This window comes from Grampus griseus (assembly GCF_964374135.1).
Source record: "Grampus griseus genome assembly, chromosome: 1".
In the NCBI taxonomy this organism is placed as follows: Eukaryota; Metazoa; Chordata; class Mammalia; order Artiodactyla; family Delphinidae; genus Grampus; species Grampus griseus.
The window spans coordinates 63,415,107-63,703,464 of NC_139017.1; the positions used below are offsets into that span (position 1 = coordinate 63,415,107).

Here is a 288,358-nt window from a genome sequence, read left to right on the forward strand (position 1 = left end):
AAATCGAAATCCTCCCAAAGGTACCCTCTTCTTATGTATTTATAGTAGGTCCTTGAAAATCCACCTTCCAGTTGTTATGTCTATATATGATGTCTATGGGAAATATATAGTATTGTTTTGTATGTTTTAAAAATGTACATGGATAAACAACAAGTCCCTACTGTATAGCACAGAGAAATATATTCAATATCCTGTGATAAACCATAATGGAAAAGAATATATATATATGTATAACTGAGTCACTTTGCTGTACAGCAGAAATTACTGCAACATTGAAAATCAACTATACTTCAATAAAGTTTTTTTAAATGTACATGAATGATGTTTTTGCTATCAATCTCCTTTAGATTCCTTCTTCTTTGTTTTACTCAGCATTATGCTTTGAGACCCATCAATGATGCTCTGTGTAACTCTAGCCAATTCATTCTGATTGCTGCACACTATTCCAGCAGAGTCCTCAGTGGTCTAGAATCCTTTCCCATGACAGGCACTCTTTTTTTTTTTTTTTTGCGGTACGCGGGCCTCTCACTGTTGTGGCCCCTCCCGTTGTGGAGCACAGGCTCTGGACACGCAGGCTCAGCGGCCGTGGCTCACGGGCCCAGCCGCTCCACGGCATATGGGATCTTCCCAGATCGGGGCACGGAACCGTGTCCCCTGCATTGGCAGGCGGACTCCCAACCACTGCATCACCAGGGAAGCCCTATGACAGGCACTCTTGCTTAGAGTTTCCTTGTTTACCTGTATGGGAGTTTCTCTGGGGCGTATTCCAGAGGCAGTACTTGCCTAATTGTAGAGTAGTCACATGTTCATTTCACTCATATTTCCACACTGCTCTCTAAGAATTTCACCAATATATGCTACCACCGGTGCTTGAGCGGCCCATTTCTACACATCCTTCCTTGCATTTGGTCAAATTCTTAATTTTGTCTTAATTCTCTGAATTTCCTTTCTCTTACTACTGAAAAAGTTGGGCTTCATTCAGTGTTCTTCTTAGCCATTCAGATTTCCTCTTCCACGAATTTCCTATTTACAGTGTTCTAAGGGACTCAACCAAATGCTCTTTAGTGACCCAAAGCCCCCCAACATTCCCCAAATGATTTTTTTCTTTCTCACCGGAAACCAATGGGCTCAGTAAGCTGTCCCTGTTATCTCTTTACTTAAATAGACTACAGCAAGATTTATATGCTTCCTCCAAGAGATAAATTTCACGTCTTGGCAACAAACGGAATACATCATGCATGCAAAGATCCTATGAGAAATTTTGTTCAGAATGTGGACCAGCTTGCTGTTCATTGCAGCTGCTAAAGAACAGAGAGGAGGCTGCTTGTTTAATGAGCCTCAGGTGACCAATTGCATTCTGACTAATTGTTACCACTGCCAGTCATTGCCAGCCTAAGAGGGTGCTGGAATAACCATCTCTCACATTCTGAAGCAGACACATAGGTACAGGTAAGGCCCCTAAAACTGTTTGGGGGAAGGGTCCAGGTTTGCTTGGGCACAAGAAAAAGTAAATCTCAAGACGAGGACTGAAATACAAATGGTAAACCTCTGGGTTGAAGGATGTGTTGGGTAGTGACTAAAGAGGAAACTCAATTAAAATTTGAAAGGATCTCAAAGTTTCCACTTTGTTGCCTATTTTAATTAAAAATTAGGCCTGGGGCTTCCCTGGTGGCGCAGGGGTTGAGAGTCCGCCTGCCGATGCAGGGGACACGGGTTCGAGCCCCGGTCCGGGAAGATCCCACATGTCGCGGAGCGGCTGGGCCCGTGAGCCATGGCCGCTGAGCCTGCGCGTCCGGAGCCTGTGCTCCGCGACGGGAGAGGCCACAGCAGTGAAAGGCCCGCGTACCGCAAAAAAAAAAAAAAAAAAAAAAAAAAAAGGAGAAAAAAAAATTAGGCCTGGCCTGTGGGGGGCAGGTGTTGCTCTGTTTTGGCAAGTGCCCAATATATACGTCCCTCGTCCAGCTTTCTATTGTGTTTCTTGACCTTTACTTACAGAGTGGCAGGAGTTCCTTAAATAATTTATGTGTTATACCTTTGAAAACTGTAGATGTTACAAGTGTGTTCTCCCAATCTAATATCATTTATTATCTTGAATAGAATCTTTAATTTTGATGCAGTCAAATCCATCCATTTCCCATTTTATGGTGTGCAAATCTGGAGTCTTGTGGGAGAAATCTCCTTTGTCCCAAAGTTTTAGAAACATGTTCTCATTCTAAAGTATGTAGTAAATTAAACTCACCACAGACTCCAGGAGTCAAGCGAGGGTCCAAGTGTCTGCTTTGTAAGGGGTAGATTTAGACTGGAGACATGACAGGCCTTTCTTCCGGAATTAAAGATGTCCAGATCTGCAGTGCAGGCTGACTTGATTCACCCCAGCCCCTTCCCGGGTGGAGAAGCTGGAGAATGGGCACCTGAAGTGGCGTGAGTGGCTCTGCTCAAGGGTTCATCCCATGGGTCCCTGGAGCACGTGGCTCACGCACTTGAACACACACAGGACTGGGCAGCAAGTCAGGGCTGTGCTGACCCACTTTGCCGGAAGGGTAACATGGCTAAGCGATTGCCGGCTCGCTCCATTCCCACCAGTCAGACTAGTCGCTTTCCCTTCCATGAGGAGGAACAAGTGACAGGACAGAGAGGGAAGCGGAATGGCTTTTCCAGTACTTCTATCTCCAGTCGAGAAGCAGAAGCCTTTCAGCTTTGGGCTGAGATGGCAACGTGAGGAAGAGAAGGGAAGTGTAACAATTCCTCTCATTAGGTAGTCTGAATATCTTCATATTACAGTTGAAGAGAATGAGGCTCAGAGAGGTTGATAACTTGTCCATGGTCACACAGTAATAGTACAGCCAGAGTTCAAAACTAGCTCTTAATTTCCCCTCTGTGACCCCAAACAGAGGGATGGACTCTGATCCCCTCCATGCTCCATCTTCCTCAAAACATTGCCTCCCAGGATACTGGAGCCTCGGTGGTCACTTGTCACAGTGGCCTGTTCTTACTGCTGAGAACCTAGAGAGTAAAGGGACTTGTCTGAAGCTGCCAGCAAATCAGAGGCAGAGGATGTGTGTCTTCCAAACATGTCATGAAGCGTTCTGCCTAATTGCTGGATGCTTTTAGCCTTGAGCTTCCGTTCCAATGAGACCAATGTAAACAACAGAGACCCAACTCAAACTGACTTAAGCAAAGAAATGGAATGTATTGTCTCCCCAAACAGAAACGTCTAAAGGCAGGTCCAGCTCTAGGCACAGCAGGATCCATGCACCTGGATGGTGCCTTTTGAATTTCACGTGCCATCTCTTGGGTCTGCCTTTCACTCTATTAGAGCCATTCTTGGTAAGTTTGACCAAAGAGGACTCACCAGGAGCTCTAAGTGGGCATCCTGGCAGACCAGCGACCCTGGCAGAAAGAGAAGAGTATTTCTCTCTTCCCCTATTCCAGCAGAAATCCTGGAGCAGGCGTTCACAACCTCTAATTGGTTGGGATCGAGTTCCAGAACAACACATGGGGAGGGCGGTAGGAACAGCGACACCTGAATCACAGGGGTTGAGAATGTATAGTGGTGGTTTTCTAAGCTGAAATGGAAAATGAAGTATGGTCACCAGAAGAGGTGGGAATGGATGCTGAGAGGCCAAAAGAGAAAGATGTCAACAAAACTGGCAAATGCAAACTGCAGTCACCTATGTTATTTCTCTGTGACTGCCTCTTCTGTACTCCCAGGCATCTATGCTGCACACACACGGCATGCAAGACACTGGGCTCAGGGTTTTACATACATGACCTCACTCTATCCTCCACGCACTCCTGTGAGGTGGGTACCACCATGAGCCTCATTTTAATGATGAGGATAGCAAAGCTCAGGGAAGCTATATTACTAACTCAAGGTCACATAGCTAGTAAGGGACAGAACCCAAACTCAAACTCAGGAACGCCTTCGCTTAAATTACATACCATTCACCGCTACGTAGACACTGTTGAAATAAGACAGCTAATCCCAGGGAAAGAGGACTGCCTGCATTCGGCGGATAATATAACATAAGGCCTCCCCCCGCCCCACCATTGCCAAATTGTAGAACAGAAAGCACAAATCCATACTTTCATTGCCTATGATTTCTGTCTTGAAATTCTGGATTTCCTCTCCACTCACAGACACTTCCTCCCTTGGAAAAACTGACCACCCACGTGGGAGAGCCGATGTTATAAGGGGACAGCTGTTTGGGGGTTGTCCGTGGCCGGAGACACACTTTGTTTTAAAGCTGAAGAAAAATATTCTCCCCCCAAGCTGCCTGGTTCCAAACTGGCTAAACCACTTTTGTTCAGCCTTTCCAAGCAATTTCATCCCTGGGGTGGAAACAGAGCACAGAATGATTTGGAGCAAAAGGACAATTTGGGGACAGTTATGAGTGAGTGAAAACAGAAGGTTATAATGGATGTTGTCTTTCAACCCTTAACTCCGGCATTTTGTAACCAAGAATTCTGTCCCTCAGGTTTTGGTGGTGGGAACGTAATGCCGAGCAGTTGTCTGGAACTGCTTCTAGATGTTCAATAATTAGAAACAGGGACGCTGACTCAGGAGCGCATCAGTTGGGTTGCAGAGCACCAATTCACATATGAAAAAAAGAAAGAGAAAAAGTATGGAAATGTGCAAAGATGAAAGTTGAACAAAAATGAACCAATATTTCCTATATATTTTTAAAGTGACTTGCAGCTCTCCTTTCAAAATTGAATTGTCGAATGTCTAGAGTAAATTAGTCCTATATGAGGAATGAGCTGGAAGCAAAGTTGAAAATTTTTCAGTAATGACGAGAAGGCAAAATCTTCTATTGGGGGCACATGGTCAGTGCAGGGAGGCGGCGGGGTTTAGGAGAAAGTCAGGTGACACACTAGGATGTTGATTTGTCTGCAAAAATGTATGTTAAAATCTGGTCCAGGATGGGATCAGGCATGTTTCCATTTCCTCAAAGAGCTTTAAAAACTGGAAAACACCCAGCTATTGTCCATGACCTAGACACAGTCTTCCTGGAAGCAGAGGAATGCTTTTTGGGGGGTCCCTTCCAACTCAATGATTCTTCAGGGCCTTTCCACCTTCTCATGGGTGCCACAGCATGGAGCGTGTGGAGAGTCTGTGCACAAGCACTCATTCACACGTACATAGGCACACAGGCACACGCAGAATGTAATCATTTAGGCAGTGCCGCAGGATGCAGTAGAAGAGAGAACGAGAGGCTTCGGTGGAAATAGGAACATTTCCCACAGCGTGGAGCAGGCCTGGCTCGGGTTTTCCACCCATGTAGGAGTGCATCATTTGTAGCAACTGCAGACGTCGCAGCCACTGTTTTCTGTCTGAGTCTGTGCAGGGCAGATGAAACCATGTAACAAGTAGGATGCAGACTCCTGGATCTTTATCTGTCTCGTATGCCACTCTGCTCCGTTCTTAGGAATATTCTGTAAGCAGACACGACCAGAGCTTGGCACACTGCTAGTGCCAAGTGGCCAGAAAGTTCGTTCGGGTTTTTCTGTAACATCTTATGGAAAAACCCAAACAAACTTTTTGGCCAACCCAATATATAACCTACTGTGCAAATGTCTGTTAAGGGAATAAATGACACTTCTCAGAACAGGACTAAGAGCTGGTCTGGGGCCATCCCAAATCTTGAACACAGAGTCGTCTGCATCTCCAGGGAGTACTGAGTGATGGAGTGCTGGAGCCAGGGCAGAGCTGTGGGGGGTGGGCAGAAAAGACTCTACACATTGAAGTCCGGGTGCCCTTTCAGGAGGAGCCACCCAGACCTCTCCTAGGCAGCTGACTGCTGCCTTGTTCAACACCCCTTCTTTGTACCCAAGGGGCTCGCCAGAGCACATGCCCGTTAACAGAGGGGCCAGAAAGACCTAGCCCTGATGCTCAGCCTTAGGGGGGCCTTTGGAGAAGTTTAAGAAATGTAATACTCATCAAACAGCCACTATATGTAGAACAGACGTTCACTCTATGTGAAATTCTATGCCAAGTAACAGGGTGATGCATAAAGTACTATTCTATTTATGAAAAAATAACTGTCTATGGGCTTGTATGGTATAGGTAAATGCATGGAAAAAGAAAGGACGTACATTATTAATGATGGTTACTTCTGGGAGCAGAGTGGAGTTAGAGGTGGTACTAAAGTATACTTTTACTTTATAATCATCTTCTCTACTCCTTTTCACAATGAGCATGTATTTATACATCACTTCTGAAATTCTCCAAGACATTTTTCATTTCTTGTCATTAAATACTTACAAATGTATACATATTTGTTTATTTTCTGTCTCCCTCATGAAGACATGAAAACTATTTAGGGGATGTAAAGGACCAGAAACATCTATTTTGTTTACCTTTGAACCCCCAGAACCCCAAACAGTTTCTGGCGCACAGTGAGTGTTAAATATATATTTATTGATTAAATGAATGAATTATTTATAAAATAAAAAAATTCAAAAACCATATGTGCTCCAAATGGAGGGCTTAAGTTTCTGGAACAGAGCCTGGCTCATGCTAAGTAATTAATGTGTGAATTTAAATTAAACACTTTGGTATAGAAGGCTTGGTGCCTGCTCTTAGAGATTTTAAAATCCAGACATCCACATTTATAAGCACGTTACGAAACAGATTATGACAAGTCTCATAAAGAGGTACAGGCAAAGAGTAAATGGGCTCAGAAAAGGGAGCTGCAGTTTCCAGCAGAGGTAATCAGAGCAGGCTTCATGGAGAAGGTGAGGTCTGAGAAGGACTTGAAAGATGATATCATAGTTCCCGGGTCTGCCATACAAATTACTACAAACTTGGGGCTTAAAACACTAGAAATTAATTTTCTTGCAGTTCTGGAGGCCAGAAGACCCACATCAAGGTGTTGACAGGGCTGTGCTTTCTCCAAAGGCTCCGGGAGACCCCACTCATCGCTCTTCTAGCTGCTTGTGGATGCCTTGACATTTCCTGGCTTGTGGCTGCATCTCTCTGATTTCTGCCTCTGTCTTTACATCACCTTCTCCTCCGTGCTTGTCTGTCTAATATTTCTCTGCCTCCCTCTTGCAAGGATACATGTAATTGCATTCAGGGCCCACCCAGACAATCCAGGATAAAGTGCTTCTCTCAAGATTATTATTCATCACTTCTTTTGCCATATAAGGTAATATTCAACGTTCTGGAGATTAGGAAATGACTGTATATCTTTGGCGGGGTGGGGGGTGGATTTTTCCACCAAACATGGATGGAGAGGACTTCGCGATGTGGAGGAGAGAAGAAAGGTGTTCTAGGTGGAGAGATCAGTATATACGGGGCTCTGGGAACAGGAAATCACGAGTCATGTTCAAGGACTGGTAGGTGGTTTGTTCAGTGTAAACCTAGGTGTGTGAAAGGGAAGAGTGGGCAATTCCATGTCTTAGCACAGTCCACCCTCCATAGCTGTGGGTTCCACATCCACAGATTCTACCAACGGTGCATTGAAAACACTGAAAAAATATTCCAGAAAGTTCCAAAAAAGAAAACTTGAATTTGTCCTATGCCAGCAACTATTTACATAATATTTATATTAGTTATTATAGGTGATCTAGAGATGGTTTAAAGTACATGGGAGGATGCGCATAGGTTTTATGCAAATACGATACCATTTTATATAAGAGACTTGAGCATCTTGTATTTTGATATCTGCGAGCAGTCCTGGAACCAACCCGCCTCGGATATTGAGGAATGACTGTGTACACCCCCAGGAATTTGAAAACAGCGACTCAAGCAAATATGTGTATGCCAGTGTACATTGCAACGTTATTCGCAGTAGCCAAAAGGTAGAAACAACTCGTGTCCGTTAACAAATAAATGGGTAAACGAAACATGGTATATCCACAGAAAGGAGTATTATTTAGCTCTAAGAAGGAATGAAGCTCTGATACATAACTAAAACATGATGAACCTTGAAAATATTGTGCTAAGTGAAAGAAACCAGACACAAAAGGAAAAATATTGTATGTTTCCACACATATGCAATCCCTAGAATAGGCAAATCCATCGGGACAGAAAGATGAGAGATTACAGGGCTGGGGGAATTGGGGGATGGGGAGTTATTCCTTAACTATCATAGAGTTTCTATTTGGGGTGATAACATTTTGGAAATAGTGGTGATGGTTGCACAATAGTGTGAATATAATTAATGCCACTGAGTTGTACGCTTAAAAAATGGTTACAATGTACATACATGTGTCAAGACCAAGAGTGAGCCCTCATGTAAACTGTGGACTCTGGGACACAGAATGGACGTATAATGCTGTGTGGGTGTAGGTTTATCAGCTGTAGCAAATATACCACTTTAGTCGAGGACGTTGATAATGAGGGAGGTTATGAATGTGAGGGAGCAGGGGGTATATGGGATATCTTGGTACCTTCTGCTCAATTTTGTTTTGAACCTAAAATTGCTCTGAAAAATAAAGTCTGTTCTTAAAAGGGTACAATGGCGCATTTTATGTTATACAAATTTTACCACAATTAAGAGAAAGAAAAGAAAGGAAGGAGTGGGTCTTATGGGTGAGTGGGATGGGGGCATGTGTACCAGGCTGAGGGAATGGAGTGGAAAAGGGGTTCCCTGCCTAGAGGCTTCCTCAGTGTCCACACAGCCATCTCTCCGATGCTGGGAATATCAGGCATGGATGTCTCAGAGCTGCATCTCTCCCTGCACTGGAGGGGGCCGCCTTGCCCAGAGTTATGCCCCCTTCCAGATGGCAGACTGTGACCAGTAACTGACTGACGTCTGAACCCTCGTCTTAATTTGGGACCACTCTGCAGAGCCATCCCAGATCCAGAACGCCCCATCAGATCAGCAGAGGCCTCTGTTGCCATCGCATGTGGTCCAGCTTTCCCACTCCCCAACCTCTGGCCCATCCCGCCCTCACTTTCTTATAGGTCTGTCTCCTAAGAGGACTCCCCAGTAAAACTTCTGCATGCATTTCTCCCATTTAAAGCTTTTCAAGAGGACCTAACCTACAACAGGAGCAACTGGGAATTTTGTTTTCGTTTTTAATTTAGGGGTGGCAGCCTGAGAGTTGTAACTTGCGGAGATCATCTTGGCAGAAGCACATAGGATTAGTTGGAAGAGGAGAGAGCAGGGGCAGGAAGGTCACTTGGGATCCCATCAGAGGACCTAAGGACCTGCAGTAGGATGTTGGCAGGAAAAGGGAGAGAATAGGAAAAACAATTAGAGGCAGAATTGGCAGGTGAGGGCGGTTAACTGGATAGAGGCTATAAGGCGATGTTGAGATTCCGAGCTTGAGCCACTGGCGGTGGTGGTTTTGACCATCACGGGGCATGCAGGGCAGGACAAGGATTGCAGTGAGACGATGGTGGGTTTGAGATGCCGATGGGGCACCCTTGTACCCCAGGAAGAAGAGAGGACATGGTAGTTTAAGGTCTCCCCCAGGATGAGAACGGAGGCTCAGGACAGAACTTTGGGGAATTTGCACCTTTGAGGAGAAATAACCAGTGAAAGAGGTGAAGAAAGAGCGTATACAGCCAAGGAAGTCCAAAGGGGAAGCTGAGTGAGAGAGTCAGATGCTACAGTGGGAACCAGGATGGCTGTGGGTGTGTCTCTGTATGTGCTTGTGTGCTAGCAATTTTTCTCAAGAAGAACAAAATGGTGTGTCCCTGATTAGAGTGGGACCTGGCTCTTTGTTTTTTTATTGAAGTGTAGCTGATTTACAATGTTGTGTTAATTACTTCTGTATAGCAAAGTGATTCAGTTATACATTATTTTTTTCATGTATTCTTTTCCATTATGGTTTATCATAGGAGATTGAGTATACTTCCCTGTGCTATACAGTAGGACCTTGTTTATCCATTCCATGTATACTAGTTTGCGTCTGCTGACCCCAAACTCCCACTCTCTCTCTACCCCCACCCCCACCCCCTTAGTAACCACAAGTCTGTTCTCTATGTCCGTGATTCTGTTTCTGTTTCATAGATAGGTTCATTTGTGTCATACTTTAGATTCCATATATAAGTGATATCATATGGTATTTGTCTTTCTCTCTGTGACTTACTTCACTTATTATAATAATCTCTAGTTGCATCCATGTTGCTGCAAATGGCATTATTTCATTCTTTTTCATGGCTGAGTAGTATTCCATTGTACATATGTACCACATCTTCTTTATTCATTCACCTGTTGATGGACACTTAGGTTGCTTCGATGTCTTGGCTATTGTAAATAGTGCTGCAATGAACACTGGGGTGCATGTATCTTTTGAAAGTATGGTTTTCTCCAGATATATGCCCAGGAGTGGGATTGATAGATCATATGGTAATTCTATTTTTAGTTTTCTGAGGACCCTCCACACTGCTTTCCACAGTGGCTGCACCAACTTGCAACCTGGTTCTTGAACTCTCATCCCTCAACCACCCTCATCTATTCTCTACTATACTTTACCTATTTGCACCTTCCTGCTTTTGAGGGTTCGTGCAATTTGAAACCCAGATTGCCATCCTTGGTTTGACCCCCTAGAAGCCATTTCAGGCCCCAAAGAAGCCATAAATATATATCCATAAGAACAGGTACCCAGCCCAATCACCACAAACTATAATCCTAAAATATATTACTCTACATATGGAATCTAAAAAAAAAAAAGGTTCTGATGAACCTAGGGGCAGGACAGGAATAAAGACACAGACGTAGAGAATGGACTTGAGGACACGGGGAGGGGGAAGCGTAAGCTGGGACGAAGTGAGAGAGTAGCATTGACCTATATACACTACAGGTATTGAAGAAGTCTAAATGTGATAAAATAGATAGCTAGTGGGAAGCAGCCGCATAGTACAGGGAGATGAGCTCGGTGCTTTGTGACCACCTAGAGGGGTGGGATAGGGAGAGTGGAAGGGAGATGCAAGAGGGAGGGGATATGGGGATATACGTATACATATAGCTGATTCACTTCGTTATACAGCAGAAACTAACACAACGTCGTAAAGCAATTATACTCCAATAAAGATGTAAAAAAATAAGATAAAATTGAAAATATATATATATAGTACTCTAGCTTCTTATAGAAATATCACCACAAAATGACAATTTATCATTGTTCTTTCTAGACAGGTCCCTTCTGGTGAAACTAATTTGGGAGATACTATTTCATCGTTCAGTGATATTTATACAAAGATCTTGAAAATAAAATATTCTCATCATTTCAGAGCTAGGAAATGCTTGCCTTTCCACACCATCTCTTATACTTTCTCTTATAGAAAACTAAGGACATTGTAATGTATCCTCATTCCTATTTTTTATGTTGTCCATCAGGATGCTTACGGTCAACTGTGGGAACACCTTCCATTTGGTCTTCTGGTACCATCACTCTTCTTATCTCCCCCCCCTTCACCCCAGCCTTCTTCAATACCTGTCCCTTGGCCTCCTTCCTTAATAGTTTGATGAGTAAAAATGTCATTTATGGTACATCTCTTCAAATTCTTTTTGGAGGTTGGCAAGATGTAGAAACTAATTGAGTGGGTGATGAAGTGAAGTTTTGGTACCATGATGGGCAGATAACTGTGTTATTTGGGATCTCGGCCTTCATCAACACTTCTCAAGTCACACCACAGAGGCAGTGGCCAAGATATAGGTGTGGCTTGTGGCACCAGAACTGTGCCCAAAACATGAACCTCCCTGGCACTGTGTAGCATGGAGGAGATGGAGGTTGCATGAGGTTGCTATGCCAACAAGGGGAGCAAAGGCAGGCGATGGATGCCCTAAGCACCTTCAGGCAAGACAGACTGGCCTCGGAGAGAAAGACCACACTGCTGATACCACCCTGATGTTCCCGGTGTGGCTCGGGAGCCACAGGGAGGGACGTGGGGCCAGGTGAGGCTTTTCCTCTGTTATATTATGCAGCACCGCCTGTGCTGACGATGAAGTAGGTGTTAGCCTTTGGTTGCCTTAATTGGATGGCTCATTCGCCGCATGATCCTACTAGACTCCTAGGAACCAGAATATACTCGCACATCAGAGCAGCCACACACTCTGCCCTCCACCGTGGGGTCTGGTACTAGGGCCGGGCAAGTACCCAGCGGCTGGGCTGCGGCATGTCAGCCGAGAGGCCACCCTGAGCTCTGCCAAGAGGCTGCGGGGAACTGGAGGTCGTCTCTGCTGGCTCTCTGGCACTGCTGCGGTTTCTCCTCCAATGAACCCCACAGCTAATGCCTCGGGTGTCGGCAGGACAGTTGTAAATGCAAGGAGGCCCTGGAGCAGGGCTCTATCGAGAGCCAGATCTGAAGCAGCTTGGAGGTCGGCTGCTAGTTCTGTGTGGGTCAGGAAAACATGGCCTGGAAGATGGGACTTGAGCGTGAGAGTGATGTCCAAGGCAGGAGTGCGAGGACCATCTTCATGATGAAATCTCTCTGGTCCAGAAGCATCACCTACCATGCATGTTTAGGTGCTGTCCCCAGAAAGCCTTGTGCGTACTAACCTTCCTAGGCCCACCAGCTCTTTGTACCCAGAAAAGGAGGCCTTATTCACAATGGTATCGCTTGAGAAGTGGGTTTGGAGCCCCTAGGAACCCACTGCCCCTCTGGAGCCTCTGACTTTGAGTAGCCCCCAGAGTTCTGATGGACCTGTTTCTCGCAGAGGTCTGAGGTGGACTCTGGAAATGGCTGGAACACACTTGACCAAAAACAGACCCCAGCAGTGCTGGTCCGGTGGCCTTTCTGAAATAACAGAAAGGTGTCCTGGAATGATCTAGTCCAATGATACCCAAATCTGCCCATGTATCAAGTCCTTTAAAAAAAAAAAAAAAAGCCTTTGAAAACTATGTAGTCCCCGTGTGCTGCCCGAGCCACTGAATCATAATCTCTGAGAGTGGCTGGATATTTGTCTGTTTAAAGCTCCCCAGGTGATGCTCATGTGTAGGCCATGTTCAAATCCAAGATGCTTCTTCCACTTCTGGGCAATGGGCCCAGAAAGGTGACTCACCGAGACTGGAGGGGCCAGGCCTGGAGCCCGAGACTTCCAGCACCCAGGCCGGTCTTACATCACCCGTGACTCTCAGGCTGCCCTGGCTGAAGCCTGCACGCCCACCCGCACTGCACCCCCAGGGTCCCCCCCGACCAACCCCCCAACCCCACTCAGTCGCACAGCCGTGCTCTTCCATGGGTTCATGCTGTGCCTGCCCTTTAACCTGCTTTTTAGGAAAAAAAATGTGTTTACTTGTCTCTCTGATTCCCTCATTAAATCATAAAGTCCGTGAGGCCACAGGCCACAACAAATCAAGCTCTAAGTCATTGTTCCAGAACAAGGGCTGAGGACCCCATGGGGTCTGGAGAAATAGAAAAGTTGACTCCCCTCCAGAGGAGGAGACGTCATAGTATCGTGGAGGGGGAATCAGCTTTGGAATCAGTTTCTGAATCTGAGCTTTGAATCCCGGCCTTGCTGAGCTTCAGTTTCCTCAAGTGTAAAATGAGGCTCAGAGGGTTACGGTACCATCACAGGAATTAACGTAGGTGGAAGCACCTGACTTACTAGGTATACAATATGGGTCAGGATAGGCTAGATTTGCTGCTACAACAAAATCTCAGCGCGCAAGACAAGGCTTTGTTTCTCTCACACACTACCTGCTCGAGGAAGGGGTGGTAGATGGTGGGACTCTGTTGATGGTAGGCACTCTGGGACCCAAACTGGCAGGGTCTCCACAACCAGCTCAACATCAAGCTTTGGGGTTCACAGTGGCAGGGAAACAAAACACGGAGAATCACACACGAGCTCTCAAAAGTTCTCCCCTAGAATTAACATACGTCATTCCATTCACATGTCATTGGCCAAAGCCAGCTGCAGAAACACATCTAACGTTGAGGGACATGTGCTCAGAAGGAGAAGAGAATCTGAAACCTTGATGAGCACTAGTAATGCCCACCCCTGTATGGAAGGACTTATTATTGTCCAGGTAGCAGAAAGAGACATGAACACACTGAGGCTAGAGCCCAGCCTCCAGGACTCTCTTCAGAGGCTGAATCTCATTCCTAGCATCATGCAGCTGTCGATGGGCAGTTTTCTGTTGCACGAACTCCTCTCCCTTCTGAGCCATTTGCTTCTCCACTAGTCAAATGCCAAAGAGAAACATTTCCAATGCATTACCAAAATGTCTGAGCAAATAGAATGAAATTCCACTGTCAAGCCTTCCAGTTCAAGGATTGCTCCTTCTTACAGGGTTCATAACTCCTGTCATATTTCTAAATGGCTTATGCTTGTCAGTAATAGTCCTTCCTCTGTAAACAATGGAATTTGAGGTATGGCTTACAAAAGATATATCGTTTTTCAATACATGCTTTTGACTTGGGGTGTAAGTTTACATTATGGGTCCCTGAGCAGTCATTTGCAAAGACTTCCTCTTACAGCCAGCCTCCTCCAGAAGAATTGTCATCATTCTCACTGGGGGAGCCCTGAATTTTGGGGGGTGTCCCAGCTCTGCAGAAGCTGCTCTGACAGCAGGTCCACTGAAACACTGATGAATTAAAATAAAATCGAAAATCTCAGGGGGAAGAGGGGAGAGATTCAGCAAGCGGGACTCTCCCAGCTTACATAAGATTCTTCCCTAGGAGTCACGAACATACCTGGAAGTTCTTTTAGTGACTGATTATATGTGCATATTATATTCTGCTCCTGCTATAAGTCAGCTTTTGATTTAGATTTCAGGATGTGCCAGTGAGTGAAACAACTGTCTGCTCTCGTGGAGTTTACATCCTGAGAAAAGAATAGAAAAACAAACAAGGGGACCCACAGGTAAAGAATTCTATTCTATGTAGAGTCCATGAGGAAGACGATAGTGCAAGGTAAGGGAAGAGAGCATGACCTGTGCTGGGGGAGGGTAGTGCTATCTAGACAGAGTGGCTAGGAAAGGCCTCCTGAAGAGGAGACGACTGATCAGAGAGGTGAATGAAGAGAACTGCCAGGGATGCTAAGATATGAAAGAGTATTCCTTTCAGAGGATGTGTGTGTGTGAGTGTGTGTATAAGTAGCAGTGGTCACAGGCAGGGCAGGTTATAAGCCATCCTATTTTGTGCAGGTTGGCACATTCTTGGGGCACTAAGTTGTACCTGCCATATAGACAGGGGTGACAGCAAGTGTCAAGGCCCTGAGGCAGGAAGTAGCTTGGCTTGTTTGCAGAGCAACAAGAAGGTAACAGTGACTCAGTGACCTGGTGAACAAGAGGAGGAGAGGGAGAGGATGAAGGGCCACATTGAGGGGAGCCTGTTGTCCGTGGTGAGGCTCAAATTCTGATGCACCAAAATATAGCCCTTTTCAAAGCCCACACGGACTTTCCTCATCCAACACCACTCTGCTGTACAAAGGAGCACGGTTGCCAGAAGCAGCTGGGGAGATTCTGGTCATGGCAGGCCCTGGGGTTCCGGCAGGAGATAGCGGAGCTCCACGAAGACCCTCAGTGTCACCCGGAGGCATTTTAGCATGACTCAGTGGCTGGCGTGGGAGGAGGGCAGATCGCCTCCCCACTCTCCTCACTTCTGCCCACCCCACTCCACCACCCAGCCTTACAGTTCTCCGTGTTTTTTAATCTACTTTACTTCTGGGAAGTTTCCAGGGCTCTTACTGAGCCCTGCTAAGAGCTTGAGGATCTGAGGGAAAGACAGGTCCGTGCGCTCTTTGGAGCGCAACTCCCGTGCGCTCTCCCTCTTTGGATGGATTGCAGGACCCTGGACCTCAGTAAATGGGGAGCTCTGGGAGCTTCCAGCCAAAGGTCCTGCTGGTCAGCCCTGAGGTGGAATGGGAGTTCAGAAAACAATCCCATATCCTTGTCCAGCACATCCTCGTCCACCATCTGCTGACTGCGCTCCACCGGCGGCCCGGTAATTGTTTATCTTGGCATCCTGGGGTAGTAGGTCAGGTTAGATTCTTTTCTTTCAGATATTCTCCTGACATCAAAGTGGAAGGGATGTAAGGTAAAAAGAAATAAATCGGGGAGGATTCCGCATGCTTCACAACTGCTTTCATGTCTGGGATGCGCAGGAATGCCGGGGTGGGCACAGATTCTGTTATCTCCCCCAGTTCAAGGAAGGGCGGTGGGTGGGAGTGTGGTGTCCAAGGGGAGAAACGATCTGGACAGATAGCAGGGCAGCAGGCTGCATGAAAGCAAGAGTCAAGGGCAAGATTTTTCAAATTGAGATAGCGTGGTGGATAACACAGGGCTCAGGCTGAGCCATAAAGCATGCAAACTGGTGGGAGGTGGCCCATGGTAGGAGGAATGCAGAGGGACTGGGAATGTCGATAGAGGGGGCTCTATGGCTTATGTGTGACCTCTGGAAGGGCCCAGCCCCTGCTGCAGCCCCCATTTTCTACCTGTGAAGTAGCATCTTTAAGTATGGCATTTTCGTGTATTCAGACCTTCTTGAATACTTCTGACTTGGGGACAATTTATTCTCTTCCAAAACAGCAAATCGTTAACCAAAGCGCTCAAAGCGAGTTCATTTTCCTAGCTTAGTTTTGGTCTCGGGCCTCAGAAGTTTCCAGTCTGATGGAGGAGACGGTGGGAGCCTGTGGCAGAGGTTGCAAAAATCTCAAGCAACACACGGTGAAGAAGCAAAGCGTTCAGTAGAGAAGGGTCTTCAAGAAGGGTTCCCTGGAGGAAGCCGTAGAGGATCTGTCTAGGAATACTCCACGGAGGAGGAAAGTTTTAGGAGAGGGAGGGAGCTTGTGGAGAGAAGGCTGGGGAGCGGCCAGATGATAACATTTGAAAGGTTGGGAGGGTTCACTTCTGTCCCTGTTCCTGAATGTGCCTGTGACAGCACTGGCACACAGGGCTCAAGGCAAGTTCAATTTTTAAAAATTTCTCCGTGCCTCCTCCTTCCTTTAAATGAAATGGATACACTTCTTTTTTAAAAAAAAGTGCAACCTGGCAGTAGCCTCATAAAACTTCAAAATGGTCAAACCACTTCGCCGGAAAGTTCTACTTCTAGGAAGGTATTCCAAGGAAATAATCAGAGCTAACAACTACCTAGGTGCAGGCATGATCAAAGCAATTATTTTATTATAATTTATTCTTTATTTAAATAATAACTTTTATTTTGTTCTCACAATAACCCTATATGGAAGATACTATTATCACCATGCTGTGTGTGAGAAGAATGACATCTATGAAAAGTTAGTTAATTTGCCTAAAGTTATAGTGAACAAGTGGCAAAGCCAGGATTTGAATCCACATCTGAGCGATCCAAAAGCCTATTTCCAACCTTCACAATTTTCTCCCTTTTTAGGGACAAACACCATGATTTATGTACAAGGATTGATTAAACCAATTACGGTTCATATGTCATATATTATAAAGACGTGAAAAACAACGTTGTGGAACACTTCGATGTCATGGAAAACAATGTATAATATGTTACACTAAGTAAAAAATAGGTTATGAGACATCGTGCACAATGTGAGTCTAATTTTTGGAACAAACAGAACAGTGGTTAGATCATAATAAAATAAAATGATATTTATTATATGTTAATATTGGAATTGGGGATGATTTTTATTTTCTTATTTATACTTTCTGTAGTTGCAAAACTTTCCTAAAAGAAATGACAGAAAAGGTAATTTTTTACCTTTATGTTTTACTTTTTGATAACTGTTATCACAAAACAGTTTGTTTCTTTATTATAAAATGAATATGCGATCAGTATTAAAATCTTGGAAACTATCTAAAAGCAGAGGAAGGAGATAGTTACCCTAATCTGGATACTTAGCTGTCCAGGGACAACTATATTGGTGTATTTCCTTTCAGTCATTCATCTGTGCATGTCTGTTTAATGGTTTATTTTACATAGCTGTGCTCAGGTTTAAATATGAGCTATGTCGTTTCAGTAGCAATTGGGAGCAAGAAAATTTCATTTTTTTTAAAACTCTGTAGTGACATATATATATATAGGCTGTGTTGGGTCTTCATCGGTGCACACGGGCTTACTCTAGTTGCAGCGAGCTGGGGCTATTCTTCGTTGTGCAGGCTTCTCATTGCGGTGGCTTCTCTTATTGCGGAGCACAGGCTCTAGGGCGCAGGCTTCAGTAGTTGCGGCACACAGGCTCAGTAGTTGTAGCACACGGGCTCTAGAGCGCAGGCTCAGTAGTCGTGGTGTGTGGGTTTAGCTGCTCCGCAGCATGTGGGATCTTCCCGAACCCGTGTCCCCTGCATTGGCAGGTGGATTCTTAACCACTGAGCCACCAGGCAAGTCCTAGAAAATGTTCTTTCTTAACTGTCTTGCTCAATTGACCCTACAGTCTGTGAGGGCGGAGGTGATTTTTTCTTCTTGTTCTTTATTGTATTTGCAGCCCATAGTTCAGCGTTGTCACTTTGTAGATGCTCAATAAATACTGCCCAAATGACTAAGTGGTGGGACAGGGAAGGAAGTGGCTATAAAGTTTTGCATAATCGGAGCGGTTCTGCATTGGAAGAGTTTGGAGAGAGGGCCTAGAGGTGGGGCAGGCAAGATGGGCAGCTGTGGAGGAGGATCTGAATGCATGGTTAAAGATTGAGACTTGACATATAAGGCCACTGGGACTGAATCCGATCTTCCACGTGGGGATGTTACAAGATCAAAATCAGGCAACGGAAACGCGATTCTGGCAGCTGTGCCGTGGCTGGCGGGGGAAGGGGAGCAGCAGAGGGAACGAGGCTGGAGGCAGGGAGGCAAAGAGGCTGTCCTCGCTAGTTCTAGCCAGAAGACTCTTGCCCAGATCACTGCCTGGGGAGGTTGGGCTGGGACTGGGACTGTGAGAGCGTGCATGGAGAGGAAATTTCACTCTGAGCTCTGCTTCTCGGGACCCGTCGGTCTGAGCGGGGGAAGGAAGAGTCCAAGAGGATGTGGGAGGGCGGGGCTCAGAGCTGGAGAAGCTCCGGTGCCAGCAGCAGAGTGAAAGTGCCGTTTAGGCAGCACCCCGATCCCCCTACCTCTTTTGGCTTCTCGGTTGCCTGGGTGTACAGAGGAACAAATTTGTGGTGTGGAAGGATTCCAGGCCAGTCATCCATCATCCACAATGAATACTCACTGAGCGCTCATCACACACTCTGCAGCCTCACCCTTTCCAAGAGAGAGTTCTGGAAGTGGTCCAGGGGTCTGCCCAAGGTGACTCGCCAGATTCTCCCTTGAACTTTGCTCCCTCTCTTGCTCTGTTCCCCGGTTTTCTTTTAATTCAGAAAAAGCAACAACAAACAGTTCCCAGCGCCCTCCCTCCATCGGCCTCGTCCCTCCCTGTGGTTTGGCAGGAAAAGCGCCTTGGCTGTCCCGGAGATTATCTAACGCCGCGTGCTAAGGGCTGAGCGGCTGAGCCTGCGGGGCGGGGCCCGAGCGCCCCCGGGGAGCCCCGAGTCTCGCCAGCGCCTGCCCTCCACGGGGCGACTCCTCCCTGTAGCGTTCCGGGCCCAGCGCAGCGGGAGAAGCTGGGCTTCCTGCACTGGCCACTGAGCGCCAGCCGCCCTGAGCAGAGGGGAGGGGCGGGGCTCAGCCCACCAAAGGCAGCTCATCGACAGCTCATCCAAGCCTCAGTTTCTTGATCTGTAAAATGTGAGTGATAGAACCCGGCCTACTTACAGGTTTGCTGTCAAACTCCGATGCAGGAAGACTTCTCGTAAGCGCTCTGAGTACTGTGATTTGTATTAAACAAGTACTAGTTTTTAATATTATGAATTATAAGTGGGAGTGTGCTCAAGCACTACCTTGAAAGGTAATATGAGGGGTGCAACGGGTGATTTTCTTCTCATCCATTCTTGTAATGCTGTGCTGGCTTGTCCTGACAACGGGCCTGCATGCCCCCATGTCTTAGAACTTTTTACGCTGATGTTTTCCATTGATTATTTATGCACTATTATGGACCGATCAAATAAAATGTTTCATGTTTTAAAAAGCAATCACATTCAAAGCACAATAAAAACCCATAAACTTAGAAAGCCTTGCTTCATGGGCTTATCAAATTTAACTCAATAGACATATGGGACAGTTGAAAAATGGAGCTATAATACCAAGGAAGGGGATTTAACACAAAATGCTAGAAGGCGAAGCCATGCTTCCAGGATTCCATGAACAATTTTTTGAGGGTGTCATTCCATGCCACTTCGGGATGACTGGAAAGCACAGCTGGCTGGGTCTTACTTGGAGGCATCACCCTATGCTCCCACCACACCTGTGTCTATCTTGAAGCACCCACTGCCCCGTTCTGAAACCTTGGCTTTCCCTGGCAGCTCCTCCAGCAGTCTGTGGGCTGCTTGGGGGCAGGGAGGGGATGACAGGAGGCAACCTTGCAGCCAGCTGGGAGCCATAGAAAGTGCCCCACCAGAGATCATTTGCATACTGAATGGGTAGATAGGCGTGGCCAGTGAGTACAGTGGGGGTGGGGCACATTGTGGAGGTGGGTGGGATGAGGGGAGCTCTTACCCAAAAGGTCCCCTCTCCTCTCCTTTCTTCTCTCAACACGCAGGATGGCCGCAACATCCCAGCCACATCAGGTAAGTACAATAAAGGTGAGATGTTTGCTAGTGTGATTGACTCAGAAGGAAACAAGCTCTAATTGTTGCCAGGCTTATCTTGTGATCCATTTGGCTAATTTCCTTTTGGAAGGTGATTAACTTGCGAGCGTTCATGAAATATGTTTTCAGCCCCTCTCCTGTCGGCTGATGGAGCCCACCCTTGATGACTCTCAAGGGAGTTTGGGAAACATATCAGATGATCACAGCCCAGGGGGATCCGCCTTAAAAGATGGGAACACAAAACCTGCTGTCAGTACTTCATGAACTGGGAAATCCAAGGGGATTTCACGCCCAGTAGCTGAGTTTTCTCACCTGGAAAACTGAAACTACTGCGTCTGGCCTTTGTGCATCCCTCAGGATGAGGGAAAATACGAACTTACAGAGTTTCCCCTGGGGAGCTTTATGGACAGAACATGCCAAGTCTGAGGCCTGTGTGCTCTGCCCTGCCGATGACAGACAGCCGGCCAGGAACAGGAGAGAAGGTGCCGCCCCTCCTACTTAGGTGGATGGAGGGGAGCAAGTCTGATGATGGACATGCGCAGAGCTGAATCACGGATCTTCCAAGTAAATAGGTCAATGTTTGAAATATAAATATCTACTCTTAAATAGCACAGACTTGGAATAAAACATTGAACATCTCTTTAAAACACACAGGGAATCGGTTCATAGCAAATCTAAACTCTATATATTTCTTTTTACTAAGGAAAGTTGTTTTTCTTTCTGAAGGTAATACGTACACATGAAAAATTCGTGTTCACAGAAAAGTAAATGGAAGGGGAAAAAAATCCATCCTAAGTCGTCTAACTCAAACTTTAACCACTGTTAACCTTAGGCAACCAAAGTCATATGCAAAAGTGTTGGAATGCTGCAGAAACATCACCGGCGTGATCTCTAAACCAAGCCTGAGCACAGGACTTCATCTGGCTCTGTCTTTTGGAGGCTGGAATTCTTTGGGGGTCCCCAGCCGAGTCAGCCGCACTCTGGAGAATGAGCTAGATTCTCTGGTCTCTGTTAGGCCTCCTGATGAGGACAAACAGGTTTGAGGGCAAAGGCCATCTGCTACTGGAAGGGGTGGTGACACCCCAAGTTCCAGTCCTTAAGGGGAAGGGGGTTTGAAAAGAGGACATAAGCCACTGGAAACATCAGTGTACATGGGCACCACGAGGCAACTGAGACTTTGAATATCCATGAGTTGATTTGGCTCCAATGGGGTGGTGATGGTGGGAGGGCCAATCCTAAATCCTGGCTTGTGATTGGAGAGGAGACTTCAGTGTGCTATGAAAGTGAAGAGGCCCAGCTGGGCCCCTGCAGCCCTTAGAGATCCTGTCTTACTGCAGACCCTGTTTGCTCTTACCCTTGTTCTCCAAGAGCAAATGGATACATTTCAGGCTTGGGGTCTGCCCTGACATTGAAGTACTCGTGACATGTGTGGGTGAGAGGCTTGGCTTACATAGGGTACTTTGGGGCCACACTAGAAATTAAGGGAAGAACTGAGACTAATTAATGAATAGAAATAATAACTGAGAGTTGCTTCACAAGTTACTCAAAGAAATCTGGAGGGGAAAAATGCAGTCCTGGGCAAGAATGTTCAACATGCCGTGGACCAGATGTAAGGGCTAAAAGAATTTCTTTTAGGGATCGTTTAGGACGCTTCCCAGGAATTGTAGCCTGTGCATCCCATAAGCTCCGTATGCACAACTTGGAAAGAACCACGGCAACCTAGAAAATTTCACTTGTCCTGCTTACAATTCCAGGCTGAGCGTTGATAGATTTTATGTAGGAGTGGCAAAAGTCCACTTGTCACGCCCTAAACCTCCAAATTACCACCCTCTCCCTGCCTCTGCTTTCTCCCGAGCAATGGGGAAATTCACTTTTGAGGGTGGTTCCTGCTTGCAAGAGCTGATATCAGCTTTTGTCAGAGGATTCTGGACAGCCCGGGTTTGCAGGAGAAACACACACACACACACACACACACACACACACACACACACACACACACACACACACACACCCCAGAGTCTCCTGCATTCAGAACTGGTGATCACACAGAAATGTTCCCATGTGAAATCCACCTTCACACTGAAAAAAGAAAAGGAAATGCAGGTTAATGGCGAGAATAACATTATGGAGGTTGCTTAAACTACTTGAGAGCAAGTGACATTCAAGGCATTTTAAGGATATTCTTTGCATAAAATAAAATGTACTGGTTACAAGAATTCAAAAGTTTAAAGCAACTCCTCAATGACTTGAGTTGTCAACACATCTCGCGGAGAAATTCTAGACAAGTGATATTCTGGATAACTGGTTTATGAAAATTCAAACAAATTGAGTACCCTCTCACCTTAGTAATCACTCCGGAGGTTTTATGGGAGAGGGCTGACTTAGAGACTCATTACTGACCTGTCCAACAGAATAGCAATGCCCTTAGAATTACTGAGGGGGCCGGACACTGAATGCCCCTCCTCTGAGCTTTCTGTGTAGTCGATGTATTCAATTTTCTTCCCCTCTTGGCCCCCTCTGTTCTCCGTTGCCATTTCCTTTGATTGACAATATGTTTCTAATCTAAATTGTCATTTCAACCTTTGTAGTCATAACTATCTAAAATTTGGTTCCTTTGTTTTCTCTTTTTTTCCCCCTTAATTGCTGTATTTTGTGCTTCAGTCTCCTCATCTGTAAAATGGGGACAATAGTAACACCTATCTGATGTGGTTGTTACATGGATTACTTATATAAACTGTAAGGCAGTTGGAGTAGGGGCTGTCATTTGATAAGTTCTCAATAAATATTAGTTGTCAATGTTGTTTGATGTTACTAGTCTATAATTATTAGGATATCTATTTACTCCTGCTCTTCTAGATTTGGATGCTGGCAGAGTTTCACTTTATAGGCACTGACAGTCAGTGAAGCCCCCCTTTCTTTTGGTTAGCAAGATAACCAAATCGCAGCGAATTTCCTCATTTTGGCTATTTGGGGATATTTTCATTGCTGCTGATGCCTGAAGGGCTCTCTGATTACTTCTAGGTTTGTGGGTTTTCTTGGCAGTTGAATTGAATTAAATTGAATTGAGAGATTAAGTGTCTGAGTGCTGAATAACGAGAGTGTCCCTGAATTTGAAAATAATAATAAAAGTATATTTCATTAAGAATTTTAATAGTCTGGACTTTCCAGTAATTCACTTTTGCCTCATTTCCAGGGTAAGAATGGGACAGGCATGAAGGGAAGCAAGTGCAAGGGCCCTGAGGTGAGATTATGTTCAAGAACATATGGGAAGAACTAAGACACCCACATTTTCAAAAGGATGGGGAGGGATTTGAGATATCTACAAGGCCATAGTTAAGCAGATTTGGAGCTCAGATTTGGAAGAGTGAATGTTCCAGGTGACAATAAATCACACATTTTTGTTTACATTTATGTTTTAAAATCGGCCAAGGTCAGCGAGAAGGTTTTATCTCATTCGTCAAATCCAGCTGATTTGAAGTGGCTGTTTGGAGCTAGCTGTGGAGCAGCGAGTGCATGTCAGCTGAGTGCTGTGATCATTTAGTTGTGTGTCTGTATGTGGGTGAGTAGGATGGAAGGGAGACCTCGTATGTGCCATCCTGGAAGTAGGATGGTCTCAAGAGAAGGCATTTATGTTATATTCAGGCTTCCAAGAGATCTCTTTGTTAGCTGACACTGGAATATGAGCTGGGGGGAGATAAGTACCTACAGTTATTCCTGTCCTTTCAGCCCTGACTGTGTCCACCCCACCCTGATCTGGCCACCACACACACCTGCGCCCTCTAATTGGACAGCCAGAGTGAAGAGGGAGAAAAAAGGGCAGAGGAAGATCAGAGAGGTGATCAAGAAATATTTGCCTCCCCCGAAATTTCTTGGGAAGGAGACTCAAGCGAGAAAGTTGAATTCTTATTGTTCATTAGAAAATGAAGTGGATTCTTGAAACAGGGATCCATACCTAAGTCTGCTGGGGATGGGCTGTGTTCACCCAGGCACACACCTCTTGAGAAGAGGTAAGAGTGGTTGACCAGTTAGCTTCTCTGGTCGGTCCTAGGATCTTGGAGGCTGAGGTCAGCTGAAGAGTGGGCCTGGGATGATTTACCAAATGTAGTTTCAGTGCCCTAGTCACTAGGGTTGGTTTTCTTCTTACAGGCCTCTAAAACCTCCAATAATAAAACCCCTCCCATCCATGACCCAAAAGCTACTCTTGGTAGTTTTAGGAGCCAAGGCTTGGTTGGGTTGAGTACTCAGCCTTCAAACAAAAAGGGGACTGAGGTGGGTCAAGCAAGGCAGTGGCCAGATGGAGAAAGAGCTGGATAGAAAAATCAGAAAGAAGAGGGAGACGAAGATGCTAAAATTTGCTTAAGTCCATAGGAATGTGGGAAAAGAACATAAAGATTTGGATAAAGTAACTTTCATCTTCAGCGCAGCTGAGTGCTCCAGTGGGCATGGAGGCTGGGAAGATGGCCCTCATGCCTTTGCAGAGATCTGCCACCAGGGGGCGCTCTAGTTCACAGCAATGTCCAGTGCTGCTAGAACCTGGGTGGGAGGCATTCTGGGAAAGGAGGGGCAAAGACTTCATTAAAAAGAACCCAGTAAAGTACTTTGGTTGAGTCTGTGCTTCCCAGCGAGGAGGTTCTGTTTTCTAAATGCCATTGGCAACACTGTTTGACTTTTCAGTGGCTCCTGAAGAGAGGGTTTGACTACACTGGTGGCGTTGATCTGCAAAGAGCCCAGCTGGGTTTTAAGTGGAGACACATCGACCATGACCTCCCTTTCCTGCTCTACCCTGCCGGCCTCCTTTTCCCACTCTTCCCCCGGCACTGATCCCAATCTGCTGCCAGGCATTGTTATTTCAAGTTTTATTTTTCACTGGAAAATAATTTTTAATTGAGATCCTATCAGCTCTAAAATCTGCTCCTGGCGTTAAGCTCCTCCTTCCTTTGTAGTCTGGTCTTTCTTAAATAGTAACCACTGACAGGTTTAGTCAGGTTTGAGCAAGTAGAGAGCTCTGTGCCCCCTTCTCCCCTGCCCAAGGTGGCTGTGTGCTCTTTCCTCAGTTATGGTGCTGCCTGGAAGGAACCATGTCTGAGAATTAGGGCTCCCTGCCAGACCGGAAACAATTTCAAAGCGAAAGTTCGACTCTCTCGCACCAGGCCATTGTGGGGCACCGGGTACTTTTATTTTTCTGGGTTCCTTTGTCAGGATGGTGGGGTTGGGTGGCCTAGGTGAGCTCAAAGGCCAGCTAACCTGCATTCTTTATCTCCTCCACCCCCGCGGCACAGTCACAGAGCCGCCCTGCTGGACAAGGGCAGAGAGAGCTAGGTTCCCAGGCCGTGTGGGGTCCCAAGAGTATGAGACCTCGGACACCTTGTGGTGCCCATTTCTCAGCTTCAGGCCCAGTGTCTTTCCCATGTAGCTGCCTGTTAGGCATTTGTAGACTTAATTTTTCAGGTGGGCCTTAGGAACATCTGTGATCTGATAATCACAGTTAAATGTCTTGTTAGTTTTAGACCTGAGAAGAGTTATGTATCAGTCAGAGTCAGTTAGGACACAGAAGCCACCCCAGTTACTTGAACAGTGAGAATTTAATATAAAGAATAGTTAGCTAGGCATCACATTGCTAATTACATCACTGAAGAGTCAGGAAGAGGACACTAGGTTATCACATAGGTAGCAGTTGCAAGAAGCTCTACCGCCCATAGGACTCTGGGGACAAAGGGAAGAAGTTGGAACTATAAAAATTAGAACCTTGGAGGAGAGGCCGAGGGAACCCAGGCCCCTGACCTTGGAGGATGGGGCACGGCGAGCTGGTTTGAGTGTCTCTGAAGTGGACACGGGTAGCTGGCTCTGTGGTGTGGAGAAGATGCAAAGTGGATTCTGCTGCTCTCAGGGGAAGGCATCATTACTGCCAGGGTGAGGAAGCATTGCAGGGGCATCCCTTAGAGCAACACGGAGGAGTAAAGAAGCCCAAAGAAGCCAACTTCTAGGACGAGGTGAATCCCTTCTTCTACTCTCCTGACCTAGCAGAGCCTAACATGGAAGCATCTGGAAAACAGAAATGTGGTTCGCAGAGTCCTGGCCCCAGCATGACAAGGCTGAGTTTAGAGCTCAGAGAGAACAGCCTAAAAACGGGTACAGTGGCTGGAATAGCAGAGGGGGGTCAGGAGTGGGCAAGATGGGAGAGGGACTCAACCAGAATTTTTTTTTTCGTTTCCTTTTTTTATTGCTGACACTTCAAGACCAACAGGTTTGATGATCAACCACTAAGATGTCAGACTGGCTGCCTGGGGCCAGGAGGCTTATGTGGGTTCCTGCGCTGTAAGAAGGCCCCATTCTTTTTTTTTTTTTTTTTTTTGGTACGCGGGCCTCTCACTGCTGTGGCCTCTCCCGTGGTGGAGCACAGGCTCCGGACGCGCAGGCTCAGCGGCCATGGCTCACGGGCCCAGCCGCTCCGCGGCATGTGGGATCTTCCCAGACTGGGGCACGAACCCGTGTCCCCTGCATCGGCAGGCGGACTCTCAACCACTGCGCCACCAGCGAAGCCCGACGGCCCCATTCTTGACCATCAACCTAGAGAAAGTTCCGTGGAAGCTGGCAAGGCATTGAGGTCTCCGAGGGCTGCTCTCCAAAGCTGGGAAGGCCATGGGAAATACTGCAGACAGGAGAGGGCCGCCCTCTTGTGGAAACCTGTGGTTCTGCAGGAGGGTGTTGTGACCTGTGGTCGGCTGGCGACTTCACCTTCCCATCTTGGACTCCAGGAAGGACCAGCTGGGAAAGGTCAATTTGATCCCCTGATGCAGATGAGAGGAGTGCTCACCACTGATTCATGGTGACGATGCCTTCCTTCAAGAGGAATAAAAGTCTTATCACTGAGATCTGGATCTACTGCCCAAAGAACCTAATGGCCTGTTTGTCCAGGTATAGACACTCAAAACTGAGAGACAAGGCCATCTCACACAGACGTCTGCTTTGGGTCTTGGAGCATCTTTTAAAACAGAGGTTGGCAAGCTTTTTCTCTAAAGGGCCAGATAGTAAATACTTCAGGCTTGCGACTATACTGTCTCTGTCTCAGCTACTCACTTCCACCATCGTACTGTGAGAGCAGGCATTGCCAGTCACCAAATGAGAGAGCAGATTGTGTTCTGATACAATTTTATTAGGGAAACTGAAATTTAAGTTTCACATAATTTTCACATGCCACAAAATATTATTCTCCTTTTGATTTTATGAAATTATTTAAAAATGTTAAAACCATTCTTAGTTTGCAAGGCTTACAGAAATAGGCAGTGAGCTGGGTTGGGCCCATGGCTAGAGCTGATGGGCCCTTGATTCACAGTCACAAGTCAGTCATTGGGTGGTGCCACTGTGAGCTAAACTCACTGAAGCAGCTTCTGTGTTACCTTGCGATTCTAGGTAGTAGCTGTGTGCCAACAGGATCCGGCTCCTGCGGTCCCGTGGGCCACGGGGCCAGCCATCTCTTGGTCCCCTGTTGAAAGGTTTGAGGGGGTGTCCATGGGAGAGACTCTGAATTTTACCCTTTTCCTAACTAGACTGAGATCCTCATTCTCATTGAAATGTGTCTCTGGGTTCTAACAAAGCGGAACCTAATGTAGTTTGAGGAGTGCCACAGTACTCAATTTCCTCATTGATAAGAAGAATCACACCTGGATATCTTTCAACAAAATACCCCTTAACCAAAAATATGGGTTTAATGACAATGTGATTTTTATATGGTTTACCAGGAACTCAATCAATCCTTTGGAAAAGCAAACTGCACCTGTACTGTAACTTGCATTGAATGTGTGGTTTTGTTTCGTGGCTATTGAAACCTACAAGTTGGAGATTTAAATGGAGACAGGATGAATATGAAGAGCTTTGAAGGGTTTAAGAGGATTTCTTGGTGGAAAAAAAAGTTTCGAGCAGTGTTACCTTTTAGGTAACAAAAGGCGGAGTTAAGGATCTGTATTTGTGTTTTCTTTGATGTACTTACGTAAAGCAACTCTGGAAGGACACAGAAAAACTGAATATCTGGTAGATGTTGGGGAGAACTGTGGGAAGGGTGTGGAAGGGCAGCCTCCCTGCATCTGTTTTTATTCCCTGATTTTTGAACCCCATCAACATCTGCCTTTTCCATTCTTCCTCCCCACCTGTCAGCAGGGCCTGACTGCCAGGCTCTGAGGACTCAGAGCTCCATAGGACACAGATGTGTGTGTTTCCAGTGAAGGAGGCAGGCATCTAAAGAAAAACTGGTCATGTCATATGATAAACGGGAAACAGCCTGTGAAGGGACCCAGAGGAAGTGCTAATTACCTGTCGGAGAGCATCAGAAGTAGCTATTCAACAGGCCAGAGAAGAAAGTTGGGCGGAGGTGCTCCTGACTGAGGACACAGCCTGCACCCAAGCACAGGGATGTGCTGGGGTGATGTCCGGGCAATGTCTGTCTGAGGCACTGGTGGAAGCAGAGAGTTAGTGCATGGAGTCCAGTGGGAGAGGAGAGAAGAGAGCAGGGGAGAGGGAGAGATGATGCTAGAAAAGTTGATTGGGGCCAGAGAAGAAAAAACTTGAGACTTTTCTTGGCATGGGGGATGCATCAGAGGACTCCACGTGTATGTCTAAACCCCAGTGATGACGGCATGGGGCAGCAGCCGCAGTCCGGAGGTGCCCTCGTCTTTGAGGTGGGAGGTGGGACTCGCTGAGCCCGGAGACCCTTCCTTCCAGGGCTGGCTTTTCATGACTAGGTCAGTGCTTCTTCTGTTTCTGTGATTGCCAACCCTGTCAGCTGAGGCTCTGCCAGGTGCACGCAGAGCCCTCTTGTTAATGCCCTACCTTCGCAGGGCGTGAGAAATACTATCTGCCCTGGGGCTCCGAGGAGAAGATGCAGCCCGGGGTGAAGCCACTTTCTTGTGCCTGGGAGTGAGTCAGTGATGCAACCGAAGCCCACTACCCAGTGGGAAGAAAGATGAGACGCTGAAGAAACTCCAAACTCTGATGGCTGTGCTCCGCCCTCCCCACCCTGCCCAGATGTTCTGGGAGACGCTGGCTGAACTTTGGGGCACACCCATCCATGTTCCTGGCAAGCATGGCAGCCCGGGGTGTTTGCACTACCAGGCTTGGAGCTGCTGCTGGCCCCGAACCAGGACAGGGTGGCTTAGTCCTGGTGAGGACACTGGGCTGCCTGGAATGTGTCCGGCACCTGCAGGTAGGTGCCCGGCTGTTGCCGCAAGGATCCGAGGCCAAGGTTTGTCCTTGAAACTTGGCAGCTCCAAACAGGGGCAGCGTTATTTTTCAGGCTGACGTTTAGGGTGGGTCTTACTCCACTTACATATGAAATCAATGAGATAATGAATGTGAAAACATTTTGAAAAGTCACCAAACTTCTTACTGCACCCCATCCAGCTGGTTTTCCTCCTGCATTTCCCACTTCTGTCTCACCATTACCCCAAGCTTCTTCGATTCCTTTTCTCCTTCCTTCCTCCTCACCTCACAATTAAACAGACACTGAGCTTTTCTGACTTGGCTTCTGGGATGTCTTTTACATCCACCCCCACCCCACTTTGATTTCATGTCTGCAGCCCCGGTCCACACCCTGGATTTCTTACTTATACTAGAGTAGTAAAGTGTATCTGTCTACCTCCCTTTTCTTCTTCCTTTGAATTATCAGCCACACTGCTACCAGATTTACTCATCTTTGACCATATGCCTAAGTATTTTCCTCCTCCAGTCCCAAACTTTCAAAGGCGATTACCTACAGAGTAAGAAATGCTAAGGTCCGGTATTCAGCCTCCTGGCTTGCCTCACTTGCCTGTGTTCACAGAGATCTTCCAACTTACCTTGGCTTTTTGGCCTTTGTGCTTTCACTCAAGCCCTGCCATCTGCCTGGAATGCATTCATTTTCAATAACCTCCTGACAAATTTCCCCTCCACTCTTTAAGGTTCAAAAGGGATTGTAGATAAATTATTTATGGGATAAGAAAGGTGGCAATGACTATATTTTAGATGCATCAAAGAATCTTTCTTTTTAATGGTCTTGTTAACGTATTCATGCAGGAAATATTCATTTTGTGCAAGAAACTCTGCTGAAGATTGGGGTGGAAAGTTTCACTGTTTACCCACTTGGGCACAGGGATCTAGAGCTATGAGGATTAAGGTTACAAACAAACCCACAATCACAACTCTAATACTGGTGCAAAAATATCTGTAGAGTAGCTGCTTCCCTTCTTTGCTCTAGCTACCGGGAAGCTCAAAGGCAAATTTGACTCTCAGTGTTCATTTGCTCATTCAGACGGTCACACATAACAGGTGGCAAGAATGTACTCAGAACAATGTTAGATCAAACTAGGTGAGCCACACATAGACACGGCTGCTGCCGGCAAGATGTGGCCATTAACTCATACCCAGAACATCTGCATTATCCATTTTCTCTATCCCCAGTCTTGTGGTTCTATTTTATTTGTCTGTTGTATACAGCTTCAGTTTTATGTTAAATTCTTTTCGGAAAAAGAGAGATACAATCAGTATATAAAGGTAAAAATGTTCCAGCACTGTTCATGAGGTCACAGATTTGATCTCTATTGCCATGAGCTATATAGTTTTGTTCTTTTATTATAGACTTTCTCCTAAAGCCAACTAGACATATACATATAATTGATACACAGTTAGATGTGATCAGAGCAATTTTGTAGGGCTTTACTTTTCTCTGTTTCGCCTTGTAAACTCAGAGTGACATTTAACATTCTATCACGATCAAAATATTAGCCCTGGGTTATTATTTGGGGGGTGATTTGTTTTTCTGTTCCCAGTATATAATTTTGATTTTTATAAAATCCATTTCAATATTGATAGTATTCATATGCAACCTCAAATTGTTTTTGGAAGCCACATGGTATATATTATGTAAATAAATTAACAGTTCCATAAACAGGGCATATTCATCAGAAGAAATGAGAGGGTATGTAGGCTAAGGGGTAAGGGGTGTCTTCAGTGTTCTGGCAGCAGCCACTCTAGCTTCATGTCCTTGATGGGTGAAGATACAGGTGGGGTCCCTTCCTTGCTGAAAATACCTGTAAGTAGCTGGGGTCTTACTCCGGGCTTGGTGGAGGCGGTCTCTGCAGCTGCTTATTGCAGAGCTGCCTCTGGGCATTGCCTGACTGAGGGGCTTGTTCAGAGCTGTTGTACCCTAGCACTGGACACCCCAGTGCTGCAAAAGGCTTTAGCCAGGCCCCCCAACTCTTCCCCCGGGCCTTGAGTCCAGGGCTGTCCTCCCAATCCACATACACATTCGCCATTCACTGCACACAACTGAGGGGAGGTGGGCAGGGGAACCAGGAGCAGAATGCTAACAGACCTGTCTCTTCACAGATCCTTCTCTATTTAGGTGCCTGGGGAGTTTACTCCTTGTAACCCGTCCCCCGTTACATCCAAGTTCCTGGTACCTAGTGTGAAGTAGCACATGTAGACGTCAAGAGGGGGCTTGTCAGAGCCCAGGAGTGAGAGGCTTATGCAGGAAGCCTGCAGTCTGGGGGCTTGTTAGGAGCACGTGGGATTGTTCCAAACAAAATCCCTTCTCAGATTGTAGGTGGAACTGAGAGCCAGACAGCACCTGAACTTCCCTCAGTGCCAAAGACTGTCTTCAGTTGAATTCAGTATTCAGTTCAGTTTAATTCCAGTCATATTCTTTGGATACCGCTGCCTAAGTGCTAGGTACTAGGGCCACAGATGTATATAAAACACAGTCCTAGAGATGCTTATTGTCTGATGATGGTGATGATGATGGCAACTGAAAGTCACTGAACTCTTACTACGTGCCTATTACTTAGGTTGTATGTAGTTTTCATTTAACACACAGAGAAACAACTCAATTATTTTATCAGTTTATTACATGGGGAAACTGAGGATTGGAGAGATGAAGAAACTTTGCCCAAGGTCATCCCAAGTGGCAGAATCAAGGCTCAGTCTCAGGTCTGTGTGACCCCGGGACTCATCCTGTAACCACCCTTGCATCCTCCCAACCAGAGGGCACAGCCTACCCCAGGCACAGAAATGCCTCAATTACCCAGTGGCAACTGTTGTCATTAGACACATGGGCTCTGTCTAAATCTGGCATGGCTCCTGTTTGCTCATGAGAACAGGGCGAAGGTAAGATAATTTTCCTTGAGAAACTATATCTGCTCACTCATGGGGAGGTTAAAGTGAGACAGAGAGGATATCTGAACTTCCGGTTAACCAGACAGAGAGTTGGACGCTTCACATCCATCATCTCTATTAACTCTTGAGGAATATTTTATTCCTTTCCTTGTACAGGTAAAGAAACTGGAAAATGGAGAGGTTGGGTGATTTAAGATTAAACCATTTACAAATGTCCCAGCGGGGATTTGAACTCAGACCTCTCTATTCTCAAAGCCCCGGCATGTTCATTCCAGTACACCCAGTTATGCCATGGAGTAGACTAAAACTTCAGGGCATTCTCCATGGAGTCAACACATATTCATTGGGTCTCTTTGGTATGTAAAGCATCTTGCTGGGCGCAGGAGAATCCCAGATGAATCCGACATGGATCCTTTCCCGAAGGAGCTCCCAGTCCAAGAGGGAGATGAAGTGGGCACATAGATGATTCGACTACAAGATCCAAAGAATGCGGTGTTTTAAATGGTGCCTTTGTTAGGCAGGATAAGTCTCCTCCGTGCCTCGGGCTGTGCTTGTCATGTTGGTGGGAGAATCTGGCTTAGGCATCGCCTGATTTCCCTCCTTTTCAAGCAGCTGGTTTGGGATACCCCCTTTCACCCCAGAAATCCCCAAGGCACCTTGTCCTCCAGTTCCTTCGAGAGATCTGAATGTCAACGCAGGGCCAGGAGGTTCCCGGGAAAAGAATCCAGAGGTCAGGAGAGTTTGTATTCCCAGTGTGTCCCCCGCCACACGAGTCTTTAGCCGCCCCCGTTAGCGTACTGCCTTCTCTGTCTAGGCAGTAATGTGTCTGCTTTTTTTCCTCTCGCTTGAAATGCACTTTGACATTTTTTAACAAATAACACAATTTTCCCTTTGTGTTTCCCTTAATAAAACACAGAAATGAGAGCAAGAAAAGGAAAGTAAAAAAACATGTTCCTGTCATCTCCACTCTGTAGCAGGACGTCCTTCTCCCTCACTTTCTGTCTCCCTCCCACCAAGCATCCGTCTTCCCACCCCTCTCCCCACATCTCAGCCACAAAGATTCACGAGTCTGATGGTGTCGCCTCTCCGTTTTCTGCCATAGAAAAGGGGTAGCTCCACAGCTGGTCTTTATGTCTCGCCTGCATCTTCCACAGATATGCTACTTGACTGGAGACAGATGATGGGAAAGAACTTGAACGGGATCAGGGCGCCTCCCGCTTGAAGGAGAACCCCCACCCCCACCCCGGGTTACGAGGTTCCTGCACACCCTCTTGGGGCCCCACGGTTACTCCTCATTCGTTGCCCTTGCCTGTCCTCCCATGATGGCAACCCCTGGACCAGCCTGACAAGGACTCCACATTTTCTCCTTAAAGCGGAGTACTAGGCTTAAGACACAGTCCCTGGATCTCTTGGAATCTGCTTGAAGTTGCAAGATTCCTGACGTTTCTTACCAGGGATAAATGGAAGTTTCCACACTTGAGGCCAAACACCAACTGTATAATTGCGATCTGGGGGAGATGTGGCCTACCGGCAGCCCGTGTGAAGAAGGACTGAGCAGGTTTTGTTAACAACATGTACAATGTGAGTCAACAGCGGCCAGCCACCGAAAACGCTAACATAAAATCAGACCATGCTAATGAGTGTTTTATGGCCAGAGAAAGGAGAGGAGGCCCTGAACATAGGATCACTGGAAAGTTGCAACAGGTCTGGCTGCCATAATTTATGAGAGATAGAGAAAAACTGGAGCGGGTTCAGAGAAAAGTGAACAGGATGGGGGAGGCCGCTCTGCCCACATCTGACAGATCTTGGAACTAGGATTTGACATTGTGAGTGCCCAGCCCTGAGCAATCAATGGACCTGAGGTGGCAATTCTAGGGGAATGAACTTGACCATATAAATAAAATAGTTGTACCAGATGAGCTTTAAGGTCACTTCCAATTCTGAAAGTCTGTAATTTGGGAAGTCTCTCCTGCAGCCTGTTTACCTCGCTTCCACAAATTCTTGGGAAAAAATACTTCTTTCTGATAAAAGGGAGAACACGGCTTATTTTTGATAAAGAGTTTCTGGACGGTGGCTCTGCGGTAACTTTTTTTCATTAAAAAGGTAAAATAATGGTGTTTGAGTTAAAAATGGAAAACCATGAGGCATGATTAGGAGGACTGTTCACAGGTGGAAATACGCCTGTTCACTCATTCATGTCACTGAGTTGACTAAGGGCCAAAGTGAAACAATAAGGGGTAGGAATGGGATTCATGATCCCTAATTCATTGGTAAGGGTAAAATAAATCACAGAAGATAAAACTCTGAATAAACAAGGTGTATCTATATTGGTTTAGACACATCACTTGGACACATCAGCTAGTCCACACCTAGACAAATGTTGCAAAGTACATAAGGATCCCCTGGTTCTACTGGCTATCCCATTGTCCAAAGGAAGTCTGGTTCTACAAACTTTAGACTGTGGGGGGCCTTACGGACCATATAGTATAGCCCCGTCATTTCAGAGAGGAAGTATTGCTGCCCAGAGAGGTGAACGGATGGCCTGACTGACCCAGTGGCAGAGATGGGAATGAAACCGAGGTCTTTTGATTCCTGACACACTGTGTTTTCACCTTTACTGCAGTGCTTCCCCCCTCCCCCCCAGTGAGTGCATCCCTCATCCATCAGTTAAGTAAAGGGTACTTGTTGATCACATATATGTGCCTAGCTCTGCACCGAGGACCCTACGACTTATAATGTATCTTGAGATACAACTCTGTCCTGGAGGTGCCCAAGGGCCAGCTGGGGAAAGACATTCCTACCAAAACCCTTGTGTAATCTACACTAGTCAGGCTGCCTTCCAGATGCAAGGACCACTGGAAAAAGTTGGGTCCCAGATCCAATGAGAATCTACCCACTTTCAGGATATTCTCTAAAAGAAACATTCTCACTACTGGTTAACATATTTCATAAATTCAAGACCTTCAGTGAAACCAAAACTCCGCTGGACATTTAAAAAATTCTTTATGATTGTATTTGCCTAACTCTTTTTTTCTTGCCTAACTTCTACTTTATGTATTCTCTTAAGAATACTTGTCATTCATATACATTTTCTTCACACCCTGCTCTATCTGGGGTGGCAGAAAGGACAAAGGACAGGTGTCAGGGGACATGCCACTAGCCATCTGGTCAACATCAGAGAAATCTCGCAGCCCTGCTAAGCCCCCCAAAATCATCTGAAACAATGGATGAAACTATTTGTTCTGCCTACCTCACGGGTTTATTGTAAAGATCAAGCAAAACCATGTATGTGAAAGTAGCCTGAACAGTATAAAGCAGCGTTCAAATGTAAAGCATTAAACTCTTTGCCCTTTTCCCTTGTTTCTCTGAAGTGATATTCAGTGTTTGGCTTGTGCTTGCTGGCATAAAGTACTGAAAATGGGGTCACTGCCCCTAAGCACATTGCAGCAAGTGCTGCCAGTACTTTTTCTTTAAAAATAAGCAAGTGGTCCTGTCCTTGGAGCAGGTAATAGAAAACGCTTGCTCTGTGGCATGTCCTCTGCTCAGGTTCACCTTGCCAAAGTGCGTGGGAATTCCAATTCACTTCTGTTCGGTTCAGGAACTGAGGGGCCCCCAGAGAACCCCAGAGAACTGAAACTCCCCGTAGTATTCAGGTGCCCTCTGTGCTCTGTTTGCCTCACCTGTAATATTGGGATAATGTCTCCACCTCATAGGGTTGCTGTAAAGATTAAATGAGTTAACTATGTAACCAAGCCTGGAACAAAATAAATGTTCCATAAACGTTAGCCAGTGTCATGATTTTTTTTATTGAGCCTCCACTTGAAGCCCAGGACAGTCGTAACCTCCTGGGATACACAGGAGACCCAGTTTCTGCTCCTGCAGGGGCGAATGCTCTATCACTGGAGGCTAGGGTTAGGAGGTGTAGTGAGTTAACATTTCCCCCCAGATACTTTGCTCCCCTTAGAATGTCCCCTTAGCTGACTTCCAGCGCAGTGTTATTCCGAGCTCACCTCCTGGGGGTCAGATCCCACCTAGTCGCTACCAGGAGCCTGATTCAAGCTCTGGCCTTGGATCCTCGGCATCTGCATCTGTGTTCGAACGGCTTTCAAACTGAAACGGTGAACGGGGTTTTGAGGCCAACGGAAGTTGGGAACTTGCGGGAGCCCTGGGTGACCAAGAAGGGGTTTGAGTAGCTCGGAGCTGCAGGGTCCCGCAGCCACGCGCGGCAAATAGCTTCTTGGCCTTTCCGGCTGCCCGGGTGAGGTTTGCGGTGCTTTTATCACTCGCAGTGGTTGGAGAGCGGCCAGGGAACCAGCGTGCCGGCGCCGCGGTCCAGGTGGCGTGGAGATCTCTGCGAAGACGCAGCGGGGGCTCGGGGCCGCGGGCGGCACTGGGGCCAGCGCTCCCGGAGGTAGCGATTACACGTGGAGGGGAGGAAACTTTGCGTGCCCGGGAGGTTGCAGCGGCCGAGGGGCGCACCCGGCGGTGGCCGCGAGGTTGGGCTGCTCAGCCAGGCTGGGAAGCGAGCACCACGGGCCCTCCACGGGACGCGCTCCCAGCCCCCTCCCTGCGCACCCCACCCCCTTCCCTCCGCCGCGCACGCAGCGCCGCGGCCCCTGTCAGAAGCGACCGGATCCGCCCCAGCCAAGCAGGGCCCGACTCGCACCCAGGACCGTGGGCCTCCGCCTTCCCTCTAGCCTGGGAGAAGCATCGGGCCCTCCCCTCCTCCCGAGGAGCGACGCGGGCGGGCAGGACGTCCCGAGAAGGCCGGCCGCCCGCGGCCACGTCCCGGCCCGGCCCGGGCGCGCCGAGGAGCGGAGCCAGGGGCCGGCGCTCGCTCCGGCTCCCTCCCGGGCGCGCCGGAGCCGGGGGCGGCCGCTCTGGCTGCAGCCTCGAGGGCCTACGCCTCCCCCGGCCGAAGCTTCCCGCGGCGCTCGGCAACTTCATTCGGCTCCTGCCACCGGGAGCGAGCTCACCCATCAGGTAAGGAAGGCTGCCTGCTCCTAGGCTCCAGCTCGGGCGGGCGTGTTTCTGAAAGTTGATTTGAAATGCATCCAAGAGTGAGCAGGGCCAGCCGCGGCTCCTCCCCGAGGCGACTTCTTTGCTCCTGCAGACATTCCCGGCACCGGCCGACCGGCGGGAGGACCTCCCCGCGCGCCCAGCACGCCCGCTCCTGCGCGCCCCCAGCAGATGCCAGTGCCCTGAGTCTGGGAGCTGGCGGGACGCTCTCCGGGTCGCTTACTCTGCCCCTCCTCGGTCGGGGCAGGTGAGGGACGCAACGCGGCCGGTCTGGGCGCGGGCTATAGACCTCGTAGTTCCGCGTGCCTGGGCCGGGCCCCGCGAGGGAAAACACCCACTCTTTTTAATCTCCATCTTACCCCAGTAGTTGGGTTCCCGCAGAGGCGTCCCTAGGGCCCCCACTAGCATAGGTTGGGGCGGAGTCGGACTCGGGATGGGAAACCTGGGCTGGGGACCGGGTGGAGGGGGTTGGGGGGCAGGGGAAGGAGAAACGCAGTTGGGGGGCGGAGGCCTAAGTACTTAACGCGTTGACTTCGAGTGAAATCAGATCAGTCAGAGCAGTTCGCTGTGACTCGTTTCTCTCCTCCCACCCCACATTTCTCTTGGCTGGACTCTACCCTCCCAGCTCATTCTGGTCACCCTGGACACTCCCTCCGTCTTTTCCCAAGAGTGCGGCGGCTACGGGCGCCGCGTCCCAGAGGGCACAGACGCCTAAAGCGTCGTCTCCTCTCCTCTACAGGTCCTCCCGGCCCGGCCCGAACATGCTGGACGGCCTGAAGATGGAGGAGAACTTCCAAAGCGCCATTGAGACGTCGGCCTCCTTCTCCTCGCTGCTGGGTGAGTACTCAGGCCATGCGCCTGGGCGCACCGTCTTTCCTCCAGGCCCCAGCTCTGGAGCCCAGCTTGCTTGGACCCGGTCGGCAACAGGGGAGCTAGCGGCCCGCTTCATGCACTCAGTTGAGCCCACTCCCTGTCTAGCCGTCAGTCTCTGTGGGTCCTTCCTACCCTTAACCGACAAGCCACCCCAGGCCTCACTCATCGGGCACCGAACTCCCCAGAGCCGCGAGGGGCGGGCGAGATTGCTTGCAGGCGTTTGAATGGCAAATGATTAAAAATACCCAGGACTGAATTTTTAATCACAGAGCTGATCGACGTCTCATAAATGCCGCCGTCTTCTCTGAGGCTTAAGGACGAGCACACAAACCCCAGTCACGGAGCACCCAAGTTCGAGGCGGCATCTCGCCTCCACCAACTCCAGCCCCAATCTCAGCCTCAAGCACCGCGGAGAGGCTTTTCCGGGCCGGTGGGCAGCGCAGCGCGGGGATTAGCCCGCGCGGCAGGGCCTTTGCCTCGGCTTTAATTAACTGGAGCCGGATCTCGGGTCCGGCGTGTCGCCCTCCCTCCCGGGTCTCCCCAATCTCTTTGCAGCGACCACGGAGGAGCGGCGAACCCAGGGCTTCGACCCACACGCGGGTCTAACCGAGCTGAGGCCAGGGATTCCCACCCTCCACCCCGCACCCCGCCCTCGATGCTTTTCAAGTTTGGTGAATGGGTGTTTTAAAATTTTTTAGCGGGAGGGGTTTTCGTTTTGTCAGTTAAACCTCTTGCCTCTTTCCCTAACTCGGAACGGCTAGAGCGGGGTGGAGGCGGAGGATGAGGCTGTTCGGCTAGAGAAACCAGACTGAGGGAGGAATGCCCCCCTCAACTCCCCAGATGAAACGAAATCGCGTGCACCGCGTTCCCCTTTTTCAACCGCCCTTTCGGAAACTTACCGACTCCATACAGCCTCGGAAGATCCAGGGCGTCAGAGCTGGCCCAGACCTGGCGCAGGGCGCGCTCGAACTTCTTGCGTTCAGCGGGCGTCGCGGCTCGCCCGGTACTCCCTGCCCGGCCCACGTCCGCTCTCTGCGCCCGGCTCGTGGCCCTAGACGCCGAGACAGGGCAGAAAGAATAGGGAATATTTTAAAGATCTCGCTACTTCTAGACCTCCCTGCCTGAGCGCCAAGGGGACCGGCCCCGCTCCTGAGCCGGTGGCTGCGTCTCCTGAGGGGAAGGCGACCGAGTAGCAGGGAAACTGGGAAGGGTCAGGCCCTTTGGGACACCACGCGCAAAGGTATTGTTACCCGGGGGAATAGGCCTTCTTTAAATAGCTGTGAAACGTGCCGACATAGCGACAAAGGTGGCTGAGCATCCCACTACCCTCAAAAAAAAAAAAAAAAAGCCGCCCCCCCGCACCCGCAAACTAAAGGGACAAAAGTGACACAAGTGCAAGGGTTGGGACAGAGAGGAGTCCCTTTCGCGCTGAGTCGCTTTGGGTGCGTTTTCGCCCTCACGCGTGGCTGCTGAGCTCGCCTGATTCCCGGAATCCTGGCCGGACACTCCGCGGCGTCTCCGAATCCTGCTTCTTCCCTGTTTTTTTTTTTTTTCTTTCTTCCCTCCATTTTGATGCTTCTTAATTATGAAAAAAACCCATCTGTAATTTGCGCTCCAGCCAGCAGTTTGGGGTTCATTGGTTTGAACAATACTTAGTTTGCTTAGGGCGAGAACGGTATTTTTCTGCACGCACAGGACTTTTTAGGAAGCAAAGAAAATGTAAAGTTTTCCTTCAAAAAATAGAGCAGAATTGCGTTTTAGCAAAAGACAAAACCAAACAACAAAGTAGAAAATCCTTTTTACACACTCACAGTTTTAATAATAGACAATAGAGACAAGCATAGTGAGTGATTTAGTGATTATGTGATAAACCTGGGAGCACAAATTTATTTGCAGGCCGATTTTACAGGATGTGCGCACGTTTGCGCGCATACCAGGGTAGGTTTGATAATTAAAGGCCACTTATTATTGATTTCTGCCCCCTCCCCTGGTAGAACTGAAACCTTCCCACATAGTCCCTGTTTATTAGAAATGCCATTTGGTTTGATTTTGCTCTGCTCTCCAAATCTAAGCTTGGATGTTTTGCGGGGGGCTTCCCAGGGTGGGAGGACGCGGGGGTAAATCCGTGGGTGTGGAGTGATCCGTAGCTGGTCCGGGCCGGCTTTGGCCGGGATGCTGGGCCGGCTCGGCTCACGGGCGGACGTCTGTTGCTGCTGTAGGCAGAGCGGTGAGCCCCAAGTCTGTCTGCGAGGGCTGTCAACGGGTCATCTCGGACAGGTTTCTGCTGCGGCTCAACGACAGCTTCTGGCATGAGCAGTGCGTGCAGTGTACCTCCTGCAAAGAGCCCCTGGAGACCACCTGCTTCTACCGGGACAAGAAGCTCTACTGCAAGTATGACTACGAGAAGTAAGTGCCCGCGCCTCGGAGCGCGCCCCACACACTGGATCAGCGGGCGAGGGAGCCTTTCTCCTTCTTCACCCCCTCATATGCTTCTGGAAGGAGCAAGATGCGCCCAAGAGCCCAGATACGCAGGTGCCCATTTACCCGCATCCTCCATGCTCCCCAGGGCGGCAGAGGGACTGCGCGGGTGCACGCAGCCATGGCCCAGGCCCCGCAGAAGCCCAAGGGATGGCTCCCGTTGTGGTCTGCTCGCCCAGTTTTCCCGACCTGGCCATTCCCCGAGGACACTCCTTTGTGGGTACTCCCACCCCATCAACGTTGTTTCTCCCCTCCCTGCTTCACGGGGGTGCCCTTGGGGGCGGCCAGTGGCCCACCTCTGCTCGCCGGCTCCCCCTCTACCTTACCCACCTGTCTGCGCCACCCACGCGCTTATGCGCAGAACTGAGGTGGTCCTGATTCCATAGCTTGGGTCCCCTGTGCTCCTACCTCGCTTGGCTTTGTCCACTGGGGTCCCCAACAGATTGGGCTCGGAAACACCGCTGCTGCCCCTCTGAGCTCCGCGGCAGCGCACACCCCTTTTGCTTTTTCTCTCACTGTGTTCTCCCCAGCCCCTTCCCCGTTGTCTGCAAAACCCTCGGGCCATAGGAGCAGTTAGGCCAGGTCCTCCATCCTCCGCCTCCTCCCTAATTCCCATGTGGGCATGCGTTTCTGCCACGCCGCAGGTTCAGTTCCCTCCCGTCAACGCGAACGTTCTGGTGTGTTTTGAGGAGACCTAGGAGACAGGTATTTAAGAAAGTGGATTTTTTCGATTCTAGATCTCCATAATGTCTAAAGCCTGGACGAGGCTGGGGAGTGGGAGTTTGAAGGACTTCCTGGTTCTGGCCAGGAAGGCCCGGAGTTGCTTAGTAGAGCTGAGCTGGGGGGTAGTCTGGGGTGGGGGTGGGGGTGGGGGGACTGCCTTTCCTGGTCAAAAGAGTTCAGCAACAGGGACACTGACTTCACTGAGCTGTGCGGGGTATTGAAGCAAAGAAAAGTGGCTGAAACGGAGGCCTCTGTTTTTGTACCCGAGGACTGGATAAGTGACGGAGTGCCCTCGGGGCATGGGCAGGAGAATTCTGCATTTGTCACTGGTGAATGAAAGGGACAGCACTATATGAGGATAATCGAGGGAGGGTTAGTGTTCCTGAAAAGCAGTTCCTATCATGTTATTAAAAACACACCATGAAAGGAGGTGTCCAGGAGAAGTCTCAATATAACAGAAAGCTCTGGGAGAGAACAGAAATATCTTCTTGTCTGATTTGCCTGGGCTCTGAGGTTTACTACAGACTGACAAAGCAATCAGATCCAGTGACCACACACACAAAAATTCTTTCTGCTGCTCAAACTCCCTTGCTATAGCAAGCTTGAATTTTACCCCCATGTGGATAGAGTACTGGGCATTTTGTTTTGTTTTGAAAAGATCATTTTACACTTTTCAGCACACAAAAAAATAGGTGTTTGATTTTGGATGCGTTGGGCAATACAGAAATATATAAAGAAGTGAAAATGCATCGCCATTACCCAAAGTGGTGATTACGGTTTCAATTTTTGAAAAAAGAAGATGCGGTTGTATCTGTTCTTGATTGTTCAGTGCTCTAGTGTCTGAGCGAAAAGTGCCGTTTTTAGGTAATTCAGCAGTTTCTGTGCACACAACTTCAAGTACCACCTTTGGATAAAGCTTCTGGTTGATTGCTCTTTTTTTTTTTCTTTTTTTCCCCTGTTGCTTTTCGTCTGAAGGTTTTGGGATTGTGTAGTCCCAATCTTTATCTTTGTGCTTATAGATGACTGAAATGTCCACATCCTTCAGGCACAACACTGGCAAATTCAAAAGTATGGGAGCTTAGGAAAGGATTTGGGTGGTGAATTTCTATTGTTTGTGAAAAAAAAAATCACGAATCAAAGAAGGCTTAAGGGTCAACACAGCTGTCTGGCCAGTCAAATCTTCTTTAAGGAAGTCAGGCTGTGTCAAGAGGAGAAGAAACAGTTGTTGTAAAGTACTTAACACAACAATGTCCCCTCCATTTCAGCCTCCCAGGTTTGGAGCGGTTTGGGCTTATTAGCCCACTAGGGTCAGTTCTCCCCGCACAAAGCTATTTCTGCAAAGGGAAAATTGCAGGGATCAACTTGCCAGCTGTTGGCCAGAACCAAGCAGATTTTACAGAGTAGTGTGAGCTACATTGTTTGGAGAGGTGTTGATGCTACAGTGAGGGTTTTTAATTTTGATTTTAACATATATTTTGGAAACACAGATGGCCAAAATGGAGTTGCTTGTCTCTTTAGTTCACTGTCAGCACTTGTCTGTGCCCAGAGCCTCCACTGTTTTTTTCTGATTAATTTTATTCCGTTTTTCTCTCCTCTGTCCCCCATCCCAATCCCGTTCTTCTTTAACCAAGCAGGGCTGTAATATATTTAATAATCTTAATGGCATTCATCTGCGTGGTAGTTGCTATAAGAGAAGAAAGCGTGGTTTGTTTGTTTGTTTGTTTTAAAATTAGGCTCAAGACAAATTCCTTTATTCAACAAGCTCTTTGAGCTCCTACAGGCAAGGCACTAGGCTAGGGGATAGGAGGATACTGAGAAAAAGTCTTGGAGCCTGCCTTCAAGAGGCTTATATTATAGCCTAGCACTTTTTTCCATCTATATTATCCTAACTATTGAATATTCCTTGAAAACCTCTACTGAGACTGCAGGACTAAGTATTGAATAGAAGCTGTCTGGAATGACCAGAAATTTATCCTCCAGGAGGATGCAATTCAATTTTAGATAATAGTCACGAAACAGTCACAGAGAGCACATTTCCTCTTTAACAAATACATTTGTAAACATAATTTTTGCTTGCTTTCTTCGGATCTTTTTAAAAATTTGAGACCCAGCCAAGGCAAGCGGAAAGGAAATTAAGATGGAAGTTAAAGTGATCGGACAATGGTGGTGGTGAATGATGGAACAGTTCATCGAAAATGAATATTCAGGCAGTGCCCTTGTCTCCAAAATTCATGGAGTTCAAATGCTGTTTTTACACATCAAAATAAAAGAACATATAGCTAATGTACAGTCTTCAGTGAAGTTCATAAACATAATATTAACCAAGTGGACTTATCCTATTTATGTTAGCCATTTGTATGTGCATTTCTGGCCATTGAGCACTGTTGCATTTGAATTATTAGCTGCCTATTTATGGTGTCAGGCAGCCAGTTAAAAAGTGAAAATTCTACTCTGTCAACTAGTTGTTACACCTTCTTGATGTCAAACACCATATTTGTCTAATTTTAAAGAACTGAATTGACAGTGGCATCTTAGGCGTACAGCCGTTCATTTGAAGACTTCAGGGTATTTTGTTAAATACTTGTCTCATACACTGTGACACTCTTAGGAATAATTTATCTCCTCAGCATCCAAAACAAATAAGCATTTAAGGCTGGAGTGCGGAAAACTGATTTATGAACGTCCAGAAATTAAGAACTGGAGGTGACCTTTATTGTTCGTGACGTGCCGTCAAAGAAAAATAACTAGTTCGGTGGGATGGTACACGCACAGAATTGATGAAGGGGCATCATGTCACATAAAACATCAGGATGCTATAGGTGTGGGTGTTTAAACGTTGGACTCAGCCGTCTTCAGTGTTCCCGAAAGTTAGCAGACAGCGGAAGTATTTTCCAGCCTGGGGAACTTCTACTTACATAACTCTTGTTCCCTATTTAACTGAGTCCTCTAGGATCTGGTTAGTTTGGAGTTTTCCCTGAATTTGTTCCAAACAAATACTGTAGTTGGACTTACGTTGGAGAAAGAAGAGGCTGCTGAATAACAGGAATGTGGTAATACAATAGATAATTAAGCCTTCTGGAAGGGATCCCACATTTAAATCAAGTTTATATTGTTTCTTTCATGTGCCTGGCGGCTCTGTGTCAGGCGGGGCCCTCTCGCCTCACATATGAAGTTTATCATTACCCCTTAGATTGTTCTGGACATCCTAGGAGCAGTGTGGGATAGTACTGCTGTCATCAGGGCTGCTCTTATAACATCATAACTCCCCACATGTCAGCAAAGGGCAGGCCTTGGGAAACCTTCTCTCAGAGGGCCAGTCCATGTTTTCTCCCCTTTCTTTTGGAGCAGACCAGTTTTTCTGAAGGAAGGGACTCCAGTGAAGCAGAGTACATATCCCTCACTTAGAGCTTTCTCTGTATTTTTCTTTCGACCTGGTGATTGGCAGCCCCGAGGAGAGGATGGCTGAGGTAATGATTTCTTTTAGGATCAGTAATGAACTAATGCTGCATTTTATCAAGGTAGTGTAGGCTGTATGTGTAGGGAGGATGGTTAGTTTGGTTTTATTACTGTGACATTACTTGGAGATCAAAATTGGGCATCAGTTCCTCATAAAAGAAGCCCACAGATGAAATTACAGAGGCAGTTGTTAGATTTTTACTCTATCTTTTGTTGGCCTCACTCCTGGCATAATAAAAGTTAGGAATATAAAAATCAGACACAGCTAGGTAATGAATTGATGTCTGCATTAAATTGCAGGGGGGCTTAGCTTGGGATAAGCACTGTCCATGGGCTGTGGCTGTGTTTGTGCAGGCTGACTTATCTCTTTTTTTATTTAGAGGGTGATTGGAAACCCTCCTTGTTCAGAGGTGTTTTCTCTTTTTATATGTATTGGTCCGTAGGTAGGACTTTCTGAATCTCAGACTTAAAATGTTGAAATAAAATTAGAGAGCAGGAGTAGATATTAATAGTATTCTGGGGATTAGATATGAACATTGCCTTTCAGAGTAGACTTGTGGGATTCTTTTGATCCTTCACGTAAATGGAGCACATTAAAAAAGTTATTTATCCGATCCAGTTTTACATATTGTAGAGTTCTGGGATTTTGTCATCCACCTGGCTAAGGAGTTGCTTTTGCTGTTTAGATTTCAGTGACAAGAGCTTTTCTGATAGTTCATTGTTTGTCTTGCTTTTTAGTTTCATTTTTCTTATTTATAACTTTTGTGTGACCTAAAATACTGTTACTAATTTTTGAGAGCCCTCTTTATTGTTGTTTTTTAATTCTGGGAATGTTTTTTGGAATTAATGAGTAGGTACTGTTTCTCTAATGAGAACAGTTGCATTCATTAAATTATCAGCTAATTAATTTTTATGGTCAAAGAAATTATTTGGATCCTACTGTTCAGAAGTGAGAAAATAGACAAGGATTTAAAATACTCATTATATTGCCGGGAATTTATTAAAGCTTCTTAAATTGATATACAAAATGTCATTGTTGCTTTATATCAAGATCGAAGATTCAACCCGTATTGAATCACGTTAATTTGATCGTTAACTATAGTTGTACAATACTGGGAAATGAACTATGGGGGAAAAAGTGCGATCACATCCACTAAAGAAAGGTTTAAAAGTAATTTCCGCCTTAACTATGAAATCTTAGCTTTACTTTAATGCTTTGCAATTTTTTTTTATACCTTTCTAACATGGAAATTTAAATGCCCATATCTTCAGATGGGAGTTCTTGGTAAGCCACTTGCAGGGTGGGGTATGGAGGACTGGGGGCTGTATGGGGTGGGCAGTGCCACCCCTCACCCCACCCTGCACAGAAGCAGAAAGGGTCCTATGTGGGAGAACCCTGTGCAGTTTCCAGCATGCCTGAGGCTTCCCCCTAGGAATGAATGCCCTGTATGTTTTTCTGAAAGTTTCTTAGCAGTGTGTAGATCAGCGTTGCCAGCAGCCTTTTCAGATTCAGTTTGGGGAAGTTGGTAATTTTAGGAACAAAATGTAGAAAAGGTTCTGGAGAAAAGAGGCCCTTTTCTCCTTTGCGCCTGTTTTCTGGAACCCACAGAAAAACTTGGTACGCCTCACGATGTACATTTTCTCCTTCGTCTCCTTGACTAGTGCGATGTGGGACAGTTTAGTCAATTTATGACAATTAGAATTAGTTATGTTATCATTGACCAATGTCAGCCGCAGCTTTGTGTCTCTTTGTCGTATATTAAATGAAACCCAGCCAACTGTCTTGCTGAAATGAAGCAAACACCTTCCAAATGTCAAATTGTTATTTTAGTCAAGCACAATTATCTGTCTCTATATTTTTAACCAAGATGAAATTAATAAAATTGCTGTGGCCCTGGCATTAATTAGCAGGAGGATTAGAGCTATATCAGCTAAAAAGGAGGTGTAAACACTATAATCTTGCTGCATGTTTGTTTTCACACTACTGAAAATAAATAAAATGAGACTTAGGTTGGGGATTAAGTTTCTTTGGGCATTAGACAGCAGATGCAATTGGAATGCAGCAGAAACAGTGAAGTATTAGTGAAGACATTATCAGAGGAATAAAACTGTGGCCCAACACTGGTTTCCTACCAATTTCTGGTAGACTTGGTCCCATTGCAAATAGCCCCATCTGGGCAGTTAAAAGAGGATTTTTAAAACCTACTTCCGTGCTGTACTTTTCAGTCGCGAACCAAGGCAACCAGATCATCTGTAGAGCTTGTCACCTGGCTGCCGTGCTCGGGTTCGCTAGAATTTAATGGAACCCTTGCCAGATCCCCCATTATTGCACCATAATGTCATAACAACTAAAAATACAAAATGGACTGTGCTTCTCTTAGTCCTTAGCTGAAGTCACATGAAAGAGTTTGGTCTCTTCTAGCCTTTCAAGATTCCAGTTGGGGGATCCTATTTTTGGATAACAGTAAATATGTCTGGCTTTTCAGACTCTCTAGGCCTCCAGTGGCTTTCTACCCTGATGGATTTGTATTTTATCATCATTACCCTATAATGGACAAACCCTGGTAGGTATCTGGCCACTGTGGATCGGACTGCCTTGTCTCATGGGCCAGTTAAACTCTTCATATTAAAAAAGATCTTTGACATCCAGCAGTGCTAGGAATGGGCCACATGCCATATCTGACTTCACATCTAGCCCCATCCCGTTCTGCCTCCCCCTCACTCCCCTATGTCCTGTAGAATTCTACTAACTTGACTCTTGCAAGCACATGATATTACTTAACACCGTCTCATCAACTGCCTCATTTCTCCCCCATGCCAAGTTTATGGACTGTTGGTCCTCTTTTAATTTTTCTCACTTGGAGGAAACAAATTCATCTTTTAGATACACAGCATAATGATCCACCCAGTTGTGGAGCAGAGCTCAGCTACAATACCTGGTGAGGGGCATTAAAACACTCAGGTTTGCATGATCCCATGATCACACTCTTTGGGTGACCAACTGGGGCCCCTGGACATCTTTCTGAGTGTGCCTGGCACCTTCATGGATGCTGGGTTATGTTTTTCAGTGGGTCGGAGAAGTGCCTGAGTCTGATGTTGTCACTGGTAAACCGGGACGAGGAGTCGTTTGGTGAGAAGCCTGGCTAGCGCTCTGATAGTGTGTACTCACTCTCAACTTTTTTTTGCTGCTTCCTTGGGTGTCACACTTCTCCAACCTGGGAAGAACCATCCTTTATCTCTTGAGCAGCAGGGTCTGCTGCTGCAGTGAGAAGGGATCTCTGGAGCAGCCTCCTCTCCTAGTTCCATGGGGCCCCTTCAGTTACACGGTAGCCACTCCTTGACTCACAGTTCTCTTGCCTGCTCCCTGTCAAGCCTCAGGAACTTTTAAAAGGATTTTTCAAAACAAAACAAAACAAAACACCCCCTCCTGAACTCCAGATTAGCCTCTTAAGCTCATTAAAGTTCCTTTAAATACCAAAATGTTGGGCTCCTGGGGACTCTCCCCCCAAACCATATTTTCATTCTTAACATGTTGTCATCATTTGGTGTGCAGCAGATTAGGGCCAGCTCCCTCTGGGCCCATAAACAGTCCCCTCTCTCTCTGTAGGAGGGTCCAAATATGTCTTTGTGTGAGTACTCAACAGCCTAAACCTGAGTGGAAGCTGATGCCGCCTTGGCCTGGGGCCCCCAGCTCCAGGGTAGAGAAGGGGTTGATGTCACTGGGGACAGGGTGGGGCCCGGAAAAGGGAATGGGCAGGTGAGTGGACAAAGTGTGGCTCATACAGTTTTCAGGAGTTTGGTAGTCATTGAGCCCTCTCCCAGTCGCCGTGGAGACCCAGTGATGGGCGAGATTTAAAGGATGGTCCTTGCCCTAGAGAGGCAGCATGGCTTTGGGATCCCTTTTGACTAGGACCCAACAGAAACACTAGAGCCCAATTTCTGTTCAGCTGCCAGGCATTGCTGGTCGTCATCGTCCAGAGGTGGATTTTTACAGCTACACCTGCCTTTTGCCTGATGCTCTCTCTTTTATTGCAGCCCCTTTTCCAGAGGGCCTCCTTAATACATCCCACCCCGGTCTCTGTCGTTTCAGGCTTCCTTCCTTAAAGCTGGCTCTTGGGGAGAGCTTTCTGGTTTTGACAGTGGAACAAATCCTTTTTAACATAACCATCGAGAGTTTCCTCCCCTGCTGCTGGCTCCCCCTCCCCCCTTCTCCTCCTGTCCCTCCTCACATTGTAGCAGGGATTCCTGTTGCGCACGTATTCCCCAGTACCACACGCAGTGACGGATACCGTCTTCACAGGGATAAGGGCTCAGCTCTTCAGAGACATAAGCCATGCCATGCTAGTGCCTCATGGGCGGTACCATGAAGTAGACACTGGAAATCCAAAGGGAAAGAACATCCCAGGAGACCCTTCCCTGCGTGTCTTTGGTGGGAGTGTTGCTTGGTCTCTGCAACTATCTTTCCCCTGGGGCTCTATGCACCTGGAAGCCCTGAGTTCAACCACAGCATGGGTTTTCCAACCCCATTTTCAGAATCTCAGCTCAGCCTTGCCTTCTTGCGTGTCTTATGCTCAGAACCTATCTTATGACCTTTTAATTTTCAAATTATGCTGTGTGCAGGCTAGAGCCTGCTCTCCGCTAGCTGTCAAAATGGAGAGGATGTTATGAAATAATTCACATTGGGATGTACTGTGATATTCTTCCAAAGATACTTTTTAACTGGAAGGGTGTTCAGTCAAATTATTTTCTTTGTGTTCTGTTATTGGTTGGGTTCTTCTATTTTAAAAGTCCACGTCCATAGATGGAAGGGGTTGGACAGGTGGATATGAATGGTTTGGGCACTCCACAGCTCTCTGCATTACTGGAAAAATAATATGAAACACATGTCCTACTGTCAAGAGATATCCAAGCCACAATTTCCTCATCTATACAAAGGAATAGAATAATAACAGCCTCATAGGGTTATTGTGAGGATTAAATAAGGTAATGAACTTGAAAAGCCTTTTGGTAAAATGTGGAGAACTATACAGGCTTGGGTATTATTATTGTTGGTTTTTTAATATGAGTAAAAGAATACATATTCTTAGAAGCTGTGTACAATAACACAGTCTAGTGGTTAAGAGCATAAACTCTGGAGCCAGAGTGTCTGGGACCAAATCCTTGCTCTGCTGCTCACTAGCTGTGTTACCTTGGGTGAAGGTCATGCTTTCTCTGTGCCTGTTTCCTCTCTCTAAAATGGAGATAACAATAGTACCAACCTCAGAAACTTCCACTTATAACCTAAATAAGTACTAGGGATGTAATGCACAATATGATAAATATAATTAACAGAGCTGTATGTCATATATGAACATTATTAAGAGAGTAATCCTAAGAATCCTCGTCACAAGGAAAAATATTTTTTTCCTATTTATAAAAAGTTTGTGTCTATATGAAATGATGGATATTCATTAAACTTACTGTGGTAATCGTTTCGTGATGTATGTAAGTCAAGTCATTATGTTGTACATCTCAAACTTATGCAGTGCTATATGTTAATTATATCTCAATAAAACTAGAATAAAAAAATTGTACTAACCAACCTCATAGGATCATTTTGGGTTAATATTTTTAAAGCATGCAGATCAACGATTGACTCATAGAAAATGCCATCAAAGGATGTGTTGAAAAAGAATGTATCTTTTTGAATCTTCAGAGAGCCTTCACAGATATTATCTTTATTGAACCTTACAACAATTTAAAAAGTTAGATAAGGAGAGGTGTTTTTTTTTTTTTTCCCCTTGCATTTTGTAGCTGAGAGAGAAGCTGGGATGCTATCCGAAGCCTCTGACTCCTGGTCCAATGGCCTTTCCACTAAATCACACCATCTGCTCCTTGAATTCTGGTGTTCACACCCCAGTGAGATCACAATTCTCAGTCTGTCCTATTGAACTAGCTCTTGGAAAACAAGTCCCCACCTGCTAGATACTTGAGCTTTCCGGCAGCCTTCCGACGGTCAGCTGTTTATATATTCTGTGGTTTTAAAGGAAGTTTTTTGGATTTGGGGAATGCCTGAGTCAGTGAGTGTGTGTGCGTGTGTGTGTGTGTGTGTGTGTGTGAAAGCTGCTAGTGTACACTCATCACTGTTTATCAAACTCCTCCGCAAGTGCAAAGCTGTCCTACCCGTCCCTCCTATCCCATCCCATCTGCATTGGTCTCCACTGTCTGCCAGCATCGCTGTTCTTCCACACCAGAAGAATGACACAAAGGGAGACAAGCATCCGTTTACCTCCTCTCCAGCTCCCAGAGTTTGCGATTGGTGACTTTTGTTCTGGGAGCCTGTCTGCACATTTGGCAGCAGAACTGTTAACTATCAGATCTGGAGCCTTCTAGGCATACTTCCATTGGGACTAGCCAGCAGCTGTCCATCCATTCCTCAGATAACCCCTTTCCAAGTTTTCTTCTGAACTGTGCTGTATTTTCAAACAAGCCTCAGCCTCAGCTAGGAAAGATCCCACTGTGCCCCCGTGTGAGGCTGATTTCCCAAACTATTCGCTCCCTCTTGTTTATTACTTGGCCTGGCTGTATCGAAAAAGGGATAATGGAATCTTGGGTTTTGAGGAAATTAAGTATTCCTGTATTGTATTATTTCTCTCACCACTGCCGACACTTGGTTCTCTTAAAGGTAGGTCCAGTCAATTTTAGAGAGATGAAATGTACATTTGAATTTAATCTCTGTAAACTGGCGTTTAATGAAACTAGAGATTTCAGGTAATACACCAGCAATTGGAATGCACTTTACCTAGTTGTATGTGCATTTCTCAAATTTAGAACTAAATGGAATCTTATAAACAGTTGGTTCATTAATTAAATTACTCATGCATTCCTTTAATCATCAGACTTATTAAATTCCTGTATGTGACAGATATGTAAAAATGAATAAAACAAAGCACTGATGTATTAACAGTCTAGCAGAGATTGCTTAGAGACATAAATTAAACAGAGGCTTGAAAGAAGAGTAAACTTGTTTTAAGAGAGGCATGGCCACTGGGACTGAGTACCAGCTTGTCTAAATCCCTTGGTTCCCTATTGCTATGTGCTATTCATTATCTTTATAGTGCCTATCATAATTTGAAGTACATATTTATTTGTTGGTTTACTATCTGTCTGTGTCACAAGATCATAAGCTCAGTGAGGACAGGGACCTTCCTCTTTCTGTTTTTTTTTTGTTGTTGTTGCGGTACGCGGGCCTCTCACTGTTGTGGCCTCTCCCGTTGCGGAGCACAGGCTCCGGACGCGCAGGCTCAGCGGCCATGGCTCACGGGCCCAGCCGCTCCGCGGCATGTGGGATCTTCCCGGACCGGGACAGAACCCGTGTCCCCTGCATCGGCAGGCGGACTCTCAACCACTGCGCCACCAGGGAAGCCCCCTCGCTTTGTTTTTTAACTCCTGTATCTCCAGCATCTTGCATGGTTCTCGACAGATAATAGGCATTAGACATGATGGCTGAATGGATAAATGCATCAATGAATGACTTGGGGTTGTTGAAAAGGCTTCATGGAAGAGGTGATATGTTAATTGGCTCTTGGAGCGTGGATGGGAATGTGAACCATTCAGGTGGAGATGTCCAGGAGGCAGTTGTAAAAGAAGATCTAGAAACTATCCTGGACAAGAAGCTTTAGGATATGTTATCATATAAATATGAGAAGTGCCCAAGGGGATCCTACACAGAGTGAGAAGAGGCTCAAGGGTGTAGCTTTGGGGAGCCCTGGGAGAGGCTGTGATGAAATGGCACGGATGCAGGAGAAAACGCCAGGGTGAGTGGGCTTCCGGAGGACAGGGCAGAGGTGGGGAATTTTATAATGTAGGGCCACCTATTTGCTCTTGGAATTGGCAGTTAGTCAGTGGTAACCTTATCAAGAATAGCTTTGTCAGAAGCTTGGAGGGATCAGGACAGCATTTTAATGGGTTTTACAATAAAAGAAAGAAGAAATGGAGTGATATGGCCAACTTTTTTGAGAAGATGGGTAGTGGAAGAAAGATGGGAGGGAAAACAGTACCTGGGCTAGAGGTAGAATAAAGGGAAGATGTTTTAGGATGGGGTGGTTTTGAGGCTCTATGATGGCTAGGGTGAGTTTTGCCAGGAAAGGAAAGAGGCTGAGGATCTGGGAGACAGAGGGGCCTCCAGTTCACAGAGGAGAAGCTTGGGGAGGGTCAGGGATACATCTAGGGTGCATGTTGAACTCCTGCTTTGGTCTTTCCTAACCATTCATTCCCTTTGTTCTTTTGTGCATTTCTCTGTGGATTAGCCAGAGCTGATCATCACTGAACAGAGGCCAGCAGAAGGTGGGTCCATTTCCCATCTCTCCTCAGGATCTCTTGTAAGGTGGCTACTGCAGCTTCCCACGTAGCTTCTTTCTCGAGGTCACCCTGGTTCATGGGCCGGGGGGTGACAGCAGAGTGGGGCTTCAAGCTTGAGTCCTTCTTCAGATCCAGTTGTCTGGGTGTAAAACTTACTTATCATCTTCCTGTTTCTGCTCCTCGTTCGTGAAGATCTCTATTTGGTTACAGCATAGTCCAAGGTGTAGAGTATGTGGCTGATTCCCCAGGACACGTGTTCACATCTCCCCAGGCCAGAAACTAGTCAGTTGTGCTTGGCAACTAGACCATCCATACACCTGTCCATTGGTAGGCTTTTGCTTCCTGTGATTCTCAGGAGAATATTCAAGAGAGGGGAGTCCAGGATGGGGACACCATCCTCCTTATTGACCAGACCGCAGTGGCTTGGTCTCTTAACCCACTATCACTCTGTTTTACAGTCTTATTCATATGGTTGGTTCGTATATTTACTTTCCCAGACTGGAGGCTAGAGTGACCTATAGTGGAGAACCGTGGGTTTTCAGAATCCTTGAGCTTCAGTAATTCCTTTGCCTCTGCTTTATCTGGGTGGGCCCAGGCAAATCGTTTAACCTCCTTGAGATTCTCCCATTAGCCTCAGCGCCTTTACCTCGAGCTCTCTGAGGTCTGGAGCCTGATCACAAACTGCCTGATGTGTACAGTGGGAGAATGGGAATGTTTTTGACGAGGAGCGGGAGAGCAGTGTATGGTTGGGTGGGAATCCTTCCTTAGGTCTAGGGCTGTCGTATCTGTGTGACCCTAGGAGAGGAAAGGTGACAGGGTCATAAGGGGCCTGGCCACCTAACTTAGAAGGAAATTAAACTAAAATTGGTGCTATCAAGGAAGCTGAGTATTTTCCAATGGCTCTGCCTCTGTGGCCAGTAAATTCAGTGGAAAATATATCATTCAGTGATATGTTATTTGATATCATAGACACCCAACCGATTCATGGGATGAATTTTTCTGCTTGTCACCTGGCTGTAAGAGCTCCATTTAGACCGAGCTCAGTAGTGCTGGAAGGGAGAATTGGGTGGAGAACTGTAATACAAACTGCAATACTTCATGATGTATTATTTTTCAGTTTCCCTCTTGACAGTGAAAGGGCAAGGGCCGAATGGAATGTACTCTTTTAAATGGCAACATGGACACAGTGGGATTGCTGGAAAGCCGTTAGTAGCCAAACCCAGTTAATATCAGCTCAGGTAAATGCTCTTCATCACTGGCCCCTTTTCTCCAACTCAATTATTAAGGGAGTTCCCCAATGAACTCCTTTAAAATTTTAATGATGTATGTACGGTATTGCAGAGGTTGAACTGTTACGATGAGGTGATTTCGGCTTTACCCTGACGTTGCTGGTTAATTAGAGAGGAAAGAAGGTTCTGAAGCTCATATTACCTGTAACGTGGTAAGACCCACCATCAATAAAGTCACATGCCATGGAATCCAGGGAGCTCATATTCCTGCCTTTTTACCAGATTGAGCTAATTCTGGGGACAAGATGGAGGGAGAATATGTCCTGCCTGTGGCCCTCCAATTGTTTGTGGCTTTCGTCCAGATAGCACTTATTCTTAGAATTGAATAGTGTTTTTAGGAGAAGCTAATGGAGAGATTTGTATCCAGGGCCTTGGTTTGATGTTGTAATTGTGCCTGAGGAGGTCGGTCAGTCCTCAACAGCCACCTGTAGCCTTCTTGAACATGAAGCATGTGCTTTGAGTTGCTCTTTTTGCGGGTAGTAACACAAACACGCACAGACCATATTCTGTCCCTTTGTGTAACTGAGGACGTACATAAGTGGGATCACTGGGCAAGGTCAGAGTTGTAACTTGTGGCCAGATAACTGAGTCAATGTCTCTTGGTTTCCATGGAGACCCAACCCATGTCTTCAGACTTACCAGCACCAAGGGATAAGTAAATGAGCTAATCGGCCACAACCACGCTTAAACTCCAAGGGCGTCAGTACACAGTGAGTGATCTGCATATGCAGGTCTGTAATGGGGAGTACAGCTGGGGGTGAGGAAGGTGTGGCACAGTGGCTGGTACTTCCCAGGTTCGTGGCTTCTGTCTTCCGTGGCACGTCTCCATGTACCTCACTGAGAGCCTAACTGAGGGATTCTTCATCATTTAGGAGTCCTGTATTTCAAGGGTCATTTCTAATTTTAAAACCCTATTGGATATCGGATATCCTGGGGCTTTTTTAAAAGCCCATTTCTTATTTGGCTTTTTAAAAGTGGGAATTCAGATTATTATCATTTTTCATGTAAGGTCAGTTTTCAGTTTTCCCTTCTGAAAGGTGACCCCAACTTGACTCGGTTTCTTTTCTCTTTGCTTTGAATTTACCGTTTAATTAAGGAGGTTGATATATTCAGGGTAAGATTTAGGATTGTGGCCCATCCCTCAGTTTTGGTCAGCCTGAAAGTAAATTTTAACTTTCATTTACTTTACTTATTCAGCTAATATTTGTTGAACACCTGCTGTGGGCATTGTTATAGGCACTTGGGGTAGAGCAGTGAACAATAAGAGAATTCCTGACTTCATGGAGCTTACCTTCTAGAGGGGAGGAAAGCCAATAAACAAACAAATAAAATATGTCTCCCCCCAGATCCCCCCAGGTTTGACTTCTTCATGTGTTTACTCAGATATCCAGGTATTTAATATTACAACCCACCTTGACACTCTTCATTCTCCTATAACTTCTATATATTTCCTTTTTCCAGCTGCTAATCACCTTCTAGGTTACCCTGTAATATATTGCTTTATTATGCCAATATATTGTTCCCCCCATTAGACTCTAAGCCCATTAGAACAGTGATACAGGTTATGCCTCATTTAATAAAACACTTTGCTTTATTGTGCTCCGCAGAGATTGTGTTTTTTTACAAATTGGTTTGTGGCAACCCTGCATCGAGCAAGTCTGTTCGTGCCATTTTTCCGACAGCATTTGCTCACTTTGTGTCTCTGTGTCACATTTTGGTAATTCTCGCGATATTTCAAACTTTTCCGCTAATTTTAGATTTGTTATGGTGATCTGTAATCAGTGATCTCTGATGTTACTATTGCAAAAAGATTACGACTCACTGAAGGCTCAGATAATGGTTAGGGTTTTTTAGCAATAAAGTATTTTTAAATTAAGGTATGCACATTCTTTTAGACATAATGCTATTGCACACTTAATAGACTACAGTATAGTGTATACGTAACTTGTATATGTACTGGGAAGCCAAAAAATTTGTGTGACTCACTCTGTCGTGCCAATCGCTTTATTGTGGTGGTCTGGAACTGAACCTGCAATATCTCTGAGGTGTGTCTGTATTTATTTTGTTCACTGATGAGAGCCTGGAACATAGTTTTGTTTACTAGTCTGATGCCTGGAACATAATAGGTAGCCAGTGATCGTTGTGGAACGCTTGGAGTAATTTGATTCATCAGTAAAGCTGTCTTAGACCCATGGTGGACAAAAGTGAAGGCAAGAGGATGATTCCAAGATATTCCACCTGAGCTGAGTACCTTTACTGAGATGGCCAAGATGTGAGGAGAGTAGGGGAGAGGCAACAGTTGGGGAGGCCAGACTTTTCTTGTGTGTGGACAAGATAACACATCTACTTCTTAGCTCCATTATTTTATTCCTTAAAAACTTACATAGAAACCAAAAAGGAGGGGGAAATGTAAAGGAGGTGAGTGAAAAACCCAGCAGTGTTGATGTTTGGAAACCCTGTTTGGAATAGAGGTTTTTAAACCCAGGTTTTGTGTCAGGATATTCATGAATCCCTTGCCTTATTTTCCCAGGAGAGAGAGAGAGAGAGAGAGAGAGAGAGAGAGAGAGAGAGAGACTGTGTGTGTCTTTGTGTGTCTGTTTCTGGGGGAGAGGGTCCGTAGATTTTCGTCAGATCCTGGAATCTTCTTGTGGTCCCCAAATGGTTAAGAGTTAGTAATCTGGAAGAAAAGGAAAGTTTTAGGAAGATTCTTACATGGAGATTGCAGCATCTTAAGAATGGGCGGCAGAAAGACCCCCTGCTTCCCCACACGGACAAGGGTTCAAATCCCAGCTCTGTTACTTGGCAAATTAACCTCTGAGAAATCTTCCTCTTTATTGGTAAAAGGCAGAAACTATCTCTTTACCTATGTTATAGGGATTAAAAATTACGCATGTCTATCCAGCATCTAGTAAAGATCCTCATTAGATGGCTGTTAATTATACTAATAATTTACTCACTAATGTTTAGCACTGCCAGCCAATCGTAGATTATGCCCATATGGGCAGTTTTATTCTGAAACCAGTGGTTTGTTTCTTTCATTACTTTTAAACCTCAGCATTACTTTTCTAAGAATTCTCAGTGGATATACCTGATATTTTAAAAAGATATAAAGGCAGACGGATTGCCTTGTGAAGTAAAGACACACATCAGATTTCAGAAGGAAAAATCAAGAGCAAGAAGTACTTGGTTTGAGAACAAGCTTTAAAACAGATAAAATCTACTTACCCTTGTGGGTTCATATGAACTGACTGATAAACTTAAGCTGCAGGCATCCAGTATTTATTTGTTACATTAATCCTAAACTGAAAGATAATTAGCAAATTTGTTAAGTAGGCTTATGTTTACTCTTCCTTGCCAACAATTATGATCATTTGTTGGCGACTGAAGGTTGAACTGAGTTCTACGGACTTGATTACAGCTGTCAGGAGGAAATAATGCATTTGAATTTCACAAACCTGTGAACTTTCCAGGTCTGGTATGATATTTAACAGAGGCTCAGTGTTTCTCAGAAGGTACCTGTAATGACAAGACTTATCAACTTATTGATCATCCTTTTTAAACAAGGCCATAGAATAAACCGTAGTTCATCAGTTTGCTAATAGTAATTTTGTGAATGGGCGTATACGCCAATTTTCAAATGTATCTATGGCACTAATTAATTTATGCATATGCTGTGTGTTTTAGCTTTTATGAGAGAGTCCAAAATCTTTGAATTTGTATTGTATTTAAAACATCCCATATGATTTCTCTCAACCTTTCTAATATTTACTTGGAATCTACCATGCAAAACTAGTGACACTGGGCTTTGAGAGCCTAAAAGAGAGAAAAGCCTAGAGAGTCTGTGAAAACAGACACTATATCATGTGATCATCACCACAGTCTCATTTGAGATGAGGAAATTGAGGCTCAAAGAGGCTAAATGATGGTCCCAGTGTTACATGGGTTCTGAGCCGTGTAGATGGGAAGCAGGCTCAGGCTTTCTAATGGCAAGTCCAGTGCTCTTTGCCATGTCACAGCTGCTTTGTCTGTGTGGCAAAGCCCTAGAGATGCTGCCTGTTCTAATCATCAGGCTGTGTGGAAAGGTCATGCCAATTTCTTCTGTGAAGGTTTAAATTCAAGCAGTTCTGGGACAGTTCTGTTGCTGAGCAGATAGGTTTAAGTTGCTCTCCAAGAATAAGTGAAGTGATTTTTCTGGACACAGTAATGCAAAAATTCCATCTGATTACCTGACACAGTGAGCATCGATTGAGAAACAAAACCAGCAATGATGCTGTGTTAACTTGGAAAATTGTCCTTTCCATCATTTCTTCTGGGTTTGGGTGCATGTATAGATTTGACCTTTATGTATCCTGAGTGTCAAAAAAAATTATATGTATTGTATATGAACTTATGTATATATGCATATATACTTATACATGTGGAATCATTGGATTTTAGAGATGGAAGGTACTTCATAGGTCATGGATAGTATAATAGTTAAGAAAAGAAGACTCCCAACAGATTTCCTGATTTTCAATCTTTGTTTTTAAAGTACCACTCCTGTGGACAGCATTTAGCTGAATCTTGCTTTTTTATCCATTCTGATAATCTCTTTCTTTTGATTGAACTGTTTATCCCATTAGCATTTAATGTAATTATTGATATAGTTGGATTTCAGTCTACCATTTTGCTATTATTATTATTATTTACTTTCTATTTATGCACTCTGTTTTTTGTTCTCCATTTCTCCTTTCGTGCTTTCTTTTGGTTAATGGAATGTTTTTTTTAGAATTTCATTTTTATTTACTTATTGGCTTTTTAATTATACCTCCTTAGATTATTATTAACTTTTTCTTGGTGGTTGCTCCCAGGATTACAGTATGCATACATAACTATTCACGGTGTCCTTAGAGTTAATATTGTACCACTACACATAACATGTAAGAATCTTGGAACTGCTGTATACATCTATTTACTCTTTTACCCTGTTCTTTTTTGCTATAGTTGTTAGTCTTTTTTATTTTTTTCTTTCTGTTTGTCAGATTGGATAACTTCTACTTACCTATATTTAAGTTCATTAACACTTTCTTCGTCATCTCCAATCTGCTGTTAGGCCAATCCAGTGAATTTTTATTTCAGATAGTGTACTTTTTAGTTCTAGAGCTGCTCTGCCCAGTACAGTAGCCACTAGCAACATGTAGCTATTTAAATCTAATTCATTAAAATTAAATACAGTTTAAAAATTTAGTTCTTCAGTTGCAGTAGTCACATTGTAAGAACTCAATGGCCATATGTAGGTAGTGACACATTGTTTCGGACAGAAAAGATATAAAACATTTCTGTTGTTACAGAAAGTTGTATTGGACAATGCTGTTAAAAATCTCCATTTGATTCTTTTTTATGGTTTGAATTTCTGTGATGTTAGTTCCTATCTTTTCATTCTCTTTAAGCATATTTTTCTTTATGTCCTTGATCATAGTTATAATAGATGCTTTAAAATCCCTATGAGCTAATTCTAAAATCTGGATCATTTTGGGGGTGATCTCTGTTGATTTTCTTTTCTCTCGAGTATGGGTCATATTAATAATTTTATATTGTATCCTGGACATGATACATTATAGATAACCTGAATCCTTATGTTCCCTCAAAGAGTATTTGTATTTTATTTTAAGAAATTTCCAGTTGGTAGTTAACTTGGATCAACTCAAACTGTAAACTCTGTCTTCCCTTTGGTGGGCCACACATGGAATCTCAGTTCAGTTCTCTGATCCTTAATTGGCAACTTGGAGTCTACCCAGCACACATGGGGTTCAGGGACCAGCTAGAGATTTGGGGCTCCCCCTCTCTGGGTAGTTCCAGGTTTCTTTTCTCACTTTTAGCCGCTGTGGTTGCCCTAAATTCTGTCCTTTGGTCCTTTTGGCCAGTAAGACTGTGGCTTTTTCATCTGAGTTTCTGAGTCACTCTGTGTGACTAAAAGCTGTAAAAACAGGAAAATTACCCAGTTCTAGTCAATTCCTCCATGCACTGATTCCTCTTCAATGTCTGCCTGCTTTGGGTCATCATCTGGTGTCTTCACATAGTTGTTTCCTATATTTTGCCTAGAGTTCCTAGTTATCTGTGGGAGAGCTGGTTTGATGGGATCTACTTAGTCATTGCTGAAGAGGAACCTTATTTCAGATTTTGAATCAGCCACTTACCATATGACCTTGTTACTACCTTTTATGCTTCAGTTCTCTTGTTTGTAAAATGGGAATCATACTACCTACTTTGTAAGATGAAATAAGTGCAGTAAGGGCACTTAGAGTTATTTCTGGCATAGAGACATTGCTCCATGTTAGCTGCTGTTAATATTACGAGTCCCGCCTTCTCATTTAGCATCTGTGGAAATCATCTAGCTGATCGGTGACAGAGACAGCACTGGAGCCCTAATCTCCAGCTGGGCTGCACGTACACTCCATGTACATACACAAGAAATACAGCAGTCTTAAAGGTAACCATTTGCCCATCAGTAACATTTTTTAATTATTCAGTGTGTTATAACTCTATAAATTATTTTGTTTCCATGGGAATGATTTTTTTTGAGAGGTGTTTCCACGGGAATGATTCTTTTGAGGGGTGGGTGAAAGGCCAGTCTGACAGATCCTAGTACTAATAGCCTTTTCTGTTAGACTCCACAAAAACTTTTGTTTCCCATTTTGTTCCCTGTTTTGCTACCCTTTATTCACCTACATCACTGGGAGGCTTTTTGGGGGGAGTTATTCTGGCATATGGGCACTTACTACCTTCAACTACATTGTTCTGTTTTCTTTTCCTGTTTAATGGGACTGTTCAATTCCACTCTCTTTACTTTGTGCATGAATTAATCTTCCCAGACCCATGTCATGCTCGTTGCCTTTCACTGAATGGCCTTCAGGTTGCTGACTTGTTTTAGGGTCAGAGAAGCCCAGTCTTGCTTAGAGATCAAGCCAGGTCTTTGCATATCCAGCTATCAGCTCAGGGCTCTCTTTTACCATGGGGTAAGGTCTTCCCTGATGTACGTTGATACAGTCATGCCCACCGTTTTGTATTTTGAAATTTCTGCCCCAGAGAAATACATTTCTTCTCTCCTGGCAATTGTACCATGAGCTGAGGTTGTCCTCGGAAGCCATATTCTTTCCACGTGGGCTTGAGATAAAACAGAAGACCCAAGAGAGTTGGGGAATACAGTATGCGTTTCCCTTTGTTATGCAGCAGGAAACCTAGTACACACTGGAAACACATTGGAAACCTAGAACACATTGGAAAGGTGGAGTCTGCCCTAATTGTCTCTGTGAGTATGACTGAATTGCATAAACTCAGTCACTTTCAGAGCCTCATTCTCACAGTTGGGCCTCCAGCAGGATGCCGGCCATCATGGGTATGGGTGCACAAGCCCTAGAGCTGGCCCTGCCAGGCGAATCACCTGTTTGTCTTTGCTGGGTTCCTGGCCAGCTGCTGGGACAGACTTGCAGTGGGGTGAGGGCACCGTGGAGGTATAATGGAGAGCTTGCTTTCCAGCCTGCAGGGCTTGTATGTTGGCCTCACTTGTACCCACTTGTCCACCTGTGGGAGATAGCCCTGTGCCCAGCGACAGGATGACAGCCGTGCACATCCCTCTGCGTCCACATGCTGACAGGCTGTTGCTGTAGTTGGGATTGACATCAAGGCGGTGAACCCACAGTCCCCAGCACTAATCACAGGAGCAGATACTTGGCCCGGTAGGCACCTGGTCACAATACAGACGCTTCTGTGAGAACTCGTAAGAGCTGAATGGGGGCGCAGCTTGGTATTTTGGTTAATGAGTTTTCCTTTCTTCCAGTTTGTGTCTCATGCTTTCCTCTCTCCTTCCTCTCATTGCTCTTCCTCTCCCCCAGTTTCCACCTCAGAGCCAGAATGAATGAAGCCATGCATTTTCCAGGCCTCCATGTTTGATGGAAATATTTTTCCATTAAAGTTCCTTGTTGGACTCGCTAAGTAGAGATGGTGGCTGCAGGCAGCTTTGGCCTCTCCCCACCTTTGAGAATTGCCCAGTCATGGCCTCTTAGGGAGAAGGATTTACAATTGAGACAATGCGGCTTTCACAGCTTTTAATTACACTTGACTCCTTCCAAAGCCTCCTGCTGGCAGTAGCTACCTTGTTGAAAAGGGCCTGGATTTGGGCTGAGAGCAGTGTGGGAGGCCCTCCCTGGCTGGGCCGTGTGTCCAGACCCTGAGTGGCCCCTGCCATCCAGCTGAGTTTCTCTCCCTGGCGGTGGAGGGCTTCGGGGAGAGAAACCCGAGGCTGTCCGTGGGGAGGTGAGCCCTAAGGGTGGAGTGTTCAGAGCAGCTGAGGAGGGCTGCCCTCGTGTCCTGTGTCCTTTTTGTTTGTTTGTTTTGGCCGTGCCGCATAGCTTGTGGGATCTTAGTTCCCTGACCAGGGATTGAACCCGTGCCCCCTGCAGTGGAAGCGTGGAGTCCTAACCACTGGACCTCCAGGGAATTTCCCTCCATGTCCTTTGAGGTGGACGCTGGGATAGGATTTGGAGTTTGCTGCTACGGTCTGAGATTCAGCAGCACCTTGGTTGCCCCGCACACTCAGAGGGCTGGCGTGACAGTCCATGGCTCTCTCTCTGAAGCCAGGCTCGGTTCTGTTGAGGTCAGGAAGACCTGGGGCTTTTTCTGGGTGTCTATATCTGCTGTCACAGCCCCTTGAACATGGCCTGGGCCTGTAGCTGTTTCTGGATCATGTGCAAAGGTCGAGTTAACCCAGGGTTTGGGCTGCATTGGGGTCTCTTCTCTCCTTGGGGTGCTGCTTCTTTCTCCTCTTGGTCCCTCTGTGGTCCTTTCCCATAGTCCTCTCTTTCTCTCTCTCGCACGCCTTCTCCCAGCCGGTGAAAGCATCCACTCCCCTAATTGCAGCTGGCATCCCTTGGAGAGTGATTTTTGAATCCCAAGCCTAAAAGCTTACCTCTGCCTTAGTTTCTGGACCCATGTTTTCAAATTTCTAGCCAGGAGATTGAAACCAAGTTGTTGAACCAGTGAGTTCAGTAGGGTTGCTTCATCTCGGCCCTGTTGACATTTCGGGCTGGATAATTCTTTGTTGCGGGGCACTGCCCTGTGCACTGTAGGGTGTTTAGCAGCTTCCCTGACCTCTCCCCACTAGATGCCAATCTCAACTGTGACAATCAGAATATCTGTAACCATTGCCGTGTCTCCCCTGGGGGGCAAAATCTCCCCACGGTGAGATCCACTGGGGTGTAGTGTTACTAGTCACTGAAATGGGGACCACATGGAACTAAGCAGGTTTGGGGAAATAGATGGGTTAGGTTTTAGAGATATGATAGCAAGGGTGTTGGTGGCAGACAGGATGAGGAAGGCCTAGGGAGAGCTGGGGAAGAAGGATGCGGTCACTTGCAGAAAGAGGTCAAAAGGCCAGGGTCCAGACTGGGTGCTTCTCTTAAGCAGCCAGCCTAGTCGCTTGACTTAGTTGAGCCTCCGTTTCTTTATCCATAAAACGAGGAGTTGGCCTAGAGGAATGTTCAGGTTCTGCTGCCCGGGGACTCTTTTCTCCACTTGTTTCATTCCATTGACCGATTCGAAAAGGCTGCCTTCTTGATGGATGGAGCGATTCCTTCAAAGGGAAAGAAAACAGGTGAGGGAGGAACCCACTTGCTGGGGGCTGGAAGGCACTGTGGTTAATATTGCCCTTATTTGCAGGTATTCCTAGTTGATCCTAAGAGAACCACACATTGCCTAGAGGGTGCAGCGAAATACTGAGCCTCAGAAGCCATGATATGGAAATTGGACTCCTGACAGCTCAGGCATGTCCAAAACCCAAATATCTTCCCTCCTATCTCATCTGCCCACTTCCCCTCCTCCCTCTCCCCAACTCCTTTAATCATCATTTCCATCCAGCCTCCTCCAGCCTATTGGAAAGATCTGGGAGGCCGGTGATGGATTTGACTGAACAGTGTGTAATATGAAAGGGCAGCGCTGAGCCTGAAGGGACTGGGGGCTGCCCGAGCTCCAATATTGCTTCCTCCACCAGGGCAGTGCTGGGGAGCCCCTCTGGGATTACTCACACGATATTACTGCCACCGATGAGGGTGGAGGGAGGAAGGGGAGGCAGGCAGGCGTGGGGGAGGGGCTTAGGAGGACTGCCGCCCAGGCAGAGAACAACAACAACACAGATAACGGCGATATTTGAATAATAGTAAAAATAGTAATAATTGTGTTTTCCGGGTTTATTAACTTTGGGAAGTCTGGTTGATTAACTCTCCTGGCTTAATAACTTGGGGAAGTCTATGCTGGTTGCTGCAGATGCCTGAGGCTTGTGGGTGTGTTTGAGTTCATCCGTCTCAGGCTATCCAAGAGAAAGAGGGGCACAGGAGAGAGGGAAGGATGCGGGAGCAGTGATATTTGAAGTAATTAGAGAGACTTTATTGAAATCAAATGCACAGGCAAGAAATGGTAATTAACTGAGGGAAGAGGATGCTCTGTTCTCTTTCATCCAAGGACCGTGGGGCTGTCATAGATAATCCGCATCTTGGGGGCACTGGAGAGATTGTGAAAAGGCAGCGCTGGAAAATATACTTAAAAAAAAACAAAACAGAGATCTAAATTGAACAGAGCAGGAAGGAAGCATACTTTTCCTCCTCTAGTTACCATTGGTACAACATGTCAAAAAAGTAAAAGTAAAATAAAAAAGATAGAATGGTTTAATTGGAAATTCAAGTTCCGTCCCAGAAGTTATTCACTCCTACGAATAATCCAAGACTCACTAAATAAGGGAAGAAACTGATTAGACAGATCTGGGAAGGTCAGATAGAAAACTTTTGATGAGAAGTACAGTGAGGAGTGGGATCTTGGGGGGGAAATTTCAGTATTTTGAAACTGACATCATGGTGTTGGCATTAGGAATCCAGAAGGTTGCATTTCCTTGGGTTCCCTTTGCGGGCTGTGCAGTTGCCTTTGGAGGGTTTTGGAGATGAAGGGGTGGTGGCCATCGGCGCTAACGAGTGGGATGGGCTCCTTGGAGAGACGGTTCAGCTTAACCTAAGGAAGACTTTCTAACATTGCTTTTGAACTTAGAGTCAGCCCTTTATTATGATGGTGGCATAGAAGGCACTACAAAATCCTTATATTGAATATATATTTATTATCTACTGTCTTTCAGTACAAAAAAGAAAACTGGCTTGACTAGATGAGTTTGAGATCAAAAGAGCACTGGATTTGGAGACAGAAAAGCCAGGTTTAAAGACACCCTTTGAACCTCAGTTTCTTCATGTGTAAAAACGGGGCAAATTACGTCTCTGGCAGGGTTGGTGTAAGGATCGCAGGAGGTAATGAAATCTGAATAACGCTTTGTAGGCTGTAAAGAGCTATACACCTTTAAGATTAGAAACAGTGATTGTTATTATTACTAGGTATTGTTTTATGAATATGAGGTTCCATGGTTCTAGTTGCAAATACTCTTTTTCTCCCAGCATCTCTGGTGGTTTTGCTTTATGTTCACCGTCCTGGAGCTGGACGGTAAGGAGCTGCTCTGTCAACACTGACACAGGGATTGCTCTGTGTCTGGATGTATTCAATCGGTAATTTCGCTTGCAGCTTCCTTTGTCAATGCTTTGAGACTCATGGCCAAAATACACTGTGGACATGCAAAGTCTCTCCTGTATTATAGGGATTTACTTCTAATTAGGAGAGTATCAAGTTGAGAACTGGGCCCCTCATCAGGGTAGAGCCACTCTTGGGCTGGTGGAAGGAGGCTTAAGCTAGAGCCCTGGGTTGAGCTGTGTGGTCCAGGCTCCCATTAAGCCCAGACATTCAGCCCCAGGTGGGCCTTCGTCTTCCCACGCTGACTAGTCTGTGCTCATCTCTCTTACCTTCTGCAGGTGGTCTGTCCGAGAAGGCAGGGCTTTCTGACTATTCATCCCACTTATTCAGCATTTATTCCCCCAAACCTACTGAATGCCTGTTATGTGCCAGGCTTGAGTCTTATTTTAACAAACCATCCTTCTCACTGATTGGTGTCTGAGTTAGGCTGTTGATGCGACCACACTATAGACTAGGAAATGATGTGGGTGAATTTTGCTCTGTCTCTAAAAGAGAGTCGATAAAAAGATAACTACAAGTATTTAGTGGGCACTTTTCATTCATTTAAACCTGATCCATTCAGCAAATGTTTGCTGTACTGTTGTTGGGCTTATGGGAGGGAATAAAAGAAACAAGACAAGATCCTTGCCTTTCAGTATTTTATGATCCAGTGAAGGAGTTGAAAGCACAGATGGGAAAGTATTGGGAACAGTGAAATCAACAAGTGCAAAAGTGATGGAGTATAAATTAAACATGCAAGGCCTTATCATTTAGGAGCAAAGGAGTCACTAAAACGGACTGAAAAATAAGTCAGGGAAGGTCTTCTAGAGGAGGTAAGTTTTGACTTATGTCTTTAAGAAGGCAGTTGGCCGAGACCAGTGCTTCCCAGCTTTGCTGCCAGTGGTGGTACAAACGGTGAGTTTACCTGGCACGCAGGTGCACATTTTGTATTGCAATAGGACTGTTTTTACTTTTAATGTGTATAGAAAGATGGTAACATCAAACCAAGGATGTCATGGTAGTGATATAAGGTTTCTGTTTTAAAATACATCTGTTTAAGTAAAATAAGTGAATTGATTACAAATAAAGGGTTACAGTAGTACAGGTGGTGAGAGGCTTGGTGTAAACCATGTCTGTGACATGAAAATTCTTGGAGCTTAGGAAACACTGGCAGAGATGATATTATCACCTTACATAGGTTTAGTGCTTTACAGTTCACAAAACATTTTCATATATTTTATGTGATGTATCGTCATAACTGCCCTAATAGTCCAGTCCACTGACTGGGCAGGTAATGTTACCCTGGCACAAAGTAGAATTTTAATATGTATGTTTATTAATTGAATTTTGACTAGCCATTTACATGTAAGGAAATGAAGCTTGGAGAGGTTGACTTACCCAAGGTGAGACACCTAGTAAGTAGTGAACTGGGATCAGATCCTGAGCCTTTTGGTTCTGAAACAGTTACTCCATGGCAGAAGAGTAAGGGAGGTATTCCAGGTAAAGGGGATGGCATTTGAAGAAATGGAGTTAGTATTAGCAAATTGTGGTCTGACATCATGGGTACAGCAAGACACGGGTGTACTGAATTAGGGCACGATCACACATGCATTGAAAAATCTGGAAAGATAAGGATGGGAAAAATTGGAGAAGAGTTTTCAAAGACTAGGTGTTAAGGAAACGTGGTGGGTTACTGTTATTATTACTATTGTGGTAAAAGTCACATAACATAAAATTTACCATTTTAACATATACCATTCAGTGGCTTTTAGTACATTCCCAATATCTAATTCCAGCACTTTCCCATCATCCCCAAAAGAAACCTTGTACCCCTTAAGCAGATATTCCTCTTTCTCTCCTTCCCCAGCCCCTGGCAAACACTGCTCTGCCTTCTGTTTCTATGGATTTGCCTACTCTGTCTATTTCATATCAATTGAATCATACAATAGGGCTTCTTTCACTTAGCATAATATTTTCAAGGTTCGTCCATGCCATAGCCTGTATCAGTACATTAATCCTTTTTATGGATAAATAATATTTCATTGTATGACATACCACATTTTGTTTGTCATTCATTCATCAGTTGATGGACATTTAGGTTGTTTCAATCTTTTGGCTGCTGTGAATAATACCGCTGGGAACATGCACGTACAAGTTTTGTCTGAACACCTGTTTTCAGTTCTCTTGGGTATATACCTAGGGGTGAAATTGCTGGGTCATATGGTATTTCTATATTTAACTTTTTGAGGAATTGTCAAACTGTTTTCCACAGCAGCTACACCGTTTTTTATTCCCACCAGCAGTGTATGAGGGTTCCAGTTTGTCCACATCCTCACCAACACTTGTTATTTTCCTTTTTTTTTTTTAAATTATAGTCATCCTAGTGGGTGTGGAGTGGTATCTCATGGTTTTGATTTGTATTTTCCTGATGGTAATATTTTTATACACAGTTGACCCTTGAACAACATGGGTGTGAACTGCACAGGTCCACTTTATACGTGGACTTTTTTCAATAGTAAATACTACAGTACTACATGACCCTCAGTTGCTTGAATCTGAGGATGTAGAACAGTGGATGTGGAGTAACTGCCCATAGGGAGGGAGGGCCGACTCTAAGTTATAAGTGTATTTTCGACCATCTGGAGGGTTGGGTCCCCTAAACCCTGCATTGTTCAAGGGTCAGCCGTACTTATTAGCCATCTGTATGTTTTCTTTGAAGAAATGCCTATTCAAGACCTTTTTGAATTGTGTTTTTTGTCTTTTTTTATTGAATTGTTAAGAAGCTTTATATATTGTGGATACTAGATCCTTATAAGTTATATGGTTTGTAAATATTGCATTCTGTGGGTTGTCTTTTCATGTTCTTGAACATGTCTTTTGATGCACAGAAGTTTTTAATTTTGATGAAATCCAATTCCCAGTTTTTTCTTTTGTTGCTTGTTCCTTTGGTGTTGTATTCAAGAATCTATTGCCAAATCCAAGGCCATTAAGATTTACTCCTATGTTTTCTTGAAGAAGTGTTATAGTTTTAGCTCTTATGATTGGGCCTCTGGGTCTATTTTGAGTGAATGTCTTGTATATGATGTAAAGTGAGGCATGATTGGGTTCTTGACTACAAAACGTTACCCAGCAGTCGTATAGGGAAGATTATTCTGACAGTTATTTTTCGAATGAAATAGAAAAACTGGGAGGAAAACAAGGAAGCTGTTGTGGAGGACAGAGCATTCAAACCATGTGGTTTATTTTTAAAGTAGCAGTTTTAGTGAGGTACAATTCACTTACCATAAGATACGCTCTTTTAAAGTATACGATTCAGTGATTTTTAGTGTATTCGTAGTGTTGGGCAACTATCACTCCCACTTTCATTTTAGAACATTTGCGTCATCCCCCAAAGGAACCCTGTACCTATTGGTAGTTACTACCTATCCACAACCCCCCAGACCATGGAAAGCACTAACCTCCTTTCTGTTTCTGTGGGCGTGCCCTGTTGCAGACAGTTCTAATAAATGGAATCATAAAATATGAGGTTTTTTGCGTTTGGCTTCTTTCACTAAGCATCCAGAGTTTATCCATGTTATAGCAAGTATCAGTACTTCATTCCTGTGTATGGTGAATAATATTCAATGGCACGGATAGACCACATTTTGTTTTGTTCAGTCGGTGCCCATTTGGGTTATGCTCAGTTTTTGGCTATTATAAGTAATGCTGCTATAACCATTCATGTAGAAGTTCTAGTGTGGATGTAATGTTTAGCTTTTATGTGATACTCATATTACATACTCAATAGTATTTTGTCATCACTTTCTACCTTTATCTTTGCTTATGATGTCTTTGACTAATCTGATGGAATTATTATTCAGGCACTCCAATGAGAGTTCCTGTTGCTCCACATCCTTGCCAGCATCTGGCGTTGTCAGTGTTTGGATTCCGGTCATTCTAATAGATATGCAGTGACATTCTCATTGTTGTTTTTCATTGACCAGTTTTTATTTACAAATATGTGATGATTGATAGTGTTACATTGCATTTTTAGATTACATATGTATTTGAAGAATTTTTCAAATGTTTAATGGCCCTTTGTACTTTTCTGCTTTTCTTATTCTTTTATAACATACTTTTCACTCTCTTTCATGTGTATATATAAATTAACCCTTTTATTGTATTTAATGGATACATTTTCCCCAGTTTGTAATTTGCTTTAAAATTTTTATCATATACATTTTATTTTATAATGAAATATTCATTTTCTTTTGTGATTTCTTTCATGGCATTACTGCCAACTAGTTAGTAAACAAATATGTTTGGAAGCCCTTCTCTATGCCAAGAACTGTGCCAAGCACTCGAGAAATTATAGTGAAAGTCAGATGCAGTGCCTGTCTTCATGGAGCTTGGAGCTCCTGAGATCACTTATACTTAATTCTTGCCTTTAGGGTTTCATTTCTTACATTTAACTCTTCCATCCATCTAGAATTATATTACTGTATATTGTGAAGTGAAGAAATTACTTTTCTCCAATATCCAGTTTTCCTGACATCTTTTGTAGAAAAGCTTCTCTCTTCTCCATTTGTTTATGATGCTTCTGTTATCATCAGTTGAATTCATAGCCATGAGGGAATTTTTCAAGGCGACTTAAATTGTTTCATTTATTTGTCTATCAATTCTAGATCTGCCAGTGTCATACTATTTTAACTTATGTAGCTTTATAATATATGTTTTAATAACTTAATAGAGCAAGACTGCCCTTGTCACCATAATTTTTTTTTTTTAATAAAGACTTTTTGGTTTTCCTTGATTCATTCTTTATGCTGTATGTTTTTTTGTTTTGTGTTTTGTTTTTTGCGGTATGCAGGCCTCTCACTGTTGTGGCCTCTCCCGTTGCGGAGCACAGGCTCTGGACATGCAGGCTCAGCGGCCATGGCTCACGGGCCCAGCCGCTCTGCGGCATGTGGGATCTTCCTGGACCGGGGCACGAACCCATGTCCCCTGCATCAGCAGGCGGACTCTCAACCACTGCGCCACCAGGGAAGCCCCTGTAGTATCTTCTTAATTCCAGCTGTTGTATGTCTCTGTGTCTGTTTTATCTGCTTTTTAGACAGAACTTCTTTAGTGGTGGTAATAGGGAATATTCTTGCCTTTCCCCTGGATTTTAAGGGGAAATGAATGCCTTTTGATTTTTGAAGTATGGTGTTGGCTGTAGGTGTAAGGTTGACATTCTTTTTTTTTTCCTAATTTATATTATTTATTTATTTATTTTTGGCCGCATTGGGTCTCCTTGCTGTGTGGGCTTTCTCTAGTTGCAGCGAGGAGGGGCTACTCTTCGTTGCGGTGTGCGGGCTTCTCGTTGCAGTGGCTTCTCTTGTTGTGGAGCACAGGCTCTAGGTGTGCGGGCTCAGTAGTTGTGGGTCACGGGCTCTAGAGCACAGGCTCAGTAGTTGTGGCACACGGGCTTAGTTGCTACGCAGCATGCAGGATCTTCCTGGACCAGGGCTCGAACGTGTGTCCCCTGCATTGACAGACGGATTCTTAACCACTGCACCACCAGGGAAGTCCCCTGACATTCTTTTTTTTTTTTTTTGCGGTACGCGGGCCTCTACCTGTTGTGGCCTCTCCCGTTGCGGAGCACAGGCTCCGGACGCGCATGCTCAGGGGCCATGGCTCACGGGCCCAGCCGCTCCACGGCATGTGGGATCTTCCCGGACTGGGGCACGAACCCGTGTCCCCTGCATTGGCAGGCGGACTCTCAACCACTGCGCCACCAGGGAAGCCCCCCCCCCCCCGACATTCTTTATCATGGTAAGGAATAGTTTTATTTTCTATGAAAAGGTTGGTGGGCACTGGTGTGTGTGTGTGTATGTGTGTGTTTGCGAGAGGGAGAGAGGGAGATAAGCGGTGGGGGAGAGAGAGAGAGAGAGAGAGAGAGAGAGAGAGATCTCAGCTAAATTACTTTCAGCTTCAAATATCAGAAACCCAATTAACCTGGCTTAAATGGAAGTGGAATTTGTTTTTTTCCACATTATAAGAAGTCTGGGGGTAGGCAGTACTGAGACTGTGCCGCGGCTCATCAATGCCATCAGGCTCTTTCTCTATTTCTTCTTTCCATCCTTAGCTCATAGACCTTTATCCTCACGGCCAAGAAAGGCTGCGCAGCTCAGCCTCACAATCACATTCAAGGCAGGAAGAAGAAGAGGATAGGGCTAAAAAGGGAAGGGTAAAAGGCCAAAGAGTCAAACCAGCTGAGTCTTTTCTCCTAGGAGCCACCCAGGGGCTTTCACTTTATCTCATTAAGTCAGATGGATAACCCTTAACAGTACAAATTGGGAGAAGGGGCATGAGCACGTGGGTTGGGTCAACCAAGCAACAGCAGTGCGGCAGCTTGGAAGCAAATGGCTTGGAGACCCTAGAGAAGAGAAGTAATAGAATGCCTTAGCATTCAATACTCTGAACCGGGGGTCATTGGCTTTTGTGTGATTTTGAACTTCTCCTCTGACCCTCTGTGCCAGAACGGGTAAGTTACTTAACCTCTCTGTTCATGGGGTGATGTCTGCCTTGGCTATCTAGGAGGCTGCCTGTGAAGTGCAGGTGAAGTCAAATCCTAAGAGTGCCCCTATTTTCATTCTTTTTTTGCATTAGGATAAATTTTTTTGTGTGAATGAGTACGCTTCTCTTTCTTCCTGATTTTTATGGTATTATTAAATTACTTTTGTCTGAACTGAGCCGAAAGGTGAACAGGATGTCAAAAAAGGTAACATGGACAGCTGTTAGCAACAGGGATGATTCCTTTGAAATGGAGTGGAAATAAGGTGCTAAGAGAAAAAGCCAGAAAGTCATCTCAACTTCTGCCGAACCAGGGGAAGGAGGCGGATAGAACATTAACAAAGCTATTTAGTACTTTGCCCCAATCTGCTTTGCCACCCTTCTCTGCCTTGGGGTAAGAGAAGTGCCTTGCTTCACAGTTTTATTGGGAAAAGCACCCTCAATCATGTTGCTTTGTGGCAACTATTAATTGCTTCCTGAATTCAGACAGCATAAATAAAGTAGGTTGCCAGGGAGTGAATTACCCAGCGGATAAATGGTGGGTCATTAATGTAGTGTTGACCCTGAACCTGGAGGATGACGTGAGATCTACAAGAGCTCTCAGGAAATTTACCAGAACCCATTTCAGCTGGAGGTGATGTGTTTTAAATCCCTCTGTAATGCAATGAGGGGAATCAAATTAGATAATAGTTTGCAGAAATCTTCTGGGCCTGGAGCCCCACTCAGAAGGATTTTATCCTCTTGTATTATCATACTTCACATTTTAGGACTATACCTGTGTCCCAGTGTCTCCCAGAATGGCTTGATTTTCTCCCACATGGTGAAACTCAGAACTGACGCATCTGAAATGCCTTGCTCTGTCGGTGTTCTCTGTGCCCCTGTTTTTATAGTTATTTTGTATTAATAAGTAAATTCCAATTTTGTCTTATTCTGAAGCCCAAGATTTTAACCAATACAAAGAGAAGGGTACGTTTAATATGTAAGTTTATCCATCCTCCTGCCTTCTTTGTGGCTTTCTCCTGTAAGAATACGCAAGATTTCATTCCCCGGGTAGCTAAAACATAGTCGGAATAGTTGGAGTGTGTGTATTAATTGTATTTCTGGGTATTTGTATTTATATAAGTCTTAAAAACTAGAATTGGAGGGCTTCCCTGGTGGCGCAGTGGTTGAGAGTCCGCCTGCCAATGCAGGGGACACGGGTTCGTGCCCCGGTCCAGGAAGATTCCACATGCCGCAGAGCGGCTGGGCCCGTGAGCCATGGCCGCTGAGCCTGCGCGTCCGGAGCCTGTGCTCCACGACGGGAGAGGCCACAGCAGTGAGAGGCACGCGCACCGCAAAAAAAAAAAAAAAAAAAGCTAGAATTGGAGCTGTTTGGGGGTTTCATCTCTTGACTCTCCTCACTCTGCCTGGGTTCCACAAAGTCAGAGCACACTCGAGGAACAGAATAATTAACAATGGTTGAGGGCTGTGTGTGATGTATATGCTGAGTACGTGGTGATGAGGGGGGTGGGGTCAGCAATATAGCAGAGAGGTCACTTTCGTCTTGGGCATTTACAAGCGTCCATTCCATAAATGATCCTATCAGCGTAGTTTTTTCTTGAGTTTTTTTCTTCTTCTGGTTTTTCTAAACTCACTTTCCCTGAACCAGATCCTGATCAGGAATGTAAATATGCCAAAGGGGAAGGGGCACCTCAGTCCTGTGGAGGGTAGCAGGAGGGAAGGTAGAAGCCTTGCCTGGGTCCCGGGTGCACCGTGGGACCCAGGTGCAGACTCCTGCCGGCTGCTGGACTTCCCTCAGCCTCTACCTTCTGCACGTCCATTTTTCCTTGTGCTGTAAAAGGACAGACACATCTGGCTCCACTGCCAGCTGCATGTGTGGAACTCAGGTGTCCCTGGGAGCCCCACCTGCATGTGCATGCCAATGGGGGCAGATTAACATTAAAGATTCCTTCCTCTGGCTCCAGTACCCATGTGGGACCTTTAGGACCCTGCATCTCTCCTCAGGCCCCTCCGCATCCCCAAGGCACACACTCCAAAGTATCTCTGCCTGTGGCTCTACCGCCTGTCAGCCCCAGCCTCCAAGCAGAGTTCTCCCGACCTTTCTGTCCTGATCCAGCTCCTCCCTGCACGAAGCATCTTGAGGGCGAGTCACAGGCCCTACTGCCAAGGGTGTCTACTGGGAGGCTGCTGGTGTGGGTCCCAAGAGGCGGTGCCAGTCCTCAAGGTGATGTGGGGTGATGGTTTCACGCGGAAGCGGGTGTTGTGCTTTGTCCCTGAGCCCTGAGGCAGCAACACTCGTGCTCGCAGCCCTCTCCACTCTGTCCTTACCCATCTCCCCGTCAGCTCTCAGAAGAAGTTCTTGGGGCTGGGAAGGGGCAGGCACTGTGTGACCCTCTTCTGTCGCCTGGTGTCTGCCTGTCTCTCTCTCAGACCTGTGTGTGGTCTCTCTGTCTCTTTCTCTCTGTCACACACACACTTGTACATACACAAGGCAAAAAACCCACCATCAATGACTAAGCCACACAACTAGAAAAGAAAAACCTTCCTTTTTTTAATCAGGAAACGAAACACCCCATGCCGCCGTGCCACACAAATAGACTGTGGGTGACGGGTGTCTGGTCATAACAGCCTGACTGATTCTGGCCCTGCTTTGAGAGACAGACAGCGGGTCCTCACCTGAACAGCTCTCATCTGCCTCCTGCGAGTGTATCTGAGGCACTACCGTGGAGAATAGCCCTGTAAGAATTTCCATTTTCAGAACTCTTGATTTAAACCCACTACTGCTGAGAGGGGCACTCCTTGAATACTTTTTAGGCAATATCGTGGTGAGGATTAACTCTCAGCTGCTAGAGTCAAGGTTTTCTAGGAGAGGGGCAGAGGTCCTTGGGGGGTCACACGTGTCAGGAGATGTGTCAGGAGTGCACGGGACTCTCCAGAGCCTCTTGTGCCTCCTTAGTGGTTTTGAGTTTCCGCCAAGGGCCCCTGCCAGCCAGAGGGGCCAGATCTCGACGCTATCAAGCGAGTAAGTACAGGATGGGGAAACCCTGCTCTGGGCTTCAGACTAACACAGAGTCAGGGTGACAAGGATTTAGTTTTACAGTGTTGGATTAAGGACCAAATACAAGTTGACTTGGATAATTTTCTCCTTGCTGGCTCCTTAGCTACAAGTAATTTATTCTAACCTTCTTCCATAATGCCAATTACAGCTGTTAGCACATACTTCAAAGGCAGGATTCAAAATACAAAGCTATGGTTAGGATTTCCTGCTCTGATATCCCAGGGGGCTTTAAACCAAGGTTGAAGTTGGTGGAGATGAAAGGGAGTGGGGCTTTTCCTCAGTGTTCTTTGGTTAGTGTGGAAGTTGGGGGAGCTTAGGGAGGGTGGGTAGAGCCAGCCCAAAGAGGGTGTGGCCAGAGGCAGGGCCAGTCAGGAGTTGTGGATGTGGCCTGGGGTGACATCGCCTTCCTAAACATAAAGGCTGTGGTTTACTAGAACCCTGATTTTCACTAAACAGGGAGGGGTAGAGAGCACCATGAAAGGCGAAGATGAAGAAAGAAAACAGGGCTATTAAGAGAGAATTAATTGATAGACATGTCTTGTTGGACATGTCAAGAGGGGCGAACAGTGGGACTCCTGGCTGTCCTTTCCAGGGCAGGATTTCTGATCAGTCACTTAACCTGGGGGATGGGTGACAGAAAAGGGAGCTGTGTAGCCAGTCCATCAGGAGCCTCCGGGGTGCTGGTGTCCAGGGCTTCTGTCTGGGAGGAGGGGAAACTGCCTGTGGTCACTGTGCCACTAGCTGGCGTGAGATGGACGCCATGGACTGTTATCTGCCGGCTCTGCCCTTAGTTCAATCATGCTTGTAATGATTGGGTGCTTGCTGCGGGGAAAGGCAACAGGCTTGGCCACTGGAGAGGAGAGAAACTGCCAGTCTTGTATAAAGGGGGGAGGTCCTAGAGGTCTTGTGGGTCTGGAAAGCATGGGCCTCTGTGCTCTTTGGTCAATCACTGAGAGGCTAAAGAAAAGAGAAGAGGGAGTGAATCTCAGAACGGGAGGTAAAACAGAAGAATAAAGGTATTGGGAGAAAAAAATATTTTTTAAAGGTAGAGCAAAACCTAGAAGAAGTAAATGAAGAGAAAGAGAAGCTGAGAGGCAAGGGAGGAAAACAAGATGCAGGACTAGCTAGTAAGGGGGCCGGTCTGTTCTCTAACCTTCGGTTACTGTACCCTGTCTCTTGTCGGATCATCAAACCAGGAGAGGGTGACTTAGGAAAAAGCTACCACTGACCCGGAGGTACCCTGCACTTAAAATGCAAGCACAAAACCAGGGCTGCTGGAGCCCATTTAAAGCATCCTGGGCCGTTGGATTCTTAGAGGCTGACTCAACGAAGCCCTGTATCCCTTTGGCCGTGCTCACTACTTTGGCCTCCGAGGGACAAGCTGACAGTGTGTTCTGAAGCTCAGAAAAAAGCATGTGGTGTCTGTTCCTGACCCCCACCCCCCAAGGCATCTCCCACACAAATGGCTGAGACAGTATTTATTTCTCATGGAGGTGTCAGCTTGTGGAGATGTTTGCTGCCTCGTTTAGGCGCTGGCTGTGTCCTCTCTCTGTTTGCTGTTAACCCTCCCTCTCGTGGCTGTGGGCTGAGGGCTGGCCCCGGCCAGTTCTGGCTTAACCCCTCACTGCCTGCATCGCCTCACTGCACAGTCCAGCCCTGGCTTCTGAGGGCAGAGATGGCAATCAAAGGATTCCTCCAGTGATTTTTTTCTTTTATCTTAGATGAAAAAAAAAAGAAAAGGGAAAATGGTGAGATTTTCTAAAGACGGCTTTTCCAGCTTCCTAATAAATAAGACTTAGCTGTCATGTATGCTCCCATGAGACTGACTTGTGTGCTCTGCCTCTGTGGACTCACCTGGCCAATGGCTTCTCTTGGGTTTGACCAGAAATAGGCGATGATAGAAGAACTGAGGCCAAAAGGAGGAGTCTGGGTATTTATTCCCCTGACTCCATCCTTCTACAGTCCTGACATGTTGGCTCTGTCCTTTCACCAAAGCCATAGCTGCTGTCAGATGTGCTTTTCACACCGCTTTCTGGGTGCCTGTAACTGCTTCCTCCCCTCCACCCGACCCCAACCCCCAGGCCTAGGGATGGGCATGCTCCCTGAAGCTCCCAGCCCTGGGCTACTGTGCCATCCTTGGTTGCTCTCCTTAAACCCTATCCCACACCATTGTAAATAGTCCTTCTAAAAACTCTTCTCTGTTACCTAACCCAACAACAACAAAGAGGAGAGGGTATGTGTGTTTGCCCAAGTATGAAGTTGGTCAATCATTTCTAAAATGGTTCCTGACACTAGGCAGCTTCTTCTGTCAGTTTTGTCCGGCCTTTTCTAAATGAAAATTTACGCATGAGTTGGGGTAAGGAACGGAGGAGGTGGGTTTCTAGAGTTTAGGATATGTGTACCTCTGATGTCAACCTGCTGGGCCATTCAGCTGGGTTGCAGGGCCAGCTTCATGGGTGTGGGACCCGTGCAGTCACGCAGAGCCCTGTGTTCAGAAGGGTCCCACATTTGGTTTAACTCTTTGCTGTCCCATCTTGAAATTCTTAATAATTGTCTATAATTATAATTCTTAATTTTTATAATCCTTGCATTTTCACTCTATCATGGGACCCCATAAATTATGCTGGTCCTGCTGGTATAAACTTGCCTATGGACTCTATCTTGTCTCCAACTGGCATAAGTTGAGCATGACTCATCCGCTGCCAGCCATGGGGATATAAGACTGCAACTAGAGTGTCATTTCTTCAGAAGACTTTTTTATTCCCCCCGCTGGTATGTAGCCTCTTTGAGATAGAGCAACCATTGAAAGATGATTCCTCTGTATTTTGTTCAGTCTCCTTTTCTCCACTTAAAAGTCTGCGTATACGTTCCCATTATTTATTGCTGCATAGCAAATCACCCCAAAAGTTAATGGCTTGAAACTATAGCTGTTTGTTTTGCTAATGAATTTGCATTTTGGGTAGGGCTCAGCAAGGATGGCTTGTTGCTGTTGGATGCGATGTCTGTCGGCTGGGATGGCTCAGCTGGAGACAGAGGACCTGTTTCCAAGATGGCTCACACATATGGCTGGCAGGTTGGTGCTGGCTCTTGCCTGGGGGCTCAGCTGGGGCTGTTGGCTAGGGGGCCTGATCCCTCTCCACGTGGGCCTCTCCACACAGGGTTGCTTGGGCTTCCTTACAGCATGGTGGCTGGTTTCCAAGAGTGAATGATCCAAGAAACAGGAAGTAGAAGCTGCCAATCTTAAAATCTGTACCCAGAAACTGGCATGGTGTGACTCCCATGGTCACTTTTCCTGTCACAGTGCCCACCCGGATCCATGGTGAGAAGATACAGTCCCAGCTCTTGATAGGAAGAGAGTCAAAGAATTTACGATCAGATATCTTTAATCTTCCACAGTAAGCATACTTATTTTATATATGAAAAAATTCAAGGCAACAATGCAATGAAATCTTTCTCAGGACAACTGCAAATCTGGGGCAGAGCTGGACTCAGTGCCTGTAAACTCCTGATTTCCCAGACTGTGCTCTCTCTAGCATATCACACTGCTATTTTGCATAATCTAATAAACGGTAATAACTCTTCTCTGTCCTTGTGGCCCCATTTTTCAACCTCAAAGCGCATTAGAATAGTAGTAAGGAAGATATTCCAGTACTTTTGTTGAAGTGCTGAAACAGAGTCTAGGCATTTAGAAAACAAAGGAAAACACCAAAACCATAAAAATAGAAGCAGTTCTCCTTTGTCTTGGTTGATTAGGTGATGTGGGGAGGATGTAACGGCACATGGTAACCTCATGTTACAGCAGCAGAGTGGGTAGCCCAGGACCACCTGCTTGAATGTCCATGATGGTACTAGGAGGCCCCTTGTGGGTCACTTTGAAGCTATAAGTTAAGATTAAAGGCTCTTGGGGAGCTCTCAGGCCTCATGAATGGCGTGCCACACACTGTGCCCTCTGAGAAGCTCCTGGGGGAGTCAGGCCTTATGGCAACAGTTGCCTCCCATCCTCTTTCAAAGAGCTTGGGTACCTTTGTGCTGATGGAGCCCAAAGATGAAGAGCTCACTTTCCCAGGAGCCTCCGGGGCAAGCATACCTTTATCCTTCTCCCTCAGTGCAGGGTCTACAGATTAGAACTTTCCCAGCCCAGGGTGATAGCCCTTAATCTTTGATGACAATTCTGGGAAAGAGATTGATGATCTCCAAACTCTGGAGTGTACGGCCCTTTGTTGTGGTACTTGGGATACCTTTTCTATCTTCAGGCGTGTCTATGGAGTAACTGCAGGGACATGAAGCAGTTAAGAGCTAGCTAGTGGACCTCCACATCTGTCAGTTATAGTACCTGGGGTTCTGAGGGACAGGGTACTCCTGTCCTGCCATCTCTTAGGTGGAAGCAGAATGGGCTTGGGAACTTCCATTGGTTTCAGAATCCAGTTGAGTGTAGGTTTCTTGCCACACAAATCCACATGAAGCTGGGAATGTGATATAAGCATGACTGGGCCCAAGACTCTTTACACATAGAGGTACTTTGCATGTGATTATGAACCTCTGATAAAGTGCTTATCACTTCAGGCCTATGTGCCTCTCATGTTGAAAAACTCAGATGAATAGAGGCACTTTTATCCTGACCACTCTGATTCCAGCCAGGCATTCCTAGGGAAGAGTAAGGGACCCCGGGGAAAGAAAAAATGTGAATCCTGTTGATTGCAATGCTTAGTTCTTGGGATTCCATTACATCTGCGGAGGAGATTCCAGATAAGTCTTAAACTCCTAGAATGTCAGAGGAAGTGGGAAAGTCGGAATAGAAAGAGACTCCCAGATTTGGGGGACATTATAGCAAATAATGTCAAAATGGCAGCTTTTGTATAAAGAGTTCTCTCCCTGTCCTGTGGCTGATTAGATTTACCCAAGATTATTCTAAGAGTCATCATCAAATACAATATCCTTTCCCAAGTCCTCGTTCACATAGCATCCCGTCTGTATTACCAAGTACCTAAGTCTGTGCAGATGAAATGCGCTGAGCTCTCCCAACTCTTGGTTCTGCCATTCAGTTGTAATTACTTTCCAGCCGACCTCAGTGACCCACACCGCATACCTGCATGACTCCCCAAATCATTCACTGGGATGTGACAAGACCAAAACTACAAGGGCAGAGAGAAGGAAGGGCGGGAGAGGGAAGGTGTGTGGGCCACATCTGCACCTCTGCCCTGTTGGTTGCAGGGCCCCTCCATTAATTGTTCATTTTACACAGGCACTGATCTGCGTTGTCTCCAGTTCCCTCGGGGTTGTGATGATGTCCGGGTACCCTTGATAACTCACTTTGATGTACTGCTCCATCTTGGGTGCCCTGTGGATTTGGATGGAGGCAGCTTTGAGTTTTAAATGCTCCATCTGGTGACTTTCTATTAAGTAAGAAACAAAAGGAACAGGCACAGGAGGTGCTTCTTATCCTCTTGCCCTCCTCATTTATTTTATAACTTGAAGCATGCCAACTCTTCCCATCCTGGAAGAGAGCTTGGGTGGGGAACAAAGTGAGGATGAGCAAGAGACCGAGTCTGCGTTGGAAAGCAAGTATCATAGTCACCCATCACTGGTGAAGAATTTGAGTTTATACTGCATAAAGCTAGGATGAATCAGTGGGGTGTCAAGGGTCCTTGCCTTCAAGGAACTAACAGGCCACTGTAAGGGACAAGAGTCTAGAGAGCCTGAAACTCTGTGAACCAGGCAGAGAGCAATAGCCTTTGGTCACCAGACCAGGATTCATATGATCACTGCCACTTACAGGTAGTAGAGCTTTGGGCAATGTCTTGTATTCCTGAGGCTTTTGTTCATCTGTAAAATGGGGAGAGTATTTGTGCCATGAGAGTGTTGGGAATATATGACACATCTTTGAGAAATGACCATTCAGTGTAGGTAGACAAGCATTCTTCTCACTTGTGTTTCTTTTCTCTCATTGAGGCAGCAAGATCGGATATGTCTTCTCTCTGGGCCTTTACAATGCGGTGATTTTTGCAGAGGTTGGATGCTGTGGTTTGGTTTGCCAAGACCAGCCCCCTACCACCAAGTTTCTAGCTCCAGACACAAAGAAGTGATGGTTCCCATGGGTCATGGGGAAGGTGGATCATTCACTGGTCTTCTTGAGCACCTGGCAATGTCAGATGCCCAGCAGTTTTGAATTCTTCCCTGGGGAGGCTTCTGAGAGCCATGCAGGGAGTGCAAATTACCCTGAGAGTTTATAGCAGGAGATGAACCTACAGGAAGAATTGGGTGGAACTTGGCTAGAGGCGGGGGGGGGGGGGTGGGGGGGGCAGTGCTGCGGGGGAGGGTTCCTCCAGGGAAAGGGAAGAAGCCATCATGCAGACCATTGTTGCTATTGTTAGATCCAAGGCAGAAGGACTGGGAGAAGATCACAGGGTGCCCTTGCATCTTGGACTGAGAGGTAACAAATGAGCTGACAGTCTGCCCTCCAGCCCCCCACCAGGACTTCTTGGTTTTGCCACTGGGAGCTCTTGCTAGGCAGCGATTCCTTCCCTGCCAGGTTTTTGTTATTAAAGTTGATCCCATGTATCAGAGAGTGGAAAGCAGGCCTTGGAAGTCAGCATCCAAGTGGGATTCGAGGCTCTCTATAGCAGCGTGTGCCAAGGGCTGGGGGTGGGGACGTGCGGCGAGCTCTCCACTCAGCATCCAGGAGTGAGCCCTCAGCATCATTCACTCTGTCAGGGTATCTCGGTGGTAATCACTTCCAAATGGCTGTGGGGTGGGGAGGGGGCTCCCCTCCAATCACCCAAGGAATGCCTTGACTCAGGACGGAAAGGGAGGTTTTCCATAAGCAGCTCCTCTTTCCAAAGGGGACGGAGGGTAGAATATGAGACGCCTGTGAGCCTCTCTCAGTGTCATCTAGAATACTCTCCATGTGAACAGAACGAAGGGGGAGGGAACGCTCAGCGAGGGTAGTGTCAGGTCCCATCATCTGACCTGGGAGGTGCTTTCAGGATGAGCAGCTCGCCCCTCTAGAAACGACCACTACGTCTTGAGCGTCTTCCGGGTGGAGATTGTAAGAGTGTGTGCACAGACACAGACTCTGTCTCTACATGATAGACAGGTGCTGTAAAAGTCACCCGTCATACACTACGGACCAGAGCTGGAGAACATGGTGCAAGGGCGTCCAAATCACCTATCTGGGTGACCAGACCTGCACTGTTCCTTACTAGCTATGTGATTTTAACCGAGTCACGTAACCTTTCGATGCCTCGATTCTTCTTACCTGTAAAGTAGGGAGTATAATGTCTGTTCGGTAGAATTGTTGCCAGGACTCGGTAACAACACTTGGCAGAAAGTGCAACTCACCAAGTGCGTGCTTAGCATAGCTTCCAAACCTGCTATGGGAGATTCAGTGCCTTTCTCAATGCTTTGCCTTATACACCTTGCTGCCTGCAGTGCCTACTGGGTGTTCGGCAGTGTCGCACGTGAACGTCAGGTCCAAAACCTGTCTGGGGCTTTCTTGCATTCAACACTGTTTCCTGTTTCCTGCCGCAACCCTCATCACTTCCATCTGCGGCGAGGAGACGAGAGGAGCTGGAGGGATTTGGCCACGTGGCTCATGGGTAGGGTATCCTGGGTGTTCCCAGCTCTCCTCCCAGCCATGGGTCCTCAGAGGGCTGACCCTGGGTTCTCTGGGGTCCACTGAGAACCCATGAACGGCCACCGGCCTGGCCTCCCGCAGTGAGGATGTGTTAGATGCATGTATTTCACACTTGGACTAATCCTTTCTTCATTAATATGCTGACTGGTTTTTCCTCAGAACTCTTTCTTCTGTGGGTGATCCTTTCTTTCTTTTCCCCTCACGTTGGCAAGCAGTCTTCAGAAGTCCTTCTCCGGCTGCTCAACCTCCAGAGATGGTTCTGTGTCTCAACCTTTATTAAGGAGGAAGGGGGAAGTAGCATTCCTAACCATGGTTAGTGGTCTTCACTGTCTTTGTTTGAAAGTTAAAATTTTAAATGTGCTGTTGCTCAGGGACTATTTTCATTTAAGGCCTGAGTCCAAATACCAACGGTGGAATGAGGTACATGCTGTTAACTCACTGTACTTCTTCTAGGTCCTTCCATGCATGGGCCAGGCTCCTCTGGGTGGAAATTCCCAGGAGGTATGTACAGAGGACCAGCTGACCTAGCAGAGGGTGGCTGCTTAGTTGCAGACTCAGAAGGATCTGTCAGAAGGGTATTATTGAGGTCCAGAGGTCACAGGCAAATCGCCTAGTACCTCACCAGCATCTTTATTAAGTATGTACACACTGCACTGCGTATCACCCCAGAGTTCCTTCTGTGCGTAGCATGACCCTGGGGATGCAGGTCCTGATAACCTTCTTTATTCTGTCTGTGGCACAGGCATGTTTGTGGCTAATAACTGTCTCGAGTTGTACTATGGCCTTGGGCTTGTTCAAACCAGCCCCTCCCCCACCCCTTTTTCATTTCTATCTGGCACCTGTGCTATCCAAAATTCTTGTGGAATGGCAGTCCAGTTTTCTGAACAGCAGATATCTGTCAGATTTAAGCCTTTTTGGAACTAGATTCGGTGAGGTTTGGATGGACAGAGTTATGAGGGCCAATGATGTAATATAGATTGATTTTCACACAAAAGTTAGAGCTCCTCTCTCACTTTCTTTGTCTCTTGTTCCCTATTATCTTTCCTCTTGCTTTCTCACCACTTCCAGATCTGTGCCCTGGCATTGCTTCCTGTGTTGGTCAGCAGAATGAATTTCCTGCCATTTGTTTCACTGTCATTTCTGGAACGAGAAGGGAAGTTTGGCTTGCCTTGCCTACACCGCCTGATTCCCTTGCATGAAGCCACAGGGAGTTCTCATTACCACTGCCCATATGCACAGACACAGCATCTGTCTTCTGCCCGGGAGGACACAGGGAGAGTGGCTGCCAGCAGCTCAGGCCTGAGCCCCATCTCCTGCTGACCACTTCACTCTGCATGCTGCCTGGGCAGGGGGACGGAGAGGAGAAGGAGGAAGGTGGCGTGGTCCACACAGCTTCCAGTAAGGACTGGAGTGGAAATCCTGCTGATGGTGGGAAGTCGGGCAGAAGCAGCCGCCACCATCCACCTTATCTCTGGGCAGTATCAGGAGCTGTATCCTGGGTGTGAGATGGTGTGAGAGCCACCGGCGGGCTAGCGGTGAGGTTCAGAGGCCATCTGCGCAGACTGCACTTGGGAAGGAGCCATCACCGTGTGATGTAGATAAATGGGGGAAGAACAAGCAGATGATCACGTTTAGCTTTTAGAGAGTGTATTGGTTAGCTATGGCCACAGGAACGCAGCATAACAAAGCATCCTGAAACTCAGGGGCTTAAAAAAACAGACGTTTATTTTCTCCCTCATGGGTCTCTGGGTTGGCATGATTAATCCGTTTCAGGCTGTGGGCCATGTGGACTTGGCTCCAGGTGTCAGTTTGGGTTCGGGTCTTGTCTACATTCCCTTTGGATCAGCAGGCACTGAGCCATGTTCCCGTGGAGGATGATAGCAGCCAAACCACATTTACTCACATTCCATTGGCCAAACAAGTCTTATGGTGAAGCCCAAAGTCAGTGGGGGAGGGAAATTTACTCAATCTCAAAGGGAAGTGGTGGGAGGGGAGTGAATATTTATTGTGTGTAGCCGGGGTACAGGTCCAGGCAGAATTTGGGCAATGAGGAAGTTAGCTCCTTTGTATGCACATCCGGGTGTGAGGGCTGCGCTGGTTTCCCATGTGCCGTGGCTCTTGGCAGATCAGTCCTCGTCCTCCACGCTGCACCTTATCTCTTAGGCCCAAAATCTAGTCTTCGTGCTCACCCTGCTGTAGTTTTCAAGGAGCTGCCATTATGGGCTTTATGCCTGTCATTGAGACCAGTAATAAAGGTAGAAACCAGGTTTGAGTTGGATGCTGCCAGCACTTGGGTTCGATTTCTGCATCTTTGTACAGTTGGACCTCTGTGTCCGTAGGTTCTGCATCTGGGGACTCAACGCTGAGGATACCGAAGGCCAACTGTGCTGCAGCATTTCATATAAGAGTCTTGAGCATCTGCAGATTTTGGTAGCTGCAGCGGGCGGGAGGCTGGAACCAATCCCCCGCGGGTACCGAGGAATGACTGTATTTCTTTTGAACTACCAATGGGTATCCAATTTGACCTTTCTGCTGTGGAATGTGTATTTGGCCAGCTCCACCCAGGAGCCGTGTCAGGAAGAAGAGTGGTTGTAGGGTCTTATCTGCTTCCCGACACTTACCCAGCAACCCGGTCTTGCCTCAGCCCTGAATGGAGGGGTTTCATTTTAGGTGCGATATTTAGCCTACTAGGTCCTTTCAAACTTAAGCCTCAAGGTTTTCCTCTTGGAGTCTTTTTTTTTTTCCCTCGTGCTAGTTTTCTAGAACACTCCATCCCAGATAGTGCCACAGTCAGAAGTTTTTCCCCTTCTCCTCTCTCGCTTGCTCAGTCATGAATTTCTAGCAGAGGGACGCTTTCTCCAGGGCCCTGTCACTGCTGGGTGGCAATGAGTCCATCAGATCCCGTTACTTGGGCAGTGTGCTATTTATCTGAGTCCCTCCTACCTGTAGACCAATCCAACTGCATGTTTCTATCTCCTTCCTTCCTGTCCTCCTTTCCACGAACACCTGCTTTGTGCTGGTACCTGTGTCGCACACACAAGACACACTCCTTGCTCTTGGGAGACCCATACTCCGGAGGGTCCATGAGACAAGGAATAAAGATCAATATAATTCAGAGTGGTAAGTGTAGTTGTGAAACAATGTACAGATCACAACTGGAACTTGAATTAGATGTACCTCAGCCTGCTGGTGGGGTTTGGTGGGGGGTAGTATTGCGTGGAAGGTGTCCGGGAGGAGGTAATGACTGAAAAGAATTGGCCAAAAGGAGAGGAGAAACTTTGCGGGCTGGTGGGACAATGTAAGTTGAGGCATCAGGCAGGAGGAGTATGCCAAGCACCAAGAAGGAAGCAACAGTTCAGCAGTGCTGGATTACAGATGTCAAGAAAGGTGGGGACGGGCAGGTGAAGAGGTGGGGAAGGCTGACGGCAGATCACAATCCTTGGATGTCATGGAACGAGCTCTGTTTGGGGACCCATTGAAAGTGGCATTTGAAACAGGGGAGTGACATGGTATATAAAAGAGTGTTAACCACGTACAATTAGTTATGATTATCTTGGTTTGGGAGGTAGAAATAAGTCATAGACTCAATAGCAAATAATTTCCATCTTTCACTGTACATCCAAACCAGTCCTGCATACCTCAGATGCCCAAGTTTAGAGGAGGCATATCTTGGTGAGATGATCCCACAACAGGAAACGTAATGTTTTTGCAAATAATGGAGAGAAGGCTGAACTAACTCTAGTGGAACTGTGTTCCTTTTTCTTTCTGAGACTGAGCTGTTATCTTGGAGGACAAGACTTTTTTGAGAAGGAGAGGCTAAAACTTACATGGCACTTGCCCTGAACCCAGCACATCCCATGGTCCTCTCAATCCCATGAGGTAGTTTCCATTATTGTTCCCATTTTACAGATGAGGAAACCAAGGCATGGAGAGGTTAAGTAACTTTGCCAGAGTGACCTAGTTAGGAAAGAGTGGAGCCTGGCTTCACCACCTCAGTTCTGACCCTACCTCCAGACCTGAGCTTCAAACCAGTATGTGGCACAGGGTCTACCTGTCACCCTCTTCTCCCTCCAGGCCCAGAGTCTGTACAACTTGGATGGAGGGTGTGATAAACTCTGCATTTTAAGAAAATAACATCTGGTCTAGGATAATCCCACAGAGATACCAGACAGGACATCCTGTGTAGAAGACATGGAAAGTTTTATGTTCTGTAGCTACTGCCTTGGAATCCCCCCTGAGCTCCAGAGCTTGGACCAAAGGCTACTTAGAGAGAGAATTGTTAGGCAGAGGGGTCTTAGAATCTGGCAGAACACCGAGTGTGGAGGAAGTGGCTTCTTTCTCAGTCTTAACCTTGGCTCCTTACATTCCTTTCTGGTACCTGTCTGCTTCCCATCATGCTTTCCCTCCTCGGGACCTGGAGGGCTGGCTGTTGGAGGGGAGAAGGCTTGGGCGTAGGCGCTGTCTGGAGGAACAAGTCATTGGGCTGCTGAAGCCAAGTCCGTGACCAGCAGGATCCCAGGAGGGTCAGCAGTTTGTGGTTACTTGGCCACTCTTCCAGCTGAGGAATGTGCTTCCCCCTTCTCATCTGTCTTGTGCTTTTGTAAATGTTGACGAGGATCCACGAACAACCCAAAGCTCCAGAGTGGGTACAAGGTCAGCCAACCACAAAGCATTCCCAGCCCCCAGCACATTTGGAGCAAGTCAGATGCCACTTGTGAGCCGTAAAAGAGATGATCACGTGTGTGGATAAATGCCACAGGGCCATGGAAAGATGGGTGCACGGGGAGCCTGTCCCAGATTTACCTTCACATCTGGGATCCTCTTGGAGTTCTCTGTCTGTCTGTCTGCTATTGTAATCTCAGCACAAAAGGAATGTTCTCACCAGCTCTGCATTCCTGGTTTTGGCCCAAGATGTATGAAAATTATACATTATCTTTCTCCTCAAATCTTGAGAGTTTCATTAATATTATTTATATGATACCCTTCCAAAGATGATTTGAGGCATTTATAATAATATCAAATGCTATGGACCGAACGAATTTGGGGGAAGGGACAGTTATATGTTGAACCTTAATCCCCGACGTGATGGTATTTGGGGATGGGGACTTTGGGAGGTAATTAGGATTAGATAAAGTCATGAGGGTGGGGACCGCATGGTGGGATTAGTGCCCTTATAAGAAAAGGAGGAGACCTGAACTCTCTCTCTGCCATGTGAGGACACAGCAAGAAGTCTCCATCTGCAAACCAGGCAGCAGTTTCTCACTAGAAATCAGATCTGCCAGCACCTTGATCTTGGACTTCCCAGCTTCCAGAGCTGTAGGAAACAAATGTTTGTTATTTAAGCCACTCAGTCTGTGGTATTTGTTATAGAGTCTGAAATGACTAGGATAATGATTCAATAAAATGATTGAAATAAGAATAAAAGAAGGAGAACAAGGGTGGTGTGGAGCAAGAGGTATTCCATAAAACACAGGCTCAGAGGAGTCCTTCAGGTGGACACATGAAACTTAGTTCTGAACATTGGAAGCCAGCGGAGAAAGCAACTGTTCTGAGTTACATAGGGCCCAATTGCTAGCAATTGGCAGCCTCCCTGGGCATCTGGAGAGAGAAACTTCCCCTGGCACTTTTCTCTAAGGAGGAGGAATCGTAGGGACGATTATCCCAGGGTCACTGGGCAACTCAGTGGGCAGTGATTTTGTGAAAATACCTTTGCCACAAATTCAGTAAGAACTGCTACCTTATCCATCTTCATGGCACTCAGGTAAAGTCAAAAGGAACAGGGCACAGACATTTTTGTTGGGCGATAGAGGACACTGAAGGCAAGGACATGCAATATCACTGTCCAGGGTAGTCAGGGAGTGAGGAGGAAAGGTGAGACCAGCATCGCGGACATCTCAGAACATTCTCTTCTTTCGGTACGCCAGTGCGAGGGAACACGAGAAAGGCGGGGAGGGGTTGAGGGTTTCCTCTTGTCTCTGCTGTCAGACTGTCTGTCTCTGTGGTGTTGGGAAAGTCACTTAACTGTGGTCCAGCAAAATGTGGGCCTTGCAGTCCCCCTCTTCTATAAAATGAGAAGACAAATGATGCCCTGAAGCTCCCTTTGTACCCCAGCCTTCTATGATTTGGTATTTTTTCCCCTTCCCTGAGAGCCATAAACTGGAACCCAGTGAAAGAAGTCATCCCACAAAGAAATACTTCACCTTGAAAAAGCAAGTGGCTTTCCAGGGATAAATAACTCGGCAACAGCTGAAAACAAAGGAGAAAGAAAAAGAACGGATTTAATCCGTGCTCTTTCTTTTTCAGTCCTTTCTGTTTTCACTATCCCATCGCTTTTGCTCCTGATTCTGTTTTCTTCTTTAAGTACCTCTTGGAACCTGGCTGTCAGTTTTGACACTGGGGGAGCGTATTTAGCAGAGCGTTCTCACCTTTTTTTTTTCCTTTTGATGCTGAATTCCATCAGGTTGGAAACTGCTTGTCTGTGTAAACAGGGAGGAGGGCAGTACTTCGGTTACGTGAAGCGATGCGGTACATTTCCCAGCTCCTTCTTGTCCTCTGTGTGGGCATGTTTATGTAAACTTCAGGTCTTACAGAAACCATAGTATGTTATAGTATTGCATTGGCAGAAGAGTGTATGCTTGAGGCAAGTGTGTGTTGGACCCAGGCTAGTTTTGGGGTATGTGTATGTGCATGTATATAGGTGGGGGACCTCTGGGGTGGCAGTATTCAATCATACAGGCGCCAGGTGGGATGACAGGCGGGTGGGTATAACACCCGATAGAACCCAAACCGTAGAAAGTTCACTTGTTAAAGGGAAAGGGATATTAAATGGCCCGTCGGGGGCTTCCACAGATGGCACAAGGTAGCTGTCCCACGGCTTCTCACCAGGTTTGGGATTGTGTTAAGCCGGTCCTGAGAGTTGGCGGTTTTGAGTCAGCATCGTGCATATTTGCACAGTGGGCGGTGAGGAGAATTTTACCATGATTTCAAATGTAAGGAAAACAGATAACTGGGCTCTAATTTATTCGAGGGTCAGAACCTACTGCCATCAAACTCTTGATCCTCAGATTCTCTTGCCCTTAGATGCCACCCAGGAGCTTCTCTGGTTCAGTTCCCCAGGATGCTAAGTCCCTCTGTAATTTGCCTGGGTCCACAGGCGTCCTGGGATTCGTGGATGCAGAGAAGCAGGTGGGGTGGGGAGGGGGAAGGGAGAGTTCTGGGCATTTCTATGATATTATATGCAAGTGCTGTGCAAATAAAATGCAAATTAAAACCGAGTGCTCTAGCACTGCGCAAAGGTGATGCAGATTTGCTTTTAATTTCTCTTCTGTGCAGTTGCGAGCATCGTGGACGCACCCGTGGAGCACTTGTGGGGCGGGGGAAGCAGGGAACGGCAGGGAGAAGCTGAGGCTGCTTTGGGGTCAGTGGTGGACTTGACAGTGGGTCTTCCTGTTTGATGCTTGAGTAAAGTATAAAGTGCAGCTCTTCTGAGAAGAGCTTATGAGAACTGCTTTCACCCTGGAGTTTTCTCTGTACTTAGAAATGAGTGAGGCTTGGGAGAAGGGAGGAGAGGACTTAATTGGGGTCAGGTCAAGGTTCCAATGGGGAAGAAGGTTGTGTTGGGCATTTCTCGCATGTCTGGAGAACTCCACTGAGGAAGGCCCTGGAAGCTGCCTGATCCAAGAGAACATCAGTGATGGGCAAGTCCTTTCTAGAAGGTCAGTGGGAGAGTTAAGACAGTGCTGCGTCAGGCCTAAGGTTGTGAGTACATTTTAGTTGATGGCAGCCTCTGATCGGCTCTGAGCTCAGAATGATTTGAGAACTCAGGATGTCAGCTGAGAATGGTATGGGTTGGGAAGGTCGGATCGGTGAGGCGCTGGCCTGCTCCCATCTCTTGGTGTCAGGCTCCGCAAGCCTTCTGGTGAATCGGAATTACTGCATGACTGACTCTTCCCAAAGGGGCCTGAGGGAAGAGTCTTCTATTGCAATGACCTTTGTCCCACAGAAGGTTCTAGGGCAGCCTGTCCTTGATGTGTAAACCAGTGATCTGACAGTCATGCTTGGTCAAGGCCAGGCCCCTAAGTAGGACTTAAAATTTTCCTGCCTGGGAGGAGGTCTAAGGGGGAAAAGAAAGGATTGGGGAGACAAAGTCAGGCGTCAGTCATGAAGAGCTAACTGCCACCTCTTGGAAGCTACTAATAGTATAGTTCCAAAAAGAATACTTTTATTTCTTTTTTTTTTTTTTTCAGCGTGTTTCTTCGTTGCCCCATTATCAGTCATACGTGCAGGAGCTCCAAGAGAAATATGTTTTAACATCCTGAAACTGAATTATTAAATGGGGATTAACTTGGTGTTGACTTTTCTTCATGGCTGATTTGCAGTATAAACTGGGTTTAAGGCATCTTTTGCTAAACCTTGTGGATTTTAGTAGATCGCATTGGATGAGCCATTCATTAAAGATTTCATGCTGATGTTATTTGTTTAGGCTTTGATGCCCTTTTTCTGTCCTCCCTCCCCTTTTATTCAATAATGATATCTTTCAGGCAGAGAATACCTTCCATCCTGTGGTATTAAGGGCTTTCTATGATGGAGAGCCTGGCCCCATGGCCAGCGGCTAGGCAGGAAGTCAGAGGACTTTGGTGCCCTCGCTGCCTGACCTCCTGACAGCCAAGCAGCTAGGATTGCAAGGATGGAGTGGGTGCCAGACTCTCTGTTTGGTAGGTGTCTCCTCCAGCTGCTTTTTAAAGACTGGATCCATTAACAAGGGGACTCACCTTTACATTTTACTCTTAAATGCCCAGAGAGAAATAATGGCTTAAATTCATACGGATATGTAAATGTCCATTACCGCATTCTGGTCAGAGAGCAGATATTGAAGGGAAGAGGAAGGATAGGGTGTCTGGGGTTGAGATATACCAGAAGGACACTGGCTTTCTAAAAATCATGAGTCTGAAACATGAGACTCTTTGGGTCTCTTTGTTTTTTTTTCATCTACAAAATGGGAAAAATAAAAATCTCTTGGAGTTGTAGGGATTAGTTAAAATTATTCTTGTAACGAGATCAGCAGAGAATAGATGCTCAATATTCCCTTCCCATGTGCAGACACAGTTCACATAGCTGAAATCAGAGTGTTGGCATCACTTTACATATCAGCCTTACAAAACACGCACCTCTTTTGATTCTGTAGTCCCTCTCTTTTTCATTGTGAGTCGCGGTGCAATATTATGTATGGTAATTTGCTAGACTCATTACTGTTGGCTAATTTGGCTGTTTCTAAAAGCTGCAGTCCCTTCTGTGGGCTTTGGAGCCTCCCTCTTCAGCGACGATTCAACCTCGTGGGGATTCATAACACAAAGTGCTGCCTCACTTTACTTTGGAACACGGGGAAGAGAGGTGATCTTAGCTGGCGTGGAAGCGTTTCACACACACCTCAGCCACATCACACTCTGGTCAGAGGTCAGCCACCAAAGTCCAGAATGGCACTTGGAATGTCATTCCCAGCCCTTTGGGCCCCACATCCTACAGCTGAGCCTTCGGACTGTATGTGTGGGAGCCCCGGGCTGCAGCAGCACAGACATCCTGCTGTCTATTTAGAGCCCTTTGGCTGACTGTACAGAATTCCTCCCTTTGACCCCACTGACAGCAGCCTCAGCCCCTGGGCCACACGCCTTTCAGCTGAAAGTTGCACTTGAGCCTCCAGAGTCATTTCAGTCTTCAAGTGATGGAGGCCCTCGCTGGCCGTAAATCTTTGAGATGTCTACTCATTCATACAAGAAAGAATATGTGTGAGAGGGAAAAATGTCCAAGGCCTGGACCCCACTGTACGAGATCTGATTTAGTAACTTTGTGATGGGTGGCAGGCATCGGCTGTTTATCCTGCATTCAAGGTGTAAAGAGAATGCTCTAAAGGCGCGTGGAGAAGAAACAGTTAATTCTGAATGGCGGCAGGGAAGAAGGCTTCGCGGTCAAGGTGATGTCTGGAGCTGGCTGTCTAAGAACCAGGCTCTTCTCCGCTGAGCCACACACATGTATTATGGCGCTTGACCGGACATGACGTTTGCATTTTGCAGATACCTCTCCTTTGAGGTGGCAAACGCTAGCGTGCCCTCCAAGACCTTCCCAGTTTCCTCTCCTGCCATTCCCCGCCTCACTGTTTGTGCTCTGGTGTGCCTCTCTGTACTTGGTGTATGCTCTTCCCTGTCTGTGATGCCCTTCCCACTTTTTCTCAACTGACTGACACCTGTTTGTTGTCAGACTCCTTTAGCACCAAGATTTTGCTCTAGTTGATGAACATCCTATACAAGTTTGACGCTCTCTGTTTCACTGTTTCTTTTGAAGAGAGACGTCTAAGGATGGACAGAATTTGACAGGAGGAGGTGAAGGAGGTTGGGAAATAGCATTCAGCAAAGGGGAACGGTGTAAGCAACAGAGGACAGAGTTTTCTCAAGGACTGGCAAGCCCCGGCGGGCCTCAGGGCATAGGGCTCGGTCAGGGTGGTGTATGAGGCTGGGATAGGGGTTTTAACAGGCTAAACTTGGACCTGGGGCTCTGGTGTGTGGTTTTCAGCAGTACTATGATGTGATCAAATCTATTTTAGAAGAGAAAAACTGCACTTTCGATGGCAACATGGAAGCATCTGATTGCTTCAACAAATCTCGATTGGAAAGCCATTTTGGAACTAATTAAAAATAAAGAGAAGAGGCCAAATTTTTCAAATGTGTGTCCTGTGTGTGTGTGTATTTAAGCAATTTAAAAGAACTCACAAGCAAGTTAGATTTTATCAGTATCTATTTATGTATGTATTTTGAGTGGGATTGCTAAACTGGATTTTTAGTCAATTCTCTCAAGGTTTCAACTATTTCCAACCAGACTTTTCTAGCCAAAGAAATATTTAGGTGGAGAGAAGAATAAACGTTCAATATTTTCTCCTGTTGTTCAGGGTGGTGCCCCAGACTTGGTGTGCAGATTCCAGGCCCATATGTTCGATTCGCTTCTACCAGCCACGTGAACTTTATGTTTATCCCGGCTCTCCTCCCATCTGCCCCTGGGGAGGGAGTTTTCTCCAGGGCTCGTGGCTGAGAACCGCCACTTGGAGAGTGTTTGCCTTAAAGAGCTGGAAACCCTTGCCTTTTCATTTATGGATTTGATATGCAGTGTTTCACCCTCTCTCTCTTGAGGAGAAAAGTATCTTCATTTTTACATACAAGTAGGTGGAATTTACTATTATCCACTGATCATGCACCTCGATTTTTTTTTTTTTTTTCCCAACACAGCACAAGCTTTATTCAGTGGCCAAAGAATGGAGAAGCGGGAACTATAAGTTCACAGGTCAACTTCTGATTTTGGTTTTGACGTGGATGCCCTTTCCCTTGGGAGGCCTGGGAGCTTATATTTGGCAGTGGGAGAAAAGTGAAACTTCATGCTTGTTTAGGTGATATCATTAGATTATTTCTTTTTAAAAAATCATTATATTTGATTATAAAAGGGCTTCATATTTATTATAAAGAATTCAGAACACGTAAAACATCATGAAGAAGAAACTAAAATCATCTATCATCTCACTGTCCAGAAATCTCTGTTAATGTTTGGATTCCAGCCTCCCATCTCCCATGTTTTTTTTTCCCTCTGCCTATGTATTTTTGTAGGGATCATATTATAACATTTTATAATCTGCTTCCACGTTTGACAATTTATCACGAGCACTTTCTCGTGTCATTAAAAGTTCTTTCACATTTCCAACATTGTTTAAATGGCTGCATAATATTAAATGGAATTTATGTACCATATTATCCAGGTGTTGGACATCACTGATTTTCTTTTCTTTAGGGATTCGGAGCTGAAACTCACGGACAGGTTTCAGATTGGCATCCATGCATCCTCTGTAATTGCATGCAAACATTCACGCGCATTTGATTTTTGTGGGGAGAAGGACCATATCTTTTATTAGAGAGTCAAAGGCTTAATTGCTGAAGGGTCAAAAATGGAGGAGACATTTACCTAAGTCAGATTCCTAGAAGGGAAATTACTGGGTCTAAACGGTCTGTACACTACCACCAGCAGTAGCTAAGGGTGCTTGTTTCCCTGCACCCTGGCCAGCCCTGACCAACCAGGACCAGCCCTCGGCATTACCCCATTGAGATTTATCATCAGGTTATTACTCGTTGTACTGACTCTTTACTTGTAATTTACCCTCAAGCATTGTTGAGTTAGTGCTGCAGTTGGAGTCACAAGCACCCCAAAATACTGAGGTGTTTGCCGAGGTTCAGCTGAGAGAGCCTGGGTTTGTAACTAGAAGATCTGGGTTTGTGTTCTGTGTCATCGTGGCCACTTCCCTTGCTGGGTGGGCCAGACAGTGTGGTGGGTAGGAACTTGGTCGCTAGGTTCAGACTTGATTGTGTTTCCACCTGGTGCCTCTGCTTCCAGCTGTGTTCTCCTGCACAGGGTGTGTAAGCACTCTGTGTCACAGTTCCCTCATTTATAGAATAAGGGTCTAACATTAGTGCCCATTTCACTTGCAGGGCTGTAGCGAAGACCAACAAGAAAACCCTTGTATGGCATTAGCTTCGTGTCTAGTGCATAGCGCGTGCTCAACATTCATTACCGATCATGTGGGGTGGACCATTCTTCAGGTCATTTCCTCTCTCTGAGTCTTAGCGCTGATGTTGAGAATCATAGCCTTTTAGAGCTGGAAAAGGTCTTACTGATCTTCAGCCCACATCTCTTATTTTACAGATGAGACAACTGGGTTAGGCGTGGTGATGTGACTTGCCCACATTGAAACAGGGGTGATCATGCCTCCTTGTTCAGAGGGTTCAGAGGACCAAATATTGAGTGTGAAGTTCTTTTAAACTCCTACACATTAATCCGATGTTAATTAATCATGCACTGTCTGTATGGCCCCTGAAAAAAATAAAACTCAATAGAAATTGGCTAAGTGGAACTCTAATTGGTTAAATGGACACTCCTTTAAGCCCTTTGTTCCCCTGAGGACATCTGCATATAGCTTTGACCCAATAAGTGTTTTTGATATTGCCAATGAGTGTGAACAGGGCGTAAATCCCAAGACACCAGGCTGGTGTAGAGGGTCATCTCTATCCCTGGGTTGTATTTGCTTGCCTGTGTAAGTTCCTGGGTCTTGTTCATCTCTGAGAACCAACAGTTTGCACACATTTTGAGGGAATGAGCAAACAAATGATTATATATCTAGAAGAAATAAAGGGGAATGATTTTCATCATCAGGTGTTTTTTAAAGTACAAATCAATCAGACCTGTTATCTGGTAGGTGTGGATTGATGCCACAGTCTGAGCACTCCTGCTGCACAGGTGGCCTTCCAGGTGAGAGGCTGCCTGCTCTACTCTGTATGGGCCTCAGAACCCCCTCACTTGTCTAACCTGTCTTTTACTTCCCTCTCTGCCTTTTGGCGTATAACAACTAATCCTACCGCTGATTCACTTTCCTGAGCCTGGCTTCCAACTTTTAACACAGACCCCTCAGTGCGGTTCTCAGAGCTTTGGTTTATTTTTAATTTTTATTTTTATTGGAGTATAGTTGCTTTACAATGTTGTGTTAGTTTCTGCTGTACAACGAATTGAATCAGTTATATGTATACATATATCCCCTCCCTCTTGGACCTTCCTCCCAACCCCTGCCAGCCCACCCATCTAGGTCATCACAGAGCACCGAGCTGGGCTCCCTGTGCTATATAGCAGGTTCCCAGTAGCTATCTGTTTTACACATGGTAGTGTATATATGTCAATATGAAAACAATGTTTCCAGAATGGGCAACTATGATTTAGAGCTGCTGTGAGAGAGATGTTTCCGGTAGCTGTGCTCATTTTGATTCACTCCACAGTGTTCATTGCAGCACTGTTTACAATAGACAGGACATGGAACCAACCTATATGTCCATTGACAGATGAATGGATAAAGAAGATGTGGCACATATATACAATGGAATATTACTCAGCCATAAAAAGAAACGAAATTGAGTTATTTGTAGTGAGGTGGATGGACCTAGAGTCTGTCATACAGAGTGAAGTAAGTCAGAAAGAGAAAAATAACTACCGTATGCTAACGCATATATATGGAATCTAAAAAAAAAAAAAAAAAAAGTACCGATGAACCTAGTTGCAGGGCAGGAATAAAGATACAGATATAGAGAATGGACTTGAGGACATGGGGTGGGATGGGGAAGCTGGGGCGAAGAGAGAGTGGCATTGACATATATACACTACCAAATGTAAAATAATTAGCTAGTGGGAAGCAGCAGCATAGCACAGGGAGATCAGCTCAGTGCTTTGCGATGACCTAGAGGGGAGGGATAGGGAGGGTGGGAGGGAGGCTCAAGATGGGGGGGATATAGGGACATATGTGTGCGTATGGCTGATTCACTTTGGTGTACAACAGAAACTAACACAGTATTGTGAAGCAATTATACTCCAATAAAGATCTATTTTTAAAAAAGAAAAAGAAAAGAAAACCCCCAGAATCCTGCAGAAACATGATGCCAAATCCTGCTTTTTATAGTTGGTTTATGTTGGTCGTCTTTCAAAGCCAAAAGGAAGTGTGACTGCCTTTGCAAGGCATCCCTGCCCATCTTAGTCAGCTGTGAGCAGCCGTACAGAAGAGTGGTTGGGAGTACAGGTTCAAATCCCAGTTCCGCCACTTACTAGCTGTGTGATATTAGGAAAGTTATTTCTCCTCTCTAGCCAGTTTCTCATGTATAAAATGGAGACGATGACAGAACTGACCTTGTGGGGTTGAAATGAAGACCAAAATGTTTAAAACAGTACTTGCCGCAAGTAAGCATTCAGGATTAGGCATCATCATTATTTTTAATAATAATAAGAGAAGCACACTTGGCCACACTAAAAGTCGTAGACGATTAGATATTGTCCAGTTCACTTGCCTCATTTTTTAAATGAGTGTTGGGCCCAGACTCAGTCAGCTGGTACATCACATACATGGAAAGAGGCAAGTCCAGGCCCTGAACCCTCCTCTTCACCTCTAAGCTAGGGACAGAGATCTGCTACTACTTTACATTAGTGTTTCACATACCTTTGATCGGTGTCTCCATGCTGATGGTCACATCTTTAAAGCCACCACCTGTGCATTATATCTCCATCAGTGCCTAGGACCGTGCTGTAGACCAGAAGTTGGCATTGATCAGTAGCTGGCTGCTGGGTTACTCAAGCACGGGGCTGTGTAAATTGGAGTTATTGCTGAGATGGGGAGTATTAGCAACGTCTGGAGTGTGTAGGGGAACGATAATAAAATTCTTAGATCTTGTATTAGTAACTTTAAACCATTTCTAACCATTTTAACTGTGAGCAATGGAATGGGCAGTTATATGAAATGGTAGGGTTTTTTTGTTTTGTTTTCTAAGAGTTTATTTTTCTGTTTGATCCATAATGAATTTTATCTAATATTTATCTAATATTTACTTTATCTAATATTTTACTTTATCTAATATTATTTTATTTATTTATTTATTTATTTTTTGGCTGTGTTGGGTCTTCGTATCTGTGTGAGGGCTTTCTCCAGTTGCGGCGAGTGGGGGCCATTCTTCATCACGGTGCGTGGGCCTCTCCCGTTGCGGAGCACAGGCTCCAGACACACAGGCTCAGTAGTTGTGGCTCACGGGCCTAGCCGCTCCGCGGCATGTGGGATCTTCCCAGACCAGGGCTCGAACCTGTGTCCCCTGCATTGGCAGGCAGATTCTTAACCGATCTCTTGTGGAATCCTGCTTACTGCAGTACCGCAGGGAACGTCATGCTGCACTGAATTTGTGTATTTTAAATAATGGTTTCTTTTAAAAACATTTTCCTTTTTCACATTTATTATGTATGTCTTTAATTCATCTGGAATTTATTTTTGAATATTTAGTCCATCTAGTCTTTCCTCACTGATTTGCACTGCTCTTTCTATCACATATAACGTCCCAATGTCGACATTGGTCTATTTTTGAGACTTTTTTGTTCATTTTTCTATTTTTCCAACTCTATGCTAATGCCACACTTTCTTAATTATTGTAGATTTTTATAAATTTTGCTAGCTGTTTCTCTCACAAAAGGTAAGGTAAGCAAGGAGTCCTGGTCATCATCTGATCTGGGTAAGAGTGCCCTTTGCCAGCCTCCAACCCTCTACTGTAGAAGTCAAAAACCTCAGTGCAACCAGCCTCCATCCAGCCACACGGCGTCTGTCAGCAGGAGCCCTGGAAATCTTCCCATGAGATGCAGTTAAAGTGGTGGTATTTAAGCAGAAGCTGGTTATAAATTTAGCAGAGATATTGGAAAAAGAAGGCTAGAATAAAGGAACTCCATAACCTTTAGTCCAGTGGTTCTCAGGCATTACCATGCATCAGAATCACCTTGTTAAAACAGGCTTGATAAAACATGGATTGCTGGGCTTCACCCCTGAGTTTCTTATTCAGAAGAGAGGAAAGGCAAGAATTTAGTTTTCTAACAAGTTCCCAGGTGATGCTGATGGGCTGCGGACCACACTTTGAGAATCTCTGCTCTAACGTCTCTTAAGTCTGAGAGTCTGTAATCCTTAACACTCCTTGAGAGGCTTTTGTTGTCTGCTGTGTTCTCAGCACCTAGCACAATGTCTGACCCATAGTAGGTGTAGTGGGCTGAAGATGTCGCCACAAACACGTCAGGTCCTAAACCTTGCAGCCCGCCAGTGTGATCTTATATGGAAAAAGGGTCTTTGCAGATGTGATTTAAGATAAGGATCTGAGATGAGATTATCCTGGATTATCCAGATGGACCCTAAATGCCATCACAAGTGTCCTCATAAGAGACAGCTAGAGGGCTTCCCTGGTGGCGCAGTGGTTAAGAATCCGCCTGCCAGTGCAGGGGACGTGAGTTCGAGCCCTGGACCGGGGAGATCCCACATGCCACGGAGCAACCAAGCCCGTGCGCCACAACTACTGAGCCTGCGCTCTAGAGCCCGCGAGCCACAACTACGGAGCCAGCTTGCTACAGCTACTAAAGCCCACACGCCTAGAGCCTGTGCTCCGCAAGAGAAGCCACTGCAATGAGAAGCCCGCGCACCACAACAAAGAGTAGCCTCCGCTCGCTGCAACTAGAGAAAGCCCACATGTAGCAACGAAGACCCAACACAGCCAAAAATAAAATAAATAAATAAAAATTTAAAAAAAGAGACAGAAGGAGATTACACACACACACACACACACACACACACACACACACAGATGATGTGAAGACAGAGGCAGAGATTGGAGTAATGCAGCCATAAGCCAAGGAATGTCAGTAACCACCAGAGCTAGAAGAAACTTTTTCCCTTGAGTCTCTGGAGGCAGTGTGGCTCTGCTGATACCTTCATTTCAGCCTAGTGAAACAGATTTCATACTTCTGGCCTCCAGAACTATGTGAGAATAAATTTCTGCTGTTTTAAGTCATCAAGTTTGTGCTAATTTTTCACAGTGGCCATAGGAAATGAGTATAGTAAGTATTCAGTAAACATCGATGAAATGAATCTAGATGCAGGTATTAGGATGCCCATTTAACTGATACATAAACTGAGGGCTTGATGTATCTGATCCAAGTACTGTACATGTTTACTGCAAGGGAGACCCAGATCTGTCACTTACTTCAGTTTCCATTCCACCAGCATGGTGGTTTTCACCCCCAGTTGCACATTAGCACAACTTAAATTTGAACCCCTGGCCATGGGGCCTATGCTTTGTTATTTTTTTTAAAGTTCCTCAAGTAATTCTAATCTACAGCCAGGGTTGAAATGGCCGAGACCAGGCTCGTCATAGAATCTGGCTGATCCTCTCCATGACTCTTAAGGGAGGCTTTGAGTCTGCAAAGTACTCCTATAAAATTTAACCTCCACCGCGGCCCTCTGAGGCAGGCAGGGTGGGTGCCGTCCTCTTTTTCCAGATGAATTATGAGGCCAAGGAGAAGTTAGATGATGCAGAGTGGCTGGTCCTCCACCCAGACTCAGCCCTCTGACCCACACCCAGCGCTGCTCGTACCGTGTGGCACGTCACCAGCCCAAGCAGTAATTTGTGACTGTGTGCACCTAATGACATGTGCGTGGATTGCTGGTCCTGAGATTCTGGACATTGGAAACAGGAACACTTTTATATATTGAATCATTTAAAATGTGTGATGGGAGAAACGGTCGGTGAGCTTTGAGGCTAGGGAAACGTAGTGACATTTCTTCAGAAGGCATTTCCAATTCATCCCACATCAGTTCCTGGGGCACTTTGCATCTGACTCTTTGGCCAGGCTGGGGTGCCCAGTGGCCCCAAATATGTGTTAGCGTGCTCATCAGCCCTAGGAGCCCATCTGGGGACAACTCGATCCGCAGTGCCTTTCTGTTCGTATAAATATCAGGGCTGCTGGCTCTCGTTTTCCATCAACGATCAGAGAAAAGTAGTCGACCACACTTTTTACGGACTTTGGGTCCGTGGTGTTTAAGGTGTATCAACAGTACCCCTCCCCTAACTCCAGATGGACACCTAATCATAACTTCATAAATGTAACCACAAAAGATTAGATGAAGGCACAGGGCAAGGAGGCCAGAGTCTCTGGTGTGGGTGTTTTGAAAGACACCCCCTGCAGGGGGCCAGAGGTCTGTTTGCTCTGTCCACTTGGCCCAGCTGCCAGCTCCTATGATTCACTCTGCCAATCGGATATTACTTAGTGATTTTTATGGAGTTCAAGCTAAAGGAAATTTGAGGAAGAGATCACTTCCTCTGTTTTAATTAGAGTTCTGAGACTGCACCACTGCACATCTGTAGCAGACCGGCTGCTGGGCCAGCACTGAGGCCCCATGAATTTTAAATATCTGGAGAGGTTTATTTGAAGAGCTGGGTCATGACTGCCGCTGCTGTCTGAGCGTGTGTGAGCGCGCGCGCACGCACGCACACACACACACACACACACACACACACACGCAGGCACGGTGTACCTCGTACAGATGTTTGAACAGTCCCTGGAGAACACACATTTTGTGTTGTAATAAAGGAAAACACAGTCCTCAGCTGTAACCTAGGAGACATGGGATCCCACCAGAGATGGAATCTAACCGCATCTTGGCTGCTTGCAGGAGCAGCCCAGGAGGGCCTTTCCTCCTGCAGGCGTCCCATTGCCTTGTAGTTCCCGGTGGCAGCTGCCTGCTGTTCGCTCACACATAAATCCCTGGGGAGAAATAAGAGCTAAGTGGTTGTTACAAAGGGGCGAAGGCTTCGACTCCCACGGCTAGTCACAGAAACGTTTCTGGCTCTAACACACGGCAGGCACTGCTCATTCCAAGACACCTTTCTGCCCCTCACCTCTGAGCATATTTTGGAATCACAGGACTGGAAGGGGATTCGGGGGGTGGGGACCACCTACCCATTCCCCCAGTGCCTGTCAATTCTTCCTCTGTGTTGGCCCGGCCCGGGAGAGCTGTCCGCCCAGGCCCCAGCCTGGGATGGGCATAAATATTGTTATCTCCATTTACTAATGTGGTGCTACAGCGTACTTGTTCCAGGGGAAATGACAGCGCTTTTAAGCCTAGTGACTTGGAGGTGATTTAAACCCCCTCATCTGTATTTGTTTAACACACTTCAGTTTTATTATTCGGTTTTCATACAGGAAGTTAATGAATAACTCAGTCTGGCTCTATGGCTATACAACCAAACAAGGGACCCTGGCTGGGAGTTCATTCTCAGGACAGGCATACCTCGATTTACACAACAGTGGCATTCTTGGGAAATTGGCTCTACGTCAGATATTTGAAATAAAAGAGTTTTTAGAGGATTTTAGTGGTCAGTCGGTTTGTTGTTATTGTTACTTGTTTGTTGTTGTTTAGTAGAACCGAGACCATGGATAACTTTTCCCTAATTGACTTCTACAGATTTGTTGGGAATAGAGTATTCCTCAACAAGACTCTTGTATTTTCAAGACTCAGGTGGCAGGTGTGGCCCTTGTAGGAGGTGTTGCCTGGGAGGTGGAGGAAACAATACCGTTAGCATCTAGAATTTTAGGATGGGAGACCTGGGTGGGAAGACCCAGCTTCACTCTTCCTGGACAAATAACTGGAGTCTACCCGAGCTCTAGAACGCAAAGGAACAAAAGAGTTATCAGACGTAACTCACTGAGGGCCCAGTTCCAACTAAATCTTGTCACTGCCTCATTTTTGGCAAATTAGTTTCTGAATTTGGGCTTCTCTCTTTAAGGAGAGGGGTAGTCCATGCTCCAATTTACCTACTGGGAGTGGAGTGAGAAGGACTTCAGTGCTTCAGGCCCCAGGGAGAAATGAATTCCCTTGTATGTGAAGAGGAATTCTCAAGTCACTGATCATGTTCTGCCACTGGAACAGTCTTTAGGGTCTGATGAATTGGGCCGAATCAGATGGATTTTACGGAGGCAGCCTGGCCCACACTACCTGAGGCAGCTGGCTAGGCAGGGAGTAGGAGGTCATTTAGACAATTAGTAGTTTGCATTTTTAAAGTTTCTGTGCTTCCTATTATCAAGACAAATACAATGGGACATTCTTTTATTTTTCCTATTAACCTAGTCTTACTATTAATTCCCATTGTATGTATCTCCTGGATTTTAACCTAGTTGGGTGATAGGAGAGGGCAGAGAGATGGAGAATTTGAGGTAGATACACCTTGGAATCTGCAGTACTTAAGAACTGCTGGTTCCCTTCCAGCGTCAAATATTCTTTGTAGACACAATCTTGCAAATGCTCAGAACACCTCTTAGAGGTATTTAAAAATGCAAAAGGGGTTGTCTTCAGAGCTGGATAGGCTGCAGTTGAATCCTGGTGCCACACGTGATCTGTTTTGGTCTCTGGCAATGTGCTTTTGTAAATCTCAGTTTCCTTACCTGTAAAATGACTCTACAGTAATAACCCTGCAGGATTCTTGAGGATTAAAGGAAAGTATGGAAAGTGCTAAGTTTAGCGCCTGGTACATGGTGGGTACTCTCCCCCCCACCCTAGGTACTCTCGTTCCATCTTTACTGAATGAAGGGAAACTGAGGCACAGAGAAGCCAAGGGAACTTGATCAAGGCAAAGCCGAGTGTGGAATCCTCAGATTCTGGTTTTTGAAGCTGTGTGCTTCCATCGCCCAGGTACACGGCGTTGGGGTAATTTAGACCTGTTGAGGGTCCTTCACGAAATGAGTCAAAGGAACTGGCAGGCCGACCCACTCTGGCGCTTCCCTGGCTCCTGTCTTCCTGGTGTGACCTCTGAGGTCCATCAAGGCACTTCCTGCACCGATCCAGAGCCTGCCAGGAGGAAAAGAAGGACACTTACATTTACTGAGTGTCCACGTAACGGGTGCTTTATATAAGTTAACTCATCTAATATAAGAACCTTCCACGGTGGGAATTATTGAACCTAATTTTATAGATGAGGATATTAAGGTTCGGGGGTTTTAGGTAGTTTGTCCATAGTCACAGAAGTAGTGAAAGTGGTGATGGGAGGGGTCAACTCAACCCCCTGGACTTGAGACAACAGCCCTGCTGCCAACCTCACCTCCCCCTGCACAGTGACTGCTCAGGGGTCCTGCCTCCTCTTGGACTGAGCCTTTGAGTCTGTATAAGTCCTGTTTTTGTTTTTTTTTAACTGGCCAAGGAGAGGGGCTGCCATTTCTGTAATCAGCTAGTCACACTCTGACGGACTCCAGAGAGCATCGCATGGCTGGGAAAGGTGGGACATCGCATAGCCCCTGCCCTTCCTCCCAGTTTCACTCCAGACTACTGAGCCACCTCAGACATACAAGGGCCCATCGGGCCAGAGGAGGAGTTTGAAAAAGAAGCTTACAACGCTTCTGTTAGTAACCCGTTGCCGTGTTTAACAACCCGTCCTGGCTAGAAACACTTCCCTACTTGCAGCCTAAGCCCAGCCCGTCAGGCGGAGCCCGTTCCCTTTCATTTGGTCCTGGATGGAGATGCTGAACAGCTGGTCCTCACGGGCTCCTTACTAATCCTTCATGGGGAAGCCCATATGCATGCATTCACCTTGGAGATTTCAGCCTTCTCTTGTCTTCTGGGCAAGAAGACTATCCTCCCTGGCAGCCCTGAGACACAGAGCAACTCTTGAGCAGAAAAGGCCTGCGGCATCTCAGAGCTGTCCCTTATTTCTTTTCAGAATGGTCCCTGGTTTTGTGGGCGTCATGGGAAGGGACAAGAAGAATTATAGAGTGATAGTGTTTAGACTGGAAGGAATGTGACATGCTATCTCATCCACATCTCATTTTACAGAGGGACCTCATCCCACAGGTCCAGACTCACTCAGCTTGGGTAGTAAATAGGGAATAGAGTTCTTGCAGAACTTTCTCTCCCTGAGGATTTCCTTCCAGGTGTGGGATGGGCCATAACTGTGAAGTGGAGATGAGAATTCTTTCATTTTCCTCACTGGATCCCTGCATCCTGGCTGGAGATCCTGCTGTGCATTCCACATGAACATTTAAATCTGAGAAATACATTTATTCTTTTTAAGAGGAGTACTCTGGGTGTGTGGCTAAGGTTTAAAGGACATTCTTCCAAACAGCAAGCCCTTCTTACCTGTCAGAGCTTGGCAAGGTCAACTTCCATTTTTCCTGTCAACCCATTTCACAGATGGAGAGACTGAGACCCTCTGGTTCTCCTGAAGGCCATGGCTGTTTACCCCCTTCGGTAGCTCGTGGTGCTGGGGGCCATTGCAGGCCGGTCAGAAATCTGAACACTTTCTGCCAGGTCCCTACACGCTCTTCTCTGCGGGAAGGAAGATCACCCAGATGGAGCCTGCCTTTCTTCCCACCCGGGTGCCCAGGCGGGCACTGTGCGGCCAAGGCTTTATAAAGGGAAGGACTTGCCTGCTCTGGCAAACCTGCTTGCGCTCAGCAGAGGTGCCCATAAATCTTGCTGAAAACAAACGCTTTAAAAGAGGAGGAAAGTTTAAGAGGCCCTGTGGGCATATTCTAATCAGTGCTCGCTAATATCAGCCAGCTCGGATTTAGAATGTGGTGTTCCCAGCGGAGGGGGCCTGGGTAGGCACCATGTAAAATGCCGCCAGCTGTAATTAACTCTGACCTCCTCCGCCTGCCGGCTCCTGGCTCTTAATATTAGCTTTGACTCCCAGAATGAGCCTTCCGTGTTTGTTGTTGGGATGCGTTCTTTAAAATTCATGGTTAGCAGCCCTTCTTTCGCTCCCATCCTGACCCAAAATACACACACACACCCTGAGCTAAGGTGATCGATGGTATCAAATGAAATCAATAATCAGGTAGATCTTTGCAGTCATTGAAAATTCCATTTATCTCAATAATGCCAATAATCCCTACATTTATAGCTTATACTTTGCAGTGTGCAAAGTGATTTTATATATTTCATTGTTCCTCATTACAATCCTTTCAGGTGGGCAGGGCTGGTAGTATGTTCATCCACCAGATGAGAAAAAAACAAAGGCCAGAGAGGGGGACGGATGTTTGGCATCGCCTGTGTAGTGAGTGGCTGAGCCCCTGATTCAAACTTAGGTCTTTCGATCTCAAAACTGTTCCTTAAATACTGGTGTTCAGATGGACCATAGAGATAGTTTGTCATGATGGAGGTTGGGGTGAGGGGGAGCGAATTTGGTCTTTTCCTTACTTCCTGCCAATTGAGGCAATAATTATTCAGCAATTTCTTTCTTCTGCCTCCTGGCAACAGAAGGATATTAGACATAAAGTAAGCATGGGCTTGTGGTGTGTAATATCTCGTGGACAAAGAGAATGATGAGAAAATTCTACCTAAACGTCTGTGACCATGAATGTGTGTTTGTGTATATTTTATTGGTTAGAAGAGCCATACATTTGAAAATGTTCTGAGAACCTGCTACATGCTGGGCTCTGTTCTGGCCACTCAGATGTGATATCTCTGTTCATTGAGTTACATTAGAGCTGGAGGAGACAAACCAGGAATAAAGATGCAAATAAGAAAAACAGTGCTATGTAGGGTGATGTATAGAGTAACCAGATGGCTAGTTTAGGGTGGGTGATGAGGGGGCCTATTGGGGCTGAGATCTGAATGCCAGAGGGAGCCATCCATGTAAGGGAGGAGGAGGAAAGGGGAGGGGGAGGGTGAAGAGGGAGGGGGAGGGGAGGAGGAGGAGGGGAGGGGGAGGAGGGGGAGGGGAGGAGGGGGGAGGAGGGGGAGGGGAGGAGGGGGAGGGGAGGAGGAGGGGGATGGGGAGGAGGAGGGGAGGGGGAGGGGAGGAGGAGGAGGGGGAGGAGGGGAGGAGCAGGAGGAGGAGGAGGGAGAGGAGGGGGAGGGAATGGGGGAGGAGGGGGAGGGGAGGGGATGGGGAGGGGGAAGGGGAGGGGGAGGAGGAAAGGGAAGGGGGAGGGGGAGAGGAGGGGGAGGGGAGGGGGAGGGGGAAGAGGGGAGGGGTGGGGGAGGGGAGGGGAGGGGAGGGGGAGGGGAGGCAGAGGTGGCAGTGGTGCTGGTTGTTCCAGGCAGAAAATATGGCCAGTGAAAAGGCCCTGTATTGGGAACAAGCTTGACCTATTTGAGCCCAGAAAGAAGGCAGTGAGGCTGGAGCTGAGTGAAGGAGGGGAGAGTGGCATGATATGGGGTTGGAGTTGGTGGCAAGGATCAGACTGGAAGTTTAGTAAATCAGAGTAGGGATTTTGGATTTTATTCCAAATCCAATGGGAAATCCTTGGAGGGCTTTACACAGGGGAGTGAGCTCTGATTTACATTTTCAAAAAGACCCTCTGGCTGCCCTGTGGCAGAGTTTAGGAGGGCAAGAAGTGGAGGTGCTAGTGGAGACAGTGAGAAAGGGAAGAGCTCTGGACATGATTCAGAGGCCTCACGGGACTGGTTGACTTAGATGGCAGGGTGTGGAGGATAAAGTGACTCCTAGGTGGGTGGAGACCCCACTAACTGCCACGTGGACAATTTGGGGAGTAGACGGGGGCGAAGAGTTCTGCTTGGCCATGTGAAATTTGAGATGTGTGTTTTACATCCAAGTGGAGATGTCAAATATGAGTTTGGAGTTTGGAAAAGGGTCAGAGATAGGGCTTTGGGATTCATCAGCCTGTAGATGGTATTGAAAACCATGGGGATGGATGGATGAATTGGGTAGAGTGTGTGGAGGGAGAGGAAGCAGAGGCCCAAGACGCGGGGTTTAGTCTCCAGCAAGAAGCAGGAGTGTCAAGGCAGGGGGCTGGGGGTAGAACACGCTATGAGCTTCCTTCTATCCACTGCCGGAACCCCACTCAGCGGTTTCACAACTGTGGGCTATTGATCACCATGACCTGAGTGAGCGGTTGATTTATCAGTGAAAACCCATTGCGATCTCTTGGGGGAAGACCCTTAAATTATGTGGATAGTTTAAAAGTCTGTAGAATCACTTATCAGTCAACAGGTAACTTACTGAACATACACTATTGGTTAGGTGGTATCCTGGGCAATATAGCTTCATTTTCAGAGGACAGTGCATTGTGGCTTCACACACACACATACACATTTACACACATATGTGTGTGGTATTATTACTTGTGGGTCCGTGTGCTTGAGTGGGCGTTCTGTAACAGACGATCACTGTATACACATAAATGCAAAAATGCACAGGTGCAGCCATCATCCGTAAAGCCTGCTTTCTGCTCTGTGTGGAGCCCCCCTGAAAGTTCCCTTGTCCTCACCTCCAGCAATCCTAGAGTCTCTTCTGTCTCCTGGGGATGGAGCTGGACTCTGTTGTTAAGCTCTGTGTTTGACATGTTTCCTGGCTTCCACGTTTGCTGTGATCACCTCTTAAATCTGCAGACCTGAATCCATGAACATTTAGGTCACCGGTCCAAGCAGACTTCAGCTCACAAACTGGTTGGAGGTGCTGGTCTGTGCTTTGGGGTTGGGTGTAGTTTCTCAGCTGCAACTTTTCAGTGGAGATGAGGGTTCAGGGAAGCCACATGCAAGAATCTTCAAGAACTAGAGTCTTGGAAATTTTTTAGGAAGTTTAATATCTGGCATTTGTGGATGAAAAATGTCACCTGCTGTATCAGTAAACAAAGGATGTTGCAGCCATCAAACCATTAGCCACTGTAGCCACCCCCAGCTATGCACTGTGAGGGGGTTCAGGATGGAGAGAAAAGCAGGATGCTGGCCCTAGATAGTTAAGGTGCATAGCAAAGGAGTGATTTTCATAAGCCCAGACTTTTGCATCTTCCCATACATAGGAAAGCGCTTAATTCATTAACCTGAGATGTCTGTTTTCTCTTTAATTAGTAGTAATCTTTTGATTTTCCGACCACCTGATTTTTGTTGCAAAAACTCCTATATATCCTGGCCCCTCCCTTACCTCTTCAGAGCAGTCCCTCAGAGCTATCTGAGAGACTGCCTCCCGGGCGTAGGTCCTCAGCAAGTTTTCCGAATAAAACATAATTTAAATTTTAGGTTGTGCATTTTTATTTTTCAGTCAACACATCTTTCTCAGAAGCAATGAAAATATTTTCTACTCCTTATCCCATTCACCCCTGACAGAGCCCCGGAAGTTCAGTGAGAGTAAGAATTGTTATTCTGAGTTTATGGAGAAGGCCCTTAACAAAGAATCCCGTGTGAGGTCCCAGAGTTAGCAGGGGATGCTGGTGGGACTCTAGCCACCAGGGCCAGTTCTCCATATCTTGGAGTGAAGAGGTGCTTTCTCCTACAGGAAAAGTATTGCTCTCATGAAATTTGCAGAGCCCATATGTAAGGACTCCAGTCTAGTTTCCGGACCTTAAATTCCTGTTCTCCACCAACTGTTACAAAAGGGTCCAACTAATACACGAATCCTGGGGTATTTGGGTACAGGATAAATGGGGTAACATGGAGGCGGGAGAGGGAGGAAGGAGTGAAAGCTGTACTAAGTAGCAGTGGAGTTCAATGACGTTTACGTTTGATCTGAGATCTATAAGCCTGCTTCCATACCTTTTGCCCTTTCTACCTAGCCTTATACATTCTGCAGCAAAAAATGGACTGGACCACAAAAACATGCCTACTAGTTTATCAAGCTGGCTTTCTACCTGGGTACACAAATGCTAGTAATACTAATGATAGCCATGGCTTTAAAAATAACACTGACAGTGGCATCTCCAAAAATTAAAATAACCTCAAGTTTGAACTTTCACGATCCCGGTCATAGAAAGTCTACGACAGCATTGAATAAATGTGAGAGGTGTCATTTGAGGTGGAATGGTGAGACGGGGAGGTGAATCCCAGAACTCCACACCCTTCATCTCTAAGCGGTCAGCCTGCAAACCGCTGAGGACCGGCCTCAGAAGATGGCTCGTCAGAGCAGGGGGCTTTGGGGTGGGGGGCAGTTGTTCTTCAGGGTTAGGATCAAATTTAAAAGCACCACCATTTACCTTGGTTGCTAAGCCCTCCTGAGCCCGAAGTGAGGAATTCTGATTGGCAGAATCTGTAGGAATTTAGACAAGGGGAACAGCACGGAAAAACGGGAAGCTTAGGATGGGGACCCTGGCTGCAAAGCAACTCAGTGCTTCAATAAGCCCGAATCTGCTGAGAATACATTTTACGAACATGCAGCTAAGTTGGCTGCCTTTGTTTGGGGGTTTGTTAAGCATTATCTAAAGAATGCCATGGTTCAGCCTGCTCGGTGTGAAGTCTAATTCTTCCCCTTTCTGGAGCCACGGCCTGGTGTGTTCAATTTTTCTCTCTCCGTAGGGCTGCAGGCGCTCTGGTACTCCAGCCAAAAAAACACTCATATTTTAGCAAGCTTAGTCCCAGTCTGGTTGCCAGGCAGTAAAACGAGCACTTGCCTGCCCCAGGGAGAGGGGGACCGCGAGATGGAAAGGGGTCATGTAAACGGCTCACTCGAACCCTCCCCCTAAATCTCCGCTTGAGAGTCTTTGGGGCAGTTGATATGTTTATCGATGTGGAGAGACACTGCTGCATAGGCCCAAACTGTGGTCGTTTGTCAGAACTAATACTACAAATTATTTTTATTATTGTAGAGATGCTAATCAGAGGATAAGTTTGCCCTCTGCCGCTTCTGGAGGGTGTTAGATATACTCATTTGACTGACGTGGTTCTGCATACGCAGCACGGACCCCATTTCACGAAAGGGCCAAGTGAGGCATGAAGCAGCTGAGTTTCTTGCACTGAGGGAATAGATGAATCAAACAGCAGCATCTCGTTCCCCTCAAGGGAGGGCAGCATTGCAGGTGGAGTTCGTGTATCTTCTCTCTGACATCTTCTCTCCAGTCTCGCTGCGGTGCAAGAGGCTGCAGGAGAGACGCCCTTCAGTCCTGGAAATACGTCTCTGTGACTGATATTAAGAAGAGGGCGCTGAGATAGGCCCTCTGTCTCTTCTTCCAAGTCTCCGCTGGAACAGGAAGCAGACTCGGGCCAGTGCTTGCTGACTGCAGTGCTACTTTTCAGGGACAAGACCTCTGCCCACTGGATGAAGTCCACACCCGTTTATTTTTCACAGACCGTGGAGTTCCCGTCAGGGAAGAACCGATTTCAGCCATGACTGGACAAGTCTGGTGAGTTTGCGACCCACAGTGGAAAGGCTACTAGTTCTGGCCTGGAACTCACTGACACAGGAAAACGTGCTGAATGCCCACAGGATGTCCAGCTGGTGGTGGACATTTAACTTCCGAGCTCCTCAAGCCTGAATTCCAGAAGAAGCCCTCACAAACAGAGAGGAGGCTGCCTCCTTTGCCTCCTGCCTGGTGCTCTCGGGGCTGAGGTTCCCTGTGGGCCTCCGATAAAAAGACTCACGCCTCACCTTCAGGACCCTTGGTACTGGGTCCCCTTTAACGCTCTGATGCCTTCCTCTTGGCCTGCAGGTGAGTTTTCTCTGGGTGAAGGCTTTTTAATGCTGTGCTCCCCACGGAGGGCCTGTGTACTGAATTTTTTTTTAAAACAACTGATTATCAGTTTATTAAAAATGTTGATTTGAGCATCTGCAAATGGTGACTTCAACCTCGACTCCTGGCTCAAGACTGATGGAAGTGACCTGCTGGACAATCTCAGGAGGCCTGTGCAGGTCAGTGAGTCGCCTGTGGATCCTCATCTGGAAACGATCCCAAGTCTTAGAACCTTCACTACCAGGAGTTTTCCTTGTAGTTATTCTCAGAGTCTTGGTAGGCATCCGAACCGGTCCTTTCACTTTGGGATTCTTTTCCTTCGCGCCTCTGATCTGGTCAACACATACCTTCTCCAAAGACTTCACGTTGTGGCCGGTGAGGGTGATTCTAACATGGTGAATCACCACGCCACCTCTGGCTCCACGGAAGTCTTTCTGGTATCTTTAAAAGCCATGGCTGTGGCGCGGCTTCCTGACCGACTTGTTCATCGGTGGGGGTGAACAGCGGTGAAGCAGGGACAGGAGCGGGTGGCCCGAGGCTCCGCTGCAGTGGCGACCGCCTCTTCTTCAAAGAGCCTGTGTACTGAATTTCATCTGGTCCTGCCACCTCCCATCCAAATGCCAGTCAAACCAGGAGGTAGTCCAGAATCGGGTGGTATGGGCTAGCCCCTGGGCATATGGAAACAGCGAGGTTTGGAGAGACTGCGGGTGAAGAGGGAGGACAGCAAGAGAGAGGATGCAGCAAGCGGGCAGAGAGAGAACACCTGTGGCAGGGAAACTCCTGTGTTTGATGAAGGGCTTGGCGTGATGGAGGTGCCGGGAAGAAGTGAGGGGATGTGAGAAAGGTTGCTCTGAAAGGCAGGAGAAACCTCCTGAAGGAGAGCCTGGATGATCGTCACTTTTCCTTCTCTCATAGCGTGGCTGCCGAGTGTCTCCTGGGTTCCAGGCGCCGTGCTAGATTCTCGGCGTACAAAAACTAACAGGGCACAGCCACATGCTAGATGTTGATAGCTAGATGCCTCCAAGACAGTTAAGCGTGGTGAGGTTATGGACCTCTCTGAGAATGTGATGTAAATTGGGACAGTAAGGCAAGGTGGTTTCGTGAGCGGGAGCTCTGCAGCTAGAGCCCTGGGTTTGAATCCCGGCTCCACCGCTGGTTGGTTCTGTGACTTTGGCAAGTTTTTTAGCCTCTTGGTACTTCTGTTTCCCCATCTTTAAATGGAGGATGAAAGCAATTTGTATCTCCTATGTAAGGACTAAATTAGCTGCTCTGGGTTAAGCCTTTAGAATAGCAACTCGTGCATGGTAACTGACATTGGGTATGGTAGTTATTCCCAGAAATTCGCATTAAGCACCTACACACAAAACCATACAATTTCTGGGGGGTTCCTAGACCTCCTGATGCCCAGTCATAGACCCCTGACTAAGAATCCTAGTTATTTCTTCACTTATGTCACCCAACCAATCAGAAGAAGCTGGATTCTTGCCCTGAAGAACAACAGATCCCATTCTTTCTCTGCCATTCTAGCAGGAAGCATTTTAGGTGCTGTGGGGTGCCGTGGAGGGTGGATGTAGGGTGCACGCAGCAGAAGGATGAGACCTTCCTGTGGCCACAGTGGATGGAGGGAGGCAGATTCCAGGAATCTGAAGCCCAAAGAGGGCTGGTGGAGCAAAGGAGGACTTGGGTATTCCTGGCAGCCGGGTGCTTTGAAAGATTCCCGTGGAGCAGTGACGACCCACGTTAGATCCGTCTCTGATCCGAACATACACCTGCCCACGGTGAGAGGGAGTGTGAGATGAAGAAGACCCAATGAGTGACGTTATCCCAGGTGTGGTTACCCTGTTTGCAGCCCCTGAACAGTCTCCCAGACGCTGCCACGGCCCTGGAATGCCCCTTCCTGAGCGGAAGATTCGGCAGAGATGCCCTCTCGAACGAAGCTGGCACTCCTGGTTCTGAGCCCTGGCGGAGAGTGGAGGGATGGGCAGATGCCAAGACAACTTCATCGAGTGGACGTGCCACCCACAGAGCCTTTCTGACCCCCACCTCCTCCTGTCGCCAGCGTCTTGCCACTCAGCCCTGCCCAGCATTTGGGATTCCAACGGCCCCAGCAAACTGGCCACTCCACCCCGACTTGACTTGCAGCTCTCACCAATGAGCCCTGCAGGTCCCTTCCCCGGCACCCCCCATTCCTGTCCCAAACAGTCGAATATGGGTCCCAGAGCTGTTGCACGATTGCACCCTACTTGCAGCTCATTCGTACCCTCACCGTACGTTGCTAGGAATCATGAACACAGTTGTGTCATGCCTTGAATTTGTCCGATTAAAGATTTTAGTTCCCACATCTTGGGCTCAGTGGAGGCCCTTACCTCTACCTTTCTATATCTCTCTACTGCTCAGTGCCCTGTTTCTCCTGCTGTCAGTTGGAGTTACCAACAAGAACGCTCACGGCACCAAATGATGTGTATGGAGTTCCCACGTCCTTTGTAAAGTGCGCTCACATGCGATATCTTACTAATATCATCCTCCGTTTTCAATCATGAGTAAATGCTTTTTTCCAACCACTCTCTTAAGAGCTGAGGAGTTTATTTCAACCAAGGAAGGCTGTCATCAGTCACACTTTAAAAATCTTTTTGCTTTTCATGACAAATGTAGAATAACATTGTCCGAGGTGATTTGAGCAGCCGAAGTCAGGAGAGAGTGGTTATACCCTCCAGTTCTGAGTCCTGTGTTCACCCTGGCTTCGAGCATATGGTTGTGGGACCACTGGCCATTCATCCTCTTTAAGTTACCCATCAAGTTACAAGTGCTGATTCTTCCTGGGACCCACGGCTGCATGCTGGGGCCAGGCTTTGCCAAAGACTGCATGGGGGAGGGCGGAGGGCAGCTGCCTCTTGGGCAGCACAGTCTGGCTGGAATCTTTTTATGTTTCAAGAGCTCTTCATCAGCAAGGGTCTGATTTTAAAATGCCGGCAGGCTCTTGTTATCAGAAAAAGAGGGACTTGTCTTAGCATTAAAGACCTCTTGAAGGGCAGGAAAAGGCAGAGAGGGTTTTCCAAGATAGACTGTGACCGGGGAGTTGAAGTTTGGCGAGGAGAATCAGAAAATGCATTCTCAGGGCGTGATACTGAGCGCAGAGGAGGGGCCTTAGCAGGGGTATATGTGAAGGAAGGTACTTCGATGTGGTTAGAAGTCACCTGTAAGTGAGGAGACCGCTGTCACCCCCGTCAGGTTTAGTGTGACATCCTTTGGCGTTTTTTTCCTGGGGTATTGCTCACAAATGCTAATGGGCGGTTGCATTGGGCTCTCTCTAGCAGAGCCCAGACTGCTGCTTGTTCGGGGGGGGGGGGGGGGGGGGGGTGGGACTGTTATTCACACTTGCTAATGAATAACTTCCCTTAGTGTATTCACCAACCAAGTCAAACAAGTGACTGTGGGCACCTAGAAGCAAATTACTTGCCTGGTAGAGGCCCAGCCTGGGACTGAGATTGGGAGGACTTGAGTCCTGTAGCTCTTCAGTGGCAGTTTCAGATGTCAGTCTGGCTGTGTTTGATCCATGCGGAGGCTCGCTGATTGGAAACCATAGGGTTCCTTCCACCATTAACCCCAGAGTTCCTACAAACCCTGGTCTAGTGTGTTTAAATTAAAAACTGAACTGAGACCCAAGACGCTTCACTCTGGCAAGGTGAAAGGATACTAGAACTCCTAACAACAGGTAAGGAAATGAGAATTGCTATCAATTATTGAAGGCCTACTATGCTTCAGCTAGTGTGCTCTCTCTCTATTGTTGTATTAAATCCTGCCAACAAGCTTATGAGGCAGGTTACCATCTCCACGTTACAGATAGGGAAACTGAGGCTCAGAGAGGTTAAGTAACGCACTCTTGCCTGTGAATGGGTTCCCACCAGTGTTTCACCTCTAGGGGAATTTCAGTTTTTTGCCTCCATGGCACGTTACGTCCGTGACCGCCATGGCAACAATGCTATAAAGTTTCAAGGGACTTAGCAGCCCTGAGGCTGTGGCTGGAGACTCCGTCCCACAGCTCTTTATGAGCGTGGTGGCCATCCATCAGTCCTGCTGCCACTTCTGATTTCTGCAGTAAATACTCACCCCTGGAGTCCAGCTCTGGGAAGGTGGATTAGCTAAGGGCAGCGTGGTCATTTCTCAGTTCTTAGAGAGAATCAGCAGTCAGCCCTGACTTCTATGCCCCAAAACCAAAATCCCATGTTAGTTCAATTCAATTCATTTTAATTCAGTCTGACAAACAGTTAAGTACCTACTGTACTGTACATGGCTAGGTACTATGCTATGTACAGGGGATTAAAAAAAAAAAAGGAATATTGTTCCTCTAGGGACACAGTGTAGTGAGGGAGACAGATATAAGCTGATAGTTATAAATTCAGTGACATAGACCAAAGTAGATGCGTAAAGTGTTCTTAGACCATGAAGATGAAAGTATAAATACATATGTGTGTAGAGGTCCTGAGGATGGGAATGGAGGATGGCCAGGGGAGGCCACAATTGGACCTGAAAAGTAGAGAAGAGAGAAAAAGTCATTCCAGGAAACCAGGCAGGTGTGCACTGCCCAGGACTCAGGGCAGGTACGTCACCGTCAGGCTAGGATGAGATTACGCTCACTTAGCCTCTCTGTGCCCGGTTGCTTAGTCTGTAAGATGGGGACGATCACTGTGTCTGACTCAGGGTGGTGATGATGAATAAATGACTTCATCTAGTGCCTTGAGGAGTGTCTTGGGCGTGTAAAGCTTCAGCGAGTGTGACTTGCTAGTGCTTGTTTGTCTTCACGTGGTGCTACCTTGTGGCATCGCTCTGTGGTCCTGTGTCTTCTCCCAGAGGTGCCAGATGTGTGCTCAGCAATCCATTGAACGTCTTCTTGCACCCTCATCTTATTTAACTCTTGTATCATCACTTAGCTTTGCTCATGCTTGTGCTCTGAACCTCCAACTAGATGTTAGACTTCCCTGTGTAAGGAACAATCTGCGTTTTTGTGATACTCATCACATGGAGTGACTCAATACAGTGGGTGCTTAATAAATGCATATTTATTACAAATACGATAATGTACGTAATAAGATGCGATGTGTTTGGTGGGGGCAACGTTCATATCAGGAGAGACAAGATAGCAGAATTAGGAGCTCATTGTATGGGAGCCCAGATGGGAAGGTGAGATTTGCCTCAGTGGACAGGGTCCGAAGGATCCCTGATGGGTTGACCTGCCTTTCGTGAAAAATTTCGCCCCTTTGAGTCGATGGCACGTTTGTGTCTGCTGGATGAATGGTCTTTGTATGGACACAGATTATCTCAGGACTTGCTGTTAGGAGGGGCTTCTGGGTGGTATTGGGTTCCTAGGAAGCCGTCAAGCAGGCTCCCTTCGTTAGACCACACATGCTACTCATCCTTTGTAAAGGGCGGGGGAAGGAGTCCCTAGGCATGACAGGTCACTCAGGGATGGTGATGGCTTTGCACATCCCTCCTCCAAGAGCTTGCTCACAAAGGGTTCTCCATCAGCGGGACACAGCACATTTGGACTTGCCTGGGTGGCTAGTGCACAGAATCCTCCCCACACACCCTCAGGGGTGCTCTTACCTGCGCCAGAGCAGTTAGTGCTGTGGCTCCTCCCACCTCGTGTCTCCAGCTGGGCTGGTGCAAGTCCAAACCACGAAGTGCTTCTCCCTGGACAGATGGGAATGTGGGTGCCGTGCATAGGCTGAGCTGTAGAAAGTCCTCTATTTCCTCTCCCCGTGCCGCCAGGGATGTGCTTATAAATACCTCTCCGTGGGCCATAGAAGAATGTTCACGGAAGACCTAAGTCCTGCCTTGTTCACAGCCATCACTCTGGGGAGTTCCCTAGGCTGCATTCACTGCTGAGGGCCTTGTCAGCCCCAGGCTCACCCTCACTAGCGTCTTCCTGAACCACACCATCAATAACTATCGATCATATCCCCAGGCGGGCCCCTAACAAGCTAGCCTGACTGCTCTGGGCCTCCTGGGGGCTTCTGCGTTTCTCTGTGCCTCTTATTTCATCGCTCACCGAACGATGGAACACAGCCAGCTCACTTCCCAGGCCATCCTCATCCTTCCGCCCCTTCCTGCCATCACCTCTCCCCACCCACGCAGCCCCAGTCCTTCCAACTCCCCCACAGTGGTTTTCCATCTGTGCTGATGGAGGTGAGCGTTGTTGCACATTCTTGGGCCTGGGGTATGCACTTGTTTGAGCCCAGCGGAGGCGGGGACAGGCTGGATGGCAGGGGAGGGAGGAGTGGGTGAGGGTCCTTTCCACAGTTTGATTGCCACCCTCACGTTGGCCCTGCTGCTTCTGATGAGTGAATGAGGCTGGTTGACGCTTCAGCCACCGGTGTAACCAGATCTCCCAGGACTCTTGAAAAATGGAGTCCTCTTCAGCAGCAAATGTTTGCAATTAACTTTAACATATGTGGAATTTGTTTTTGCGTCCGTAAAGCATGATAGGCAGTGAGGGTCTGGCAGGGAACGCACCCAGCTTGTCACGCCCCGGGCCGAGCTGGTGGGTGGAATCTTTCCACTCGGTTTACAGCACGGAGTCGCTTGGTGAACTGAGTGGTCATCGATGGGTCAGCTGGGGCCCTGAGCCCTCCCTCTGGCTTGGTGCAGCCTCTTCCTTCCAGGTGTTTCTACCTGCCCAGCAGCAGGGTAAAGTGTGGTTCTCTTCCTTTTTACGACGGGGTCAGCAGCCGCTGGTCTTAGTGACCCTTGCTTCTCAGTATTGGCCACTGTCCGGTTCCTGTGCTCTTGGAACACTGTGCCTTCTGCCGTCTGGCCGTCCTGCCGGGATCCACAGGCTTTGATTGGCATGCGATAGAAAACATAGGTCAGCTTTGGGACCAAATCCCAGGTGAACTCTATGACTTAGTAGGTATTGGGCTGCAAGTAACGTGAAAATGAATGATTGTAGGTTTAAACCAAAGGGAGAGTGATTTTTTCTTAACCAGAAATTGGGAGGGATGCATTTCTGTGTTGGTTTGGCAGTTCAACTGTGTCATCCACGGTTTGGATCCAACCTCTCTCCAAATTCCTACCCTCTGTCCTCCGTGTGTTGACTTCATTGTCCTGCTTGTCACCCAGTGCCTGCAAGGTGGCTTCACATCCTCATAAGATAGGGCCCAGAGTGAGAAGGAAAGGGCTGGGACTAGAGCTTTCTTCGTTGTCTGCTTCTGAGAGGAAAATCTTTCTTTGAAGTCCCCAGCAGACTTCCCCTTATATCTCTTTGGCCACATACCCACCCACCCCCAGGTTGGTCACCGGCAAACGGGGAGAGATTGGTCTGCCTGGCTAAGATTACTCGCGACTTATCCCTGGAACGGGGTACATTGCTGCCCATCAACATTGGGGTTCCCTTAGTGAGGTAGAAGTGGTGACTGGGAAGGCAACCAACGGTGTCTGCTGTGGTGTTCCTCCACTGGCAGAAAAGGCAAGGGTCACTGGGCTCGAAACTGCTGGAAGGGGAGAAGTCACTCCTGGGAAACAGAAGTGTGTGGGATATGAGATGGCAGTAGTCCACGCCTCCCCAGGATTCTTTCGCATCTGTCCTGCATACTGGCCTGACAGAGTTCCTCCTACGGCGCTGCTTGTCTCTGCTCAGAAACGTGTGGACTCCCGTTTCCTATGAAATAGAGGTCAGACTCTCCTTAGCATTCAAGGCCCTCTCTCTCTGGCTCGAGACGGCCTCCCATCTCGCAGGAAACACACATTTCATCTTTTATCTCTTGATACTCCTCTGTGCCAAGCAGGTAGCAGTCAAGCTAGTCTACTTTTTTACCTGCTTACCTCACCTTGGGCTTTTTGTCTCTGCATCCCAGCTCACTCTAGAGTCTCCATTTGGCATGTATGACACTGTGACAGGCCGTTCAGGTTTTCTACTGATTATTTAAGGTTCTCGTTTAAGTCATCATTTCTTTGGAGAATACTGCCTTGATCGTCCCCAACTGGAAGTTTCCTGAGTCTTCTGTGAGTTTCTGTAGCTCTTGTTTTCAGTGTACCCACATGAGCCACAGAGAGCGCCGAATGGGCAAGGATGACTTCACAGCGGTGCTTGAGGCATGAGCTGACCCTTAAAGGCCGGGCAGGTTTTCGTTTGCTGAGAAGACAGAAGCCATGCCACATAGTTGAGGGGGCAGGATGCAACTGTGACTAAGAACACACCAGGGTCTTCACATTCCTGCTTTTGCCTCACCTTCAAGCATCTTAATACTTTCTCTAGGAGCATGTGAAATTGGCTCCTGGCCACCATACTGGATAGCACATATATAGGGCATTTATATCATTGCAGAAAGTTCTGTTGGGCAGTGCTGACCTGGAGGGTCGCCCGGGGAGGTGTCTAGTGGGGCTGAAATCCTGATGTCCTTCGGTGCGGGACAGTTCCCACGTTTATTCTATTAGTTTGCTGAACTCTGACCCGGCAGTCTCTAGTGTGGGGATGGACATACAAGCAGGCCTTTGAGAAGCTGGTTCTCAGCAGGGTATTCCCATGTAGCCCTGCTCTCAGCACTGGGACAGGTAACACCCTCTGGAGCCAGTCTCCAAATTGAGAGTCGAGAGTATCTCACCCTCTTTTGTCTCAAACCCTCCAAGGGACTGACGTGTGCTTAAAGAGGTAATGGGGGTAAATGATGAAACAGGAGATCCATCCCTGGGTAGCTCTTGGTGAGCCTCTGGTGGCTTAGCCAGGGATGAGGTGATGAGTCTAGGCTCTTGAAGAAGCCACACACCTGAGCTGTTGGGGATTTCTCTCTGTCCTGTTCTTCGACTTTGGGTCCAGTATATAGAAAGCACGGCTCCCTTCTAGAGATTCTTGTTGCCTGTCATAGGGTCTTTGCAATAGCTTTCAAAAATTTTCATAAACATATGAAGCACATCTAGATAGCTCAAACCAGGCTATGTACATGTACATAAAACCTGGTACGTGGACTGTTTTGCAGACCGTTTTTAGTGACATCCCCTCATTTGCTGCTGAAAACTGGTGACGTGGTTTTCATTAACCCCATTTTACAGCTGAGAGATTCAGGCTCAGAGAATTAGTTAGCTTGACTGAGGTCACGCGGATAGTAAGTGGTAGAGTGGGATCTCAAACTCATGCCTTTCAGTGCTCTTCCCCCTACACTATCATTTCCCTTTAAATTATATTACAAAAAGACATTTAGCATCCCTTCCACCTTACTTCCTATTTGTACATATTGCAGTAGATGTGGGAATATTTACTAGCAATCCTACTGAGACAGTAACAATCTCTCTCAAAGCCATTCCTAAGGCCTCAGTATTTTGCATGTTGTGTGACGTGCAGGGCTTGGTTTATCCAGTCTCTGCACTCGCTCTTGAGCCAGCTGCTCCACCATTCATGACTGTGGCTTTAACGTTAGCCCAAGAGCATCACAAGAAGTGTAGATCTGAGGCAAAGGAAAATTACTTGGATAGAAGTACCATATGACCCAGCAATCCCACTACTGGGCATATACCCAGAGAAGACCATAATTCAAAAAGACACATGCACCCCAGTGTTCATTGCAGCACTGTTTACAATAGCCAGGTCATGGAAGCAACCTAAATGCCCATCGACAGATGAATGGATAAAGGAGATATGGTACATATATATAATGGAATATTAGCCATAAAGAGGAACGAAATTGGGTCATTTGTCGAGACATGGATGGACCTAGAGACTGTCATACAGAGAGAGAAAAACAAATATTGTATATTAACACATATATGTGGAATCTAGAAGAATGGTACAGATGAACTGGTTTGGAAGGCAGAAATAGAGACACGGATGTAGAGAACAAATGTAGGGACACCAAGAGGGGAAAGTGGGGAGGGGGGATGGTGGTGGTGGTGGGATGAATTTGGAGGTTGCGATTGACATATATACACTAATATGTATAAAATAGATATCTAATAAGAACCTGCTGTATAAAAATTAAATTAAATTAGATTAAAAAAAGAAACTACAATTGCAAAAAAAATTAATAAAGGCCAATTTTTATCAATTGTCATTTAATCAACCAAGCAATCAGTCAAAATAAAAGTTACCTCAAAAGTCCCATTTAAGAAAAAAAAAGGAAAATTACTTGGCATATTCATTGCCAAATATTAGTGCTTTGATTTATGTGGTTTTGACTTAAGCTTGGCTCTGCTTTTGATTAGATCAAACAATCCAGAGTGGTCCAGACTTGGGCTCCTTTCAGTATGACTTTGTGAGAATTCTACCTATAGCACCCAGGAGGCTCACCTCGCTCTAAGTTAAGGCCAGTTCTTACTCCATGTGTGTGCTGGGTCCCATGGGATACCCACTCCTTCAGCTGGATGTTGCTCCAGCATGTCTCCCCTACCTCTGACGTCCATCCTGAAGGTTCCCCTCATATCACATAATTCCTGTGGGCAAACATTCCGTAATTACTACCATTGAAACCATCCTGGACCCTATATCCCCCTCCAGCTATCACTCCCTTTCTCTGTGCTATTTCACAAAACTCCTTGAAAGAGCTGTTTACCCCTGTGTCCCCATGTCCCCCACTCCACTGCACCCCTCCCCCAGCCATCCACCCTCCCTCACCACATTGCTAAGCCAGGTGGTCAGTGCTCAGTCCTCATCTTCCTGGACTTGTCAGCAGCACTGGATGGGTTTCATCCCACCTGTTTCCTTGAAACATTCCCTTCACTTGGCATCCACTGCACTTTCCTGTTCTTTCCCCTGGCTCCTGGTCACTTCTTCTCAGTGTCTGTCTCTTCTTACCTGGAATATTTAAAAAACCTCCTATTGGCTTTCCTCCTTTTGATCTTCCCCTCCCTACACATAGCTCTCAACACAGCACTGACAGTGATCCCATTAAAACTTTATCCCATTAAAACTTCATCCTTATACCCCAAAGAATTGAAAACAGGAACCCAGTCAAGTTCATGGACATGCATGTTCATAGCAGCATCATCCCCAGTAGCCAAAAGGTGGAAACTGCCCAAACGTCCATCAGTAGATGAATGGATAAATAAGTGTGGTATATCCATTCAATGGAATATTACTTAGCCATAAAAGGAATGGAATACTGACACATGCTTCAACGTGGATGAACCTAGTAAACATGCTAAGTGAAAGAAGCCAGGCACAAAAGGACACATACTGTATGATTCTATTTATATGCAATATCCAAAGGTATCAGTAGAGACGAAACACAGATTAGTGGTTGCCCACGTTTAGGGGCAGGGGAGAATGGAGGGAGGAGAAGCTGATTAGTGTGTTAGGGGTTTCATTTTGGAGTCATGGAAATGTTTTGGAATGAGATAGAGGTGGTGCTTCTACAACACTGTGAAGGTACTGAATGCCCCTGAATAGTTCCCTTTGAAATATGTTACGTGAATTTTACCTCAATAAATTAAAAAGGAAAAGAAAAACTTCATCCGGCAAATCACTCCTCTGCAAAACACCCTCCACTGGCTTCTGTAGGAAAAGTTGAAGTCCCCACTGTCATCTGCAAGGTCCTCTGTGGCCTATCTAGCCTCTCTCCCATAACTTCTCCAGTCACAACTCTTACCACTCTACCCCTTGCCCACATCATCCAGCCACACTGGACTCCATGCTGTTTCCTGCTTCTACCCCAGGGCCTCTGCACCTGCTGTTCTCTCTGCCAGGAAGGTTCTTCCCACAGGTAGTGGTAAGGCTCACTTACTTCACCAGCCCCTTCAGATTTTTGCTCAAACATCAGCTACTCAGTGAAAATTACAACTCCTCACCCTGGCACGCTTCCCATCCTCTTGTATGCCTTCCTTTTAATCTACTGCACTCATCTGACATTCTATTTGGTGTCTGTTTGTTTTCAATCAAATGTAAACTCCAAGGGCTGGGATTTTGCTTGGTTTGTTCACTGTTATATTTCTAGCACCTAGAATGGTGCCTCGATATCAGCAGCTAGAATCGTAGGCACTACACAGTTATTTGTTATATGTGTGAATAAAACCTTTTCCATAAGGATCTATAATTTGAGTTTCCCAACTTCCTTTTCAATATTTGCAAGTTGTGAAGACCTTGTGTCCCTTTGTGAGGAATGCTGCAAAATTCATTATTTTTTCCCCAGGCGTGGCCATAAATTAGTCGGTCATGACCTTTATGTTGTTTTCTGGTTGGTGAAGATGTGTTGTGGTGTATGTTCCCCCTCTTTTTCTCTTCCCCTCCCATGGCTGCAGTTTGGACAAAGAACTCTTTTTTCGCGGGGCTACTGACCTGTTCTTAGAGGGATTCAGCCCACGACTATAGTCTAGGTAGCAATATGTTTCAGTGACAAGAACAATTACCAAATATTCTTCCCGTGCGGCTCTTCTTGGTACAGTTGGGATGGAGATTGATGCCAGTATATGCAGCTCCTTCCTCACAGTGGAGAAATAAGCAGGGCTCAGAGAAACACTCATGTTCAAGTGCAAAATAATTCTTGCCTTTTCCTTAGAAGTCCCTTCTTCCTGGTGGACTGGGGCAAGGTCTACAGGCCTTTTGAGAGGCATCTTCGCGAAAGCTCCTCTGCCTACTCCCTTGCCCAAATGAAACACAAACCCCTGTCTTTGTGCCTGGTTGAAGTAATCTGCCTAGCACCCAGTACTGAAGGCAGGCATTTCTCCTGTCACCGGCACGAGGTCCCTCCAGCCTTAGGTTTTGGCTTGGAAGAACTGGTCTTCAAATTCCTAACTGTCCTTAAAATTCTACCTGGGAACCCGGAGTCTCTGAGAAGCAGGGAAGTGGTGGCCTACTTTATTACCATCCTCCCTTTGATCCCTTCTTATAGACTCTGAGAGCTCACTGCCCTAAGTGGAACGGAGACACCCCTAAAAGCTCACGTTCCCTTCAAGACTTCCTCTGGCTTGGGGACACCCTAGCTGGTCATTATTTATTCCCATGGTAGGGAGGGGTTGTTATAAATTATGTTTTTTTAACTTCTGGCCGTAGTCTGCTATGAAACCGAACTGGATCCCCAATCTAAGGGAGTGTGTGTGTATGCACTCACATCTGTCCACATAACTTGTACACATAACTGGTCACTGTGATTCCAAGCCAGGAATCCTGTTTCACAGAGATTTTTGTGGTTCTTTAGCTCCTCATGTCTGTCCCTGTTCTCTAATCCTCTGAATGGGGCTGGCTGTGGGGAGCAGAGCCATATGAAAGGCATCCAAGATGAAAATTATATCCCAGACTTGCACACGAATATTGTGGTTGGGGTGGAGGTTTGTTGGCTGGTGCTTCACACTCGCCACTGTTCCTCCTGGCTTTTCTGTTTTTCCCCAATTCCCACTCGCTTGTTTCTCACACAAGTTCCAAGGCTGATGCTCTTCTGGGTTAGACCTGGCCTGGGCCTTTGATCTCAGAGCCTGGGCTCTCTCTCTCAAGAAGTGGAGGGCAACATCTGGCCTTTCCTTTCTAGGTATAGTATTTCAGTAGAGTTGACTGATATTGCAATATAGGTGTAGGTGAACCTCATTCATCTACCTCTACCTTATCTGGAGCTTGGGTTGGTAACGGTGGTTGATAAGCATTGCTTTGTAGTCACATAGACTACATTTGTAAGGTACCATCCTACCATTTGATGAGGCAGCCCTCAGAGCTAAGTTAAACAATGATACAATGGATCTTTGGTGGGTTTTAGCCTTGGCAGACTTGATTTGAATCCTGCCCCCTGCCCCCAATGATTATCTGTGTAAAGTTGGGCAAATTACTTAAACCTTCACAAGCTTCTATTTTCTCATCTATAAAATGGGAATAAGTTTTGAGCAGATGAGTGACATGCTCTAATTTAGTTCTTAATGGGATCGCCCTGATTTCTGGGTTGAAAATCAACCTGGCAGGTGGCAAGAAGAAGCAGGTGGTCCATTTAGGAAGCTGTTGAGGTAATCCAGGGAAAATATGATGGAAGCACGGCCCACAGAGGGAGTAATGGAGATAAGTCATCAGATTCTGGTTATACTTTCAAGGTGGAGCAGAAATGGCTTGTTGACAGTTTGAATATGAGGCGTGTGGGAGAGAGGAGTCAAGAATGATTACGAGATATTTGTCTTGAGCAACAGGAAAGATGTAGGTGCCGTTCATCAACAGAAGAGTGGAGACTGTGGTTGGTTGGAGCAGATTTGAGTCAGGGTGAGGTAGGTGGGAAAAGATCAGGAATTCTACTTTAGTTTGAAGTTTGAGATTTAGAAATTAGAAATCCAAGTGAAGATATTGAGTGGATATATAAGTTCGATTTAGGAGAGTGATCTGGGGTGGAGATAGAAATTTCAAAGTAATTTAGCAGATACATGATACTTAAAGTAATGAGATTGGATAAGATCACCAAGGACAATGAGTCTAGACAGAGAAGGGGATGAAATATTTCTAGGTTAGGGAGATGAGGGAAACTAGAAAGAAGACCAAGAAGGAGTGACCAGTGAGATAGGAAGAAAACCAGAGAGTGAATGGTCCTGAAAGCCAAGTGATCCCAGTGTCAAATGCTGCTGATGGGCTGAGTGAGATGAGGACTGAGAAATATGGAGGCCATGAGCGACTTTTACAGGAAAGTTTTGTTAGTAAGAGTAGAATAAGTGCCTGATTGGATTGGCCATAAGAGAGAGTAGAAGGAGAGGAACTGGAGATAGAAAACAGAAGTAGGGGCTTTCCTGGTGGCGCAGTGGTTAAGAATCTGCCTGCCAATGCAGGGGACACGGGTTCGAGCCCTGGTCCGGGAAGAACCCACATGCCACAGAGCAACTAAGCCCATGCGCCACAACTACTGAGCCTGCGCTCTAGAGCCTGCATGCCACAACTACTGAGCCTGCGTGCCACAGCCACTGAAGCCCACAAGCCTAGGGCCCCTGCTCCACAAGAGAAGCCACTGCAATGAGAAGCCCATGCACTGCAACGAAGAATAGCCCACCCTACTGCAACTAGAGAAAGCCCATACGCAGCAACGAAGACCCAACACAGCCAAAAATAAATAAATAAAATAAATAAATTTGTTTTAAAAAAAAAGAAAACAGAAGTAATTTCTTTTTGAATTTTTTCTATGAAGTTTGTCAACAAATTAGGACATAGTTGGTAGAGGAAGTAGGATCAAAAGAAGGATAATTTTTTTCCAAACACTGGAGAAATTTAAAAAATATATTAAAATGTTTACAGAGAGGGAAAATATATGACATAGCTTTTGAGTAAGCTGGAAGTGGTGAAGTCTAGTGTCTAAGTGGAGAAGTTGCCCTAGATAGAGCTTGGATGGGATGAGGAAGTCCTTCAAAATACTTGGCTTTATATAACTGTATCCTGACTACAGTGGGTTAATTAAAAAGGGATTTTATTTTTCTCACTGAAAGGGAGTCAAGAAGTAGGGAGTCCAAGGATGGTGCAACTGCTCATAAAAGTCTTCAAGGATCCAGGCTTCTCTTCTCTTGCTTTGCATCCTTAACAGACAGCTTTCATCCTTTTGGTACCATAATGGCTGTTTCATCTCCAGATGTTATATTTTAGTTCCGGACAGAAATAGGGAAAGAGTGAAGAGCAAAATGTACGCACCCGCTGAGGCTGTCTCATTTCATCAAGAGAACAATAGCTTTTCCAGAACTTCCTGCTCATACCTCCACCCCCAGTAGAACCCCATGTACTGCTTCACATGGCCACTCCTAGCTGCAAGGGAGCCTGGGCAGGTGAGATTTTCACCTGGGAACACAGTCACTTAGATTTTGGTTACAGGAGGTAGAGTATGAACAATCATTGTGTCTTCCAGTTTTTTTAATTAATTTTTTAAAAATTGTGGTAAAATACACATGACATAAAATTTACCATCTCAACCATTTTTAAGTGTACAGTTCAGTGGCATTAAGTACATCACATTGTTGGGCAACCGTTACTACCATCCAACCACAGAATTCTTTTCATCTTTCAAAACTGAAACTTTTTACCCATTAAACCATAACTTCCCAATTCCTCCTTTCTCTACCCACTGACAACCACTATTTTACTTTCTGTCTTCATGAATTTGCCTACTGAGGTTATCTGAGTGAAATCATATAATATTTGTCCTTTTGTGAGTGGCTTATTTCATTTAGCATAATATCCTTATTATGTTGTAATATGTATCAGAATTTCCTTCCTTTTTAATGCTGAATAATATTCCAATACATTCCAAAGTATGTTTATCCATTCATCTGTTGATGGACACATGGGTTGCTTTCCCTTTTTGGCTATTATAAATAATGCTGGTTTGAATATGAATATACAGACATCTGAGTCTCTGCTTTAAATTATTTTGGGTATATACCTAGAAGTAGAATTGTTGGATCATATGGTCATTGTATTTTTAACTTTTTGTGGAACTACCATACTGTTTTCTGTAGCAGCTGCACCATTTTGCAATCCATAGTGCACAAGCGTTCCAATTTCTCCTCACCAAACTTGTTATTTTCCACGTTTGATAGTAGCCCCCCGATGGGTGTGGTGTCTTCCAGTTTTTAATGGGTGAGGAGAGAGATGAAGGATAAAAAAGGGTAAAATGTTGAAGGGTAAAAACAAAAAATAAAATAGAATAAAAAAAATAAAATAGAGAGATAAAAACTGTCTCCCTTCCATTGGGTCATACTTTGTTGAAACCTTTCTTCTGGAGCTCTCAAGACATATGGAGTCTAAGTCAAAAGGAAAGCAATGCAATGTTATGGGAAAGAGGCTGCGTCAGAGGTTCAGGACACGTTTTTTTTTTTTTTTTTACTCTGGGCTCCACCACTGCTGAATTTTGGTGCTGTTATACACCAAAAATGCCACACCCTGCTGTGATGCCAGTTTTCTGTGTGATGAAGATACTAGATAATAAAATTTGACACACACCCCCCTTTACTTCAGAGCTGAGATGTTACATAAGATTGTACATGCTTTGAGATCTTTGAACTAAAGGCATTCTGGAAATTCAGATTATCCGGAGATATTTTCCACCCCTCACATGGAAAGGGAAAGTCCTACGTGGTGCTCCCTTTGGCTTTTATGCCACAGTGGGAAATTTTTACTCAGATGGTCAGTCAGTGTTTGTCTTTCCTTGTCTCCCCTTGGCCCAAGAGTAGGTGATCCTTGAGGAGAAGTATTACAACTGAGGAGAAGGATAGTAGTGACTGGTAATGTTTTAAACCAGGGGTCACCCCCAATCCCCGGACCACGGATCAGTGCTGGTCCCCGGCCCGTTAGGAACCATGCCACACAACAGGAGGTGAGCGACGGGTAAGTGAGAGAAGCATCACCTGCCGCTCGCCATTGCCCCCATTGCTCACATCACCGCCCGAACCCTATCCCCCCCAACCCCGTCCGAGGAAAAATTGTCTTCCATGAAACTGGTCCCTGGTGCCAAAAAGGTTGGGGACCACGGTTTTAAACATTATCGTGTGCTGGTCACTGCACCAGATGATTTAGAACGTCATCACTGGTCTTCAGAATCCATCTAGTTCCTAATATAGTGCAGTTGATATCAGTTGGTTCTGTGAGGAGCTTTGGATTGTGACAACATGGCTTTTTCTTTTTTTTTTTGGACATATAGCACAGCGGTAATAATGAAAAGTGATGGTGACAAAAAGCAAATGGGATTCATGGAGAGCTCGGTGTTACCCCTGCTGGGATCTCAGAATATTTCCCATCAAAACATCATCAATAATGTCCTTGTCCTTCTTACTATTAATACACACACACACACACACACACACACACACACACACACACACACACACAGAGCCCAGGAAACATACATTCTTTGTAAGCGTATACATTATATTGGCCACGTGCCATCCAGTCAAGCCAAAAATTGTGGAACAATAGGAATCTGTGCCCAGAATATCAGCTAAAAATACCTCATTCCCTCTGCTCTGTTCTTTGCTGGGTATGTTTAAGAGTGTCCCAGGAGGCTAATGAGGATGAAGGGAAAGGAAAACTGACATTTTTCAAAGGAAACCAAACCTTTAATTCCCTAAAAAGGAAACATGTATTTTCTGTATGTCTGTTTTATGTTTCTTGCCATTTTGCATGTCTGTGTGACAATATGGAAAGTCTGTAATATAAATCGTGCCACCTTGGCTTGGGTTATTGGAATCCATGCTTTCACCGCAGTCTTTTGCTCCATGGCCTGACTGGTAGTCAGCTTCCCAGGTTTCGGCAAAGACGAGGGAGAGGGGAAAGCGAGAGCTTCTAAGCAGGAGAGGCTCACTGACGTACACTGTCTGCTCATTCAGCTGGTTAGGGCACTGCTTAAGAGCCTGGGGGACACGTTTCCATCCCTAGCTGGGCCATGTTATAACCTCTCTTATTTCTTGATTGTTAACCGAGCGTCAATAATCTGAACTTTCTCTGTGGTCAGGGGTAGTCACTGCTCCTTCTCTGGCCTTGCTTTCTTTCCATTTATAAAATGAGGGGGGAGGTGGACTAATCCTGGGGTGGGGGGTCTGACAGTTAGGGGCACAAGGCAAGAATATGGGCATCTCAGTGTAGGTCCGTACAGTGGTCAGCAGCCTCCATGAGAGGCAGTCATCTGAGAACTGAAGTGATACAGGCAAAGGGTCTGTTCCAAACATTTGTCAGATAATGTCAGCATTAACCAAATAGCAACTGTTGGCTCTGGTTGGTCAAACATGGAGCTGCCAACTTCCTGAACATATGTTGGGTGTTGGGCAATGAAAGTGGGTGTTGGTCGCCACTGGTTGGCTAATGTCAATATTGACTTGGGGTTAGGGTAGACCATAGCCATGGTTGCCTGAATGAAATGCACCCTGTTTCCTCTCGAGTATTTGTCCTTTCATATTTGTCCGTTTGTCTTTTCTCTGATAACATATGAAAGGCTTGTTGAAGTTTGATTTAATTTGTTATAGTAATGAAGAACAGAGCCTTGAGATGCTCATGAAGTTCTATTTTTGGCTCCGTTGGCTGTCTTGAAATAAATGATCTTATACAAATACGTACATGGGCAGATATGTTAAATTGATTTCAGTAAAGGGAGTTAAGAGCTGCCACTTACTGAGAGCAGCTAGTGTGTATCAGATCCTTCTGATACATTATCTTATTTAAGCTCCAGAACATCTTGTGGGATAGTTATGATCTCATTTTATAGATAAAGAAACTGAGGCTCCGAAGGAGTCTGTAGCTTGCTCAAGTTCTCAAAGGTGGAATCAAGACTTGAATCCAGGTTCTATCAGACTTCAAAAGCCAGGCTCTTCCCACTCTGCCTGGCTGGTTCTGGAACAGATGCTTTGTGAGAACAAGAAAAGTACTCCGTCCACCATTTCGAGGTAAAAGCTGCCCATTGCCAGCAACATTTGCCATCAGTGATGAGCTGTTTGTGTTATCCTGCACTTCTCGGTGAAGCCAGAGCCTCACGGAGCCTCTGGGACGTGCAGACATCACACTTAGCAGTTCTCATCCCATTGTATGGTCCTTCTTACAGCTCCCCAGGAGCCCCAGGGAGACAGAGACTCTGATTGGCTCTGCCGGCCACTTATTGTTTTCCATTTTCTCCCCACTGCAGAGTCTTGAGACTGTCTCCTATAGAAGATCCTGCCACTCCTATTGTCCCTGCAGACTTTCCCACCGCCCCAGGACCACGGGCTCCATTGCTTATTGTGGTGGTGTTGGCTCAGCCTCAAGGACAGAGACCTTGAGCCAGCTGACAAGGTTGCTTGTGTCACTACTTCTAAGGCCACAAGCCATGCTTTTGGTTCCCAGTACTTTTGAATACTCTTCTCTCTCACCATCTCTCCTTCTTTTTAGCCACATGGTCTCCCAGACTCCCAGCGGCAGATTTTCCCGACAGACAGTTTTGGCATATGGCCAATCGCTGTCTCGGTGCCTGGATGACCTCAGTTACCAAGTCAACATGGCAGTTAATGCATGCTGCTATGCTGCCCCCTGGTGGAGAGGGTGGAAACTGAGTGATAGGCAGATTATTGTGTTCTTGTTAAAGAGCTGTACAAAAACCCCCTCCTACTTTCTAGACCAAAGTGTTCATATATCTGATTAAAAATAGTGTTGTCAGTGTCTGTCTGTGGAAAGGCTGCATGATCTGTAGTTGTCTGCTGTCCAAGGCTAAAAGTGGCTCTGATTTCTTATTTTGGTGGGAAAAAACAGTATCCCGTCAGTTGGCCTTAAGTTGGCATTAGGGTTTTTCGTGTATTTATTTTGTTTTCCATCCTTCCACTTAATTGTCTATGGTGCGGAGGCTTTGAGAGGCTCCCTTTGAGGTATGCAGTACTCTGGGTCAAGGTTAATGAAGGTCTCAGTCTTTCCAAACGTACTCTTGATTTAGGAACCTTCTACAGTATCATAATGGGGGCTCCCCTTATATTTCTGCTCAGCCTTCATGAGTCTCAAAGCCCTTACCCTGGGATAGATCTGGGTTTGCATGAGGCTGCCATGTTCTTTAGTATTCCGTACGCGGGCCTCTCACTGTTGCGGCCTCTCCCGTTGCGGAGCACAGGCTCCGGACGCGCAGGCTCAGCGGCCATGACTCACGGGCCCAGCCGCTCCGCTGCATGTGGGATCTTCCCGGACCGGGGCACGAACCCGCATCCCCTGCATCGGCAGGTGGACTCTCAACCACTGCGCCACCAGGGAAGCCCAAGGGTTACCCTTTTACTGAGGATTTACCATGTGCCAAGCACTCTGCTAAGCAGTTCTAATGTGTCCGTTCAATTAATTCTTATCGTGTCTCTCTGAGGTAAGTCCCTTTATTATTTCCATTTTATAGATGAGTAAACTAATGCCGCCATAGCCTGATCAAGATCACATAGCTAATAAGTGGAGGAGCAGGGACTTGGACCTAAGTTTATTTGATGAATACCATGTTGCCTCCTTGTCCTGCTATTTCTACAGCTCAGTCTTTCTGGCTGGGCTTTCTTGGGTCTTTCTGGGTCCAACCCCCATGGCCTACATTTCTGCCTGTATTCTGAAAACAGTGACCCACCAAATCCCCCAGTGACTGGGATTCCAACAGGAATTCTCTTGTTTCCCCATCTTTTTGCAATCAGAGTAGACTCTTGGGCGTGGTGGTATTGGGTCTAAGCATCTACTGGACACTGTTTGTTCTTAACGTAAATCCACAGAGGAGAGAGCTCTTTGGGGGATCCCTTCAGATACTTTGGGGCCCAAGAGATGAGTAGCTTGAAGGAATCAACTTGGTTCCTAACTCCTGCCTTTCACCTGCATGTGGGCAGCAGGGTCTCAGGACCTCCCACAAAGCCATGGGCCCACCCAGGAAACTTGGCGGGAGCTCAGGCCTCCGTCTGAGCTGCTTGATCTTTTCACTTATTTCTCCTGTGAAAAGAGTGCTAGAGAGAATGTATAGAGAAGGACCTATGGATCGGCCCTCCCAGAGTCTGTCTGTCTTGTGGAAGAGAGGCATCGTGAACCAAGCTGAGCTGAAATATGACAAGCTCTCTCTGAGTTCATAAAATAGTCCTGTTTGCTCTTCCCCCATAAATTTAGTGAGGTAATGAATATAAGAAGCACCAGAGTTCTTGGCACCAAGTGACTATTCAGTGAAGACCAATTTCCTTTTTTCCTATCTTCTACAAGCTGCTTTTTCTTTGTAGTAAAATAATTTGGGGGATGAAATATATTCTAGCCATTAGGACCCCAATATTCTGAATGTGGAATGATTTTCTTTAGCTCATGTAACCAGCATCAAAGTCCAGGTGTCCACAAGGGGTCCTGGCACGTGGTCGTCTTTCTGCTGTAACTCCTACAGTGCGCAGGGTGTGCTGTTGCTTCCCAGAGGTCTGGCCTCTGTCTTGATTGCCTTAGACATGTTCTCTAGGAGTTTCTCAAGTGTCAAGCCTTCATATCTGCTTTGGAAACATTCTTATCTCCTTAGCTACAGAGCAGGATCCCCAACCCTATAATAAAAGCATGAATCATAAAAATGGGAGTGAATTTAAAAAGTATGCAGCCTATGGGCTTCCGTGGTGGTGCAGTGGTTAAGAATCCACCTGCCAATGCAGGGGACACTGGTTCAAGCCCTGGTCCAGGAAGAGCCCACATGCCACGGCGCAACTAAGCCCGTGTGCACAACTACTGAGCCTGCACTCTAGAGCCTGCAAGCCACAACTACTGAGCCCGTGCACCACAACTACTGAAGCCCGCGCACCGTAGAGCCCATGGTCCGCAACAAAAGAAGCCACCGCAATGAGAAGCCTGCGCACTGCAACAAAGAGTAGCCCCTGCTCGCCACCACTAGAGAAAGCCCACGTACAGCAACGAAGACCCAACGCAGCCAAAAATAAATAAATAAATTAGTTTTTTTTAAAAAAAGAGGGCTTCCCTGGTGGCGCATTGGTTGAGAGTCCGCCTGCCAATGCAGGGGATATGGGTTCGTGCCCCGGCCTGGGAAGATCCCACATGCCGCGGAGCGGCTGGGCCCGTGAGCCATGGCCGCTGAGCCTGCGTGTCCAGAGCCTGTGCTCCTCAACCGGAGAGGCCGCAACAGTGAGAGGCCCGCGTACCGCAAAAAAAAAAAAAAAAAAATTAAAAAAAATAAAAAGAAATTATCCCGCCTAATGGGTTTCAAACACGCCTTAGGAGCAAATTGATTTCTTCTTGTATATTTATATAAAATATATCTATATATACATATATCTATATACGTATGTAATATAAATCCTTTCTGGAAGTACGTATATATTTGTACCATACAGATAGGAAGAAAGAGACTATGGGAATGAGTTGTTGGTTTTAGCTGGTGTGTGTGTATGTATGTTTTGTGTGTTTGTGTGTCCATTCATACATAACCTCATTTGGCCTTACCTGTTCCATATATGTATATATATGCATATATATATATAGGTGTATCTGTGAATGATATGGTTCTGGAAAATACCTTGTTTGGAGAATTACCATAGCAAGGCCCTGTCATGCTGAAACACCATCTGGAGACCTGGATTTAGGTGCGGCAGAGTGGGCTTCTCTGGTTGAAAGGAGGTACGCGGAATAAAGACTCTCCCCTTCCACAGCCTCTAAATTCTTGACGTAACACACTGATCTAGGGCAGTACTTTTCCATTAAAGATAAGAAAACTGGGGCTTCCCTGGTGGCGCCGTGGTTGAGAATCTGCCTGCCAATGCAGGGGACACGGGTTCGAGCCCTGGTCTGGGAAGATCCCACATGCCGCGGAGCAACTGGGCCTGTGAGCCACAACTACTGAGCCTGCGCATCTGGAGCCTGTGCTCTGCAACAAGAGAGGCCACGATAGTGAGAGGCCAGCGCACCACGATGAAGAGAGGCCCCCGCTCGCCGCAACTAGAGAAAGCCCTCGCACAGAAACGAAGACCCAACACAGCCAAAAATAAATAAATAAATAAATAAGCTGTCTGCCCCTTCTCAAAAAAAAAAAAAAAAAAAAAGATAAGAAAACTGAGGCCTAGGAAAAGATGGTGGCTTTTCTGAGGCCTCTTGGTAAAAGAAGAACCCGTGAGCCCAGATCTTCCTACATCAAATCTTGTGCTCTTTCCATGAATCAGGTCACCTTTTCTTTTCTTCTTTGCTACCCTCCGTGGCCCCTAATACAAGAAACACTGTTTCCCTTGCATTGTCTTGGCACATTGTGGTGGGAGGTTGTGCCTTGTCTAAGGCGTGTGCTCTGTGTGGCAGCCCTGCCAGCTGGGCATCCCCGGGTTCATCTCCTGGGTCAGTGCCACACTCTTTGGAGAGGAAGTCATGCCAATGTCAAAGCTGGGAGAAGTCAGCAGGACTCCGGCTGCTGAGGAAGAAGTGTTCTCTCAGTGTAGGGCTCAGGAAACTTTTGAGCACAGAGAGCCACCTTCGGGGTAAAAAAAAAAAAAAAAAAACACAATCCACAAAGGTCAAAAGACAGAGGCCGGGCAAATAAAAAGAACTAAAAATTGTGCTCTTCCTTATAGGTCACAAAGTCCTTATACCTGTTTTCATTTAGTCCTCAGTAATCCAGGAGTGTCAGCGTCATCATTGCCTCTTCCATCTGAGCAGACTGAGACTGCCAAAGATTAAGTGATGAGCTCCGAGTCCCACTGACCGCTTGGAAGTGGCAGAGCCTGCCGATTCCGGCTCTCTCACCAAAACTACAAGTTGTGCATCTTAGAGCTTGTGGCTGTACTGGGAGAGACGTAGGCAAGGCATAGAATGGAATTTCAGCCAGCCTCTGTTTCTCTGCCTGGTAGAGGGAGTGGGGAAGGGCCAGAGGGAAGAAGAGAATAAATAGGTGTAGAGGGAGGGAGGGAAGGAAGATAAAGAAGATTCGGTCACCTCTAGCCCAAGCCAGGGGGATGGGGCTCTGCTTTGGGCCATTCTGGCTAATCCTCTGCTACGTACCCCAAACACACCCTCCTATGGTCATTGGCTGAAAACCCGCTGCCTGTTGGAGAATGTGAGCTCCCTGAGGACAGGGCAGCCTTGTCTAGCACTCCATCCCTACGCCTGCCCCACGGAGACTGCTCGGCAGAGGAAGGAGAGCAGTATTAGGGAGCTTGGGCTCTGGACGCTTCTCCCCCCGCTGGATCCTGTTATCCCCATTTTACAGGTGAGGGGATCAGATGCAGCAAAGAGATAAAGAATCATCTGGAGAGATTTCAGGGGTGGGTGAATTTCTAACAGTGGGCAAAGTTGAGAGTTGTTGTGTATGCCCAGAAGAGCTGGGCATTTCTGGAAACCCTGCTTAGCTTTCTAGGGCACAGGCAGGCTGCCAGGCTCTGAACCCAGAGAGAGGTCTCATTAGCATTCAGAGGCCAAAGTCACTGTGGGGGCCGCCATCCAGGGCATTGGGAAGAGACAGGCTGTGTTTTAATTACGACCTGGACTTTTGAACAAATCCTTTTCTCTGCTTGTCTGAGCCTTAGAGAAAACAACTTGTGGGAAGTGTGTAGTCGGCAGCTGGGTCCACAGTGGTACCCGTACAGCTGTGTACACATCTGGCACACAGGTGGTGGACTGCGTGTGCCTTTTCTCCTTGGGTTGCCCTGGGGTTAGTGAGGGTAACAAGAGCCAGAGCAGTAAGGTGAGGTCAACCTGGTCTTTACCCAGAACGGGGCAGCCAATGCAGAGAATGGAGAGAAATGGGACTGCCCCCCTCTTCTGGGTCTGTATCCCACCCCTCGCGCAATCATGACCATTTCACAATCTGAGCCCAGACAATCCTGCCACTTCCTCTGGCCGTTCCTGAGTCAACATGGTGGGATTTCTTTGTTGAGCTCACCCTAACCCTCCCTTCTCCAACTTGGGGGAAATTTTTGGAGTGGGGGATGAAATTAAGAAGGGAGGAGGAGATTAACAGGGTGGAAGTTAGACAAGCACAGATGCCACCACCTGCGGCTGTGGATTCTCAAGAGCTTGTTGACTCCTGGGAGCGTTTGCCTTGAGTCTGTTTAACAGTTCATTCCTGGGGAAGGGGAGGAGAAGGAAGGAGGGCTTGGGGACAAAGGGCCTTTGACCGGCTCCTGTTAAAGTACTGATTCGTTTGCTCAGGTTGGCAAACAGTGTCTAGGGACTCCGGGCCAGGGATGAACCGGGTGGGTTTTCTGTCCGATGCACAACATCCAGCATGGGGGGAGGGGAGTAAAGGCAGTTGTTCAAGGGCCTGAGGCGCCCTGAGGTTCAGACACGGAGAGCAAAACCACCCCAGGCAGCTGGGGGAAGGGAGGGGGCAGGGGCAGGACTGCTGGTACCTGGACTCCTGTTTTGGGGGCTGTCACATACCTTGGTAGTGGTGAAAGAGCCGCACCAGCCCTTGAACTGTCTCCCAACCTCATCCCCCTTTCTGAAGCTGAGAGGCAGAGGGAGGGTATATCAGGATGGGTGTTTCTAATGTGTTTCTGATGGCCAAGGGCAGGGAGGATGGGTGTTGGGGCCCAAGGTCCGGGTTAAGAGTGAGACCACACATGCACTTCTCATCCCGAGCTGTGCTGGAGTCACCTGCAAGCTGGCCTCTGTCCAGGGAGGCTGTTCCCTAGTAGATTCATGGGAGGCGGCTTCAATCCCTTCTCCAAGCCTTGGCTTCCTTCACTCAAAGAGTTTGAATGGCCTCCCTCTTTCTTGTACCAGTTCCCTCCTTGGGAATTCCTCCTTACCTGCTTTTCCACTCTACCCTCAAAACTCTTTCCTTCATCCAGGAAGCTTCCAAGATAAACGCACGTGTATAGACTTAGGCATCAACTAGTACAGCTTTAGAGCTGAGAAGTGATTAAATATTATAAACAGACTATGGCTTTATGCCACTCTGTTTTGTATTCATGAAACATTGCTTTGTATCATTCTTATATTCTGTTTCCCAAAGGTCAGTCCCTCTGGGTAGACATTATCTGTTTGTTTCTTTGTTTGCTGTTTCTCTCACTATCATATGAGCTCCGTGGAGTACGGCGACTTTGTTTTCTATCATCTGTGCCCACGATAGTGCCTGACGCGTAACAGACACTCCACGTAGGCTGGTTTATGAACATGAATGTTGCTGGGCGGGGCTTTCTTTCCCCACCTCCCTGTTAAGACACAGTGTCTTGTGTAGTGCACAGTGGTTGCTTCTGAATCAATGAGAGAATGAATGAAGACTAAATGAGCGAGTGAATGTATGAATGAGCTTTTGAGATGGGATTGGCCATACTTAAGCCATCATGGCGGATGGCCTGTCTATAGAAAAATGCTCTTCAGTTATTTATGTTTCCTTGTCTCCTGCCGAGGTAGGGCTCATGAGCAGAGCAGGGTGTCTTCAGCCCCCTGATATCCTCTGAGTCAGCTTGTGTCTGCCTTTGTGATGAGAGGAGGGGTGTTTGGAGTTCTGTGAATTCACTCTGCCCATTTTGTCTCCGCTTGGCACCATCCTCTCCCTTATACCATCTGACCTTCCCATGTCTAGTGACCCCTCTGGTATGTGGAGACAAACAGTGTTTTTGAGAGATATTCCCCCCCCCCCCCGCATTGCGCTACTACTTTAAAAAAGAAAATAACTCTTTATTTTGGAAATAGAAAAATGAATGCTATAATGAATGAATCCCAGAGATATTTTTAGGGTCTGTTATCTCTGTGCTTATACCCAAGGCTTTGACAAAGGCAATTATGTTATCATGAGGCAATTTAAAAAAGAGAAAGAGAAACGGAGAAATCTACTTTAGATTTTAATCTTTCATAGACTGCCCTGAACTCTTACTGATCTGGGGTGACTGGGAAGAGATGGGCCACCTTTACTGGGAACCTACTGTGGGTCAGCTCTGAGGCCAGGCTCTTTGCACATCTTATTTCAGAAGAGGGTGAGCAGGTGAAATCAACAGGTCAAATCAAATCAACTTTTATTGAGTACCCACCATGTGCAAGAGGTTGTAGGGCATATAAATATTCCATAGGCCTAGTTCTTGGAATACAGGCTGTTGGCAAGATAAGTTATAAACATGGGAAAATTAAATAATAAGGCAAGATTAAGATATTTTAAGTCAGCATTAGGAAGCAATGCTCTTGGGACTTTGGGAGCTGGAAGAGATTGTGTGGCCTCACATCTTTAACAATAGCAAGGTTTTGCAGACAGCTGTCTGCAGAGCGGGCGGCAGAGCCCAGGCTTCCAGATCGGCTATTCTTGTGTCTTGAAGCATCTCCAGATAACTGCCCAGTGACCAGCACAGACAGGTCATGGTGAAAGTGTTCAGAGGAGGTGCGGTCACTCCGGAGGGGTGTAGGGGAGGTCCGGGCAGGATTCAGGGAGAAGGTGGGAGCAGTTGTGTCCTGAAGGGTGTGTTGTATTCAGGTAGATTAAACAGAGAAGAAAGGGCTTTGCAGGAGGGCGGCAAGGCATAACAAGGCCCAGAGGTAGGAAATCAGGAACGTTGTGCGCAGGTGTGGTGACATATCACCATCCTCCAGCTCTGGCCGCCAGGAGCCTGGGAGCCGACCCCACACTTCCCAGTCTCCAAGCCCTGGATCTGTCCCCTCCTGTCTGGCTTCCCTGCTGCTGCCTTAGTGCCGCCCCTTGTCACCACTCAGCTGCTCTCCCTCACTCATCTCTCCAACCCCAATTCCCCTCCACCTTTCACATTGCAAAGAGCTCCTTTTCTAAAACAGGCTCTTAGCATGTTAAAATTGTTCAAAGGCTTCTGGTTGCTTGTCAGATGCTGTCCAGCCCCAGTGTGCAATCCGGTCATGACTTGCCTCACCTGTCACCCTTCTCCAGGCCCCCAGCCTCCAACCTGGTGGAGGACACAGCATGCTCCCACCACAGCATGTACTTGCAGGACGTCAGGCCTTTGCCCAGGCTGTTCCTTCTGTGGGGAATCCACTCCCCAACCCCTTCAGGCCTACTGCCTGCCCACCTTCCTGTCTTCCGTTTGACCAAGATTTATTGAATGGGTAATAAAATGCAAATCCCCCTGCTGACTCCCTGACAGTTGTCCTCTCTTCTGTGTTCCCGGGACCCTCTAGTTATTTGCACATGTTTGTCTCTCCCATTAGCCTGAGCTCATTTCTGGAAGGGATTTTCTTTTATTCACCTTAATATCACTAGTACCTACTGCATCCGCCTGGCATAGATAGACACCCTCTTCGTGATTGGTTGAAAGTAAGTGAAATGAGATGAGAGTTAAGTCCCGAGAGCTGGGCTGAATGCACTGAACGTCAGGCTGGGAAGTTGGGATGTAGTTTATCTCTCAACTAGATTACACCTCAGAATGCCCTGGGGAGCTTGTTAAAAATTCACATTCTGGGGCCCATCCTTTTGCATACTGATTGGAGTGGGCCTGGACCTTTTTGTTATTGTTATTTTGTTTCCATAATCACCCCCCTGGGGATTCTGGGCAGCCTGCCTGACACCAGCCTGTAGGGCATCCTTTGGGAACACTGGGCCATGGACCACACCAAATACACGCTGGGCTTCAGCTCACCCTTCTTCCAGCACCTCTCAGCCTGCTTTTCTTAAGCCTTTGAGAGAGTAACTTAACTGAATTCTTTGGTGCAACCTCCTCAGGGAAGAAATCATCTGGATTTAAAACCTATTCCATTCCAAGCCTCTTTGTCCCAGCTCTTGAAGTTCCTTTCGCTGTTGACTTGAGAGGAGACCTGGGACCCAGCCACCTTTCTCACCGACCTTGCTTTGCTTTCTCCCATGCTGCCAGGCTGTTTGCTGTCAAATGCGGGGGCTGCTTTGAGGCCATCGCGCCCAACGAGTTTGTGATGCGGGCCCAGAAGAGCGTGTACCACCTGAGCTGCTTCTGCTGTTGTGTCTGCGAGCGGCAGCTCCAGAAGGGCGATGAGTTTGTCCTGAAGGAGGGGCAGCTGCTCTGCAAAGGGGACTATGAGAAGGAGAGGGAGCTGCTCAGCCTGGTGAGCCCAGCAGCCTCAGACTCAGGTGAGTGCCGTGCGGTGGGCAGGGGGCGGTGTGGGAGAGTGGGGTGCGGTGGCAGTCTGCATTGCTTTCTCTTTTAGAGGGCCAGCCACCAGGGCACCCTGGTCCCATGGCAGAGCAGTGCTGTGCATTCCAGGAAGTTTCTTTGTGAGCTTGGAGTAAGCTCTTATCAGTCAGCTATTGCCATGATGATGCTGCATAACAAATTACCCCCGAATTCTATGGTGTATGACCAGAAATACTTATTCACACATCCACAAGTCTCTGGGTTAATGGAAGTGACCTTGCTTCACACTGAAGGTCTTCAAGTCACCTGGGATCTGCTGATCTCAGCCGAGCTTAGCTCTAGGCTGTAGACCAGGTTCAAGTCTGCTCTGTGTGGTTCATGCTGGGGTCCAGGCTTGAGAAACAGCAGCTATGCTGGGGCATAATTTCCTGGCAGTGGCAAAAGTGCAGGAAGGCATGCTCAACCATGCAAGCACATTTCAAACCTCTGCTCATATCATGGCTGCTAATATTTCACTGGCCAAATCAAATCAGAAGATGAAACCCAAAGTCCAGGGAGGGGAAATACACTGCATATACTGCGAGGCCCTGACAGGGTAAAGATTCATTAAAACTATTAAAGAGAATGATGGATTGGAACCAATAATTCCATCTGCCGCAGTCACTGAACTACTCTCGCCTTTGTTTCCTCATCTGTCAAGTGGGAAAGCTGGAATCTCTAAGGCTTGGTGGGTCACATAAAGAAAGCATCTAGAAGACACTTGTTCCACTCACCCAAGACCCACCCACCCTCCCTGGAGAGGGAAAAGAGAGGAGATGGCAGAGGTTCAGAGTCCTTTTAGAGCAGGTATTACAAGGCCAGAGAAATTAAAACGGCCCAGGTGAAGCATGGAATGCCTTCCCAGGGTGTCTGTCCCACAGGGCAGCGTGTGTCTTAGCCTGGCCTCCGTTTTCCTGGAAGAATCTGGAGATCCAATTAGGTGATATCCATGTAAACTTACTGGTTTTTGCCACTGCCAATTACAGTCCAGTTCCAAACACCTTCCTATGGCTTACAAGGCCCCTGGAATCTCACTCTGCCCAGCTCTCCAACCTCGTGGGAGCCCCTGAGCCCTCCCCTCTACACTCAGCAGACATCAGTGTCTCCACTCACTTCCACATCGTAAACGTTTCTTCCCTCTCTGCCTCTTTCCCTCACTCTTTTGTCTTGCTTGCATATCTTTTAAGCCTCTTTCTAAGGCCTGCTTCATCGAGGAAGACTCCTATTCCCATGTGCCGGGTGAGTTTACCCTTCACCTCTCCTGCCGTGAGATGGATCCTACTTGATTGGAGTCGCTTGCCTAGCTGTTTGTTGTCCTTGCCGGAGTGCTAAGCCCCATGAGGGACCGTGTGTGTCTTTTTTACCACTGTATCCACGGGGCTTAGCACACGCCTGGAACGCTGAGGGTGCTTGACAAAATCTGTGTTAAAGGATGAATAAACACATGGAATGGAAGTCCTACGGCGCGATGCTTGAGTCCGAGAGCTTTGGAGGTAGTCAGGTGGGCATTCTGACTGCACCACTTAGATCTGTGTGACTTTGGGCATGTTTCGGAACCTCTCTCAGCCTCAGCCTCCACGGCTGTAAAATGGTGAACATTGTGCCCACCTAATCATTTTATTTGGGGCAATAAAAGATAAATGTATGTAAGTGCTGGTGCTTATTTACCAAGTGCCTGCTGGTGTTGGCATCTTCACCGCAGTTGTGTTTTGCTTCCTTTACCTCCCAGCTGGTTCTTCTTGCCTGACTCCGCTTGCAGCCACAAGTAAGCTGACACCAGGGCAATCCCAACTTCTACTGGATTCATTAGACTTAAATTTTCCTGGATGTTTTAATCTGAGGGAAATTTCTCCTTGTCGGTAACACTGCCACTGAAATATTCAACGTCTCACTCTTGGGTAACTGGGCCCATCCTAAACTGAGCTTCATGGCCTCCACTTAGTAGGTTATCTCATCCTACTTTTCCTTTCGGTGTCATGCTGTACCCACTCACTAGGTCTCTTCTGCAGAATATTGCGCAATCTTCAAATTCCCGAGGGGCTTAGGTGCTACGGTGATCAAAATACCAGCATGACCTCAGAAAGACATGCAGACACAGAAGGACATACCATTCTTTCTCACATGGAAATAAATGCTGTGGTCTAGCTTTTCTTGCTAGAAATTGTGTGGGTCTTGACCAGTGTTTTCCAGTTACAGATTTTAATTGGCTACAGACAGTATGAGTCACTAGTGTATTGCCCTCTCCCCATGTGCAAAGACAAAAAGAAGTTGGATCTAAGGAGTGTTAAAAGTATAATGTTCAAAGACTTGTTGTTGCCAAGGGGGTGGGGACTGGAGAACGGAGGGATTGGGAGTTTGGGATTAGCAGATACAAACTATTATATATATTGGGCTTCCCTGGTGGCGCAGTGGTTGAGAGTCCGCCTGCCGATGCAGGGGACACAGGTTCGTGCCCCGGTCCGGGAAGATCCCAAATGCTGCGGAGCGGCTGGGCCCGTGAGCCATGGCCACTGAGCCTGCGCGTCCGGAGCCTGTGCTCTGCAACGGGAGAGGCCACAACGGTGAGAGGCCCGCATACTGCAAAAAAAAAACCAAACCAACAAACAAAAAAACCCAGAAACTATTATATATAGAATGGATAAACAACAAGGTCCTACTGTATAGCACAGGGAACTGTATTCAATATCCTGTGATAAACTATAATGGAAAAGAATTTTTAAAAGAATGTATGTATATGTATAACTGAATCACTTTGTTGTACAGCAGAAATTAACACAACATTGTAAATCTACTATACTTCAATTTTAAAAAAAGTATAATGTTCAGAGTAAGCAAACTGCAGTGGGTCCACTTTTCCAACCACATTTTCAGCGATACGTTTTGTAGTTCCAGGCATTTCTTTCTGAGGCTGATATTCACAAACTGGAGCTTTCCAGTTCGCTTATTCATGTATTCATTTGTTCAGTAGACGTATCTTGAGTGCTTGCTTTATGCCAGGCATGGTGTCAGGCTATGAATGACAAGAATGGCATGGGGGTGGGGAGGTCTCCAACCCACGTCAGATGAAGGAACTGGAGATATTTAGGCTAGAAAAGTAAAGACTAAATAAGGACATAATTATTGCCTTCAAATGGTTGGACCCGACCTGTTTTTTTTTCTAGCTTCAGAGAGAAGAATTAGAATTCATTCAATTCTTTAACAAAATCATTGAGTATTTATACTATAGATGAAAAGGCAAAGGGAAGTAATTTTGACTCAACATAGGGGATGTTACGATGTTATTCTAATTATAAGGTCTAACACAGTGTAACTACTCAGGAGATACCCAATTGTTGTAAGTAATATTGGCGAGGTGGGAGGGGAGGATGGTGCCAGAAGACCTCTGTTGCCCCCTTCAGCTCTAAAATCTATCATTGTTTTTGCAGCTTTAAACGAAATGACAAAGTCTCAATCAGAATCAAATATGTTGCCTGTATCACTAATTTTGTCAATTACATAAATGTTGCAACATGAAATGTTTTGTGCGCCATCGTCACTAATGAGAGGAACAGCTTCTAGAGAATAGGGTTGTAGCTTTTAATTCCTTTGTTCCTTTAACAAAGCTTAGCATGATGCCAAGAGAAGAGTAAGTGATCAATAAGTACCTAATGAGTTGAGTTAAATCTTCAAGAAAAGAAGTCCACCTCATATTTACAGAAAGCAAACAATTTTAGGATCTGTCCCAATACAGATACAATTTTTCCTCTCATTTCTGTCCTGAGTGTTTTACATATTGTAGGTGCTTGATTAAATATTTGTTGAGTGAATGATTGAATGACTTGTCATCTTTAACGTTTTTATCAATGGTTTGGATGAAGACACCGAAAGCAGGATTATTCGATTTGCAGATGACACAAACCTGGCAGGGAGTGCTGGTGTGGCCGCTGATATTCGCGATGTTCAATAAGATTTTGACAAGCTAACAGAACAGTACAAAGTCAGCAAGATGAGATCTAGCCATTGGGTTCCCAAATTCAACAGTAATTATATGCAGTGGGGCCTCTTTTCATGGAATTTCACGTGGGGTTTTAGTTGATCATAAAGTCAGTAGGAACCAAAAGGCCATATACTGCATTACTAGAACTGTGATGTCCCTAACATGTAATTACAGTTCCATTTTTTTTTTTTTTTTTTTTTTTTGCATTGGTCAGAGTACGTTTAGGATTTTGGGTCTAGGTTTAAACGATGCATTTTAGGAGGTCACAAACCAATTAGAGAAAGTCTTGAGGAGAGCGATTGGCTCGTTAAATGATACATATCTAAAGAAACTCAGTATATTTAGTTTTGTAAAAATAAGACTAAGGAGATATGAGAGTCACACCCAAGGGTGTAGACCCATGTACTGGGAGTGAAATGACAGATTTTGGTTCAATATAGGATAGAACTGTGTCCAAAAAGGGTGCAGACTAGACTCCCTTCATGGGGAATAAACCTGCTTGTCTTTTAACATTTTAATTACAGTGGGTGGGTGACTGGGTTAGTGACCTCTAGGGCTGCTTAAATCTAGGATTTTAGAATATATGCTGCTGACTGTTCCAACTTACACAAAAGCATGTGACATGTTTAGAGCTATATGGGACACCGAACTCAGGAGATACTCGAGTGCTGGATGTTCTTTTCTTGTGTGGCCAGAAAATCCTCCTTTGTCCTGGTTCCTTCTTTGCCAGTGGCCTTGAAGGACCCTCCCAAGCAGTGGAATTGTATTTGTAGCCAGAGTCAGACCGTTTTCTTTGGGTTTATTGGGCAACTTGGATGCCGAGGGCCTCCAGTATAGACCTGGCAACATTCATGCCTGTGTTTTCTTGATCAGAGAATCCTGGGCTCTGACAATAATTGGTAGGCACATTAGAGGTTATCTGGTTCAGACTCCCACCAGGAGCCCATCCCGCCTCTGTTTGAACCTGTCTGACCATGGGGAGCTCTTGACCTCACATTCTGAGTGTGGATTGTCAGAACTGTTGAATTGAGCCCCAATATCTATTTCCATGTGTAACCTCAGCCTTGGCCTTGGTTCAGCTTTCAGGAACTCACAAAATATATCCGTCTCCCTGACATGTGGTAGCCCTTCGAGTTAGAGACAGAATCCCTTATGCTCCCTAAGTCTTCTCTTTTCCTTTCTAGTTCTTCCTCTTTCCTCCAGCTATTCCTTAGAAGAGACTCTTTGCTCTATCTACAAAAATACTATATTCTCTTTAGAATGTACCACCCAGAAGGGGATAAAATCTTCCATATGTGGTCTGAACTAGCACCATGTTATTATTACTACCTGTCATGGACATCGTATTCTATTGATGTCATTAGCTTTTTTGACCTGGGGAAGGGGGTGGAGACTTGGGGGCTGACTATAGGCCATCAGGGCTTCTGGCTCGTCCATGTTGCATTTCTTAATTACCTAGCCCTCTTATTTTCACATTTTCTTTTAACATCAGAGTTTGTCTAAGAATGTCTTGTGTAGTGATTTTTAAAGACTTTTAAAATTTTGGGCTTCCCTGGTGGTGCAGTGGTTGAGAGTCCGCCTGCCGATGCAGGGGACACGGGTTCGTGCCCCGCTCCGGGAAGATCCCACATGCCACGGAGCAGCTGGGCCCGTGAGCTATGGCCGCTGAGCATGCGCGTCCGGAGCCTGTGCTCCGCAACGGGAGAGGCCACAACAGTGAGAGGCCCGCGTACAGCTAAAAAAAATTTTAAAAAATAAAAAAAACTTTTAAAATTTTGAAATAAAATTTTAGATTTATAGAGCAGGTGCAAAGTGGGACAGACTTTCCCATATACCCTTCACTCAGCTCCTCCTAATGTCAACATTTTACATTTAAATATACATTTTGATAAACGTACCAAATTAACATTGGTACAGCTCTGTTAACCAAACTATAGACTTTATTCAGTTTCAGGAGATTTTCTACTAATATCTCTATCCATTCCAGGATCCAATCTAGGATACCATGTTGCATTTAGTTTTATGTTATATTTATGTTAAATTGCCTTTTTTCTTCATTTTTGGGATCACTAGAAATGCCTAGTCAGAATTTCATTTTTGCCTCTCCCCCAGCAGTATCTGTTATGTTTTATTTCCTTTTAGCATCTCTCACCATAGGATCCATCTGTTTTTTGCTTATTTGTTTTGGGGTTCGTTTGTTTATCATTTTAAGATTTTCTTAACTGAAGAAGGGAATGCATTTTAGATCGTGCCCAGGGTGTATTCCTTGGCTATGATCTTCTCCCAGGGTTACATCCTCTGGTACCAGCTCTTCCTTGGTCAGACCAAAGTCCAAGAATAGCTGGTCTTGCCTTTCTTCCTTTATCTTCTTAGAGTTAAAACTGTCAGCAGCCTAAGGCAGGATTCTTTCTGATGCTCTGCTTTTGGAGAGGGATTTTCCCAGAAGGACCTGGGTCATGAAGTCCCATCGTGAGTAGCCTTTCTGCAAAGGAGGTATTATGTTTTGGATGACTACAGCAATTTGGTGGCCTCTGTTTATCGGGTTGTCTGGACAGCACTGAAAGGCTTATGCTGCTTCTCTCCTAATGGTCTGCACTCCCCTGGCCCTCGCACAGTGTCTGGCATGCAGTAGGCACTCAGTAAATGTTTGCTGATTGTGTGAATACCTGTTCACGTTAGCCTCTGTGGTCCTCAGCAGAGAAACACCAACCAGAAGTATGACTTTCTTCTTACCGGAGCAGGAATGAAGATTATTCACACATCCCAGAGTTTACGAATCCTTCTTCCTTCTTAATTTTTCTTAGGATGTGGGATATTGCTGCTTTGAACGATCCAGATGACTCTCTTGTTCTCCTTGTGTAATACATCTCTCTCTCCTCCTCTTTTCATTACCACTGATATTTAGATACTGGTTTTCATTTCCTTCTACAACCTTGGAACTGATTTTTTTGTATTCATTACAGAAATAATTCAGCCTATCTTGGAACTCTTCTTGTTCTTCGATAAATTAGAATAGAGAGGCAGCAGTTACCTCATGAGCTCTGGAAAATAGTTGACTGTCCTGCGGGATTATCTTGTCAGCTCATAGTCATGAATTTTAAAATGCAAGGAGAAGTCAGCAGGAGGTATGAGGAAGTCTTATTCTCCACCTGGTAGTACAAAGGGCTTGGGATCTAAAGTTAGACAGATCTGAACTTGAGTCTTGCCTGCACTCAGAAGCAGCGTGATCTTGGGAAAAGTTACAGGCACACCTTGGAGATGTTGGGTTTGGTTCCAGACCACCTTAACAGAGAGACTATCTCTATAAAGCAACTCACAAGAATTTTTTAGTCTCTCTCTTTTTTTTTTTTTTTCTTTTTTTGCGGTACGCGGGCCTCTCACTGCTGTGGCCTCTCCCGTTGCAGAGCACAGGCTCCGGACGCACAGCTCAGCGGCCATGGCTCACGGGCCCAGTCGCTCTGCGGCATGTGGGATCCTCCCGGACTGGGGCACGAACCCGTGTCCCCTGCATCGGCAGGCGGACTCTCAACCACTGCGCCACCAGGGAAGCCATTTTTAGTCTCTTAATGGGTATAAAAGTTATGTTCACGCTACACTCTAGTCTATTAAGTGTGCAATGGCATTATATCTAAAAACACAATATACATACCTTAATTAAAAAATACTTTACTGCTTTAAAAAAATGCCAAAACAGTTACAATAGTAACATCAAAGATCACTGATCCCAGATCAGCATAACAAATATAATAATGATGCAAAAATTTGAAATATTGCGAGAAGTACCAAAACGTGACAGAGACATGAAGGGAGCAAATGCTATGGCCAATACAGCGCCGACAGACTTGCTCAGTGCAGGGTTGCCACAAACCTTCCATCTGTTAAAAAAAATGCAGCATCTGCAAAGCGCAGTAAAGTGGTACACAATGGAATGAGGTCTGCCTGTACTTCTCATCTCCAGGACTCTCTTTCTTAATCCGTAAAGAGTGGATCATAACACTTCTTTTGTGGGTTGCTGTAAGAATGCAGAGAGGTAATGCGTATCAAGGGCCTGAAATTTGTTGGATGCCCAGTGAATGGCAGGTGTCATTATTATCTCCTGGTGCAGAGGCTAGCATACTTCTGGATAGCTCATGGCTCATAAGCTTATTTCTCCAAAGATCAATCATTTCACAGACATCTCATCTTCTGTCTTTGCGCTTCTATTTTAGATGCTTCTGGATAGCTGACCCGAGGGCATCTCAGGGTAGTACAGAGGGCCTCTCATTTGGGGTGGCTAGGATGATGGACTGGAGAGGGGTCGATTCACTCCATGGGCCTGCGTGTCTCAAAGGTACTCTCCAGGCTTTGAACATTAGAGCTAGCATTGCGCCCTGGAAAGTCAGTGCAGAAGACCAGGAGGTCTTGCAGTCGCTTCTGGGACTCAATAGGAATTTCAAGCAAGAATGGAAAGGATGTGTTGAACTTAGCTGCTGTTCTCTTCTGCAACACTCATCTTTGAGTTCAGGAAGGACACTGAACCTGACAGTTACCTGTTAGATAATGCACTGTATTCCAGCAGAGGCCTCAGCATTGCTCTGTCACATGCCATGATCTATTTCTGTCCTTCCAAGCAGCCACCTAACCAACCTTCAATCCGAGAGATATTTCTTACAGACGCCTACCCCGTGTCAGGCTCTGTGCTAAATGCTGTGTTTTAGTTGCAGAAAAAGAAGGGCAGAGGAGTTAGAGAATACTGAGCAACTCAGATCAGAAAAACATCACAAAGCCAGCCTCCTAGTATCAGGGGGAACAGTGAGGCCAACCTAGTTGATATAAAGGGGCTGAGAGCTAGGAAAAGAGACATAGCCTGGAGATCAGCCTTGTCATCCTTTCCTTTAAGAAACAAGGGGGTGAGCTATTATAAAAACAAATACAAAAACAAAAAACCTTGAGTAGATATTAAAATACTTAGATAAACATTATAGTTGTTAAGAAACCATTTAAATTCTATTTTATATTTTCTTCTAAAGCAGTGTGTTCAAGACTCCTCTTCAAGAGCATTGTCCAGAAAATTTTAACTGCAGCTCAGTAAAAATGTTTTTTAAATTATGCCCTAGCATACACATTTATATGTGTATATGAAAAAAACTTCAACAGTTATATTGATTTACTGCTTAATCTACATGCTGATATTATCCATTATATTTATTTTTTAATTCTAGTCTTAGCCACTCTATTAATTTCATAATCCATTGGTGGATCATGGCCTAAAGTTTGAAAAATACTGCTTCAAAGGGCAGTTACTTTCAACCCTATCCCCAGGTTTTGGAATTATAAATTCCTCAAATTTCAAGCTAATGAATATGTTCTAATCTTCTGCATATACCCACACTGTGTCAGGTGCTGCGACTAACACCAAAGACTCAGAAGATATCGTCTGGCCCCAAAGACTTGGCTCAATGCCGTGCGTAAACACGCAATTACTGTTATCTGTTCTCATCTTTGTTGGTATTATTAAGGAGACATGAAGAGCACACATATTTATATCATGACTAGCACAAAGGTCTTTGTGGACATTTTTTGATTTACTAATCTGGCATCTCTGGATAGTAGGCAAGAGGCAGTTATAATTGCCTGAGCCTCTCAAAAGTTTTTTTCCAAAATCAAGTTTTGTCTTTTGTTAGTATCACAGCCATGAAATTGACACCCAGAATTATTTGTTGCCCTCAGCCTGAGGCTCAGAGCTTCTTGTCTCTTCTGAACCTTTGTCTTCTAGTGTATTTGTTTTGTCTTCGTGTTATAGATGGAAAAATAAGGACACAGGATACTTGAGTCGGGGATAAGCCAGAATAAGAACTTAATTCTACCAATTACCGAGTCAGGATACTTGATACTCAGCCTTTGCTGTAATTATGAGTTGGGTAGAGTTTATCTTTGGTGCTTGAAATGTTACAGGCAAAATACAGATTATGCATTATCTCTTTTCTGCTGAACTGTAATTTAATTTTGGATATGTGCTCACACTTAATTTTGATAAAAACCAAAATTTAAAACTAGTGCAACGGCTTCAGAGCATATTTAATCTATAATAGTGTGTTGTGTGCGTTCATTTCTTTGCACAATCCCTGTAAGAAAAAAAAAATTGGTCAAGTGGACAATTGATCATTGTGATCTTTGCATGATGAAGATGATGTTAACAATTATGGAGCCCTCACTCTGCACAAAGCATTGCCTTAAGCACTTTACATGAGTGAACTAACTTAACCTTTATATCAAGCTGGTGAGGAAGGCAACGTTATGATAATTCCCATTCTACAGATTAGGAAGATGAACATGGACAAAGTATTAATTTGCTTAAAGTCCTACAGCTAGTAATGAAAAGAGCCAGCATTCAAACGCAGGCAGTTCAGCTGCAGTCTGATTCGTTAATAACTAGGCTGTATTGCCTAGTTGATAAAAATGTACACGTGTATTAAAATTGACCTCACGGGGCTTCCCTGGTGGCGCAGTGGTTGAGGGTCCGCCTGCCGATGCAGGGGACACGGGTTCGTGCCCTGGTCTGGGAGGATCCCACATGCCGCGGAGCGGCTGGGCCCGTGAGCCATGGCCGCTGGGCCTGCGCATCTGGAGCCTGTGCTCCGCAACGGGAGAGGCCACAACAGTGAGAGGCCCGCTTACCGCAAAAAAAAAAAAAAAAAAAAAAATTGACCTCACGTTTTGTTCTCGTATTTCACTGACAGCTCTCCCTGCTAGTTATGGCAGGGCTCCAGGTACTCTGTCAGACTTACTACCTGAGAGACCCCAACTGAAAAATCTTTTCACGTACAATTAAAGCAATGAAAACAAGGTGATTTGAACTGAGTCTCCACTCCCTTTCAAATCAATCACAAGTTTGCCTTCTGTTCTAACCTCCTTAAGGTTTCTCCTTAATAATTAATATAATTAATAACTATCACTATACTTCACATGCACACCTTTTATAAGGAGGTAGAAGGCTTTCAAGGGTCCAAAGCCGACATGATGTATGAATGTGAAAGTACTTTAAAAGTATGCATAAGGTACTATTATTGTTTTTTGTTGTTTTGTTTTGTTTTTACAACTACTCAACAAACTTCTGTTCTGCTCCCTATGGCTTATTTGATGGCACCAGGAAAAAACAGTTGCTCTTTTTGTCCAGATGAGAGGTAGAGCCATCCAAACCACAGTCCTCGTTAATTAAATGGATAAAAGTACAACGGTGGAGTAAATCAGTACGTATAAAAACTTTTTCTAACAGGCTGACCTGGAATGTCCTGCCGTCTGCTATAACCCCATTCTCAGGAGAAATGCACTCAGATTAGTTTTTCCGGCGGCGGTGATGAAATTTGTGCTTCTGTCTATCCATCTTCGTATCGGATCCTCTTTGGGTACAAGGGCAGGGCTTTGCAGTGTGACTGGTGAGTGTTAGGAGTGAAGTCTCTGGCCATGCAGAGCCAACCCATGACTTTGACCTTTCATGACCTGAGCTAAATAATCAGAGACTCACTTTCCTTTACTATCATGTAGTAAAGATGGGGTAGGAGGTGCAGAAAAGACGCCAGTTTTCTTACATAGACTTTCCAGCCAAGTCTATCAACTTTTAGATTTCCTACCAAGAGTTTTCATGATGGGTCTAAAGAAGCTTTAGACAGTATATGGAGCAAAAGGAAGAATCACCCCCAGTAGTTCCCTGTGTCCTGGTGTCAGTGACCTAGGAAAAACCCAAAGTCCAGTTTACTAAGGATTGGTGGCAAACCAGGTTCTGGCTTCCTCTGAGCACTTTGATATTTGATGCTGTAAAAGTATATGGAAGACTGAGTAATTTAAGAACCATTTGGATTCTTAGTGGTCCAAATCCAGGTTTGCACATTGGGATCCAGAGCTGTGCTTTTCTCTTCTTGGGGATTTGAGTAGCATGTGCATGTGTGCATTGGGTAGGATCAGTGGACCAAGCTGGTGTTCGAAGTGAATGTCCAGGTATTCCTTCTTAGGAATCATAAGTGGGGGCGGGGTGGAAGCAGTGACTGAACCAACTCAACATTCGTTCCATCCATAGAAATTTGCTGAGTGCCTGCATCGGGCAAGGACTGGGTTTGGGGCATGGGGGGGAACAAGTAGAAGTATATGAGGTTTGGCTGATGAGCAAATATTTTAGAGCACAGACTGTGTAGCTGGCCTATTATAGGTGGTTGAGTGAAAGCTCTGCTCTTATGAAACATACTCTAATGGAGGGAGACAGTCAATGGCCAAATAAATAGATAAATGAGATTGTATGTTCAAATGAGAGTTACTCTTCAAAGTAGTCACCCTATAAAACTTATTCTACGTATGTATTTTAAAAAATACTGTGGACTCCTGTGGAATGGGCCTTGGGATTTAATGGGTCTGGGGGTACAGCCTGGGCTTCAGGGATTCTTTGGAAGATCCGTGGTTGACTCTGATGTGCAGCCAGGGTTGAAAACCACTGATCTAGTCGAAGGTGAAGCTCAGGGGGACAGAGTTGGGGCACCTCAATCAGCTGTTTTTCCCAACTGCAGAGCTTTGGTGCTGAACCAAAGAGATTCTAGAATTAAGACAGAAGGCAGCTTTTTCATTAGAGTGAGAAGGGTGGTGAGATTTAGCAAAGAAAAATCCGGTTAAATTTGAATTTCCCATAAATAGTGAATAATTTTTTTGGTATAACTATATCCTATGCCATACAAAGTTATTGTTTACCAGAAATTCAAATTCAACTCTGTGTCCTGTATTTTATCTGGCACCTGTAGATACAGTGAGCATCTAGTGGGGAGCGGGTGTAACCAATAGGGTGGTGATTGGTGCTGGAGCCTGCACAGGTGTATAAACAGATGATTGATTGACTGGTTGGTTGATGCTAGCTAGATAGGGAGAAATGTAATCCTGTCTCAAGACACCCGAGTTCCCATTTCCCTTACGTGTGCGGGTTTGGCCCCAGACAGGCACGAGGAGGCTCCCTCTCTTGGGCCTTAGAGAAAGGCGGCGAGTGGGAATCTCCCGTTACCTTGGCAACTCCCTCCTGCAGTCAGTTCACAACCCTTTGAATGACGCTCCTGCTAGGCGCTCACCAGTCCGATTTCTTTTCTTTCTCGCTCTCGTTTTCGCTCCCAGCGCTCAGGCTGAACCAGCGAGCCGAGGCGGGGCTCCCCGTGCCATCAGGCCGGGAGGGAGAGCGAGGTGCCGGGCGCCCCAGCACATCCGGGCACCGCATTCACCCGCTCCTCTGAGGCCCTTTAGAAATATACAAGGACGAGCGCAGAAACACACACGGACGGCAGTTTTATGAGAAAAATGCAGATAAAGAGCCCGGCGGTAGGGCCATATGTTCCCCATAATCTCCAAAGCCGTCACTTCAATTAGAGCCTCCCCTGAGTTCTAATGCCCGGTCCTGAGTAAACAAGCCGCTCTGAAAGCAGAACTCGGTTTCCAATTAAAAGTGTACTAACATTTCTCCTTCCCTTAATTCCCGCCGAGCAAAGCCCCGCGCGGGCGGAGGCGCGCCCGGGTCGCGGCGAGGTCGTCGCCGGTCCCCGCCGCCCCGCGCCACCGCGTTCCCAGGTGACGTCAGGCGGGCCCGGGATTAGGGCCCACCCTGCGCTCCCCGCGCCCGCCGCAGAGTTAATTAAAAGTAATGCCACGGTAAATCCGCCGCTCTCTTCTGGTGGAGCCGCCTTCGCCCGCGGGCCAGCCTTGGAGGGAGGGCTTTCCGAAGCAGGTGCTGGGGATTTGCGTGCGTGAGTGTGTGTGTGTGTGTGTTTGTTTTAAGAGGGAGGGACGTGTTGTTGAGTTTTGGAGGCTGAGATGACCTTTCCCCCCTCACCCCGTGCCTCCACCCCTGCACGTGCACTCGGATGGGGACAGACAGAGGCACAGACACATGCCACCTGAACTGGGCTTTCCTTTTGGCTCCCAGGGGACCTACGCATCCTGGATTGGATTTTGTTCCTGGGACTCAGGACTCCTGCACACTGGGCTGCAGATATCACTTACTGATTTGTCTCCCCCCACCCCTTTCATGCCCCAACCTTGAGAATTCTAAGAGCATAAATAAATGGTGGCCAGATCTGAGCTTATTTAAATAGCAGGAAAGCAACTTAACACCAACTGGCCTTCTTTAGGAGCTCTTTGGAGTGCTGAATCTGAACCTTGCAGGTCCTTCAGCCTCTACATCACGGCATTCTAAAAACCTGGTCTCTATGGATGCTTTCTGTTCAGCACAACTGGTTGAAAGTTGCCCGGTTTCAGATGGGAGAGTGATTGCTAGATTAACTTTCTGGCCTGCTCTCTATACCATGAAAGAATCAAAGAATTGAAACCATTATCTGAAAAATTCCAGAAACATCAACAAGCAGAAAAGCCTCAGTAGATCATTCAAATGCAAATGGTTTTCCTTCTTTCATGAATTAACGACCCAAGTAATTACTTTAGTTTTCAGCTTGGCCTTGGTGGTGAAGACCTCAGAGAATTAGTCTAGCTAAGTCCATGACTGTTTGTTTATTCCTTACTCTCTGATTGATGCTAACTAAATTAAATTGAGGCCAGTTCAGCAAACATTTTGAGGACCTATCTATCTGTCAGACTCTGGGTTAGATACTAGTGATTACAAGAGGAAGGGAAACAACCTCTGTGTTGCAAGCTCTCAGGTTCCTCTGTGGATAAGAAACTCCAGTAACAAAATAATTACAGTAAAATATAATATGTGTGTATGTTATAGTGGAGGTACAAAGTGCTGTGATCGTAGAGATGGGATCAGTAATTCCTCTTGGAGTGTTTATACGTTATTGGGGCAGAGGGATCAGGGGACTGTTTTTTGTTTGTTTGTTTGCGGTACGCGGCCTCTCACTGTTGTGGCCTCTTCCGTTGCCTTGCGGAGCACAGGCTCCGGACGCGCAGGCTCAGCGGCCATGGCTCACGGGCGCAGCCGCTCCGCGGCATGGCATATGGGATCTTCCCGGACCGGGGCACGAACCTGTGTCCCTTGCATCGGCAGGTGGACTCTCAACCACTGCGCCACCAAGGAAGCCCCAGGGGACTGTTTTTAAAAATGCTCACAATGGATGTGACATAGTAGAGTGGTTTTGACAGAGTACGTCATTTTCAGGTGATGAAAGGCAGATGAGTACATTGTTAGAATGGTATAGCTTTGCACGTACAGAGTTGCAGAAATAGGAATGTATCTGGCATGAGAGGAGGGCTGGAATGTAGGGTTCCTCTGTGGTAGTGGTCCCCAGCCTTTTTGGCACCAGGGACTGGTTTTGTGGAAGACAATTTTTCCACGGACAGGGCAGCGGTGGGGGGCGGGGGGATGGTTCAGGAGGTAATGTGAGCAAGGGGGAGTGATGGGGAGTCTTGGCCTGGTTCCTGACAGGTGTGGCCTGGTTCCTGACAGGCCTCTGACCAGCAGTGGTCCAAAGCCCAGGGGTTGGGGACCCCTGCTCTGGGGGTCTGAGATCCTGGTGTTGGTGAATGGCAAGAGTGATGCCAAAATGTGAAGTGTTTTGTGTAGCATCTTATCTTATCCTGATGGTCATTTAAAGTCTGATCAGAACTTTGTAAACACAGCAGTGACCTTACTCAATCTGTGCTTTCAACATAGAAGTATGGAGGGTGGGTTGGAGTTGAGGTATGACTGCAGTCAGGGAAGCTGGGCAGGAGGTTATTACCATGTTACAGGTGAGGGATAAGGCTTGAACCAAGGCACAGATTAGAGAGAGGTTTCAGAGAATTCTTTCCTTCATTTATTTATTCAATACCAAGTGAATCTCTACTATGTGCCAGGCATCATTCTAAGTGCTGGGGACATAATGGTAAACAAAACAGGCCAATATCCACCATTGGGGAGCTTAAATTCTAGAATTAAATGATGTTAAGTATAGGAAGAAAAGCTGAAGTTGAGGGTGACTTTGAGGTTTCTAAATTGAAGGAATGTTGTTATCACAAGCAGAGCTAGAAAGTTCAGAAAAGAAGGAAAGATCTAGGTAGTGAACTCAGGTGGGTCGTGTTGAATTTGAAGGTTTTTGTGGACCACGTGCATGTGGGCAGTTGAACACATCTCTGGGATTCAAGAGGGAGGTCAGGTGTGGATTTGAGGATCACAGAAAAGCTGAGGGTTTAAAACTAGGTAGTTTTTCACCAGTGTCTCCACCGATGCAGTTGTTTGAGTCTGCATGGCTATGGGAAAACAAACAACAAAACAATAACAACAGACATCAAGTACAACAGTGGTTCTCAAAGTAAATATATCCCAGGAACAGCTGCATCAGCATCTCCTGGGAACTTGTCAGAAATGTGAATTCTTAGACCCTACTCAGACCTCCTGAATCAGATGCCCTAGGGGTGGGGTCAGAAATCTGTGAGGCTGTTGCCCTGTAAAATTTGAGAACTACTGAACTAGAGCAGCCCATACAGCCTACCAGATACAAGCCATGATGACTGTAGCTCACGCATGAGCAGTACTTGTTAGGACTACTGTCTACAGAAACGGATGCGTCTACATCCAGGACACCTGTGGGTTGTTCTGATTCCCCCAGGGAACATGTGGACACAGACGTTAATTTACATCCTGAAGTGTTATGCCTTGATTCCAGCTTCTTTTTTCATTCTAGTGTAATCTGTGGTATTGTGGGGCTTCTACCCTGTCTCATTCACCTCAGATTCTGATGAATGCAGTCTTCTGTTTGTCCATGTTTTTATTATATCCCCAACCATACTATGAATGAAAGGACCTAGGCATCAGATAAGGCTTGACAAAACCGTTTCTGAAATTCCTTTTAACTCTGATTTTATGGTATGAATGATGCTCACACACACACACACACACACACACACACACACAACCATTCTACAAGTCCCTCTTTATTACCGTCACCTCCAATGTGATTCATTCAGGCAACACTTGAACCCATCCTCTGTGACCAGCCTCAGACTGGTCACTCAGGGAACATAAAAGATTCAAAAAACACCACCTCCGTGGTCCAGATGGGCCTCAACACACTCGAACTGACCAGCAAATAATACATTATCGTCTGAATAAATTGACAGTGATTTGATGTATGTTCTAGGGGTTTGAATGATTTTAGAGAAGAGAGAAGTTGATGAGGACGGGAGTAGTCAGTGATCCAGTTAATGCATTGTTTTAAAACAGAGGCTGTGCACACCTGGATTTAATTTCTAGTTCTTCCACTTGCTAGCTGGTGACCTGGGGTAAGCAGTGGGAGCTTCCCTTTCCTGGCTTGTAAAATGGGCTGTTGTGAGGCTTGTACAGGATAATATGTATAAAGTGTTTATTGGGGTGTCTGGCACACAGTAAGTGCTCAATAAAGAGAATGTGTCGTTGTACATATGCACGGGGGACTTTTGCTTGTCGTTTTGACATCCTATTCATACACTGGCAAAGGAGAGTGAGGAAATCCAAGAAGTGATAACATTCCAAGGACATCTTCCGACTCACCACGGTGCCCTTTTCACATGGTTGAGAAGCTGTGTGTTAGGCGGCCTGACAGTGATTCGAGGAACCACAGCTGGCATTACCTCATCTAACAGCTGGGGTGTGATGAGAGGGAATTCAGGCCCTCAAAGGAGGGACAAAGGACACCAGACATGATCCCTGCAAAGTGGAACGTGCCAAAGGGAGTGTGACATTGATTCTAGCACTTTCCCCAAGAATTCGTTTAGATTCATGTATATGGGGCAGTCTGGTTTGAATAGTGTTGATTTTCTTCATAAACGAACTACAACTTGGGAAGCTTCTCACCTTTGCAGAAGTATGTGCCTCCCCCAGCGCAGATGAGGCAATGATACCAGACGTTTCCTACCCTGAAAAAAGTACAGGGAAGTGTTCACTCTCCATCACTCCTTCCTTTGCTCGTGTCTCCTGGTTCTCTGGGATGCTGTAAGCCTACTCCATACTACCTGTAAGAGAGATCCATGGAGACTGGGTTTTCCCTCCAAAAGGCTGGTAGAACCATGCACTGAAATTTTTCCGGTGCTTTTCCTGGGTTGAGAAAGGGAACGGAAAGGCCTCCCTCTCTTTGATGAACCCTGGGTCTTTGAGCCAGGACACAGTAATTGCCAATGCGAAGGGCTCAGTGCAGGGCTGGACCTCTCCCCAGAGTGTCAAGGCTCCCACAGGCCTCTGCACACCCTCAGCTGGAGCCTTTGCTTCCCTAGCACAGGGGCATTCCCCCAGCTGTCCCTACACCATGAACCATGGAGGCAGGTTTTACAGAGTGTTCCCCACGCTGTTCATTTTCTTTGACTTTGGGTGTGCCCAAGGGCCAGAAGGAGGTTTTTCCTTCTCCTTGTTTGAGAGCTTGTCCTTGAGAGTACTTAGTCAAATGCATACGACAGACTGGTTTCAGTCACTGTAATGCCCTAATGCATTTGGATAGTCTATGTGGGCAAGTTCCCTATAACAACAGATCTATAATCCTTAAGGTTCCAGAAAGTTGGGTGAAACTTGTATCTCAAAGGCTAGAATTCTCAAGTTATAAGCTCTAGAATTTATGATTTTCAGAACAGGTTAAAATGCCTATTACATTAGTGTAAGTAGGGGGGAAGGATTATTCAGATATAATAACAATGGTTATAATTTTGCATCAAACATAGGTTCATGTCACCCAACTAACTTGAACTCTCGATGAAGCAGAATGTCATTTGAAGTCCTCCTGTGGTATAAAGAGTGAATCAATCAGAAAATAAATGGATATTAAAGATTTATGTCAAGCAACAACCTTGAAAAAGTGTTTTTCCAGAGTTAGTCCCCACTCAGCCCAATCTTCTAGACTTTCTACCCTTGCAGGTGTATAAAGCAATTGTTTATGCTTAAAACAGTATCCTTCAGGACTTACTCAAAAATTGAGAACCATACAGAAAAGACTAATTCGGTCTATAACCTTAGTGAAGCAGAAAGATGGAATAATTTACATTAGAAAACTTTATATCAACAGATGTTAGGCGTGTTGGTGCTCAACCCTTCAGTCTGAGCACATGGCGTTAACAAGAATAGCACTTTTCTACAACATCAGTCCTGGGGTTCCTGCCCCCAAATCCACAATTTAAAACAAATAATGAGGAAACATCAGCCAAACTCAAACTGATAGACTTTCTATAAAATATCTGGCCTGTATTTTTCACGAGTGGAGCCTCACGAAAGTCAAGGGTTGAGGAGCTGTCCCAGATTGGGAAAGGTTATGGCAGCACAGCAACCAATTTCAGTGTGGCTTCCTGGGTTGGGTTGTGGACAAGCAGGAGGCCGTCAGAAGGACAATTAGCAAAATTTGAATGAAGATTCAAATTTGTATTGCATTAATGTCACTTTCTAATTCTGACAATTGTACTGTGGTTATGCAAAGATATCACGATTCTTAGGAAATATTTAAGTATTTAGAGGGGGAAAAAAACAGTAGCCCATTCCCTGAGCAGTGGGTCAACAAAGTTTTATGCTGAGGTGTTCACCTTATCAGCTGAGCAGGAGCCTGACTCAGAACTGTCGAGGACTTTGCTCCTCTCACTACCTATGATGGATACTTGGTGTGAGGAAGACTGAGCCAGGAGACTGGGAGCCTGTAATGCGGGCTGCTCCTACTAGGTGTATGATCTTGGACACGCTCCTTCACCTAACTGGGGCTCAGTTTCTTCAGCTGTAATGTGAAGTCATTGATCTGGATGTTCTCCAGGTTCCTTTATTCTTTGATGACGACCTGTTTCTCAGCATGTTCCAACAAGGGGCAGCTGGAAGCTAAGTGATAAAGCTGTGTTTATGTGCTGAATTGTGAACAATGTGACATGGCAGTGGAAACCTGTTGATTTCACTTAACTCATGCAGGGACTTATCGCCTTATATGTAGGGCTGATCCCATCACCAGGGAAAGTGAAACTTGAAAAGTTCGTGGGAGAATGTTAAGATTTAGATTGTCATCTAGAGAGAAAATTGGCGGGTGTAGTCCTTAGGCATTGCCTAAGTGACAGTCTTGCTTTCTCCCTTCTATAGCTATTGATATTAAGTCATTATAATAAAATTAGAAAAAAATCACAATGGAAACAGAACATAAGCACAGAGGTTTTTTTCACCATCATAAACACCATCTCAGAAGGTCTCAGTCAGCATTTTTCGATGTGAGCTCTATTGGCATTTTGGGTGTGACTGTTTACTATTTTGCATCTATGACCTCCATGCCTTAAATGCCAATAAGGCCACCAGTTGTCACAACCAGGAAAAAACTGTACATTTGCAGATGACACTGTGGGACCAAACATTCCTGATTGAGAACCACTGGTCAGTTGAGTGATCATAACCAGATAGCAGGTTTGCTAATATTTTCTTTTTCGTTTAAAAACATAGAAGATTGTGTTGAAAGGAATCTAAGACATCACTTCATAGTTGAGGAAACTGAGGTTAAGTGACTCATCCAAGGCACTGTAATTATTGAAGGAGGCATGTTTAGTATTAGGCTGTCTCTCACCCACTGCAGGGTTCACCCATTGACATGGTCAAAGAGATGTTTGGGACCAATAATTGAAATGACTGGAGGGCTGTCTATAACTTCTATTAATGGATGCCCTCCTCAAAGTCCTGAGCCTGAGGGTTTTCAAGAATAACCAGTTCTTTAACCAGTTTATCTGGTAAGAAAACTTAGGTGTCTAAGGAGGGCCAATGCTGTATTTCATATTCTAAGACACTTTTACTGGCTGCATTTTAACATATCCCTAATTGGGACGTGACTCACAGTTGATGTGATGAGAAAGCATTGTATCAAAGTTTCATTTGTCACATTTTCTTCCTTGGTGGTCCATAAAACAATGACATGTTTTCTGATTAAAAGCATCTTATATTTGATGAAATATGGTAGATAACTTCCAGGACAGGTTGTAGAGATCATTTCAGTTTTATCTATCCCTAAAGGTGTTGCAGCATGTGGCAAAACCTGTCCTTTTAATTACTTGGTCTCAATGTGACACAGTGGTACAGGTATTGGAGACAAACTGAAGGGAGGCTCTACCAGTAAAAATGATAAGCTGCCCAATTTCTCTCTCTTGTCCCTGGAATAAAGTTCCATTGAAGTCATTTCTGGCCTCCAGTTTTTGTCTGTGGCCTTTTGGATCTGGCCATGGTGCTGACTGCTCATAGACCTTTACTACTGATTTCCAGCAAATCCTGTACCTAAAATCTAAATCCTGGGGCAAATAATTGCCATGTCTTGTTACTTAATTCTACTTTGGCAAAAGCCTTCAAAAGTAGTTCCAAGGAAAATAACAAAGGAAGTGAGAGGGTGATTTGAGCTACCTTAGGTTTCAGTATGGCTAGTGAAATCGAGTGTCTGGAGATACTCACCTGGCAGATGGAGGGACAGTTGCCAAACCTGTGAAATCCCTCGTCAATCTCGAGATCTGTATCAGCCAGGGACCAGCCAGGAGGACAGAACCAACTGTCAGCATTTCAAACAGAGTTTAATACAGAGAATTGGTTACACGGTGATGAGATTGCTGGGATGCAAACAGTTCGGGGTGGTGAGACAATCTACAAATTTGCAAAGGAGAGAAGCCTCAGAGTGACAGGTGATGTGACTTCTGTGGACATCTCGTGGAAACAAAAACTACAGTGGGATTCTTAGGTGTGCCTTGGAGCCGTGCAGGAGATGCAATAGCTACCAGAAACCACCCAAGGCAGAAGGGGGTTGAGGGAACACCTTGGTTTCTCCCTTTCCTCTGTTTTCCTTGTAAATGCCTCCCGTTGGCTGGACCCAGGCAGATGTAGCAGCCTGCAAGGGTCAGCCCCCAGGTGATACATAGGACATAGAGGAGAGGCAAGGAAGAAATCTGAGTGCCAAGGAATTGCACTTAACCTGTGTAAAACAGATGAAGAAGAAAATTAGAGACATCTAAAATGGTGGAAAGAAAATTTAAAAATAAGTATGTGTTCACAAAAGTGGAGGCCTTCTTTTGTGTTGAGGAAAGGCATGTCTCTTGACTTCCTAGAGACAGGGAGCAAAGTATAGAAAAAAGCCCTGAACTAGGAAGGTAAGGGATGGGGACGGTAACTCTACTTCAGCCTTTGCCACTGACTCGCTTTGGCTTCCCATAGTACTGAGAACAAATCCAGAGTCTCCGTCATGGCCTGTGTACCCTAACCTGGCCTGCCCCTGCTTCCTCACCTCATCTTCTACCTCTCTCCTCTTCAGGGACTAGGACATGGCCCTAACAGCTGAGTCCACCTGGCCCATTCTGCTCCTCTGCTGGGGACATTCTGCCCTGAGCTCTCACGTGGCTTGCTCTTTCTTGTCACCTTCAAATGTCACTTTCTCAGCAGGAGCTCCTCTATCTAAATGTCCAGGACCACTCTATCTAAAATGTCATCCTTAACTGTGGACTTCTCCATCACAGTCACCCTGTTGTAAATCTCTTTTCATTACTTTTCACTATTTAAATTCTGGAATGATCTATTTCATTCTGATTTGATATGTTTTCCCCAAAGATAGGTAGGTTCCCCAAAAGGAAGGAGTCTCATCTGTCTTCGTCCCCACTGTAGTCCCCAAACCTAGAACAACAGTGGCCAAAACATTGTGTGGCGTCAATACATGTTTGCCGGAGTAGTGAACCAAAGAATGCCTTTAAATGACATTGAAATTAGGTGCTTGTATGACGGTCTCCTTAGTTTGAGACTAAAGTGTTTTTCCCCTTTCCTTCCTTCCTTTTTTTTTTTTTTTTTTTTTTGTGGTACGCGGGCCTCTCACCGCTGTGGCCTCTCCCGTTGCGGAGCACAGGCTCCGGACGCACAGGCTTCGGACGCACAGGCTCAGCGGCCATGGCTCACGGGCACAGCCGCTCTGCGGCATGTGGGATCCTCCCGGACCGGGGCACGAACCTGTGTCCCCTGCATCGGCAGGCGGACTCTCAACCACTGTGCCACCAGGGAAGCCCATTCTTCCTTCCTTTTTTTTTGTTTTTAAAACAGCAAAAAATTTTGGCCATTCCTCATGTTAGTAAGACCCTCTTGGATAGAGTATATGATATTACTTTATGATTACGTAGTTGTAACTGAGAAAATTAACATTTTAAATTTCTTAAATGTTTATTCTGTGCCCAGTACAGAAAACTGAGATTTGGAGAAATTAAGTAATTTGCTTCCAAAGGAGCCAGCATTGAACCTAGGTCTCTTTGATTTCAAAGCCCCTACTCTGAATCATTTCACTGTGTTGCTTCTACGTTTTAGAAAACTAAAATGCAAGAGCCTTCTTGATCAGCTCCACTTACTCCTTCACTGTCCATGCTCTGCTCTCTCTCTTGTGTCTAGAATATCCTTGCCTCTTCCTCTTTTATTTTAAATTTATTTTTGTTAAATCCAGCCTATTCTTTCCACAGTCTTCTTGAGTAATCCCACCCTGATCCCCAGTGACCACATTTGCTGCCCCTCCACGGAATTCTTCCCAGCATCACACTGTGATGGGGAATTCTCCCCATCAAAACACTTCTCCTGCTGCTTTGTAAATGCCTGCTCACCCGCTGTCTCCTCCACTAGCCTGTACATTTTTTGAGCCAGGACTCTGTCTTGTTCATGGATGTATGCTAAGTACTTTGCAAAGTAAATATTTTAAAAATAGAGAGTAGAATGCTGGTTACCAGAGGCTGGGTGGTGGGGGATTTGGGGAGATATCATTTAAGGGTACAAACTGGGAACTAGGAGATAAATAAATCCTGGAGGTGGAATGCCCAGCATAGTGATTATAGACAACAATACTGTATCATAAACTTCAGAGTTGCTCACAGACTACATCTTGTTTCCACCACAAAAAAGAAATGATAATTATGCAACATGATAGAGGTGTCAGCTAATGCTACTGTGGTACTCATATTTTTGTGCACCTTAAATTTACACAGTGTTGTATGTCAATTATATTTCAATTAAAAATTTTTTAATTAAAATTTTTAGGTGAATGCATGAATGATTGAAGTATTAGGATCCCCCTGTATATTGAAAAATATTTATTCCTTAAAATAAAGAATCTATGAAACTAAGAACTCTTCTTCACTGAGAGGATAAAGTCAGCTTTGCATAAAGAGTTTGATCCATGCACAACTTCTTAGGTGTGCATTCATTCTGTAGAACAAGATGTGTGATATAAAGAGGAGCTATATTAGCTTAGAACCCGATAGCAAGGTTAAGCTGCAGCTGCTGTTACAGCCCATTAGCCACCTACATTTTCCCGAAGCTCAGCTGTATCTGTAATGGTAGGGTATTTCCACATTGCCAAGCTTCCTGATAACCTCTTGCCCCGGCTCTCACTGGCATCAGTAGAGATGAAACAGCTGACTGCAAGGGAAGACTCATTTTAAGACTTGGTCTAGGACACTAAGCTAAATGGACACATCTGATGACATCCGTGTTTTTGTGAGCAGTGCATAGCTTTGAATCATTTGGGTGAGGCAAGCAGAAGGGCCGCCCGACCCTTTGCTTCAATCCTGGAAGAGGCGATCCTAAATAGAGGGGAAGAGAGCAACTCCACACGAGGGTGAGGGAGAGCTGAATCATCCCCGAGTCCTTGTAGGGGCTCACTGCTCTCTTACCAGCTTAGGTGTCCCTGGCTTTGGTGTTTAGTGGCCGTGACACTTGACAAAGAGGCAGATCTGACCCCCACGCTTGGTAGGGTACTTCAAGACGACGCATACCAAGGGCTGTCCCTGCTCATGTCAACCTTAAGTCACTGCACACTCAACCCCACCTTTCCTCTGTGTGCACCATTATTATTTTAAAAATTTGTTTTTGTGAGATCGTTTAAGTTTAACTCTCTTAGCAAGATTCAGTTATAAAATACTGTGTTATTAACTCTAGTCACCATGTTATATGTTAGATCCTCAAACCTTATTCATCTGGAAGTTTCTACCCTTTTACGGGGCTCACCCTATTTCCCCCACTCCCAGCCCCTTGGCAACCACTTTTCTACTCCCTATTTGAATATCTGGTCGTTCTTAATGTTGCCAATTCATGTAACAACTTAAAAGCAAAAATACTTTGAGGGCCAACACTGTCAAGGCCGAAGTAGCTAGTTTGCAACTTCTGGTTTACACTCGCACACCATTATTTTTAAAGAGGGAAACATTTTTAATCATAATTTTATTCTCCCCTAATTATCAAAACTGGCAGGAATTACTCTGAAGATTTGGAGTAATTGAAAAGATTTGAAGGCCTCCGTTAGCTGAAAGTAAGAATGTGTTATGATTGCCAGACCTCCCTGTGTATGCGTGCAAGGGTAGGGGTAGGGGTAAGGAGGAATGTTCTAGATCAGTGATTTTCAAAGTGTGATTCCTGGACCAGAAGTATCAGCATCACCTGGGAAATCATTAGAAATGAAAAGTCACAGACTCCATCCCAGACCTACTGAATCAGAGACTCTGGGTGTGGAGCCAGCAGTCTGCGTCTAACCAGCCTTCCAGATGATTCTGAGGTGTGCTCAGATTTGAGAACCAAGTTTAGACTTGAATTCCAGTGGTCTTAGGTTCAGAATAACAGTATTCTTCCTCCCATCCTCATATCAACAGTAAACTCCATACTTTACAAGTAATGACGGGATTGCAAAAAGAGTTTTTAGGGTTAGAAATTCAAGGCTGGGGCTTCCCTGGTGGCGCAGTGGTTGAGAATCTGCCTGCTAATGCAGGGAACACAGGTTCGAGCCCTGGTCTGGGAGGATCCCACAGGCCACGGAGCAACTAGGCCCGTGAGCCACAACTACTGAGCCTCCGCGTCTGGAGCCTGTGCTCCGCAACAAGAGAGGCCGTGATAGTGAGAGGCCCGCGCACTGCGATGAAGAGTGGCCCCCGCTTGCCACAACTAGAGAAAGCCCTGGCACAGAAACAAAGACCCAACACAGCAAAAATAAATAAATAAACTCCTACCCCCAACATCTTCTTTAAAAAAAAAAAAAGAAATTCAAGGCTAACTAATTACACGAAGCATTCGTGATGGTGCTATTAGCAATGATTTCATCAATATCAAAACCATCTTGGGACACACAACGTCACTTACGGGTAATAACCATAACTACTCTGCAGATTGTTGTAATGGAGTTCACTGCACACAGTTATACTCAGTTGATAGTTAATTTAGGGAAAGCTCTTCCTGTGATAAATATTTGTTTTCCTCACCCAATCTGTGTTCTTACCCGTGAAAAATCACGGCTATGGAAATGTCTGTTGAAGCTCTCTCAGTTAGGAAAGACAGCCCAGCTGGAAGGGGCTGAGGGCCTCCTGCCCTAGGGCCCCATCCTTCCCACAGCTGCCCTTGGAGACTGTGCCTTCCGGTCCCCTAAGGAATGGCGGGAGGACAAATTGCATGGTACCTGCCCCACAGCGTTGTCCTCCCTCTGTCCCATTTCCATTTTCTTTTCTTTAGTTTCCTTCCTTCCCCTTTCTATCCTTCGTTATTGTATTTTGGGTTTTTCTTTTTCATGGCTCACTTTCCTGTTCTCCTTGTGGAAGCATAACTGGATGGGTACTGATGAAACTGGGCCATCAGTGGAATCAATATCAACATGAAAGAGAAATACAGATTGTAGTTTAAGGGAAGTAAATTTCATTCCAGCTGAGCCCCAAGTATGGAAGTAGCTTGTAATTCTATAATAATTTCTGTAACCCCTGGAAGTTGGTTGGCATTGACAAATCCGTGAAAAATGGAAACACAGGGAAGACTCTGCAGCACGCCTGTTAGTGCAGTGCGTCACTTCATTCTGTATTAACTGGACACCAACTACTAAAACTATTAATCTCCTGAGTGTTCAGCATGGTATTGTATGTGGAGGATACAAAGATGATTTAGATTTGATCTTTGTTTTCTAGAAGCTTATTCTGGTTATATAGAAGGTACACAAAATTATAATGATGATAGTTAGACAGCATTTGTGAAGTTCTTATCATGAGCTTAGTGCCATAAATACTGCACATAAATTGTCTATATCATTATTATAATTATCCTATTGGGTAGGTGCTATTAACCCCATTGGACAGATGGGAAACCAAGACTTAATGCAGAGGCAACTTGGCCCAGACTACTAGCTAATAAGTGATGGAGCAAATGTTGATATTTAAGCCCAAAGCACTGCTCTTAACCACTCTGCTGTAGCGCCTCCGGGAGTACGTCATAACGGAATTTCTATATTAGTCCAGTGCAATTTTTTTTTTCAAAAAATCTTAGCACTTGCAATATTGTCTTTGGCTAAAATAGTTGGAGAATAATGTAAGGCAACATATAAAATTGTCTTCTAATTTGCATATACTTGAGTAATGAAAACAGTGGAGGTAGACAAACACGTGCTCCAGGTGTGTGGAAAGGGAAGAAATTGACATGCGAAGGAGTTGACGGAGGCTTCAGGAGAAGATAGATTTGGATCTTCTTGGTGGTACAGAATTATGGAACCGAAAGAAGCTTCTCCCACTGCCCCCAATCATTCTTTGACACATTGCTCGATTTTATTTTATTAGCATTTAACATTGTTAAAGAATAAATTATGTGTTTCTTTATTCCTTGTCTCTCTTCTCCCGCTAGAGGTAGGAGAGCAGAGGCTGTCTGGACCTTGTTCACTTCTTATCCTGTGTCTAGAAAGGTGCCTGTACGTAGTAGGCACACTCATGATGTAGTTGTTGAATGACAGGGGTTCCGTATGAGGAGTGTGAGTTTCATAGTCAGTGGAAACATACAGTAAGTTCATGAACACTCAAGATGCATAATGAGAATAAAAATATTTAAAAATCTTACATTTTTATGCTATTTTACAAAAGTTTTTCAAAGTGCTTTTACTTACTCCTACTATTGAGTTCATAATCCTATCAGGGTAGCTTGGCAGATCTTTATTCCCCTGATTTTACAAATTAGGAAGGTGGGGTTCAGAGAGGTTAGGTCATTTGCTTTAGGTCACACAGCAGGTGAGTGAGTGGTGGACATAAGAACAGAGGCTAGGTGTCTGACTTCACTAGGTGTCTGACTTCACTTTTCCCTTCTCTTTTGAGCCTATCAGCAGTTTGTGGAATGGTCTAGAGTCTGAAGGCACAGACTTGGCTGGGTATTGGCCTCGGCTGCCGTTCCAAACCAGCAGAGGGCCTGCAGAACCAGGACGTCTCCACCAAGGGGGCAGGCATTCAGATCAGCTGTGGTCCTCTGGGCAAATTCTCTCTGTGGTCAAGTCCAAAGTGAATTTGTCCAGGGAGGACTCACTTCTGTGATAACATTTAGAGTGTGAGCCAATTCACCCCAGCTCCGCAGCAACCTAGAGCAGGGGGTCCCCAAGACCCAGGCCGGTCCGGGGCCTGTTAGGAACCAGGCTGCACAGCAGGAGGTGAGCGGGCAAGGAGCCGTCTGCCACTCCCCGTCGCTCATACCGCCTGAACCATCCTGCTCTCCCCCCAACACACTCCCCCCACCCCCCACCCCCGCCCCGTCCGTGCAAAAGTTGTCTTCCCCGAAACTGGTCCGTGATGCCAAAAAGGCTGGGGACTGCTGCTGACCTAGAAGATTGTTCGTTTGGGTCTTTTTTACTTGGGAAAGAAAATTAACCCTTTGTCTCCCATCCCAGATCATTTTATCCTCCTGAAGACTAGTGATTAATGCAGCAAAATTGGACTATTCCAAAGAGATATGGTATTGATCCACTTAAGTCAGTTCGTAAATCGGAGCAAACACACTCCAACCTCATTAATATGAACTGAATATAATGTCATGCATGTCACACCCGTGCCTAGTGAACCATCGGGCTGGCGGATTAATGAGCTTTTATTGAGCCTGAGAGCAGAGCCCCGAACGTCTGATTCATCTTGTTATGAGATTCCCGGTCTCCTTCTCTGGGGCTGGCCGAATCCAAACGAACAAGTTATGGTTTTTATTTAGTATATGCGTCCATGCTTGATTGGAATACAGTGATGTAGGGGTAGAGGTGTCTGCTGATATCTCGATTACCAGGATTTCCAGTATATGACAAAGCTATCTATGCATAGGTGCTTTGAGCATGTACACCTCTGCTTAGCAGTTTGGGTTGCACGTGGCCACGTTTTCCTTAGGAAGGGGAGGAGAAAGAGACGGAAAAACTAAGAGAAGAAAAGATGCAGAGTGTGTGTGTCTGTGTAGAAGGGGGGAGGGAGTGAGGCACGGCAGATGCCAGCACAAATCCTTTTTGAATGCGAAAAGACCCCAAACTGATGCAAATTCACAGTAATTCCACCAGTCAGTACCAATACTGTCTCTTTTCCCTACAAACCTCCCAGGCACAAGGTTTCCCTTTCAGGAGCACCAGCCAGCAGAGAAAAGCAAAAGGAGAGGGGTCCAGGCTGTGGCAGGCGCCAGCACTCCCAGAGTGAAGACCCAGCTCCCCTCGAGGGGCTGCCTGGATGTCGGAGCTGGATGCCCTTGCTCTGACCTGCCTTCCCCTCCCTCTGCCTGGCACAGGAGTCTCCATCCACAGTGGGCATCGCTGAACAAAGGTGTCTTTCTTGGGACCCTTTACCCACAGCCTGACTCAGGAGAGCAGCTCGGCTTCTGTCTGCCCTGCTCTTGAAATGCCTAGTGCCCTGTCCCTGAGTGGGGTCGCAGTGGCAGGGGGTGCCTGGGGAGGGTGGGTAGGAGTGGGGGGAACCTGGATTTAAACTAAGCTCTGTCCCTTTTGGACTGAAAAGAATGGCTTTTCCAGCAGGAGCTCAAGAGTGTGAGTGGATGATCCGTACCCCTCAGAAAGCCTTCCCTTTTCTTTCCTCACTCTTTAATAACAGTGATGCTGCCTGCCGTTGGGCCTCACCTGATGTTCTGCAAGTCACAGGTATCCTTGGATCTTCAGATCCAGCAACCCCAGAGGCAGCTTAGGCAGGAGAGGGGAAGTGGGAGTGGAAGACGGAGCATCCCAGCTGTGTGCCCTTGGGCAAACATCACCCACGTCCGTGGGGCCTGGTTGACTCATCTCTCATCTGTGGTAAAAAAAAAAAAAGGGGGGGGGTTGCATAATAACACATTTCCTGCCTCCTACTGTTCGAATAGAAACAATGAAATAATGCAATTGTAAAGTGAAGAAGCCCAGTCAACTATTAGCTAAGGGAAAGGGCTTTTTATTTCATCTTGTAGATGAAGAAATTGAGTCTCAGAAACGTGAGGAATTTCATTTAGGGGTATACAGCTTAGTAGCAAAATTAGAACTAGGGTCCAAGTCTCGTATTTCATGGCTAAAGTTACTTTCCACCACTCCATATGTTCTTTGGATATAAAGAGTGATCTTTTCGTGGTCTTTGGCAACCTAGCATCTAGATTGCCTCCACTCTTGGGCTGGGACGTGCACAGGTGACTGTCATTTGCTTATGCCTGGTTTGCTGGTTAAAAAGCCTGTTTCTCTGCTCCCTGTAGGAGTGTCTCAGGCCTGGGCTTGGAAGCAGACAAGCTTTGCGTGAAACCTGGCCATCCCACCTAGGCCCTGTGTGTTGGGGGAGGTTCCTGAAACTCTCTGAGACTGTGTTTATTCCTTAGGTAGGAGAGGAGTTCCGCCAGTGCCTGCCATGCTGTGTTGCCACAGAGATGAGATGAAATGTTTACCCTGGACACGGGGCCTGGCACACAGCTGGTGGTTGGGATGTGGGCATTTGCTTCTTCTTTTTCAGGGCCCTTGTCTAGCGCTGAGACCTGAGAGACTCCCTCACCCCAGTCTGCAAAGTGGACCTGGTGGCCTGGTGGTGTCACCCACACATGGACACAGCAGTCTAGCAGCTGGTGCCTGTGCTTTCCCGGTCCATGGTGCCCTGCGCTCTGGGTCCACAATTTTCCTGTGTAGCTCCAGACACAGAACTCCCCCCATGTCTCACCATTGCTAACAGCATCGGCTCTGGAACATCAGGACCCCTTCAGTAAGCTCCACGTGGCCTCTCCACCTTGCATTTCTTCTCCCCTCAGAAGTGCACCCTCTGCCAGGGCCTTGAGGTCTCCCTCATGCCCATTCTCTCCCCTTTTCTCCAGTTCAAGGCTGAGCCATTCTCAGAACCCCTGCCCTCTCCCCTCTGCTTTTCCAGATCCACGCCTCCCTCCTCCCTTGCATGTAGGCTCCTGCCTTTACTAGCTCCTCTGGCACTTTGACACCTCTCTTTCCTATATGCCTACATTTTTTTTTTTTTTTTGTCTTGTAGCCATTTTCAGGGACCTTAAAGACGTCAGTGTCTTTAAGGCTCGTAACACGGCTTTCCTATTGCCAGCATTTTCTAAATTTCTGCAGAAACACATTCAGGTAAGCAGATTCATTGGCTGGCTTTATGCCTACATTTTTAAATTGAAGTATAGTTGATTTAAAATGTTGTGTTAGTTTCAGGTGTATAGCAAAGTGATTCAGTGTTTTTTATATATATATATACTTCTACAGATTCATTTCCATTGTAGGTTATTACAAGATATTGAATTTATAGTTCTTTGTGCCATATAGTAAGACCTTGTTGTTTATCTCTTTTATATATAGTAGTGCGTATCTGCTAATCCCTAACTCCTAATTTATCCTTGCCCCCCTTTCCCTGTCTATATATACCGTGCCTAAAGAGCATAACCAAATACTATTTTATATTTATTGTTTCACACGTGCTAACTCTAACACAGTTTTCTGTTCCTTGAGAGCAAGGGGTCATCTCAGATCTCACTCATCCCCTTGCGATGCAGTGCAGGGTGCTGAGTACCTAATGACATGCAAGGTACTATTGGATGTACCTCATCTATTGGATGAGCCTCGCTTCCCGGGTCAAGGTCTTGCTCCCATGCCGTTAGAAGTTCTCTCTGGACCTAAAACGCCCTCTCTGCCCTTTCCTGCCTGGCAACTTCTGTTCATTGTCATTCACTTTCACCTCGAGTGACACCTGTACTGTGTCACCTTCCCAGTTCCCTCCTCCAAGTCCTCTAAGCAGAGCTATTATTTTGGCATTGTAGCCTTCTCCCCTATTAATCTGGGATCTGTGAGAACAGAGGGCAAGTCTTAATCATCTCTGTAGCCCAGAACTGTCCTTGTTCAGTGCGTGATACACGAGCCCACGATAAATGCTTACTGAACGGGTGATTACGTGAACAGGTGCAAGGCAAATCTTTTCCGGGAACTTGATTTGGGTCTGAGTTGAGACCTCCTTGAAGAACTCTGTGTGAGGCAGTTTCAAAACAGTAGCTGCAGGGACTTTGCTTTTCTAGGGAACTTTACCTACTGCCTCTTGAATGTGAAATGCTGCCTTGCATCCAGTTATGCTCCGGGAGAATGGAATTCTGATCCATTCAGTGCAGGGCAGCGACTGAAATAGTTTCCTACATATTCTGTCTTCATAAATTCCTCCCTTACTTCTTTCCCTCCCCCCTCCACCCACCACAAGTCCCAGACCCTTCCTCTTACTCCCCCGGCCTGAAGGACATTTATGAGGCCCATCACGTGGGAAGCATGTGAGGCCTGTTCCTGCCTCTCCCTTTCCTAGCACGAGGGTCTCTGGCCCTCCTCCTTCACCGTCGCCTCCTGGGCCAAGCTCTGATATCTCTTGCCCTGTTTATGAGCTGTTGGGATTTTTCCAACAACCTGAAATGAATCTGTGAGGCCCCACAGGTAGTACAGCCTGTCTCGGGGCCATAAACCATGGCTGGGTCTTTCATCTGCCATTGCTTATGTCATAAATGAGTGGGGGGACCAGGCAAGCGGGAAGCAACAGCCCCCGAGCCATTCCAGATTTTTTTTTTACAAGAGATGGGAAAGAAAGGCCCTGAGAAACATGTTCCAACTTTGTGCCAAGCAAATTCATTTCACCCTGGTAGGCTGTGCGTGGAGACTTAATCTCTGGACTTCCCCTCTAGGAGTCAGATTTATGCTGCGTTTGTGTCTAAATGGCCTCCAGGGATGCTGACATTTGTTGCTGGAGACAGCAAGTGGTGTTCCTTTCATCTCCGCTGAGGGGTGTCAGCTTAAATTATGAGGGATCGCTCTGGCCTGCATCTGGGTGTGGGAGCCTCTGGCAATGCCGAGGGGCTGCCCCTCCTTCCGCTTCCGAGATGTCTCTGCTGTTGGAAGGTTTTTCTGCATCTCCTGCTCACCAGTACTCCTGCTGGCCCTGGGAGAGATCTCCTGGCTCGTTTAGAACTTTCCTTTCTCTTGGACAAATCAGTAAGTGTATATTTCAGGCACTGCCTGCTTTCATGGAGAAGTTGGCATCAGAGTCAGGCAGCCCTGCCCCTGCCGAACGAGGAGATGGGAGCCTCCCTGAACAGTCTGGAAGTTCCCCGAGGGAGTCAGAGGGCACTGCTATGCTCGTAATATTTACGACCCGGCAGACGGAAGCTGGGTGACGGTTAGCGATGGTCTGCATTCCCCTTGGCAGCTGGGTCGTGACATCTGTCTGCACTTTGGGAAATGCCCAAAGGCCTTCCATTCCTCTGTCTTCAGAGTTTCTCTTGCTCAGATCTGCCAGGACACCTGAAATTCCATGGTGGTGACTGTTTGGTTGGAGGCATTCCATGTCTATGTGTTATTGACTGTGGGAGAGGACACTTCAGACCCTGCTAATCCCTGACTCAGTGTAGCAGATGAGCAGTGCTTCCTGCCCCAGAGTCAGAGCGTGAAAGCCTGGAACACAGGATATGTAAGTTTTGATGGAGAACGGGTCAGGAGAGGTCTAGGGCAGGGGCCGGCAAACTGTGGTATGCAGGCCAAATCCGGCCTGGTGCCTGCTTGTGAAATAGAGTTTTACTGGAGCCCAGCCATACCTATTCGTCCTGTCTGCGGCTGCTTCCGTACTACAGTGGCAGAGTTGAGTGGTTGCCCTAGAGGCCATAAGGCCTGCAAAGAGTAAAATATTTTACTCTCTGGCCTTTTACAAAACAAGTTTGTAGATGCCTGGTCTAGAGCATCTAGGGCTTCTTGGAAGGCAACATGGGGCCCTTAGCAGACAGAAGAGAGAGATATTGAACAGCAAAAAGGAGGAATCAGAAGAAGAAAATGCACCCCCAAAAACGATAGAAACACTCCAGAGACAAATCTTAATCTCGTCCTCCCTCTGCTCCCCCTTCCGCCCCTCCCTCTTCTTCTGAAAACAGATGTTTTTGTCTCTTCTCACAGGGATGTAGAGAGAATGAATGAGCAGTCGCCTGTGATGCTCTTTACATCCTCCCAAGATGGGCACCAAGGGCTGCCCTAGGAGATGGCTCTTTCCCCCACTGGTCCTTTCTGCTGTTCTAGGATGGGATAGCAGGTCTTGGGGAATGTGCATGTATCTTAGGCTGGGGTAAGTCCAGAGGCAGTACGAAGACATCAGGGACCTCAGCCATCCACTTCTAGGGCTCCGACCAAACTTCAGCAATCACATCTTCCTTCTGGAACCAGCCCCCCGACTACCACCCCCCCTTCTTTCCCACAAGCACTCACACACACACTTACTATAAAACCAACCCTTAGTGTGAGCTAGGGTCATATCTGCAAAGAGAGAGGAATGAACGCTTGTAGTGTAAAACCTTAACTCCAACCCCCATCAATGTGCAACTGTTAATAACAGAAAACATGGGTCTCAGATTAAGATGCCTTCTTTTGAAATGATGATGATGATGATTTAATAAACATCTATCACACTCTAGACAGCGCTGAACCCTTTCCATGCATCATCTGATGTAATTCCAACAACACTGTTACTTTCTCCGATGAGAAAATTGAGTCTTGGGGATTTGTTCAGAATCACACATCATAACCGGCAAGGCCAGAATTGAAACCCGAGTTAGTACGGCTCCAGAGCCCATGCTGTGGACACTGTGCCATCTTGTTTTCCTGAATGTCGTCAACATATATGAGCCATTACCATGGAATCCACATTATTTTAGATTTTGCATTTTCATTAGTTACATCACCCTAGTCATCAATATACATTTGCATCAAGCTATGTGACTGTAAAAGAATCAGACTGACCCCGTGAGATGTTTGCAGATACCATTTCAAGGACAAAACTGGTATAAGACAAGTGGTTTCTGAAGATGATACAATTGCACTTTTTTTTTTTTGCGGTACGTGGGCCTCTCACTGTTGTGGCCTCTCCCGTTGCGGAGCACAGGCTCCGGATGCGCAGGCTCAGTGGCCATGGCTCACGGGCCCAGTCGCTCCGCGGCATGTGGGATCTTCCCGGACCGGGGCACGAACCCGCATCCCCTGCATCGGCAGGCGGACTCTCAACCACTGCGCCACCAGGGAAGCCCACAATTGCATTTTAAAGTAAATTCTGTGCTTTGGACTTCTCACTTATTTGTTCTAGACTCAGTTCCTTGTAATCACCTGCCTTGCAGGAGATCTACACAATCCTTGGCATGGGGTGTCAGCCACGTTTCTTCAGAAATATTACTGAAGGCATCACCAGTACCAGAGGAGCATCCTTTTGACCCCAAAGAATCCACCAACAGAGAGAATTACTGACGTCACTAAAGACTGGGCTCTGGGGGTGGGGGGTTCTCTGAGCAGCATGAGGTAGGGCCCAGCAAGGTTGAATCTGCATAGTCAATGGCCTCCTTTTTTCTACCTTTCTTCTCTTGTGGGGTCTTCTTAGTTCCCTAAGGCTTTTAGTTCTTACATGCTTATTCTTTCCTTGCCATTCTGAAAACCTCCCTCTAGAAAGATCCTAAATACCCTTCAGTACGGAGGTCTGACTGAGATCAGCTTACTGAATCCCCCCCACTCCCATCAAGGACAGAGCAGCCTAAGAATTGAAGATGCCAGAGTGGCCACTCCTTGTCAGGAGGATTCTTCTTTAATCTCTTCTTCATTCATCTTGTGGGTTTTTTTGTCTGCACTCTCAAGGGGAGTGAGGCAGAGGGGAAAAGACATCCTTCCCACAACATCTAATAAGAGCCTCCTCTGTGCCTCTGTGTTAGTTGCTTTGCACACAGCAGCACTACTCCTATGCCACCCCCTGGTGGGTATTCTTGTCTCCAGTGCAGGCTCAGTGCAGGATGTCCCTTGCACAGGGCTGTACTTAAAACAAGGGATAGAGCTGGATGGAGACCTAGGTCTGCCTATGTCAGACCCTGTTCAATTATATTGCAAGGCTTGTGCCCTCAAGGAACTCAGAGGTTCGTCTTCCTTCACGTTCAAATTGTATGCCTAAAAGTTCATAGAGAAAAGAATCTTAGCCATTGTTTTTTCAGATAAAACAAGGTTTTTTGTCTCTGGTAGAGCCAAAAATTAGAACTCAACTAAAGTCTAAACTAAAACATTATATGCAAAGAGCATCTTTCCAGAGGAGGGTGGGATGAAGAATTTTTTTTTTTTTTTTTTTTTGCGGTACGCGGGCCTCTCACTGCTGTGGCCTCTCCCGTTGCGGAGCACAGGCTCCGGATGCGCAGTCTCGGCGGCCATGGCTCACGGGCCCAGCCACTCCGCGGCATGTGGGATCCTCCCGGACTGGGGCACGAACCCGTGTCCCCTGCATCGGCAGGCGGACTCTCAACCACTGCGCCACCAGGGAAGCCCATCTTGGATTTCTTGAAGTGTCCAGAAGGGGATCAGAATCAGGGGACTGGAGCTGGGGAAGCTCTTGGGACAAAGGTTTTTACTGGAGGAAAGAGGGCAGCTGAGCTCTGTAAAGACCCAGAGAGAAATGAGGGTCTCATTAGGGTAATGTGGGCACACAACTGCCTATGACTTTTAATGCTGAAAGTAGTAAGGAGTCTCTCTCACATGGGTATTTCCCAGATCCTAGAAGCACCTTCTTAGGAGTGTGAAGCCTGTGGGATACAAGAGGTAGCCTGGGAAAGAATGTCGTATATACTGAAGGCTTTATTTCCTTCAAGTTACTGCTTGTATTGATCACTGCTTATAGAGTTGAAATAATTCACGTAAATATAGATAAATACAGTCACTTTAATAGAGAGTTATTTATTTTATAGACAGGCAGTTTTGACTAACTGTCTGTGTTATCTGTACCTGCACGTAGTCTAATGTTGGTCTTCTGTGGCCTTTTAAACAGTATTGTTTTCTACATCCTGGCAGTGGCTAGAATTTCAGACATAGTATCTAGGAAGTTATATATAACTTATCCAGGTCTAGAGTTGAAAAATGACATTTAAGAAATATTAACCACCAACACTTACTGGGCATTTATTATATGCTAAGCAGCCTTCTAAGTGCCTTCTTGATAAACTCATTTAATCCTCACAACAACCCCAATGAAGTAGGTACTCCTATATCTCAATTTTGCAGATAAGGAAATTGAGCCACAGAGAGTTAAGTCACTTGCCCAAGGTCACACAACTAGTAAACGTGGAGCTAGGAGAGCCTCCCGAGAGAAAATCCTGAGCTGTGATGGTGGACTTCCTGGTTCCTGTCTCCACGTTTTAGAAGTTTTTCCTTAGCCCTTCCTGGGGGCTTTGGGATCAGTATCACACAGGGTGTTGCATTCATGTCTTAAGTCATCCTTGGAACGTGGACCCAAGTGTCTTGTTATGGAATAACAGACAACTCCAGGAAGTGGCCTTAAGGGACTCAACACGTTATTTTCTGCTTCTTTCAGGCAAAAGTGATGATGAAGAAAGTCTTTGCAAGTCAGCCCATGGGGCAGGGAAAGGAGCCACTGAGGATGGCAAGGACCATAAGCGCCCTAAACGTCCCAGAACCATCTTGACAACCCAACAGAGGAGAGCATTCAAGGCCTCGTTTGAAGTATCCTCCAAGCCGTGCAGGAAGGTATGGTTGTGGGGAGGGGGGAAGAAGGGAGGAAAGGGGACGAGGCTCCTCTTCTCTGTGTGCACCCTGGACTCCTCTGGGGTGTCACTGTGCACCTGGGGGTCAGGGTGGGAGATGCTGTTCAGACAGAGTCTGGGCATGTGGCCTTGAGCCCCGTTGGAGACTCCAGGGATCACTGCAGCTGTGGCCGGGGTCATGGTAGAATCTCCCTGTGCTTTGGGGTATGCATACCCACTCCAACTGGCTACTTGCTCATACCTTTCATTTCATGGAGAGCAATGGGGAGAATAACAATAAGAGGTTCCAGTTGGGATATAGGTCGAAATGTTACAACACAGTAAAAATACAGTGGCTTGTAGCATGTATTCTTTTTCGGTCCAGTTTGTTCTGCTTGAGGTGGTGATTGTGACATTCATCCGTGTTGTGGTTCATCCATTTTTGTTGTTGCATAGTATTCCATGGCTATACCATGGGCTGTTTGACCATTCACCTGTTGATGGGCATGTGAGTTGTTTCCAGCTCGGGGCTGTTACAGATAGGGCTGCTGTGAAGAGTTATGTAAAAAAATAATAATAATACAGTGACTTAATGAGATAGGAGTGTATGTCTTTCTTACATCACAGTCCAGAGATAAGCAATCCAAGACTGGCCGAGAAGCTCTGTTATCCATCCCATGGGTCCAAGGGGCTGCTCCAGGTGTCACCATTTCTTCCAGCCACCATGGTGGAGAAAGAGAAAGTCGGGGCAAGCAGATGCCCTTTTAGGGACATACCCTGGGATTTTTTGCATCACGTTCACTCATGTGTGTTGGCTAGGGTTTAATCCTGAGGTTGTACCTCTTGCAAGGGGACTTGGGAAATGAGTCTATCTGGGTGTCCGTGTGCCTTGCTAAAACTTGGGGATAACATTGCTAAGAGGAGGAAGGAGAGAATGGATATTGGAGACAATTAGTAGTCTCTGCCACAAATAACTGTGTCCGCTTATTAAGTACCCACCATTTATGGACTCCCTGCCGTATGCTGGGTACTGTCTTTTATGCAACAAAAATAAGAAAAGAAAGCTTTCTTGAAATTGAATTGAAATTCATAGAAGAAAGACATTTTAAATTTCTTAGCATCCATCGCTAGCATCCCATCCCTTAGCACGCCTCCCTCTCTGTATGAATGGGCTTTTGCTGCAATAACAAACAAAATCTTAGCGGCTCCCGGCAAACATTTATTTCCTGCCCCTGGGCTGTGGGTTGGCTGTGACCCAGCTGGGCTCAGGTTCAGGCCTGCCCCACCGGTCTCTCATTAAAGAGTCCAGGGCAGTGGCCACCTGGGGCACACGGGTCTCATGACGACGGCAGAAAGCAAGAGGCCAAGTCACAGTGGGCAGTCCCACTGAATGGCTCTCCTTGAATATCACCAACTTCACATCCACTTACATTCCATGGGCCAAAGCAAGTCATGTGGCTAAGCCACTGTGAGTACAGGGGGAGGCGTACACCCCTCCATGGAGGAGGGGCGGGAAGGAACGATAATACAGTCTCCCACCACTTCTGCCTTTTGAAAAATGTTCTCCCACCTGCAGAAGACTTCCTTTCCCTGCCCTCACCGCCCTCTAAGCTCTGGGAGAAGAGCTGGTAGAAAGTGGCAACAGCTCCAAGGTAGACCTGCGCAAGGACCAGTTCCCACTTCCTCGTTGGTTTACTTGTTCTACATGTACTGGACTCCTAGCCTCTGTGTGGCCTGTGCCCAGTGCTTGTTCCCGGGCAGCGTCTAGGCCACCAGAGGGGAGGAGATGTGTACACTGGAACACTGGGGAGAACGCTCTGAGGACCAGAACAGAGGGGCAGCCAGGAGCTGCCAGAAGAGAAAGGCCGCCTCTGTCTGGGGGGTCAGGCAAGGCTTTGTGGAACAGGTGGGTTTTGAGCTGGGCCTCTGAAGGGTGGATAGGGTTTCAGCAGGTGGACGTGGGCCCCTGGGCATACTGCTGTTTCAGTTGGCGTTGCAGAAGGATGTGCCTGTAAAATCTTCTCTAATTATCCTGCTTCTAAGCCTCACCCCCAGTGGCATGATAAAGATGAGCACTTCCCAAGGCCTCCAGCTTGCTCGACTTCTGTGTTTATTCAAGGAGCTCCTACCATCTCATCTCCTCAGAATCTAACCAAGAGGGGGCGGTGTCTCTCAGGACCACTCTTGGGAAATCTGTGCTTCTTCCCCCTTCCCTTCTAGCCACTCTGCCAGCCCCTCACCAAATGCCTGTATAGAGGGCAGATGTTGAAACACGAGTCTTCATAATAGGGACCCTGATGGTCCTGTCTCTTCACAGTCCCAGGACATGTCCCCGCATCAGCACTGTCTCTCTTGCTCTGTCGGATCCCAGATGGCTCTTGACTTACTTCCTTCGGGCAAGGCTCACAGTGAATATGAATATTCATGAAACACCCAAAGTGACCTGAAGCTATGAGAGACAAAACCAAAAATTTAAGTCAGTGAATGTAGACAGGAGAAGAGAGCAAGAGAGAACCATTTGTTTTTGCAAAGTCGTTTTCACCCTCAGTTCTCCTTAAGTAGGTTAATGCATATGCCTGGCATACAGCTAAAAACACAGCAATAGATTTTGCTAATATCTAAGAACCACCTGAAGGCCTAGTTTCCAGAGGAAGAGAAACCCAGGAACACCTCTTGGAATGCACATCAAAATTAATGCTTATTCTTCTCTTCATTTACCTGGGTAAGGACCTTCTGTCCGCCTGAAGGAGAGCAATGTTCTTGTGTTTGGGATTTCGCTGAACACTGAACACTCGCCAGCTCCTACGGAAGATGCAGCCTGTTGGCCTCCTCGTGCACCACGTAGGGAACATTCTGCTTTCTACTCTGAGGTGCCAATGTTTCTATATTTCTAACGTTCCATTTTTTCAAGGTGAGGGAGACTCTGGCTGCAGAGACAGGGCTGAGCGTCCGTGTCGTTCAGGTGTGGTTCCAGAACCAGAGAGCTAAGGTAATCTGCTTCTTACTTCTGTCTCTGTGGGGCCGGTTTCCTGAAACAATAGTAGGACATTGTTTTTGCCAGCAGATTTTCTAACCTCAACTCATTGGATAGAATAGTTCTCTTGATTCAGAAATTTTGTGCTCAGCAGTCATTTCAGCTATAGCAGCCCTGCAGAAGGGGGAGAGACGGGGCAGTTGTTTTAGTGAGATGGCCTTTATTTTCCTAGTGGCTGTGACTGTGAATCTGGACAGCCATCTGCATGAAGAAGTGCCTTTCTGTGTCTTTTGGTAAAAGCAGGTTCTTTAATTCCCATTCATTTAACACAGATACCAGAGTTCCTTTGAAGCTTCAGAGGGAAACCTACATAGCACCCACATGATAGGTCTAAGACAACATTATGGCGCATGGAATGGACGCCCTGACTCACCTTTCCCAGTGCCCCACCCTTCCCTGATATAGGCCCAAACCATCCTATTGTCTGCTGGATCCTACCAAGGTCTGCATCCCCCTGCCGTAGTCTTTTACTTATTTTAGACCTTTACTTATTTATTCTCCTACCTGTGTACATGCATGAGTTAGTGGCCCAGTTCTCTACAGCCCTGATCTTTAGTGGGTGAAATGATTGGTTAAGATATCATTTCCCTCACTGAATTCCTCACACCAGGGCTGCTGGTGTGTAGTCCATGGTCCTTTCTATGAGAGGATTTCATGGTTCCGTAGGTTTGAGAGGACCTATAGCCTATGGATTCATAAGCAGAGAGCATATTTGAAGGTCTGAGAAATCTCACAGTAAAGAATTTTAAAAAAAAACAACACTAGATTTAAAAAAATCTAGTGTTCCCTACACACACACACACACACACACACACACACACACACACACACACACACTCTCACTCAAAATGTTTGCTAATGTCTCATGGAACCCTAATGTTCCAATGTTTGAGAAACATTGGGTTACATTGTTCCTTCTGGGAAGTCTGTGTGTTAACAGGTTGCTTTGGGAGTCAAGCTCCTTACCTAGAGGCGTGCATCTCCTGGTAGGAGTCTCTGCCACAAGGACCAGCAGATAGGGGACTAGGGGGACCAGCCTCATCCCAAATCATACCCTGTCAGCAGGCCCTTGCTGCACATCTAAGCTGGGCTGAAGACCCTACATCCCCTCACATATAACTGTCACAACATAAGCACTGAGAGGAAATCCCTCTTCCTGCTAAGACCAGCCACACTGTTGCTTCCCAGCCAGCTGTCTTTCCACGGCTGCGGTGTAAAAAGCCCTCAGCCACCACGCATCGGGCGGGCTCCAGGCGCTGTTCCTGAAGTGTGGCTCCTTTCCTGAGTAAAAGCAGGGGAAGGGGTCCCTCTGCTTTACCCACGAGCCATTTCCCCCTGGCCTAGCCGCAGGATCCTGCTGCAGGCCCCCTGACTTCTAATCCTGTGGTCCTCCCCTCATCAGATGAAGAAGCTGGCCCGGCGGCAGCAGCAGCAACAGCAAGATCAACAGAACACCCAGAGGCTGAGCTCCGGTAAGCTGGAGCCTCTCCCGGCCAGGCCTCTCCTGCCAGACGCCTCCAACCACCCAGCCCTCGGAGTGACATTTCTGAGCTCCGTGAAGCCCAGTCCACACCTGCTTGGGAGATGGGACCTTCCAGGGAGGACCAAACCATCAGGACTGTGAGAGGGTTCTGCAGGTCCAGAACTGCGGATTGGAGGTGGCCCTACCCTCATGCAAAGCCCCTTTGCCCGGCCCTGCTGCAGTGTCAGGGCACTGTGTCAGGCCTACCTACAGGGTCAAAGACATGCCCAGTTTCTCATCCCACGTGGCCCTCCTCCTTCCAGGCAACCACGGTCCTAGACCAATGAGAGATGGAACTGGGCTGGAACCTGTCTCTCTGATTCTGAGTTCCGCTCGGCCACGCTGCCTTAACTCACACTTACCTCCATTTGTTGTTGTTGTTTTTAATAGGGGTGGTGTGGGGACTGAGGAGGGTGTGAAGAGGGACAGGTTGTGGGACCCTTCAAGGAAGTTAAGAGAAAAAAAGCAAGAATAACTATATTAGAACAATGTCATTCTTAAAGGGATATGCGCTGCCCCCTCCCCATCTCAGCTGTCCAGCAGCGTTACCTGAGTGGTCTCTTTGTACCCTAGAGCAAGGATTCTCACCCTTTAACATGCACCTAAATCACCTGGTATTTGGTAATGTGTAGGTTCTGATTCTTAAGGTCTTGGTGGGCCCAGAGAGTCTGCATGTTTAACAAGCTCTCATTGCTGCCAGCCTTGGACCACACTTGGAAGGCTGTGGAATGTGACATTGGTTGTCTGACCTCTAAACAGAGCCCCTTGTCCTTGCACGGACCTTACCTGTGCTTGATACCTGGGCTAGGCTCCAACGAGAATTTGACTCTTGCAGTCAAGGGTTCTTTTTGCTTTTGACCTTCTAGGCCAGACAGTATCTTAATGGCAAGATAGATGCTCTGGGAGAGAAGTGAAGCAAGGGCATGGGCCCTGGGGCAGGGTGGAGCCGCGAGCTGGTCAGAAGACCTGAATCTGCCCCAGTTCCACCTCCCAATGCTGTTTGGAGATCTGGGACCTGTCTTTCTGTCTCTTTGCACCTCAGGCTCACATCCCTAGGGTAGGGGAATGGGGCCTGCTAGTCCTATCACACGGCACTGTGCGCCTCAGAGAGGGTCACAGGTGTCAGAGGGCTTTAAGAGGACCCATGTAAGTTGACTCCATATAGGTCAACATGCTCAAAGGGAGGAGAACTCATCAAGGCATTATGAGAACACAAACTCCTAGTGCTTGGAACTTTGAAGAATTCTATGGGCAGCTCCTAGGGTAGACTTAAGAAGGTGGCAGATTGAGGCCCTGAGAGTTAATGGCACTGTGTTCAGAGAACCACAGCAGGATGTGGAGGCCGGAACAGAGTCCTCCTTTTCTGATAAAATTCTGTCCACGAGTGTAGCGAGTTGTCATTCCAAAGCACATACACACGATCTCATGGAGTCTTTGTATCAGCTACACGAGGTCCGCTGGGCCGGTGTCGTGAACCCCACTTGACGGACGGACTCCTAGTGGGGTAATGCTGGAAGGCTCTTTAGATGCATCCACTCCATTGGCTGCCAAGCCTGTGTGTAGCATCAAACGCCTTTGTTTTAGTGATGGAGTTCAAGGAAGCTCTCCAAGTACAACACCCGCCATGCCTGTCCTTCAAGGCAATCCCTGATGGCCCTTGGCAGGGCACAGACTGGGAGCCACTGATGTCACCTCAACCCTTCCGTTCTATAAATGAGGAAACCAAGATCCAGGAAGTAAAATGATGTAGCCATGGTCAGACAACTTGTGTGGTCACAAGCCAGTGGGGCATGTGAAGTTCAGAGCTTGTTCTGTGGCCCTCCCTCCCTCCCAGCGTGTGATGCTGGCCTGCACATGGAGAATCATCTGTCTTCTTCTTTGTCCCACAGCTCAGACAAATGGTGGCGGGAGCGCTGGGATGGAAGGGATCATGAACCCCTACACCGCTCTGCCCACCCCACAGCAGCTCCTGGCCATCGAGCAGAGCGTCTACAGCTCAGATCCCTTCCGACAGGGTCTCACCCCACCCCAGATGCCTGGAGACCACATGCACCCCTATGGTAAGAGGGACTCAAGCCGTGCAGGGACCTCACACAACTTGCTTGCGTGAGTTTTTCATCCCCTCCCAGACACCTCTACACAGTTCCTAGATGCTCATTAAAGTTCCAAAGCAGAAGGAGTGTCCCACAAAATACTGCTAGAATCACCCAACTGATGGCTCCAGAAGAAAGACCAGCACATGTACACATTAGTCACGCTTCCATTTATTCTCCTTTTCAAAGCTTCTTTTTTTCCCCAAAGCTTCTTATTTGTTAGTTTGAATAGGAGGTTGTGTTTTCATTGTAGACCTGTTTGTTGGGATTGAACTTCCCAAGTCTTTCATTTCATGCCAGGTACCACACTTACGTGTTCATAAGCATTATCAGCAGTGATATAGGCAGAGGCCTTAATTATGCGAACTCTCACGTAAGAAAAAAATATATTGAAAAGCACAGAAAACAGATGTTTGAATTGGACTCTCCTATTATAGATACTAGTAGGTGTTCTAATGTAATTCCTGAAACATAAACTGACTTGTGAAGTGAAAAGCATCTCCTCCCAGTCTCACCCCAGCCAAAACAGAGCTGCTTTAAATGCAGGGAATGGGGACAGCTGAGACTCCCCCATTTTCCCAGTTTGCTGCTTAAGCTGATGTACAGAAGCTGGGGCCCGGGCACCCTGATGGGATGGGCGAGCTCTGGAGTGGAAGGCTGAAGTTCAATCTCAGTGCCAAACATAGGCCACTGCATTTTTATACAGAGAAGGTAAGTGGCCTATGTAATACATTCATCTGTACTGTGAACTCTGCAATTGTTAACCCTGATAGCTAAAAAGAATGTTTTATTCCGCAAGCCTTCAAAACATTAGTATCAGAGATATATGCCTCAGTGCACAGATTATCAACTTCTTTTTTGCCTTCATTAAAAAAAAATTATCTGTAATGTTAAAATCAGCCCTATCTTCCCATATGATGCATTCAGCAAACACTTATTAAGATCCAGCCATGTGCAGGAACGTCATTGACCAAGCTCATTCATTCATACACACATAGATATATATATATGCATGCTCCAGTGACCGCCATTCTCTTTGCTCCCTTAGAAGACTCAGGTAAGGTCTGTACCTGTCTTCACCACTATGCAAAAACAGGGCAAATGACGTTTTGAGTTTTTTTGCAAATTCTTACATTTTCAGAGTCCTGGGGGTCTTGTTACATAAAGGACTCCTGTGATGAATCCTTCCGTAAAATGAATAAGTAAAGCCACATGACCATTTTTATAAACTGCAGTTTTCATCTTTCCCGTTTACTTGAAGTAGAGGTGAAACATACATCCTCAAGGTTCCGGTCACAGTGGTCCCCCAGCTGTTGCTCAGTTTGCCCTCCTGTTTTTTTTTTTTTTTTTTTTTGGTCAAAGATGTAAATTAGTTGAGTCTGGGCACCTAACCTCCCTTTCCTTTGCAGTACAAATCTGGGGAAACAGCCGGCACTCAGTATACTTGTGCTATCTGAAAGGACAGGTGTTATCACCGGAGATTTCGTGTGCATCACTCTCAGAGCTGATGTTTGTTTTCTTACCATCCCTCCTTCAAGAACCAGTTTTGTGGCCAAAGTCCTCCAGAAGCCCTTGCCCCTGTCTCTCCAGCCTGTGGTGCTATGTCTTGCCCACTTCCCACCCTCACTGTCTAGACATTCTGACATTTGCTTATGCTGCACTCAGTTTAGCACTTTGTTATATCCTAGTTCATATTATTTTGGGTTGTAGACGTGAGCCCCCCTAAGGAGATCTTTTGTGGACAGGGATTATGCCCGCTCCTACTCTTCTATGTAGCTCTACCCTCCCCCACCCCCTCCCCAGCACCCAGTAGAAAGCGCCCCCTGGGGGACGTGCTCAGACCATGCTGGCTGAATTCCGCTGAATTTCCCAGCACTGAATGAGTCCCTCCTTCCAGACCCTCATGCCAGTGTTTCCTCTCCATTTCAGGTGCTGAGCCCCTTTTCCACGACCTGGACAGTGATGACACCTCTCTCAGTAACCTGGGTGACTGCTTCCTAGCAACCTCAGAAGCCGGGCCCCTGCAGTCCAGAGTGGGAAACCCCATTGACCACCTGTATTCCATGCAGAATTCTTACTTCACCTCTTGAGTTCACCCCTCGAGTTCTCCGGCTAGGCTCCCATTCTGGAACAACCGCATTACATGAGGGGTCAGCTGGCTTTAGGATGGGGAGGCAGGGAAGAGGTGGGTTGGGGAGGGAGTTTTGTCCGGGATGCTGTTGTATAATGATATGGTGTAGCTCGGCATTTCCAAAGACTGAATACATTACGGATTGCATAGTTTAATGTTTCTAATAAGAGTCTTAGTGTTAGGTATGAAGATGTGTTTATCGTTAAGGACAGGGATTTTAAATATAGGCATTTTCATGCAAACTAGATACCTAGAGACCCCTAACAACTTCCCGCCATTTTTGGGGAAGCTCTTTTCAAGAGGTGCATATGTCTACCCATCCACACACCCACAGACAGACAGACAGACAGGTAGATAGATGTGTGCGTGAGTGTGTAACCTTTCATACTTTATCATCAAAGTTTATTCCTAATTATAACAGACACCAACTGTACAGCAAAAAGTAACTTTATTTTCAGTGTGAACTATATTTAAGGAAATGCTTGATGCACTTAAGTTATAAAATGAGATAATTTACTTTTATAAACTTTATTTTGAGTTTGAAGAGACTTGTAGGCAGGGCAGAGAGCGCTGCTCCACCGAGGCCCCGTAGCTTTGAGTGCTTGAGTTCGTTCTGTTTTCAGAGAGTGTCACTGAGGTCTGGAGAGCAGCTCTGTGTGGCTGACAGTATTCACTGGTGGATTCTGGACTTGCGCTGTTTGAGGTGGAATCACTGGGCTTGGGTGGGACAGAACAATCCCTGATCATGTCCTTAGAAAATGTAAAGCCTAGATTCTTCGGCTTTCTTTGAAATTCAGACATGTGGCTGATGGGCAGTGCTGGGAAAGTCACTTCTGCTCTTGAACTTCACCATCTGCAAGTGTGAGACGAGGCTGATAGTATGTACCTACCTCACTGGGGACGCTGAGGCTTCATTCAACCCCAGGACACATGAGCAGGGCTGAGACTAATATCTGATATTTGCTTAAAATACAACCAGACCAGCCACTTGGCAAAGGAGGATACCTGGGGCTGCAGAGCAGGAACCTGAGGGCAACTCTGCCTGCCACGGTCCCTTCTGCAAAGGCTGCACTGCAGATACCAGCTCAGGGCAGCTTGGGGGGATGCCAGAGGCCTTCGATGGGAAGGAGGCTGTGACGGATGGGTTGGACAGGGCATCGTCATGTTCTAGACCAGGAGCTGGCAAACCACAGCCCGCAGGCCTGTGTTTTATGGCCTGCCTCCTAAGAAGAGTTTTTACATTTTTAAAGGGTTGTAAAAAGCAAAGAGGAGAAGAATATGCAATAGACTGTATGTGGACCAGAAAGCCTGAAATAGTTCCTATCTGTCCTGTCTGGCTCTTTTCATAAGAAGTTGTGCTGACTCCTTTTCCAGACGCTCTGTTTGCTAACAACCTCTTGGAGTTCGCAGAGGCGGAGGGGGTCCAGTTGGAAAGACAGGGCTCCTCCTTCCGGCTCACTTTCCGGGCCGCCGAGCACAGAAGACCCAGTTGCCATTGTACACAGGGACAGTTCCACACCCTGTCCTCCAATTGTGGTGCTAGGATGGGCTACTTCTGTGATAGGAGGCTTCCTGAGAAACCAGAATGAGTTGATGGGGAAGACGGAGGACTCCTCCAAGAGAGGCTGGGACAGGTTTGGCCTCACTCCTAGAGATGTCACCAGTCATCAGAGCTTCGGACACAGCTACTTGTCTCCATCACTCTCTGCACGGCCAGAGGGAACACGCCCCCTTATGGTAGAGTCGATGTTGTATGATTTTTGTGCTCTTTTTTATAATTTATGCAAACCACCCAGAAACCCAAACCAGTCTGTTGAGTGAAAATCATGCAGATGCTATATGGCTCCGCAGGCTTCCATGGTGAGAGGATCAGTTGGAGAAAAGTAGCAGATATTTTGTGAGGGAAAATGAATAGAGATCCTTATTCCACTCCTTAATGGCATACCAAGGTGAAATTAAAAACCTCTTACAAATGAGCTGGTGTTTATTCAGGGGCAGGGGTGATGGGCTGGGGGTTGGGGGACCAGGATGTTTTGTCAACAGCGGGGGAAGCTTTGCATGAAGGGAAAGCGTGACTAAGTGACGACAGCAAAACAGAAGGAGAAAGCGGCTTTTACCCTCCTGCCAAGATGGACTCAGAGACCTCACTCTTTACAGACACCCCTCCAGAAGGAGGCACTGGCAACACTCCACCCTCACCAGCAAGTTCACTCGAGGCAGAGCAGCTGTGGTTCGCATTGTGGGAGCATTTACTTGGAAGTCAGAGCAGAGTCACGGGGCAGGAGAAAGATTCTCCACACAGGACTGAAGGCAGGTGCCTTGCCAGGGACAGGGTCAGAGCAACAGACAGTGTGCTCCCCTGATAGATTCTCCCAACATTCTCAACAAGTTTCAGTGCGATGTGTGGATAGGCAAAGATTATGCTCATGGAGGAAAGGAGTCAGGAAACAGTGTGGCTGGAAGACCAGAAGACACACTCAGAGGGGAGGCACCAGCATGTTCGGTCACCCGCCTGCAGTTGTTCAGCCCTTCCACCCCTGTCCCTGGCTCATCCACCCCATGGTAGAAGCTGGCCCTGCTTCTCACGAGGGCCTGGAAGGAGAGAGATGTGGGCAGGTGGAACCCACTTAGGAGGCCTCTATCTCAGACTGACCTCCACTAGGCCAGCCCTGGTTTCATCTCCAGCTTTCCAGACAGAGCTTAGGGATGAGACCTTCACCCCTCATATGTGCCTACCTGACAACTACTTCTCCTTTAGCATCAGCCTAGACTTGGCAGACTTCTCAAAGGAGTCTGCAGGGCTGGGTTCAGTACCTGTGTGGAGGAACCGGGCTGATGCTACCTGCTGTGATCACTCCTCCCAATTTTATAATAGCTCCAACACAAGAGAAATTTCTATTTGTGCTCACATGAAAGGCCTGGGAGGGAGTTCGTGTGAGAAGGCCACCTTTCTTCCATCCAGGATTTCGCTGGGGAATGGTTGTTTCCGTTCTTCTTTTCTCTCCCCTTCCAGCTGAAAGTGGGTGTGTCTAGATCCAAATCCAGCTCGTCCCCTTACTAACTGCGTGGCTTTGGGCAAGTTACTTCCCCTTGCTGAGCCTCTGACTGCTCATCCAAAGGACAGGCAGGGTCCTTGTCACTAGCTACCTCAGAGGGGTGTTGAGGACGAGTGAGAAAACACACGCAAAGCACTTAGCCTTGCACTGGGCCCATGGTGAGTGCCCCACGTGTTAGCTGCTGTGCCAGGGACCAGACTCTGCACTCGGGGTTTGGTCACTGATGAAAGGCTTCTGGGAGTCTCAGACCACATTTGAGGAAGAAGAAGAACACATCCAGTTTCACTTGAGAGGAAGGCTCCTAGTCAAGCCTCACCGGAGCTCCTTTAAATCTCAGTGTGGGGGCGTCCCTGGTGGCGCGGTGGTTGGGAGTCCGCCTGCCGATTCAGGGGACACGGGTTCGTGCCCCAGTCTGGGAGGATCCCACATGCCATGGAGCAGCTGGGCCCGTGAGCCATGGCCGCTGAGCCTGTGCGTCCGGAGCCTGTGCTCTGCAACGGGAGAGGCCACAACAGTGAGAGGCCCGCGTACCACACACACACACAAAAATCTCAGTGTGGGTCTTCTATAGCCTGACTTACGGTTGTCGGGGAGTGGTTTGTTGTTTTGTTTTGTTTTGTTCTGTTTTTTCGAAGCGTGAGGATAAAATTCCAATTCCAAAGACACATTAAGAACTCTGACCCCCAAGGAGAAGCAGTCAGGTCATAGGTGATTTCTCCAGCCATCTGTCACCTGGGGCCTTCCTTAGACATTAGGGCTGAGATGTGAGCGAGAGCCCAGAGCCACAGGCTGAATAAGAGAGTTCTGAGTTGACCTAGCATGAGTGAAAATGGGAAGAAAGTGGAATGAATTTGTCAATTCCAAACTCAAAGACAAAATAAATTTTTAACTGAACCTCCAGTAAAATCAAAGTACTTCTCTCCTTCTCTCCCCTCTCCCATCTCCTCACATACAAATCCAAATATATTCAGTCAATCCAAGTTGACCTGCAAACTGACATGATTTCACTAGAATAAAAACCAAGTTAATACCTTGTTTTCCTGCATCCCTTTGTTTTCCATGTTGCAACATTCTGTTCAATGACAAAAAGGGGAGAGCTATCTTTAGGGCTCAAGAAAAAGGCCTTGAGACATTTTTGCTAAAAATACAGTCCCTCTACACGTGGATGATGTGGACAATGGGCGATTCCCTAACCTTGAAGTTTATGCCATATTTGAAGTTCCCTAAATAACCTTGAGCGGGGCTCTGAGCCTGCATTTCTTCATCTGTAAAATAGCGCCAGTGACACTTGCCTGTCTTACAGGTTGGTCACGGTGAGCATCAAAGGAAGTAATTACGAAAGCTCTTTGTAGACCACAGTGCTGTACAAACAGGAGGGCTTCTTAATATCTTGTCTCAGGAGGCACCTGCAGATGGACCACTTGGGGATCATGGCATCCAGGGGAGCAGTGCTTCTGCTTGGGAAATGGCCCGGAAGGAAATCAGGGTGATGTTATCAGACAGTGAATGTAGGATCAGAGTGAGAATATCTTATTTCCTCTCTCAGAAGCTGTGGATTACCTCTGCCACTGCCTGATGGGCCTTCTCCCCTCCAAGGGTGGATTCTGGAAAAAAAAAAAAAACTAGGGTGGCCCAGCCCCTAATGGATGGTGCATTAGCTAATCTGTCACTATTTTTAATCTCCCCCCCCATCACCCCGTGTGCCTAGGACGGGAAAAATGGAACCTGCCCCTGATTTGTGGTGGGAATGACCCTCCCTAGATAGTTGTGCAGCTGATCACTCTGGCCTTTTTAGCACCTTATTTATTCATGTATTTAATTCCTTCAGTAAGTATTTACTGAGCATCTAGAATGTGCCAGGCTCTGGGATGGGTCATAGAAATAGAGGTGAGCAGAAAGAGACATTGGCCCTGCCCTCGTGGAGCTTACAGCTTAGTGGAGGAAAGAATCAATAATCAAAAATGCTAATAAATTTAACTTGCATAGTATCAGGAGCCACCAAGAACACTAAGAGCTATAAGAGAGCAGAATGCAGGGAGGTGTGACCTAGTCAGGAAGGTCAGAGAAGGCTTCTGTGAGCCAGTGATGATAGAGCTGAGTCTTTTTTCATCTCTCCTAGCGCCTTCCCCCCATCAAGTATGTAGTTCTGCATCTCCTTTCTGTAAGGTCTTATTCTAACTACCATGCGTGGAAAGAATCTGATGAACTAATGCCCTCCAAGGTGTTCACTGATAAGGCCTAAAGAAGTTGCTTATGGTATCTTTAATGCAAAATGTCTTCAGAGTCAAAGGAATGGACCACTGTCACTCAATCAACACTGTTATTAAGCTGATGGTGGACATTTGCTGCTTTTTGGCTATCCAGCCTCCATTCACTCTACTGATAACATCACTGATTTCCTTCAGGACTTTGACCTTTCTCCATCAGGGTGACTTGGGTTGCTGTAACCAAGAAGCAGGGACATATAATCAAAGCTAAGCCAACAGTTTCCTCCCAGGATTGACATCTGAGAGAGTGGCACAGAGTTGGAAACTTGTTTGGAGTTAGTTCATTTCTGAAGGTGCTCCTGATGAGATGGCCAAACAGTTCCTGTTGTCTGGTTCCCAGAGTTGCCCTGCTCCCCAACAGTTGCCGAGACTGAGTTCCAGATACCTTATGATTCTGTGAACAATCTTTCCTGCTCTTCCAATAAAGACCCTTTTTGCCCAGGTTAGCCTGAGTTGGTTTCAGTTGCTTGCAGTCAAAAAGCCCTGACAAAGCTACTTACCTACAATTTGTGTGGTGTTTTGCCTTGTACAAAGGGTGTGTGTGTGTGAGGTCCTTACCACAACCCTCTGGATTAGCCTGGGCTGGTGTTACTTCCTTCCTTTTATAGATGAGAAACCTGTAGCTCAGAGAAATTAAGTCCAAGGTTGTAGAGCTAGTTAGGGTCGGAGTGCATTTTCTAATTTATTTCTCCCAGATTTCAGTTTTCTGTTGTTCCCCCAGCCCTGACTTCTAAGTGTCAAGATACTCAGAAGTTTAGAAGCACATGCATGCCAGGGATGGTGAGAGGTACAGAGAAGTTATGATACCTTTCCTCCTACAAGGAGCCTACAATCTAGTTGAAAGTAAAAGATGTGCAAACAAACTCAACATATATGCCTATATATTCCAGGTGTCAGGTTACTGGCATAGGTAATGTGTGCTTTGGGCATTCTGAAAAGAGAGAAGTTATTGGGAAAAGGTAAGGAGAGAAGAGGCTTTACCAAGAAGGTAGGGCTTGCACTGAGCCTTCAAAGATGGATAGAATTTAGAAAGGTAGCAAGAAAGAGGGAAGACATTCTAAACAAAAGGACCAGAGTGGGTACTAGTACAGAGGAAAGGATGCAAGGTGTGTTCAAGTACAGATGCATAGAGGCCATTCTGGTTGGAGTGGAGGGGTGACTGATGGTGGAATTTGAGGCATTGAATGAGGTTGATGGTGAAGCTGTTGGTGACAGGAGCTTGTTGCCAGTGATTTACTAACACAGATCAAAGATATCCCATTTCAAGGTGTGGCTGGGGCTGCTAGTCATTTCCCTTAATCTATTCTCTCCTAAAGCAATACCTTCCATTTCTAGCTGGTACAAGGTAACTTGGAATAAAGCCTACATTTCTCAAAATCCAGTTCAGTTAAGTGTGTTCATTTGGTTAAGTCTTGACCAGTGAGATAGGCAGAAGTGTCATATGGCATCTTTGAGGTAACTTTCTTAAAAGACAACTGGTATGTGCCCTTCCCCTCTTCTTCTGTGTCACTGTCTTCTTCCTGCCTGGAATGCAGATATAATGGCTGGAACTGGAGCAACTGTCTTGAGGTTGTGAGATGAATTTGTGAATGGAGGCCACACATGGTGACACAACAAGGTAGAAAGAACCTGGATTCCTGAGGACTTCTGAGAGACACACTGCCATTCTAACCCTGAACTATCTATGTTCTAACGTATATATGAGAGAAAAATAAACTTTCTTTTTTTAAGTTACTGTTGTTTTGTGTTTCTTTGACTCATAGTTAAGTCTAATCCTAACCCATTTAGGAAGAAATCTAGGCTCATTTTGTTCCCCTTCTGTAGATAAAAAGTGCAATGTCCAGACAATATATTCCTAGGTAATGGGAGTCAACTGAGGCAAGGCAAATAGATGGTGGAATGATAGTCTTATGATTTTAGAATATACAGATGATCTAAAAAGCAGAGACTTTAGAGCTGGGTCTTCTTGTCCCTTGAAGAAAGGGATGTCAAGGTGGCTTTTTTATCTGCTCACCTCATCACAAATTTCTCTAAATATCTTACATATATTTGGGCATCTACAACCAATGTGGAACTTGTTCAGATTACCCAGCCTCCTGAAAGAGAATGAACAGGCAATTCTATACACTGTTTCCTACATACCCCAGTTTTAGCCACCAGTGTAGCTGTAAAAATCATTTATATACATTCATATTCATGATTTAAATTATTCACATATATGTGTATACATACATGCATATATATGTATAAATACCTGTATTTACATATGCATATGTATGTACATAATATGTATACACACACACATATAACACATATTTATGAGGAGATTTGGCCAGAAATCACACTCTCTCGTGGCTGGCCAGGTATTTTCTCTTAATCCTAGCCCTAAACTAGAATTTGGACAAATCCTAAGAATGGTTATATCTGTGTGTATTGGGGACCCAGAAGACATGAGAGTTGAAAAGAAGCAAAATGCTCTTTTAATTTCCTGTGATACACAAACTGCTTCCTCCAACCATCTGCTATAATCCGGGTGAGAAAGCAGAAAACAGGAGGCTGAACTAATTAGTCTAAGGAAATTTGCTCCTACTCTGAAGTAGGAAAAAGGACGTAAAGACACCTAAGGCATCTGGTCTACCTTATTCTGCCTTGAAGAGATAGGCCTGGGTGGAGGACCAATCTAATATGATTGGAAGAGAATTAAGGCACTTGGGAGGCCAAGTGGAGTTGATTGATCACAAATCATACATCATGCCAATAACAAACAATTTATTGATTTTAGAGAGGAAACTTTGCTCCCTTTGTCTCATGTTTCTGTGAGGAGAATTCCACTGGAGAAACACTTCTGGCCTCTCTCCTCCCCTCTAACTTCCTTCTCCCTGAAGGAGTTGCATAAATATCTGAATGGTGGTTTGGGGAAAGGAGCTGAGCATGCATGGCCCAGCCCTGCTGAGTCTGTGAGTCTTTGGCGTCTCTCTGTGGCCTGGACTCAGCATTAGGTGTTCCTGGTTCATCCATGTGGAAGGTTCCTGGGACAGAAATGCAGTTGGGGGAACAGTTCCATTTAAGGCGATTGTGTTATGGATCTTGAATGTGGCTGCAGATCTAAACTTCATCCTTTAATTAGATTTACCAATAAAGCTGATTTTAAAAAAAATCTCCATTTGGCGGATTCCTTTGTAATATTTGCTGGTTAGTCACAAACTTGGGAAACAGAACCAATGATGTTATTTATTATTCCCCCAAACTCCAACAATTAAATACCCATTAGACCTACCATAAAAGTTTAGCAATTGCATGGCAAATTTAAATAAATTTATTCATTCATCCACTCAACATTTTAGGCAAACTTTTTCAGAGCTATCTCTGTGCCAGTCACTAGGCTAGAATAGTGAGTATGAATTTTAATTTGAAAACTCAGCTTTATAAGAAGAATATCTGTCTTATTTTCTATATGGCAACCTAGTCTAGCTTCAATCCCTTTTCCTCTAGGTTGGGTTTCCCTCTCCTTGGCCATATTGTAGTCTTGTGTCTTGGGCAGGGTCAGTGTAGCCAAAGATTAAGAGAAAGGGGCCCATCTGGTGTTGGCTGTCATCCCAAGGCGCCCATCACCATGGTCAATGCCATCTACCTTTTTCATAGCTGTCAGGGTCCTGACCCACCTTGCAGTGATTTCTGTTGGGTCTTCTGATAACATTACTAGGAAACCTATGTGGTATCCCACCCTTTTCCTTCTCCTAATCAAGCCAGGGATCCCTTTTTTTTTTTTTTTAACATCTTTATTGGAGTATAATTGCTTTACAAGGATGTGTTAGTTTCTGCTGTATAACAAAGTGAATCAGCTATACATATACATACATGCCTGTATCTCCTCCCTCTCGCATCTCTCTCAGGGATCCCTTTTTAATATGAGAAAAAGCTTTTCTTCATTATGTTTTCAATCAAGACATTTCCCCCCCCCCCCATGTCCTGAATCCTTACTCATTTGCCTTTATTTAATTCTGCTGCAATAGAATAAAATAATATTTTAGAGTCACATATTTTCCTGCCTCACTAGGTTCTGGAAATAATTAATCCTTCCCCACAGAGCATAATTCTAGCTGGTGAGAAAAGGTTTGTAAATAAATCCGTATGATATAATTGGACTTTTCGCAAGGGTGTGTGCAGAGTTCCACAGAGGCAAAGTGAAGAAGGAGGGTTAGCAATGACATCACGGTGGAGGTGATATCTAATTGGGACCTTGGAAGATGAGGGGAATGCCAGGAATAGAGGGGAGGACAATCCAGAAAGAGCAGAATACAGTGTTGGGGGGAACTCTATTGTGGCTAGAACACTGCAGGCAGGGGAAGAGGGGTTGGGGAATGGCTGACCCAAGGCTGTGAAATTAAATTATGGCCTTGTGGGCTGGGAAGGACCTCAGATGCTTCCTTAGCGGTTGGGGCCTCATCTACCAGGCATTAGAAATTTTTCAATTCAACAAACATCTCCTGAGCATCTACGAGAAAGAGACACTGCTATGGGATGCCATAAAGATAGACACAGCTTCCATTCTCATAAAGTTTAAAGGTTAGTAAGGAGGCATGGCATATTATTAAGTATTTTTAGTATATTTATTTAGGAAAATATTTGACAGTTTATTTAACAATCTATATGAGACAAATAGATACAAAACAAAATACAGTCAGCAATACAAAACAGAGACCTAAAGTATAGATCCCAACAAGTCAGGACTCCAAACATGTCAGCCAGCTGGGTCCCTACAACCCCCAACAGTCAGATGTTCGGAAGACCTAGGGTGATGGATTGAACTTTTCACTTTTCATTCAGACATTGACCAATGGAGAAACAGACACAACTTAGACAGATATGACCTCGGTTCTCTCTTTCTCATTCCACGGTGATGGGGAAACCAGTGTAGAAAGAGCACAAGAGCACTTTGGATTCAGATATGCTTGCTTTGTCATTCTGCCACTTCCAGCCACACGTTTTCCCCCTCAAACCTGTTTCTTATCACTCAATGGGGATAAAGATGCCCGGTTGCCAGATTGGTATGAGGCGTAGAAGCATGAGATCAGTAGCAGCATTTAATCTGGGGGCAATTATTGTGGTCACTCTGGGCAAAGTAATGGCCTGGTGTAGGGGGATGGGAAAGGGCAGAAAGGGTACTAATCGGGGGAAGGATTTCGTGGCGGACGTCACAGGACTTGATCACTGATCAGACAAGGGAAGAAGAGAGAGAGATTAAAGACCTTTTGGACCTGAGTGACTAGAAACATGGGGATGCCTTTTAAAATCGGCAACACCAAGTAGATCTTACCACGTCCCCGTCTTCCTTTGTGGAGGAAGATTGCCTTTGATGAATACAAACACAGAACACGGAACTGGGTTCGAACCAGCCTTTGTGAGATGTCAGGCTCGCGTCTGGGATCCAGCCCGGCCAGGGGAACGGCTCAGAGGGAGTTTCTCCAGGGAGGCTGCTCCATGCCTGCCGTGATTCCAGGGCTGCCGCTGACAACTGTTACTGCAGAGCAGTAAGCTGGACAGGCTCAGAGGTGGGGGTCTTCTGGGGGGAGATTCCAAGGGAAATGAAGATCTCCTCAGGTGCAGGAGGGTGCAGCGAGGAGAAAGGATGAATTCGGAATTGACCTTCCTCTGGGGATTGGGACATTCCATCAACAACCCCTCTTTTGTCCTCAGATCTTGCCCGATGGCCAGGCTGAGATTTGCTGGGAGATTATCTTTCAGGTGGGGAGTTCCACGTGATATTATCAGGAGAGGGCAAGAGTCTGCTCTGAGTGATCTTATGTTAATTACCTCACTTTGCAAAGGCAGGCAGAGACCTTGGCTTGGAGTTAAATGGAGGGGTTTCTAGCCAAGTGAACAGTCATTATGGGGCAGAGAAATGACTCGAACCAGGGCCTCTGCTAACCTGAACATCAGACGGTGAAGTGAGGCTACAGTATACTGCAGTGTCCACTAGGAATATAATATGAGCCACTCGTGGGTTTTAAAATTTTCCATTAGCCATGTTTAAAAGAAAAGTAAGAAGTAATGGGTGATATTAATTTTAATCATATATTTTATTAAATCCCATATATTCAAAATATTATTTTTCAACATGTCCCACTAGCCACGTTTCGGCTCGTTGATAGCCACATGTGGGTAGTGTCTACTGTATCAGACAACACACATGTAGATAATTTGGGCCAAAAAAATTTCTAATACCCAGTGAGTGGCAAAAAGGAAGATGCTGCAGTTCTAGCTTGAAATATCTGAAAATGCTGTTCCATTGCAAATGCAACGTGTTAGCATTTCCCTCGTGTTACTGGCTAAGGGCACCGTCAGTTGAATTCTCTAATTTTCTTGCATCATCTCTCTCTTTTCTTCTTTCTACCTCCTTTTACCCCATATTTGCCAAAAAGAAAATGCTAAAATATTGAGAGAACAAGGACTTGGTCATGTTTGTGTATCATTATTCAAGAGGAATCATAGCACACAGTTGTTGAATCTGGATAAATGTGACCGCCAGCCGGTATAAAATCTTTTCTACACTTCCCTCCTTAGGGTAGCCACCTACAGTTTTTGAATTGACTGGGTAATTGCTTGCTCCTTGGCCTATTTATGCAGCTGACTGTTCTATGTCAACTGGTCCTGGATGCCCTTAACTAGGGAAGACATATCAGGGACAAACATCAAAATGACCAGTTATTTCCTGCTAGACATCATCTCCACACCTCTTACCTCTAATTCCTAGCACAGTGCCTGGAATACACCAGACATTTGAAAACTATTCGCTGAATTAAATGAAATTTGCAAGATGTAAACACTTGGCCTTTGCCCTAGAAAAATGGGGAAAGATATATTTCATTCAGATGTAAAGCCAGCAGGGGGGCCTGCTCAGTCACCAGAAGAGATGGGTGTCACTGGGTCAGCTGTTCATTTATTCCTTCAGCAAACATATCTGAGCTCCAAATATGTGCCTGGCATTACATTCTGCATCAGTGTATAATGATGAATCACATGAGCCCCTGCCCTTGTTCAAAAGAGAAGCGGGTACACAAAATTACAATCAGTACAAGACACACATTGAAATAGAAATTTGTACCAAGGAGCGTGGGAATATAGGAGAGGGCAGACTTAAATCTGCTTGGGGACTCGGGGAATGCTTTGCATAAGATATTCAAGCTGTGTCTTGGGAGGTGAGAGGGAGTTGGCCTGGAGACCAGGAGAGGAATGGTGTTCTGGGTTTAAGCACCAGCGTGATCAGAGGTAGGCAAGGGTGCAGGGAAGGTGAAAGAGGCTCGAGAGAGATGACAATTATCTGCTGTGGCTAGGCCAGCAGCTTTCAAACCTTTTTGTCTCAGAGCCCATTTACACTTTTAAAAATTATTAAGAAACTCAAAGAACTTTTGTTTATGTGACTGTATGTATTGGGATTTACCATCTTAGAAATTTAAACCAAGAAAAATGTAACATATTTATTAGCTGCTTTAAAATAATCATAATAAACTATTACACGTTAACATAAATACCACAAAAATAAATAACTATATTTTCCAAAAGAAAAATAATTTGCCATTACCTTTGTTTTACACTCTTCACATCTCTTTAACGTCTGGCTTCACAGTGACAGCTGGACTCTCATATCTGCTTCTGCATTCAGTCTGTTAAATCTGGCTTCATGCAGATACATCAATATGTGTTTGTAGGGAGGAGTATTTTAATAGCCTTTTTAAGATTATGTGGCTATTCTTCTTTCCTGTTACTCCCAAACTTGACAAGTTGTAGTTCCTTAAAGGTTATTTGAATCTGAAACCATGCTGTCTGTTACGTTAAAATCCATTAGTACCTAGGACCTAGATCTTGGTTTCTAATACCATTTTCTAATACAAGGAACTGGGGACCTAGGAGAAATGACCGATTCTAGTAGGACTGGGGCAGGATATCTACAAGATGATCCTTAACACACACACACACACACACACACACACACACACACACACACAATGATGGGGGTACATCAAAGGGACACGGGAGTCAACTGAAAGAGCTGCCAGTGGCCAAAGCTAGAAAAACTTAAGCAGCAAAGTTAATAAAGAAGTATTGGATTATAACCCAAAGTATAAAATAAGTATGAATCCATATTGATATATATACACGAATGATTGAATAAACAAATAAATGGAGGAGAAAAGAGAAATCTCCCGTGTGAACAATTTCAAATAATTTATATGCGTACCCTGCCTGCTGGGAGGGGGAACTTAACTCCCCACTCCTTAAGTGTGGGCTGCAGTTAACGATTTCCTTCCAATAAGTACAGTATGAAAATAGAGAACAGAGTAACTCAATGGTGGAGAAACCTTACAAACACTACCTCAGCCAGGTGACTAAAACGAACCTAACAGTCACACATCAGGTTGACAGTATATACCTTTGATATGATGTGATGAAAATACCACTTCTGTGGTCTTTATCCCCAAACCCATAACCCCAGTCGAATCATGAGAAAAATGTCAGACAAATTCAACTGAGGAACATTCTGCAAAATACCTGACCAATGTTCTTCAAAACTATCAACGTCATCAAAAACAAGGCGAGTCTGAGGAGTCGTCAGAGCAAGGGGAGCCGTAGTGATGAAATGTAATGTGATATCCTGCATGGGGTCCTGGAACGGAAAAAGTTAATTAGGTGAAAACTCTAGAAATCTGAATAAAAAATGGACTTTAGTTGATAATCATGTGTCTGTATTGGTTCATTAATCACAACAAATGTACTATGCTAATACAAGATGTTAATAATAGGGGAAATTGGGCACAGGTTATATAGGAACTCGCTGAGTTCATAATTTTTCTTTAAATCTAAAACTGTTATCAAAAATGAAGTTTTTTTTTAGACATAGAGAACAGACTTCTGGTTGCCAAGGGAGAGAGGGGGTGGGGGAGGGATGGATTGGGAGTTTGGGATTAGCAGATGCAAACTATTATATATAGAATGGATAAACAACAAGGTCCTACTATATAGCACAGGGAACTATATTCAGTATCCTGTAATAAGCCATAATGGAAAAGAATATGAAATATATATATATATATATATATATAACTGAATCAATTTGTTCTATAGCATAAACTAACACAACACTGTAAATCAACTATACTTCAGGGAAACAAACTTTAAAAAAAAAAGTTTATTTTTAAAAATTCAAGGGTCAATCTTGCACTTTGAATAGATTTTTTAAATCCATGGTTCATTTTGTGACATCGTTCCTTGGTCTTTTGGAAACTATTGATTCTCTGAGCTAGACAACTCTTCCCAGCGTTGACACATTTCATTACACCATACTCAACATCACCTTTGTTAACATCACCACCGATCTCATCAGAGCAGTCTTTGAGGACTGGGGAGCTGTCAAGCTCTCAAGTACATGGGAGTTTTCAAGGGTCTCATTTTCTTTTGAACGCTCGAATTTTATTATTGGCAACAAAAATTGTCAGTTTGTTCCCCTTGAATTGAAAAATTCACTTTGCTCATTTTTGAGAAAATGTCTAACAAATACCTAAATTGGCATAACCATTGTTTGTCAGTCACTTTTTCAAGTAAAAATGGTATCCTGCAGGAAGAGCAGCTTGTTCAGCTCGCACCTTGAACAATCACATAAGAGCTTTGTGCGATGCAACGTCATCCATCAGTAAGCAGCTGCAGCACTTTGTGTGTACTTCCCATAGCATCACACCAAATCTTTAAAAAGACCTGTATTCAAGGGCTGAGATTTAATAAAATTAACCATTTTTACTGGCTCATCTATTACATCCTTTTTTTTGTTGTTAAATATCTGTTAGATGAAATCATCAACTTTTTTTAAAAAATTAATTAGTTTATTTATTTCTTTTTGGCTGCGTTGGGTCTTCGTGGCTGCATGTACGATTTTAGTTGCGGCGAGCGGGGGCTACTCGTTGTGGTGCGCAGGCTTCTCATTGCGGTGGCTTCTCTTGTTGCAGAGCATGGGCTCTAGGTATGCGGGCTCAGTAGTTGTGGCTCGCGGGCTCTAGGTCACAGGCTCAGTAGTTGTGGCGCAGGGCTTTGTTGCTCCACGACACGTGGATTCTCCCAGACCAGGGCTTGAGCGCGTGTCTCCTGCATTGGCAGGCGGATTCTTAACCCCTGTGCCACCAGGGAAGTCCCTCATCTATAACGTTCTTAAATGAAAGTGGCTTTTAAATAAATGGGAGTGTGAGGAAGTGAAGAATGCAATGACTACTAGTTCAATGTGGGGCTACTTCCTTGAATCAGGTGAAGGCTCCAGCGGTGTTACCAACCATTTCTTTAAGAGCACTAAGCAGACCAGTGACATAAGGGGCTATGTTTTATACCAGATACCTCTGACAGCAGTGGGGAGGATGGATTGGAGGGAAAGTGACACGAGACACAGCTGTCCCAACAACTGCTCCGGGCTTGCCCCCTGCCCTGGTTGGACCTGCCAGCCCCAGGGTGGTGTCTGCCTGTGGATGCTTCTGTCAAGGGCACATGGGTCAATACAAGGCAGGTTGTGGATTCTTGCCCCTTGCGCCTCTAGCCAAAAGCCCTGGTCCATCTTTCTCCAAGCAGTGTGCTCTAGGGCCTTGGTGCGTCCTGCAGTGCAGTAGAAGGAGGCTCTGCCAGGCTTCTCTAGAGCAGGGGGTCCCCAGCCCCTCTGTTAGGCACCAGGCCACACAGCAGGAGGTGAGTGTCGGGCGAGCGAGCATAGCTTCATCTGCCGCTCCCCATCGCTCCCCATCGTTCTCATTACGGCCTGAACAATTCCCCCCGCACCCCACCGTCCGTGGAAGAATTGTCTTCCACAAAACCAGTCGCTGATGGCAAAAAGGTTGGGGACTGCTGCTCTAGACCCTTCCCAGACTCTACTTTTAAGCCCCACCCCTGCATCCATAATAACAATGGTGTTTATCCCACTGTCCATGCAAGCAGGGAAGGCTGCTCTTTCCCTATGTGTGCCCTGAAGCCAGAGTGATCTTTCTAAAGGCAAACTGGACACCATCGCTGTGGCTTTCAGCATCCACAGCCTTGTCTTCTCCCCCTTCCCTGTGCCCTCCAAGTTCTCGTCCCCAGACCTCCAATCACCCAGCCTGCTGCACCTTCTCCCGTCTCCAGGTTTTGGCCTAGGTTATTTGTCGTACAGCATCCTACCACCACCGCACACCTGACTAACTTACTCATCCTTCAGGTTTCAAATTAGATATCATGTCCTCCAGGAGGTCCACTGCCCCTCCTTCCACATCCAGGCCTCTGCCCTTTTTCAGGCTCTTGGAGCCTCCACTGGACTGCGTCATGGGCTACAGGAGGTGCGACCCGGTCTGTCCTCCACTTTTGTACGTCTGACCCCTAGCTGGTGCCAGGACTTATAGGGGTTAATATATGCCAAAATGAAAGGGTTTGGCCTGTCTCTCTTCCAGCTCTGCCTTGGCCTTGGCTTCGTAAGAGCTCAGGGCCTGACACACAGTGGTCTCAGATCAGAAAACCAACCACAGAAACAGATTTCTGTTCTCAGTGGGCATAAGAGCAGTAGGGAGTGAGCAGTAGAGAGTCAGACAGCCTGAGCTCATAAGACTGGCTCTGGACTGGACTCTCGTGTGACCTTGTGAGACTAGGCCTCAGCAGAGCGGTCATAATGCCAGTTTCTGTACCTAAGGTGACTGCAAGGATTAAGAACACAAGCATGTAACATGCCAGGCACATAATGATCGTCCAAGAAAGTGTGGTTCTTATCTTTTTGTTATTATCCGTCACTGCTATCTCTTTTTGACCCTTCAGTGCACTCAGGGCTGACTCCCCCCTCTAAGTGTCACTATATCCCACCCTCCTGGGGACTTTTGGCTACAGCAGTTGTTGCTGTGCCACCCACGGCAGCCTGAGTCCGATTGATCCTAAAAGTCTCTCAGCCCTGTCCCAGTTCCCGGCCCTTTGGGTCTGAAGCACACGTGCTGACCTGGGACTGGTGCCGCCTGCTAGCGCGGAGGGGTGGTGGGACCGGTGTTCCAGCAGTGTCTCTGCCAGCCACTGGTCTCAGGTAGACCGCCTTGGGGCATGTGGGCTTCTCCTGCTGTTGTGGCCCTGGGAGGGCTGCCCCAATTCTTCTGACATGTATGGATGGAAAGGCCATCTTCCTGTCCTTGTGTCCCTAGTGGTCCAGCTGCTTGCTACTGTAGCTAAGCCCAGGTTGGATAACATTCCTAAACCTCCAACCTTTTAGACTGGGTTGGGAGGGGGAGAGTCAGAAAGGGAAGGCCTTTCCCCTAAGGTGAACAATGGGTTTAGATTGCAGCCCACCCCCAGCCCCGAAGGCCCTCTCAGTTTCTTGACCTGGGCCCGTGCATGACCTGACTCTGCCCCCAAGGGAAACAGGTATCTCTGCCCCATCACAGTCTTCATTCACGTTCATTCAGCGATACAGGACCTACCTGCTCCCATGAGGCCGGTGAAGCTTATTGTCAACACCCTTTCTGCATCCTTATCTTTGCAGGAGAAAGATTTTGTCTGCCATTCAAGAGGTACAGACAGTAGTCAGAAGGAGGGGAGGGGTTTATAGCCCTAGAGGCCTCCGGAGGCAAATGATCCAGAAACATGTTTACAGGGAGGTCTAAGACCTTGGGGCCAAAGCATTTGGGGACCTTTAGTAGGTGACCAGCCGCTTTCCAAGCAAAGCTGCCCTTGATCCTCACCACCACCATGTGATGGGGCCTGTTCCCTTTAAACTGGGGAAATGGATTCCCGCTGCTTAATTGACTTGCCGAAGGTTCTGAAATTTAGGGCCTGGACTTAGTCTCAGGATTTCATCTCCACAAACTACAGATTTGAGATTTAAGGCCCTAAACGTGCAAGCACCTAGGACATAATCTGTGCTCTCAGTCTTTCCTCCCTTCCTCCCTTCCTTTCTCTCTCCCTTCCATCAAATATTTAATGAGTATATGCTAAGTGCCAGGCATTATAGGTGCTGAGAATATAATGAGGAGAAAAAAACCACCACCCCTTTCATGGAGTTTACTGTGTAGAAGTTCTCAGTGGTGGCAGGGAACCCCTTGAGAATTCCATTTGGGAAAGTAAAAGTATTTCCCAACATAATTATACATGCCATTTGCATTTTACAAGTTACATGTATCTTATTCAGAATGCTAATTTTTTAAAAAATTGGAGTTTTTGGTTGTGATTTTCATTTGCATTTCTCTGATCACTAATGTGCTTAAGCATAATGTTCACGTGTGTGTCAGCTGTTTCTGTTTCATCTGTGAAGTGCCCAGGTGAGTGATCCTTTTTAAAGATTGTTTTGTACTGATATATAGAGTACTGTTAGTCATCTGGATATAATCCTTTGCTTATATACATTGCAAATATATTCTCCCAGTTTTGTGGTTTTCTTTTCACTCTCAATCCTACAGATGAACAAAAATTTTTAATTATTCTACAGCTTATTGAGGTATAACTGAAGACCAAAAAAACACACATATTTAATGTATACAACTTAATGAGGTTGGACATTTGTACACACCACCAGACATCATTACCAGAATCAAGGTAATAAACATCTATCACCTCTAAAAGTTTCCTTGTGCCCCTTTGTGTGTGTGTGTGTGTGTGTGTTGTAAGAACATTCAACATGGGATTTACCCTCTTAAATTTTTTTGGCGCACAACCCTGTATTGTCAGCTAGAGATACTATGTTATAAGGCAGATCTCTCGAACTTCTTCATCTTGTGTAACTTTAGCCTTACATCCACTGCACAACTCCTTATTCTCCCCAGCCCCGCTCCTGGTAACCACCTTTCTATTTTCTACTTCTATACTTTTGACTATTTTAGATAACTCATATAAGTGGAATCATGCAGTATTTGTCCTTCTGTTACTGGCTTATTTCACTGAGCATAATGTCCTCCAGTTTCATCCACATTGTTGCAAAAGGTAGAATTTCCTTAATTTTTAAGGCTGAATAATATTCCATTGTGTGTGTGTATATATATATATATATATATATATATATATATATATATATATATATATATATATACTACATTTTCTTTATCCATTTATCTGTTGATGGACATTTGGGTTCTTTACATCTCTCGGCAATTGTGAATAATGCTGCAATGAACTTGGGAGTACAAATATTTCTTAAGATCTCAATTTCAATTCTTTTGGATACACACCCAGAAGCAGGATTGCTGTCATATGGGTAGTTCTATTTTTAAGTTTTTGAGGCGCCTTGAAATTGTCTTCTATAGTGGCTCTACCGTTCTACATTCCCACCAAGAGTGCGGGAGAAATTGAGTCAGAACGCAAGATGGCTCTCCTCAAGGTTTCCCTTGAGTTCTCAGTTAACATCATTTCACCCTCCCAGAGACACTGTCCCTTGTCAAAATTCTTGCTTTGCCTCACTTTTCAGAATATCTCCATCTTTATAACATACAATCACATTTTAGTTTTCCAGACTTCTCAATGGTGAACAAGGCTCTCACCATTGCTGTTGTTCATAAAGAGCACAAAATGGAAAATGTTGACACGCTTTTCAAAATTTGAGATACTATTGACATATAACATTATATGAGTTTCAGGGTACAACATAATGATTCACTATTTCTATATATTGCAGAATGATCACCACAGTAAGTCTAGTTAACATCCATCATCATACATAGTTACAAAACATTTTTTTCTTGTGATGAAGACTTTTAAGATCTAATCTCTTAGCAATTTTCAAATACGCAATACATTATTATAACTATAGCCACCACACTGTACATTACATCCCCATACCTTAATTATTTTATAACTGGAAGTCTGGGCCTTTGGACCCTCCTTCACCCATTTCTCCCACCCCCTCTCCCCACTTCTGACAACCACCAATATGTTCTCTATCTATGAACTTGGTTTGCTGTTGTGTTTATTATTTATTTCTACATATAAGTGAGATCATATGATATTTGTCTTTTTCCATCTGACTTATTTCATTTAGCACAATGTCCTCCAGGTCCATCCATGTTGTCACAAACGTCATGCAAGTTTTTATGAGATGTGACAAAGGGAGAATTCATTCCAAGTGACAGGATGGTATTTCAACTGGGTCTTAAATGATGGGTTTCGATAAACAATGGTTAGGTAAGTACATTTTATTTTATTTATTATTATTATTTTTTTGCGGTACGCGGGCCTCTCACTGTTGTGGCCTCTCCCGTTGCGTTGCGGAGCACAGGCTCCGGACGCACAGGCTCAGCGGCCATGGCTCACGGGCCCAGCCGCTCCGCAGCATGTGGGATCCTCCCGGACCGGGGCACGAACCCGTGTCCCCTGTATCGGCAGGCGGACTCTCAACCACTGCCCACCAGGGAAGCCCGGTAAGTACATTTTAGGCAGAGGGAACAAACTACTTGGGCAAAGGCAGGGACAGGTGCAGAACATTAAAGGTGAGAGGGAGCTTGAAGGCTGAGTATGGTTTTGCACCGTGATGCAGTGAGAGGAGCGTGGCGTCTGCCGTCAGACTTGTACCAATGTTGGAGGGTGTGGTGAACTTAGGGCTTGGCTCTTCACACTGAAATGGAAATAGCAATACTTCACTTATAGTATTGTTGTGGGTATTCAGGGAAGTTCATATAGCAAGCAAGGCACTTAAAAAGCACAAACATTGCCTACAGTGTAACCCCTACTCTTAAGAGGAAACCAAGATTCAGAGAGGTTGTGACTAGTTAAAGCCTCCTGATGGGTTAGAGGCAAGACTTCTTTTCGCTATATTTTTGCTGTTAACCCACACTACTTCCTTCTTCAGAAAACCTGTGCTCTCTTTTGTTAACTTGCACTGTGACTGTCTACACATACAACTGCTCAAACATGGTGACCAATGGATGGGTAATTGGTTGAATATTTGTTTGGTCCGGCCACCTGTATTACAGGCAGCACTTTAGGATTTTTCTTAACTGTGTCTCCTCTTTACACCTGTTGTAAATTCCCTTTGCCTGAGAGAAACTGGGCTGGATTCTTGTATGCACTGTTAGTGTTAAATGGAATAATGACTTTCCTTAGAAAAACCCTACAATATCCAGAAAGGTGTGCTTGGAAGCATGACATGAGCTCCATGTTTGGAAGGCACGTGAGAGCAGGGTATCCCATTTTGGCAGGCAGGCAGGAAAGCAGCAATAGCGACAGGGAACCAGATCCCTGGTTCCTGTATTAGTTTCCTGTTGCTTCTGTAACCATTGATCACAAACTTAGTGGCTTAAAACTACACAAGTTTATTCTCTAGCAGTTCTGGCAGTCAGAAGTCTGAAATGAGTCTTCTAGGGCTAAAATCAAGGCGTCAGCAGGGATGCTTCCTTCCAGGAGGCTCCAGGAGAGAATCTGTCTCTTGCCTCATTCCACCTTCTAGAGGCTGCCATGATTCCTTGGCGATCCTTTATTCATCACATCACTCCAGTCCATCACTTCCCTTGTCACATCTCTTATGTAGGTAGCCAAGTTTCCCTTTGCTCCCTCTTGTAAGGACCTTATGATTTACATTTAGGATCCACCTGGTTATAGAGGACAATCTTCCCATCTCAAGATCCTGACCTTAAACAAAGGCTCTTTTGCCATATATGGTAACATTTACGGGTTCCAGGTACTTAGGGTGTGGATATATTTGGGGCCATTATTCAGCATACCGTGCCCTCCAAAGTGCCTCCTATCTGGGTACATCACCTCTCCTGGGCACAGGAGGATAACATAAAATCTTCCTCTTGCAGGTGTACAGCCCTGGACAGTGTTCACATGTATCATCTCATTCCATCTCCACGACAACCTTGTGTCACTTCATACATGAGGAGAAGTGATGCTCAGGGAAGTTACGTGGTTTGCTCATTGTCACGTCATAAAGTCAGGAATCTTGCAGCCCTTTCTTCTACATTTTATTGAGCAATTAGGTTTACAGCTGGGGCCCCCTCCCCTCACTAGATCTGTGACATAACAGGCCCGGTGTTCAAATGTTAGGTGTTCTCAGAACTAAGAAAAACCACAGGTTCTTGGATCTCAGCTCTTTGAGAAGATTAAGAAAAAGGGATTGTGAGATTCCTCAGTTCTCCTACTCTTACAAATGGAGAGAGATTAATTTTTTCTAACATTCTCAAGATCTAGTCTTTGAACTTTCCGTACGTACATGGTCCTACGTAGAGGCAGTTCAGTTGCAGAAGTAGAACACGATCTGCCTAGGAACTCAATTTTTTAGACAGAAACAAAATAATTTCCAAAAGTAAGAATACTCAAATTAATGTGATTTAGGCATAAGTTACTGGACCCTTTTCTCAGTTCTGTGCAGCTCTTGCCATCAAGTAACCATTTTAGAACAGTTTAGACAAGAAGCTGAGATAAATTATAAATAGTAATTGGTTTCTTTCTGCATCCTAATCAGGTCAAATAATTGATTAAAATGCCAAAAGTTTGGTTAGGAACATTCATAAATGGACTTAGTGCATTTTTTTTTTTTTTTTTTTTTTTTTTTTTTTTTTTTTTGCCGCGGTACGCGAGCCTCTCACTGTTGCGGCCTCTCCCGCTGCGGAGCACAGGCTCCGGACGCGCAGGCTCAGCGGCCATGGCTCACGGGCCCAGCCGCTCCGTGGCATGTGGGATCTTCCCGGACCAGGGCACGAACCTGTGTCCCCTGCATCGGCAGGCGGACTCTCAACCACTGCGCCACCAGGGAAGCCCGGACTTAGTGCATTTTAAAATCAAATTGATTGGTATCAGTATAAACCCTGACAACTGGTTGATTGTTTCAATCCATGAGAAACAAAACGAAGTCAAACTGATTCACCTTAACTCAGTGGGAAGCCCATCTGGGTACCAAACAGTGCCCTGTTTGGATTTTATTCCTCACTTTCATCCATTAACTTGGTGTCACCTTGGCCCAAGTGCAGTAAGGCTCTGAGCTATCCGTTGATGTTTTACCACATTCCCAACTCACCAAATATTTGCACAATCTTTCACTTTTCTATCTGAACATAGCAGGGCATCAAAATGTGGGACAGTGTGTTGACTGGGTTAGGAGTCAAGCTTTGGAGTCAGCCCCCACTGGACCTAAATTCCCAGCTCTATTCTATATTGTTAAAGGGCTGTATGACCTTCAGGAAGTTATTTTATGTCTCTGGATATCAGCTTTCTTAACTATAAAATGGGTAATAGTAATAATACTGTACCCACATCAGAGTTGTGAACCTTAAAACTGACAATCCGTTAAAGCACTTTAAATTGTGCAGAGAGCATTAAAAAATACCCTCCAAAAAGTTACTTATTAAACTTTAAATGTGTATACTTCTGAAGCAGTGTGGAAAAAGAGTTACCCATGAAATTCAATAGAAAATAAGCAAGTAATTCTTAGACTTACTTAGACTAGTGATGTCAGAGATTTCCAGGCATTGTGTTTGGTGATGTAACTATTTTCCTCCTTCCAATGGTATTTGTGCCTCAGCTCTGAGCAAATTGTTACCAATATACCCCAAACAAGATATTTTTTATACCCACTAAAACATCTTAACCAACATCTTGTACATCTTAACCAACAAACTTTGAAATTTTCTCTCTTCCAAATTATGGTGAGTATGTTGCATGTTATCCAAACTTTAGCACATAGGTCTGGGTTGGGGGAATTTGGAAATCTGAGGATCAGAACAAACCTACTACTTGTGGCTTTTCACTAAGAAAGTTTTCTATCCATCAATCTATTCCTGGTAGGTAGGTCAGTCATTAAGATCTCTGTAGTTCTTATTTACGTCTACAAGATACTAAGTCATTCGGTTAGTACAGTCTCCTCTTGGTTTCCTCAGACAGCAGAACTGAGTGAAAGATTTAACAGAGGAGAAGAAAAGAAGCAGGAAGCAGGAGTGAAGCACAAGCAGAGTTAAGCACGAGTGGAGTCAGCTGGTCACCAATACAGGTGACCCAAAGCACAGCATCAACAAAGAAGGAGCTGGGAGGTGAGTGGTGAAGTCTGAGGTGAGGGCTGTCCAGTCAGACCTCCATGAAGCCGGTTGCAGCAGTTAGGGAAGAGGGTCTGAAGAGAGGCTAAAGGGGGTGTCCAACAGAGGGCATTAAACACACATACCAGTAAATGTTTTTATTGTACCCAGGACCGCAAGGCATCTGGGTTAAAAGGATGGAATGTTTTCTTTTCAACCAGTTCTTTTGACACTGCATAGTAGGGCTCTGAGAAAATGTACGCAACTAAATGTTGATACATTTGTATTTTTTTTACTTAGTACTGAAACTAAATCAAACTCCTTAAGGCCATTCTTGCCTCTATTGTCCAGTGAATGTGTCTGTTCTATTAAGTGGCTACACCCAGTGCAGCGCCAGCTGATTTGAGTTGGTTTCACGCTGGGTTCATATTAGCACTCTTCTTTCTTGATGGGGCCCTGGTCTCTGCCTTCCCATTCCAGTATACTGTGCCCTGGGCCTCTGGGTCGTGCCTGATGGACAGTTGTGAGTGCCCCACCCCCAGCCCATCTGGTAGGTTGCTGGGATCCATCCAGACCCCTCCCTTGCAGAGCACACTTTGCTCTCAGGATGCCATCCCGTGCCAGCCTCTCATGATGGAGAATGATGTGCCCAGCATGGCCCTCCGTTCCAGGTGCGCACACACGACATTCCTTGCCACCTCTGTGCCGCGCTTCAAATGTGCTGCCCCTCCATTTGAAATGCGCTTCCCACAGTCTCTGCCGTGTTTCCTGAACCACCTACAGACTCTTACTTTTCATGATGCTGTCCTACTCGGACCTCATCATGCAATGATTCTTCCTTTTCTCTGAATACCGGCCATACTTGATAGATGTTCGGTCTCTATACTGTGTCTGAGGAACCATCAGTTCAGTCGTAAAGCTGGTTAACCTACTGTCCCTTTAAAAAAACAAACAAACAAACAAACAGAAAACCCTGACTTGTAGTGCTTGCTGATTTCCATGAGGTAAATACTTCCATTATGGCCCTTCAAGCTGCCGATAGTATAACAACCAGGTAGCAAAAGTCCTGAATATCTTACCACGGGCTCTCGACAGAATTCTCTCTTTGTCTTTGACTTTTGAGAATTTGATTTTAAAGTTTCTTGGCAATGTTCTCTTTATATTTAATCTATTTGAGGTTCTTTGGGTTTCACAGATCTGGATGCTTTTCTCCCTTTTCAGATTAGGAAAGTTTTCTGTCATTATTTCTTTAAATAAGCTTTCTGCCCACTGCTCCCCTGGGGCTTCCAGAATGAGTACACTGTTTTGCTTGATCATACGCCATGATTTCCGTAGGCTTTCTTTATTCTTTTTCATTCTTTTTTCTTTTCGTTTTTCTTGTTGAGTAATTTCAAATGTAATGTTTTGAGCTCTATCTATTCTGATAATTGAGTCGCTATTGAGGTTCTCCATGAAATGTTTCAGTCCCACCATATGTGTTCTTCACCACCAGAATTTCTATTTGGTTCTTTTTATGGTTTATATCTCATTGTTAAACTTCTCATTTTGTTTATATATTGTTTTCCTGATTTCGTTTAACTGTCTGCATCACTGATCTTCAAACTAATTATTTTGAATTGTGAGGCAATTTGTAGATCTCCACGTTTTTAGGGCTGGTTACTTGTGCTTTATTTGATTCCCTTGGTGGTGACCTAATTCCTTGATTTTTCATGACTCATAGCCTTGCGTTGATGTCTGTGCTTTTGAAGAAGTAGGCATCTCTTCCGGTCTTTACACACTGTCTTTGGCAGGGAAATCCCTTTACCAGTCAGCCTGTCCAGATGTTCACCTGGTGGTATCCATGACGTGCTTGCCGCTTGAAGTTCTCAAATGGGCCAGTCTGGTGCTGGGTCTGCAGGGGGCAACTAGGCACCAGGGAGTACTGGGGTGAGCCTGGAGACTGGGCCCACCGAGGCAGGTCTGGACCCTGGGTCTGTGGAGGTAGGCCTGAAGCCTATGTCTATGTGGGCTGACCTGGAGCCTGGGTTCATGAGGGCTGGCCTGGTCCTGGGCAGGCCTGGAGCCTGGGTCAGTGGGGACCAGCCTAGCCTTGAGGTCTGCTGGGGCATGCCTGGACCCTGGTTCCCCTAGAGCCTGAGAGTGCAGGGGAAGGTCTGGCACTAGGGAAGGCCTAGACCCTGGGGCCGCAGGGGCTGGCTTGGAGGCATGGTCTGTGAGTGCTGGACTGATACTTGGGCAGGAAAGGAGCCTGGAGCCATGGGAACTTGCCTGGAGCTTGGATCCATGGGAACCAGCCTGGTGCTGGGGCTAGCCTAGAGCCTGGAACTGCAGAGTCTGTCCTGATGCAGGGGTGGGTCTGGAGACTGGGTCTGTGGGTGCCTGGGGTGATGGGGACCTCATGCTGGGGTCCCCAGTGAAGTTGGGTGCTCACTGCACTCTCTTTCTCCCATGGGGTGGGTGTCTGTCTCTGTAGTGCACTGCCCAGGCTTGCAGGAGGGGTGATGAGTGTAATGTGATACTGTCCTTTCTAACCTCTTGAATTGTCTTTTCTTATTTCTGTGCTCCACCCATGTGCTGTAATCCCTCATCTGGAATCCTTAGCTCTTGTGACGATATTTTTGGGCATGGTTAGTTGTTCAAACTGATGTTTTTGTGAGAAGATGAATGTGGAAACTCCTATATCTCCATCTTGTTGACATTACTCCTTCTTTTTCTAATTTATTTTTTCATTTTTATTTTTTTAAAAATTTCATTGGAGTATAGTTGATTTACAATGTTGTGTTAGTTTGAGGAGTACCAACTTATGGTTACTGGGGGTAAGGGCAGGGGAGGGATAAATTGGAAGATTGGGATTGACGCATACACACTGCTACATATAAAATACATCACCCCTTCTTCTGATTAGGGACTTTGACTCCATCTGCAAATCCCTTTTGTCATATAATATAACTTAATCACAGAAGTGACATCTCATCAGATTCACAGGTTCCACCCACATTCAACAGGAGGGCATCCTACAAGGTCAAGAGTCATTGGGGTTCTCTTAGGATTCTGCTTCCCACAATGGGGCAAAAAACAGTATCTTCCTCAAAAGGTTGTGAATTATATATGAAAAGCATTCAGAATAGTTCTTGGCACATAGTAAGTGCTCAGCAAACGTTAGTCAAAAAAGCATTACTAAATGTGAGAGTTTTTCAAAGAAGGTTTCTTGCATCATTTACCTTGACTCCAGAGCCAAGTATCACTGGGAACTCAATAGATGTTTATTAAGTGAATGCATAAATCTACCTCATACAAGTATCTAAAATAACATTTCACCAGTATAAGCAACTTGGAGGTCATCTGGTCCAACATCTGCATTTTAAATGTAACAAAATTGAGCCGAGATTGGTGAAGTGACGGTACAAAACCACTGACTAGGGGCAGAATGTCCTGTAGGTAACAAACCTCATGATTCTCTGTCTAATATCTTTCCCTGTATTCAACAGCACTGCAGACATTGACCTGGAATTACTCTCTCAGTTATTTTATCCAGTAAGACGCTCAACTGCCTTAGGGTCAGGGCAATGGTTTCTACTTTAGTGCTAGGCGAACAAAGGGTAGGTGGACTGAGTTACTCTCTAGGTGACATCATGGGAGTTATCTGACTATATATATAATCAGTTATGGTGCCAAAGACCAACTCTATCTTTCCCTACGTACCAGCGAGATTCTCAGTATGATCTTTCATAGCAAAACAGATGACTTTAAGAGCAGATAAGCCTTTAGACACTTTCCAGTAGAGGGGCGCCCAGGTTATATTTTTGCACAACATCAGGTCCAGAGATATTAATAAGAATTATTCTTAAAGAATATTGGTCACTCACACCTCCCTTCTACCAACTCTCTTCCCTGGTTTATTTTATTTCATAACACTTTCATCATCTAATATCCTATATACTTTTCAATTTTTTATGTTGCTTTTAGTGTCTCCCCCATTAAAATGTAAGTTTCTTGCAGGAAGGCATTTCAGTGTGTTTTTTTTCCTGCTTAATCCCTAGCTCCTGGAACACTGCCTTATACAAAGTAGATACACAATCAATAATTTTTGAATGGAGAATGAAATGGGCTTGGGAAAAGTTGGGTTGAGAAAAGTTAGACTAAATTCTTTCCTTCAGAATTTCTCACAGCCTGTATTACAAGAATATGTGTCAAGGTTCTCTGAGATGGGATGTGGTGTATGGCAGCATTTCCCATGAATGATCATTAACATATCAAGGCACATCACTGTGCAGAGCACAGTGCATGAAGCATTCAAATTTTCTATCTTATTTTTCCAATGAGGGAACTGAGACCTGGGAGGATGAGTGACTTACCCAGGGTTCCAATCTCATTCTTTGGGCTGGAACCTCAAATCTGCTGACATTCAGACCATTGCTCTTTCAACTTCACTCTTCCTGAGACATCATTAAATTAATTTCTCTGCCAGATAATAGCTATGTTTTAAATGATTACCTTAGTCCAAAAATCTTTTATCAGGTGGAAGCATGAAACTTGATAGAACAGCTCCCAACTATAAGGAAGAACATAAGATACTTAAATGGACATATAGATCAAATCTCAGTATTAAGACAAAAATGCCATTAGCCATCTAAATTCCTTCTCCATAATGAAATTTAATTATGATTATACTCACCTGAAATTGAATTTTCAAGAATTTAAAAAGAACATATCAAGCATTTAACCCTCATGATGAATTTGAAAATAAGAGAAAATGTAATGAGCTAGGTAGTAAAAGAGAGACATCTCTCTCTCTCCCTCTCTTTCTCTGTTTCTGTCTCTCTGTCTCTGTGCTCTGTGTCTGTCTATCTCTGTCTCTGTATCTCTCTCTCTCACACACACACACACATGCACACTTATTTTACTTCTTTTCCCTGAAGATTCTGGAACTATTTTCTTCAGTGGTGAGAACTCTTTGAAAGAAGGATTGATGGTGGTTGGAGGGTCAGACAGCATGGTGCAGTAGAGACAGACCTGAACCTCCTAGCAGGGAATTGGGTTTCCTTCCTTCTCTGTCACTAACCAGCTGTGAGCCTCCTGGCAAGTCATTTCTTGGGTCTTAATGGCAGGCGGAAAAAGGTTATCTTACTGCTATGAAGAGTCAGTAAGAGCTTATGAATGCTTTTCCCTTTGTTGCAATAGTCAGTGTAGGTACTAAGCTTAACCTGTAAGACTAAGTTTAACCTGTAAGACAATAGCTGTCATGAGAATCACCTGGAGTGCTTGGCAAACATTGGCTCCCAGACCACATTTCCAGAGATCTCTATTTAAGAACTCTGGGATAGGGCCCAAGAATCTGCAGTTTTAGCAAACGCTCCTAGAGCTTCTGATACAGCTAGACTGAATACCATACTTTTGGAAGCATTGTTCTAAAGTTGTGGAATTTCCATTGAAATTGATCAGGAAAAGCACCTGTGTTTACAATACCAGGCTGCCATGTTACAGACTTATTGCAACCTAATTAAGAACACTATTATAGGGGGAAGAGTAAAGGGAAAATGAAAAGATAATAGTAAAAGTGGCTGACAAGAGAGATTAATGATCTCCAGTCCCCATAGCTGAGCGATGCCCACGGGTTCACTGAGGGCTCTTGTTAGGGCCAGATAGAGATAGAGGGGAAAGCAGAAACGGTTTGCTGTGACCCAACCATATCAGCCAGGCTACATTGAGTCTTGACAGCTCTCTGCTAGGTTGATATAACTTATTATTCCCACTTTCCAAAGGAAAAAATAAGACTAATGACTTGTCCAAAGTCACATATGTACTAAACAATAGAAGCTAGAAAAACAAAGCTTTTGTGCTCTTCCTCATATACCACACTGCCACTATGTTAAAGAATGCCCGTGAACATATGTATGGATGTTTCTCCAGGCTTGGGGTAGATGGATTAGAGAGAAAAGAAGAGAAGAAATTGAATGAAAGAAGAGAAATAATGGAGGGAGAGAAGTAGAAAATGCAGAGAAAGAAAACAGTATCCATGGTGAAGAGTATCATAGGATTACTAATATTTCTAGTTGGGGCAGGGACAAAGGCACTTGGAAAAACTGAAAAGGAGGGGACATTGACTTTGGGGCTTGAAATCCTCGTTAGAGTACTCCCAACTCCCCTGACTCAGGTAGCAAATCCTGAGGTCAGGAGTGGATTATCCTGAGGTCAGGAGTGGATTAAATGATGGATACGGTTCAAAACACAGGCTGCCAAGGATATTTGTATTTTAACAAGGAAGGAAATACTAAGCCAAAGGAATGCATGTCTAACTGTGGAATTTCAGGCCATAAAGGAAAATTAGGAGCGAGTAAAGTGGCTTCCCCATTGCATCTAAAAGAAAAAATCCCACGACAGAGGTTTCCTGCTCTGCTTCTGCCTACGCATAGGAGAACGGGGCTTTATTCAAGCACAGGTTAGACACTTCTCCAAAGAAAAGTTGGTTTGTTGGCAACACCCTGAGCTTGAGAGATGAATTTTGGGGTTGAAAGAAGCCTGACCTCAGGCCATTATCTTCTGATTAATGACCCATTTCTTTCCTCCACTTCTATTCCTGTGCTCCCACAGCAAGGCAGAGTCCTTCTTCCTGTTCAGAGTAGCCCCAGGCTGGCCACTGAGTGAGCACCACACCTCATACAGCCACCTGCAACTCCTTTATGTGGCTGGTTACCCAGCAATCAGGGAGGCCTATGTTTTCAGGGCACCTGTCCCTGACCTGTAGAAGGTTCCTTCATTTAGTCCAACAACTTCTGCAAACCTTTTGAGGTCTGGGATCAATGACTCTAGCAAATGGTATCCATGCTCCTTGAAGAGGTGCTTTTAGGGAGTGAGGCTTTCACCCTCTGTCATTTGATAGGAGAAAGTTTACTTTGCTCTTAAGCCAGCCGACTGCCCAAAGTTACATCCCAGAGGATGCTGCCTTATGCTGCTTCTTCCAGATGCCACTAAGGGATTGCAGGGTCAGCTTTTTTTCTTATTTTCACCTGTATATTCATTGACAAATAGTTATTGAACACCTAGTGTTTGCTAGTCATGGCACTAAGTACACTGAGTCCTTGAGGAACCCACCTGCTAGTGGGGGAAGACAGATAAACGAGCAGGAAGTTATAATCAGTGCGCCAAGTGCAGAGGTAGAGGAAGAGCAGGATGCGCTGGGACATGTCGGGGTGAGGTGTACCGGGGACCAGGAAACACGTAGGACACAGACCAGGGCTTCAGAGACAATGTCCTGGAGGAGGCGTCAGCTAAGCTGCATCCTGCAGGACCATCAAAACGTAGTGAGCTTCCCTGGTGGCGCAGTGGTTAAGAATCCACCTGCCAATGCAGGGGACACGGGTTAGAGCCCTGGTCCAGGAAGATCCCACATACCACGGAGCAACTAAGCCTGTGTGCTGCAACTACTGAGCCCACGTGCCACAACTACTGAAGCCCGTGCGCCTAGAGCCCATGGTCCTCAATGAGAGAAGCCACTGCAACGAGAAGCCTGCACACCGTAACCAAGAGTACCCCCCACTTACCACAACTAGAGAAAGCCCACGCGCAGCAAAGAAGACCCAATGCAGTCAAAAATAAATAAATAAAATAACTTTAAGGAAAAAATTAAAAAAAAAAAAAAGGTAGTGAAGCAAACAGGGGGATTGTGGGGATAGGAGTCTTCCAGACAGAGGGATTAGCATGAGAAAAGGCCCAAAGGCCAGAGAAGTGTTGCATGGTGGAGAAATTCCCTAGTGGTTCAGCAGCAAGAATGGAGTGGGGGGGGTGTTGGAGAGAAAAGTTTTAGAGGTGAAGTAAGGTGGGAGAGATAAGCAGGGCCAGCCCATAAAGGGTCTCATAAGTTTGTTTAAAAATTGACTGCTATTCTGAGGGTCCAAGGTCCGTTCAGAGACTCACCTGCTTCTTTGTCCCCTATGTCATAACCAATGAGTGTGAAGGACACATCCACTGCCACTTCCATCACCAGATCTGCCATGGGCATGGCGACTGTTTGCTGGTTTTCAAGAACCTTCCCAGCCATCACTTCACACCATTCTCCCAAGAGCCCCAGGAACGTTCTCTGTTTCACCTTCACTTTACAGATTTTCAAACTGCAACTCAGCAAGGTTAATAGACATGACTCAAATCACATAGGTAGTGAGTGGTAAAGACAGGACATAAATGCAGGATAATGGTAAGCAACAATATAATAGGTTAATCAAGAAAGGTAATATAAAGGGGGCAGAGTTCCTGTGAAACTAATGAATCTGCAGTCTTAATACAGCTCACTTCCATGGGCACCTTCAAAGAGCCTTGGAGAAGTTCTAGGAATGTGTTCAAGTGGTCATGGGCTTTTTTTTTTTCTTTCTTTTTTTTTTTTGCGGTACACGGGCCTCTCACTGTGTGGCCTCTCCCGTTGCGGAGCACAGGCTCCGGACGCGCAGGCTCAGCAGCCATGGCTCACGGGCCCAGCAGCTCTGCGGCATGTGGGATCTTCCTGGACGGGGGCACGAACCCGTGTCCCCTGCATCGGCAGGCGGGCTCTCAACCACTGTGCCACCAGGGAAGCCCGGTCATGGGCTTTTGTAAAATTTGTACAATGAAATGGAATTAAATGGAATCAGTTAAGACCTTCTCTTCTCTCTGCCTTTCTTTCCATCCCATCTCCCTCAGTGTTGGGTGGTGCTACAAGAGCAATTTTGAGGTTTGGTTAAGGAGCAGTGGATTTGGGATTACAGTTGTTTGGGGATTAGTTCTTTCTGTGGTCACTTCTGTGTACAGTTACTCTAGCCAAGCTGGTACAGAAATGGCTCCCACTAATACGCCTACTACCCGCATTCCAGTTCACTGATGAAATGAAGATGCAGGGCCAGAGATCACATCACACCTGGCGCCAGAACTGTGTAGCTCATAGGAGTGAAAGAAGACTTGAAATATATGGACCCAGAAACTAGTCTTTGGAAAATCCTTCCAAACATCAAATTGGAAGTGGGGGATTTGGCTCTCGTCAATGACTAATCAAAATGTAATTTTCCTCAGGTCAGGAACATACTTAAGGATGGAATACATGCAATTATAAATACACCCACACCCGCTATACATACCTAGGTAGAAAGTGTGGTTGCGTGGGTATGTGGGTGTGTAATGAGAATTACATGATATAGAATCTATCAGAATTCCTGATTCCTGTGTTTGTAGGAACAAACTGTAGTGGTAGTACAATACTGAGTAAATCTCTGTGTGTTTATGTTTTATGCATCCCACCTATCAATAGTAACGAAGTTTAATTAACCATGCTAAAAGAAAGATGAAAGTATCTTTTTATTCTGTTTGGTAGAAAACGTTACAAAAATATGTATGCATACAAAATAGTATGTAGCTAAAAATGTAGGGAACATATAAAAATGTATCAGGCAGTTCATTCACAAAAAATACGTTTTTTTCTGGATTTTGCAATGTTTGTTGTACCTGCCAGCTTTTAAAATTTTATAATTCGTTATTTCTTTTTTCATTCTATATAAATATTTACTTTCCTATCAAATTTGAATTATTATTTTGTGTTCTTTCTTTTACAAAGCCCCTCCCTTCCCTCCACCTATCCTAAACCGTATAATCTGATCTGCTCTGGCTACATGTATTGTGTAAACACTGGGCTATTATGGTCCGGGGGAGTTGAAGCTCTGGCTGAGGAGGTGTTGTTTGAGCTGGGCTTTGATGAAGGATGAAATTTTCTGTTAAATGTCCTAACCAGTTATGTACCAGTGAGTTTTAGCCATGAGACCATTTTGTAGAATCATAAGAGGATCCTACAGAAAGAAGGGGATTCTAAACAGCCAGCATAGTCCAACATAGCCATAAGGAGATAGTGAGTCTTTTATCCATACGCCATGTGAATGTCTCGGCTTTCCTCACACATAGAATGGAAGCCAACGGCTGGTCATCTTTGTCAGTAGGACCTTCAGTGCTGCTTTAAGTGGGAAAGGTGGTCTAAGGCTCAATAATCCAAGGTTATATAGTTCCAAATCTGCCCTCTTTCCTGTAAAAGACACTATTTCCCTCTATGATGACCAAATCTTTTCTGGTCTAGCCCTGCTCTATCAAGCCTTCAGTCCTGTGGTTCGTCCACACAAGGTTTGCTCTGCATCACGGATTATGGTGTGCTAAGGGTCCTGATGGGCCCACAGAGACTGAAGACAAATAAAGCCACATCATCTTTTCCGTCCAATGTCAACTCCAGGGTTGATCCTCATCCTACAGAAGCCTATACAGGGTTTTGGCGCTGGAAGTCAGGAAAGAAAATGCTCTAATGACTGCAATGTTAATAAGGAACCAGCCTAAATATGATTTGTCCCTCACAAAGGCCACTCTGTCCTCGGCCGGCCGCATGGGAATCCTGTTTCAGCTCCGGGTCTGGCCACCCTGGCTCGGCCGCTGTCTTAGCGTGTGGAGCAGGCCAGGCCCGCCTGATAACATCACTCTGGCATAGTGGAGCTTTGTGTATTTTCAGGGCTCTGGTTACCTGGGGCAGGCAGGATGCAGGCTCGGTGCCGGAGGCCAGGAGGGAGGCAATGACTAAGTAAAAACAAGCATGAAAGGGGAGTGTTTTGGAAACCCCAAAGGAAGCTTTCTTCCCCTCTGTATCCTCAAGGTGCTTCCCAAGGAGGCTGTTCGATCATTGCCATCAAACTCAGCCGAGAAAAGGAATTTGGGCAAAGATGTTTCAGCTGTCAGCTGCTTTGGGTGGGTGCATGTGCTCCTACCCACAGCTGGATGTGTGCCAGCTTGCTAAATCAGCCGCTTCTCCTTAGTCCCTGGAGCCTTCTCCGTGTGACAAATCACAGGCGAACTGGCTTCCAAACTAGGGTTGGGTTGCCTGCGACTTCTTCATCTGAAGCCAGCAGCCGTTTTTTTTTGCCTTCGAGCACCAGTCAGATGGTTCTTCAAGCTTTCACTTCAGATGAATGCAGGCTGAGAACGCTTTTCATAAATCATTTTGCTCAGCCCAGGGCCTATTCCAAGGAGACTGAGTTGGATCAACAGCTCGTTTGGGGAGAGCCGGAGTCCTTCCTGGGAATGAGGTCCATTCTCTGAGCTTTGGGCTAGAAGCTGCAGTGACATAAAACTGCGGGAATATCGAGTGCAGGCCACGGGGACTTAGAAAACAAACTTATGGTTACAAAAGGGGAAGGGGAGTGCAGATAAATTGGGAGTCTGGGACTGACTACTATACACACTACTATATTTAAAATAGATAACCAACAAGGACCTACTGTATAGCACAGGGAACTCTGCTCAATATTCTGTAATAACCTAAATGAGAAAATAATTTGAAAAAGAATAGATATACGTGTATGTAGAAACAAAAAAAACCCAGCTTTGTAGAACATATGTGAGGTCTGAATAAAGACCCCTGGTAAATTCACGCAATATGCTTTGTACACTAGTAAAATTCATCAGGGTCTCTTGGAATGCAAAAATTAAATAAATAAGAAAATAAAAATAAAAAGGCTGTCATTTCCTCAGTGTGAAAAAAAAAATGTGTAGGCTGTGGGGTTAGCTGTCATCACCCCTCAAGGCCCAGGCCCTGCCGACCCCTTCTTGTCACCTCTCACCCCAGGTGCCCATGTCCTCCTGTTCCCCAGAGTATTCTGGTGTGACCCATCTGCCACATTCTGTGCCCTCCCCGGGTCTGCTGGTCACAATCCCCTTCACCAACATTTCCTAATGCTCCATTTCCCTTCCCTGTGAAACACGAAAATGTCCCACGTCTCAGAGCTTTGAGGGCCAGAAGAAGCAAATCTAATAAATATAATGCTAAATATGAAATCTAATGCTGAGGCGTCATGTGAGTTTCCCGGGATTGCCAAAACAAATTACCACAAACTCGGTAGTTTAAAACAAAAAAATCCTATTCTCTCACAATTCCGGAGGGCAGAAGTCCAAAATCAAGGTGCTGGCCGGGGCTGACATTCCCCAAAGCTCCAGAGGAGGGTCCTTCCTTGCCTCTTCCAGCGTCTGGGGGCTCTGGGCAGTCCTTGCTTTGTGGCCGTGTCACTCCCTCTCTGCCTTTGTATTCACCTGGCCTTCTCCCCTGTGTGTTTGTTTTCTCCCCTTCTCTCTCTTATAGGGGCACTAGTTCTAGTCACAAGTTCTGGAGTTAGGACATGAACGTACATTTTGGGGGGCCATGATTCAACCCACAACACGCGCAAAAAGCAGATAATACACTAAAGGGTTATCAACACTGCGCCATGTTTGCATTTTTTAAAGTGACACTTTACTATTTTAATTTGAAAGAATGCTACCTGGTGGAAATTTCCGGCATCCTCATAGGGAGGCCTGTGCAGTAGTTCGGGGCAGGTTTTTTTGCTTGTTTATTTCCTCCCATCACACCAATGCTCTGCCTTATAAGTGCCACTTGAGGAGAAGAGCTTCAGGGTTGCCTGAGAGTGAGAGAACGTGGCCCCTGAACCGAGAGGGGAGGAGCCAGTGGGAAGCTTGCTTTCCTAGATTGCTTTGGGAGAAGTGTCATCGTCCTCCTAGGAGCTGGAAGGGGACAGGGGGGCTGTTAACAAGGGCTCTGCACGAGAGATCCGCTGGAACTGAGGGCCTGTTTGCAGCAGTACTCTTGAAAAATCGCTGCTCACAGACAGGTGGCTACGTTCCAGCTGGTCCTGGAAGGCATGAGGAAGAAGAAAAGGGGTCCCGTTTTCCTAACTCTCAATACTTGGTCTTTCCAAGACAGAGCTGGCCAGGCCTTCACACTTCTAACGTTTCTGAAGGAAGCAGACTTTGGGAGGACTTTTAGCCCCTTTGAAAATGTGTACAGAATGCAGTTCATGGATTCAGAGAAAGTACTGTTCTTCCTGCTTCCTGGATTGCCTTTCCCCCAGGCATCCACGTGGCTCTAGAGTGACCACCTTACCAAGAATAGCATCCTTATCCTCTTTCCTGCTCATTTTTTCCTTCTAGCACTCACCAACCACCTTGAGGATAAGACTGTCTGGAGCTATAGAAGTTTGGGAAATACTTGTGACCAAATAAATAAATTATGTCCAGACAATAATGAATATGTACTATGTGGTTCTATCATGGAAAGTTCTAGGAAATGTAAAATAATGTATGGGGACAGGAGGAAGAGACTACCAAGTGTGAAGAGGAAAGTTTGAGGGTGTCGGATGTGTTCATTATGTTAATGGTGGTGCTGGTTTCTTGGCTGTATGCATGTGTCAAACTTATCAAATTGTTTTCTTTAAATATCTACAATTTATTGTATGCCAGTCATATCTCAATGAGCCTGTTAAAAAGAATAAAAATTAGATATAGAAAGAAATAAATGAACTGTGGAACTGGAAGGGATTCATAAAACCATCTATTTGACATAGTCACCTGCCATCAGATAGGATAATTTTCATTGTCATCCTTATTTTCTGGTAGAGGAAGGTGAGACCTGGAGAGGTGTGATCCTTATTTTATGGTAGAGTCTTGAGGTCACAGTATTTTAGGACATGAGGAAATAAATAATAAATCTTGTGATTTCCAGTTCAAGGATCTTTCTACTAACCATTCAACCATTACATCAATTTATCTTTGGTTTAATTCAACCTAACTTTTCATCTTCATTAACAATTGGTTTTCCACTGGGGGTGAGATAAGGAAAACTGTAGGAATAGGGGGAAAATATGTGTAGAGGTGTCCTTCAGACACGAACGGATGCCAAGCGGAACTCAGCATGCTGAGAGCGATCCTCAAATACTTTGAGTTGAAACATGCTGTTATGATGACAGTAATGTCAGCTGCTGGTGTGTGTCGGGGGGAGGGGCGGGGGGTACATGAATGTGTGTTGGGAGGAGACAGTATAGAGAACAGAGTAGTCAAATGTTTTCATAGTTAAGCTGGTAATTTTATTGATTCTTCCCTGCCTGTCTTATCTTTGCAAGGATCACATTTTTTTTCTTCCCAGCAGCTTTATTCCCCAGGCTCTTCGGAAATTAAGATTTCATTTCTTCTCTCACTCCCCCTGGCTGGCCAGCCCTCATGCCCACTGATCCTTACCAGGAGAGATGACCTGCAGGGAGGCAGCTAGCATGCGTTTCCCTCTTCCCTCACTACAGCTGCCCACGAGCAGATGCATGTTTATTTCTCTCCTAACTCAAGAATCACTCTTTATATGAAACTGTTCCTTAGTTGAGCTTCAGAGACTAAAGATAAAAAAACAAAAAAAATACAGAGAGACCTGTGGAGATGATGAAAGGCTTGGATAAGCGCCCTAAAAGAAAATGGAAAGAATTGGTGCACTTTGCCCCAGGGAGAGGGGAGCCTGGAGGAGGCGATCCAACAGGGCTGCCCAGGCGCATGGCAAGGTACCTGATGAGGCCTTGACTTGGTGGGTGAGGTGGAAATGAGGCTGGACAGGCAGCCAGGTCTAGTTCCAGCCACCGAACATTGGCAACTTCCGTTAACATTCCCAGATCTGGATTTCCTTATTTTTAAGGTCTCTAAACACTCTTGCAGCTCTGTCTTCCTGTGATTCTAGACATCCCCTTCATCAATCTTAAAATTAAAAGCAGAGAAGGAATGCTCTAATTTTTGTTGCTTCTTCCTTACCCAATAATGAAATAGTGACATTTGCAGTGTTTGTGCAGATTTGAGTTGAAGTGCAGGGTAGTGCCGTGAGTGTGGACTCGCCTATCAGGCAAACTCAGGTGAAAATCTTGGACTGACCTCTTACTGGGGAAAAGCACTTAACTCCTCTTAGACTTGTCTTCTAGGAAATGGGAATAATGATGCTTCCTAATTAGCTTGTTGGGAGGATTAAATGAGATAAGTGATAACAGCTGGTACTTACTGTACTAATTTAGGTACTGGGTTAAATGGTTTTCATGCGTTTTTCATTTAACCTTGTGAATTTGAGTTTTATGGATGAGGGAACCACTTAAGATCAGAATAATGCCTAGGTTTATCTGGATGTAAACCCCAAATTCATAGCCATGATGCTACGGCATCCTCACTACCCTCCCTCTCATTAGGAATTTGCCATAAACATACATTAGATTTCTTTTTCGCCTCTGTAGGCTTCTGGGTGACATTTTATTTTTACAACTCTTTCCATAAAAGGAAAATAAAGAATTTTCTTTGATTATGAAAATAATAAATGCATAATATTTATGTTTTTTAAAAAATGCAAATCTAAAAAGCCAGAAGAAGAAAATGGAAATTATTTAGACCCATTTCCTAGAGAAAGCCATTGTAAACATTTTGTTATATGTCCCTTCCATTCTATTATGTATATTTTATTACATATATGCACTATTTTCCCCCAAATAACATCATGTTGCTTTTCTGGTTTTGTAACTGGCTTTTTTCCCACAACGATATATTATGAATAAATTTAAATGGCAATTTTTAATTCAACAAATTTTCTTGAATATCTATTATGTGTCACGTGATACATCATGGAAGTAAACAAATGAAAATCATACTTCTTATGGAGTTCACACTGTGTTGTGCCATGCAACAAACAATAAGCAAAATGAAAAGCAAGTCATATAGTCTCTAAAAAGATGATATGTGCCTTCAAAAAGAAAATAGAGCAGCATTTGGGTTACATTTTTAACCAAAGACCTTATTGAGAAGATGGCATTTGAGCAAAGACTTGAAGGAGGTGAGAGATTTAGACTGTGGCTGTCTGAGCATTCCAGGTGGGGAAAACAATCAGTGGTGGCATAAGAAGGGGCAGAACGTGATTGGTTTCTGTATATGTGTGAAAGCAAAACCAGCAGGATTTTCTGACAGATCAAACGGGGAGGCATGAGAGAAAAAAAGCCATCATGGAAGATCCCAGGGTTTTGGTGTCAGCAAATGGACGTTTGGAGAAGACATCAACGGAAATGGGGGAAGGTTGAGGTAGAATAAGTTCTGGGGGAAAGATCCGTGGTCAGTTTCTGACATATTGGATCTGCAATGGTCTACTGGGCAACCAGCTGAAGATGTTGGATGTACACTCTGTAGTCCAGGAGTGAGAGTGGGACCAGGGGGAGAGACAGACAACGGGAGTTATCAACATATACGTGGTACTTAAAGTGATGCACCTGCCTGAGATCACCAGAGGAGAGCAAGTACAACAAGTAGAGAAGAGAACTAGGGTTGAATCCTGGGGGACTCCAATGTTGAGAGTTTGAGGTAGAAGAGGAAGAAAGCATAAAGGAGCCTGAGAAGGAGGAAGCAACGAAGTAGAAGGAAAGCCAGGAGAGTGTTGTGTCCTGGAGGTCAGAAAGTGTTTTAAATGTTTAGAGGAGGAGGGAGGAATCAACTGTGTTGAATGCTGCTTCTGAATCAAGTAATATGAGGGCTGAGAACTGACCATGTGCCTACAGCTGTAGTGAGTGCTGAGGGTGAAGGAGCCTCCAAGAGCTTCTCTGGTTCTTAGTTTATTCAATGGATTATAACTCATTACTATTATTATTAATTTTAAGGTTCATGTTGTCCTAGATTTGGCCATTGGGAGCCCCTTCCAGCTGGCCCCTGTGTCCTTTTCACAAGTCCATACTATTCTTGGAGCTCGCACTTATTTTCTAATGGACATTTCCAATTGTCCACTATCATAAGTGCTCTACTGATTATCCTTGAACAGACGTCTTTGTATCTTAGGCCATTTGTTAAACTTGCTCTTATTTCAGAACATATACTGACTATTTTCTTTTAATTTTTCTCCCATGCATGCTTTTTATTAGTATTGTCTACTTCATTCCCTTACAATGAGCATCTGTGTTTTTTCTTTCAGAACAAAAGTTGCTTTATTGTTTCTGATTTTCATGCTTACTGAAAATGTGTCAAACAAAATAGGAAAATAAAATTTGAAAACATAAAAACTCACCAGACTGAAATCACCCACTAATAACTTTTGGTGGAACACCATTCCAGACATTTATTTCTCATTGTATAACATATAACTATATCTGGTGTGATGTGTACATCCATAACTTTGGGTAATGAGATCATAATCATACCAAACAGATGTTCTGTAATCTACTGGTCCCCCACTCAATAGCATAGAACATGCATTTTAATATATACTAAACCAGAATATAACTAGCTTTGCAAGTAGAAAGATAATGACAGTAGTTTCCCTACATGGATGCTACATTTTCTCATTTTATTTATCTGATAAATATTTATTGAGCACGTACTTTGTGCCAGCCTCTCTGACACCCTCTCCCTACTTCGATATTAGGTGTGAGTGAGTATTTGGGTAGTCATTATTGCTATTCATTAATGTTTAGGTTCTCCTCTTCTCCCAAACATATAGTAGGATCACACGTCCCCATGGAGTTTGGGTGTGGTCATTGGATTTGCTTCACCTAATGAAACGTGATCAGGTGTCACTGCTAGGCCAAAGCCATGGGACCACTGCAAGACTTGCCACCTTTTCTCCTTGCTGTGGGTCTCTGGAAGCATATTTTAATATAGAACTTCTATCAGCCTGGCTGCACAAATGAACCAAGTTCCCTGCCAAGTCCATTGAGGAAGAAGTACACTTCTGCAACATTAAGTCACTGGGATTTCATGGTTAATTGTTACTGGAGTCTACCCTCTCCTGTGCTGACTGATAGTGTCTAACCAGCTATTAATTTACCTAGTTGTGTTAATAAGAGATTTTGACATTTGCCTTGCTGAACACCAGATATATGATATTTATAATTTGTCACTGATCTACCAGGCTAATAATTTTCTGGGTGTGAAATGGCAAATTACCCTGAACGGAGAGCATGACGGGAAAGAAGGTTGCAGGTTAGTCACTGTTCATTAAAGTGTGGTATGAGGAACACCAACATCAGATTCACCTGCGGTGCTTATCTAAAAATGCAAGTTTCCTGACCCCACCAATAAAAGAGTCAACAGCTCTGTGGTGTGCATTTCTAACAAACTCTCCAGCTGGGATTCAAAGCCACTAGTGTGAGGAGTGATTAAGGTCACACACTGACACAGCAATTTGGGGACTGTTGCAAAAGGAGTTCATTAGTGCCAAATGAGTACTTCCTACATGTCAGAGATTATGCTGGATCCTGGAAACACAAAGACTGACAGAGTTCCTGCCCTCGGGAAGCTCAGAGACGATTACTGTGGGAGACATTTGTATAAACAAATAACTTTAATCATGTGTTAGGTTGGAAGCTTCTACAAAGATGCAGTGCAGACCCCAGGGTAGAAGTGGTGGTCCCTTGGGGTACAGTAAGGCACAGAAGTGATTTAAGCTGAGGGGAACAATTGTGTTTTGAAAACTGTTATCAGTAAAATGAGCCTAATATGATGTGGAGTGAGGAAGGAATCCTGGGGTGGTTTTTGAAAAGAAAGTTACATGGTTAAGGGGTGGCTGGGCACTATATTTTCAGCTTTGAAGAGAGTGACTAAAATCAAATACATCATCTTCAGAGATTTGTCTTTGGAGATGGCAAGGAAGGGAAGCACTTGGCTATTTCGGTGCATTTTGGTGGAAGTGGAGAGGGGGCTGAATCCACAAAATCAGGTTTGATCTGGATACGCATGTCTTTGCTTTCTGTGTCATTTCCCCCTCCCATTCCACCTCCCCCCGGAGATCTCTTGGTGTTCTGCAGAGCAAAGAGACCTGATACGAGAGATGCACAGATATGTTCACGTTCTGGCAGCATTTTGCAGAGAAGATTCCTACTTGAAAATAACTGAAACCATAATAGAACATAGATCCAGGCAGGACTCGAAAAAAATGCTGATTGACCTACAAATAAAAACCTGGGCCTGAGGATTCAACACTAGTGACAATAATCTTCTGAGGATGGGGTGTATGGCCCTTTGGTCTCAGAGTTAATTTTTTTTAATTTATTTTTTAATTTTTAATTAATTTTTATTGGAGTATAGTTGCTTTACAATGTTGTGTTAGTTTCTGCTGTACAGCAAAGTGAATCAGTTACATGTATACATATGTGGGATGAATTGGGAGATTGGGATTGACAGAGATATACTACTATGTATAAAATAGATAACTAATGAGAACCTACTGTATAGAGCAGGGAACTCTACTCAGTGCTCTGTGGTGACCTAAATGGAAAGGAAATCTTAAAAAGAGGTTTAATGTTTCATTAGCTGGGAGAAAATAAGATCTTCCCTTGAGATTGGCTTGAAGGAAAATCAGACGTCCTACCAAAGTACTGTGGCTGGCACTTAGGAAAAGTGTTGACCTCTTTTCCTAAGCCTCTGTATCTGCCCTCTGTAAGATTGAGCAGCTGTCACATGCTATCTGGTGAGCCATTGCATTCCAAGGACAGATAATAGAACTCACCACATGGTTCTGAGTTTCCTTAGCTTCTCCAAAGTAAATCTATGCAGAACTGGGCAAATGGAGAGCTGATGTCCTAAAGCCACATCAGCTAACCAGGGAGGGTTAACCTAAACAGGAGAGCATCACGGGAGCCATGAGGACTGCAAATATCAGAAGGATGGTTAATGAAAGAATAAATGGATTTTACTTAAAGTTGTCCAGCAGAGCGTCTAGCAAATAGTGGAAATTTGATCAGCTCTAGTTTCCTGTTGTCCCTTTGCCCAGGGGCAGAATAAGGATCACTGCGTGGAAAATGCAGGAAAGAAGACATGGGCTCAACATAAGGATGGATTTTTAAATAATTATAGCTGTTTAAATATGGTATGAGCTATTTTAGGGGAATGCATTCGTCTTCATAGTCAACGACAATTACTGGAACATCATCTAAGTGTCAGGTGTTGTATTAAGAGTTGAGGATACAATGATGAATAATATGCAGAGCTCACTCTCTCAGAGACCAATAGGAGAGACAGATATGAATGTAAACAGATAAATTCCAATGCAATAGGCTCTGATGGACTGAAGGGAAAGTGCTGAAGGATCACAAATTATGAAGTAACTGATCTGCCTGGGGGAGTTGGGAGAAGTTTTACCAAGCAGATGACACTTGATCAGGGTCTTGAAGGATGAGTAGCAGTCTGCTATTCAGTGGTACCGAGTGCCTTATCACTGGAAGGGTTCAGACAGAGACTGAATGGCCGCCTGTCAAAGGTGTTGCAGAGGGATTCCTGGGGAGGTGGGCGACTGGCCTGGGTGACCTCAAGGTCCTTCCAAATCCAAGATTCTATGAAAGAGCCACAGTAGTAGAACATTAGTGTACTAGCATATATCTTACCATCCATCAACACATAATTCCCTATTCTCTGCCTCATGGGGCTAGAGGGGAGCTGCTGTCAACCTGAAGAGGGTTTACGATGGGATCAGGAAGGGGCAGGATTTATCTTTTCGGTGCCCTAAGGGTATGTATCTCTTTACACTTCTCAACTGAGTGTACTGAAATGGGAAAGTAAGATGGACTGAATGAGAAAACAAGGAGAGCTGGAGATGGAGGAGAAAGCTTTGCCCCTCTGCACGCTCGGCAGAGCTGGGGGGCGTTCCCTCATGCCCAGGTGGGCTTATATCGCTCCTGGCTGTACAGAACAGCTGAAACTGCCTCCTTTGCTGTAGCGCTGCTTGCCTGAGCCAAGACAGCCATCTGAGGCTCTCTGCCTGCCATGCAGCACAGACTGTGTCCTGCTGAGAAAAGCAATGGTGGCAAAGGAGAAATTCCCCAAGAGAAAAGTGCATCCAGAGTCTCTCAGCCTCGCAGCTGAGTTTCTCGGCTGGAGAATACTTGAATTGTTCACATTCTTGACTCCGCTCAGGTGAGCACAGGTGCACTCAGGTGGAGCCACCGTCCTTTTTCTTCACCTGTGGGGCTGAGAGGCCCCACTGACAGGCGGGCAGACAGACCTGCTATTGTCGCCTGCACAGGGTGGTATATCAAATGCATCTTAAGAAGGGCTTGGGACTCGAGACTCTTGGGTCTCCTAAGCACAGCCCCATGGAGAACCCTAAAAATGTAGGCTCTTTTTCTTGGGGTGGAGAGGTGGAAGAGCACTGAAACAACTGAGTCTAGCCACTTTCTGAGTGACTTCTCATGGTCAGTCAAATGTAGAAATAAATCACTTTACTTCCAGCTTCTCAAACACAAACCTTGGCTTTCACACTCGTTAAACTCTGGAACTAGTTAACACATCAAGTTTCTTCTGGGATGTCTGTCAAGAAGGATTAGCAGCCAGTTGATGGATGTGGGTTCAGACTGCAGTGAACTTGTAATATCCACTCAGCTCACGAGAGCTGGCTCTGTGTCCCCTGCTGACCCCTGCAGGTTCCTCTGAGTCAGTAGGAAATGCAACCTGATCTGATGGACTGACTATATGGTGTGTACCGATTGTGTCTTTCCTGTAAGCCAGTAATAATCCTGCTATTAATTTTTCTAAGGAAATATACATGCATCTGCTTATTTTTTTGCCAAAAGAAACACAGAAAGAGTAAACCTCAAACTCATGAGATTAGTTATTTGCAGGGAGTGGTGGGAATGGAGTGCAAAGAATTGGGGAAGGACAATTTAAAAATACCTTTTTGTATGATAACTTTTGGAACCAGGTCAACGTTTTACTACGCAAAAAAGTTAATCAGGAAGGACGAAGAAGAAACGGAATAAAATGGAATACAAACAGAAACAAATGGGTCTATTTACATTTCGTATGAAAAACATAATCACACCAAAGGAGGAAATAAAACTAATCCAAGTGACATTTGACCACAGTATTTTCACTATATAACCTCAATCTAAAGTAAAAAAGAATGAGAAATAAATATTGAACTCTACTTAGCAGGTTTGTTTTTCATAGTGGTGTGGGTTAGCAATTTTTTTCTTTTTTTAAAATTGAAGTATAGTTGATTTACAATGCTGTGTTAGTTTCAGGTGTACAGCAAAGTGATTCAGTTGTGTATATCTTCTTTTTCAGATTCTTTTCCCTTATAGGTTATTACAAAATTTTGAGTATATTTCCCTGTGCTATACAGTAGGTCCTCGTTGGTTATCTATTTTTTTTTATACTGTATGATTCCATATTTATGAAGTTCAAGAAGAGGCAAAACTAGTCTATCGGGTTAGATATCAGAATGATGGTTGCTTTTGTGGAGGAGGGCAATTAACAGGAAAGGGGTTCAGGGAACTTTCTAGAGTTACGGCAATGTTCCTTGTCTTGAATGTTTGTCAAAATGCATCAGACTATCACACAAGATTTGTTTGTTTCGTTGCATGCCATTGTATCTTTTTTTTTAACACGAAGAGTTTGAAGCTTTTATTAAGCAATTACTTTAAGATAATTGATTCTGTACTCAAAAATTTCAAAATTTCTTGCCTCAAATACATCCACAAATACAAATATTCAGGCCCATTTTTTTTCCTTTTTTTCTTTTTTCTTTTTTGTAGAGACATGGATGGACCTAGAGACTCTTATACAGAGTGAAGTAAGTCAGAAAGAGAAAAACAAATATCGTATATGAATGCATACAAGTGGAATCTGGAAAAACTGGTGTAGACGATCTTATTTACAAAGCAGAAATAGAGACACAGACGTAGAGAACAAACATATGAATACCAAGGGGGAAAGGGGGTGGTGGTGGAATGAATTGGGAGATTGGGATTGACATATATACACTATTGACACTATGTATGAAATAGATAACTAATGAGAACCTACTGTATAGCACAGGGAACTCTACTCAGTGCTCTGTGGTGACCTAAATGAGAAGGAAATCCAAAAAAGAGGGGATATATGTATACGTATAGCTGATTCACTTTGCCATACAGTATAAACTAACATAATACTGGTTATCTATTTTATGTATAGTAGTGTGTATATGTTACTCCCAAACTCCTAATTTATCCCTCCCCTCCCTTCCCCCTTTGGCAACCATAAGTTTGTTTTCTATGTCTGTGGGTCTATTTCTGTTTTGTAAACAAGTTCATTTGTATCATTATTTAGATTCCAGATATAAGCGATATCATATGATATTTATCATACTAAGTGAAGTAACACAGGGTTAGCAATTTTGAAACTACTGTGTGAGTGTTTCAAGATTGGGCAAATAAGTATTTTGTGAATAGAAGCCAGGTTACTCACTGTCAGAGAAGAAAGTTACAAATATGGGCAGGGGAAGGGCTAGAATGCACTGGTAGTATTGATTTGAATGGAAGTACCAGTATAAACTCATATTTTCTCTATATGTATACTATGCTTAATATATACACAGCTTACCCTTGGACACCACAGGTTTGAATTGTGCAGGTTCACTTATATACAGATTTTTTTCAATAAATACATACTACAGAACTATACAATCTGCAGTTGGTTGAATCTGCTGATTTTGGTTATTGTACTGGGGTGATATAAGAGAATGTTCTTGGGAAATATACAGTAAGTTATTTAGGGCTAAAGGGACATGATGTCTGCAACGAGAGAGACACAGAGAGACAGAGAGACACGAGAGAGAGAAAGCAAATGTGGCAAATTATTACCAATTGTACATCTGGGTAAAGGACATACAGCTTTCTTTGTACTTCCTTATAACTTTTCTGTAATTTGAAATTATATCAAATAAAAGAGTTATGACATAAAAGAGATAAATTTTAACTATTATGATGATGATTATCCTTGCGCCATCTTGCACTGGCTTGGGGAGAATTAAATATTGATTACATTAAAAGAATTTCCATTTGTATTCTATTTCTGCATGTGCAACATGCTTTCACATTTGTTCCTTCATCTGATTCTCTCAACAGTCTTTTTTTTGTCTTTTGTCCTGGTACTGAATTTTATTTTATGTTTTTAGCAAAACAGCATCCTTTTATATGTGAATTTTGTAGTCTCTTTGACATAAATGTGATAAATTTGATATGAAGGTTTTGACATAAGTGATGAGATTTCTGGTTTGATTGCTTAGTAGTTATTATATAAAAACATGATGCTTGAACTAGGCATAAATGTCACTTTTTTTTACGGTAGATGAAAACAGTAAACCAATCATACTTCCTTTGAAGTATGCATTTTCCACAGGAAACATCTCACAGATTTTCAACTCTTTCCTCTGGTCAGTCTTGAATTACCTTACTCTTCTGTAAACCTTTTCCTAGAGCTATGACAAAACGGGATAAATTTGACTTCCTCACAACCGTCTTTTGAAGTAAGCAAGGCAGGTATTTTACAGGAAACCCAAGTTAGATAACTTAAGTGCATTTCTCAGCGTCACAGAACTAGAAAGTGCCGAGGTCCAACTCAAAGTTGGACCCAGGCACTCTAACTTTTAGTACCCAGTTTTCCTCGCTGCACCGAGGTCATGCCTTTGACCTCAGCAGCGTGCATGCTCCCTACCCATCAGGCATGGAGGGCAATGATTAGACTGTGATGATGTTTGGACACTCTGCCCTGTGTCGCTGCACCTGTCTTGGATGAGATCTTCCCACAGTGTAGCACAGTGTCATATGCATTGTGCTATTTAATAATTGTCTTGTAGGTGGTCATACCAGTATCAGAGGCTGGACTTTACTATACGTACAGATTCAGGTCCCTTTCCCCTCATACATGCCCACACCTTTTTGCTGTCTATTAAGTAAAAGACTAGCAGTTTGGGATACATTGAGCTTCTTAAATTCTATGGCTCCTTCCTTTCAAATTGTTCGATCTCAAGTAATAAAACTCTGCCACTGAGGAAGGGTCCTAGGCATGTGGACAGGTATTATAGTATGGACAGAAGGTGAGCCAGTGGAAAAGTCAACAATGGGCCTTGGGGATTGGTTAAAAGTGCAGGTCTTGAAAATGTTCATGCTATAGTTCTAGACTCTTTTGTTCAGAAGAGTCAAGATTAGAATTTCAGAGGGCTTTCTCTCAGTTCTAAAGGAGGCAGGGAGTGTCCTGGGATAAAACTTTATAAACTTGTAACCAAACTCCCCAGATTTAACTCCACTGAGGCTTATTGCAAGCCTTGATTTCTCTGTATAGCCATTCATGGTCCAGCCTGTTCCACGGTGTCTTCCTGTTCTGAATATTTAACCCTCTGATCGTCTGAGCCCCTCATTTAATTCTGATCACTTATTACCTGTTCCCAGGCTTTTTCCTCCACCATTTACCTGAAGCCAGCCTTCTTAACCTTTGAGGCTGTGACCAGGATGCAGATACGCACATATATCTTTTTATTTGTAATTTCAATCACCTCCTTTTTCTTACTCGGTTCTAATAGGAGTATTAGGCACAGGTGGTGATTTGTTTGTTGTTTTTGTTTTTTTTTAACCATCTTACCTGACTAAGTACAAAGAATCCCAGTGCTTGGCTTCAGGCCACAGCACTGGGCATCGTGTGCATTGTGTTCGCCCTAGAAGCAGCCAGCAGGTCGCCCTCTTCTGCTTGTCCCTGACCAAGCTTGGTTCTTGATGGACCCTGGTTTAGCCACTATCCCATCCTACTGGGCTTCTATGAAATATTGAATTCTTTGTTCACTTGAGAAAGGTGGGCAGATAAAAGGTAGAGACAGAAAGCATGTCTCCTGACTCAATTTTCACCACCAGATTCTTTTCTACTCATTCAGTCCAGCCTCAGAACACCTGGATCATTTTCCTCTGTGATGCCAAGTACCAAAATTGAATGCTGAGTTCTATGAATTGATTAAATGTTTCAATACTGGGCAGACATAACTTTAAAAATTATACTGTGAGCTTCTGAAGTACTTCCTATTTCCTAGGCATGTTTGGAGATAGATTACACCCTATCTGGGAATGAACTTGGAGCTTCTTGGGAGAAATGATTACCCAACACTCTTTTGAAAATCTTGTCCAGATTTGCCAGGTGGCCAAAATTTTATTCATCCTACAAAATTGGTGTTAACCCCCCGCCCCCATATTTACCAGTGTTACATCTTATCACCAGGTTGTCTCCTCCTGCTTCTCCTCATTTCATGAGGATGAGTAAGAATTCAGGGCTTCTGACTCCATGTCCAGAGTATTTTCAGGGCACAATGCAGAATGAACAATAATAACGTGGATACAAAGAAACATACCCTACAGTTATGCCTTGAGGAATGTACAATGCTGTTTGAGAGGGAGATTTGTGTGTGCCATGTCTAATTCTGTGTGTCAGCATTTTCTAAAGTAAGTTCCTTGGCATTCTAATTTCCCAGAAATCTGACAGATGCTACATGGGAGGGAAAACTCACCCATTTATTCATTTAAAAAAAATTATTGAAGTATAGTTGATTTACAATGCTGTGTTAATTTCTTCTGTATAGCAAAGTGACTCAGATATACATACATATATATTCTCTTCCATTATGGTTTGTCACAGGATATTAAATATAGTTCCTTGTGCTACACAGTAGGACCTTATTGCTTATCCATCCTATATATCATAGGTTGCTTCTGGCTAATCCCAAACTCCCAGTACTTCCCTCCCCACCCTCCATCCCCGTTGGCAACTACAAGTCTGTTCTCTATGTCTGTGATTCTGTTCCTGTTTTGTAGATATGTTCATTTTAGATTCGTATTTTATGTGGAGTATTTTAGATTCCACATATAAGTGATATCATGTGGTATTTATTTGCCTTTCTCTGTCTGACTTACTTCACTTAGTATGATAATCTGTAGGTCCATTCATGTTGCTGCAAATGGCATTATTTCATTCTTTTGGATGGCAAAGCTCACCCACTTATGTACTTGGTGACACAAACCAGCCAACCATTAGCCAGCCACTCATGATCAAGGACTTTTAGGAAATGGTGACACATGATAGAAACTCAGTAAAATATTGTTGAATGAATGTATCAATAAACAAAATCCTGAGCGAAACAGAGTTAAGTGGTATGGTGGGTCAGTTGCCCCAGAAGCAGACCCTGAGGTGAGGCCATATGGGCAGGGATTTATGAAGGAAGTGCTCCCTGCAGAAGGCAGTAAGTGAGGCAGGAGACAGGACAGAAGTGGAAGAAGTGAGGCAGAGTATAGTTTCAGATTATGTCTCAGCCTCAGTCTCAACCCCAGGAAACTCTGAGGCTTACGTTACTTGGCAGAATTTGTCCTACTCCAAGGCAAGGAGCTAGGCTTCCAAACTCCTGCCCCAGTCATCACTGGCCATGAGCCTCCCAGGGGAATGTGAACTCAGTACTCCAGCTCTCAGGGCCCCTATCAGTTCTCTGAAGAAACCTGTGGGGGACACAGAGGCTGGCGATGAGTATGAAGTACTGTAAAGAAATCTTGGAGGTCTGGATAGAGCACTGACAATGCAGCTCCTCAAAGCCTTTACTGTAGTACATTGATATAAATTGTGAAGAGTCAGGAGAAAGATCAAACGCTCAATGTTTTCCAAATTTATTTGGCCAGGAAGTCCATTTTGTCCTCCTCAGTGCTTCTCTTACTGGTTTTCTGTGAAACATTCTTTGGGAAATGCTGCTTACATTTTGCTCTCTCTTGCAAATTCTAAGGGTTTAGGGAGACATAAGATTAAGATTGTGTAAATAGGTTTGGGTTGGCCAATAATTCCCTAATTTACAGTACTTTCCAACTGATTAGCCTGCATGTGGTTGATTTTAGGTAATATTGAATACTTTTGAGGATGGAAGATATTTAAGGTTGCCTGAGGAAAGTGAGGGAGTGATGGTCCTGCGGAATTTCAATGGCATTTTGGTCTTGGATTTCAAAGACCTAAAGAACATGTGTATCAACAAAATAGGTAGATATAAAATTTTTATACATACACGAAATTAAAAATTATAAAGTACTACATAACAGGATATTTAAAAGATCTTTCATTTCTAAGTATCCAGCTGAGGAAGGTCTAGTAACTTTTTCTCTTTGTTATACCACTGACTGCCATTAATCCAAGGCTGAAGTCTGGCTTTGTCCACTTTTTCTGGAGAGCTGAGAATTAGGAGAGACTGTTCCGATTTTGAGAAATCAACCTCAGATTGAAGGAAAGAGAGTAGAAGGGAAGGAGAATGGGAGGACGGGAGGGAAGAAAACCCAAACTGATGATCATGGGACAAAACAACCAACCACTGTAAGGGCAAGTTACACTTACACCCCTGTCCTGAGGGGCTTCCACTTCCAGAAGCCTGTGAGTTTATATCTTTAACCCAAAACATTTCCACATTCAGGAATGGAGGGATTTTATCTTAGTTCCTCCAAGTGCCAAATGGTAGAGGCAATAGATGTGTCCTGTACAAAGTTATTCTGCAAGTGTAAAATTGACAGATTGGTTTCTCACATTGAGATTTGCAAAATGACAGCAATGCCTGCACCCAACTACGATAATGGTCAACTTTCAGATTACAACAGCTTTTCATGTGAGAGGATTCACGTGAAAGCTCAAACAGTGAAACATAAATGCTCTCACTGACTAATGTCCCAGAAGGGATGGTGATTTTCAAATGTTTTTGGTATAGTTCCTATCCCGGATGGATAATGTGTTCACTAAGAGCCTGCTGCCTTAATTAGAGGGTTATCTCTCTGAAATGCTTGTGAAGCATGGTGTTTCGGTTTACTATATTTACTGGTGGAGGGCAGGGATGGACAATTTCTGTGCCATAGGACGTCAGCTTTTACATTTGCATGATATCTCTGTATATACACATTAATCTGCTTTAAGTGTGTGCCTGTATATATCCGCACATAAATGTGCTGAGATCCAAGATGACCAAGAAGGGAAATTTCCCCCAATTATGAACAATTTCACAAGTGGGAATAGGATAGTTCACATGGAATCTGTCATATAAATCTTTGTTTCCACACATTTCTGTTACTCCCTGTTTAGCATTCAGTGACTCAGCCTTGGATGCTAAAAATATACTTGGATCCTTGCGTTCTTCTTTCAGCCTTGTTTTCTGGGGTATGTGAGTGCCCTCTGGTGGGCATTTGGCTGGAAATGTTGAGCTGAGGATGCTCTGCGATGGAGGACAGACACGCATGGAACTTGTGTGAAGAGCAGGGGCCAAAGACAATGGGATCCAGCTCTCCCTATTCTTCTCCACGCCTGCGGTCTCTCCACAATCGTTTCAGAAACCATGCATTGTCTAAATCATAGCTGTCCAATAGAACTTTCTACAGTGATGGAAATATTCAGTTTAGCTGGGCTGCCCAGCATGGTAGCCCCTAGCTACTGAGCCCTTGAACGTAGCTACTGAGCACTTGAGGAACTGCTTTATTTTTTATTGAGGTGAAATTCATATAACATAAAATTAATAATTTTAAATTGTGCAATTCAGTGGCTTTTAGTCCACTGTGCCACCACCACCTCTATCTAGTTCTAAAATATTTTCGTCACCTCAAAAGACAATCCAGTATGTATTAAGCAGTGGCTCTCCATTTCCACCCTCCCCTCAGTCCTTGTCAAGCACCAGTCTGCTTTCTGTCTCTACGGATTATCTAATCTGGATATTCCATAGAAAAGGAATCCCACGATACAGGACTTTGTGTGACTGGCTTCTTTCACTCAGCATGTTTTTAAAGCTCGTCCGTGTTGTAGCGGGCATCAGGACCTCTAACCTTTTGATGGGTGAGTAATAGTCTTTTAAGTGTATGTACCACATTTTATTTATCATTTCATCCATTGATGGATGTTTGTATTGCTCCAACTTGTAGCTATTGTAAACAGTGCTTCTATGAATATTCGTGTACAAGGATCTGTTCAAATACCTGTTCTCAATTTCTTTGGATACATACTTAGGAGTGGAATTGCTGGGTCATATGGCAATCCTGTATTTAACTATTTGAGAACCCACCCAATTGTTTTCTAAGAGGTGAACTTTTAGTTTCATATCATTTTAATTAAACAATAATTAAATCATTTCAATTCCAACTTTTCAAAAGCCCTAATGATTCTACAGCACCTTGATTCTTTTTGTGCAATAGAGCAGGACGCTTAAGAACTATCCAGGCAATATTTTAAAACATACTCATGCAGAGAAAAAAAATTCCATAAATATCCACAATCTTAGCTTTTTCTGTCCTCTCTGCATTATAGGGAATTAGATCACAGGTCAAAGAAAATCAGGATTGAAAGTGACCTTAGAGGACAATTATCCCAGCCTTGGCAGGTTACAGATGAAGAAACAGAGGCCCAGAGAGGTGACATTTTGTTCATAAACATTTGATGGGCACCCCACTCAGGGCAAGCTGGGGAGCTTCTGAGGCAGCATGTGAATGCTGGATGGCAGCTGAGAGCAGGGAGGCAATAGGAGGAAACGGAGGATGGAGGTGGTTGATGCAGTGAGACTGGCCTACTGTATTGGCCAGAGTGTGGGCTCTGGGTGTGGGCTCACCTACCTAGGTTTAAAACTAGACTTCGTTGTATCCTAAAGCCAATCCTATTGGTCCTACGTTCAGATATAACCTGGATCCAGCCAGTCCTCTCTACCTCCATCATTACCAAGCCTAGTATACTGCTTTCCACTTGAATCACCATCACACCCCCATCCCTTTCCACTATTGTCCGTTTGCAGTCTATTCTGCCCCAGCAACCTGATATATTCTCATTGCTCTTAAATTCCCAGGTCGTTGCCATGGATGTGGCAAATGTATGTATGTGCTCCGGTTACTCTCCATCCTCATCTCTTATCATTGATCCTTCCTGCTCTCTGCTCCAGATGAAGCAGCTTCTTCAGTCTTCCTCCAACCCACAAGTGCATTGTGAACTTGCTATCCTCTTTGTCTAGGATACTCTTTCCAAAGATACCTTTTCTTTGTAAAGTTTTTTTTATTGAAGTATAGTGGATTTACAATATGTTACTTTCAGGTGTACAGCACAGTGATTCAGTGTTTTATATATGTATATGTATTCTTTTCAGATTCTTTTGCCTTATAGGTTATTACAAAATATCGAGGACATTTCTCTGTGCTATACAGTAGGTCTTTGATGGTTATCTATTTTACATATAGTAGTGTATATATGTTAATGATTCCCTCCTGCCCTTCATTCAGGTCGCTGCTCAAATGTCACCTTATCAGAGAAGCTTCTCCTGAGCATCTGTATTAATGGATGCCCTTTCACCACCATCATCGCTCTCTCTCCCTCTCTCAGTCGTTATGACTCTCTATAGCTCTCATTACCTGGAAGTATGCTATACATATTACCTTCTATATAAAGTTATATTATTACTCCACTAGACTGTGAGCTCCATAGGGGCCAGAACTGTCTTTTTGTTTTCTGTTGTGCCTAGAACAGTGACTGACACACAGAATGTAAAGAAAAGAAGTGAAGAAGAAAGGGAGGAAGAAAAAAAAGGAAATTTGGCAAATGAGCTAATATCCCTTAAATCCCAGTTGTCTCATCTGAAAAATGGGATTAAGAATCATACCTATCTCATTTGAAAAGTGCTCAGTAAATACAACTTCTTGTTATAACTTTTCCTTTGGAGGTCGTGCCTCATCCCCTGTGCTCTGTGCGTCATCTCAGCCCGGGAAACGCACTGTTGACCCTTATTCCTTCCACTTCATTCCTACCCAGCTTGACCCGTCTGACCTGCCATTTTCTGCCTCTAGATGGCGCTCTTGACTCCGCCTCGGTTACACCTCGTTCCTTCACCGCTTTGCTCAGGATTCCTGGTTCCTTCAGGTTCTCCACTGATTTCTTACCACGTGGTACATTAATGCACTGCTGGGACTGATTTCATATTTAGTATACACACGCACTTCTCAACTTTTCAACTTCTCAGCACCCTTTAGAACCATTGAGGGAGTTCCCTGGTAGTCCAGGAGTTAGGATTCCGAGTTTCCGCTGCTGCGACCCAGGGTACAGTCCCTCGTCGGGGAATAAAGATCCCGCGAGCCGCTTGGCGCAGACAAAAACCGCCCCCCCCAAAACCCATTGCATCTCTGATTTATATAATAAGGTAATATCACTTTATTACATCTGCCTCCCCAAACAGTAAGAATGAGGCTAGGTGATCTGTCCTCAATAGACAGTGACTGGGGCCCCAATTGTCTAAGATCAGCTACGATATCTACTAGGGGGTCTCCGTAGGTCAAAGTTTCCTGGGCTGGTCTCTTACCCCGAAGAAGAATGGGGCTGGTGGCCCGTCTTCTCACCAAGACATTGTGTCCTTCGTGACCTTGTTTCCTGAGCCAGAGGACCAGTCCTCTGGGGTACAGAAGATTAGCTCCAGAATGAACATTGCAAACCTTCCTGGAGCATCAATTTTCGGGGTATAAGTAATTTAAGTCATTGTTGGAAGAGCAGCACAGATATATTAAGAAGTAGACTGTAATATCCTCATAAATTTTCAAGATCAAGTATTAATCTTCACAGAAACGTCTTACTTGTGGGGACTGGCTCAGCCTACATTCCCAGGCTCCTGGCATTCTTCTCGTCCCCCAGAGGTACATGTTCTCACCTCTTCTGCTCTTTGAATATTTCACTGGAATAATCTGAGGTGCATTATTGAGATAATATGTGCTGCTGTAGATATCTGCATGCTTTTCACAATCACAATGTGAAAAAGAGTGGCCCATTGCCAACAATTTATTTGATTAGTGACTGTGGCTCCTATGAAATAGGGCCTAGTAATCCTTAAACCAACACCTATTCCCATCTCCCAGGAGCATTATCAAATGAACAAGCCTGGAGTTGATATATGTCTTTTTTTTTAGGGACAGGGAGAAGCTTTAATTATTTTGCAATAATTAATATTGGGAAAGAATGTTGCATTAAACGTATCTTTAGTGTTTTTAAGTGGGGCCTGGGTGTGCTTAGCTTTTAAGGTTCTAATGATGGATGTTTTTACATTCTTTAGGATCCTATCAGGGTTTTTGGGCATTTGGAGCCTCCTTGACCCAATGATCACCCACGAGTTCATAATCCCTCAATTGGTAAGATGATTGTGCATGAAAGAGTATAGCTTACCTGGGTGGTACCTACAGCAGCAAGCTCAGGTCCTCTGTAGCGGTCCTGGAGCTTGTGCTTGGGGCTGGTAATTACACTTAATAATAAGGTTGGTTCAGGGATTGTATAGTCAAAAATGCAGTCTGGAGAGTTCAAAAATTCATCTTGTGGCTGCCTCCCTGTCCTTCATTCCTGGACCAGCTTTCTCAAGTTACTCTTCTTTTGACCAAAGAAAATCATAATCACAGGGAAGGAACTTCAACCAAACATCTGCTGGGGAAACAAGTAGAGCTATTCACCTGCATAATCAAAGAGGTTCCTAAATTACATGGGGCACAGCAGTGACCTGGAATCCAACCACAGGAGCAGCCATACTGGGGGTCCTTCTCACTAATAGGAAGAAATTGACTGACGAGGAAAATTGCTTGTGGAGGGCGCTTAGGCCACGTAACCCCCAAGTTACCTTAATTCAGAGTCCCAGACTAGTACAACTCCTCTCTTAGGTAGAATTCCACTTAGGGAAGGGGGAGGAGTGGGTCGTAAGAGACTGAAGGTCGTAAGAGATTGAAGAATGATGCTTAATGGAATAAACCAATGACAAAAGAAAGTTGAAATCCATTTCTGAACTGGAATCACTCCTTTGATCTTCTAGCTGTTGAAAGTTTGCTTTTCACATAAATGATCTATTCAGATAGATTGTTTGCTGGGCTTTGAGACAGTGGTGCTTTGAAAAAATTAGTCTTCCCGTTACTCACTGGCAGGGTGGTCCTAGGTTAGCTTTCATAGCAGGATAGGATCCATTTCCTTATGGGGCTCCCCTTTCAAAGCTCCTTCCTTTCACTTTATAGAAGCTAGCTAATAAGCTCTGGAAAAGGGGTGACGGCGCTTCTGGCCGACACATTCTCCTCTTAATTGTGGCCTTCTGAAAAGGAGTCCTGATCTTTTCCTAACCCATGCACGAAGCCTGTTATGGGAGTGAATTCACACACCAACCTGGTGGAGTGGAGGCAGCACAGATGAGGGGACTTTGGGTGCCTCAAGCCAGAGCAGAGACCAATCAGCTATCCTCTCTCACAACTAGGGGACATTTGTCCCTGAGTAGAAAGAGAACCAGGCAGATGGTCAGCCATACACGGTGTGCTTGGAAAAATATGGGAATTTTCCCTGCGCTGAAAGAATGTCTTTCTGCTGTCACCTGATAGCTGCAGTGCTGGGCACCCCTCATGAGCTCCTTCTAGGGCTGTCACGTGCACACCATGATGTTCGGCTGACATCCCTGTCACCCCTTCTAAATGTCCTTCTGCTGTCCTCCCCTCTTGTAGCCTGTGCCATCCTTCTTCCCTCATTCCCTCCCTTCCTTCCCTCCTTCATTTATTCCTTCATTCACTCATGACACAGGATTGGTGGGTGAGAAAAGTAGGAAGCAGACTTAGATGACCACAATGAGAAGTGATGATTGCTTTTGCTGCCCGTCTTCAGGCTGTCTGTTCATTTTCAAGTTCCAGTTCAAGGAGTTAGGTCTTGAGAAGCTTCTCCGAAGTGCTCCCAAGGAGAGTCACCTGCTGCCTCCTCTGATTTTCATTGTCCTTGTTCAAACTTCCCTCCTTACAGCTGCTGCTTTGTGTTATTATCTTATTCCATGGAGTCTCCCTACTGGCCAGTGAACACTTAAAGGGCAAGGATTAGTCTTACCGATTTCTAAGCCTGCAAGTGAACTCTGTTCTTGGCCCACAGTATGGGCTCCATAAGTGTGGATTAGATAGATGAATGAATGAAATGCATGACTGATCTCCTATTATCTGGAAAATAATGTCAGAATTCCTTAGGACAGCCTGCAGTACTTTGCTAGGTCTCTTCTCAACCTGAGACAAACCCTCTGATTCAGCCAAGATAAACTGTGTTGCCCTTCAGTGTACTATATACACTCCCACCTCCTTTACTTCCTCCCTCCCTCCCTCCCTCCCTCCCTCCCTCCCTCCCTCCTTTCCTCCCTCCCCTTCCTGCCTCCCACTTTCTTTCTCTCTCTCTTCCTTTCTTTCTCTCTTCCTTCCTTCCTTCCTTCCTTCCTTCCTTTCTTTCTTTCTTTCTCTTTCTTTCTTTCTTTCTTTCTTTCTTTCTTTCTTTCTTTCTTTCTTTCTTTCTTCCTTTCTTTCTTTCTTTCTTCCTTTCTTTCTCTCTGCCCTTTTACCCTCTCCAACTGTATAATATCTACACATGTTTTACTCTGAGTTCCCATCTTGCTCCTTAGTGGAGACTGTTCAGTCTTCTACAGCCCTACTTTCCTACTCTGAATTACTCACAGGGCCCTTAATCACATATAGCTTGTAGCATCTCTTACAATAGTTTTAAAATTGCTAGTCAATGAAAAATAACTTCTTAAGAGTGCCTTCTTGTCTCCTGGAAGCTTCCTGAAGACAGCGATCATGTCACATGCTTTTGAGGGTAGAGCTCACCCCCTCTGAGCCCATCGCATTACTGGGAACTCAGGAGATGCTCAGGGCTGCTACTGAATGAATGAATGAGGCCAGCTCAGAAAAGGAAGACTTGGAGCAATCAAGTCATTTCCAGTTTGAGAGTAGTTTTCCTCTTCTGCCTCAGCTGCCCTAGATAACTTACGGAAGCTACAGCGGTGTGTTGAGTATCTGAGGAAGTGAGAGAAGGTGAAACAGCGTGGAAGAGGAAGGCTTGAAAGACCCCCAGGGACTTCTCTCTTTCACAGGTGCCTAAGTCAGACTCCAATGGAAAATGGAATCAGAATTACTTTGTCTATTTCCTCCACCTAATTGTGCCATTGACAATGACTCTACTTCTTTCCCTCTTTCCTTTCATATTCATCCACCCTTCCTCGCCCTCAGTTTCATGGATTTCCATTCCACATTGTGTCTTCTAGATATGCACAGCCATTTTGCCTCTGTCTTAAAAAAATGTTTTTTAACAGACTAATCCTTTCTCTGCCAAATTCCCTTCGTAAACTGCATGTTCCATCTATTCTTAATGATAGATACAAGATACCTTTACTTCTTTTTGTTAAAGTTGCAAACCCACTCTACTGATTCCCCAAATGCTCTGTTGGGTTTATTGGATACCATTGGGCTTTATTTGATCCCATTTTGTTCTAGATAGAACTTAGAGTGTATTGAACTGTTCAGCTGAAGTCTATTATTCATGCTTGTACCCTCGGCACTTAGTATAGCACCTGACTCTTGTTGAACTGTATTAAATTCAAATGAATCTCATTTATGATGGTGTTGAATGTTAAGACTGATATTTACCGTAAAGACCAGTGGCCTTCAGAGTGTGCGCCCTGCACCAGCAGCCTCAACATCACCTGGAAATTTGGTAGAAATCAATCAGACACTCTGGGGGTGGGCCCAGCAATCTGTGTTTTAACAAGCCCTCCAGGTGATTCTGATGCATGCTCAAGTTTGAGAACCGCTGATGGACTCTCCTTAGCAGTTGAACTTTTTCAGCAACTAGTTGTTATATATTAAGGGATGCAAGAACTCAATCCAGGTTTGTTTAAAGTCCTGCTATAACATGGTTCCAGTACACTGTATGTAAATCTGCAGGGGGCAGTGCGGCAGCTGGAGCTTGTTTTCAGTCTCTGATGTTCTATCAGTTGGAGAGAGAGTTGCCTGTCTGTCACCACACACGCCCTGGGTTTTCTTTGCTGCCCTCAATTTGCACTTAGCTGTTCTGTCCTCAGCATCCAGGGGATAAGAGGAGTAATAAAGACAGTGCTTGATTCGAGCAAGCCCTCCTCTGGCCCCCTGTGCTATGCATGGCATTCCTATAACCTGGCCAAGCCGCCCAAGCCCCTGTTCTGCTGAGATTCACCTGCACCAGGTAGACAGTGAGGGATTGTTCAGAGTGAAACACTGTGCAATCAACTGGAGATAACAGAGCACAGGGGTCAGGCGAGCTGCCCGGAGCATCTTTCATCTTTGACTTATATTGGTAGGGTGTAAAGTGTGGCATCGGCCTGGCCTCCTCAGCGGTCAATGACGGCCTTGTTCTGCCCCCCACTTATCTGCCATCGCTCTGATGTCACAAGTTTCATTTGGGTAGCTGACTTCAAAGGTGCTTTTCAAATTTTTTTAAATTTTTCTATTTCAGGGATAATAGCCCAGCTTTTCAAAAGCATTTTGCTGTGCAATCAAATCAAATATTCTTAAACGCATGGGGCCAAGTTAACCCAGCCCAGGCACAGAGGCTCCCGAAAGGCTGCCAACAAGTTGGTGCCAGTTCTGACAGATGGACAAAGGGAAGCTGTGTTTGCCGTCCTCCTCGACTCTATTCTTCTCTCAAATCCATCTGTGTGCTGAGATTTAAAAAACAAAAGATACCCCTCACCATTCCCTTCTCTCTGTGCAAACCGATGCAACTGGGCTATTTTCCACCAGAATCTGCCATATACTTACGACCCAGAAATAACTGGGCAATGGAGTCAAACAATTGAATGACTGAGTTTTTCTGATGGAATGACCACTAGTTCTATGGAAAAAGTCAGGTTGAGTTCTGGCCCTCATGTCTTATAGACTCAGCTTTCATTTGAGGCCGTATCTGTAAATGGACCACAGAATCTATCACTCTGTAGTCTGTTCCTTTTCTTGTTTTCTTCCGTTGTCACATTAATGGCCGAATGCTCCGTGGTGGGTTGCCTGGACCACGTGGCAGCCTCACCTGACTTTTAGGTAGGCTGAATGACCAGACACAAGCTCTAACCTTACATGGGAGGAACGTATTTCCAGTGAATGATAATGACAAACATTAATTGACATTTGTTATTTTATAGGTACTGAGCTAAGTGGTTTCTAGTTATCATCTCACTGAATTCTCATACCATCCCTCTGTGAGAGGTCTGTTAACCACATATTACAGATGAGAAAATAAGGCTGTTAGCCACAGTGTTTCATGGCTCCTGAGTCCTGCTGCAGGTGGAATCTGAGTAAAGGGAAATACAGAGATGAAAGAAAGAATAGGACCATGATTTTTAACCAGGGAATTTTTTCTCTGAGCTTCTCAGCAATAGCAAGGGATAAGAGGAACCATCACTTTTGGGCTTTCAGCCCCCCAGGGTCTGCCTTCCCTCTGGGACTAAGGAGAGCCCTCCCTGGGGGAAGAGAGGAGATTCCTTTGCTACTCTGGGTTCTGGGGATTGGAGAGATGTTAAGCCAAAATCATGTCTGAAGAGCAAGGACCAAACTTGGCTTTACAATCTCTAAATTGTGGGTACCTCACGGCACCAAAGAGCATAGGGCAGAGTTAGACACAAATCTTATACTTTAGGAATATAAACTGAGTGGTTCTCAGGGAATGTATCTGCGAGTTCAGACATAAAAAGCTATGGAGATAAGTGCCTAAAAATAATGATGGACAGAACGCCATGCCATTGACCTCTGGGGGGGCAATTTCCAAGTCAATCAAAGTGCATCAAATGATAGAAATACTTTTAGAATTAGAATTTGAGCAAGAAAATCCAGTAACAAAGGATATCTCTCTGCTGAAGGTCAATGTTGAAAAGGAACGGGTCACAGAGAAAACAGAGCTCCCCAATACCTACTTTGCTTCTATACTTTTTTAAAAAGAAAGATTGTACAACTGTGAAGGTCAACATCAACGTTGTTGGGAGGGGATTTAAGCCCTGGAGAGGAGGAGAAGCAATAAAGGAGAAACAAGGTGCTCTACATGCATGCAAATCTCCCGAGAGGAACGGACTGCTTTCAGAGGAGGAGAGAACTTGCATATGAGCTGACTGGAAAGACCCTGCACAATCTGAAATCTGAGGAATCCAGAAATCAAAGGTCTTTGGAAAGCTGGCTTGTGAGCTCTTGGACAAGGAAACGGTGAACACTTGGATCCGGCGTAAATGTATTGAGGACAAGTGATGCTAAAATAGGCTCATCTCCTTTCTTCTTGGGATTTCTACAGGTATTTAATGAAACATCTGACAAACTCATATGGTTTCAAGCTAGGCACAACGACCAATATGCTAAGTGAGAAAATTAGAATCCCAATGTTATTGGTGGACCAGGACAATAAACCAAACTTCACGAGATAAATATAACATAAAATCAATAACTGTTCCAGTACTGACTAGGGTGAAGGTGGCTTGCTAGGCATACCCTTAAAAAGACTTTAGGCTTTTAGGTAATTATAAACTTGATAAAAACATCACCTGGGATGTGATATTTTTGCCTAAAAAGTGAGTCCAAACTTGCTCCACGTGAATGGAAATATAGTGTTTAGAACTAGGAAAAAAGGAAATCAACCTATTTTAATGCCTTCCTTCTGCAAAATATTTTCAAATGCATTATCTCATTTTATTTATTTTTTTCACAACCTATAAACCCCATTTTTTATAGCTGAATTACAGACCAAGACACAGAAAGGCTACTTAACTTTTTTAAGACCATGTAGCCAGAAAATAGAAATGTCACAGTTCAAACTCAGGTGGGTTTAATTCCAACGCCCTGCTCTTTCCATTCTCCCATAATAAGTCTTGTATAGAATCATGTGGGGCTCTGTTTACACTGAAGCATTGGGGATGGGAACACCTATGCTCAAGGGAGGAATTAGCAATCTAGAGCATTTTTAGGGGCTGATTCCCCCGTATTCCACTCTGGAGTTAGTGTGCTGTTCAGCGCACCAACTTTTTTTGGGTGAGGAGGAGGACAAAAATATAATGTAGTTACAGTGATAAAGCATCTGAAAATTGTCATACGAAGAAACACCGACAATGTTAAATTAGCAAACTAAAGATTTAGGGGGAATTTGAAATATGTCTTCCAGTAGTTGAATGTCTGCTCTAGGAAAGAAAGAAAAAGATGTGTTTTGATTTACTCCAGAGGCAGATCTAGAGCCAATGGGGGATGGTTACAGGAATGTCAGTTTCCACTATGTGTAAGTTTCCTATTGCTGCTATAACAAATTACCCCAGACTTAGGGGCTTAAACAATACAAATTTATCTTCTTACAGTTGCATAGGTCAGAAGTTCAACATGGAGCCTAGTGGACTAAAATCAAGGTGGCAAGAGGGCCGTGTCCCTTCTAGTGGCTCTAAGGGAGAATCTATTTCCATCTTCTAGAGTTTGCCCACATTTCTTGGCTCATGACTCCCTTCCTCCATCTACAAGGCCAGCAGCATTGCATCTCTCTGATCACTCTTCTGAAGTCCCTCTGACACAGCTGGGAAAAGTTCCTTTCTTATAAGGACCTAGGTGATTAGAGTAGGCCCATCTGGATAATCAAGGATAATCTCCCTGTGGCAAGATCCTTAAACATCTGCAAGGTCTCTTTTGCCATATATTCATGGGTTCCAGAGATTAGGACATGCACATTTTAGGCGGGCCATTATTCTGTTTATCACACATTCAGCATAAGAATGGATTATGTAGATAGATTCCTAATAAAGCTATACAGCAGTGAGTGGGCTGCATTGACATGCCACTCCTAGAAATAATCCAACAGAGAATGGACCAACTTTTGATGACAATGCTGTAGATGGGATTCTAATACCTGATAAGAGGTTGATTAGATGTCTTTATAAGGTTGTTCCAAACCTGAGACATAAGAAATCTGTCACAAATGGTGTAGTGGGTTGAATAATGTCCCTTCAAAATTCATGTCCACTCAGAACCTCAGAACAGGACCTTTGAAAATAGGGTCTTTGCAGATGTAACTAGTTAAGATGAGGTCATACAACATGAGGGTGGGCCTTAAATCAAGTGACTGGTGTCTTTATAAGAAGAAGAGGGGAAACACAGAGACGCAGAGGGAAGAGGCTGTGAAATTGGAAACAGAGATTGGAGTGATATAGCTACAGGCCAAGGAAAACCAAGAATTGTTGGCAGACACTAGAAACAAGGAAGAGGCGAGGAAGTATTCTTTGTAGAACCGTAAGAGGGAGCGCGTTTCTGCTGACACCTCGATTTCAGGCTTCTGGCCTCCAGATTCTCAAAGAATAAGTGTTTTCTTGTGGTAATTAGTTATGGCAGCCCTAGGAAACCCATACATGTGGGAAGATCTAGGGACTCTGCTTGCCCTTATTTTGACACATATTGTCTCAAGATTTCTAACTCTAGTCCTTTTTTTTTTTTATATAGACAATTTTTTTAAAGAGTGGTTTTAGGTTTACCAAAAAAATTAAGAGGAAGTTACAGAGATTTCCCATATACTTCCTGACCCCGCACATGCACAGCTCGCCCACTGTCAACATCGCTCACCAGAATGGTATGGTTTTACCAAGGACGAACCCCCATAGACACCTCATAATCACCCACAGTCCATAGTTTACTTTACGGTTCATTTTTGGTGTTGTACATTCAGTGGGTTTGGACAAATGTATAATGACGTATGCCCATCATTATAATATCATACAGAGTATTTTCATTGCCTTAAAATCTCTATACTCTGCCTATTCATCTTCCCCAGAAACCACTGATCTTTTTATTGTCTCCATCATTTTGCCTTTTCCAGAATGACATATAGTTGGACTCATATAGCTTTTTCAGACTGGTTCTTTCACTTAGTAACATGCATTTAAAGTTCCCCCATGTTTTTTCATGGCTTGATAGCTTTTTTGTTTTGTTTTGTTTTGTTTTGTTTTAGCAGTGAATAATATTTCACTTTCTGGATGTACTACAGTGTATTCGTTCACTTACTGAAGGACATCTTGGTTGCTTCCAAGTTTTGGCAGTTATGAATAAAGCTGCTATAAACATCCATGTGCAGGTTTTTGTGTGGACCTAAGTTTTCAACGCCTGTGGGTAAATACCAATTGCTGGATTGTGCTGTAAGAGTACTTTTAGTTTTGTAAGAAACCACCAAAATGTCTTCCAAGGTGACTGTGCCATTTTGTATTCCCAACAATGATATGTAAGAGTTCCTGTTACACCGCATACTTGTCAGCATTTGATGTTGTCAGTGTGATTTTGGCCATTTTGATAGGTGTATAGTAGTATCTCGTTGTTTTAATTTGCATTTCCCTGGTGACATATGCTGTGGAGAATTTTTTCATATACTTATTTGCTACCTGTTTATCTTCTTTGATGAGGTGTCTGTTAAGGTCTTTGATCCATTTTTTAAATGGGGTTGTTTTCTTATTGTTGAGTTTTAAGAGTTCTTTGTTTATTTTGGACAACAGTCCTTTATCAGATGCATCTTTCCCAAATATAGTCTCCCAGACTGTGGCTTGTCTTCCAATGCTCTTGATACTGTCTTTCACAGGGCAGAAGATTTTAATTTTAAAGAAGTCCAGCTTATCAGTTATTTCTTTTGTAGATTGTGTTTTTGGTGTTGTAACCTAGAAGGCATCACCAAACCCAAGGTCATCTAGATTTTCTCCTGTTATCTTTTAGGAGTTGTATAGTTTTGCAATTTACGTTAGCTCTATGATCCATCTTGAGTTAATTTTTGTGAAAGGTGTCTAGATTCATTTTTTTGCATGTGGATGTCCAGTTGTTCTACCACCATTTATTGAAGAGGCTATCTTTGCTCTGTTGTATTGCCTTTGCTCCTGTGTCAAGTATCAGTTAACTAGATTTGTGTGGCTCTATTTCTGGGCTCTCTATTCTGTTCCATTGATCTTTTGGTCTATTCTTTCACCAATACCACACTCTCTAGATCACTGTAGCTTTATGGTAAGTCTTGAAGTTGGGTAGCATCAGTTCTCCAACTTTGTTCTTCTCTTTCAATATTGTATTGGCTAACCTGGGTCTTTTACCTCTCTATATAAACTTTAGAATCATTTTGTCCATATCCACTTAAAAACTTGCTGAGATTTTATTTGAGATTGCATTGAATCTGTAGGTCAAGTTGGGAAGAACTGATATCTTGACAATATTGAATCTTCCTATCTATGCGCATAGAATATCCCTCCATTTATTTAACTCTAATTTGTTCATCAGAGTTTTGTAGTTTTCTTCATATACATCTTGAATGTATTTTGTTAGATTAATACCTAAGTATTTATTCTTGGGAGGTTCTAATTGTGTTTTAATGTCAAAATCCACTTGTTCATTATTGGTATGTACAAAAGCAATTGTCTTTTGTATATTAACCTTGTATCCTGCAGCCTTGCTACAGTCACTTATTATTTCCAGGAGTTTTTGTGTCGATTGTTTTGGACTTTCTACATAGACGATCATGTCATCTGTGAACAAAGACATATGTCTTCCCAATGTGTACACTTTTTATTTCCTTTTCTTGTGTCATTGCATTAGACTCTACCCCTTTTTAACATGCTGTTAAGGTCTTTGGTCCACTTTTTAAGTGGAGATATCCTCTCTCACGCTCTAGCTCTATCGTAATGGCCAAGTGTACAGGCCCTGGAAGCTAATGGCTCAGAGCTGAGTACTCAAGTCTCTTTATGATTCAGTTCTCTTATATTTTTAAGGATAAATAATATTACCTACTTTGTAGGCATAATAAATAATATTACCTACCTCGTTGTGTTATGGTGAGGATGAAATAAAACATCAATATTTTTAAAAAGCACTCAGTAAAGTATATTCACTCATTCTATGATCATTTATGGAGGCTGTCCCATTTGCTATGTACTATTCTAGATGCCTGGGATATCACCACGCACAAGTCAGGCAAAAAGTCTCTGGTCTCATGGCATTTACATTGTACCAGGGAGCAGAAGATAATGAACCGAAAACTTAATAAATATGTAAATTATGTAATAAGCTGGAAGGAAATAAGAACTATGTTAAAAAAAAAAAAAAGAGATGCAGAGTAAGGGACATCGGGAGTATATGTGGAGAGTTTCAGGCGGAAATTCTAAACTGAATAGTCAGAATAGGCCTTATTGTGAAAGTGAGATTTGAGCAGAAACCTGAAGCAGATGAAGGAGTTAGTCATGCAGATATATGGGAAGGAGCATTTAAAGCATAGAGAACAAGCTGTGCAAAGTCCCTGAGGCAGGAATATTTCTAGTGCTTTGAAGAATATTTCTATTGTGTTTGAAGAATGTTTCTATTGTGCTGAACAGAGATATAGTCATAGAGTTAAGGGAAGGGAGTGGGTAAATGAGGATTCAGGAAGGGGAAAGGTGACAATCTAAGGATTTGGCTTTTATCCTGAGCAAAATGGTAGCCATTAGAGGGAAGTGAGCAGAAGAGTGATATGATTTGACTTACTTTTTAAAGAAAGTTCTCTAGCTACTCAAGCTAGGTATTAAGAATAAATCACATAGGTTTAAGAGTGAAGCAAGGAAACTACTGCTGTTGTCTAGGGGAGAGATAATGGTGGTCTGGTCCAAGGTGGTAACAGCAGGGGAGGTCAGATTCTAGATACATTTTAAAGGTAAATCCAATAAGAGTTGATGATGTTGAGAGTAAAAAGGAGTCAAGAATGACTCTAAGGGATGAAGTGAGAGAGTGGCATGGACATATATACACTACCAAATGTAAAATAGATAGCTAGTGGGAAAGAGCTGCATAGCACAGGGAGATCAGCTTGGTGCTTTGTGACCACCTAGAGGGGTGGGATAGGGAGGGTGGGAGGGAGATGCAAGCGGGAGGGTTTATGGGGATATATGTATACATATAGCTGATTCACATTGTTATACAGCAGAAACTAACACAGCATTGTAAAGCAATAATAGTCCAAAAAAGATGTTAAAAAAAAAAGAATGACTCCAAGTTTTTTGACCTGAGCAGTTGGAAAGGCCATTTACTAAGATAAGGAAGATTGAAAGTTGAGCCCGTTTGGGGAGAAACATAAGGAGTTAAACTTTGGATATGGTAAGATAGTGATGCCTATTATATATTTAAGTGTTGATGTAGAATAGGCAGTTAGATATAGAAATCTGGGTTTAATAGATAAGAAATAACTTTGTAATATTTAAAGACACATAAAATTCTAAGTTACTGATTTTGTGGAGTATAAATTACAGGAGGGTGAGAACCATGTAAAATTCACATCTGAATCTTCAGACTGCCTAGCAGAGAGATTCACAAAGTTTATTGTCCAAAAATGTTGACTGAATAATTGAACACTTATACTTTACTGAATTTGTCAAGTCTGTAGCATAAATATAGGACTGATGTGCCTGAAAACTTGGGCTAGATGATTGTTTTCTCTGCTAATTATTACTTAATAGCAAATAAAAAGAGCAGATGATCTGGTTTGCTTACAACTAAGAGTCACTTCTCCTCTACATCCCTGAGTTTCATCCTTCGTGACATTTTGGATAACACCGTTTCCTAAATGGATGCAGTAAAAAAATCTAGGATGCAGAGCAGTTTAAGTGATAGGTAAATTTCCCATTTGTTCACTACAAATGACTGCAGAAAAATCATGCTACTTACCTTGCTGAAATTTCTTTGTTCTATTTAATTCTTACTTTTTTAAATCTTAAAATCTAATCCCATCCTCTTTCTCCCATCTCAGCACCTGCTCTGTGCCCTGAAGGGAGCCTTTTTTTTTTTTTTTTTTAATCTGAGAGCCTCAGAGAAAGATGAGCTCATGATCCCTTCAGAGGCTTAAACCCACTTTGTAATCTCAAGTATTTAAATCCAGAAGAATCAGCCAACTGCTCGACATCTACATTTCATCTTGAGCTCTAACCAGGCAGGATTTTCTGACTTGAATCTAGACAGAGAAGGACTTATTTTCAAATTAGACCCAGTCTAAACTCACCCTGAGGCTGACTAGAGTCCCCTAGTCTAGTAATTCTGAAGCCTGGAGATACATGACAATCACCAATGGGAATTTTTAAAACTACAGATTTCAGGACCACATTCCAGATCTACTGACTCAGAAACCCCCAGGTCTTGGGCTCAGGAGTTTGTATTTTCTAAAGTCTCATTGCTGATTCTGATACTGATGGTCCATGGATTTAGAACGTGCTACTTCCTTCTAACAAGATGGGACTCACAGCATCTGAGGCATCTCCCCTATTTTTAAAGGCATCCCCAAAAGGAATTGTTCAAACAGCCTCTGCAAAAGAGCTATGTTTCTAATGTCTTGGTAAATTCTCTTTTAGAAAAATGAGATTGGCCATGCTCATTATTTATTCATTTTATTAATATTTATTAAGCAGTTTGCTAGCTGCTGAGAATACAATGAAAGAAAACACAGTCCTTGCCCTCTTAGAACTCTGCCTATAGTTGGTGGGGGGAATGGACAAATGGGCCATGCATGGTGGGAGGTGCTCTTAGGAATAGATAGATGATCTGGGTATTAGTAGGCAGATACCCCGATGGACACATCACAGACACGCATCACAGACAAGCAAGCATGTATTGCTTGTGTGAAGATAAGTTTGTGCACAGATCCTTTGTGCCTACATCATCTTCAACCTTCAGGTTGGAAGGAACTGGCCTGATTTACGTTTTTTTCTCTTTTTCTCAGACCTCTATTGAACACTTCCTTATGTGTGTTAGTCTTTTTGGGCTGCTATAACAAATACTGCAGACTGGGTAGCTTATAAACAACAGAAATTTTTTCTCACAGTTCCGGAGGCTGGGAAGTCCAAGATCAGGGTGCCAGCATGGTTGGATAAGGGCCTTCTTTTGTGTCGCAGACATCTCATTGTGTCCTCACATGGTGGAAGGGGCAAGGGAGCTCTGTGGGGTCTGTTTTGTAAGAGCGCTAACCCCATTCATGAAGACTCCACCTTCACTACCTAATCACCTCCCAAAGACCCCACTTACTAATACCATTATCTCTGAGGGTTAGGATTTCGACATATGAATTTGGAGGGGGACACAAACTTTGAGACCATAGCACTAAGTAACCACCACAGCTGCCAGTAAACACATGGGATGCATGAACGCTGATGTCCATGAGGACAACAAACAGAACTGCCTTCACAAGCAAGAACATGGTATTTTCGTTGTAGTTTATCGAATGTGATTCCACGCCCCTCTACTGTACTCTGGAAATTTGTAGCATCCATTAGGACATATTAGGACAACCCTTCTATATAACTTTGCAGTATATGTACCCCCTTAGTCACACATTGCAAAATGGTTACCTTCCTTACACATCATCTTTTGTTTCAGACCAAGGTCCTGCAAATGGCAATGCATTTGCTGCAACTTGAACTTATTTCATAGAACCGAGTGAATATTCCTAGGGCAGAAGGGCAGGCAGCGGTTCTCATTAAGCACTGATGAAGAATTCTTAATAATGAAACTAAGCAAAATTCTTTGCCTGTGTGTATATATGACACATGTGACTACCTACGTGCATGGCCAACTGCATATTTTTACTTTGCCTTCACCACTTAGGCTTAGGGTGCTTTATTTACACGATCTCATTTCATCTTCACAGTCCTGTGAAAAAGGCAGGGGCTAGTGATATTATATCCATTTTGCCAAATTAAAAAAAAAAGATTCAGAGAGTTTATGTCTTATTCAGGGTTACAGCTAGTGAGAGCAGGAGCCTGAAATTAAGCTCAAGGGTCTCACTCCAAATCCAAGGCTCTCTTGCATACAGTATTTAGGGTGCTTAGTGCATTCTTTGGCAATTCACAGCCCCACAGCATTCCTAAACAGTGAGGTTGTTGCTTCTATGAACTTGCCACTGTTGGAGTTTCTTCTTGGTGTGAAGTCCAAACTGAGAAGGGTGTCCTGTTATTTTCTCTTTGAATATTTCATATTGGCTCTTTGGGTGGAGATACCCACCTGGCCGTTTATTAGTGCTTGAATGTGGCACTTGTTACAAGAACTATCAGTAATGCTGATGGTCCAGGGCCATTGCTGTCTTTCCTCACGTTATGCTTACTATTGACAATGGCTCTGTCTGGCTCATAGGATGACTTTTGTAAATTGCTTACATTGTCCATATAAGACGAGTCTACCATTAACATAAGGGATTAAGAGTGTGATCAAAAAGAAATATATTTTGCTTGGGACAAATAGGAGAGGGATAAGATCAGGACTCTAGGACCCATATGGCTCTGTCAGTGGTGGAGGTTGTCATTTACAGTAATGATTTACATGGATTAAGCCTAAAGGCTTAGAAGGTGCTGGGTTGGGATAATTTTGCCTTTATGAATTGTCACCCCGAGGTCAGGAAATAAATGTCACAGCCACCTAGAAAAGCAAGTTGAAAAGGTGAGGGACATGAAGTCATGCCTCCAGGGTGACTGAAGGGTGTTCCCAGCATACACTGACGACAGCCTGCACTGTTTGTCCTCATCTGCAGGGGGATGAATTCCCTGGAGCTTGTGATGATTAATGGCACACCAGCTGCTCTATCTTTATTGCTGTCAGTCACCGTGTCTGCCCTGCTTGTCCGCAGAGACGTGGCTTCCGTGGCCAGAGTGCAAGGTGCCGATCAGTGTCTGCCTTCTTGCTGTCCTCGCCTACCTTCCACACCAGCTCCCGTTTTCTTAATAGTTTCCTTAATTTCATGAGCTGCTTCAGAGGCATCTGATGGCCAACTGCGCCACCTGCTGAGCCCAGAGGCAGCATTTAAAATTAGGATTCTGTGCACATCTAAATGGAGCTGGACTGCTATCCTGCCTGTCCACTTCACCTCTGCAGCTGGGTAGCCTAGATGAAAAAGATATCTGAAAACACAATTTGAGGTAGAGACAGTAGGATGGTGGTTGCCAGGGATTGAGGGGAAGGGGGATTTGAGAGTTATTGTTAACAGGTGGAGAGTTTCAGTTTCGCAAGATGAAAAGAGTCCTGAAGATGAATGGTGGTGATGGTTGCACACAATATGAATACACTTAATACTACTGAACTGTATACTTAAAAATGGTTATGATGGTACATTTTGTTTTATGTGTATTTTACCACAATAAAAGAATCCATAGAACTGTATGAAGGAATAGAGTTTTCAGCAAATGAGATATTTGATCATCAAAAACACATACAAACATACATAAATAACATACATAAAATTTGAGAATCTTCCATGTATTCAATACCCTGTCTCCACAAAACTCTTTACATCTCATTAATCCTGAAATTGGTAATGAGAGGGCACAGTCATTCATTTAGTAAAGTGGCAGAGCAATGATTGGAAATGACCCCATATCTGAGACTTGGGCTCTGATCCCCAACTCTATCACCAGCCATTCCAAGAACTTAGCCTTTCCGAACTTATTTGTCAACTCATTGATTAAAAGAAAAAGAGATCTAAGATTTCTTCAGCTCGAAGGCTAAAAATTTCAAATATTTCCCGTGAAGGTAAAAATTTGACTCAAATTCTCAATAGGTTGGAAATGAATGAAACCTTCTTAAGTGCAGGCTTTAGTTAAGGAAAGAGCACAAAGGAAAAGAGCACTTTAAGGCAAAAAGGTGACACAGAGAAGACGGGACAGTTTTCAGATGGAGAGTTCTAATTCTTTAGTGGATCGTGAAAACAGTTTATTGGTTTTCAATCAACATTTATAAAAGGAAATAGAACAGAACATATTTGACTTTGTTGCATGTATCATGGTGAGTGTAATGTGAAACTTTTATGTGATTTCTGTATGTATGCTATTCTCTTCTAGTTTGTGAGCCTGGGAAGGATAAAGCATGTCAAAAATTCCAGAGAGAGGTGGGCTTGAGAAGTCATAAGTGCATTCTGAGGACCCAACACTCAGGCCACATTCCTTGATGGGTGGACTTCCAATTCTGTGTGCCATGTCACATCGGATGGTGTAGCTCTTCATAAATCAGACATATCTGAAGGCTTGGAGGGCATGGTGTGAAAGCTAAACAGACAGTCAAACTATTAGTGCTAAATTTTTCAGACCTTACAGAGTATTCCTATTAAAAATGTACATGTCCCCAATGGTCTCATTTGCTAACTTTTCCAACATTCCATTCAGTAAACTAAGCAATTGCCTTTGAGAGACTTTAATTTCCAAATTATGCACAGAATGTTTGCCAAAATGCACTTAATTTGGGGTTGTTCTCATTCTTTGGTGAGACTCTGTTGTGTAAAGAAGGTTTTTCATATCCCCTGAGGGAAGTTCTCACAAATCCCCAATATTTTCTAATAAAGTTACATAACAATGTAATAAGATCATAATAGTGGGAACAGTTACCTATAATAAATGAGAATTTTATCCCCAATCCTATGTATTAAGTATTAGTCAAGGTAGGTTAATTGCTATAGCAAAACAACCCCCAAACTCTGTGATTTAACAAAATAAAATATTTTTTCTTGTTCACATAAAATACAATGCAGTGCTCCTGGCTGGGTGGTTCTCCTGGCAGGCTCTCCAACAAGTGGTGACTCAGAGGTGCAGGCTTCTTCCATCTTGTGACGTCACCATCTTTAACAGGGTCTCCAAAGACAAAACAGAAGGAAAGAAAAATGGGGAAGGATATTAACAATCTTGGCTTGGAAGTAACACACATCACTTACACTCACATTGCTTAGACCAGAACTGGTCACTCAGATGCTGGAGCATGTAGTCCTGGCTGGGAAACACTTTCCAGCAACAACTCTACACCATGGAAAAAGGACACCAGTCTCTGATGGTCCGGTAGCTGCCACAGACACATCTTGCACTTAATACAGTCAATCAGAGGTCCACAATAAATATCTGCTGAACTTACAAAGGGATAAATGAATGAATAGTAGAGACTATTTTATTTCTTAATATTTTATTATTTCTATGACCAAAGCTTCATTTCCTATTTTAAATCATTTTAAAGAATAATACAGAGCAAGCACTCATTTTGCTGGTTTTCCTTGCAGGTCTTTCAAGTGATTCTATACCATGTCTCAGGATAGCTTAGGTGGAATTTTCCTTAGGAACTAATGTAGGGGTCTGATAAATGAACTTCAAATCCTTCCAACTTGGACCTTTGTAAATTACACAAACATCACTTTGGCATTGCCCATAGTCAATGACATATTCTCTTGCAATGATTCTAGTTCAGCTAATTATGGGACTTGGTTGATGAAGACAAGGCAATGGTTGTAGCCAGGATATGAGAAGTGTTCTCAGAATTATTCAAGGCTAAGAAAACCAATTGAACTGCAAAACATTCAACTTTACTATAACTTTTCTCATATTATACATTGGGCTTATGGTAACATTATTTTTATTTAATTAATTAATTTATTTATTAATTTATTTATTTTTTGCTGTGTTGGGTCTTCGCTTCTGTGTGCAGACTTTCTCTAGTTGTGGCGAGTGGGGCTACTCTTCGTTGCAGTGCACAGGCTTCTTATGGGGGTGGCTTCTCTTGTTGTGGAGCACAGGCTCTAGGCATGCGGGCTTCAGTAGTTGTGGCATGTGGGCTTAGTAGTTGTGGCTCACAGGCTCTAAAGTGCAGGCTCAGTAGTTGTAACTCACGGGCTTAGTTGCTCTGCAGCATGTGGGATCTTCCCGAACCAGGGCTCGAACCCGTGTCCCCTGCATTGACAGGTGGATTCTTAACCACTGCACCACCAGGGAAGCCCTTATGGTAACTTTAAAAACCAGAACTGAAAATTTAAAAATCATCAGCAGATTTTAGTACCACCAGAGAGAAAATAAAATGATATATCCAGTGGTTCCAAGAATTCTATCCACAAGATAGATGTATTGTACTTACTGTGGGATAGAGATATTTATTAAGCCTTTCTGTAACTTGAATGACATTTCCTGTAACTATATCTAATTTACTTTGTTCTAAACTTCTGCTCAGTCCAGAACCTGATTACTCTGCAAATGCTGTTAATTGATTACCCCTTAATAAATATGTTGAATTGATCAATACTCTCTGTTCCTTCCATAGAACTTACAGACTGATGTCCACAGTGTCTTTCATGGAACAGAAGTCCAGAGGCAAGCAGTCCAGACTCAGATGATAGTATCATGAGGTTGCTAAGGATCCAGCCTCCCTCCAGGTTTCTGCTTCACTATCCTTGGAAAGTAACCATCATCCTTATGGCCCATATGACTCCCAGAGTGCCAATCATCCACCACTTTCTTTTTAAGAGACTTCCAGGAAGTATCCCATATACACGGAAATGAAATGTTTAAAATAGTATGCTTGTATCATTTTTAAATGATTATCCACTTTAGCCAACTCATTTAGATTAACTACCAACTACTAATCTTAATAATATCTATTAACAGAGCTTCTAATTCAGTTTCCCATGATGTTGAATAAGAAGAGGATGCTCAGTAGAGAGAATTAAACATTCCTGTTTGGGAAAATGTATAGTAGGTAGTAGGAATGGCAAAGTAACATTTGGTTTTCTCATCAGTCACATGCACAATTGGAAGCCTAATTCTGTCAGTTAGAGTACAGTCCAAGCAGATATAACAAAGAGCCCCCCAAAACACAATGGCTTAAATTGATAGAAATTTATTTTCTCTTATGTCACAGTCCAGTGGTAATTATAGGGCTTGAGACTGGTAGAACAGCTCTGTCCTCATAAAAGGTGTCATCCCTTTGTGGGCAAAGATGTTTGCTCCAGTGTTTGCTTCTTTCTCGGACAGCTGAAAGATTTTTTAAAAATGGAAGGACCCAGAGAAACATGCGCCCAGCTCTTTTAAGGGTACCCTGAAATGGCATATATCACTTCCATTCCACTGGCCAGAATGTAATCATATGGCTACACCTAGCTGCTAGGTAGGCAGCTACAACTTTTTTCCTGTGGAAGAAAGGGAAACAGATGTTTTGGGACAGCTAGCAGTCTCCCACAGTAATTTGTTGCTATTGAGTCTAATCAACTCTAGCTCATCTGATGGGATCTCGTTTCTAAACATGTAAGTCTTAGGATCAGACCTTGATTAATAATAATAAGATGCTATGAACATTCCTGCACTTGTTTGTGTGTGGACATAAGTTCTTATTTCTCTTGTGTATATACCTAGGAGTAGAATTGCTGGATCATATGGTAACTCAGTACCTTTTGAGGTACTGCCCGAATATTTTCCAAAGCAACTGCACCATTTTACATCCCTGCCGGCAATGTATGAGGGTTCCAATTTCTCCATATCCTTGTTTTCCATATCCTCATCAACTCTCATGATTGCTGTCTTTTTGATTATAGCCATCCTAGTGGGTGTGAAGGTATTTCCTTCTGATTTGTATTTCCCTGCTGGCTCATGATGTTTGAACACATTTTCATGTGCTTTTTAGCCATGTGTATATCTTCAGAGAAATCTCCATTTAGATCCTTTGACCATTTAAAAAATTGGGTTATTTGTCTTTTTATTATTGAGTTATAAGCATTCTATATATATTCCAGATACAAGTCCCCTATCAGATATATGATTTGCAAATATTTTCTCCTATTCCGTGAGTTGTATTTTCACTTTCTTGATGGTGTTGAAGACAAGTTTCTTGCCTCCAATTAACTTTCAGACAAAGGTATTGTGTAGATACAATACAGGGAGAATTTTCCTGCAACGAATTTTTTCTAATGAAGTAGAGTTGATTTACAATGTTGTGTTAGTTTCAGGTGTACAGCAAAGTGATTCAGATATATATATAGGGTATTTATAAATACCCTATATCTCTTATAGGGTATTACAAAATACCTAGTATAGTTCTCTGTGCTATACAGTAGGTCCTTGTTGGTTATCTATTTTATATACAGTAGTGTGTATATGTTAATCTCAAACTCCTAATTTATCCCTTGCCCCCCTTTCCCCTTTGATAACCATGTTTGTTTTTTAAGATTCCACATAAAAGTGATATCATATGATATTTGTCTTTCTCTGTCTGGCTTACTTCACTTAGTATGATAATCTCTAGGTCCATCTATGTTGCTGTAAATGGCATTATTTCATTCTTCTTTATGGCTGAATTTTATATATATATATCTATATATATATATATCTATATATATATATCTATCTCACATCTTCTTTATCCATTCATCTGTCGATGGACATTTAGGTTGCTTCCATGTCTTAGCTATTGTAAATAGTGCTGCAATGAACGCTGTGGTGCATGTATCTTTTTGAATTATGGTTTTTTCTGGATATAGGCCAAGGAGTGGGATTGTAGGATCATATGGTAGCTTAAAAATCACCCCAGATGGAGGCTGTGGTTGATTAGGAGAACAAGTGTCTATGAACTCCTCAGGTAGTCTGTGTAAATTCTTTTGTGACCAACTATTTAGCCCATAAATTCAGTCAAAATAGCAGTCAGTTCAGTCAAAAAGCTGGTGTGGCTGAGTTTTCTTATTTACTGGGCTGACCGAATGTTGACTGAACCAATTGCTTATCTGGTAGTGAAAAAATGTCCAAGGACTTCACTGATTTTTATTCCACTTATTGACCATAGAATCTACTCTACTTGGTTAGAAGAATTACAGCTTGGAACCAACAGATCCAAGGGGTCCAGCTCATACACGAGGAAGTTAAGACACTCATCCTGGTCTCATAGTGCCTGGTAGTGAGGATGACCAGTAGCTGTCTCCCTGAGTTTTAGGCAGGCAGTCTCTCTCCCTACACCCCTATATTATTGCTCCTCCTCCCTGCCCTTCCTGGTGGCCTCTTAAACCTTCTGACTCACTTTCCTGAAAAGCAAAAGTGGGAAGTGAAAGTCTCTGGGAAGCGTTTAGGGTCTTTAACAACAACTGCGTTGCTGTTGGGGCCCAGGTTTGGAGTAGCTGGGCATATAGATTCAGTCCATTTTTTCTCTTATTGAGCAGATAGAACACTCCCAGTAGCTAAGGGCTTCTGGGCACAGAATCTGCCAGTGAGGCATCCTGGCTGAGGGTTGATCTAGCACAGGAACAGATGACAGGACGGCAGGCAGTCTGTCCCCTTCTAGGGAATAAGGCAAGGATTCCTTTAACACAATGTGACAACTAATCTCTCTATAGCATCTGACTGAGAGGTTTTAATTACTACTGTGATATACACACGTGATTTCTTTATTCACACAAACAGCCAGGGTGTTTATGTGTTTCTCCATGATTTTGCAGGGTGTGTATCAGCACAGAGTGAGATGATTCTGAATCCTCTCCTTCTTTCCTCCCTGTCTCTTTATTTCCCTCTTTCCTCCTGTTTTCTTTTCAGCCCCCCTTTCATTTCTTCTTAATTTGTTCGAATGAGCTTATTGATTTTCTGCTTTGAACATAAGGCCAAGTCCTTCAGCTTTTCTTCCCCTCCCAGATATGGCAGCAAACCCAGTGGTCACAGGAATGGAGGTGTTTTCACAGCCTGGCGGGCATTCAGATGAAGACCTCTTTGGGAGAGTGTGTGTGTGTGCTGGGATGGAATTGCATTGTGGAGAAAGGCAGGAATCACAAAAAGGAATTTGGGGGGAGCATCTAGATCAGACTTTCTTCTAGCTTAGAGTTAAACTGTGACCCAGTTCTGAGCCTGTGTCACCATAATACCAAATATCTATAGCATTTGCCATGTAAAAACAAAAATGTCTTGATTTTACAATAACAGATGTCTAAATAGTTGAAAGAATCAGGACACTAACTTAGATTATTTGTTTATATTCAAATATAAGATGATCTAAATCATCAGTTTGGAAGAGTATTTGAAATCTCCATTTGTCAATCTCCCTGCTTTTACTAGGCAGAACAATGTTGAAAAAGATGCCAAGAAAAGTTTTAGAAAATGGAAATATTGATCAGACATGGTTTGAGGGCCAAGATATTCCACAGTGAAGCACTTCTCAGTGGTTTAAATATATATATGGACACTTGTTTCATTTAAAGAGAAAGAATATGAATTAAAGAGGAAAACTCTGAAATCATCACTGTTATGCCCCAATGGGCAGAGTGAGGGTAATACTCAGTCATCCTTTGCCTGCTCTGGTGATTCCAGGCCTGTGGGTGGTAATTTTCACCCCAAGGTTCACATCACCCCAAGGCTTAGAAGAGATTTTAGGTTTTTTAACTATTCTCCCTTAAGTTCAGTTCTTACCAAGAACAAGACTACAGCCACTTTGGAGAGACAAACTGATGATACTTAACCTGGTTTGATGGAAAGGACACTTCATCCTTCCTGTTCTCTACTCCAGGAACCATCAAATTAATGTCATTCACTGTCTCAACATGCTGCGTTTGGTGGACTCTAGCAATGTTTCCTAAATTTCTAGCATCTCAGTCCTCAGTTCCCTTCTATGCTCCCCTCATCCTTCTGCAGCAGGCCTTGCTTTGGAGTGGATAATGTAAGGGCCTCTGCAGTTCCTGTGTATGGCTCAGACCATATCATGCTGACCTAGTCTAGCCTTTGGTCTGACTCTTTGGGCCACCGAGGGTCTTGGCTACCTACTTTAGTGGGTTAAGTGCATCAAAAAATTCCCTCCGTCTACCAAGTATCTGACCAAGAACTGGACTATTTGCCTGTTATCCAAATGTACTCTGTACTTTTTCATTTCTAAACCTTTGTCTGCTGTTCCACCCTCCTGGGATGTCCTTCCATCCTCAATGTCATCAAAATCCTACACATTTTAAAAGATTCAGCCTAAATGCCTCCTTTTCCAAGGGCCTTTCCTCTGAGCCCTCATAACACTTTCCTTGCAACTCTTTGGGGCTCTGATAATACTCTTTGTGGAAAAGGAGGAGGGGCCTTTATTGGAAGACAATGCATTTACTTCAGCTCTGTGACCAAAAGGTGTGTGGCCTTAACTGTGTGCCTCAATCTCCTTGAGCCTCAGTTTCCTCATGTGTCAACATGATGGGTTGAATTATATGGCCCCTAAGGAGCCTTCTGTTTAAAGTCCAGTAATTATAATTATATAATTATGTACTATAATTATATAATTATAACCCTATGATTATAATTCAGAGTCTACATGTTAACTCCCTATAACCCACTAACTTCTTTAGGGCAAGATTGATACCTTATTCACTTAAACTTTCTTTTTCTTTTTGGTGCAAGAGTATCTTACACACAGTACATACCCCATAAATCCTTGTTAAATGAAAGAGTGGATGAAAAAACTTGCTGCAATTTGATCTCACATCTTATTTTGTTTTTAGATGTGATATGGAAAAGAGCTGATGTGTACTGTCGATTTAATAACTGTTTCCTACCTCCTGTTGTTCATACACAGCGCTTGCTTTGGCTAAAGTGTTATGTACCAGAGATCAAATTTTGATGAAAGGAAGGTGGCTCTCCTATCCTTCTCTGACTGTCTTTTTCTGTGTGCCTATGAAATTTTGTCTTTCTAAATAAATTGTATGAGATACGTGTTAATTTATCTGAGGGGATATTCTTCACCCTCTGCCTTCTGTCACAAAAGAGGCATGCTTTTAATTTTTGAAGAGATGCCCAGTGCTTCTATATAACCCCATGGCTACTGGAACTCTCTGAATTGGTTGGCTGCATAAAGTGGGAGATCACCCATGTGATGTGATTTCGGACGTACTAGTGGGGCTACCATCTGCCTACCCATTGGTTGTCATGAAAGAATTACTCCTTTGGTTCAAGAAGGCTTTGTGTCTTCAAGAGTAGCCTGGTAAAATGGTATACCTCAGATTATCACTGAAGACCCTTCAGGCCATCATCCTTTACCTCAAGTGCATTCTCGAAAACCCAAGTTCCATGAGAGGCTAACAGGTGTTACATAAAAATGGAATCTCTGTGATGAAAAAATTGGGGCAGCTACAACACTTAAAATTAAACAGGCTTTCGGACTTCCCTGGTGGCGCAGTGGTTAAGGATCCGGCTGCCTATGCAGGGGACGTGCGTTTGCGCCCTGGTCCGGGAAGATCCCACGTGCCGCAGAGCAACTGAGCCTATGTGTCACAACTACTGAGCCTGTGCTCTAGAGCCCGTGTGCCACAACTACTGAAGCCGGTGTGCCTAGAGCCCATGCTCCGCAACAAGAGAAGCCACCGCAATGAGAAGCCCGCGCACCGCAAGAAAGAGTGGCCCCTGCTCACTGAAACTAGAGAAAGCCTGAGTGCAGCAACGAAGACCCAACACAGCCATAAATAAATAAATAAAATTTATTAACAAAAAATTAACAGGATTTCCTGGTTACAGGACTTCTCAGAACTTTGAACAGGCCAAATGTGCAAGGGGAAGGCAGTAGTCACTGTTCCCAAATTTATATGACAGAACCAGAACCCTCTCCAGTACTTACTTTATTTTATTATTTATTTTTTAGATTAAGTGTTCCAAGAGTCTAGATTTTCACCGAATATACTCTGAGGAAGGCTGCCTTAGGGGCCATGAGAGTTAGCCCCATGCCAACTTCAGAGAGGCAAGCAGGGCTGAAGTGAATAAAAAGATGCATCAAAGACACACTGCAGCCTCCAGCAGCTCAGCCGAACTCAGCATGGCAGGTGAAGGCCCAGGACAGGTGGTGGATGATACTAGTTCTGCCCGAGCCTCAGGTGTCACCTTTCCTTTCGCAAAATGGCACCTGATTCAGCTTTGATCGGCTGTCCTCACACTTCCGCTGCGTGACCTTGAGGGTTCAGAGAAAGCTGTGCTGTTTCATCAATGTACTTGCTCAGTGCTGGGCCCTGCACTTGGCAGAGCAGAGGGAAGCTATGAGAATCCTGACCCAGGACTTCAGAAGGCACTGCCCATCAGATGCTAAAATTACTGCTTGGCTCACTAAGTCAGACATTTAGTCTGTTCCGCTCGGGGAAGTGGTCTCAGTGGGAGGGGTGGAGTGATTGGAAAACAGTAAAGCTCATTTCTTGATAATGCTGAGTTAAAAATAGATGATGATTATTTCCCCTTGACTTTTCAAAAGCTTCTTGGCTGTCTGTATACAAAGTTCCTAAGACAAACAGGTTGACCACAAACTTTGAAAGAAAAGACTAACCATTCTATAGCTAAATCAAAACCTCTTACATGAGTGAGTGGGCTGCCGTGTGGGAACTGAAGGAAGCCGCTGGGATGGACATGGGAGGAAGAAAAGAGGGTGAAGAGAAGCAAGGATGCCAACTCCAGGTGAGAAGCCCTGGTCCACCCTGAGAAGCCCCAGACTGGGGCCTACTGCTCTTGTTACGTAAGAAGGAAAAAGCACAGTGAGAGGAGAGGGTGCAGATTCTGTAAAGCCCTCCTAGAGCAGGCACTGTGTCCAGGCTATCCTCCTTCCTTCGGTTGCTAAAATCTAGTGCACTCTCCCCATCACAGCCCCACCCCATCGTGTGCTACTCAACCCCCCACTCCTCTACCAGCTCTCTGTCCTGATCGGTCTGTCCCTCACCTGTTGCCCCTGCTTCAACTTTGCGCTCTGCCTGGAATGTCCCAGGCTTCAGTCCTCACCTCCTTGCTGGGCTGTGACCTCCTCAAAGGCAGGGGACACACCTTCTGGTGGTCTTTACAGCCCTAGTCAGCAGCGCACAGCAGGCTCAGAGGATACTGCCAACCTCCGGCTCCTCCATTTCTTTTAAATTCATTTCTCTTGTTCCTCTCGCTACTCATTCAGCATCAGGACGCCTCTTGCATTGCTGCACTGCTTTTTTCCTTACACACTGTGATCTCACTCCTCCCTATTAGACTGCAAGAATCCAAGGAGCACCCTTATTCCCTAGCGAGGTGTCTCGCCCATCCTGCGTGGTCATACCCAGCAGATGTGAGCAACTAACCACACTCAACCAAGAGCAAAGGGCCAGGTCTGGCTCGGCCGCTGGGGGGCGCCACCTGGAGCGTGGTACCTCCAGGCTTAGCAGGGATGTCAAAACATCTGGGCCAGGGAGCTGAGGATGAAGCTGATTTCCTACGTTCTCTACCCCAAACCCCTATGTCCTAGCTTCAGAGGCTGGAGGACCCAGAAAGAGTGAACAAGGTGACCGCCCAGTGGTCAGGGGAGTGGCAGGACAGTGGTCCAGGAAGCAGAGCAGGCTGAAGATGCAGCAGCTCTTTCTCATCTGCCCTGGCGGCAGCCCAGCGGGGGGCTAATGAGAGACGAGGTGTGAGGCAGGAGCTTCAGCGGCAATTACAGCTGCTCAAAGTGCTGACAGCACGTGGCGCCACCGGTGCCCGCCGCTACCTGTGCCGCGCCGCCCCTCACCCTCCTAATGAGGTTATTACTGCCCCAGCGGCTGCGGGGGCCTCCAGGCCCTCCCCACCCCTCCGTCTTCCCACTTGTGGGTGCAAGCGGCCCTCCGTTTTCTAAGAGGAGGATTGTCTTAAGGGTGTCCTATACCTGCAGGGGGAAGTGTCCCATTAGCCCAGCTGGCTTTTCTGCTCACGGCCTTCCCTGGCTTCTTCCAGAAGGAGGAGAAGGGAGCAGAGGATTGCTGTGGTACCCCCAGCATTAGCGACCTCTGCCTTCCCTGGGCTTAAGCTTGGGTCTCCCTCTGCGGAACCATGTCAGTGACACCTGTCTAATGCCTGCTCGTTTTCAACACTCAGCTCAGGGGTTCCCTCTTTGGGGGGTGCCTCCCTGGGCTTCCCTTGACTCTCGCCTCTGATCAAGAACCCTGCCACGGCCCTTGCCTGGCTCTCTCGCACGCCTCTTGCCCTGGGTTGTAACGCTCACTCCCTTTTGGTTTCTCAGCCTCATTATCAGTTCCTCCAGTTCTTCTGTATCTCGGTTCCCATCACGGTGCCTGGCAGAGCTGGGTTCTGTAAAAGCTGTTGAATAATGAAACAAAAGAACCAATCATTTGAATTCACCACCTAGCTCAGCGCTGGGTAGCAGGATCTGGAGAGGCCAAGGAGCCTGTCCCCACCCCCTCTCCCAGGGGTATAGCAGCGCTCAGAATCCTTCCCGTTACACAGTCGGGGCTCCATAAACATCAAGGCTCTTCCCCTCTACTCCCTCCTCAATCCAGGCAGCAGCACTAATCATTTTGTTAGAAAATCGGAATGGCTGCAGGACACATCTGCTGCTCAGTAGGAATGCATTCTAAAACAGGCTTGCAAGACTTTTTTAAAAAGTGTATTCCTTCTTGAATCATATTTGTCCCACAAACGGGACAAAGACCTTTGTACTTTTACCAACAGCAGGCCTGCCCCCCTCTCCAAGTGCTTCTTTTTCTCCCTCCTGTGCTCCAGCCAGTTCCTGGAGGTACAGACCAACCTCCTAACGCTGGCATCTTCCCCCTACCCGTGTCCGATGCTTCAAAACCACCCCTTCTTTCTTCCTCCCCGTCGCCCACTCCAGCTCATATATTCTCTCCTTTCTTAGCAAGAATAACTCTGATTGAATTTATCTCCCAATAAGAGAAAGTAAGAGGGGCACAATGATTTCAGTCCAGGAGGGGAGGGAGATTTCTGGGTGTTGGCGGGCAAGGATGCTTCCTGATGCCCCATATGAAACCTGAAACTTCCTCCTTTCCTCTGTACCCAACCCCCGGCTGTGATCAGGAGGTAAACGAAGAGAAAGAAATGAGATGCTAAAGCCCACAGCCTCTAGCCCGCCCCGCTCTTGGAACAAAGATATGGTCGGCTGGCAGGAAGCAGCGTGCGTAGTCCACAGGCGCGTCCACCTGCCCACAGCCTCCCGTCCTCGAAACGCCCGCCGTGCTCCACCTCTCAGAACAGCTGGCCCGCGTGTCACAGCCAATTAGGCTTTGGAGGGAGTGAGAGGGAAAGAAGTGACACCGCATACTGACCCCTGCTGTCACGGGGCAGATGTGGAGGCCAGCACGCGTCCCCCTGCTCCGCCACGCCGCTAATTAATCACCTCGGCCACCGAGTCGTGACAGCGCTTTGCGCGCGGCGCGAGGCGCACGTGGAGGCAGGGCCCGGGCACCTGCGGAGCGAGCTGCCGAGGGGGGAGCTCTGGGCGCCCAGCCGCCCCCTCTCTCAGCTGGCCTGGTAGGCCTGCTGCTGGCAAGTTTTCACGGAAGCTGCTGGGGTTAAAAGGAAGGGTGGAAAACGGGGAGGAAACTTTTGAAAAGCCGTAAGTAATTACACAGAGTGCAGGCTAGTGGAGCGAGAGAGCTGGGCATGGAGATGGGAATGGGGCCGGAGCCAACCAGAAGACAGACCATCTCTTTAGGGCCGGTGTTTGGGAAGAGTTTGTGGGATGCTCAGGGGTTTGCCTGGGAAAGAGCCTGGGACCAGGAGGCCCTACAGTTTTACCTTCTTCCTCCTTCCACCAGTTTCTTTGTGCACACTGTTTAGATCCTGTCCTTTCTCCGTCAGACATCTAGGGAGTGGATCAGGTCCTCCACCAAATACAGAGGAGCCTTAACTCCTGCACATCTGGTAAAACTTGACTTAGATTTTACTGCCTCTAGGATATGGCCCCAACCCCTCAAGTCCACTGTGGGTAGCCTTGTGATGAGCACCCTGCACCCTGCCTTTTCCCAATCACAGCACTCAAGTAACAGAACTGTGATTGTCTATTCAATGAGCTCAGGGACTCCATCAGTGCTACTCACCTTTGCCACTCCAGTCCCTGGTACAGTCTCTGGTGCCAACTTTGCATTTACCCATATTTGTTGAATAATTCCTGAGTAAGGCATGAGCATACATTCAAGGAACTTAAGGTCTGCTGGGGAGGTAGGCATATACCAGGTCACTGCACTGCAGCCTGGCCAAATCTGTGGTGTTATGTACTAGGGCACAGGGTGAGGGGTGAGGGCAGAGAAGAGGAACCCCAGCCCCAGTGCCAGCCGCAAAGCAAGTAAGTGACCTTGTTTGATTGACAACTGCTTTTGTGAAATCTTGGGTCAAGTCTGCTCCATTTCTATGAAAGCTCAAAATAATGGCCAAAGCACATCAATCACTGTATAGCTTATTCTTAGGCAAAAACTCCCCTTCTGTGAGATAAAGCTTGTCCTAGTCACTCATAAACTTGAAACAGGCCAGGCTGCTTCAAGTGACATGAAACACCGCATGGGAACATGCTATGTGCGTCCGCTTGGGTATAGATCATTAAAGGTTCATTTGTTCTAATATTAAGACTCATGAGCCATTTATGCCTATCACACCAAGCCCCAAATCTTTACTCCTTAGCGTGTGTGGAAAGGAAGCTTTTTGGCATCCAGCCTCAATGACAATTTCAACGTCCTCTCTCTCCCCAAACACAGCACTGCCCCTTTGCAAGCATTTTCTCTGCTGAGGAAGCTCTCTGCCCTTGGTCCACCCCTGGTAAATGTCAACTCCCCTCCAAGATTCCCCTGAAACCATCTCTCCTCAGACTTCCTTTCTAGAAGACAGGCTAACATGAGAGCTGGAAAAGTCAGTCACAGAAGTCATCCAGTAGGGTCAGGTTCCTTCTGTTATAGAAGAGCAGCGGAGAGCAAATTGGAGGATTCCAACAAAATTCTCTTCCATTTTTTGATTGGTTGAGCGGATAAAAGAATCAATAAGCAAACAAGTGAGGGAACTTTCAACCTCTCCCTCAACAGCCATGGAAATAACAGTTGATTTTATTCATTCATTTATTCTCTCATAAAGACATTGATTTATCTATGGCTCTGAATAAATTAAAAAATTATTAGAAAAGAGCATCTTCACAAGAAGTGTCTTAACGAAATGTTTAGATCTTGGGATACCCCCAAAGTATCTCTGTGTTTCTAGAGAAAAGTCTCAGAAAAATAGACAAAAACAACTAAAAAACAAGTGGTTTAAAAGTTGTAATAAATGATACTTTAAAATGTCAAAAACTGAAATTTGTAGCTTAAAATATGTGGGAAAAAAGTGTTTAGATGAAGAAGAGAGAGCCATGCACAGGAGTGGCTGCTGTAGATTGCCTGAACACCCTCTGACGCAGACCTGGCCTTCATTGCTCGCAAGCCTTAGAGAGCTAGCATTTGGGGGACAATAGGATGGCTCTGGACCACATTACAGGGCATTAGACCTTGCCACCTCTCTGTATTGTACCTTTGGTCGTGAACCTCAAATGGCAATGGTTGTATTGGAAGGAATATACACTTGAAAGTCAGGCTGGCACTGAGTTCAAGTGTGCCCTCTTAACTTGTGTGCCTTTGAGCCGCCTTCTTTTATTCGACGGATACTTTAACACACTATCACTCTTGCACTCACACCATATTCTTATATTGATATCCTGAGTAAGATAGGGAGTCAGATAGTCCACTCGTACTAGGGATACGAGTGGGATGTCCCAGACGTGCTCCCTGCCACAGAGCTCTCAGTTTGGCGACAAGTGCCGTTTAATTCCTTCAGGGGTTGGTGCTGGTGTCTTCTTTGTCTTCTTTGCTTATCTCAAAGCCATGCCATCCCTTGTCTGGACAGTTTGCTTAGAGCAACAACCAAACTTGTGTGCATTTTGCTTTGACTTCTGATACTTGTTTTTGACATATGTCATGCCATAAATTCCACTTTTTGACATTTATAACAATGTTGTGGTGAGCAATAAATGGACCAGTATTTGCTCTTTCAAAAATTAACCTACCTGGAAAGAAGGAGCTAATCAGTTAAAATTTTTCTTCTTCCTGTTTCAAATGTTTGTGTCTTTGTTTTTGCTTCTCCTTGTACTTAATGCCCAGCAGTAGGTACTACTGGAGATGCAGGCGAACGTTTTCTTATTTTCCTATTTTCTTCCTATTTTCTGTTTTCTTACTTGGGGTATATATGGAAGTATGTGTTATAAGTGGTGAGTGAATGTGTGAGTATGTGTGTGTATGGGATGGTATATAAAATGTGAGTGTAACAATGAGTTAGTGAGTGTGCGTTTGCACATGTGTACATATGTACACGCATGTAGGTGAGTGTGTGTGCATGCGTGAGGGTATATGTATGGGTGCATGTTTATGTGAGAGTGTATGTGTGTGTGAGTGTGTGTGTCTATTAGTGTATATGTGTAAGTGTGTATGTAAAGTGAGTGTGTGAGTGGATGGGAGAGTGAGTATGCATTAGTATGCACACGTGTGTGCACACATATGTGAGTGAGTGTCTGTGCATGTAAGCATGTGAGTATGTGTGTCTGTGAGTGAGATTGTGGGTATGTGTGAGGCTGTGTGTTCATGTGTGTGTCTGTGAAGACACCGTGGTGACTCCCTAACTGGACAGACTCTGAAGACCAGTCGCCTGCTCATAAGAGCAGGACAGGGAGTCTTAGTATAAAGTTAAAGGCAGTCAGGCAACATGTTCCTCCGTACCGCTCCAAGGGGCTTTTCTTTTTGTTTTTTCTTTTTTTTTTTTTTTTGCGGTATGCGGGCCTCTCACTGTTGTGGCCTCTCCCGTTGAGGAGCACAGGTTCCGGACGCACAGGCTCAGCGGCCATGGCTCACGGGCCCAGCCGCTCCGCGGCAATGTGGGATCTTCCCAGACCGGGGCACGAACCCATGTCGCCTGCATCGGCAGGCGGACTCTCAACCACTGCACCACCAGGGAAGCCCCAAGGGGCTTTTCTTGGACAGATTTTTCTCTACTTAATCAGCCTTTCAATATGAAATCAAAGTAAATAAGATGTTTTTAAAATGGCTGGGGAGTTGGCCTGAAAAAAGAATGCAAAAATATCCCCCCAAAACCAGAAACCAGCAGGGATCAAAAACAAAAACAAAACCAGAAACAAACAAGCAAACAAAAAAACAGCTGACAGTATGAACCTTGTTGGTGAAATGTAAACTGAGCAAAAGTGACGAACTTCAGCCGCTTCGGGAAGGCAGTGTGCAGCCCCGGCTCTGCTCAGCGATGGGCAAGGGATGCCTGCTTCAGGACTGCCCTCCCTAGCCTTTCAGCGCCTTCCTGAAAGCTGGGCCAAGGTTTCCAGTGTAAAAGGCGAAGTCTCCATCTTGTGGTCAAACGCAAAGCTGCAGCTCCTCAGGAGCAATTCCCAAACGCACGCGCTTACCAGCTAGGAGCACAGGGCTGGATCTGCAGCCGCATCTGTGAGGCTGGCGAAGTTGTCTGCATCATGAGGCCTGGCTTTCTGCAGCCCCTGCCTTTCCCCCTGCGACATAATAGAAAATATATGTATTGGTCTCTGCCCCTGGTTCCCAGCACAGCGCTCCTAAAACCCTTGAAGCTTCCTAACTGCTAAGAGCACTTAGGAACATCTTTTGTTCAAATATTTGGTCTTTGACCCTGTTCCCTGACACAGAGCTCCTAAATTCCTTGGAATTTCCTGAGTGATAGGAGTGTCTTTTGCTCTAATGAGGCAACCCTGGGTGGGCTCCTGGGTGGGCTTCAGGATGAGGGCTGGTCACTGGAAAGAACAAGCCTTTATTAGAAATTTGGAACTTTCAGCTCCATCCCCCATTCTCTGGAGAAAGAAAGGGGGCTGAAGCTTGACATAACTCTCTATCATGCCTATGAGATGAAACTTCCATAGAAATCTCTGGAGCCTTCCAGACCTCGCCCTATGTACCTCTTCATCTGGCTGATCATCTGTGTCCTGAATGATCTCCTTTATTATATAATAAGTTGGTAAATGTGTTTCCCCAAGTTCTGTGAGCTGTTCTAGGAAATGATAGAACCCAAAGTGGGGGTAGGGGAACAACCAACTTGCAACCAAGTTGAACAGAACTTGTGGGTAACCTATACTTGTCATTGGCATCTGAAGTGGGGGGCAGTCTTGTGGGACTGAGCCCCTAACCTGTGGAGTCTGCTCTAACTCCAGAATTCAATGATCGTACAATCAGCTGGTGTAGCAGAGAGTTGCTTGGTGTGGGAAAGAAGCCCACACACCTGGTGTCAGAGGTGCTGTGAGTGTGGTGCAGTGAGAGAGATTAAAGGAGAGATACAGGGACAGGGAGATGCAAACTCCCTCCTCCTAGCTTCAAAGGCTGCCGCTTTCCTGCCTTCCAACCACCAAAGCTGGCTAAATATCTACCATCATTTGATCTCTTTTCCCCCATATGTTTTTCCTTTCTAAGGCAATGTTACCACTTTACAAAAGAGAAAGAGAAGGCCAAGATCGGAAGATGTCAGATGGGTGATTTCTGCACTTTTGTTACCAAAAGACTGGGAGTTGAGTTTTGCCTAAAAGAATGGCAGACAGTGTGAGCAGTCAATGTTAAGAGAGGAAGTTCACAAAATCTGCCTGTTTGCCAATACGGATACCACTTCAGATTGGATCTTGGCTAAGGTGGGCCAAGGTCTGTGCATCAGCCTATAGAAGGAAACTTGACCCACCAGGCAGGTCGTGCCCAGCAGGGACTTCTAGTCTACTGCTAATCCACTGACATTTTTGCAGCTGCCTTTTTGGGTCTAAGGGAAATGACTGGCAACTTCCCAGGCCGACTTGAGGCTCTATGATCTTGTATATCCCAGTAACACAAGGAGGGTTCTAGCCTTTCATCACAGACGCAAACTATGGGAATGTATACTAGAGGGCAGGGTACTCTCTGTGGAATAGAATACTGACACCACTTCAAATGCCCTTATGGAAAAATAATAATGACTAACTTGTTGAAGTGTTTTTAACATTTTTTTATTCATTTGTTTTTTATTGAAGTATAGTTGATTTACAATGTTGTGTTCGTTTCAGGTGTACAGCAAAGTGATTCAGTTTTATATATATATATATGTATATTTAGATTCTTTTCCCTTATAGGTTATTACAAACTATTGAGTAGAGTTCCCTGTGCTATACAGTATGTCCCTGTTGGTTATCTATTTTATCTATAGCAGTGTGTTTATGTTAATCCCAAACTTCTAATTCATCCCCCCTCTTTTGGTACCTGGTAGCTACTTAATAAATATTAGCCCCTGTGATTACCCATGAGTCACTTTTAACGGTATCAGTGCAATCTTCCTAACAACCCTGTGATTAGAAAATTATATTATCTCTAATAGATGAGAAAATTAAATCTTTGAAAGGCTAGCCACCTGGTGAAACTCTGGTTGAACTGGAACTCCAATCTCAGTTTGTTTGACTCCCCAAATCAGGCTACAATGTCAAGCTATTTTTAAGGAAAATGTAAAGACATGGAAAGATGTTCATAATATATCATGTGAAAAGGAAAGGCGTACAACATAATTGTACAGTCTAGCCACATTCTGTGAAAAAAGAAAGTGTGTGTGCATATCATAGACAGAGGAAGGTGAATTATGAGAGAGGAGTAAAGGGTTTAAGCATATGAGGGTTGGAGCCTTTTTTCTGGTTTCAAATTCTGGTTCAGCTGTTTCCTAGCCTTTTCAGGAAATACAGACTAGAGTTACCTCTCTATACTTCAGTGACAATCCTACCCGACAGGGTTGTCCTAAGGATTAAATCAGGTGGGAAAGGTAAGCACGTAACATAGTGTGTGGCACTTAGTAACCACTCCATACATGTTGGCTCTTATTCTAGACAGAAACAAAGACTTTACAATGCTGATCTCAAGGTAGTGTGACTATAGGGAACTTCTCTTCCTTGGTTTTCTATACAATGGAATATTACTCAGCCATAAAAAGAAACGAAACTGAGTTATTTGTAGTGAGGTGGATGGACCTAGAGTCTGTCATACAGAATGAAGTAAGTCAGAAAGAGAAAAACAAATACCGTATGCTAACACGTATATATGGAATCTAAAAAAAAAAAAGGTCATGAAGAACCTAGGGGTAGGACGGGAATAAAGACTCAGGCCTACTAGAAAATGGACTTGAGGACATGGGGAGGGTAAGCTGGGACGAAGTGAGAGAGTGGCATGGACATATAGACACTACCAAATGTAAAACCGATAGCTAGTGGGAAGCAGCCGCATAGCACAGGGAGATCAACTCGGTGCTTTGTGTCCACCTAGAGGGGTGGGATAGGGAGGGTGGGAGGGAGACGCAAGAGAGAGGAGATATGGGGATGTATGTATATGTATAACTGATTCACTTTGTTATAAAGCAGAAACTAACACACCATTGTAAAGCAATTATACTCCAATAAAGATGTTTTAAAAAATGAGTCTTTTGTTTATAATGTGTAATAAAGGAGGGAAAGCATTTTTAAAGAATGGGGGTAGAGCAGGAAGGTCGGGGGGAACTGTGGGTCAGGAGCTGGATGAAGACCAGGTGGAGGCTGGTGATGGGAAGGGAAGAAGCTGTGTGTGTGCATCCTCCCGGTTTCAACTCAGCCAGGTGGAACTGAGGTTCTAGTTCAGATATGGCTTGTGCTTGTGATGGGGCAGTAAAGATGGCCAGCTGTCCTCAGATCTGCTCTTCTCTTCCTACATGGTAACAACTCCACCCATTAGCTGGGTTCATGGCCACACAGAACGGAGACTACCCTTTGCAGTTCTTCTTGCCGGCAGGTGTGACTTGGCGACTAATTCCAGCCCATGGGACACACAGGCTGTGTGTCACTTTGGGGGAGTGTCTTAAAGGCAGAGGACGCTGGCGCTTCACTCTGCCTCCTTCCTGTGGCTGAAGCAACACTTGGGCTTGCAGCTGGAGTAGCCACTTTGGACCATGACGAGGACCCCCATGTGGCTAACAGAGAGGCAGCAGGAAGGCGCCCCTTCTCTGATAACACGGAACCTCTATACGAGCCACATTGCTGACTTTAGGACTTCAGTGGCATGAGAGAGAAATAAATTTGTGTCTTATTTTAGCCACTCTTATTTGGAATTTTCTGTCATTCATGGCTCATTGACTTGCAGTTGGGGGCTACCTCAGGTGACACCTGGCGAGGTCAGGAGATGTTTTTAGTTGTAAGAACTGGAGAGCTGCTCTTGGCATCTTGTTGGGAGAGACCAGGAAAGCTGCTAACCAATGCACAGGACAGCCCTCCACAACAAAGAAGGATCCAGCCACCCATGTCAGCACTGCTGAGGTTGAGAGACCCTGCTGAGCTCAATCTTAACAGATAGAAGGAGCTTCCTAAGAGCATATCCACATTGGCTTTGTAACGAGACTTGACCACCCCCCGGAGCATGGCCACGAGGTTGATCTTTGCCATGGGAAATGCTGCCAGGTTGATTACAGCGGGCACCGGGGTCAGTGGAACAAGGACAGGCCTTGCTGGAAGGTGGAGTGCACATACGTAGCTTTAGCTCTGAGGTAGACATCAAGGTGGCGTGTTCGCCTTGCTGAGAGGTCTGTGTGATCTGTCTGGGGGCTGGGAAACGCTTCAGTTGCAGTTATTTGGGGCAGCTCCTATCCCCTTCTAGTCCATAAATTTCACTGCCGCTGGTACATTTAAATGTCAGGCCAGGGTCTCCCTTGAATGCTCTCTGTCTCTAGGCTTCGTCTGAGCAGTGGTTTCCTGGTCCACATAAACCCAGTCCCCTGTGCACCAGAGGCTGGGGCTCCTGGGTGAATGGTAGCATAAGAAGGACCAACAGATCTATTGCTTGTCCCAACACTGGGGCAGGTTAGAGGAAGGACATACCTGTTCCCAGAGATCTAGGTGGTTGAACTCCCAAAAATCTGTGGGGCCATGACATTCCACCCAGAGAGGAAGTACCTCCCAGCCTGGATCCCAAGGGTCAGCTACACAAGTCATGTGCTATGAAGTCTGAGAGTGAGTTACATCTGGCAAGCTTTCCCTCACTGATGGGCTAGTGACTCTCTCCTTGGCCAGATGAAACTTTGGCAGTGCAATCTTAAGAAGTATATGACTTGCACAAAGAGAAAGACAAATACTGTATGATATCACTAATGTGTGGAATCTAAAATGTGACACAAATGAACTTATCTACGAAACAGAAACAGACTCACAGACATAGAGAACAGACTTGTGGTTGCCAAGGGGGGGAGTGTGGGGGAGGGATGGATTGGGAGTTTGGGATTAACAGATACAAACTATTATATGTAGAATGGATAAACAACAAGGTCCTACTGTATAGCATAGGGAACCATATTCAATATCCTGTGATAAACCATAATGGAAAAGAATATGAAAAAGAATGTATGTATAACTGAATCACTTTGCTGTACAGCAGAAATTAACACAACATTGTAAATCAACTATACTTCAATAAAATACAGTTAAAAGAAAGAAGTATATGACTTGATGGTCAAAGAGCAGTTCCCTACATAGGAAGAGACTTGGCTATGTGGTTTCAGAGGCATCCGCCTCACTCTGCCCCAATCCTCCTCCCAGTGTGGCTGCGAGACCCCAGGTATTTCACGAGGATCTTGGGGTTGCCCAGCTCATCTGACTTGTTTTGATGTACCAGGCATCCCCATGGCCTGGCTGAGCACGGGCTGATCGAATTAGGTTGGTTGTAAGCCTCACTTCATTGAGCACTCCTAGATGTGGGCAATTTGATTCCAGTTCAGCTCCTGGGTGAGAAGGTTGGACAAGGTGGTCCATGAATGGACATTGCTGTTCCCTTGATGCAAGTGGCACATGGTGATGTTGGCAGCTTCCTGTTCAACTGTGCTTATCAATTCTACTAGAATGTTGAGGCACTCTCACAAATCCCTTGACGGGCTTGGGGAGAGGCTCTTGTGACCCAAGAGTCAAAATAATGGAGGTAACCAGGGTCAAACGGTGGGAGTTCTAAGGTGGCTGGATGGGGAAAAGATGTCAAAGATCAGTAGTAATTAGGAGGGAGAGTGGGGATATTGGAAGTAGTGGCTAGAGCAATTTGAGTGAGTTATTTTAAACTGGGTCTCCTCTTTGAAAACTAATTTTAAATTATAGTACACAAAAGCGAAGAGAATAGTATAATAAGCCTCATGTGACCATCAATTCACAGCTCATCTTATTTCATTTTTTACCCCTACCTAATTCCTCCCTCCCACCATCCTGAGATTATTTTGAAACAAATTGTATTGTTTTTATATAAATACCTTAGTAACTACCTCGAAATATAGGCTCTTTTTTAAAAAAACATAACTAATAATACCATTATCACACCTAAAAAAGTGAACGATAATTCTTTAATATCATCAAATATTTACATTCCTCCAATTGTCTTATAGTAGTTTTCTTACTATTTGTTTTGAATAGGGATACAAATAAAGTCCATGCATTGTAGTCTACTGATAAGTCTCTTAATTCTCTTTCAATAGGCTCCCCCTTTAAGTCTTTTTTTCCCCCGTTACAACTAAGTTGTGAAGAAACCAGGTTGTTTGACCTATAGATTTTCTCATGGGCTGGGTTTTTCTGTTCTCATTCCCATGGTGATATTAATGTGTTACTCTGTCTCCTGTATTTCCTAAGATGAGTGCTTAGACCTAGAAGATTGACCAAATTTGGATGTAACTTTGTTGTTGTTGTTAAAACCATTTCAGAGGTGGTGTGTGTATTTCCACTGGAGGGTACATAATGTCTGGTTATCTCTCTTTCTGATGATTATTGCTTAGATCCATTAATTCCCAGGGGTTACAAAATGGTGACCCTGAGCCATCTCAGGATCCAGGCTGTGCAGCTGAGTAGCTATAAGGGCAACTTATGCTCTCTACAACTTGTTTTGTTTTTTCCTCTCACAAAGGAAAAGTATTTTCAAAATCACTGAAAGCAGTATGGCATAATGAAAAATGTCAGATTGACCTCGGTTGGAATCCTAGTCCCAGCACTCATTCACTCTATGATGTGGTATGTAAGTTCCATAATTCCTCTGTGCTTTAATTTCCTGATGCGTAAAATGAACATAACAGAACACACCATATATCAGTGTGGTGAGTATTTGGAAGAATGTATATAAAATGCCTGGTACATAATGGACTCTCAGTAAAAGCTAACGTTTGTAATCCCATGGTTTTTTGTTTTGTTTTTACTATCCACAATTTGTTACATATTAACGTCTGAAATTTGGATGCATCTTATAATCCAAGGTATTTTAGGTTCAATGACATGATGGAAGTAGATAGCGTTCTCTTGCTCAGGTGCACTGACTCTAAGTCATTGATATTGCTACAGAGGCTCAATCATTTGAAAAAGGGCTTTCTCAAGTGAGCATATTCTGTTAATAGTTTCTATTAGCCTTAGAATTTTCCAGTTTCATGGAGGCTGTCCATTCTAGGATACTAGGAATGCATTCTAAGTGTCTTTTTTATAAATCAACAACAGTGAATTCTCAGAAGTACTTTGGAAATTCTAACATTATCATTTGTTATTGGATATTTAAGGCAAAAGAAAATAGCAATTGAAAAAGTGAGCTACCTCCGTGTCATAGGTCACTTCAGATTCTTCTCTCAAACCACCCCCCCTTTCCTTTCTCCTTCTTCTCCCACCACAAGGTGTTAATCTTGTACATCAGATTCTGGAATTTGAATGGGGCTGTTGTGGACTGAATATATGTGTCCCCCACAGATCCAAATGTTGAAAACTAACCCCCAAGGGGATGGTACCAGAAGGGCCTTTGGGAGGTGATTAGGTCATGAGGGTGGAGCCCCCTTGAATGGTGTTAGTGCCCCTATTAAGGGGCTCCAAGGAACTCCCAAACCTGTTCTTCCATGTGACGACACAGCGATGAGCTGGCTGTCTGCACCTGGAAGAGGACTCTTTCTAGAACCCAACCTTGGTTCCCTGATCTTGGACTTGCATGTCTGGTACTGTGAAAAATAAATGTCTGTGGTTTATAAGCCATACGTTGTTATAACAGTCCTGCATAATAGTTGTGCATATGTTCCACCTCCTCTACTTGTGATAGCAAAGAGAGAAGGTCAGCAATCTTGGCCTTTCATATAATCATGTTTTGTTTAATTTAACTGCATACCATAGATATCTTTCCATGCTTCTGTATAGTCAAATTTTAACAGTTAAGCACTTATGACTAAGTTATTATTTCATTCCATAGTTATACGTAATTCAGTTAACCATTACCTCTTATGGACATCTTTGTAATTTTTCAGTGCCATAAAAACATTGCTATAGACATCTTTGAATCAAGCATTTAAAAAATTATTTTGGATTGTTTACTTAGAATGAATAATTTAAATGCAGAACTAATTTAAATGCAACTGTGGCTAATTAAAGCCATTATTAGACAAAAAAAGGTATTTTTATAAGTTTGGTTTTAAGAGAATCTGTCCAAGGCTGAGAAAAGATTCCATTAGAATAGGGAAGGCCAAGAGGGGCAGGAGTTTGAACGGGAATGAGTGGGTCAGGCCCTAATCAGCAAGTTGTGGGCCCTGTAGGACTTTTGAGCTGATGATACAATGGTGATCATGGCTTCTTACCCAGAATGCTTCACTTTAATATTGGTGGAATCCTGACCACAAAATGCCAGATAATCCAAGGGATCCCTTGCTTAGCACACAGGGACAATGCACTAGGCTTTCATGATAGTTGATAAAGAGCTCACTGCCATGTCCCATCAAGAGGTTCTATGCTGTGTTTTGACCAAACCTCTATGATCCCCTTCTTTGGGAATTTTTGTGGATGACTTTATGTGAGGTGATAATGAATATTTTACTGCTCTTTGCAACCAACATGCTTTTTCATGTGTCTTTTCCTTGGTGCATGCTTTTCCCTCTACCTCTAACAACTTTCCTCTCCCTGTTGCCAGGTTGGTCCCTTTTGGCAGACCCTGTTGCTTGCTAAAAGAAACCCAACTTGGTGATGGTTTGGAGCAGCAGTGTGCTCAGTTGGTGAGTTCTTTCTGCAGTCCCAGTGGAAGATCTGTGGTTGGTCCAAGCCAATCACGATAATCTTATGCTCCTTTGCCAACAATTGACATAGGGTTGTGTAAACAACATAATTATGGCTAACAGAGCCTAAGAGAAAGTTTACTGAAGACATCTGGAAAATATTTTCCACCTGATAAATAGTGAGAGTGCCCCTTCCTTTTCCACACTGGAACACTGTTAGGTAAGGATGTGTTTTGTATGGAGCTTCAGCAGCCATCTTGCATCATGAGGGGTAACATCCCTGATACAATGAAGATGGTGGGCTAGAATGATTGAAAGAGCTTGAATCCTGCAGAGAATAGAATTTCCCACTGTGGGTGGGCACTAGCAGCTTGGCAACTAGACAGAGGGTGAACACCTAACACTCACCAGTGCCATCAAGTCATAGTGCAGAAAAATGACCAAGTAAGGAACAGACTGTATTCCAGACTAGGGCTGATGCTGTGGCTCTGTGAAGGCATTCATGCCCTAGGTTCCTTCAGTCTTTCTTCTTGGCCATCCTTGGCTGTGGTTTTCCTTGAATTGTTGCTTTAAGCCCGCTTCACCTCTAGCCTTGTGTCTGTACTTTAGGGAGTATAAAGGAGAAAGAGACAAGCACAAAGGGTCAGGGCTTATGAAAAGAAAATGAAAATGTCCTAACAACTTCCACATACTCCTTACTGACCAGCGTTGACATGTGCCACCTCTAGGAGACGCTGGGAAAGAGGATTTGGGGGACACATTGCCATCCCGAGTAGAACTGGGAATCTGTGAGAAAAGAGCAAGGGGTATGGGTTCGATAAGCAGAAACACTATTTGGGAAGATGCTCTAACCACCCTTTTGAAATGAACATGTCTCTGGTGCTCGGCATCTTTCAGGGGAGTGGGAAAGTGGGAAGGAGCCTTGGCAGATGGACATCAAACTGGTCACCAACTCAGGCTCGAGCCAAACGTAATGAAAGAACATCACATTTCTTGTTCCCTGGTACCACAAAGCCAATCATACCCATTAGGTCAGAAAGAAGAAATGGCTTTGAAACTGAGTAGGACCCTGTGGGGCCCTCTCCAGTATAAATCCTGTCCATGTCACCTGTTTCTTGTTCATAGAAAATTGGCTCCATTAAGCCTCTTAGACCTTCCCTGAGTTCCAAAGTGTAGATTCAAACAGTTGCTTATCAGGGAAGGGAGGGAATGCAAAAACGAAGGAGGTGCAGTCAAGAAACAATAGTACATGGATAAAGCAGTGTCCTGGTTCCTCCTCAAGGAATACACATAACAATGTATTTTTGAGCTTTTCTATAGGACCTAAGACCCCCCACCCAGGTGGAGGATGGTAACTTCAAGCTGAGCACAAGATTCCTGGAACACAGCCCTGTTACTTCACCACCAACCAGTCAGAAGAAAGTCACACATCCTCCAGCCCTCACCCCATATTTTGACTATAAAAACTTCTCACTGAAAACCATTGGGGAGTTCAGGAGTTTTTGAGCACAAGCTACCCATTCTCCTTGCTTGGCTCTGCAATAAATTTTTCTCTGCTCCAATCTCTGACGTTTAAATTTGTTTGGCCTCACTGTGTGTGGGGCACATGAACTTGTGCAGTAACAGCTACTGTTTAAAAATAGTTCAGCCCTTCCTCTGCATTTTCTCAACATGTTACACTGCTGGAATTCTCTCTCTCTGTCTCTGACTCTGTCTTGATCTCTCTGTCTCTGTTTCTGTCTCGCTCTGTTCCCTCCAGAGAAGAGGCCCTACTCATTCGTTGCGTGCCTTTTGCTGTCACCTCACCTGATAGGACATCTCTAGAAGTGTTAGTGATTAACTAACAGTGTGGCTTTCAGCCATTAAAAGTCTGAAGTTACCTGTTTAATGCTGTATCCCATTC

At 45.1% G+C, this 288,358-nt stretch overlaps 1 protein-coding gene and 1 pseudogene across 2 annotated transcripts; one reads left to right on the forward strand and one right to left on the reverse strand.

The window, feature by feature from the left end:
* Positions 1-38,423: 38,423 nt before the first annotated feature.
* LMX1A (LIM homeobox transcription factor 1 alpha) lies at positions 38,424-189,419 on the forward strand (the record flags this gene model as incomplete). Its single annotated transcript, XM_082668717.1, has 8 exons — positions 38,424-38,503; positions 40,759-40,941; positions 141,527-141,759; positions 179,289-179,461; positions 182,369-182,446; positions 183,894-183,963; positions 185,903-186,073; positions 188,036-189,419. The coding sequence occupies 8 exons, from the start codon at positions 38,424-38,426 to the stop codon at positions 188,194-188,196; spliced, it is 1,149 nt and encodes a 382-aa protein (XP_082524843.1). The 3' UTR covers positions 188,197-189,419.
* Positions 112,495-112,874, reverse strand: LOC309828712 (small ribosomal subunit protein uS10-like; annotated as a pseudogene). The gene has a single exon. The product of its transcript is annotated as a small ribosomal subunit protein uS10-like (transcript).
* Positions 189,420-288,358: the final 98,939 nt, after the last annotated feature.